The 258,702-nt window shown below is 42.1% G+C and overlaps 10 protein-coding genes across 14 annotated transcripts; 5 read left to right on the forward strand and 5 right to left on the reverse strand.

Moving 5' to 3' along the window:
• Positions 1–9,184: 9,184 nt before the first annotated feature.
• Positions 9,185–75,675, forward strand: ctbp2a (C-terminal binding protein 2a). 2 transcript variants are annotated; one of them, XM_041947081.1, is made up of 10 exons: positions 9,185–9,456; positions 29,327–29,495; positions 62,134–62,288; positions 67,792–67,936; positions 68,710–68,916; positions 69,919–70,133; positions 71,600–71,730; positions 71,854–71,981; positions 72,065–72,188; positions 73,931–75,675. In XM_041947081.1, the coding sequence occupies exons 2-10, from the start codon at positions 29,438–29,440 to the stop codon at positions 74,112–74,114; spliced, it is 1,347 nt and encodes a 448-aa protein (XP_041803015.1). In that variant the 5' UTR covers positions 9,185–9,456; positions 29,327–29,437; the 3' UTR covers positions 74,115–75,675. The 2 variants fall into 2 exon arrangements, with proteins under 2 accessions (XP_041803015.1, XP_041803014.1); XM_041947080.1 differs by lacking the exons at positions 9,185–9,456; positions 29,327–29,495 and adding an exon at positions 39,003–41,319.
• Positions 75,676–79,052: 3,377 nt separating this feature from the next.
• Positions 79,053–97,580, reverse strand: zranb1b (zinc finger, RAN-binding domain containing 1b). The gene is made up of 10 exons (XM_041947827.1): positions 97,275–97,580; positions 95,028–96,094; positions 90,067–90,254; positions 88,300–88,453; positions 87,321–87,392; positions 85,347–85,545; positions 83,836–83,956; positions 83,306–83,435; positions 81,063–81,292; positions 79,053–80,922 (listed from the first exon to the last, which is right to left on the reverse strand). The coding sequence occupies exons 2-10, from the start codon at positions 95,998–96,000 to the stop codon at positions 80,704–80,706; spliced, it is 2,286 nt and encodes a 761-aa protein (XP_041803761.1). The 5' UTR covers positions 96,001–96,094; positions 97,275–97,580; the 3' UTR covers positions 79,053–80,703.
• Positions 97,581–97,936: 356 nt separating this feature from the next.
• On the reverse strand, positions 97,937–108,662 carry abraxas2 (abraxas 2, BRISC complex subunit). 2 transcript variants are annotated; one of them, XM_041947432.1, is made up of 9 exons: positions 108,583–108,662; positions 107,113–107,203; positions 105,706–105,742; positions 105,100–105,166; positions 104,400–104,590; positions 103,611–103,730; positions 102,837–102,921; positions 102,071–102,188; positions 97,937–101,805 (listed from the first exon to the last, which is right to left on the reverse strand). In XM_041947432.1, exons 1-9 carry the CDS (start codon positions 108,652–108,654, stop codon positions 101,240–101,242), a joined length of 1,347 nt encoding a protein of 448 aa, XP_041803366.1. In that variant the 5' UTR covers positions 108,655–108,662; the 3' UTR covers positions 97,937–101,239. The 2 variants fall into 2 exon arrangements, with proteins under 2 accessions (XP_041803366.1, XP_041803365.1); XM_041947431.1 differs by having other exon boundaries at positions 97,938–101,805; positions 103,611–103,733.
• Positions 108,663–108,749: 87 nt separating this feature from the next.
• eef1akmt2 (EEF1A lysine methyltransferase 2) lies at positions 108,750–113,402 on the forward strand. Of its 2 annotated transcripts, none has more exons than XM_041947597.1 (6): positions 108,750–108,874; positions 109,439–109,504; positions 109,696–109,810; positions 110,460–110,567; positions 111,917–112,133; positions 113,158–113,402. In XM_041947597.1, exons 1-6 carry the CDS (start codon positions 108,765–108,767, stop codon positions 113,253–113,255), a joined length of 714 nt encoding a protein of 237 aa, XP_041803531.1. In that variant the 5' UTR covers positions 108,750–108,764; the 3' UTR covers positions 113,256–113,402. The 2 variants fall into 2 exon arrangements, with proteins under 2 accessions (XP_041803531.1, XP_041803532.1); XM_041947598.1 differs by having other exon boundaries at positions 108,789–108,874; positions 109,439–109,494.
• A 2,332-nt stretch (positions 113,403–115,734) lies between these two features.
• On the forward strand, positions 115,735–138,530 carry LOC121614367 (protein FAM53B-like). Its single transcript, XM_041948198.1, has 5 exons — positions 115,735–115,848; positions 125,951–126,232; positions 128,110–128,164; positions 130,730–131,604; positions 137,306–138,530. The coding sequence occupies exons 2-5, from the start codon at positions 126,152–126,154 to the stop codon at positions 137,657–137,659; spliced, it is 1,365 nt and encodes a 454-aa protein (XP_041804132.1). The 5' UTR covers positions 115,735–115,848; positions 125,951–126,151; the 3' UTR covers positions 137,660–138,530.
• Positions 138,531–167,447: 28,917 nt separating this feature from the next.
• On the forward strand, positions 167,448–169,570 carry nkx1.2la (NK1 transcription factor related 2-like,a). Its single transcript, XM_041948103.1, has 2 exons — positions 167,448–167,664; positions 168,963–169,570. Exons 1-2 carry the CDS (start codon positions 167,448–167,450, stop codon positions 169,568–169,570), a joined length of 825 nt encoding a protein of 274 aa, XP_041804037.1.
• Positions 169,571–181,857: 12,287 nt separating this feature from the next.
• Positions 181,858–198,531, forward strand: LOC121614105 (carbohydrate sulfotransferase 15-like). The gene is made up of 8 exons (XM_041947884.1): positions 181,858–182,002; positions 191,741–192,274; positions 193,075–193,414; positions 194,710–194,853; positions 195,470–195,626; positions 195,797–195,953; positions 196,526–196,673; positions 196,846–198,531. The coding sequence occupies exons 2-8, from the start codon at positions 191,816–191,818 to the stop codon at positions 197,034–197,036; spliced, it is 1,596 nt and encodes a 531-aa protein (XP_041803818.1). The 5' UTR covers positions 181,858–182,002; positions 191,741–191,815; the 3' UTR covers positions 197,037–198,531.
• Positions 198,532–204,553: 6,022 nt separating this feature from the next.
• On the reverse strand, positions 204,554–212,586 carry LOC121614286 (carbohydrate sulfotransferase 15-like). Its single transcript, XM_041948100.1, has 7 exons — positions 212,242–212,586; positions 210,631–210,970; positions 209,600–209,743; positions 206,341–206,497; positions 205,971–206,127; positions 204,917–205,064; positions 204,554–204,744 (listed from the first exon to the last, which is right to left on the reverse strand). Exons 1-7 carry the CDS (start codon positions 212,584–212,586, stop codon positions 204,554–204,556), a joined length of 1,482 nt encoding a protein of 493 aa, XP_041804034.1.
• Positions 212,587–217,529: 4,943 nt separating this feature from the next.
• On the reverse strand, positions 217,530–229,489 carry LOC121614108 (carbohydrate sulfotransferase 15-like). Of its 2 annotated transcripts, none has more exons than XM_041947888.1 (8): positions 229,456–229,489; positions 224,772–225,299; positions 224,174–224,498; positions 222,502–222,645; positions 221,697–221,853; positions 221,329–221,485; positions 218,498–218,645; positions 217,530–218,313 (listed from the first exon to the last, which is right to left on the reverse strand). In XM_041947888.1, exons 2-8 carry the CDS (start codon positions 225,111–225,113, stop codon positions 218,123–218,125), a joined length of 1,464 nt encoding a protein of 487 aa, XP_041803822.1. In that variant the 5' UTR covers positions 225,114–225,299; positions 229,456–229,489; the 3' UTR covers positions 217,530–218,122. The 2 variants fall into 2 exon arrangements, with proteins under 2 accessions (XP_041803822.1, XP_041803821.1); XM_041947887.1 differs by lacking the exon at positions 229,456–229,489 and adding an exon at positions 229,192–229,346.
• A 12,024-nt stretch (positions 229,490–241,513) lies between these two features.
• Positions 241,514–253,975, reverse strand: LOC121614110 (carbohydrate sulfotransferase 15-like). Its single transcript, XM_041947889.1, has 7 exons — positions 253,590–253,975; positions 252,714–253,053; positions 251,771–251,914; positions 249,105–249,261; positions 248,763–248,919; positions 241,968–242,115; positions 241,514–241,798 (listed from the first exon to the last, which is right to left on the reverse strand). Exons 1-7 carry the CDS (start codon positions 253,929–253,931, stop codon positions 241,608–241,610), a joined length of 1,479 nt encoding a protein of 492 aa, XP_041803823.1. The 5' UTR covers positions 253,932–253,975; the 3' UTR covers positions 241,514–241,607.
• Positions 253,976–258,702: the final 4,727 nt, after the last annotated feature.

Genomic DNA, 258,702 nt, shown 5'->3' on the forward strand with positions numbered 1-258,702 from the left:
TCACTAGTGTGGGTCAAGCTAAAAAACCCCACTGGATCCTACATTTCCCATAATGCAACTCAATTGTGTATTTTGTTAAAGCCTCTTTGTCTATCACATGCCCATGTCTTTCAAACTTTCAAACTGTCTCAAGTTTCTGTTAAAAAACAATGTAAAACCTCAGGCCTAATCTGAGACAACACTGATGACATCAGCAGGGTCATTCTCTGAAATGAAAACCTAAAAAATAAAATATGTGGAGTGCCCCTTTAAAGTATATTACATGATATTTCTAGTAGTCTTAAATGGATATAAATGTTTTCTCTGAAATAATTTCAGTATACACAAAGCACATTTGTGTGCAAGTGTGGAACAGTACAAAAGATTCTTTAATACACCTAATTACTACTTAAAGAGTCCTCCACTGATTTCCACCTCTATAACATTATCAGACAGACATTTCATGAAAGACATTTCAAAAAAGAAGCACAAGAATCACAACACAATCAGATATATCTGTTTTTTTGTTTCACATGTTCTTCTTTTTTGTCAAAAACCTGATGCCTACATTACCCACAATGCAAGCTGCCGACAGCTTGTTTGGAGAAACTGGTGTGTTATGCTAGTAACAGCTAATGCAGCCTGGAGCCGGTAACCTCACTTCTCTGTAACTCCACATCGCCAGGTTTTTGTTTTCGTTTTTTTCGTTTTCAAACTTGTAGTCCTCAGAATCTGATTGTTGCAGTAGTACTCCCCACGAGTACAAACATGTCCCCTTGAATGGTGTCTCAAATAGTCTGCTCAAGACTCAAGTCTCAAGGGTTTCACCTACGTGGGGCTGAGAAAGTGTATGCAGTAAAATACGAGGAAACTGAAGCTAAACACTGTCATGATCATGATAATTTACTTTATATCAGGATCCACTATAACTTTTGTTGGTAGTTTAGAGTATCGCCAGCAGAGGGCAGCAGGTCTGCACAAGTGATCAATGGGCCTCTTGAGCAACCGAGTTGTTCAGCAGCCAAGTTGTGTGAGAAATGTAATAACCAAAACCCCTGTGTAATGTGCATGCCCTGGAGAAAATGTGGGGGGAAATAATAAGAAAAAAGAATCCAGCTATTTTTATTCAATGCATATCAACATGAAGACATTAAATTAGAGCATGTGAAATAAATTAAGCTTGATTTGAGTCATAATGCATGGGTTTGTTTCACCCCTGGGGATGAAAGGGAAGGATATGTGTGTGTGCCGCCCATACAAGAGAGGAGAAAGCGTGGGAGCGAATAACAGAGAACAGTGCTCTGAGAAAAGCACTTAAGAGAAGAGTATCCCCAACCACTCTCTCCAATAGCTGATGTTGTCTCCAGAGTACGCTCTGACCAGCTGCTTTCTGTCTTTAACTACCCACCGGGGAGATGGGTTTTTCTCACAAGCTTTCAGCTGTAGTAATTAGCCGATCCACATCAGCACCGACCTTGTAGGAGTTTGTTTCACTTTTAAAAGGTGGGATACATCTCGCAGTTTTTATATAGCAAGACCAGACAGCTGAGAGACGTCCATCTGGAACTGCCGCCCCTTTGTGATTTCACTTTGAGATTGTCTCACACATTGTTGCCTGCAGGTGTGCAACTGACACCAAGCTGCAGGGCGATGGGTTTGTAATGACCTTACCTTTGATAAAACTAAAAAAAAACAAAAAACAGGTGCGCTGATGAAAAGAGGTTACCAGCTCTATTTTAACACTATCTCTGCCATGTCACTGATATAGAAGCTTGCCATATACAGCTTTTGGTGGTCAGATCATGCTTGAATCGAAGATGCTTTTTAAAGAGCTGCAGCCGTTGACAGGAGGGAAAGAAGTGTTTATTAATGAAAAACACCTGTGCTTGTGTTTGACAGTTGGTTCTGTCTGGTCCCGACAGATTGGCTGCCACCTCTGTCCCTGTGGGTGCAGTTTGCAGCTTCCCCTTGGACTTGCCACGACTTGAACAACTCCTCCGCATGGAAGCCACCAACACTTCATAATCAGGAACTCTCATTAGCTCTGTCAGAATCAAAGTAAGGCTTTTAATACTTCTCAAAGGAGCGAGAGCTCTTCGGAGAGCATGCTGAGGTAGTGTGTCAATCATTAGTCGGTATGTGGTTGTGTGTACTGTATGTCCCATGTTAAGCAATATATATATATATATATATATATATATGTCATGTTGAGGCAAAACCGCAAGTATATGTAAATACAGCTACTTGGTGGAATATCAAACCCTCTCCCAAGGACAAAAGACACATCTCAGTAAACAAGCATTCAACCACCAAAGCCTTGCACTTCATGAATATTAAATAAGACACTCTGAATCCTACCTCTTTGGTGTTAGGAGGCCTTCGTCTGGATTCTTACCATTTGCTGTGATTTATTCGCAGGTGCATGTGTCTCTTTGATGTGTTGAGTTGAGAGGTTTTGCACCTGTTAGAGAGAAAAAATGCTTTGAAAACAAGAGGTGGATTTGCCAGACAGTCAAAATGACAGCAACAGAAGGAAGATTTGTGTTGCCCTGGTACATTGTATGTCTGTGTGTGTGTGTGTGTGTGTGTGTGTGTGTGTGTGTGTGTGTGTGTGTGTGTGTGTGTGTGTGTGTGTGTGTTTTCTTTTCAAAAAGGCTGCTGTGCTGTTTTGACATATTCTGTTGTGTGCATAGCAAAACCACTTTTTGTCAAACAAAATCTACCTTCATTTTTTCTCATGTCAGTTTTGGCATCTGTTCTGACGTTATAAAGTTGTCCATTACCTATTCATTAAAGACGTGACTTGAAAAGAGAGTTGCCATGGAGATGCTGCGGTTAAATCGCATAGCCTATATCAAAGGGTTTTTTTTTTTTTTGCCCTGTTTATTCTTTTGCCAATTATAACTAATGTCTGGATTCCCTGATTTCTTTAGTTGTTTCCTCTCTTTTCATACCCTTTTTAATAAGGTGTCAAGGCTCACAGTATGACTTTTCCTCATGTTTAACATTTCATCTTGTTCAAACATTCAGCATCCTGTCCAAACAGCTACTGCAAAGTACAAAACAGCCTTCAAGACATAGAGTAGACTCCCTTGGCTGGGTTAAACTACCTAACCATAAGACTCCTTCCAATCTGCTGTCAGTCATTCCACTTGCAGCACTTACAATTCCCTTGCAGTCTCTTTTCTCAGGCATCCAGTTGGTTCATGTCCCCTGGCAGCCTAGTGGTCCTTGTTCCAGTAATGGTCAGGGGCCCTCCAGAGTTTGGTGATAAAGGTGGCTGGCTATCTCATTTCCACAGAGGACAAGATAACATCCTGAGAACATTCCCATCATTCGAGGAGTTTGTTCAGAGGAGATAAGAGCTCCCATGCTATAGCTCAGCTACGAAGCTCTGTGGGTGTGCATTTGTGTGTCTCTGCAATATACATGTGTGCTTGAATGGAACACATTGGCGCTTGTTAGTCCAGCTCGGGCCTGCTTCCCATGTTGCAGCTGTGAGGTCCGCCGACCTGGTATCCGGGCATCGTGCAACGCTGCAGAAACACTGCCTCAGAAGATCAGACCTATCCTTGCACTAAATCACATTCCACCCTTTATTTTTCAAACCTCCGACACAGTTTGCATGCTAATTTGTGTGTAGGTGGTGAGTATAATTACATTAGGCTGGTTGTAAACAAAGACCTACAAGCAGCAGTCTGTTCAAGTATCCCACCAGGGAGAGAACAAGAAAATAGTTTATACAAGGATGAATTTATCATGCATAGTTTATATGAAGAACATAGTTTTCCATGCTGTGTCAGTTTGTAGCTGTTGTAGCTGTAATTTTAATGGCAAAATTGTACTAAATAAGAGTAAAAATAATGAATTTGTGTTTTACATATTTGGTATACATAAGTATATATTTGCTAAATGCTGTTTTCCTATCAGAATCAGCCTTTCGGATTCCTCCTCTCGTGCTTTGATATATATTTAGAGTAAGGGGCAACAATGCAGAGGCAATCTTGAGGCGACAAGTATGGACACTTTTACCCTCCACTCAGAAACACACTTCTTAGCTCAAAAAGTGGCTCAGTGTGCTCATTTGTACAATATTACCAAGTATTTCATCACTACTTAAGAAGCTCCACCTCTTAGTTTCATCTACTCCGCTCCTTCATAACCTCAGCATCACAGCATTTTAATCTCATTAGGTAAAATGAATAAATCTATTCCAATTTACAGACCAGGAGCTGGACCACACAGCCCACACAATCTGCTTCTTTACTCTGTCACTCATACTTGACCCAAAGAAGGTTTTTATTTCAGGAACCTGATGAAAAATATCTCAGCATGTGAAGTTAGTCACATTTGACATGGCCCTCTAATTGGAAGAGACAGTGCAGCTGAAACAAAGTGACATTTAAGACAATTTAGCTTAAATTCTGCTTCCTTTGATCGGCATTTTCTGTGCTTGCAGTAAAGAGACTGTGGTTGTTTTCAGACATGACTGTATAAGTTCCTGCTTTCAGCTCCATTTCATAACATATCTACAGTTTATGTACTCAGCCTTGAAAACTGCTTCAACATTTCACATAAACATTCACAGTTCTATTTCCTGCTGTAGGAGGAAGCACAAACACCCAGAGACCCCACAACAAGTCTAATTAACTGTTTTCACACTTATTCTCCAGTCAAAGGGGTAAATCTGCCTCATTTCCATTCTGTTGGAGGCATAAATATAAGCCAATGAATGTCTTTTAAAGGCTATGAATGTGTCAGAGGCCTTAATGTGGTGGAATATAATTAGATGTGAGTGCGGTCAGAGTGGTATTGTGTGCCTTTGTTTGAATCATATTATGCTATCTCTCAAAAGCAATGTTAAAAGACATTCTGCTGCTGCACTATATGCACACTTTGTGGAGGAGGTACATTTAGGACAATAGCGCACTCTTAACAATCTGACATCATTATCAAATGTAAATTACACTCCCATGAGCTGCTCATTAGAATATCCCATATGTAGTGCATGTCATTGGTTGTTACATTCTTAGTTTAACATGATCTCCACCTTTTTGCTGCTGATAATCATAAGTGCTATGGTAGTGACGGTGAAGTTAAATTAGCTGCACGTCCCTCTATCAAGAAGGAGGAAAGATGCGAAACGAGAGGTCAGCACAGAGGTAGCTGGTTTATCCATTGTGATATATTCAAGGTTGTTTTGAATAGTAACCAATGATTTGATGGCATAAATGACAGAGGAGGGGTTGGACTGAATGAATAAAAATTAAAGACAGTTTATTTTGATATTAGAGACTGTAAAGCAAAAGACCTAAGTGTTATAGTACGCATTCAGGACCATGTAAAAGGAACTACTATGCAATGAGGTGATTTAAGCATGAGAGACTGATTCAAGGTTGCAGTGAAATATTCATTCAAATGAGGTAAAGAGTGGAGCAGCATAAGAATAACCCGTCTTTAAAGATTAACATAACCCTTGGAGATGTTATTGTATCCCCGTAACCAAGTCTCGACTTCAGCAGGTGCAGAACAGCTCTCCCTCTCTGTGAGTTACTGCATTAAGTCCCTCAAATTTAGTGGCACAATCATGAGCCTCCCGTTCACTCTCTGGAGTAGAAGAATCGCTTTGCATTTTAAAAAGGTCAAACACTCAGATCTCTGCCAGGAGGAATTGAGGGAAGAAATAATGTCTCTCTGCAGAAATATGCAGTCGCACACAACTGATCCTCTCAAAAAACCACTGTACAGTGAACAGATTAGAGGTGTGTGTGTGTGTTGACTGTCATCCTCTAACAACTAGTGTATAAACAAAAAAAAAATCATAAAATCAAATCTTAATGTGCTGAACATTTTAATCATTTTCTGGACTGTATTGATTTAGTACAACCAGGTTCTTATGCCAGAGGCTGGAGTATAATTAAAAAAGGGGAAACATAGTGTAAATCATAATTGCTATTTGAAATATAAAGAGCAAAAAAAAACAGTAAGGTGCTTTGCTAATTGACCTATACTTTAGTAAACACAACAGAGGGTACGCTTATAGCTTGCAAACTGCGACATATGTCTAATGAATTGAGGATACCAACATGTATGTTCCATACATTACAATATATCATTCCATTAGTGACTTGCTCTTTCAGTATTGTTGAAACAATGGTTTGGTTGTATATTTTATGCATTTGTGTGTGCTGTTTTAGTTATCTGGGAAAAGGGGATGCCTTCATCTAAATGACATTTTGAGTTACAGATTAAACCTCATAGCAGTAATTCCACCAATTTCCTCTGTCTCTTCCTCATCCTGCCATCCATTCCCTCTGCTGCAATTGAAAAACATATGCTTCAGTTGGTGTCCCCTGTTGGCTGGTGTTGGTCTTTGGAGTGTTTGGGTTCATGCCCAGTAGTTACATTGTGCTGAAGACAAAATGACCACAGGGAAAGATGCACTCAGGACAGGGCCAAGAGCCCCCAGGCCTGGGACCACACACGCAGGGTACATGGTACAGACGCTATGGCAAGATACAGAATAGAAGATATGTAAATTATCAATCTATTGCTAACTGTGATTTTCTGTGTCTTTGTGGAAAGCTTCATTCAAAGACTACGGCTTGCTGGAAATGCTGGAGAGTATGCAAAGACTGAAGTGACCGTGAAACCCAAAGATGCTCTCTGCCATCTGTGCAGTTATACGGCTGGCACTACCGTGTGAATGAAGAGGGGGTCCACAATTATTCTACTGCTGAGACTGGAGCTGAAAAAAAAGGAAAATATAGATTGCATGTTTTAGGCATGACATCAAGGCACAGCTGCGGTTGCAGCAGCCGCACCTGTGGCATGAAGAGGAGGAATGAAGTGAGTAAACATGCAGTTGAGCACTGAACATGTACATCTATGTATGTATGCATGTATGTATGTATGCATCTATCATTCTGTGGGTTTGTGTGTCTCTGTCTGCACAAAAGGAATAATTACAGCCAGGGCCGTAACAGGATTTTAGACATACAGAGGTTGACTCTGAAGTCCCCCCAACACAACCATACTGCCCCTCAGAAAATGTTAACCAGACTCACTCAAAAACAGTCTGTAAAGCCTTCCATTTGTTAGTATTTTTCAACTTAGCTTTCAACTTAGTTAAGTGTTCATCTAAATTTTAATTCCCCAGGGTCTAGTTACTGTTGCAAAGTCTCTTCAACACTGCCAGGAAAATATACTTGGTTGGGGAATAGACTAAATCTGTCATTCATTCAGTGGTGGGTCAAGTTCTGAAAAATGTAAAGGTGTAAATCACCATCTAAGAAAACTACTCAAGTAAAATTAAACAGTACCCGGTTAATAAATTACTCAAACTATATGTTACTTTCCATTTCAATATTTGTTAGGTGTGCAGCCCAGTGCAAAATAATGAAAAAACGGGATTTATGGATAAAACTTATGAAAGTAGCGTGAATGTTGAAGCTGGCTTTATATTAGGGTAACTGCCATCTAAAGCACACCAGTTTAAACACCCAGCAGACCACTAGCTACAATATAAGCCTCCCTGCCTATACTCAGTCCCTGAGGTAATCAAATTTAAATTGATTTAGTCTATAAATAAATACCCAGGATGGATAATTTTCAATCGTAGTTGTAGACAGTTGTACAAGATGTTAGGTAGGTCAAGCATATAGAATTGAAGTCAAACAGGAACCAAAAATATTTGCCTTGGGACATTTCTCAACATTATGTCTTGCGGCTCGCTTCATATATAAGGACAGTAGTTTTTTGAAAAAATATCTAATATTGTCTCTTCTATATTTCTGTTTAACAGGCTTTAACAAACCTAAGTTTTTGTAAGCCCTTGACCTTCACCAGCTAAACATCATGGCTCGACAAAAGAGGCGAGGCCATGAAGATTCAGTATCTAAGGTGAGTGCTGTAGTAGATGCTAATTTGTCTTAGATAATGGAAAGTTAACAGGAACACGGCTGATCTTTTATTATATATCAATCAACTGATAATCTAAATGAGAGACTGAACTAGAGAAGCTAGTGGAGGAGAGGCTGGCCTCCATGTGATTAATGAATTCGGCTCTGAATAACCTTGTTAAAACATGTTAAACACATGATTGATTTACACATAGATATACACTTAAATGTTAAAAGTTAAAATGGGTTGTACCACACAAATCAACACTGATAAGGCTTTAAATAGAGATTACTTAATATTAGCGCCCAAGTGTCTCACACAACTGACAAAACCTGTATTAGCTCGCTAATATATTTAAGTTTTGAGGAGTGAAAGAGGTCGTGTATGAATTATGATCAACGCTTTATCAAAATGCTTTTTAATATGTGAAGTTTTTAAATTACATGCACAAAGATAACATAATATGTATCAAATCACAAAGTATTACAGTAATAAGGTTAGCCAAATAACCAAATAGTGCTGAAGTTAGCTAGCGTTATTCTAGCATTCAACATTCTGAAACTGCTTGAATATTGACTCTGAAACACGTTTTCTCCACGTATGTAGACAGTATATAAAACATCATTCATTTACAAAGCTTAACAGTTAAGTTTAATATAAAAACAAAATTAGGAAGGTATGTTAAATTACAGCTCGTGATACTGGAGTGACCTTCTGTCTAGCATTAGCTTATGTAGCTAGTTGATTGACTTTGATTGGAGGGCGCTTCAGAAGTTGACTTAAACAATAGTAAAGTCTTATCTAGCTTAAGACATTCCTCAAGCTGTAATGGCGCAACTCAATGCAGTAAATCTGTTTGAGTTAGCTGGTTATAGGATTTAGGAATAGCTGGTCCTTAAAACCGCGAAATTACATTGACCTCAGTCTATGGCTCTGACCACAGGAACCGGTAACATTCAGTGTGCAAATGAGTATGTGAGAATTGCATTAAGACTATAAATCTTAAGCTATCCTTTAAAGTTTTTGCTAAAATAATATGACAGAGGGGGAAAAGAACAGAGTCGAGCCTAAGACGGACCGATATCACGATCACAAATCGCCTTTCTCGAACATTCCCACTGTCCCGTCTCCATCAACTGCAAGAAGTGTCTCTTATCTCTGCTGTGCGCGCGCGCGGGCCCGCGTGAGTGTGTGTGTGTGTGTGAGGGAGAAGTGGGCAAAGGCTCCGCCTCGCTGAAAAAGCGAGAGAAAAAAAGGAAAAGCAAACTGATACACACCTCTCAATTCTGGCAGGAGGAAAAGAATAGGAGTGTTTATGAACCGTATAAGTAAACAGCAGGATAACCAGGCACACCGAGAGCCGAGGCTACTTCCCCCCGTAAAAAGCGACAGCAGGCACCGTTTCCCAGCGCCGGAGATTGTCCCGTTGCGTTCAGGATTAAGTTTTTATGTCATCTAAAGGTGGATCATTATCTAAATCCGAGATAACAAGCGAATTTGCAATGCGTAGCCAGCGATGCTATTTCTGGAGCCCCCAAAGCCGACGTTTGAACTCTCAGTAAACATCCAGTCGAGGTAGGATTCAAGATTATTGCAAAGGTGGTGTAAAATATTTCAGTGTGTGTTCCACCGGGGTATAGTTTTGAAAGATATACTCGCGTCGCTGTCCATGTGTCCCTGCGCCATCAGCAAGGAGGGACAAGGGAGGGTGGGATTAGACATTAGGCGATACTCCACTTCATAGTGATGTGGGAATTGGCTTTACTAAGTTCCTAATGAGCTGGGCAGTTAAAAGGTAATGGCGAACGTATGAAAAATCCAAGTACGATCCGATATGAGGGATTTTCATATATTTAGTGGCTCCATTTGAAATCATGAAGAATATTGACACGTACTGAAAGAGTTTGATGAAAAGTTTGGTGCAAGTGTGTTTTTGTGCAGCTCCAACATGTCTTGCTAGCATGTGTGTAAGCAAACATATCCAGTCTGAACTTCACTTGTCATCTGTAGCCTACTAATTAATGAGTGCTTAATTAGGGATCCAATCAGGCATCCATATGAGCACCTGCACATTTCGAAACAGGAGGATAATCCTTCCATTTCACAGTTTGGACAGGCTGACCGGGCAGTGGTTCTCAAAAGCAACTCTCTCCACTCTCCCTCTTCTTCTTCCTCTTTCTTTTTCTTTTTTTTTTTTTTTTTACTGCATTTGGAGGCTCCAGTGGAGGAAAGCTTCAAGTGGAGGAGGAGGAGGGCAGCTCCATTGTCTGGCCAGAGAAGGGGTGGGGATTGAGGCTGTATGCAGATGTGCTGCTGGCAACGGACATCTGCTCTCCCCCCCGTGGGCATTGTCACAACAGGCAGGGGAACTTAGAGTGGAGCCTGCCCGCAGAGAAAAGGCCTTTGTGAATGATATACAGGCCGTGGCCCACACCCTTCCAGAGGCGAATGTTCGTATTTGAAAATCCACGTCATTTAAAGTATCTGATCATCTCAAGAGGTCTGCTTTGAGTCAGAGATTATGGTGCATGTTCACCCCAAAAATATATCAGTTGCTGATGATGCAACAGATACAGTACTGCTTATTTTGTCATTGCTTAGTGGGATTTCCCTTTTCCCAGCTCCTTCAGTCCCACCCTGCAACTCCACCTTCCTGCTGTTCGCCTCCCCTCATCCGCCTGCCTTCGACTCCACTGGGGGTTTAACTTCTTCTCACGTCTTTGTGGCCTGCATGTGTTCAGATATGAAAGCTGACCTCCCAAGGCAAACGCATCACAGGCAGCATCACAATGTACATGGCAGCTCCTATCAGGCCTTTTGATTTATCGCTGTGGAGGAAAATGCCAAGAAAATGAAAAACCAACGCTTTAATATTTATGATACAGTATCATGCACACGGCTTGTGCTTGATGGTAGCTATCAGTGTCGATGCGTGTGCATGTGTTTGTATTGGAAATCAGGAGTCTCATTTGCCTCAACAGATATTCCCCGGTGACTGGTGGAGTCAGTGTGCTGTGATTACGAACATGATTTGTGCTTGTACAGAGCACTGTTGTACATGGCTGATCTGCTGTACAACATGCTTGTGTAGGGACTCATTTGTGTGTTTCTGCTGTATTATAACATGCTGGATAGCGGAGAGGCAAGCTGGGGAACAAGTGCACCGATGCAGGAAGAGATGATGAAAACACAGGTGCTGTTTCTCACTTTGCTCACTACTCACTCATTTGGCATGTTGTTTTCTTTGGACAGAGAGTGCGTGTTATGTTTATTTCGTTAGACGAGCGTCTTGCATTACGGCCATGTCCTGTTGTTGACATGGTTACTTTTATAGAGAGGAACGGCTAGAAGCAAAAAAAAAAAAAAAATCAGAATTGTGCATTAGCTGCCTGTTTTGAAGTCACAGAAGCAAAGTAATTACAATTGGTTAATCATATTCTCAGAGCCTAATACTCCATTTAACACAGTAATTTGGACGTTGCTGAAATAGCTCTTGTGAACTCTTCTGAGAATTCCCATAATGGCCAAGCCACTAACGGCTTCTAAAAGTTCCCATAGGAGTAGGTTTGAGAGGATTTTACTGTCATGTGATTGTGCTATGCATTGTGGAAGGAGGTAATGGGTGTGAAATTACACTGTGCCATCTGCGAGACGCTGAAAATGCACAGCCTGATGTCACTCAGGAGCAAGGAAGATTTGGGATCTAGACCACAGGACTTTTGATGTGGCTGTAAATCATGTTTCACTGAGCAAATCTTAGCGTTTGCCTTTCTTTACGTTGGAGTTTTGTTTAAAGAAAAGACAATCATTCAACTATAGCCCCTGAGCCAGTTTAGCTTTTGAAAGTTTCACACTTTCCTGATAGAATGTGCATGAACATTGCTCTTTGTTTCAAAGAGTCCTGCTGAATTTTTGTCACGCAGATCTTTAGACATCTTAGACTTAAGATCGTATTAAGGCTTTGATGTTGAAAACAAAGATCGTGCTGTGAAGTAGTGCTCTTCACAAATTGAGAACTGTGTACTTGAGAAGCATTAGGCAACAGTTGTGCTCCAGTTATTCTTTGAGAAACTGTTCTACTGTATGTCATGCTGCCTGGTAATAGTTTTGTCTCAAAGAACAGACACTTAAAAAGCTTCTGTGTGTTTAGCGTAATTGGTGCACTCTTCAAATTTTCAGCACCTGTTTCTTGCTTGTTCTAACACGCTCTGTTGTGTCTCACTTGCGTCTGAGTCAGTTGTTTTTGTGTGTGGTTTTGAAGGATAGTTTTGGGAGAGTGGATGTGGACTGCACCAGACAGCAGCAGGTGTCTGATTCTCTACACTGATAAGGCCTGTTTGCACAGTGTGCTCAAAAGATAGAGGACGCTTGTGTGTGTGTGTGTGTACTCTTGTCTGCCAGTGATATAATATATACAGTATGGAGAATTACATACATTCTCAGTTGTTTGCTCTTAAGTGCAGCCAAAGTCAGTTTTTCATACTCTCACAGCTTCTCTGCAGCTTGCTTCTGCCACATTGGCATCCTACAAGCTTGTTTGTAAGCTTTGCCAATCGAAAATAATGTATTTAATAGTCACTCCCAGTTCAGCTGGCATAATGGCCAGAAAACAAGGAAATTATAGTCCAGGATTTTTAATTGAGACAATCAGACATAAAACTGCTAAATTATATCCACACATTGTTGCCAGATATTAAATACAATATCCATAGTGATCAAGTGGATAAGTTGCACTGTTATTTGCATTAGATTTTAATGATTGTGTCTATTGTGCTGCATCATTTACCTGCTTATCGTGTATAAATGAATGTATAGATGTTCAGTTAAAAAGTGTTTAATGGCTGGAGTCTTGGTGATGTAGTCTTGCAGCTTGTGTAGAAAACGAAGGTCAAACTTTGATCTTAGTCTTCAATCTTCTTTGAAGAGTTTTCTCTTTGAGTTAAAACTTTCATTATATTTTAACTTGTCATTAAAGGACACAAATAATGCTGATTGTCATAATTGATCCACTTTTTTGTGATTAATCAACTAGTCTTTTTCAGGAAATAGTGTGAAATGCTGATCAAAAGTTCCAAAAGCCAAGGACGATGTCTTCATATTGTGTTTTTTTTTTTTTTTTTTACACAGCAGTTCAAAACAAAAAGATTGATATTTACAACGATATAAAGCAGAGTAAAGCAGCAAATGTTTGAAATTTTAAAACCAGTGAATGTTTGTTGTTGTTTTTGTTGAATGATTAATGAATCAAACAACATGTTTTGACAGTGTTATAGTGTCTTCGCTCAGATGGAAGAACATAAAATACAATAGATGTTGAGTTATTTGCCCTCAATTAATTAGAAATCTGTAGTCTGTCCATGCAAGACATTTTGACATGTCGCCAGGGACACATGAATAGAACAGAGTCATTCTTAATGTTATTAGTAACACCTGTGGTAAAAGGCCTGTCACGAACAAGGCAATCATTTAAATGACTATAGCCTAAAGTAAAGTGAGTGAGGGTATGGTATGTTGTGGATGCATAAATGAGCATTTCTCTAAATTATTAACTCATATGATTGGAGGAAAGTGCTTTAGCAGCCGTGGGGGAACAGTGGAGGATGTTTACTGTTCCCTGTATTTATGACCATGGGAGTTTGCTCACACCACTTGGCTGTCTAATAGCCTCCCACCTGGCGTAAACCATCACACTTGGAGTCCCTGCTCCTCCTTAATGACTTTCCATTTTTGTCCAAAGAAGTCCTAATTGCGCTCAACTGCATGCATGGACATTATGCCAGAGATAGATATATAGAGAGAGTGTGTATGTGTGTGTGTGTGTGTGTTTTTGTGCATGTGTGTTTGTGTTGGGGGTGGGGGGGGTGTGTGAAATGAGGATGGATGAAGGAGCACAGTTTGAAGATCTAAAAGGGATGTAATACACTGTCTTTCTAACATGGAAAAGTGTGTGTGTGTTTGCCAGCAGGGAGAAAAAAAAAAGAGTTGATCTTCTCCCACTCACCTCCCCTCCTTCGCTTGGCATAGCCGGAGCTGCCATTAACTTTCATGCAAACCACAGAGGATTAGGAATGAATAGTGGCACCGTCGTCCAACTATGTGTGCATGTACATGTGTGCTTGCGTTTGTGTCTGCGTGTCACTTTTGCAGGAACTAGCAGAGACAAAGCACCATCTGCACGCAGCAGGCTGTCCTGACTGCCTGCTCCTCTCGCTGGGGCAGAGAAGGGCTTTCTGTGAGCATTGTTATGAAACCGACTCTGCTGCTGCTGCTGCTGCTGTTGCTGCTACGCTGCTTGTTAATGCTGACAGCTAATAATGTCCTCCTGGATGACTGTGCCTTGCTGGAGCCAGAGAGAAGAGACAGGGACTAATGAAGAGAGGCAGGAAGTGAAGGAGAGAGAAAGACAGAAACAGATAGAGAGGAAGATACCAGTGGGGTGTGCAGCTCTCTGTCCGAGCTGGTGAAGTTTCCTGAAGAGGATTACGCACACACATACACACACACACACACACGCATGCAGATTGGAAGTACAGGCATATGTATTGTGTTTTATTTCCTCCTTTTTTTTTGTTCCTTCCTTCCTGCTCGCTCTCTCCTGTCTCAGCCTCTCAGGAGGGAGGTGGCATGAGGAGGAGGAGGAGGAGGAGGAGGAGGAGGAGGAAGGATTCCATTGTGTCTCGGCAGAGCCCCTATTCCAGCCAAGCTGACATAGACTTGTGTCAGGAGGATCCATCCTGCTGATGTTAGGCAAGCTGTAAACTGAAAGAGATGTCTAAAATGCTGAAGTGGGCTCTGGCCAGTGGAGAGGTGGCTCTGTTTGTTTGCCATTCTGCTGAGCACCACTTCGCAGAGAAAACTTTTCTGCCCAAATTTGCTGACGGAGAGAAAGGGAAAAAAGAGTTGGGGTTGGGGTTTTAGGAGTCACTTGTGGCCACACAGAGCCTTGTCCATTGTGGTTCTATGACATTGACATTTTGGAAATGGTGAGGGGGAGAAAAGAGTTAAAAAAAGCTTACTTTTTTTCAGCTGTCTCTTGCCATACAGACCATTTTGCCGCTGCTCACAATTCTCAGAGACAGCAGTCATTGAACCTTCCAACCACATGAATATGCATGATAAGTCGGCTCTTCTTCTCTGCCCTCTGAGCTGTATTTTTTTTTCCCACCCAGAGACCTGTCGTGTTGTGTTTGATTGGCCCTGACATTTGAAAAGGTCCTTGAATAAAGAAAAAAAAAGTTGTTTATGACAACTGGAGAACTCTCCTTGCAGCAGAGTAAAAATGGCATTTTGAAAGGAGCACAGCTCCTGCATATTTAAATGCTAATGGCTCTGTGAATGTGCAAGCTAATAGGATGTTTCAATCTGGAGTAGTGCAGTACGCACACTTTCAGTGTGCAGGCACACTGCCTGAGTGCTACTTCTAATAGCTGTGGAAGGTGCATCAGCTCATTTTATTAACTGATTATGTAGAGTCTGAAGTTTTTTTCATAAATGATCACTTTCTTTTTTTTATGCCAGCATGGAGATTATCTCAACAAATAGGCACAAAGAATAGGCTTATAGTCAGAAAAACCCTGAGGGAAATCGGTTTGTGAAATTCTGGCATCTGTGGCGTATTATCGCAATGGTTATGATGCAGATAAAGTTTAACAGCTTGTTTTACAAGCTTGCTGATGCTGTGTGGTAGAGTAGGGCTGCATGTCTAAGACAGGGCCCCTGGCGTTCTGGCTGTGCAGCCCTGTAGTGAGGCGTTGGGTCCTTGGTTTATTATGAGCTGTTTTGCTAGCAGTAGCCGACCACAAGTGGCATGCATCTCCCTGGACTTTGACCTGCTTGTGGAGTATTTGATCTCATAGTCCTGCTTGTTCTCATTGTGTGGACACAGGACAATTGATGCTGTCATTAGATAAGAATTTTTACTCAATTTGATCCTGTTATCCCACATTTTACTTAAAACATAGATGTGGTAAACTCTGTCTAAAAAGTATCACAGTCATTATTGTCATTTTCTTCCATTACAGCCCTTACTTGATTGTTGAAAGCCACATGAAGTATGGTTTTAGGGAGGTCCTGGCTGATTTCTTATGATGTCGCTATTGCATGACATGAATTTTAGACCATTAAAGACCTGTCCATGCCAGAAATGGCTCAGCAAAATTCATTCATGTCTCGTTGTGAAATACTGCGTTCAAGAAGCTTGGTGACGTAGTGACAGCTTACAGGGGTCGTTCATAAACTGCTGTAAATGGTGAGCTAACAACCACTGTAGCATGTTAGCACTGGTCACAATTGTTCCTCCATTTGTTGACTGCTTCTTGGCAATTCTCAGTATGATACATAATTTCATTCAATAAATAGAGTTATTTAAGGAGAATAAATGCTCTTTGATCTTAAGGTTGCTAACTGTCAGCAAGGAGCAGTTTGTAGAAGAGGTCGAATAAAACACAGCTAATAAGCTACATAGCTTTTGTAAGGCTTAGATTTTAGACCCCAGCTTACTATTCTCAGAAAAGTCAGCACTGTCAAGACCTGCTATTATGAATTTGTTCAAAGTTTACCCAAAGTTGAACTTGACATGGAAAATATTTGTGGATTTACTTTGCCCCCAGAAGTGAATCCACTGATCATGTCATTCATGTCAGAGTGAATTGATTTTGCTATGAAATTTTGCTGTCTTTAATGCCAGTTTTTCCGAGCCCTTAGGCCAGTAAGATCATTTTTAATGCCGTAAGTTTATCCTTGCAGTCCAGGTTAAATCTGTCTACATACCATGCTTTCATGCATCCAACAGCCTCTTTACTCACATAAATACTGGCAGGAGTCCAAACAGGGAAATCTGGCAGATGTCCATGAAACCATTTGACTCCTAAACCACACTGTTAAGTGAGAGACTGCACTTCCCATTGATTTGAATGAGCAGTGGACATCAGCATGCCACAGAGCATCAGCGCTCATACACACTCACACATGCTTGCACAATGTCACACAAAAACATTTATCTACAGTACTTGTTGCTGTACAGAGAGCTATACAGGGTAAGCTGTCATCCTGCTTCTCATCACTCATATGTGGTGAAAAGTGGCATATTATCTACTTGTTGCTAGCAGTCATGGAAGTGTTGACAAAGTGAGTGGCGGAGCTGAGCGATGGAGTCTTATCACCCCAGCTATCTCCATTATGAATATGGATATTACCAATGTTTGGTGAGCCCGAGGCTAATTCTTTGATTCTCGGCTGCTGTGAAGCTCAGTGGGATGGTTGGCTTTTTAACTCGTCAGCTTGTTCGCACAAAGACATGTTTGATTTTCACCCGTATAGAGATGTTTGATTCCTGATCCTGAACAAAAAGGATTTACTGTGGGTTAATGTTTCACTGAGCCAGAGAGAAGCCACAGACTCTCAGTCCCTCCTACTCAGTCCTCTGAGAATACTCCCCCTGGGACTCTGTCTGAGGTTAGAAATAGGTGTCCCTGGGGTTTTCAGACAGCTTTAGCACATGCTTTCTTTAAGGCGTAATGCATGTGTATGCTGCAATCGTCCTATTCTTTCTACTACCTATCTGACACATCAAGCAGACGCAAGTCTCTATAGTAAATATATAACATTTACCGAACAGGATTTTGTTCCAAGACTAAAAGTGCATGCCGCTTTTTATTTATAGCTTCCAACATCTTTTGACCTAAGGTGAACATTTTTCCAATAATGAAGTTTTGTGCCATCAGGGGATAGGGGAGTGCATTAGTACGATAACAGAGCCACAGTTCATTGGTATTGCCTTGTCAGGGATTTTGCTGATGCATGAGGTCTATGTTTTACCCACAGCCATACTGAACTCGCTGTTTAAAAAGCAGCATAGCCAAATTGCAATATGAAGAAAGCGAGAAGTCTTATTATCTTGTTCAGACATGCAGTCAATGCAGGAAAGATATGTATACATATTGTTGTTAAAAAGGAAATACCGTATGAATTCCATGCACCATTCACGTTGTGCAGGTGTTGTTAATATTCCACATTTTTATTGTTTTTTTTACACCATTTTTTCTTCTTGTGGGGTTTGTTTTTTGTTTTAATCTTGGCTGAACATGCCATGAGAAAAAACGTTTACATTTCACTGTACGCTACAAACTGGAATGATGATCATCTTGAACGTTTTCCGTTTTTTCTGAACGACTGAAATAGTTCAAATAAGTCAAAGAACAGTGTTTTGTTCCACTTTGCACCCATTCGTCCATGACTTTTCTCCATTGTTTAAACCTCATCCCTGACCTTTCTCTTCTCTCCTTTTTTTCTGCTGCTCAAGTCTCGTTCCCTTATTTTCATCTGAATATCAGTTGGGCCTCCAAATCCGTCTGTGCCCTTATCCTGTCTCTTTTTTCCCTTCAGTTTCATCTCGGTGTGCTCTTGGTCACAGGTGGCTGAGGAGTGTGTTGGTTATTCTTTGCTGTGTTATTCTGTGTTTCTTGTGTTTGGTATCTATTGAATACCAGCTGCTGTCCTTGGTCATGGAAGCATGCCTAATACACGTGTACATATTCATAAAAGCGGGAAAACACACACATACCGACATCAGACATAGACAGAAACACACGCACACATGTATGTAATGATAAATTGTCCTCATGATAAGGAAACTGTTATTTCAATGAGGAGGCTGAAAAGAGACTACCACAAGCATGGTACTCATCAGAGGTGGAGTAGAGAGACAAAACCTGCTGTCAGTAAAAAGAGGACTTTTCAGGTTGCACACTGGCACAAAATGTTCTGTGTGGTTAGTTTTCGTTGCTGAAATTATAAAGCCTCGGAAAGGAACTCTGCTTCGTACGACGGCACGCTGCTGCGCATCGTCATGACCGCAGTCGCTATCTCGCTACCTATCTTCCAGCCTTTCATGCTGAGTAGAGTTTTTCAGAACCCCCTCCCTGGAGGCTGGATGCAGCCAGACACCCACCTTGGCCCCAGTTCCCAGCCGACACGTCTGTGTTTTTTGGTGTCCGTCTGTATATATGTGTCTGTGTGTGTGGGCAGCAGCGTTCAGCGGTGTTCTCACAGCCCAGCTGAGACTGACAGATGGAATCATTTCACACACAGACAGAAAGGCAGGATACAGGAAACCGGGGTGTGTTTAATAGTCCTGGCGCTGCTGTGGTTGGTATTAATCTAGGTCAGTGGCATTCAGCTCATGGGGAGTCAGCCTCTGGGGCAAGCTTGGCCTTTCCTTAACCCCAGTTACTCAGCTAACTTACAGTCTTCTTACCTCATACGTAGTTTGCTGTTAAAGGATGTGACAAGATGTTTATTCTGTGTAGCGTTGGGCAGATTACTACTGAACCTGTGTGCAATCAGAGCACAGTGGCTCCTTCTAGCAGCCCAGATGGCTCACACCATTGAAGCCCCTGAACCTTGATAGCACACTCCAAGATGTTTCCAAAGGTTTCATTTTTTTTGTTCTTGTAATCGCCATATGTGTAAGAAACGTCTGCCAGTAGCCTGATGAATATGAGTTGATGCTATCTGAGCTAGACTAACCTGATTGGTACAGTTTAGCTAGCAGTTTAGTTAACCACATACATGCTACCAATAGGTCTGGGTGTTGAGGCCTTAAATCCATAATTTTGAAAAGCTATTTTATTGGTGGGATGTTCTTGTTTGGCTGCTTTTGTGAAGACGAACATTGATAAGTTGCACTGAGAAGTTTGGCATGTTTTGTTGAATAAAAAGATTTCTTGTATTCCTCAAACTCTATCGCCAAAAATACCAAATACCATTTGTCTCAGTACTAGAACAGTTGTTGTATTGGCTCCACTAGAGTTTGAAAATATGAATTGTTACCAAGAGCCCTCAAGGTGGATTCAAAGGTGTGAGCCTATGAATTTATTCCACACATGCCAAGACCAAGAATTCTAACTACAGTGTTGGACTAACTGGCAATTATTTTTGGGTTCATAGGAACAAGCTGAGTATCAGGCCTGAACTAATACCTGTGCTATTGCATTGCAACTCAATATGAAAAAAAACAAATGAAGTTTTAAAAGTGCACCGTTTCCTTCCATAAATAATGTACATTTGAGTTGTGATTTGTACATTTTAAGTCATCTGTATGTTCCACTTGAAATCCCCCATTAATGATTGATTACTAGCCTATGTTTTAAAACTAAGATGCTCTCATTCTTTATGAAAAAGTCCAAGACAATTTAATAATCCATTATTCCATTACACAAACATAAGCAACAACTCTGAACCTGATAAGTAGATTGATCCACTGTATACAATCGGTGCTGTTAAAAACACACTACTGTAAACAAAATGTTTTTAAATGAGTTTACATGGATTAAATTAGGCGTACTTTATATGAACAAGGGTTAAAGAAGCTCATAAAGTGAGGATCACATTTCTGTATCATGAGTTACCTCCTCTAGAAATGTGACATTGTGAACTAAAACTCACTCAGAATATGAGCGTTTGCACTCACACCGTGTACTCATCTCTACAGTTAATTTGCAGCTTAATTGCTTTTACAGTTGTTGCATATGCATCAGGTGCTCAGTAGCTAATTGGTAGGAAAAGATCATCAAGTTCAACAATTAAAACTGGCACATGCCAACCTCAACACACAAAAATTGTGCAAGTGTATCTAATTAGACTAAAACTATTCTGAGGGGATTTCGTGGAAATGATTTACAATTACGTATTACACGGAGACTGAATTTTCTCAGTAATGTTGTACCTGACTAGAAATATTCAAATAGATTTAGCTGTAATACATTGACAGTGATCATGATGACATGGAAAAGAAGGAGTTTGTGGTTATCCGTCTTCATTTTCTTTATACGTTTGCCTTTACGAACCCTCACTTTGCTCTTTAGACCCAGAAGCGGTTGTTTTTATAGTCTCTCCTCATTAGTCATGCTTGGTTCTTCCTTGAAAATCCAAAATTTACTCCTGAAATGGTACTGTGGCAGCTTCATTATTCAATCAGCCATTGGTTGAGGGAGTTTTTAAGAGATTGGCCCTGTTCCAACACAATCTCTTTTTTTCGTTTAATTTTTTTTTGAGGGAAGAATTTGAACTTCCATCTCCCCGATGCATAATTATTCCATAGCCCTAAAATATAATTGCATTTTTGTCGCTCGTCTTTGCTCTTTCCTTGGGGTTTCTATCATGTTACAGCTAAATGGTTTTAAACATTTCACTCTAGAGAGGTGTAAGAAATCAGTCAGCATGTGGTTAGATATTTTGAGTAAATGGAACTAAATTGTTTAGACTTGTGCTAAATGGTAAGGTGTCTGCTTTTTGCTCTGGTCTTGTGTGAATGAGCTGTTAGTTGAGGAATGGAAAGGTGCTAAAGAGCCGAGAAAGACACGGAGAGATGGCAAAGACACCAGCTGATTTACAGTTTCACACAGACTGTAGACTACAATGTATCGTTGGCAAGACTCTATGAACAACACATGATCTTAAGCAAAAATTGGTTTGTGCTGGCTGAGACATTAGGTGTGTTTTCATCCACCTGTTTTTATACACATTTTCAATTTTCAAATAAAAAAAAACGAAATATTCGAAAAAATCTTGAAATATTACAAAAAAGTTTTTATGTTTGGCTTGTGGAAAGGTTGGTGTATTAATAAAAGCAAAATGCGATAAAGTGCAATAGAAACAGACAGCACATGCCTTGAACATCCAATGAAGCCACGAATCCACTGAAGATACGAAAAATAGCAGCAGACGAAAACCTCAGATCTGCATAAAGTGATGAGAAGACTGCAATTTATAAAAGAAATAGTACAGGAAACAAACACATGCCGTATGTCCATCGTTTTTCCGACGTTGTTTTTCACTGTTTTAGGCTCCACCTACTGCTTTTTACGATGAACCAAATCCTAATAATCACATTATGGCCGTGGATGGAAACCAGTATTCATTCGCATTTTCTGCTGCAGATTTCTCGAAATTCTGTTAAAATTAGTGTTTACCCTTTGGAGAAAGCATTGACATCAAAGATGCTGCTACCTGGTTTTGCCCACTGATTAAAAAAAAAATTCAACACAGCCTGCACATTTCAGGTCTTTTTAGGTTTAGAAAGACAGGAAAAAAAACAAGTTATGCATGTCTGAGGGCCTTTTCACATCTGTAGCTCCGTTGATTTAGTCTGCATCAAGGAACAAAAATTACATTATTGCCTTTAGTTGTGGTTTGTTTTGTGTTCACACTGGCTTCTCACAAACAAACCAAGAGCTGTAAGCACTGAAGTCTTCTGGACTGACAGGTGTCCAAATGTCTTATTTTGTCTGACCAGCTGGCCAAAACTCAGACATATTCAGTTTACAATGATATAAAACAGTGAAAAGAGAAGCTGGAACCAGAAAATATTTGGCATTAAACCAACCAAACCAAAGGGGCAAATTTACTGCGGTTTGTTTATACCTATGTGTGAAAGCACCCTGAGGTTCTAGATCATGATAAAGGTTTGTTCGTCTTCACATCAAATGGGCCCTCACTTTCAAAGATTATCAAAAGGGAAGAGACAACCGGACATCACCTCAGGATTGCTCTTTTTTTTTGCTGCTACGCAGTGTCCATGACAACATACCAAGAACCAACCGAGTGTACATCCTACTAAGCAGTGAGGATGAGGTATCTTTAATTTGCTTTCATTGCCATTTCCAGCTCTCATCACAAGGAGTTTGGCCTCAATCACCTTGATGAAAAGTTGGTCATCAAGGTAGTTGGTTGGTTGTTAGTATATGTGAGGTTGGTATGTCTGTGGTTCAGCTCTCAGTACTGCTCTTTATCCCTCAGAGAATAGGTCTGAGGTTGTTCTTGTCATGTAGAATCACAGGAAAGTGGAAAAGACAGATTTATTACCACAATAAAAGCATCTTGGACACCACCTTTCACCTGTCAACTCAAGAGGTGTGATCGCTTGTGTGTGTGCGTGTATGTGCTTTTACTTGCATGTGCGCTCTGTGAGTTGAGATAAGTAATTATGTGGTCAGTATCTAGTCTTATCGGGTAAAGGAGAAAAAATACCAGCATAATAATAAGAGACATATTTACAATCCCTTTTATTCAATTCAAACGTAGATTCTGTATTGTTCAAAGTCGTCAGTGGTCTGTTTTTTGTAGTGGTGTTGTGAAAAAATAAATTGCCAATTATCCCAGTGGAGATTTGTGCCAGACTTTGTTTTAGTTCATTAGATGTAAGGAGCCGGAGAGAGGAGGAATGCAGGCCACGCCGAAAGCCTCAGTGGGTTAGGCTAACAGGCTGCCGTGCACAATAATGTCACCATTATGTGTTTCCTGGGTGACTTAAACGAATAGGCATTATTACAAAATTGTGCATTAGCCCAAGTCAGCAGTTAGTACCGCTGCAGTCTCATTTCGTTTAGAGTTGAGAGAAAGATGGCGAGAATGTGAGAGGAGGAGGGAGGGAGATGGAAGGGGGAGGATGGGAAAATGGTTCAGAGGAAAGGCGATGTAAAGGAGAAATGGGGAATGAAAAGGACGCTATCTGCCAGAGCCTGACAGGACATGCAAAAAGATGTAGAGGGATACATGGAGAGGCGCGGATGGACTGACAGAGTTGGTTGATAGTGATTATGATGGAGAGGTAGAAAAGAGGAGAGCTGTAATTGTCAGTAACTGGTGTATTTAGACAGGGAGGGTTGGAAGAAGAAAGAGGCTGGCAGGGAGGAGGAAGGTGTAAATCAGCAGTCTGAGCGACAGCTTTACGTGCCCCTCGGAGCCCCAACTATCCGATTAATGGGAGAAGAGAAACCTTAACCACCTTCCCTTCTCTGCCTCGTCTTTTTCTGCTATCTTGCACTTTCAGGGACATAAATCATACACTCTTAAGCAGTCACTTTAGGTAGCTGCTACACAATTCTTCCTCAAAATGTTGACTGTAAGGTATCCCTGTCCTGTGGCATGCTGCATTAATGAGATTTTACTGCAGCGAGAGTCCATTGAACCACATTCATTCCAGCTACAGCCAACAGCAGGTTAGCTTAGATTGTCCTGAAAAACTGGAAAACAACTAGCCCGGCTCTGGCCGAAGTTGAAAACATCTACCTATTATCACCTCTGAAACTCGCGTATAAAAGGTTGCATCCCATTTGTTTAATCTGTATAAGGACAGAAGTGTAAAAACAACAAGTTGTGGACTGTTTCTTGTTCTATCAAACAGGAGATAAGGTGTTAATGATTGAACTTCATAGGTGTTGGAAGGCAGATATTGTTCATTTCAGACAGACTTCCATCCTTCATGCTAAGCTAAGATAGCTGGCTTCTGGTTGTAACTTCATGTTGACTGTACAGACATTAGAATGCTATCCTGTCATCTATCGCACAGCAAGAAACTGAATAAGCAGATTTCCCAAAATGTGGAGCTATTCCCTCCCCCATGAGTGCATGGCTGTCACACACAGAAACAAAGCTGCACTTAAACCAAAGATATTTAAAAGTAAAGGATGGAAAAGAAAGCAAATTGAGTATTTTAGACTATTGCCACAGGGATGAAGTTGCAGGGTTTTTTAAAGAAACTTCACAAAAAAGTTCCAGTTTATCTAAAGGGCACCAGGTTTCCCTGCTTAATTGTTTGACTGCAAACCCATACTTGCGTAGCTCGGTCCCTTTTGTGTGTGTATGGCTGGTGGTCATCAAGTTCACATAGTTAAACTAGTTCACTGAGGTCAAGTGCCGGAAGCTCGGTTGATGATCTAAAAAAAGAGATGCAAAAAGAGCGCCTCGCTTTTTTTTTTTTTTCAAGATGAAAACTGCCCCTTGTAGTAAATGCCTCCGTAGATATTTCAGTCGAACACGTGTTATGACAAAGTCAAAGCTAGCTTGACTTCATTCTGTGCCTTTTTACCCTCAGCCAAACCCATGGGCTTCTGAATCTGGTGAGACAGCTCCTCTGAGAGATCAGTCAGAAAAAGACCTCTCTCTCTCTCTTTCGCTTTCTTTCCCCCCCCTCTGTGTCTTCTGTGCCATTACCAACCCAAACAAGATCTCCTGGGCTGCCTGCCTTGTTATGTGCTTTTCATCACATAAGAAGCAGGAAAGAATGAGAGCGAGTGAAAGAGATGTAACATAAAGAGCTGAAAGAGAGATGTGTTTCTAAAGTGTAAAACTGGCTCCTGCTTGTGAAATTTCTTGATGTACAGGGTGTCAGATGGAGAAGCACTGTATGAATTCATAACCTCTTGGTGTGATGCAACAGCTGCAGCAATGTAATGTAACGCCTGGCTCCACACAGAATTGTTTTTGTGGCATTTTGATGAAAATGTTACTTCTATTTGTGCCTCCGTAAGACACAACAGAGAAGCCATGGTAGCACATCTGTGGCGTACATCTGCCCCCAAGTTTTAGGAAAGCTCTTAACTTTAAACACCACCCAACTCTCTGTCAGTAACATGTGAGCGCCATGTAAGTTATTTGTTGAAATTTACACCTATGTCGAAGCTTAATATGGCAAGTTCACACTTCTGCAGCCCAAACATGCAACTGTGTGAAGAGTCAAAAAAGGGCTTCACTACCCAGAGATCCTCCACGTTGGTGGTGGGTATAATGTTTTGGTAGCAGCTTCAACCATCAGTGGGGACTTAAGCGCTCTGTCTTACTGCTGGTGAAGACATGTTTTGTATTTTACTTTGATTTTTGATGGTCACTTCCTGCATGCTATGAAAATTTCCACCATTGACTATAATTACATTAGTGGTTTGATTATTTTAATTCTCGATTAATGTCAATTAATCTTTTACTCCATTAAATGTCAAAAAGGTGAAATGTCTTGTTTTGACCAACAGTACAAAAGAAATCTGTTTGATTGACAGTGCACAAAAAAACTGAACATGCAGAAATTACAAACTGAACTGGTACATGTAGTGCAGGAATAAGGGGATGTTGCTTTCATGGTATAGGATACTGCAGAGCGAACCGTGTACATACCATAAAAAAATGTCTTATTCAGGCACTATGAAGAATGATAGTGAAGAGTCCAACAGTGCATGAAATGCATCCAAGTAGAAAGGCAAGATATAATTCCAAAATAACATGTGCAGATTGGCTGTATTGCAGTTGTATTTTATGTTATATTGTCATAATGCATGTTTTTTTTCAAAATCCAGATATGTTGAAGGCAAGGAAAAAAATTCTGTTATTTCTGTGGGGTTTGCATGCGTCAGACCAACAGTTACTTTGGTCACGATCTGACTCGGTAACATTCACAGACTTGTCAGGGAACCTGTGAACATGGCGACCATGTGTTACCACACAAGTAACACAGTGCTGCGTGTGTGTTGGGCAGAGTGGCTGCACTCTTGACGCCGAGCCAGACAATCCCTGGAGTTGCATATTTCCGTCGTTTGCATGTGTGTTTGAGAGTGTGTGACTTTCCCCTCTCTTGCTCTTCCTCTCAGGTCAATCCCCTTATTGTTAAGTTACATAACAGCACTTAGTTAAGTAACAATCCTGCAGCGACGGTGCTAAGGGCTGCAGGATAACTGTACTTCCTCTCCGGAACTCCTCTGGCTGAGAGCTCTTCTCAAACTTGTTGACTTTTCAACCTGCTTAGTGGAGTTGACTTCTTTTTTTTTTCCTCCCCAGGAAACGGAGTGGATCTCCTTCTTACATGAGTCAAATCTCTGGAATTAATTTATGGAAATGAAGTAATGTATACCACAGATCTGGGTTTTTGGTCAAATGTAGGTCTCCAACTGCTCAGGGGGCCATTCTTCTACGCTGGCGGGGGTTGCCTTCCCATCCGTTGAGACAACCAGTGAGACCACAAATGATGAAATTATGTTTGAAATGATTTCAGGTGTAGATGAGTGTAGCTCTGATTGAATGAACGTGGAGGGTTTTTTTTTTTGTTGTAATCATAAAAAGCATAATATTTTTTAAATAATGCATTCAGGCATATTATTCATTTTATTTTTTTTAATTAACATTAACATTCAGTATGCTTAATCACTGAATCAATCAATACTAAACATTCTGACCTAAATTCTGTGTGGTGGATAAAAAAGTGTGCACCCCTCAGTACAGGGCTCAAAATCATTCTAATAACAACAAAGCCATGTATAATATGTCCAATCAAACAGAAAATATTAAATTGATTGGAAATAACTGTGTTCCACTTTTATTTATTGTATGATATAATGAACAAAAATGTCATTTGGACAACAGATGACTTGTTTAGATCCTTACATTAAGTGTTGGTGAAAATACCAAATGCTAATACTGAATTGTTGCCTATCCCTACATTATGAATTAAGGTATAGTTAAGGTAATTGCTAGTGACTTGCCAGTTGTACTGGATTACACAGTGTAGTGTAGTGATAATATCATTTTAGTCTCATCCTGATATTGCATAACCGCCACACGTTATTGTACATTACGGTTTTGAGAAATAGTTTTGCAGGCACCTGTGCACTAGAGCAGCTTATATTACTGTTTGTCCCCTGAGGCAGCTGCCAGTGAAGTCTATATGAGGAGAGGTTATAATGACTAAATGGCCAGAAGCACTCATGACCTATAGTGCTCCTGCTCATGCAGCACAGAGTAGGAGATGCCCATGCATGTCTCCTCTAGTCTATTCATAGCCAAGGCGGTGTGACTCCCCCGCCTCTGACTGACTGTTTCCTGCTTTCCCTCTTGCTCAATTACTTCTCTGACTCCCACATGTGGGTCTTCAGCTCTTTGGCAGGAAGGCTTACCTTGTGGAGGAGGGAAGCTGAAGCACGGCTGACTGGTGAGGCAAGCTGAAATGTGTTTGGTTAAAGAAAGACATGCAGTGTTTTTGTCAGTGTCGGAGAAAGACAGGAGCTTATAGTGAGAAGAATGCGGGAGAGATTTAGCACCTACAGTAGTATTTCTTTTAAATTCACTTAGCTGCAGTGCACCACATCCCCCTCCTGCCCCTAGCTGGGAAAATGCCCCAACAGCTGGCCAAATAAAAATGCAAAATCAATTCATCATTCAGCCATATTGCTTAGCCTGCCCTCCACCCCAGCAAAACATAACAGTTATAATTGCAGTTACAGCGCAAATATCAATATATCATCATATAAATAGTCAAGTGAGAGCCGTTCTCAGAAAGTGCAGCACTCTAGGATAGAGCCCAGAGGCGAATATGGAAAGAAACACAGGCAGGGTTATGAATGTGAAAGAGCAGAAAAGATGCAGTTAAAATGTAGGAGGACGATGGTGTCACACTGTACTCATCCTGTCAGACGATGTTTTTCTAGTACTTTCCTCTCCCTCCCACCACCCCCCTTTTATGTCTTTATTCTGCTGATACAACCTCCTCCCGTCTGCTGACTAACTGACCCACATTCCTCTGTGTGACTTGCTGCCCTCAGAGTGTGTGCGTGCAAGCCTACATTTCTGCTTGTCATCTTTTGTATCTTTTTGTGTGTATGTGTGTGTGCGTTCTTGTGCCTTCCTCTGTCTATCTCTGTCTGCCTGCCCCCCCCCCCATGCTGTGTCCCTCAGGCTTTAGCAGGAACCAATTAGACGATTGCTCTTTAGAGGAGCATCAGTCACCGAACGTAAATGATTGGTAAAATGCCTCATTTCCTCGCTCACTCTGTGTTTGTCTGCTTTTGCTGTGTTCCACTCAGTTTGGGGGCTGTGGTCACAGAAGTGACATTTCTTCATTAAATTAAATAAATGGTGCCCACCGAGATGAGGCTCCCTCTAGTGGAGAGATGAGTCTCTGCATGGGAAACATCTGACATTGCATGGAAACTCAGTGGTTCTGCCAAGGTTTTGAGACGGAAACAAACGTGCCTGATGGCTGTCAGATGACAGTTCTTGTATTTCTTGGATGCACTTTCAGGAAGCTAGGAGATCATGATTACAGTAAAAGTAACTGAAAGTTATCTAACTTTCTCAGCTTCTTAATGAGCATGAATTTAAAAGGCATTTCTGTTGAAGCCACAAGTCAGTGAACTACTCTACCACAGACAAAAACAGTTACAGTTCTATAAAGTTCTTTAAAGCCAAATTAAAGATTTAGCTAGCGGTTGCCAAACTCTGTAACCGCTGACTCTGCATTTTATTGTTTTTTTATTGGTCACTCCTTCCCTTGTTTTTAATTTGCGCAACACTTTTTATATGATCTACATGATAGACTGCTGTGCATAATTTAGTACAATGTGCCATTTTCTGTTTGCTGTATGTCGTTGTAAATCATTTTGTGTACAACATATTTTAATTGTGACCTCTCAAGAGGACCACAGGTGTGAACTGGCTTCAGGATTACTCTTGTTCAGTCAAATGGCAGCATTTGATGTACAGTGCATGCTTCCTTACAAAAGCAAATATATAACCTTAAAATGCAGTGACTAAAAACGTTCAACGTAAAAATCAGAGTTGCGAATAACGCGTCACTGTCAGACTAGCTTTCAACAATAATGTTTGTCCCTGCTTTCTTGAATTTCAGGTACAAAACGTCAGCTAGCTAACTTCTGGAGGATTGGAGCATTTGAAACTTTAAGGAGGAGAGGTGGTTACAAAAATCAAGAAAAGAGAGAGCATTTCAAGCTGTGACGGGATGGCTCTGGTCGACAAACATAAAGTGAAACGCCAGCGGCTGGACAGGATCTGTGAGGGTGAGATAGACTCTGTTACTCCTCTCTTTCTTTCTCTTCTTTCTGCTTTTTATGTGGATTTGAGATGCTGGCTGCACATCACAGGTCTCTGGAAATTGATTATTTAGGTTGTGGGATGCTTGTGTCTTTGTACATCTAACTATTGGTGTGTGTATTAGTTCCATAGGTTGATGTTGAAGCCATAAAAAAAAGTTTCCCTTCACTGTTATATGGAAATGAAGTTTCCGTCAGTATTTAAGCCTTTCAGCCTGCTGCTACAAATTCAGTGAAAAGCCAGTGGGATCGTTTGCATAAGTGTGTTTGTGTGTGTCAAAAGGGAGCCTTGGGACCAGCCGAGGCTCCAAACTTCGGCTTTGAAGGCTGTCTAGGAGGGAGAAAGAGTGTGTGTGTGTGTGCGTGTGTGTGTGTGTGTGTGTCGTAGAGGAGGTTGGGTTGCTGGCTGAATGAGACTTGAGTTCGATGTTTCCAGATTGCTGCAGAGATGAAATAGGGAGTTTGTAATAAAGTGAAGCACTCCTCGGAGCCCTGGGATTGATTATAGCTGCTAGTGGGATTGATTTGTGTGCGTATGTGCATTGTGTGTGTGTGTGTGTTTAAGAGAAAGACAAAGCAAGAGTTTTTCCTTTCGTTCTTTCTCTCTCATTTTTTTTTTGCTTAACCACCGACAGGAGCCACTGAATGTTTATTTAGTGTGGTTTGTGCATGCTTAAACTCATACTCAGCCTTCACTCGTACACCAAAGATTCATATGCTTTACTGTATACTGCAAGATTATGCATGCGTATTCTCCTTTTTTGTAATATGGGTGGTGCTGCTAACTGCTGTTCCGCTGGCTTCTACAACTCAAGTTAAACAATGATTAATTTGATTTTAAGAATGAGGATGAATTTAGTGTTCAGGAGATCACAGTCCCCATGAAGTTTTACCCTTAATACACAGCATTTCATTGTAAAGGAGTCAGTATGCTTCAAAGAACGTGATTGTTCGATGGTCAAACGGTGTCCTTCCACACCTTTCCAAAGTCAGAAAAAGGAGATGCAGAGGCTAAATTATCTAAACCAACAATCCGACATCCACGGCCACGTCCCACACCAGTTTGCCAGGTATGTGTGTCCTGAGTCACACCGTAGGATAAGAAGTTTTTGTAGGATGCAGGACTTTTGTGGCATCTTGGGGAGAGACTGTCCAAAAGTGTGCGCCTTTATCCCCATTATCACATGTTGGCCTGTTCTGTGACTGCATGCCTTCTACGCTGCCTTTGAGTGTAGCCGTTCAGACCTGCTACAAACACTGGCTGAACGGCACATTGTGTAAACTAGTTCAGTTCAAGCATACCCTGCACTTAAGTTGTTCCCCCTTCTCCATGATATCTACCCACGCTCTTTTCTAATGTGATCTTTCCAACCACTGTTTAAAAAATGTTTATACTCATTGTCCATTCTCAGAGCCCGACACTCGACTGGTCTCAGTCTACCAAACTAGTGACATTTAACCTGTGATGGTCTTTGACTCATGGGAAATGGTATCTGTTAAAAACTACTGAATAAACAATGATATTGTTAAAAAAAATCACTTTAATATCTCAAATGGAGTGAATTGCATGAGAAAACCTTCATGTTGCAGGGTTGTGTTTCTAGTAATTTGCATTATTTCAAATGTCAATGTGATTTTGACTCAGGCCTTCGCAATTATGTAAAAGATAGATGTTCCAGGTTCACTTTAAAAGTGAAACCATACGATTTTCTTAGTAATATTAAGTCACTTCACAATAAAACTTAACAGAGGATCAAATATCAACATTTCTCTTTTTTTTTCAAGGAAAATCCCATTAAGATTGAGAAACACAATATAATAGATTCCTAAATGAAGCAGTGTTGCTGTCTGTTTCCACCCTCAGAATGAGAGCCACATGTGGCATCTCAAACCTCTCCAAACCACCAACCCTGCTCGCTTGGAAACACATTTTCCCTCGTTTTATTCACACAAGGAGAATGACAGTGTGCCGTCTAAGGAGGCAATATGCTAAACATTATATAACAGAATTTTCTGATGTGCCCCATTTGTCCCACAGACATCTTCAGCAGTGTCCGTGTCTCCTCTGCTTATCAACAATGAAGTCATTCTGCCAAAGATGAAGGGGGATTTTTTTTTTTTTTCTGGTGCAGTTAGTCACCACAGCTGCTCTTAAAAATGTGTAGAAGAGGGTGATTCACATCGAGGAAGTTAAAAGATCAGAGGGTGGTGAATCACGTTGTTTCACGGTAGCGTTAAATCTGCTCAACCATATAAAAAGGGTATTTCAAAACCAGAGGCATGGGGTGTTCTGCACCATAATGTCAAAGCCACCCACTATTATCTATAAACAGAGTGTTTGGACTGAGGCGTGAAATAGAAATCAAAGTTCGTATCATGTGTATTGACAAAAACAAGAACGTTATGGAGTGATTGTGATTGCGTTGCCGTCGTGGGTTGGACTCGGCGAGACGGCGAGAGAAGCTTCCCTAATCTCCATTTATCTTCTGAGGATAACTGTGTCAATCCAATACTTGTTTCACAGCGGAGTGCATTGATTACATCTTTACTCATTGTGATGAGTGGCTAACTGAACCGCGCCTGTGGCCTAAATTGAATTCGAAATGGTTGATCAAGTGTGGCTGTTTGCTCCCATCAAAACTGGTCACGGTGCTGGAATGTAGATTTCCACCGAAACGGTGGATATTTTACCGTTGAGGATATCTGATGTGATTCAGTGTCCTTTGCTTTCATGTTGGATTTTTGTGGTTTTCAAATTAGACATGCAAGGTCGAAACTAGCCCCCTACTTTTTTTTTTCTTTTTTGATTAATCTCTAAATTATTTGGTCTGTAACATGTCAGGAAATGGTGACACATGCTCATATCAGTTTCCTAGAGCCCAAGCTGAGTCAAAAACACAGAAATATTCAATTTACATTGACATAAAACAGAAAAAGAAAGTAAATTCTCACATTTTAAAGCTGGAAGCAGAGAACGTTTGGCTTTTTTGCTTGATAAATTACCTTTGACACTTCAGTGATAATCAAATTAGGGTTTTCCCCAGGAAATTGTTTTATTCTACCCAGTAAACCCCCCAGATCTGACGCATCGTCTGGCACATCTTGTCATCACTTTTGTTAGTAGAGAATGTCCTGAACAATAGCCACTCTTATTAAATATATTCCGTTTGATGAAATTGCACCTGGCTCTTTTTCCCTAAAGATTTTACTTTAAAGAAATCGAGAACTGAAACGTTTAGTCGATTGACAGGAGCTATTTTGATAATTAATTTTTGCCGTCATTTTTCAAGCAACATCAGTGGATTTCAGCTTCTCAGATTTGAGGATATATATATCCTATATATCTCTATATATATTATAGTTAACTGATTATCTTTGGGTTTTAGACTGTTGGCTGACATCAAATAAAACAGGCTGAATATATCACCATATTATAATGAACATTTTTCAGTATTTCACAACTATTTATCAACATTTTATGGGCAAAACAATTAATTGATTAATCTAGAAAGTAACTGGCATATTAATCAATAGCATTGCTTGCAGCTCTGTAAAAGTGTGTTCATTATTTTTGATCAGAGCTGGCCTCACCCTTACTGAATAAATACAATGGAAAAAATGGTAACATGCTTAATAATTACTGTGTTTTTAGTTTATTTGTGTCAGTCAGCCAATTGATTAATTAGATCATTGTTTCCACACTTGACAAACCACAGAAGGATTTTGTTTGAATTTTCAGTAAACAAATTACTACACTTATTTCTCTATTAGCAACATTGTTTATTTTAGATATCAGCTTTCAAAATGTATATGATATAACTGCTCCTTCTGTTGTGGGTTTGACAAAGTGCCAAGAAGAGTGTTACTGCAATAAGGGAACTGTGGCAAACATCTGTTGTGAGCATCAGTTCCCATACTTTCTCGTTCCCCCCTTTTCTCTCTCTTCCTCTCTCCCTCTCTCTCTGTCTCTCCTTCTGTCCGCTCCATCTGTGTACCCAGCATGCATTGGCTTGGGCAGCAGCGCAAGTCGTTGCCATTGCCGTTTAGCCAGAGCTAACTGACTGATCTGGGCAGAGATGGGATGTGAGCGGCACTGCGACGTGAACTAGGTCGCAGTAGCAGCATGTTCCTGAATGTTGATTTACAAGTTGTAAATCTGTGCTTGGATGCAAACACCACAAGGTGGGGTAGTGTAATTTGTCATGGCGATTCCAAGTGTTTTAGTTGGCAGTTAAATAAATATGTTGATGCTTGTTAATGCATCTTGTTTTGTCATGTGTACAACAGGAGGAGATGTTTAAACAGTGAGCAGTAAATAATTTGCCCAGTCAAGTTAAAATACCATATAACTAAGCCTGTGAATTATTCAGATTTTCACATTTAACAGATCTGGGAGCTTTTTTTTTTTATGACAAAATGCTTCATATTAAATAGAGAGGACAACCAGGGAGGGTGTGGAGGAGAAGGGAGGGGGTGTCCTGATGTCATCCTCCCCTGCAGGGGGGGGGGGGGCGTTTCGTATTCTGAGCTTTTCAGCACAGACTCGGGCTCTGCTGCATCCACCTCTCTGCTTTCATCCCTCCCTCCAACTCGTCTCCCCACGCTCTGGCATCCAGCTCTGGTATGAAGTCATCGGCGCGGTCTCTGGGTCTGACCCCCCCTCGGGCTTGTTCCAGGCTCCTCACCAAAACCCACGACCCCTTTATAGGCTTTGTGGAGAGGCAGGGAGGGGCATGGAGAACTGGGGGGAGGAGAAGGGAAAAGAGCAGATAGAAAAATGGTAGAAAGTGTTGTTTTTGGAAGGAGATTCTTAAAATAATTAATAGCAAACCAGCATTTGTGATTGTGTTGTTATTACCATCAGACTGTGACTGTCGCTTGTGCACACCTTTAAAGAAAGTTCCTGGGACGGTTCTCCTTTTCTTCTTAGCGCATCTGTTTTTGCCTTTCTTTGAGCTGGCATGTAGCGCAGTGGTTGTTTGAAAGTTGGAAATGAGTTTGTGGAAAACTCTCATTTGAAAATGGACTCTTCAGCTGCGCAACTAAGTATTATAATGGCATGTGGCTTCTCTGGATTGGGATGGAGAGCAGATAAAAGATGGCCCGGGAGTGGTGGGGTGATGGGGTGCACCCAAAGCAGTTGGATTACGGGTATCGAGGTCTTGTAACATAGCTGACATAGAGGAAATATCTGGAGAATTTGTGGCTTTTGCTGCTGTGTGTATGTAGTGCATCCATACGAGGAAATCGAAAAAAAAAAACAAAACTTCAATTCACAGTGGGCTACACTAAACGAGTATATGATTGTCATTTAGATAAGTACTAGCTTCATTGCCATCGACCTCCATTTTACAGTTCATTTAGTCCCTATGGAGATGCTTTCAGAGACAAATAATCCCACTGGAATCACATACAAGGCAGCCATGTACACAAAGTCTGTTAAGTGTGCATTACAATTCATCTGACAGCATTATTCTTTGCAGCACTGTGATCCCATTTCCAGTTAGTGCCTCCTGCCCCACGCTCATGCATAAGTCAATGTGTGTTTAACATTCAAATCATGCCTTGAGTATGCGACGTGTCACACTGTAGGAGACAGTTGTTTTTATTTCTGTTGCAGTGCAGTATTCACTTTGAGTTAGCGTGTGATTTTTATTCATGTATGCACGTCAGACCGAGGCCAAGGCTTTAGCGGCGGTTTGCGTGTGTGAATGAAAAGGGACATTAACGAAGCACCACGGCTGCTGCTGTCTCTGCTGCACGTCAGAAGACGAGCAGAGCAGGGTCAAAACGCTGAGCGGGGATCGGGGATCGTGCAAACTGAATATGTGTGTGTGCTCTGTGTGAGTGCGTGTGACTGAGTGGGTGGGTGGATGGAGGGGTGAGTGTGAATGACGACAAATTTCTAAATGGGCCTTGTTGCATGTGAACCCTCTGCTTGCAACATTTGGTAAAGCATGCAAACATTTGATATGGTTCAAACACGCACCAAGTGCGTGCACAAGTGCACAAATGCACACAGAAAGTGACCCAGCTCTGGTTCCCCTGCTGGCTTAGCTCTAATATTAATGTGGAGGAAGGGACCGAGAGGGCTGAGTGACAGGGAGATGTAGAATGTTCATTAAACAATGGCAAGCGTCTTGTGTGACAGATAAGCCACAGATCTTACTGTTGTACATCATGTCTGTCTTGTTACTTGCTGCTTAATGCAATTTCCTCTGACACTGAGAGAAGTGTAGTCTTGTAAAAGACAGAGTAATACAATATACTAGGCTAAAGTACAGCTTTCTGAAATCTATTAGCAGTTAAAAGAACTACATAATTGCATCCTCACTCGAGGTTCATTTATTGAAGTTTCTATATGTTTTACTCGTTTAGAATTTTTCACCAGTCAAGTCTTATTCAATGTAAGGTCTTTATAAGCTTCTGCTGGGGTGGTATTATATTTGTTCTGAAATCCCCGGCTTAATTCCTAAATCCCTCTGTTACAGTGAATCTGGCGTTGTGTGCACAGTGTGGCAAGTATGCCAAATGGAGGAGCATTAGAATTGGAGAGTCAAACATTGTTTAGTTTGAGACAAACAGAACTCTGTGATTTACTTTCCTGTCAGGATTAGATCTGCAAACCCTGGGTACACACCTTTGCCCCTGTCTCTCTGTTTGAGGTTGACTTTATGGGGATGAGTGATCTGCTGCACTGAGAGCCAGAGTCTCTTGAGAGCTGGTCCAGAAGAAGTAGTGAGAGAGAGGATGAGGTTGGGGAAAGAAGCCAGGGGATCATGTACACTCTACAGGCTGTTGCCCTTGACATAGATGTGTGTGTGTATGTATGTATGTATGTATTGCCGTTTTTCTCCTAATTTTATGCAGTCTTAAAAAAAGTCTCAAACAGAGACTGTTAACCTTGCAGCAGTGTAGCTTTTAAATTAGGAATGATGTACTGCACATGATATTATATGACTGAGTTAAAGTCTTTTTCTTTTTCAAATGAATGTTTTCTGATTTTTACATCCAGGAAAATCGTTTCTATATTGCACAAGTTCAGAATAAATGGCAGGAAAGAGTGTGTGCCTTAAGGTGATGAATGACACCCGTACTTGAAATGACTGTAAAACTTGATTGACTTTATAACAGCAAAACCCTCCCTGATAAAATCAAAATGGGCTTCAAAAATGATTTTTCCCCAACTCTCAGCTTTGATTTAATAATTCATCTTTATAGTCACTTTTAGATCTCTGTGAGGGCTCGTTCTTGCCTCCTCTCCTTCCCATTTTAATTTCCTTTTTACATAAAGCTGACTAATGTTCCCCTGACCTTACCGAAAGAAAAACGCTCTCAGTCGTCTGCGCAATTGGTTTTGGAGCCACTGTCATCAGCTTTTTCCTGTCATCTTGTGAAAACAGCAGAATACTCAGCTCCCTCTCTGATCTCTTCCTACTCTAATTACACAACTGTGATTAAACAAGATATTAGTGCCGACGACGGACATGCCTGCACAGTTTCCACAGGCCCTCTGTAAGATATTCAGGAACTTTTCTCAGTGTGCTGATATAAACTGTCTTTGCCATCTTAAATATGCATTACTGCCCCTTGCTATGGTAAACCCTGAGATTAGATTTGGATGGAAATGGACACTTCCTCACCTTACATCTGTTTTCATGCATTAATAAACAGGGATCCTCTGCAGAAGTGATCAGGTTTCAGCCACAGTGACATGAAGTGAGACTTGCAGGCAGTTACATGGTACATTGTCATATGTTTAATATCGCCTTGGTTAGAAGAAATGATTAATGTATGCCATAAATTATATTCCCATGTATGGTTCATGGCCAAGGCATAAAATAAAATGCTGTAGCGTTATATCAAATAGCTTTTTTCATTGTAACATATTTGAATAAAGTGGAATGAGCTCCTGTTGTGTTTCAGCTCAACAAGCACCAACAAGAACCATTGCAAGGCAAAGGTTGTAGGTGCTTTGGATTAACTGTCGTTACAAAAGGACCCCCCTCCCCAACACACACACAAACACACATAGATACACACACACACCACACTCTCACAGTGTTTTACTTTTCTCTGCAAAGGGGCAAATCCAGATTACAGAGCTTCTCTAAGTGAAGGAGATCAGAGAAGCTTTAGGAAAGAGGGGGAAGGTGTATTTTACTGGCAGTAAGACGCATACTGTATGGTTAGTATTCATGAAGTAACATAAATGACAAGATAAAACAGTTGTGAGATTCTAACTTTGTGCTGTAAGTGTTGCATTTAACATTGTTACCTAACAAGACAGACAGTAGCTTTGATAATTCAGTGGATCACTGCTTGAAATGACAGTCACTGGGAGGGCAAATAGGACGGACATTGCAGGTGTATGTTGTTATGCATTCTTCAATCCCCATTTAATCCATGCATTATAATTTTCAGTGTCCTTCAGTGAACATACAGACAGTAGGTCTGAGTGATCTCAAATCGAGGAGAGTGGGGCAATGACAGTGAGCGGCAGGAAGGCATCAAGGACATTTCAGAGTGAGTTGGGCAGCAGTTGCGTGGTGGCTCTGCTGCAAGCATGGGGCCTTGAGGATTAGTGTCCAATCAGAGTGGATTTGATGTTTACTGACAGCACATGCGACTTAGCTGAGAGAACTGTATTTCATTTGTATTCAATGAAGCTGTGCTCCTTGCCTGGCCTCCCCTCCCCGCACTGTGAATCCGGCAAAACTGAAACTGGTTGACGACAGTACATGATCAGCAGCTTCAGGTAGGTGACTCTTCAGGAGAGGGTGAGGGGTTTGGGGGTGGACTCTAAATCATTGGCATCATCACCATCTGCATCATCATCATCATCATCACCAGATATGCTTGTATCTGGTTCATGTGACGTCACGTTGGGAAGTGGAATTAAACAGGCTTTATTTAGATGTAATCCCTCATAGCAATCGGCAGAGCGAGTAAAATGTCCCAGAGACGGGAGAGATAAACCCTATTGGATTAGTACAAGCCCCTGCCCATCCCAACCTATAACCCAACCTATCCCCTCCTTCCGTTTTTTTTTGTTTGTTTTTTTATGAACGTTTGGTGGCCAACTCAAGCATGCAACCCTGTTGCCATGTCTTCCATGGAGTAGCTGGGCTACCTCTGCAGTTACTGTGTTTGTGTGTGGTGTCCTCTTTCCTCGTGCACAACAAGCCAGCATGACCAGAGATTAATTATTCAAGGACCGACAGCCAAAGGGGGAGTCACCTGATAGTACGGACTTACAATATTACGACCTGATATCAGGTGAAAACGGTAGACCCTGCTTCATCTTTTTTCTGCTTGTTCTCCACCTCCCTCTCTCCGTTCCACAGCTACACTACATGAAGACTTGAAAGGGAATTTTCAAAAGCACAGCTAAAGGCGGACCATTTTATCTCTTTTGTGTGTGTTGTTTTTTTCTCGGTTAAGGCTTTCTCTGCGTTTTTCTTTTTTTTGCCAATGCTTGTCACTAACAAACAGTTGAGTCTTGGTCGCTCCCATAGTTGGGACACATTAGGAGGGAATGAGGGTCAGTGGGACAGGGCTGAGAGGGAGAGGGCTGTCTACGAGCAGCAGGCAAGAGTAGCTGGCCGGCGGAGCTCTCTGTCATACGGGGAGGGAGGAGGGTGGTACGAGCCTCCACCAGGAGTGCAGCCCCCTGACCTGGATTTGAAACGCGACCCGTATTCCTACCAAGACTCTCTCTACGGACAGGTTTACGCAGACCGACACGACCCACGGGGGCTGAGGAAAGGCTCTGTGCCTGATCTAAACCACTACGAACGTGCACCCATGGCTCACCGAGGATCCATTCCACACCAGGATTACTATTCCCATGACCCGGCCATGACTCCCCGGCCACCTGAGGGCTTTTATCGTCCGGAACACCAGCCTCCTCCACCTCACTCTCATCCACTAAGTAGGTCAGGCTCTCATTTTGGGATGACACCTGGGGCTCGTACTGTGTGGGATCAAGGTCAGGGAGGGAGAGCAGGACCTCAAGCCCCTGCATCGCCTCTACCTCCTCCTCCACCTCCTCCAACTGCTCATGAGTTGAATCGGGCTTATAGGGAACCTGGTACTGTAACTACTGCCAAAATGCCGCCAGATGGCCAACAGCGCATACCCTCCCGAGACCCATCTCCTGGTCACTACGGTATGGAGCATGCATCTCCTCGGTATGCCAGTGAGGCTCCACCTCTTAGTGGTCAGTCAGTCTATACTGATGTTAATGGACGCCCATTGGATCCGCAGCAGCAAGCTGCTACCTGTCTAGTAGTGGATCCTGCCAGTCAAGGTGTGATTATGAGGCAAGAGACAGCCTCACCCTTCACTGTCCAACAACAGCAGCAATTACAACAGCAACAACTTCAACAGCAGCAGCAGCTGCAACAGCAGCAGCTTCAACAGCAGCAGCTTCAACAGCAGCAGTTACAGCAACAGCAACTTCAGCAACAACAAATACAGCAGCAGCAACTGCAACAGCAACAATTGCAACAGCAACAGATTCAACAACAGCAATTACAGCAACAGCAACTTCAGCAAGAACAGTTACAGCAGCATCTGCAACAGCAGCAGTCCCTGCCACCTCCACCTACTGTACCCGTCCCTGACCCTAGCCTCTCTATGGCGGCTCCACTTCCTGCTCCACCCGCCCCAGTGCAGCCCACAGCAGTTGCCCCAGCTGCACCTGTCCCTGTGCAGGCTGCTCTAACTTCAGCCCCTCCTCCTCCACTTACTCCACTTCCTGCTCCTCTTCCTGCTCCTCCCCCCACTGCCCCACAGACACCTTTACCTGTGGACCCTAAGAAAACGGTTGATCCTGAGTTCCTTGCCCTGCTGCGAAATGAGGGTCTCTCAGAGAGCACCATCTCATCAGTTATCCAGCAGGGATTTGACTCCACTAGCATGTTGGCTGTTATGGAGGAGAACGATGTTCGCACTGTCGCCCCCAACCTTGGACAGGCTCGTGTACTGTCTCGCTTGGTCCACAACTGCAAGCGGCCCATTGAGGCTCTGCCAGCCCCCTCCCAACCTCAAACACCCATGCGAGGCCGATCTAATAGCTTTAGCCATCGGTCAGACATTTACCACCCACAGCAGCACCAACATCCACCCCAGCCTCCACAGGCTTTGACAGTGGACCCCCAACTTATGCCCCCACAGACTCCTGGGGCCATGCAGACCATCTCCCCGCGGATGGGAGAAGTAGTGGGTAGGAGGCCCAGCAGCGCCCCCTCTCAGCACCTCCTGGAAGCCTCTGGAGGCTATCCAGGTCAACCTCCTCGCTCCCCAGGGCCATATGCTGGAGCCATTATGCCTGTTCAGTCAAGACCCATGTCGGCCTACTCTGCGGGGATGACAATGCCAGGGATGCCTATGCAGGGTATGCAGATAATGTCACAGCAAATGAGTGGGTCAATGCCTGCCATAGCTGGGTCTATTCACTCTATGCATGGTATGCCACAGCAAATGCCCGTTTCCATGCCAGCTTTACCACAGCCACCACAACAGCTACCGAAAGCATACTCTACCAATTACACAGTTCCCATGGAGCTGATGAAGAGGGATAGGAACATACTGCCATTGTCACCCATGCACAGCCCTCACCCCACTCCTCAGCTGATGCGTAAGGGTGGGGGACCTGCACCAGACAATGCCCTCGTCCCTATGGGAGCACCAGGCCAAGGCCAAGGTGCCCTGGTTGCTAACCAGAAGCTGAGTCGACGCACAGGTCCGCCAGTCATCGTGTCCACTATGGCATCTCCAGATACAAGTAAATCCTTTTTATTTCCCTTCCATCTGTGTGATCTGCTGTCTGTCTGATTCTGTGATACATTTGGTATTGCTTTCTCTTGGGTGTTTCACATGTTTTTAATAGATAAGAAAATGGATTTGTGCCAGAGCGCTTCATTTTTTGCATGGTTTATGTAAGACACCATTTCCCATTCCTCTCATTGCTTTGAATAGCTCCACAAAGGCCTCGTTGCTGTGTTGCTTAGAATCATATTATGTTTTCACAATTTGGTTGACATTCACTATTTTGAAAGGAACAACTTGAATATTAGGTCGCAGTCTTTTCTTTGGGGGAAGAAAAGACACAATTTCATCATTATGAATCATTAGCATGTGATATATATGCACCATCTCTGTCCAATAAGTGGATGGTTTTTTTTTTGGTTTGTGCAACCATCATTCAGCGGAGTGGCATGTGAGATCTGTTTAGCTGAATGTGGTTACTGGTGAGTGATGCATAATGCTTGACCTTAAGAAAGTCCTAACACAATGAGAATGTTAATAGAGCATTTTTTAAAAATCACTTTGTCTCTCTGGTCAGTGCTGTCATTTGACCACAGCCTTTTGTTTGTTCTCATTACATCAACAATGGATAAATTACGTCTTTTTTTCTTCTTGAGGCCAGTGGAGCGAAATCTAAATATTGTTGCCTATCTCCTTTCCAAAACTGTTGTCAGGATTATGATTAAACCGTAAAAGGGTAACTTTCCATCCCCTGTCCTACTTTGGTTTCTGCATTTGCCACGATCCTAAAATGATACTTGCCTCGCGCTTTCTTGTCTGCTTATCTCTATGAGAGCCAGATTTGTCAGAATTCCATATACTTTGTGTGAAGTCCTTTATTATTTCAGTAATCTCATACAGTTCCCTTGTCAGAATGACACATTGCCCCGTTTATACAACACAAAATGGCATTGATGAAGCGTAATATAGAGGATTTGGGAGGAACAGCTGTCTCCACCCTTTCTGATGCCTTTTTAAATTTTAACAACTGTACACTGTCTTCATGTTACAGTCTGTCAGTTGCTGCATTCATGTGTGAACAGTTCACATTAAGACTTCTCTGCAGAAAAGTCAGATATGGTGTGCAGTAGTCTGGGAACATGATGTGTCCAGGCGAGCATGTGTATTAGTTTGCAATGGTGTGCATCTGTGTACAATTCGTGTGACTGCATCTGCCAATCCTTCTTTTCTCGCTTAGCTCTTATTGGTTGTATGTCATGTCCTTGGTAAGTAATTTGGGCAAAAGCAACAGCACTGGTCACTTTTTAAAATCATAGAATCTACCATAACTATACAGCATTCATAAAGTTGGATAATAGTGATTGCAGCATTAATGGTACGTATCTGTTTAGCTGTTGTATCATTGTAACTACAGCTGGTTTTGATGAAGTCCTTTCTGCTATGCCACGCATTATCTCCCCACAGCCCCCAAGCTCCTGTTGTTGTAAACATGGATGTCTTATTGCATTATGATAATAAGGGTGCATTAGAGTTGCCTGGAAAGCCTTTACAGTGCACTACACAACCTTTCTTCAGTCCTGCTTTTATCAAGGTGTACTGCCGACCTTCATGAGATAGCAATTAGCTTTGTCTGGTTCTTCTCAAACAAATTCTCTAATAAGAACCAGACTTCACATTTGAACTGGCGTAGAAAAGGGTTAAAATGAATTTATCAGAGAGTTGTCAATGAATTTATTGAATTTTTCATGTTTCAGTTCCAGTTTAGAATTAAATGTGTTCAATCTATGCATTCTTTCTGTATTATCACCTGAATCATTACCCCTATCAGATTAAAGCTTTAATTCAGCTTGATAAAAGCTGCTACACAAAATTATCTTCTTTTAACAACTATGACGTGATTAAACTATATTTCAGACATTTTGGGCTGTAAGAACTGATTTCTCCATCAACACCCGCTCACCAGAGGCTGACTAGCAGCATCACTGGACAGATAAAATCGAATTACGGTGCTGATGGCCGATGTGTGATTGTGTCATTTTCTCTGTGCAGGTTGTAATGAGAAGAGAGAGGGGGGAGTTTAATCCTCCAGATCCTCCATTTCCACTGCTGCACTAATCCACAGATATTCTCATTCTGTCCACACCAGCCTCCTGGCTTTCTGTGAGACTTCTGTGAACTACTGTACATAGCCAGCAGGTCAAAATGGGCTTTAAAGGGGGCCAAGGCAGACTGGGAACAAATGATTTAACTGAGGCAGTTTTGTTGTCATCTCTGTGATGTTTAGGCCCAAGAGAGCATGCTCGGCTGTCAAAACAGACTGCTGCTCTTAGCAGCAGACCGACACATGCTTAGGAAGGGATTTCTGCAGGTCTGCCACATACACATACATCGCATTGTTGGTACACACACAGTAAGAGTAGACCTCATTTGCATGTGGCTGACATTTGTTGCTTTGGTAATTTCATCTGTTAATGGACACAGCCGCAAAGCTGCTCTGAATGCATATTCCTAAATTGTATGTTGCTAGGCAACATGGGTTTTGGTGGTAATTGTAGGCAGATTTGCTTCTGGTTAAATGGTCAGTCCATTGTCAGAGACCGCTGCAAATTTACACGTTACTTCTTGTTTTAACAAACTGGCTGGCTAATGTAGCACATCTGGAAAGTATTAATCATATTCTCTTCTTCTCATGTGAGATAAATAAAAACTAGGAGGGTTTTCTTGACTACATCATATGCATTTTAGCCCCACAAACTATGATTCAGCCTTTCAGTTAAAATTTCATTTTGATATTTTGTCAGGTGGACAAATTGTATTGTAACAGCAGCAAAAACACATTTTGCATCCTTTAAAATCCAATTCGTTATGAGCTCATGATATTCTGACAAGCTCAGTCAATTCATTAGTTACAGCAGTGAGTTGCACCCACGATCAGAAAGATTTTATTCTCTCAACTAAAAGCCTGTGTTTAAATACAGATGGTATGCTCCTTCTCACCTCAGTATATGATGCTTCATGAAATAGCCTTGAGCAAGCTCCGCCCTCGTATGACTAACTAGGCCTCACCCCCATCCCCCATCCCGGCATAATCACTGTAGATGATACTGTGGGACTTCCACTCTTTTACCTCCACCCTGGAGAGTGTTTCCCAGCTCCTGTCTGTGGACAACCTGGTGCCATCTTAGACCTGATGCCACCTCAGGTCAGTTCTGCACTGCGTGACATACTAGCCGCAATTTTCTTCCTTGTCTAGGCCTAGCGTGATGATGGGGGAGGGTTATGGCATATTAGTTCTGGAGAGAGCAGATTATGTATTAACGGGGTCCAGGTCAAAACTATGGGCAGTTGTTACACTGAGTGAGGGATTAAGGAAGAGAGAGGGAGGGAAAGAGGCATTGCTATTGATGGATGATGATTGCTGCTTGCTGGGTGGGGGAGTGGAAACCGGCGTTGACAGCTGTACGTCAACCTTGGACTGTCCATGGAGATGAGACTAGCTGTCAGGGTTGGATACTAGACTTTGAGGGTCAAACTTTGGCCTTAATCTGGTCTGACAGTCAAAGGTTGTTTTTGTTATGCTGCTGGTCACTCTGTTGGCTGCACACAAGGGATGGGTAATATGGCCATAATGCATATGGTATATATCACAGCATAGTAATTGTTATGTAAATTCATTGAGAAGTGTTTCAAAATAACCGGAATATACTTCACAACATTTTCTTATTTTCTTATTTTATTCAGAGTTTCCACACAAACAAATACAACTGTCTAACTGTCTTTCATGGAGTCTTCAAGGTTCCAAATGAGAAGAGCTTTTTGTGCATGGACAATAATTGACTGGCAGTTGGAGTACATTCAAGGCTTGGGTGGATATGAATCTCTATTGGTTGAATCATTAGTACAAAAAATGAGCAAATGTGTTAGATCATGAGAGATGTTAACTATGATGCCCGATGAGTATTTTGTTGAGAAACATTTAGTCGCTGGGCTAAAGAATTAAGATTTTTAAAACAATGATAATGCATTCAGCAGTTTACATCATCTTATTTTTGGATTGTGGGTAATTTTTGGATGAATTGAGGAACTACAGTTTGAGATTTTGTTCATTAATGCGATGAAAAACAAATCTTTTATTTGCTGCAGCTCTGATTGACTACCTCCTACACCTATAGCAATGGAGCAGAGGCTCATGGGTCTTGTTGTATTTAGAGCCATCTGCCAAACCCATTTGGCAGTAAAAGCGAAATTGCAAGTTGAAATAATTAAAGCTGATGACGATAACATAAACCTATCGTTTAATTATCCAGGAGAATCGTGTGTTTCTATGTTGAGGAACATTGAGGTTATCATTACCAGGAAACAACTCTATGCAGCCTGTATTTATGATGGTGTGTGTGTTGTTTGTATGTGTGTATGCATGTGTGTCTGTCGTGTCACACCAGATGTTCCTCTAAATATGAGGCTGTGATTTTCTTTTCCCTCGTGACTCTCTGGCCTTGCTCACACTCTGCCAGGATTAGATCTATACAAATCTTGACTTCTCATTTTCTCTTCATCTCTCTCTCTTTTTGTTTAAATTAATCCCAGTTTCTCTTTGTCTCCCCCCTCCCTTTGCTGAAAATTAATCTTGGTAGGAAATGATTTGGCTATGACTCTCTTTTCTCTCAAGACAGTAGACAGCATGGGGGGAAAAGAGAAGATTGAGGTAATGGGAGAAATATGTTTCTAAACAAACGTCATACCCAGCTCAGCACATTCATTCGTGACTGTGGTTGTGGGTTACAGCGCCCGTCTGCAGGAAAATGAGGGAAATGAGGAAAGATGGGACGTGATTGAACCCAAGCAAAGACAGCCGAACAGAGAAGATTGAGCAAGAAAGACCAAGCAATGGAGTTAAATGCTCATTGGGCTGCTTTAGATTAGATAGTGAAAGATTGGCCGTTTTAGAGGCGATGATAGAAGTCTTACAAATAGGTGGAGGAGTGCAAATGTGAGATTGCATAAATGAAAACTCTGTCATGCCATCTTGCTCGAAGTGAAAAAAAAGAGGGTAGCCGAGGGATATCTTGAGTCCAATTTCTCTGTTTGTTTTGTTTTATTATTATGAAAAAAGAAACACTTTGTGGCTTATGGCTGCAACTGTTGATTATTTGTTCTTTGTCAAATCTTGTGGTCTATAAAATGTTATTAAGATGTTCAATTTACAGTTATGTAAAACATATAAAATAAGCAGATTCTTAAATTTAATAAGCTTTTACCAGCAGATGTTTGACATTAACATCATTTCACAAATTACTCTATATTGCCTCTGAAAGTGAATGACCTGGCGGGCATGCTGTTTTTATAGTTTTGCCTGTCTGTTTGTACTCATTGTGGGTGTATTGTGTACAGAATACAGATAAAATGCTGTACAGGTGCCGTTAAAAGAAACTGGACCTTGAAAGGCAAAGCCCTACCATGGAAGCAAAAAGCTCTTTCTGGCCAGTTTGCTGCATCCTTTCAGAGAGGCTTGAAGTGATTAACTGCTGGTTGGGAGAGCAGAGTCGAGGGAAGGACAGACAGAAGAGGTCAGGCGCTTAAACATTTGCAGCTCAACAAAAAAATGAAGAAGAAGAAGAAAAGCAATGACATGAGAAGCTGAAAACCCCTGAATCCTAGTCTCTTCATCACAATTCATTCTACTTTCTTTCCTCACCTTACTATTGCCTTCCTTTCCTTTTCTTTTCTGTCATCTCTTTCTTTTACTCTTCCTTCCTTTTCATTCCTCTACCCTCATCCTCTCATCTCTCCTCTCCTCTCCTCTCCTCTCCTCTCCTTTCCATTCCCTTTTTCTCCTCTCCTCTCATCTCCTGTCCTCTCTTTTCCTCTTACTGCCAGGGAGTCACCCTGAATTATTCATTTTGAGAGAATGAAATCTTCACGGGTGTTAAACCAGAGTGACGAAGAGGCAAGGCTGACCATGTTCTCTGTATGCAATATGTGTATGTGTGCATATGTGTGTGTGTGTGTGTGTGACCAGGCATTGCAGAGCTTGACACTTTGCTTGGCTGTGTTTTAACAAAAGCGCGGGGGAGATATGTTTAGAGGTGCAGATGAATCTCATTTGCACCCGAGCAAAAAATATTATACATTTCTCAGTAGGCATGTCAGTCGTGTTCAGGATCACACAGGGCTGTAAATGGGATTGTGTTTCACAGTGTTTTTAGTCTCACACAGGGAGGAGGAATTATGTTTGTGCCTCTGTATGTATGTGAGCATCCATCACTGCATATTTGATCCTAAATTTACATCCTGGTTTTTTTTTAGATATCAAAACACACATTTCTGAGCAGGCTTAAGTTAGCCAGGTAGCCAGTTACTGCTGGATGAGTTAGTATCTCACTGTGTGTGTGTGTGTGTGTGTGTGTGTGTGTGTGTGTGTGTGTGTGTGTGTGTGTGTGTGTGCGTGCGTGCAAGTGTGCATGTGTGGCAGGGGGTTTAGTCTTCAGGAAAGTAATTTAAGTTTACATAATGTCCCAAAAAGTGATGGAATTGTGTGTGTGTGTGTGTGTGTGTGTGCGCGCGCGCGCATATTTGTTCATGCATTTGCTCAGTTTCATTTTCCATGGATGCCTGTTCACACTTTATTGGTCTAAGCCTGCTGCATACATGAGGGGTGTAATAAGCAACGCCTATCTCCATTCATCCCCCATCCTCCCTCTCTCTCGCTCCCTTTCTCTCTCTCTCCTTTTCTCTCTCTCTCTCACTAAGACACACACACATACACTTGCTCACTCACATCCTCTTTACATCTTTTTCTCACTAATCAAGCCAGTTGGCTCAAGTCACAGAGAAAGAAAAGGTGGAGGAGGAGAGTGATGATTTTGGAGAGGTGGAGCGGTGCACAGACGGGGTATGAATGGACGAACAATAATTTATGTGCTGAAATCACCTCACTTTAAAAAACAAAACAAAAAAACCCCTCAACATCTGTTGTCCACCTGCAGCTGTGCCATCTCTCTTTTTCCCTTGTTTTTTTTTCGCTGCCCCTCTTCTCCTCTCTCCCGTCTCCCCACGATCTCATTCGTGCTTCAATCACTTGGCAACAGCACATCATGTAGATCACAGGAGGCAGATGGGATGGTGAATTTTAGAGGTCAAATTATTCCGTAGGCCCTTCTCCCTCCAGTGCTCCCTTTTCATGAATGAGGCTTTTTTACTGAAGGCCTGGTTTGTGGGCTCTGGTTACATGTTGTAACCAAACCTCTTCAATGGAGCCCTTTAAACTCACTACTCTCCCATTGAGCTGACAGTAAATACAGGCAATGCACTACAATATGCACAATATGTGCAATACAACAGCATCCGAAAATACCTGTAGTGCTTTGGTTTAGTTCTTTATTAGGTCAAAACTCTAAAACTGTCCTTTAGTGTTTGCTTACTGTCACTTTTCTTCCCGCTGACACTGGTAAGTCACAGTGGTGCTGAGTCATCCAATTGTTCATTTTGGTCATTCAGTCATTAGAGGACTGCATCTAACAGTTACTGTCATTGTTGCTTAATCTGTCATTTAGCTTTTCGATTGATGACATGGACTATAAAATGTTCCCAGAGTGCATTGTGGCATCTTCACATGCCTTGTTTTATCTGACCAACAGCCTTAAATATAAATATATCTTCGATGTGCAAAGATCTAAAATCAAGAAAAACAGCAAATCTTCTCACGTTATAAGCTTGAATCAGCATTTGTTTGGCATTTCCGTTTAGAAATGACTTGAAGGATTAACAGATTATCAAATTATCAAATTGTTGTTGCTTCATGACTGTTAATCTGCTAAACATTTCAACATTAGATCATTAATTTAGTTGTTGATCCATTCATTCCTACCATAGCCCCGACTGATTCTGGGTTTTTGAGGCTGATACTTGGGAAAGTGATATGCCAGATTTTTAAGGAAACATGTAACGTTATGCTGATTCATTTTTTTGTTGCTGTTTTTAAATTGTGACCAAGAAACATACTAAGTGGGACATTTAACAGTTCACCTTGCTTTCTGGTGGACAAATTATTTAATGGAGACATTTTTCTAAATTACCTCAAATGTCGTTCAGCATTTCTGTACAGAAATCTCTTGTGACTGGATTTCTCTCTCTTGAATTTTTACGCACTGAACCAGGGTCATTCACTCACCTCCTCTCTGCACTGCTTAGCTTTGTTATGCTGTGTCCTTGTTTAATATTAACAAAGAAGTAATACCAGTATGTAGAAAAATACATTAACTGGTAACCACTTACCAGCAAGCATTACTGTGGAAGTGTGGAACTTACTTGAAACCTCTGGCGCACAAACACTGAGACAGAATGAGACATCCTGTGTCCTGTAGTTAAACTTTAGAAATTAGCAATATTTGCATATTCATAGATTCTGGATTTTTCAATGAATGAGAAGGACTAGATACAATGCAATTGTAAGAATTATTAATTATGTGTTTTAGCTTTTCTTGTGGAAAAAAAACACATCAGGCACTCATTACTACAAGTATTTTTATAAGCCTTAAAACATGTCTGGAGGGGATCTTTAAACTTAAGAAAGCTAGTGGTCAAGTCTACCTAAACGTGCAGCCTATAAAACATTTATGCACTGCATTATATTTATACTTTATACTGCCAGTACATATCCGTCACAAGCCTGAGGGCTGCAACTACATTTTTTTTCATTATTGATTACTCGTGAAAGACATCCATCATAATTTCCCGGGGTGACATTTTCAAGCCGAAGGTGATGTCTTCAAAATTGAAATTTTTTTTGTCCAACCAACAGTCTCCAAACTCAAAGATTTTCAGTTTACTAAGACACAAGACAAGGAAATCAAGCAAACCTTCACATCTGAGAAGCTTGAGTAATTAACGTTTGCCACTGTTGCTTGAAATTGTACCCAATCATCGTCATCAATTATCAAAATAGTTGCAGATTGTTTTTTTTATCTGATCACTTAATCTGTTAGCACCGGATGGCACATCTTCAGAGGTTGTTCCCTCCACAAGAGCGCTGTTGTGTCTGCGCACCTGACAGCCCAGGCAGACGTCTTAACCTTCATAATGAAAATCCTCTTTAAAGCGTCTGCGCGAGTCAAAGTGGCTCACTAGTAAACATGCTAATCTGCTACTCCTGTGCTTGGGTTTAAATCTCTGGATCAATTAGGCTCTTGGATGGATTTTGCTAAGTGTTGCCGCAAGTTCACATGCAGGAGTCGACTGCTCGTGCCTGCAATCACAACGCTGATGAAAGAGACACTTCTTGCTTGTTCTGATCCCCAGAGAGCTCACGAGCGGTTGTGAGTGTCTGGAGATATTTTTAACATGTGGGAATTAATTTTCTATTAAAAAGAGTGTTTACAGATGTGCGTGCTGTAAGTAATTAGCCGGGCTTGGCATGTCATTTCTCCAGTGTGAGTGGTCACGTCAGCCTCTACCTTCGTCCTTGTGTGAAACCTCATCACCTGTGTACGTCTTGGTCCTTTGTGCAACATAATAAGCACTGATGTGAATGCTGAGCAACATTTCTGTTGTTAAAGCCTAGAAACGAGGCACTCAATGGCTTTTGGAATGGCGAAATCAATCGACTTGTGCCCATGTTACAGAGCGAGGAGTGAGCTGGATCAAAATCGCAGACTGAGATCGTGAAGGAGAGTTTGTGAGCAAGAGGGAGTGAGACTGGGAAAGAAGGGTGGGTGGGGGGGAAGGGGCTGGCACTCTTAAAGGACCGTGAGGGCCAGATCACAAATAATAAAACAGAAAGGCAGGGAGGGGTGGGAAGGAGGGAGGGGAGGGAGGGAGGGAAAAAAAGAGGGAAGGAAAATATGTTGAGCGAAAGGGAAGGTCGGAGAGAATGGAAGAGGGAGTCGTACGTGTGCCAGGAGCGCTGCACCTCTCGCTGTGACTGGTGCTCCTTGAGGATTTTTCTCCCCTCTCTCTCGTCTCTTTTATTTACCTTCCTGTTTTCTTTACTCCTGCATAGCTGTGGCTTGTCTTTTTTCGTCTTTTCCATTTTTGCCTCCCCCCACCCTCTCCCTCTCTTTCTCTCTCTCTCTCTCTCTCTTTCTTTCTGTGACTCGCAACAAAAGACTGACGGAGTGAGCCTGACGTCTGAATGAATAGCCCAAACCTGCCGTGAAGGGAGAGAAGAGGGTGACGGAGCAGGGAAGAGGAGGCTGAGGAGAAAAGATACAAGTGATCTGGCTGAAGAGGCGGAAAGAGGAGAGCGAACAGAAGTGCTGAAGACGAGTAGAGATCCAGTTTTTTTTCTTACTCCCCCCTCTTTGGAGATTAAAGGAGTTGAAGGCTTTACCCGCAAGGGGGGTGACGATCGTAGTTCTCGCTCTCCTCCGTCCCCTCCTTCCCCCGTCACCCACTGCCCCTCTGTGCCACCATCCATTTTTTTTTCGGCCCTCCTCAAGAGTACCAGTTTTTTGAAAAAGAGAAATGGAGGTTCTTGGGGTGAGGTGATGAAGGAGGACAGATTTGGAAGCAAGCAGTGGGAGAGCAAGAGAAGACGGGAGGGAGGCTGGAGGAGGACGTAGAGAGGAGAGGATAACCCCAGAGCATACTGTGTGAGAATCCCCTCAAATCCTACTTTTTTTTTTTTTTTTTTTTTAAACCTCTCCACTACATTACCTCTGCCATGTGCAGCTCCTGATTTGAAGAATGTGGAGACAGCATTTCCCAGGCAAGGAGCATGTTTAACATTGTGTTGTGCAAATGTGTGTGTGTTTGTGTGCATGCACTCATCAGGGGTCTTAATAAAAAGCTGTGTGTGTGTGTGTGTGTGTGTGTGTGTGTGTGTGTGTGTGTGTGTAATGGTGAGAGGTTGGGGGGTGCAGTTGGATTTGGCTTTAAGGCTAATGAGCCTCTTATGTTTTTGCAATGAAGTGTGTCATGAAAACAGTGTGGGTGGGTGTGTGTGTGTGTGTGTGTGTGTGCAAGCACCCATGTGAGTCTGTCAGTGTTTCCTTGGTTTCAAACCACAGAACTCTGCACAGCAGCGAGAGGGTGAGATCAGATGGGTCGTCATTTGAAGGGTCAAAGGTTACAGAAGAATGGGCATACGAGTGGCTCCGCGTGAGAGTGTTAATGATTGTTCCTGTGTGCGAATGCTGTCTGTCACAGGGTGTGTATTCAGGCGTGTACTGTGGATCTGAATATGTGTTTGGGGCTCGTTATTTTTGGTCATTATTATTTTCTTAATCTGCGAATTTATCACCATTCCTTTTGATGCTTAAGAGCAAATGAAAATAATGTAAAAACAAAGCATAATATCCTTGTGAAAATTGCATTAAAATATGATTTGGACCACAAAACACTGCCTCTTAATCAGCAGCTAACTCGCCCTGTTTTTCTCAGAGCTGTCAACAAAAATACCTTGTTTACTGTAACCTAACTGTAATCAGTGTTATGTCTTCTCACAGCAGTAAACATAATCCTGCTGAAAATGTCCTTAAACCAATCCGCCGTATTTGAAAGTTCAACGCATTTCCCTCTGATGTGTTTCATACTTGGTGTTTTTGGGTCCGTGGTTTGTAACTGTCAGTTCTTGTGCCAGTGTGGATGTAACAGAGCTTAGATTCCTTATCTCCTGCCAGGTTTGTGAGTGTTTGTGTGTGTGTATACATGTTCCTGACCTGCACACACACTCTCTTGTGCGCGTGTGTGTGTGCATGTGAAGGAAAGCTGGAGTGCACGGTCCGCTGTTCATCAGCACTGACAGCTGCTTTTGTCTCAGGACCACAGTTGTTTTTAGGCCTTGCTAGCAAAGCACAAAAGGCAACGTTTAAAGAAGAGATGGTGATGGATGGATGCTCCTATCTCTCACTTTGTCTCGTATTTACCACTGACACCACCTGTGATGTCTTTATGTCAGGCTATGTCTTCCATCTTCTTCTTGTCTGTCTTATACTCTCACATGTAATTTCTGCCTGCCTTTCTCTCTGACCCTTTTATCTCTTCCCTCCCTCACCCCTCTTGGCTGGGCGTTTGGGTGGTGATAAGTTTAGAGGAGAGCAGGCAGAGGGAGGACAAACAAGGTCTTTGTGTGTCCACATAGTGGAACAAGAGACAGGCTGGGGTGGCGGCGGTGTAGCCGGGCGCTGATAGGGTCCGGTGGGGGCCTGGAGGAGGCAAGTCTGCCAAAAAAAAAAAAAAAATTACACTTCCCCTCTTTTTCTACAGATGCCAGGGGATCGTAAACACACTCAAGAAAGTAGACACTCCCAAGAATACAGGCGCCGGATTCTTGTTAACATGTATTCACAGTTATAGAGTGTAACATGGCTGTTTTATATTGTAAATAGTGTGCAGGTGGACATATACAACCAGCACGAAGAGACCAGAAGTAGAGTAGAAGAGAGCATTGAGAGCTGTGACTGCCCTTAGACATTTTGTCTAACACAATGTGTGACATCCCTGATAATCACTGATCATTAGTGGTTATCATCTGTGGGTGTGTGTGAAGCTAAGTGCAGCCAAACTCTGTGTGTCGGTGTGTGTGTGTGTGTGTGTGTGTGTGTGTGTGTGTGTGTGTGTGTGTGTGTGTGTGTGTGTGTGTGTGTGTGTGTGTATGTGCGCTATGGCGAGCATGTTGGTGTTTCTGATGCCTCCCTGGAAAATGCCGCAGAGAAACACCAATTGTGCCACTTACGCCTGGACACTGATCTTCAGACCTCTATGTTTGGGTTGCCAGGTTGGGTGGCCCATGGCACGTTGCCTTTTGGGGAGGCAAGATTTGATGAAATCAAGCTTTTCCTTTCTCACTGCTGCACTTGCCACAAAGAAAAGCCCGCTGGGTTATCGGCGCGGCCCCCCCTCCTCTCTCTCTCGGACTATCCCATCACTGAGGCCCCCAGCTTGGAAGTTGCTAGGTAACCAGAACCAGCTGTTGGTCTTAAGCCCGTTGAGCCCGTTTTGGCTCTGTGTCAACTGTAGAGTAGTTTTCTCTGAAAGCTCACTGTGAACTCAGCGACCGCCGCTGTGGCCCTGACATCATCGTGCCATGGAAAATCTTCCTCACTTCCTTTTGTTTTTGCAGTTTTATTGTTCCACTGATGCGGTGACCGGTGTGGGAGTCTGCATGGCATGCATGACACCAGTTTGAGTAATTTAGGGGCATTTCATCGCCTCTCTACTACAACTCAGATTCCAAAAAATGTTGGGATGCATAAAAACAGGATGCAATCATTTGCAGATGAACTGTGTTTGCCAACAGCGGTTTTACAAATTGTTCCAGAGCCCATGAAGTAATATCCTGAGTCTTTCGAGGATGCCTCTTCACCTGTTACCAATGAACCTGTTTACCTGTGGAATGATCCAAACAGGTGTTTTTGGAGCATTCCACAGCCTTCCCAATCTATTGTTGCTCCTGTCCCAACTTGTTTGAAACATATTGCTGGCATGAAATTCAGAATAAGCAGATATTTACAAGCTGATGAGGTAAAACTTTAGATATATTTGTATCTTTGTACTGATTTCAATTGAGTATTTGTTTTATTGTTGTACTGGAGGGAGGAGATGGGAAGTAGAGCGGGAAAGAGAGGTGGTGAGTGGCAGGGGTTTGCTAGAAGAAGTCACCTGTAATTTGGAGCAAGTTGAAAAAGACATCAGGATATAAAAGACAGTCTCTAAATTGTGCCGCTCCTCTGTGAGGTGACTATACTAAACTGGCTCAGAGGGCTATTAGCAGAGATTTGAGATGGCAGAGTACACAGTGTAATTATTCAGGAAATCACAATAGTGCAGGTAAGTTAATGCGACTCTGCAGTCTCACAGTGGACCATTTACCTTCCAAAGTGTGTAACAATCTCACAAACAAGCCACAAGTAAATCTGTGGGGAGTGCATTAACTTCCAAACAAAATAGTCTTTGTAAACCAACCAAGGCATGTTGGAGATCCATGAAACCACAAAACCAGAGCACACAATCTGTCAGAGAAATAAAGATAACTGATGTAGTGCGATGTTATTAAATACCAATTTAAAGATTGGTTTCCAAGCCCAGGGGGAGAAAGGCAGGCTTGAGCTAAGGTTTATTTTCTTTCATTGATTGTTTTCGCTCTATTTAGGAAATGATCCTTCTCCCTCTGAAAACTCTGACTCACAGCGTCTGGCGTCTTTCTGAGCTGCTTTTCCAAGATCGCCCCTTCCAAACGAGAGAATTAGACACCAGATCGTATTCACTAAGGAGAGACACATTTCTAGGAGTTGTGTGTTTTGTTTTTTCTTCTGACGTTTAAAAAGATGACTTCTATTTCTGTTGTCAGAATCCAAAAAGGCTTTTTAGTTTGGAACATCTGTCATCCATTTGTGGTTGAAAGTACGCTCTTGCCAGCTCTGCCAGAAGTTTTCATACTTCCTGTCGAATCATCCAGTTTTTTGATTAGCGTTGGCGAAAGGATGATATCAACCGTAGTCCATTCAAGCTTCCCTTGAGGGATGCAGCAACACATGACCTCCACTGGATAAGACTATTTGCTGTCACACTGAACACGGTTTAGATTTAGTTAGTCAAGCTGTTGGCTTTGTTTCTTCATCACTAGCTGGCTCACAGACAATGCTGGCTGCTGTTCTATGATAAATACTTTGGGCACAATAACAGGAAATTGACACAAGCAATTTGCATTTTTATCCAAAAGACTACCCGCCAAAATATCCTACCGCCTAATGTAAACCATCTTTAGTCATGTTATTTCTGCCGCTCACAAAGTTTACGTAACAGCAAATAGGCCCTTGAAAAACGCCCCTGTGGTGCATTTTCGTCCCTCTTAAAAGTGAGTCTGGTGTTCTGTCTGGTGTTGGGTGGGACTCTGTGTTTGGACAGGGAGAGGGCTGGCTTTGCTTTTGTTTCCTAGGGTCCATGTTCTGGGTCTGGCCGCCGGGTGGGGTGGCTGGCAAGCTGCTGCCAAAACTCCCCAGGCTGGTGCCGACCCAACCGGGGAGTGAGAAGGGGGGAGGGCGGAGAGAGGGAGATGGATATAAACAGAGAGAAACTGGCAAGACACGAGTTCACATAAGTGAAGAAAACAAACCAGATGTGATCAGCGATTGTTTCATTCTTTAGTAGCTGTACCTCTGGCCTCTGCCGAAGACTGCTGTTTGTGTGATCAGTGGGGATTAGTGCGAGCCACCCCAGGGTGACACAGCAAATATCAATTATTGGGATAAGAGCCAGTTTGAAGCCAGATTAAAAATCCATAAATCGTCACCTGAATGCGAAGAAGGTCGTGCAGTGTTTTTCTTGGGATTAGGAAGTAAGTATTTCATGATCTCTGTATAACAAGCTCTTTTTGTCATAAAATAACAAATTCATGATCTCAACCTTCCCAGATTGTCTTCTCATAATCATTACATAAAAATGTGCTTGATTCTCATCCGTTATGTTACTGCTTACATTTAATATCAACAGATGACTGTTATTACAGCCGCCTGCAGCTGCAGGCTACATAATTCTGAGTCTCTGTAATATTCCTGTAATATTTCACAAGGACCAACAATGGCTGTATGGTAATCAACGTGACCAAATAAGGCAGCTCCTATAATATCACTCCCAGCACTAATAACGTATGTCTGTGATAAATTTACAACACAGTGACCTTAAGGTGTAAACATATTAAAAAGGCATTTTGTGCTAATTATTGACTGATTATCTCTGGATTATCCATGTGTTAAATAGGACTAGATAATTTAATATCATTTACTTTCAGTGATGACACAGTCATGACATCACTCTGCTGTCCAAGTAAATTATTCCAAGTGATTTCTAATTTTAAAATAAGGAAGTGAGTTATCGAAGGTTTTGTTTTTTTAGTTGATTTTTATCTACGTAACACTGCATTCCCATATTGTGAGGTCAATATTCTTAATAATTGATATTGATTTCAACCATATCACTCAGCGCTGTCTCTTTGTCTTGTTTGTGTATTGGATCCCAACCCTGATGCAATGCACAGCATCAGTGTTGTCATGACGGCAGGCCCTATTCTTTAGCACAAGTCAGAAATAAACCTCGGCCCTCCTCTCCACCCACCTCAGCTAACCCTAAAACAGACCAAATGTTCTTTGCTTCTTTGAGTGATTGAGGTTTTAAAAGCAATTACAATACAGAAATAAATAAATAAAAGAAAAACAACGAGAAAGGAAAGAAGTGAATAAAAACATTTTGTAGTCTTACACTGCATACTCATACTGCACGGTGCCAGAAAAGGACCCCGACCTTACAAACGTTCTCTTCAGATCCGTGTACAGCTTTGCAGATTGTCTTACGTTTAAGGCAACACATTCTCTTCACGAGCCGTTGGAAGTGTGTAGGTGTGGGGCAGCTTCATCAGAGTAATACTGCTCTTCGGCTAGAAGAGTGCGGTTTAATGTGCATGTTGAACGCGTTTCAAAAGCAACCCCTGAAAAGTTCCCTGAACCGGGGCACAGCCGGTACACACGGATCAATGAAGCATTCATAAGAAGAAGAGAAGAAGAAACGTTTTCTCTTTGGACTATTTGAAATTTAATCAAGGAGTGACAAGCGCACATAGAGGATGAGCGCACCTGCTTGCGATCGTCGTCCCATGTGTCGTCTACTCAGCCCTATTTCTGAGTAACATTTCCCTCCTGAGGCTGTAAGCGCAGTTAAAGTTCGTCACTGATGAGTTTGCTTTCACAACTTCAAAATGACAATGGATGCTGCTCGGCCTGCGGTGTAGTACCTGTAGTGTCCTTCTGACAGCGTGAGACTACAGACTAAAGCCCCGAAACTCATTAACTTGTATGTGACAGACAGTCTCTGGAGGGATGGTGACAAGAGGCCATTCCAGTCAGCGTCAGGGGAGTGTGTGCTTGTATTTCTTTACGAGTACACAGTCACCTTAACTCCTTTCAAATTAACTATACAAAACACACATGTATGATGCACATACCGTCAGATTCGTCTTTGGCTGAGTGACTGAGGGGAGAGTTCTGTCTGTCCAAAACCAGCGAGCTCCTTTCATATCACTGGCCAGGTATCCGACTCATTAAGACCCTCATTAACAGCCTTGTTAGGTGTTAATTATACTGCAGGTTCATCATGTGTTAAATGCGGTGCCACGTTCTGCCTTATTAGGCTGGAGAAAGGCTATTAGCCACATGGAAATAATTAATCAACAGCATTTTGACCTACTTCCTACAAGTGACGCCGCTTTTTCCATCAGCTGCGTCTTGTCTGTGTGTGTATACAGTATAAGCAAGTGATTGCGCGTTCGCTGTTTGTTTCTGTTTTCATATCGGGAGTGTGTGTGTTTGCGTGTTTTCGTGTGTGCACACGTGTGTGTGTGTGTATGAGTAGCAGTACGTACCCTTGTGTATGACTGCTGAATGATAGAAGTATTTTCTTCCTCAGCCAGTCTGAGCTGTGATAATGAACTCTGCAGGAGTGTGATGAGGAGGCACAGGGAGAGCTGTGGAGCCACAGGTGTGTTTGGCAAGCAGTCCCCCAACCCCCCTCGCTAACACACACTAACCGCCCACACACACACACAGGCACACACACAATGACTCTCTCCGGTGAGAATAATGCATGCTTTCAGCTTATATTCTGAAAGATCGAGGTCACTTCTTCCACATTATTTCTTTTAACCTTTTCTTTGTACGCACCTTTCTTCTTTTCTCTTTTGATATGCCATTTAGGCTTTTATGAAGCACTGCTTTTATGAGAAGCGCAGCACAATAATATTGTTAATGGCTGTAATATAAAGAAATATAATAATAATTCCTCACTTCATCATTTTATAAAACACAGTTATAAAGTGGCTCACAAAGCAGTTATAAAATCCTCACCTCATAAAATCAACACGAAACCAAAGACAAAGTAAACAAAACATGAAGCATAAAAGCAAAGCAATATAATAAAAATAGCTGGAGAAAAAGGTCAATGATAACCAACAGAACATAATTTCAGCCAAATAAGCTTCACATGGCAATTTAACAGATAATAATCATGCAGCTGCTTTAAACTGCTCAAAGGAGGCTTCTCCAAAGAGCAGTGATGGTCCAGGCTGGATCATCTGTTGTGTTTAAGCTCAAAGTTGGATCAAACAGCGGTGTCCTGATGGTGTGTGTGGTTTAAAGGGATACTCTGGTGATATTGTATTTCATGAAGTTGGGAAACATAGAAGAGTCATATTGCAAAAAGAGTAATCTAAACAATCAACCAAGTTGTAGTGTTTTGCTCCAAGAACACTGTGTACTACATTTCCCATAATGCAATAGCTTCCTTCATCAGACTCAGCCTGCCTCCTGAATACTCACATCTTTCAAACTCTGCACATCCAGTTTGTAACTCAGGCTTTCTGGTAAAACTGTCAAGCCACAGCTGAGGCATTACACAACAGCTGAGTGGTTTTCCGCCTGTCCAGCAAACTGAACTTCTCATGTGAAATCGGTGGTGTTTCCCTTTAAAGGCCTCTCCACAGAAAAAGAATTATGTCTTGTAATTCATCCTACTTGAGATGTTAAGCTGAAGCGATAGAATGATACAAATGCTCTCTTGTTTTCCCTCAGTCAGACATCACCAGACTGTCCTTCCATCCTCCTCCTGTTCCTCACTGCCCCCTTCCTGTGCTCGTTCTTCATCTTTGATTTGGTCGCGACTCTTCTCCTACATGTCATCTCCGCTTGTTCAGATTTTTTCATGCACACCTCAATTTCTCACCTCTGAGATGCCTGAATGTGTTTCACCTTCCTCTGTGGCTTGATAGAAACAGAGAAAGACACAGTCAGAGAGAATGCCACCAGGTATTAGATGAATTAACAGCAAAAAAAAAAGTACAGGCTGTAAGTGTGTTTGTCAAAGCTGTGATATTAATGTCACACTGCTCTGCTGAGCTCTTTTTTAAATAATCCATTTCTATCTGACATGTCAAGTGCAGGTAGTCTGTTTTTCCTTGGGTTGTGTGTGTGTGTGTGTGTGTGTGTGTTTGCATGTTTATAAAGGCATTAAACTCAGCTTAAAAGCCTTTTTTTTTTTTTTTTTTTTTTTAAGCCATGCATGTCTTCAGAGCCCTATGGTACCACAGAGGTGTGTAACTAAGTTTGTGTTGTGCTCCATCCAGAATCTTTTCTAAAATGGACAAGTTTGCTTGCTAGAAATTCTTTAAGGACTAAAAACCTGATGTCAAATGTAGGTGATTCTCTATAGAATTCCTTAAAAAAGCCACAATCACAGTTAAAGTTTGGAAAAATACCAGTGTTGGTTTTTATTTATAAAGAGTTTAGTGCTCAAAATCTCCGCTAATCTGCTTCATCAGAACTGTGTGGGTGTGGTGCGATCACATTTTATTTGTTTACAGTGGCCCGGCAACATAAGCCAACAAACCCAGCAACCTGCATCAAATTTAGATTCAAATGTTGCTTAATTCTGATTGGTGCACGGAAATATGCGATATCACTTTCATCCCCGCCCGTTTCAAGCCTGTCGAGGAGTGCACAGAAAAACCCACAAACACAGAAATCTCTTGTGAAGTGGTCTAACTTTGGTAGAAATGTTTGCGTTCATGTAGCATCCTGTCGCTCGCAGTAACAAGCTGATTGACAAAATAGGTTTTAAAGCCTTTAAATTGTAGAGCAACACTACAAAATACACCATCTTCTTAAAACTTGGATCAACAGTCAATGCAATCTTTTTCGATTAACTGTGCAGAACAGAAAATGAGCCTACTGGAGCAGAATTGAAGCCCAGTTAACTGAAACACGGCTACATTTACCTCTTTTTTTTCGGTTATACGCATGTGATCTGTTTAAAGTACATATGTTAGCATGTTGTAGTCGTGTAGGTCACAAACACTGTCCTTGCTTCCCAAAACTAGAGGAGTTGGAGAGACAGACAGAGCGAGCAGGCTTGGATGTCCTCTCCAGCAGCGCAGATGTCACTAAATAAAATATTTCATAATCCTGCCCAAATCCTCTAATCACCATGACAACAGGCAGCAGGGAGCCAGAGAGTGGTGGTGTGTGGACCCCCTCCTCCTTTTTCTTTTCCCTCTTTTTTTCCCTCTTTTCAGTGGAATTTGGGTCCACACTCGTAGATTTCTTTCCTCAATATTACACTATTTTCTTATCACCTAAAGAAGACGTCACATTGGGACATTCTGGCACATTTCTAGTTTCCAGCAGTTCTTGCCACTTTTCTCCCTGAAGGGCAACCGTATCACAACCCAACAACAAGGCGAGAACAAAGATAGAGAGGCAAACAAACTCGCACCTGAAGACGAACAAGTTTGAATTTGATGATGATGATGATTTTTTTCAGTGTCAGAGTGAGGCTGGCTCTGTTAAAAGGTGTAAACTGTGGACAAGGAGCAGACACACACACACACACATATAGGAGCACACACTGAAGGCCTGCCAGCTTCTGTACAGTGATAGGATAATGGAGGTGATGACCTCATGGGGTGAAAGGACCTGTTGCCTGGTAACAGTGTGGATAACAGTGAGACAGGGGGGTATTCATATCACCAATGTTGTATGTCTGTGAGTGTGTGAACTAATGTGTGTGTGTGATATCGACTAGTTGCCAGGTAAGGGAGATGATGATAGCGGTTTAAAGTATAGATCTGCACACACTCAGGTGTGTGTGCGTGCATGTGCGTGCGCATGCCAGTGCCACTGATTTAGCCTATCACACAGGCAAAGCACACAGTCCCAGCCTGTGTAAACACTTCCTGCTGCTGGGTGCATTTCCTACATTTTTACTGCTTCTTCTGCAGCTCACTTGACTATGTGTGCCAGACATAAATAATTAACTCTCTCTCCTCTCTTCTCTCTCTGTCTCTCTGCAGGTATTCGGCCCCAGATTATGAATGGGCCTATGCACCCGCGCCCCCTGGTGGCGCTGCTGGATGGGCGCGACTGCACTGTGGAGATGCCCATCCTCAAAGATCTGGCCACTGTGGCATTCTGCGATGCCCAGTCCACACAGGAGATACATGAAAAGGTACAAAAAATTTAAAATGTACAAAAAACTTTTCAGATGTTGCCATTTCATCTGTAATGCAATCTTGACTGGTAGAAAATAACACGATGTCATTTAATTTAATATCTCAAAAGTATTTCAACTGTTCTCTGCAGTAGCATGAACCTGTAGCACAGACATTTTCACCCCCCATTAACTGGACTGCAGTCCTGGGATGGCTCTCTAAGCCTTGTCCAAAATCTTGAGTGTGTGCCATGAAGGCTCCTTATTTAGAAGCCCATTTTAGAAGCCTTTGTTTATGCATGTAATTAACTTTCATTAGTTCTTGTTGATTTGCTGTCAGGTTTATGTTTCCTGTTTTATGTTGCTTTAAGCAGTCTGGATTTTATAGACATTAAGTCTAGAGTGGATACATTCAAAATTGCCCCAGCACTTAACCAAGAAAAACAATAAGAAGTGAAAATAAATGAAGAATTACAATGTCTCATAGGTGATGGAGAAACTTTACATACAAGACAATGTATTTGAATCGTAACATGTTTCCTACAGCTATATACTGTATATAATAATAATTATTCTTTACCTCACATATCCGGGGTAAAATTCAAGATCTAAGGTTTAGTTACTTGCTTGTTTCCTGAGCTAGTAGCACATGAAGGGAACTTTTGGTGCTTTTCAAAAGAAACACTAAAATTGTATACTATTAAATGAAAAGTACAAATGCAATTCCAGCGTAGAGACACCAAATTTAAAAAAGATGAACAAAAAGTCAAGTAGAAAGTACTTTTTATCTGCCAAGTTTAATTACATGCAACACTTCCTTTTACAGTGCCCTTTTACATTCCGAATGTGATAGGCAGCGAAGAAGTACAAACAGGAAGTGAGGCATGGTTTGTAAGTTTAACACACAGTATAGTAAATGTAAGTGTCAGAACAGGTCAGCCCACATAATGATGAGCAGACTGTGCTGCTTGCAGTAACACTAATAGATGTAGTAGTATCTACGGGAACTCAGAAGAAGCAGACACACACACACACACACACACACACACACACACACTGTGATACTGACATAGTGTGAACTTTGAATAGGATTCTTGAATAATTTGCCTTTAGTTGAGTGCAGAAGAATCATCTCTTTCCTCCTCCTTTGTCTCCTCCTCTGTAATGTTTTAATAATATTTCAGCCCACTGGCTTATTCCACTCTCCCAGTTCAGCTTTAATGGTTTCATCACTGACTCTAATCCCACTGGGTGCTTTGTTAAATAAGGAGGAGGAGGAGGCTGGTAATAGAAATACAGTATAATTGGTCCGAGCCAGAGTGGGTGAAGCATTTGTCTTATTTTACTGCCTATACACTGGAGCCAGTCGGTAGCAATTTTACAATCCAAGCTGGAGGGTTTGTGTCTTTACACTCCAAAAGAGAATAGGAAGGGTTCGTCTGCATGTTCTGTCAGTTTCAGCCAAAATGCTACCCTGTATTAAATTCTCAAAACCTTTTTCAAAAGCGGTCAGTTTTACTTGAATATAGAGGTTCAAATGCAAAATACGTACTTGATTTTTCACTCTTAATTCACATTACTGCAGTTTTCCTTGTTTTCCTATTCCAGATACACACCTACAAACACACCATCAAAAAGATCTCTGTCCAGAAAGATGCTCTCGTAGTTACACATTAGACATACTGAGGACCCATCTGGGAGAATAGATGTTGGCTGCGTTCCCACAACTGTAACTGCACAGCAGAGGGTGCAGATGGGGCACTCTATACGCACATACACACACTTGCACACACACTTGCCATCAACCTCAATGAAAGTTTCAGTAATGAAGTACTGTTCACGCACAAGTATACAGAGCAAACTCACATACCAAACGATCACACAAAAGCACACTGCGTCTTTTTGCACGCACTGCCTGGAAGTGAGCAGATGCAGGGTTTAGGGGATCTGTCACTTAAGGAATCAGTTGTAAACTGTAGTGCTTGTGCTCTCAGTGTAACTGCGAGCCAGTGGTGACCTGTGAAACCTTTGCAGCCCCTGTTGAGTACACATTAAGAGAAATTTGTTAGAGAGCACTCATAGTCTATTAATTAATACAGCACTGTCATTGAAAGGACACAAGACTTTTTAAATCGCAGAGGGCTCAGAAGTGGTGTGTTTGTCACTGTCTTTGATGCTGCTGTATTAGTACCTACCGTTTTTATGAAGCGCAGCTGTTTCAGTGCAAAGTAAAGTTGCACAAAAACATCTCAACTCCAGTCGGGAACATAATTGAGAAAATTTCGTGGATCTCACTCATGTAGAAAACACTTCATCAGTCAGAACAAAAGAACATTCAAGAGAAATGGAGCATGTCAGTGCTTTGTCATACAAGGCTGGCAGTGTTTTGATCTGGTATTATTTGATTTTTTACATTTTTGGGCCTTTTTTGATACTTGATGGTGTACTGAAACATTAGGAGGGAGGCATGATATTCACCAATGGTCCTCAACTGGAATTGAACCAGAGATGCTGTGATTATGTAGTATGAACCATAACCATCACCTTAAACTCTGAATGATCTTAAATTCATGAGTTATGAAAAATAAATATTCAGTATAAAATTATTGCTCTGGACTTACTGCATCTTAGATTTCATGCACCGTTCTCCTAATGTGTCCCACTATGCAATGCAGGCTCCCCAAACTCACCCTAAATCACACGAGAACCCCTGAGGTAGAAACAGAAATTTATTTCACACCAGAGCTCACAACAGCAGAAATCTCCTGATGGCGAGCAGCCTGTGATCCTAGAACGAGAGATGCAAAATACAGAGAGAAGGAACAACCAAGCGCTAACAGGAGCGTGATAAACATTGTGGTTATGTTGTAAGAAAATTGATCAAATAATGTATCAAATTCATTCTTTTTTCAGCTTTGGGCATAATCTTAATGGAATGGTTTAATATTTTGTGACATTTGCTTTTTCTCCAAGAGTTGGATGAGAAGATTGAAGTATTAAGCAAGAGCCAGCAGGTGATTAGCTTAGCATAAAGACTGAAAGCAGTCGTAAAAGGCTAGCTGGTCACTCTCCATAGCTCAAAAATACTCCAATCAATCAGGCTCACTATTTTATAGTAATTATTATACATGCATGCTACATAATTCACTCTGATACCACAAATAAATCACTATGCTCAAGTGTTTCATTAAAGCTTTGTAGATGTGCCATTGCAGTAATATAGAAAAAGCCTAGTGTGCAGCCATAGTCAAAGGCTTTATGTGCGTTGCAATATTCATGATTCCTTGCTGTAGGTAAAAGCCCTGTACAAAACACTGTGGTGGAGCACATGCACTGTGGCGTGCCAGCTCAAACTGTAGAAGAATTCTTAAACTAATTAACACAATACAAAAACCATTTGCTCACTTTTTCCACTTCATGTAAACTTGCTCTCAGCTTGTATTCCTCTCTGCTGTGATTGTGTGTCATTTTCCAGCATCGTCTCCAGACAAGCCTGCTGGCCTGCTTCTTTCAAGTAATGAGATTAATGCATGAGGAGAGCTTTAACCTTGAATTTAGCATCCAGCTCCCACTACAGCTAGCTCCAGCAAAAATGTTGCATGGAAATTCATGGCTATGCTAATCTGGCTTGATTAAGGTAATTCAGTTAGCGGGCTGTGAATTTAAACCTGTTATTTAGCAGCCGTGGCTTGCAGCAGCTACTTGCTCATGCTTTCCGAGTTTTTTATGGGTTGACGGTCTACAACCATGATTTCCAAAAAAGTTTAAAATCTAATTTAAATAAAAACAATGCAATGCTAAATAAAAACAATGCAATGCTTTGCAAATCCAAGGTATTTAATGTTCAAACTGACAAACTTTATTGATTTTTGTAAATATTGTTCACAAATTAAATTTTTTCGCATCTAAATTGATGCCACCAACAAGTTGAGACGGGCGCAACAAAAGACTGGGAAAGCTGTGGAACGCTCCAAAAACTCCTGTCTGGAACGTTCCACAGGTAAACAGGTTGATTGGTAACAGGTGATAGTATCATGATTGGGTATGAAAGGAGCATCCTGGAAAGGCTCAGTCATTCTCAAGCGAGGATGGAGTGAGGTTCACCACTTTGTGAACACATGATTGTATAAAAGATGTTACTACATGGACTCAGGAACACTTTGTAAAACTGTTGTCACTAAACACAGTTTGTTGTTGCATCTACAAATGCAAGTGAAGACTCTACCATGCAAAGCAAAAGTCTTATCAACAACATCCAGAAACACAGGCGACTTCTCTGAGCCCGAGCTCATCTGAGATGGACTGTGCTGTGACGAGTGCACATTTAATTTAATTTCATGTTATTGGAAATCATGGACGTTGTGTCTTCTGGGTTAAAGAGGAAAAGGACATCCAGATTGTTAAAGTTCAAAAGTCAGCATGTGTAGCGGTATGGGGGTGTGTGCATAAAATGAGTAGCTTGCACATCTGTGAAGGCTCCATAAATGCTGAAAGGTAACAACAGGTTTTGGAGCAACATAAGCTGCCGTCAAAAGACGTATTTTTTCGGGGACGATTCCTGCTTATTCCAGCAATAAAATACCAAGACACATTCTGCACGTATTACAGCAGTGTGGCATCATAGTAAAACAGTGCAGGTACTAAACTGGCCTGCCTGCAGTCCAGACCTGTCTCCCATTGAAAATGTGTGCTGCATTATGAAGCACAAAATACAACAGCGAACACCTTGGGCTGTTGAGCAACTTAAGTCGTCTATCAAGCAAGAATGGAAAAGAATTTCACTTTGAAAACTTCAGCAGTTAGTGTCCTCAGTTCCCAAACGCTGACTGAGTGTTGTTCAAAGAAAAGGTGATGTAACACAGTGGTAAACATGCCTCTGCCTCAACTTTTTGGAATGTGTTGCAGGCATCAAATTCAGAATGAGCGTATACTTCCAAAAAACAATAAAGTTTATCCGTTTCAACATTAAATATCTTACATACGTTATTCATTGAATATAGGTCGAAAATGATTTGCACATCATTGCATTCTGTTTTTATTTATGTTTACACAGCGCTCCAACTTTGTTGGAATCGGGCTCGTTTTTTATGGCCGTGCCTGCCGCCACTCCAACATTGTTTGCATACAGTCTGAATGAATTGATTGTGACAAGAAGCGGCTTTGGCGAGCATTCATAATAAACACACAGACAGCCACTCATATTTTAGGGCACACATAAACAATCAATTTGCATTTAGATGAAGAATAGCGGGCATAAACTTAGATCCAGGAAAATGCTTTCTTGCTCATGTTGGCCGCAGGCAGTTCCTCATACATACTATAATGTCGTGTAAAAAGCATCTGAATGTGAACGTGGGGGTGATATTGATTAAGAATGCAATGATGGCATTGTGATCATAATATGAACACAGATTCAAATTTCCAGTGTTCCTCCATCTCTATAGCAGCTAATGATTGTTGAGGAAATGCTGATGCAATGAGACAGCGATGATGATGCCTCCTCCTCTCTAATGTCCCTCAGGTGCTGAATGAGGCAGTCGGGGCCATGATGTACCACACCATCACCCTGACCAGAGAGGACTTGGAGAAGTTCAAGGCGCTGCGCATCATTATCCGCATTGGCAGCGGCTACGACAACATCGACATCAAGGCTGCCGGGGAGCTCGGTGAGACGGGGGGGGGGGCAGATGCAGACAAAAGAGGAGGAAGATGGATAGATAAAAAGAGAGATTGTTCAGAAGCAGACAGTAATCATATGCTGTGAATAATGAACAAGGAGAGGTCACATCTGCCCATACTGCTCATTCATTCACCACCACATGAGAAAAAGAATAAATCTAAAAAAACTGAATTTATGCATTATGGATAAGTGCACCCGTTGGATGGGGGCCAAACCAAACTCTGCTTCCTATATTGACTTAACATAAACAACATATGTACCAGGAGTTATTACATACTGTAAACAGAATATGGAATTGAAGTGACTGCATATGCAGAGCAGATGCTCCGACTGATATGAGACCCTCCCTCAGATTCCCATTCGGTCTGTTTGGCATATGTTTGATATGAGAGCAGGATTTACTGTGATATCCTAATTATTGTCATTTGTGGGGATACTTTTCTGTGTGCTGGATTCTTTTTTTTTTGAGAAAATTGTCTTTTCATGGGCATAACTAGCAGTGATAATTATCACTGTTCACTGCTCAGTTTTATACGCAGCGCATTTATTTTGTAGAAGGTCAGAGAGAAAATAAACTTCTTGCCAATTATTTATTGAAATAAAACCCTACAGATCTCTTTAAAACAGCCACAGTAATTATATCCATCTATTACAACTGTTAAATCTGTGAAGCAATTATGTTACTTGTCATTTGAAGTATCTGTGTTATTGTCATATTGTGAGCTTCATTGTTTTTCTCTCCAATCTTATCTCTTCCAGGCATCGCAGTATGTAATATTCCCTCAGCGGCTGTAGAAGAAACAGCAGACTCGACACTTTGTCACATCCTCAACCTGTACCGGCGAAACACCTGGCTGTACCAGGCTCTCCGGGAGGGCACGCGGGTCCAGAGCGTGGAGCAGATCCGGGAGGTGGCGTCGGGGGCTGCCAGGATCCGAGGAGAGACGCTTGGCCTCATCGGATTCGGTGAGCCGCTTCTTCGGGGGTTTACTGAGAGATGACGATGCCACGTTAAGTTATTTGAAACTTCAGAAAGTCAAAACGGTGGCATTGAGTGCAGAGTTTAATGAGAGCTTATAGCAACACACTGTATGTGGGAGTGTTTGTGCTGCAGGCAGAAGTTCAGAATGACTGTCGGAACTTTGACCTGCTTATTGTTTAGTTCACATTTAAAGGAGAGTGGGCAGTCACCCTTAAGCAGTGGATTTGACAGCAGCTGTATGTAGCTGTAACTATATGACTACGACTGGAAAAGGGAGAGCTTCTGTTAGATATATTAAAAAGTGTCTTAATTTGTCTGCCTGTTTTCACATTACGAGATGAAATGTTCTTCAGTGTAGTTTCATTTTTGATTCTCATTCGGAGTGCTAATTATCATTTTATTTTACTGCGTTTCCAGGTTGTCAGTTAATTAACCCACTTTATTTAACCCACTTGTTGGTGCTCATTATGGCTGCAAATTCTAATCTGACTTATGTGTCTATACTTTGATAGTTCAGTCTGCTAAACATCAAAAATAGTGAACCAGATAGAGAGTCTGCAGCCACACTGGTGGCTCTGTGAGGATAGACTCCAATATAACAGTCATAACAGTTGGTCATAATTACTGTATAATTACTGCTTTGAGCTACATGCTAACCTCAGCATGCTAACAAGATCAGAATGACAAAGCTAACATGTATAGGCTAGTGTTTACATACAACAAAGTTAGTGTAGTGGGTTGGCATGCTAGTGTTGCTAATTATCATTTTAAAAATAGCTTATTTGGTCATTTATCGCAGTTTTGGCTACATAAATATTTTAATATGATGATGGTGTTTAGATGAAAGGTTTATGGATCATTTAAGGGATTATAATTCATCCTGAGGGGGACATTAGTGCAATGCATTGTTAAAACCAAGCTGCTAGAGTCTGAATTGCCTCTCAGTCTATGCTGTCTGTCCATGTTGCGCCCCCCCCCCCCCACAGGTCGCTCAGGCCAGGCGGTGGCGATGCGGGCCAAGGCGTTTGGCTTCAACGTGATCTTCTACGACCCCTACCTCCAGGACGGTTTGGAGCGCTCGCTGGGCGTTCAGCGAGTCTACACGCTCCAGGACCTGCTCTACCAGAGCGACTGCGTCTCCCTGCACTGCAACCTGAACGAACACAACCACCACCTCATCAACGACTTCACCATCAAACAGGTAGGGGGCCTTAAGTGCTGAGGAAGCTCCAGAAACCAGTGGTACATCCTCCTGTTATGAGGTGATGATAGGGATAAAGGGTGCTGGTTTTACTCAGCTGACTTGGCTCTCTACTGGCATTCCTTGGCTGCCAGCAGTCCTTTGTTGGCAACTTCCAATTATAGGCTGTTTAAACGACCTACTGGGAACAAGCACATGCAAAGAAACACTGGCACTGGGAGAATCTGTAAGGATACAGAATAAAAAGGATTTGCATATGGGGTGAATGCTAGACGGTTGCGGGACATCTTTGTGCATTATTGTCTGTAATGTGGTGGGAAGACTCACTGAATCAGTCTGTTTTTCCTCACAGTTTTTGTTCTTTAATAACTCTCAGGTCAGTGTGACCCAAACATTGCCAAAGTGTAAGCGTGTGTGTGTGTGTGTGTGTGTGTTTGTAGCGGCTGTGGGAGTGTGTGCAGTCAAAGTGTGTTCTTGTGCACATTTGTCGCAGAAAATGAGCCAAGCATACTGACTTAAAGTTGAAATAGATATGAATTGTGTCATTTATGTCTTAGTTAAAAATGTAAATAATCTCAGACAGAACCTACTCTTACATTCTCATATTATAAACCAGTAAAAATGAGCTTCTCACAGCAGTTTGATGGTATAAATACACATATTTTCCCTGCAGTGTAATCCAGCATACTGTATTTTCAAAGTCCATGATATATCTGTGCTCATGCACACTGACCAGCACACCACACCTACTGTGAGCTGCCAGTAAAGCATTTAGTGACAAGCCAAGGAATGCTGCCGACCAGCCAAGTCACAGTTGCCAGAGTGGGTTGCCAGGCCGGGCATGGTGAATGAGCAGCTAAGCTAACCATGGCATGCACTTTAACCCTAAAATTTAATGGTTAACGGTTTGGGGACCAGCTTTTTGTCACCAAATGTGAGGTGAGTCCCCATGACGAGCCTGTCTGAACGGATTTTTGTCCCCTTTACATGATAAATACTAGAAACACTCACAGTCTTCTCCTGATCACTGCTGCCACCTGGAGGGTATAAATAGAACTACAGGTTGCGTTAAATTTGATGGTTTAATAACCATTTGAGCCATGTGCAGCTGCTAAAAATTGACGGCTGCTTCAAATGTGAATGTTTTCACTAATTGTGTAATAAGCCTGAGAAATTAGTGTTCATCTGCATCATCTCTTACTTGCTAGTTTCTTATACCCTGTAGAGCTTCTGTGAAGATGACGGGATTAGTGTCATTGAAAGGTCCCCTTTCTTTGAAAAGCCTTTTGTTGGCTTGTCGCTCTTTATTTGAAAAGCGTTCATTTCCCTCCCGTGTTGGCTTAAAAACAAAAAAACAAAAAAAATTCCCACGCAGCCATCTTAAAGCCACACGGGTTGATTTGTTGAACGGAGCAATGATTATTGGGTAGAATAAAAATGTATGTTGTACTGCCGTGTGTGTGCAGATGCGTCAAGGTGCTTTCCTGGTCAACTCGGCACGGGGAGGTCTGGTGGATGAGAAAGCTTTGGCTCAGGCCCTGAAAGAAGGCCGGATACGGGGAGCTGCTCTGGACGTCCACGAGTCGGAGCCTTTCAGGTGTGATCACAGCGTTTAACCAAAAGTCTTCAATCGCTGATTCAGTTCACTGTGTAAACATGGTTTGACTTCAGTGTTCATGTCAAGAATCCATTGTTTCTCTTTTCATTTGCTGTTGAACAGTTTTTCCCAAGGTCCTCTAAAAGACGCCCCCAACTTGATCTGCACACCCCACACCGCCTGGTACAGCGAGCAGGCGTCACTGGAGATGAGAGAGGCCGCCGCCACAGAAATACGCAGAGCCATCACTGGTATGGAGGGGGTCTTTGAGTGTTTACATTCCCACATTTTGGTTTTCTCAGCTCACCAGTATTCAATCTTGCCCCCGACACAGGCCGTATCCCAGACAGCCTCCGGAACTGCGTCAACAAAGAGTTCTTTGTTACCACGGCTCCCTGGGGGATGATGGAGCAGCAGCAGCCCCAAGTTCACCCTGAGATCAATGGTGCTGCCTACAGGTAGGAGGTGGATTTATGTGAAGCCAGGAGGCAAATCTCATCACCTGTGTCATCTCAACACCTGCAGTAGATGAGGCTTAACACATGGGGGAGGGGTAGATGTTCCAATGTATGTTTGTCACAATTCTGACTTTCTTTTCATGAATATTAGGCTGGGTCCTAGTTTTTGTGGCGTACTTATACGTAGGCCCAAATGAATTTATCCCTTGTTAAGTTTAGGCTCTTCTCGTTTCTCAGTCTCTATATTGTCTCAACCAGAATGAACTGCTTCTCTCACACAGCCGAGTGAACCAAACCATGGTACAGGCCATAGCAACGGGGGGAATGCAGGACAAATTATATACCTAATTCTCAACCAGGTAAATGAATACTACCACTGCTGGCCCACAGGCCAGGGCAACTGAACATCATTAATAAAACCAAATCCCATTGAAATCTGTAGCCTTTTTCTGCTTCACACTCTAACTCACATGTCCTGTAACTGTACCCACTCTACCCAGCATCTCATCAATCCCCCAAACCCCCCCCAACCACCACCACCACCACCCTGAAAACAGCAACAGAAACACTGCACACAGGATCACTCTGATGTGGGACATTTTTTAACGAGTGTTCACACATTTACAGCCACATATGACGCACTGGAAATGAAGAGTAGAATAAGTTGCCATCATTCTTTCATCAGCCTTCCAAGAAACAAATTGTAAAAAGTGTGAGGATCAAAATAATTCAGTGACTGTCTCTTCTGGAGAGTGTGAGTGAGGTGAAGGGTGAAGACAGGAAGCAGGAAGGTTTAAGGTGAAAGTAGAGGAAATGGACATGGAGTTGTGCTACTGCGGGAAAGGAAGAAAGATAGGGATATTGGCGGTGAAGACTGGGCGTCACACACCTGTAGTTTATCAAAGAAGCTCTTAAACTTTTGTCAGACCCCCAGGCACCAAGCCTGGGATGTTTTCACTTGTTTTATTTTTGCAATAAGAGTTTCCCTCCACACTTTTCCCCTTTCAGCTCCCTGCAACAAAGTTCACCCAAATTATTAAAAGAAAATCCTTTTTCTCACTTACCGGGGAGACTTTCCGAGAAGAGATGTTGCTGATTTATTGTTTTAATGTATTTCCTCAATGCCAAGAAAGAAACAAAATTCCACTGACCTCCATTCTATTGAGTTGGCAGCAGAGATCTCAGGGATGGATATCTTAAAACCTGAGCAAATAAAACCAACACAGTCTGCGTGGCTAAATGTATACATTTATACCATCAAGGGTGGGAGTGAGAAATAATTCATTGGTTTTATTTTGGTAATTTGGGTGAATGGCCCTTTGAAGTCCTCCCTTACATTAGATCAGGACTCCTAACATTCTCATTTATTGCTTCCATGCTGCAGAGCTGCGTCCATGTTTAACCATCTGTTTCATAGAGGTGACGATGCTCAGTGAGGCCTGCAAAACGACGATGTTTTGATTGTTTTCAATGCTTATTTGTGTATCCCCAAAAGTGCATCATTTTATATAACAGTTTGAGGTGTTGATTATTATTTTAAATTAACAGTTAATTTAGACAGTAATGATCTGGAGCAACAAATATTAGTCTCATATGTGTATTGGAAAAATAAAAAGTGGTTGATGAAGTCGCTCAGTGATCAGCCGCTGAGCAGCAGCTTACTTCGAGTAGAAAAAGAAATAGAAAAGGTTACTTTCAGTGGAGCAGTTTTTCTTTTCTGATCGCCTCCTGTCCGTCCACAGATTCCCTCCCGGCGTGGTGGGCGTCGCCCCCGGCGGGATTCCCGGACCTATGGAGGGGTTGGTGCCTGGGGGAGTGCCCATCGCCCACACCCTGCCCCCTGGTACCCATCCGTCCCAGGCCACCTCCCCCAACCAACCCTCCAAACACGGCGACCCCATGAGAGAGCACATGACTGAGCCGTAGGACTGCTGCTGTAACCGAGCAAAAGGGGGCTTAAACCGATGTAAACTAAAAACCCAGCGACCTACCAACTCAACCATCCAACTGTATGCTTGACTTCAGCCATCCGAACCTACCAGCAGACTGCCTGCCGGGCAAACGATTCACACGTTTTCTTTTTGTATGAAACCACTAAACCGAAGTGAGGACAGTGGATGTTGATACACACACGAGCTGCCACACTGAGGTGGGACTGACCGTCAAACTCATGCGCCACAGACCTGAAACCTTTCCTCCCCCCTATCTGTTTTTGTTCTTCGTTGATTTAAGTGATATTTTTCTTTTCATCTGTATTTTTGAGTATATTTTGGAGGGGTTCCTCCTGACTTCTGGGACACGTTGACATTACCACGTGCAGGATGAACATCTCGCCCGCCCTCCGCGGTTTATAGGAAGAGCTTGAAGGGACAGTGACGTCATAAACGATCCATCAAGCCTCCGATTTCCCCACCTTCCTCGTCAGTTTCACCCATTTCAGCGCAAACATGTCTTGTGTTATTTTGTTTGGTTTTTTTAAATCTTCAGTTTATCCTATATTCAGTGTTTCTGTTGCAAGTGAATATCTGTTTTTCTGTTCTTCAGTGTGTGAAAGTGGATTTGCAGTTACATGTATGTTTAGCAGACCAGAAAAGTCAGCTGATGACCACAGCTGCATCTGCCGTCTCCATCAGAAACCTGGACTCCATCTTTGCTCTTTTCTAATCATTGTGGCCCCTGAATGTAGAGACACGACGCGGGGCAGCAGATGTGGTTTCCAGCTCCAGGAAGAATATTTTGGCTTATGAGGTAAAAATGACCCTTTTCAACCAAAAAAAAGGAAAGAAATAGAAAAAAAAGACTGCCATTCGTGGTTAGATATTGTATGTTGAGTGCGTCACCTCAATTAAATATTGCTGTTGTAACTGTTCCAACTCTGCTGAACTGAGGTACCTACAATATTTGGTTGTTGTCCCAAATATTATCTGTTTGCATCCAAAGGACCTACAGTACATTGCAGCACCAGCTAGCGAGGTAGGAAACAAAACCAGTGAATCTCTTACTGACTCAGGAAAAAAAAAAAAAAAATCAACCTTCAAATATGTCCAAATCCGAACAGAAAAGAAAACAAACCAAGTCTGGGTTATTGCTTTTCATGTCTCCACCTCTTTCTCCATTGTGGTATTTTTTTATATATCAAATGTATGTTTTTTGATGTTCAAGGTTTTCAGTCCTGTTAGATTTGTATTGCCTTGTTAAATGTTCTTATAATCATAGTCTTATGTGAATGACCCCACCCTCTCCTCCTTATAGTTTCTTTGTTTTTCTGCTCTAATGAAAGCCAGCTGTGGCTCTCGGAGGCATCGTGCCCTCTGCGAACAACAGCAGCCACATCCATCTCTTTTAGCCCCATGACGTTAGCAAGAGACGGCTGCTAGCAGATTGTTTGGTTTTTAGTGTGAGTATTTGTATTTGTTTATTGTACAAGGTGAACATATAGCATACAGTGCAGCTGGAAACAATAAATAAAACTTGTGTTCTGATTGATGATTGGCTCTGTGGAACATTTTTGGGATATTGGATTTCCTGGACACTTTTTAATTGAAAAATGCTTAAAAATCCTCTAAATCAGCAGTTTTAAAAGTCTGAGGTTGTCAATGTCAGTGATGTCCAAAAATATTTATTTTGCCACAAACAGAAAGCTAACATTAAAGGATTTTGTCACTGCTATTATTCTTTTTTCTATTTGGCAGATATTTGTGCCCCAACTTTTGGAACTACAAGTCCCATAATGCTTGTGAGCAGGAAGTAGTTATTTGGCGGGCTACCTGAGCCCCGTTTGTTTTAGCCAATATTTGTTTACATTTTGGCAAATTAGCATCAGTAAAAGTATGCCGAATAAGCTATTGGCTGTTCCTGTTTGCAATGAGCCCACGAATGTACGGACAAACGTCCTTGGATTACTTTGATACTGAAGAAAACTAATAAACGTGATGATTCTCAGGCAAGTTCTGAAACTAAGATGTTCTTCTTCTATCATTTCTGAGCGGACATGTGGACGTTCATTGGCAGTGGACTTCTGCGACCGTGACATCCTCGAATAGAGTAAGTCACACTGAATCCAAAAGTATCTGTATTATGTTTGTGTATTCGGGTTTAACTAAGGAGAAGGAGGTGAATTTTTGTAAAAACTTTTTTGAAACTTGTTTTGGAAACTACTGATTTGGTTCCCTTTTGCTGCTCTCATTGTATTGTTTTCTGTCGTAAATGGCAGCTGTTTTCAGTGTCAAACCTAAAAAACTGACAGACAGACAGTTCAAAGCGGTTCAAAAGGGCTCAAAAGCGAATCAAAATGAATGTTAATGTTGCTCCTTAGCTGCTTGTTGAGCACATATGCTAACAGGTTCTCCATATTAACTTGAAAGATGTCAGGTGTTGTTTGAAGCTTTTTTCTGCTGCCCCCAAGTGGCCAAGAAAATAAAAATGTAAAAATCAGTTACTGCGGGTAAAACATTATATTGTAGTCTGAAGTACATATAAGAACATTTTAATTTATTGTGCTACTTCCTACTGTGAAGCATCCGTAACTGGTGTGTAAACAGTCAATGAATACTTTATACATTTTAAATACGTCTTCATACTAAATTTGATGTGGAGTATTTTAATTTAGAGAAATAATTTGTTCAACTTGTCAATTAGTCAATTGACAGAAAGCAATAGGCAGCTATTTTGGTAAATGATTAATTGCTTCAGTCACTTTTCTATAGTAAAAACACCAAAACTTCATTGCTTCCAGCTTGTCAGTTGTGAATTTTTGGGGGTCTTCTTAGTCCTCTAAGATAGTAAATTGAATAGCTTTGGATTTTGGATCATTGCTTGGCCATAATAAGTATTTTGAACACATCAGCTTGAGATCTGGGGAAAGGATTTTTCAGTTCTTAATTTTTCAGCATTATCTGACATTTTATGGACCAGCAGATTAATCAATGTGACCGTAATTGTTTGTTGCAGATCTTCAGGATGAACATGAACTTTAAGCAGATTCTTCACCAAATTCATATCAGAAAATATGTTTACACTTTACATATTCTGTTATCAATCATTGATTAACTCTTTAAATACCAGTTATGGATGCTTCATGGGAGAAGTCATAACTATTGACAAATGTCCTTATATCTGCTTACAACTATTACTTTTTAATTGTTAATATATTTTGATAAAAGTAGTCATAACTTCATGACCTTCAGTTGCCCCGATTGTACTAAAAAGTGTCACCACTAGAGGGTGCTACAGAAACATGTCCTTCAGAAGAGCTTCAAAAACTTAATGAATAATTCAGTGGAAGAAGACTAAGTATGCAGATTTAAAGACAGAATCTGAGCAGAGGGGATGGAAGACCAGGGTCTGTCCGGTTGAAGTGGGGTGTAGAGGTTTTGTTGCAGGGTCAGCTGTTTCACTGTTGAGGGAGCTGGGAGTGCATGGGCAAAATTTAAGAAAGACAGTGAGGGAGATGTCAGATGAGGCTGCTAGGTCTAGTCAGTGGATATGGATCAGGAGAAATAATAGTAGTTGGGGGGTGAAATAGGGACAGTGGGGGGGCAGGCAGAGGACATGCATGCCTAACCCGGCAAGAGAAGAGGTTAAAGTCTGAACAAGACACCTCTCCTCTGCTCTGCTTTCCCCGCCCCATCTTCTCGCTCTGCCAATAGGAAGAGAACCAGGAAGTTTAGATAAGGTGGGGGTGTGGCCAGCTAGAGTCTCTCTTTGGGACCATGCGGCCTGTTCAGGTGAGTTTGCGTGGTAAGACACAGAGTTGGCTTGTTTTTTGATCTTTTTGGTTGTTTTCCTGTTTTGTCTGCTTCTTGAAGGAAATGTTAGGGTTTGTTATCCTGCTCTGTTTGCTTTTTGAAGGAAATGGTAGGGTTTGCTGCTTCTTGAAGGAAATGTTAGAAGAGGCTGTTAAATCTAGTCTGCGGTTTAGGCCTCCACCTTCAGCACCTTCTAAATTTTCCACCCCCTACCCGAACAAGGGTCTGTATCCAATCCCTACTTTCATCTTTTGACTCTACCTCTTTATTTTCTATCCCCTACCCGAACCAGGGTTTGTATTCCCACCCCGCTTTTTCTTGGTGCAGTTGGTGAGAGGCAGGGGTAGATGATGGTAGTGTGGCAATCGGCAGTTACATGTGGCATCTAGGCCTGTGGTAGCATTGTAGCAGCTAACAATAGCTAAAGCGGTGAGAGTATGATAGTATCTTAGCAGTTAGTATTGGTAGCTAGCAATTAACATTAACAGTATAGGTGAATCTAGCGTTATTGTCTTCTTCTGTTCCTCTTAGCAGGTAGCGGTTAGCACATAACATTAGCTAAATGGTAGCATAGGAACTGTATTGTCTTCTTCTGTTCTTCCTAGCGGTTAGCAGTAGCATTAGCAATAGTTAAATGGTAGCATCGGTACTGGCCACTACCTGGAGCATCTCTGGGTCAGTTGAACGTGGCGGTGCTGTTTGGATTGTGTAGGAGCAGTGTGAACTGGCACTAGGGGGGGTGACTCTGGGACGCCGGAGTTCACTGCCTAACCTCCTGGAGGTGTAGTGGGACTAAGTAGGCGAAACACTGTTGAAGGGAGGTTTCCACCTGATGACCCCCAGAGACGTGTTAGGAATCACTGCTCTTTGGCAGGTATAGAGGCAGATTAGAGCTCCAAGGTTCTTCACTGAGAATGAATCCTCTTTTTGAGCACAAGTATCTTGTGTTTAAATTAACTACTTACTGTGAAAGTAAAAGTCATATTTAAAGACAAATCTAGTGGCATCAAGATAAGTGATGTTTCTAATCTGGAAAAACATGTGAAATCACAACATTAACTGATACACCAAATAACAGAATAACTAATAATCAAACAGGAAACAGTTTAGTTGGACATTCAAAAAGGTTTTCCTTTATTTTATTTTTTCCTTATTTTGCCTGTTCTTTGCGTTACACTCTGTATAGTGAATTCAGGCCTAAATCCACAAACCATCATAGTCACAACTGCAACTATTGCATAAATACAAAGCAACATACAGGTGATGCTCAAAAACGTGTATGACTTGAATGAAACACGAAAGAGGTTACAGTACGCAATGGCAAGGAAAAACAAAATGCAAACATTCACAGCAAAAAAAATAACGACAACTCGTGTTTTTTTGTCTTTTTTTTCTGTCAGCTTTGGTTTTATATGTTGCAGTCTCTTACAACGATCCTAATCAAAAACTTAAGATGGTTTCACATAATGACAACAAACAGGCGTTACAGAGGAGGTGAACTGACATGTACCATGAGGGTGACCATGACAACAAAGGCTATAAGGGGGGGGGAAAGGGGACAAAGAGGAAGTAGGAAACAACGATGAGACAAGAGTGACTTCTGGGTTTATGTCGACATTGAATGTGTCTCACTCCCACACCTGCCCCGCCCCGCCCCAACCCCCCAAAAAAGCACCAGATTTTAGGCATCCAGATGAGGTACTAGATCGCACACAACGACGTTAAGTAAACTTTTCACTGGTGGTCATGATTGGTTCTTTCCTCACAGCAACAGTGTTTCTGTGCAACGTGTCTTCATCAAGACTGAGAGAATAATTAACAAAACCACAAAAAAGGAGAAAAAAATATACAGAAAGCTCTTATAAGCTCAAATATGTTTCCAAACAATAAATATGTAGAGTAAGTTCAGAGACAAAAAAAATCACACACGCGCGCGCACACACACACACGACTTCTCAGTTCAATCAGTCTGAAAAAAAAAAAAGTAAACCAAAGATCCAACATGAATGTTTGTGTGCTAAACCTTAATGAGTGTAGATTCAACTTTTAAAGGGAAAAATCTCCCTTTTCAAGAGCTTCATATATGACCTTAATTCAAGCAATGATACTGTATTTATATAGAAATGTTTTAATAAATGTGCAGTGCTTATTAATAAGGATTAAAGTAATTTATTATTACACTCTGGTTGTCTAAAGATAACGATATTTATTGGCTTTGTCCCTGCCCATTCAAAAACAAAATGCCAAAGAAACCAACTCTTCTACAACTGGAAAAACATCAAAAAGATCAATTTGGAAGTGTGCTTTTGTCAGTGCCCACACTGAATGGATATAAAGTGTTGATTTGAGTCAATGCTGGTATATTTCCTTATACTCTTTTTTTTTATACAACCACATGCATTTACATCTATGGATAAAGACTCCTTTTTTCCTTTACATTTGAAAATCAAAACAAATCATTGCATTCGTAAACCTTTTATTCTCTCCCCGAAACTCCCAGTCTCACGTTTGTCCGTGTAAAGTGTTGAATGTGTTGTGAGTGTAAATCCGAGTGCCTGCATGTGCTAGAAGAGCAGCAGTGTCTTCTGTCAGAGGTGGAAGGTGGGTGGGGGGCTTGTGGTTCTCGCTCCTCTCCTGAAGGCTTTCACAGTTTGTCCGTGCCAGGAAAGGAAAAACGAACATGAAGAAAAACTGCAAGAGAGAGGAGGGAGGGGAGGAGTGCTGCCCACCCTGCAGACCCCTCTTACCCTCCCCCCGCTTCAGTTTTGTCACTCATCGTCGTCGTCCTCCTCCTCCTCGCCGTCAGACAAAGAGGCGCAGGGGCGGATCTGCCGGTAGCCGTCCAGCCACTTCTCAACCATCTGGGTGACGAGTGGGTGGTTGCGGCGGCGGGAGCTTTTCTGAAGAGCCACCAGGACCCCGCCCTCAGTCACGCAGCAGTCCAACCACTCCCGCAGCAGCTTCTCCTGTTGCTCTTCATTACCCATCTGAGGGACAGGGAGAAACAAATATGGCCATCAGAGGGAGCCATTCACTAGTCTACACTCAGGATATCAACAGTGCTCACACAGAGAGGAGATTTCAAGCCCAGAGCAAAAAACATCAATCAGAAGCTCAATCTCCTTACTTCCTGCGCTGAGAGGAAGTGAATGTGAAGCAGCTTCCTCTCGCTGTCGACCAGCGGCAGGAAAGTGACCGTCACGTCATCGTCCGTGTTGAGGTTGGCGCCCGCGCCGCGATTGTCGAAGCCATCGTTCTCCATGGCCACCAGCGCTGAGAAGTGGCCCCTCGTGTAGCCCAGAGCGATGGGGCTCTTCCAGCAGAAACTCTGCTCCCACAGAAGGGGCAAGTACACACCTAGAGGTAGGCGAGGAGGAAGGAGACAAAGCCAATTCAATCATTTCCAAAGAATACATTCAATCTTTGTGAAAAGGCTCATTTACAAAGCAGAGGGGGTGAACGTAAGAGTAATGTCCACCATTCACTGTATGGTATGTGGTCATCTTTGTTGCGCAACATATCGTTTGACTGTTGTCATTACACACAACCTGGTGCTGAAATACAGACAGTGATTTTAACTATGGAGAGTAAATAATAAGAAAGCGTAACATCACTTTACACGCCCTGAATCAGAATGAATTCATCTCTCAAGGTGGTGGAACTAACAGAAGCTTCATGAGCATCAATCACCACTTCTAAAACATTGTTTTTGCATTTGTTCTGACCAGATTCAGAGCTCCCTCCTTGGTCTTCAGGCGTTTTGGTGCTTTCACAGTTAAGTGTAATAAAACAAACTCTCAAAGGGAACAACAGACAACTTTAGCATTGCTCCTAATACAATACACCACATTACTCATTCTGAGGACAGCGTAATTAACTGCTGTAGGTTTTTTGGACGCTTTGTTTAGGGGGGAAATGTGTTAATGTTGTTCCTGGTTTTAGAGACCAAACTTAATACACTTAATCTAAGTAGTTTTGTTTTCCCTGCATGAATAAAACTTTATTCCTTCTCCACCTGTTGTTATGATAATAAAGTGAATAACAGACTGTAATTGAAGCGATACAAGTTTTGAGGCCCACACAGACAGGAAATATAAATGTCTTGTAAAGTTTCAAGTCAATTTGGAGGAAACATAAAGAGGAAGAAATGTCCAGTTAAGGAACAAGTTTTCATATCCTTCTTTACATTAGTAAAAACAGGAATAGCACAGTGTAAAAATATTCCTATAACATGTAATGTAAGTGCTGCACTCAAAATCTTAGGTAAAAGAACAAAAGTATTACCTGCAAAATATGTTTATAGTATTAAAAGTACTCATTGTTCAGCTAAATTGCCCCTGATACTTTATAGGATTGTGTACATGTATAAGCATTTTAATTTTGTAGCTGGTTAAGAAGGAGCTGATTTTAACTATTTTAAGTAACTGTTCATATGTAAAACTATAACGTAACAGGAAATGGAGCTTCTCAAATAGATGACGAAGTACTTCAGTGTTCAGGTACAGTCCACCCCTGGAGACCCAACACACTGTCACCGTTAACTCCAGAATGAGATACTGGTGGTTACTCAGAAAACAATGCAGAAAACCATGCAGACAGTATTCGTGACTCATGTTCCATAATGCACAAAGCAGCTCTCACACCTCATGAACCTCTCTGTAACCGACACCAGCCTCTGCTCAGTATTCTCCTCTCCCAGTAACCACTGTGTTTTTACTGGGTTCACTTGGTCACCACTTTAAACTGAGCTCCCCTCCCTTCGCTATAGGCGCCCATATGCACGCCTCCTTCTGTGTGTTTTACATTCGCTCCTGGCAACGGTAAATCACGGGTCCATCAGGCAGGCTTTACCACAAGCGTTTGGCCATTACAGAGCACTTTCATCATCGCCTGTACAGCATCACTCAGCAGACAAACTGAAGCCAGGCTGTTTTACTGCTGGCCGTAAACGTAGACCCCACTCTCCACACTGGCAGGATTGTTTGATTCGGGGTTCTGATGGTTTACATATGTTCAAATGTATCTGGGTGTGTGTGGGGGGAACACTTCCCAGCATCATAGTGCACTTCTAAATGTGCTCCTATGACAGACGGGGGTGTTTTTGTTATGTTCTTTGTGTTATTTTGAGACACACAGCACTAAAATACCCCTTAAATGAAAGACACCAGACTGATACATGTTGTAAATAGCAATTACTGACAGAACAGAGGGGCAGTTATGTCAGCTATGTCAGCTATGCAGACTACATGTAGGCTGGAGCTATTTCACAAAGGAAGTCCAGTCCTTCAGCGCCCACTGGAATGGAGCTGCACTCCACATTTTAGGATGTTTGGCCAAAACACGAGTGCGAACGGTCAAATAACTGCTCACCTTGAAAACGGGTGTACCCGAGTGTTTCGCCACGGAAACTTTTGTAATACTTCACTCCGTAGACGATAATAGGCCTACGAAGTATGTGTGCAAGAACAAAAATGTGGGTCTGCTCCAAGCTGGATCCTGGCTGCAAAAGAAAAACAACACACGAAGGGAAAGAGCAGTTAGAAAGGCGAGGCCGGTGAAACTACAAAGCAGGGAATACTGTACATTCCCCCTGCCAAGTTACCCCAGCATACTCCAAGTGTTGAAACATAAAACAGAATTACTGCACTTTCACACCCACATAATAACAGATAGAATAACAATCCGCCCAAATACTTTGTCTATGTGGTCACGCAGAGCAGTGAGAAGTGCTGATGACAGACAGGATGCACTTTCAGAGAGCATTACAGATTAAGTGAACTGCTGTAAGAGCAGTAAAGCTTCTTGCATAATTCATACATCATTAGTGTGTCACATTTTAAGCACACAGAGCGCCCGCCCTCCATGTTAATGTGTGTGATTGCTTTTTTTGTGGCATGTACCTGACTGGCCAGGGAAAGGATGAAAGCCCAGTCTTCCTGCCACTGCTCCTCTCGGAGCGAGAAATGCAGGCCGAAGCTCTGCGAGTACCACGACTCCCACTCCTTCCAGCGCGTGTAAAACCTGCAGATCACACACAAACGCGCACACATACAGTACGACATTCTTTGACCTCTGTGCAGAAAGGCACGTGACTGCTGTTCACTGCATTCCTCCATCTCTGTTGTGGATGGCAATTATGCATTATATCTAAACAGTAATTTTCTCACTGACAAACCCACAGTTTCTTAGAAATAGACATGAGTCACACTGGGCTGTTATGTTCATGTTCAGTCTCAGACCTTAAATTCTTTCAGCACTCCCAACTGTACACTTGAGTAAGAGTTTATTAATCTCCCCTAAAATGTCTTTTCAAACTGGTTTACAGCCCTAAGCCTCTCATTTCCAGATCAAAGTCTCTGTATGAACTGACAATCCAAACTTTGGATTCTGAGTATAAATTCCAACCTCTAAACCACTGATTGTCAACTGGCGGCTAATGGGCCACATCTGGCCCGCAGTGTAATAATGAATTCAGAAAATGCTTGCATCCAATTGTACTCAATAGTGGAAGAAGCAGTCCGTCCTGAGAGTGATTGTCAGTTAGCCTGCCAACCCCTGGCAATATTCACCCATTGTACATAATCAGATTAGTCTTCAGCTCTATCCTCTTTACTCCATGGACCCACCATCAAACCACTTGGCTCCCTGGCTGGCCATTCCCTGGAGCCGACAGCAGGGTACCAGGGACTCATTCATTGGTAGCTGAACTGTGGGTTTTGCATTGAGCGCTGACTGCCCACTGACCTACACCAAGGAGGCCTGAGAGTCTTTTCTAGTCAATTAACTAGTTGTCATTATGGATTATAAATATTTTTATAAGTCTGTTCACACTGATCAAGGCTAATAAAAAATAACAATTTGTAAGAATGTGAAAATACTAACAATAGGCCTGAATAAATGTACATTTCTGGCCCCCACAGTGTCTGGCCCTTGAACAAATGTAGTTGATGACCCCTGCTCTAAACCACGAGTCCCAATTTCCAACAGTCATGTGATGCTAAAGTTAAATAAAATACAGCTTGAGATTACTAAATGTCAAGGTTTAGCTGTTTCTGTGTCCTTGAGCAAACTGAACCTGCTCACTTTTTCTAAGCATTTTTGTGTAAAAGTTGGCTAAATGTTTTAAGCTTAAGGATAAACATGGAAGACATGTGAATGCTTTGTATTTGAACCTAATATTGCAATGGTCAATATTTTGTAAAACGCGCCTGTCATTCGTATGGAAAAATACAGTATATTCACCCTGTTGTCCAAATGTATGTGTGGTGAATTATGTAATTCAGTCTGCTGAAACAGTTTGAATATGCCTGATAACATGCAAATGAGCATGCTATACTGTTCACAGGCTGTGTTTTAAAAAACTATCACACACTGTAATCTGTACTCCTAGTCCCCTGTCTGCAGTCCTTACCAGTGAGAACAGTCGTGCAGGCTGTCGTGGAGGGTCTTGCGGAGCACTGAGTCCTTGTCGTAGATGCCCCACGTGGCCTGCAGCACGGAGTCGAGGAGACAGTCTCCGGCCGTGCGGTTCCACAGGGCATACAGTCGACTGTCCAACCTAGTGCCGAGCTCCAGGGACCAGTTGATGATGGGAGACTCCTCTTCGAGTTCTGAACAAGAGGGGAGGGACAAAAAGTTTAGTGCTGTATCTCTGCAAAACCATGCAGTGTTTTATTTCTACCTCAAGAGAACACATTCTGCTAAGAAATGCAAGTGTGGGGGGTCGAGAGTTGTTTAGAGGCCATGGTGTTGCAAGACTGGTGATGGCATTTGAAAGGACTGCTTGGGAGAATGTTAATGACTACTCACACCTGTCAGAATAGATTTGACATACCGACGTCTTTATGTACACCACAAAACCGGATGACAGCGGGAAGTCGGGTTACAGCAGGAAACCAGATAAGATATACGATATACAGACAAGTCTTACTCTACGTGCTAATTTTTCTGGCAGAAACATGTTGCAAAGTGCAAAAAACAATCCTTAAATATAAAAATGTCACACGGGAAAATGCTGCTCGGTTTCTTCTAGCTGAACTGATGCTTGCAGCTGAACAGACACAACACTATCTAATTTTGTCTTCTGTGTTGGGATGACGCAACTGGCCAATCACAGCCCGACATGAAACAAGAAAGCATGTTGTTTATAAAATTCTAGTGGATGCCTGTGATGGCTGAATGCTTTGAAGTCGACTTTGACTGGTGAGTTTAACTGACTGTACATCGGCAGTTATCAGATTTTCACCCTTCCCTCTATCATATTTTTGTACCAGTGCTGGTGTATTTGAATGTATTTACATTCATATGTAAACTGAAACCTTTTAATGATATGATGAAACAACTTTAATAGACCTAATGGAGGGTTGGAGCATTTGGACTGGCAATGCAGTGAGACAAATGGCTCTGCAGTGGAGTTATCGTATTATTCTGACCATGTGTTTGAAATTTACAAATTACTTTTTATCACTGGAAATGGATTGATTTAGTAGTTGAGCTTTTTAGTTTATGAAAACAAAAACAAAGTAACAAGATCAATATGGTTTTTGTTCCACTTAAATCAGACTAAGTATTGAATTATTGTGGACACAACTGCGTAAGGCTTCTAGCAATGATCTTTCCTTTCATTATTCTGCATTGCAACTATGATACACTCCATGTCCTGTTCATTTCCCTGCAAATGCACACACACCATGCACCCTTAAGAAATGTGGTAGAGCCAAGTAATCAGGTTTTAAGCAGTGTTAACTGACCCTTTCTTAATCCCTGAAAAAGGAGACAAGGTTTTCGGTTCAATTGGACATTTCATGTCTCTGCCAAAACTTGTTATTAAAGTACGAGCAAACATACCCAGAAAGGACCCTGAAGGTGAAATAAGGGTTTCTGCCTCTCTGTGAACCTATAGTGGTTACCATTTGACACACAAAAAAAGCAGGACGCCAAAGAAAGAAAGTGTTTGCAGAGGAGTGATGCCTTTCAAATGTGTGTTTATATTTCTGTGTGCGTGTGTGGGCTGAGAGGAAGTACAATCATTCAATGGGGATCAGAGAAATCCCTAAAACTCAATTAGGCTGATTAGGAGAGATGCAACTGGTACACACGATAAAGACAGATCGCCTGGCAGAGAGACAAGCAAGCAGGCAAAACACTGTGTTGGCAAGAGGGAAAATACAAGTAATATAACACTGCCAGTACTCGGCAGCCTTCCCGTTATAGTATACAGTTTGTGAGGGGGCTCCCTCTGTTTGCCAAGCCACCAGACCATCGTTTTCATCTTGGATCTGGCTTCGCTCTCTCTCTCAAAGCAACTGAATCTATATGTAAGCACAGCATGTGATAGGTGTTACTGCAACACAAAGTCATGAAGTTGATAGAGTAAATATTTCACCTTTTTGTACGTCTCGGTCCAGAACCTCATCAAACAGTTTTTCCTGAACCGCGGGAGGCAAGTCCTCGATGTCTGAAACAACAAATCAAAAAGGAGGAAAAAGGGGCTTCTTAGGAGAAGACACAGGTGAAGTCTTTTATTCACATTTTATTTGATGAACACATTAATCTCAACTTAAATTAGCGATAATACTTAACTGACATAACCCAGAAGGACAACTACAAAAATTTTCAGTTGTGGCTCATTTCAACTCAAGCCATCGTGTTTTGTTCTTTCCACAACAGCTACTGGCTTTCACTGCATGCTTGGAGCTCTTGTCAACACAGTAGCTTATTCTTTAGCTAAAATAAATGAATGCATTGACTTTGTGAAACAGAACAGAATGGCTTTCTAAAGTGGCCCGAAGCCAAGCTCTGCATTGTCCTGAAAACACTGCATAACAAAAATCCTTAGCTTAGCTACCAGCAACAAACTGAACCATAATAGCGATTTCACACAATGAAATACAGCAGAATTAGCACTGAATGCATGCAATTTTACAGAGACATTGGCAAAAAAAATGCTAAATATAGCTTTGTTACGAACAAGAGACATCCATCGTTGGCGGGATGGTATACTCAGTATGCAAGAACAATACTCAAACAGTGAGCCAGAGGTAGCCTCTGTCTTCTGGCAGTTGGAGACAGACAACCGTAGCATTATGTCCCTCCAGCATCCAAACAACAAGCAATTTCATATGCCACAAGTAAACAAAACAAGCATTCTATCACACGCTTGGAAAGCCAGAGGGGATGGTTAGACTGGGCTTCTTCAGCTACAGAGTTCCCCTTATACAAAAGACAGAAAGTACACTTTGATAGCTACAGGAATTCATGTTATGATATGAATGTCATGAATTTGTGAGTGCACAGTTGTTTTTCTAGTTACGTCTATGTATGTTGGTTATATTTGCATGTTTGTTTGCTGATGAGGTGCCAACCTGCTGGCAGGGTGAAGGTCACCAAGTCAGTAAGGAAATAGCAGGTGAAGTCTCCCTTGCGCTGGTGAAGAGAGGCCGCCACCTCACGACGGATCTGCTCCGTTAGCTCAGGACACACCATGGCTGGAATACACTTGGCTGCCTGTTGGGACACCTGCGGAGAGGAAAGGATAAAGGGAAGGAAGCATAATCTAAATATACAGACAGTCTGTGAGACAGAGGCTGAGAACTGAGCAAGAGCACTTCTAACAATTGCAGAAGGTCGTTTTTCCACATGTAACCAGTAAAAACCAGTAAAGTAAAAATATAGCCGTGTTAACTGGAAAGCAGCTTTCAAAGCAGTTTAGCTGCATATACATATGTATATAAGTACATGTATGTATATTGGCCAACATGAGGAATAATTTAACCTAAGATGTTATCTACAAGTGAATCTGAAGAAGGGTGTAATTTCTGGCGATACCATTTAAAAAAAATTCTTTCAACATGACTGGAAACGTTTTGTTTTGTTTGTTTTGGCTAGTGATGACTGCTGAATATGAATTTTGCACATACACAGCAAGAACAACACAGCTCTATGCGAAATTATTTTTCCAGCATAGTTGGAGTCTGAATACTTACAAAAGCCATTACTTTTTGTGTGTTTACATTGGCGACTCTGTGATCTGAGCTCATTTTACTTTCACTAATCTAATCTACAGTAAAGTGCCTCTAGGAGAGGAGGAGGAAAATAAATGTTTTTGTGTTTGTTCAAGCCGTTGTCAGCTTTGAAGCCTTTTTGAGGCATGATCCAGCGGTTACTCACTGACCCCCTCTGAAAAGAAACTGGGACAGTGGCAGAGTGTGGGAGGAGAGGTGTGTGTACAGATAATCTGGGATCACAGTGCTGACGGTAAGCGAGCTGCAATCAAACTCAGCACATGCATGCTGCGGACACAAACACAGACATAAGGGAAACAACACACCGGATATAAAAATCACTAACGACATACGATAATTACTAATACAGAACCATCACATTGAAGACCAGGAGGTGAACTTATTACATGCTCTGTGGCTTTTTTTTAAATCTGACCTCCTGCAAGCACAGAGAGAAAGAGCAGGAGGAGTGTCGCTGAATACCGATCCCCTTTCTCTCTACAAAACCTTTTCTCTTCTGATTCCTCCTGGCTGATCTCATTGGATGTTGAGATTAGGAGACTTCACAAGAAAAAGCATCATTTTATCTCTGATGAAAATAAAAAAAAGTAATTTCCACCAGAGACTTTCCAATTTTCATAATTCAGTTTCTAGTATCCTGCTAATAGTTACCATAAGAATCACGCTGTGTAGATATGCTCATATTCTTAATAAAAATTAGTATGATTTAAGTGCATTGCTAGGAGATCAGGTCAGCCAATTTAATTTTCTTCCCTTGATGCAAGCCTTGTTCCTTAAACAAAAATGGGTTATGCATTGTCTAAAGCTCTCTGCATGTTTAGCCTCATCTAATTTATGTTTAACTTCTTTCGCTATACAGGTGGAGTGGAAGCATGAGAGAAAAATTTGAATGATGTAGCATGGCTAATGACTGAGAAAGGGCTTAAAATTAGCATTTTTTGCACAAAATGATCCACACTGATCTATGATGTCCCATGATCTTATATGTTTGAAGTGGTAAAGTCTAGTGTGTGGTCACAGTGTAAACAGAATTAGATACACCTCCTTCGGCCAATACCTGGGACAGGTGATTCCTGAAAGAGCAACCATCTGGTAGTCTGAACTGACCTCTGTTAGTAACACAGCCAGCATGTCCTGTCTCTGGAAGCGGATGGCGAGGTGAACCAGCGTGAAACCATCATCAAACGCTGAAGGCCGATTTAATAAGCGCACCTCGTCTGATGTTAGCTGTCGTGCGATGTCACCTCCCGATGACTTGTAGGCCTCCACGGCTGCCAGGTCGCCTTCCACAACACCTTTCAGACAAAGAGGGAGAGGGGAAAAGGTCACATTAATAAAAAGTCCATGCAGACGATGTTTTAAAGTGAAGACTTTTTCTTGTGATATTTTACACAGATGACATTTACCATAGTAGAGGAAATTAGGCAGTGTACATTTTGCATAAAAATAACATTTAGTTTTAATGAGAATCAACACAAGGTCTAATATTTTAAAGTGCATTACTTTTTTTTTAAAGCATCAGAATGCAATTATATATTATATTATATATATTAAATGAAGGCTCTGAGAAGTAAACCTTGAGTTTATCAGTGTATCAGTTTTTGTGGGTTTAATGCAGCAAATGACAGATCATGAGCTGGTGAACATGTTGATCACTGTGGTTAAAAATGACTGTGCACAATGGATACAAAAACAAAAAGGACTTATCTTCTGCACAACCTTGCGTAGAGTACATTCTGTGCTCAACCAAAAAGTGTAAAATACTAGAGATCTGAATGTGTTTCATCTCTGTCACAGCTCTAACAGCTTCTAGACTTCACTGACTTTGAAGTCAAGGGGAAAAGACAATAGGGGGCCCATTGTAATCTGTCAGTTATTTTTTTCCCTTCTTTATCCTCAGGCTTGGATCTTAGCGTGTGGGTTGTAGGGTTGTTTGATCGGACAGATGCAGGTCTTTGCTTTTCTTTTCTTTTTTGGCAGTAAGTGCAAATATTACTATCTGACAGAAGTAATTCATGTCAACCACCAGCACACAAACTCAATTCCTGGCCTATGCACCAAGACAGTCGACTATAGAAGCACAAAACGCACCACAGTCCAGTCTTTTGCTTTCAAGTTCTTGTGCTACGTAGGTTATCATTATAGTGATCCATCACTAAAACCTTTCCTTTGTACATACACTGGATGTTATATACTGATAACTGAATATTTTGTCCATGTACTCAGACACATCTGATACTCAGGACTGAACCATATTAGGTCTATTCTGTGTTTTACCGTAGTCAGGAGTGAAACAGGGTTAGGTGTTGTGCATGTAGTTTGTGTACAATGGCGAACAAGTCCTGAGAGACTAGAGGATGGGGATATTTTTAGTCCAACTCCTAAACCAAAGCAATAGCACAAACACTGAGAAAAGTCGACTAAGAATGAAATGTGGATGGCTGTACGATCGGCTTGACACGAGACAAGTTTTCTGTTTTAGGCAAGCCTCTGTTACTATGATCAAAGCAGCAACACGGCGAGATGAAGTTATTTGCTGCTGAAAGAGAATAAACTATTTACACAAGTGTGTTATTATGACAGAATACAATAAAATCGAACCTCAAAGAGTAAAGTAATTCCAGTGTTACACAGCTGCACAAAATGTCTCTTTCCATTTCTAGCATACACAGTAAATGCCCATGTAGTATTCTCTCGTACGTTTGACAGCATTAAACACCGTCGAGCTTTTGTTCTCACGTCAAAGGACCACACACAATGCCCAGCTGCATAATCTGTGTGTGAGCGAGAGCGAGAGAGACATGGAGTGGGTGGAAGGACTCGCTGTGCCATGTGGAGCTGGCTAACACTGTGAGAGATGAGGAGAGAAACTACACAATAGCAGCACAGTGTGATAGAGAGGGATCGCAACCACTTTCCACAAAACACTCCATTAGTGTGGGCGTGCCTGTAGCCCTGCAGTCAGTACTGTACCCACAGATCCTTTAGAGAACACAAAAGGTGCAAAAACGCAAAGAGGCGTACACGACAGACTGATGAGACAGAATGGATCAGGCTAAGTGATGCTGGTCTTTTTCCTCCACACAGTACATGCTCTTTTCTTTCAGTAATGTGGATAATGGTCATCTCTATCAAATGAACAGCAGCCCTCAGACAAATATTAGCTCTTTAAAAGTCTATTTGTAATTGGTACATTTGGGAAGTACAACATAATTTGAGTTTTCTTTGCTGCTCCATATGTATATTCTGACAAGAATAACACCAAGCATGTCCACCAATTAGGATTTAAAATTGGCCAACAGAAACAAGGTAAACCATGCAGCTTCCTATGTCTTTCTCACAACAAAATCTTCATCTTCCTTATTTTTCCCCAGACTGCAAAAGCTTGTCACTTAGTCATTTGACTTTTAATTAATTTAAAAGAATAATGTCCTCATATGGTGAGATTATTTCATCAGTTTCCAATACAAACTGTTTTGATTCTACGGTGTAGATTGTACCTTAATTCTGCAACATTTTTTGACAGGATAAGTTTCTACATAATGGTGTAGCAATCACTCACCTGCACTGGGGACAAGTGAAATTATCTCACCCCGTTGGTAGAAGTGTTTTAGAAAATGAGTATTGAGGGATGAATCTGACACATTAGTTGTGAAGATGGACGTTATAGGCACTGAACCCAGTCCCAATTACTATGTGATACACAGCCTTTAAAGCTGCTAAAACAAGAAGACTATATAGTTTCATGTGAGACATGCACAGGTGTTAAATGCAACTACATTGGTACTGTGTGTGTGTGTGTGTGTGTGTGTGTGTGTGTGTGTGTGTGTGTGTGACATCTCTTACTGAGAAACCTGAATAGACTAGTGCCATGCATCACCAGAGCTTTTCCTCCACCTGTGTAACCACACAGCGAGGAAAAGCACATATGTAAGCAATGTCAGTTGAGTTTAAGGAGTTTGTCTCAGGTCATCCGCACTGCGGGGCGAAGGTCATTGCTGTTGCCCAAGATTTCTGACTTCTGTTGCATGGGTCATGCTATTTTTAGTGCAGCGGGTCCCTTTGGAAGCCAGAGCATCTATCTGATCTTTGAGGCCACTGTTTACTAACACTGATGTCGACACGTCAGTGGCTGGGAAACCTCCCTCGCAACACAGGACAGAATGACACACCTCTCCTCAACACAACAGGGCTATGAAACCTCTATGTCCTGAGAGACTGCAGCTGGGTCACACCTCTTCACTCACTCGCTATTTCCTCCATAATCACAACTAGGACGTTTAATATACAGTATGCATTGAATTGGGTTATCAAATACTTGGGAATCATCATCATCTTGTGTCAAGGCTGACAGATGTGGTGAGGCATTAGTGTAGCTTGCATGTCTGCTGTCTCTGAAACAAAGGCAAAGCATGGTGTAATGGCTTTATTAGCAAAAAGTAGTGTGAAAACTATGGACACTACATCTGTGTTCCATTGTGGGAATATTTGAGGACAAATAATGAGACACTCAAATAAAACTTCTACAGCTGAAACAATCAATTAATTGGTAACAAAATAGGCAACAAGAAAAGTAATTTATCAAGCAAAAATGGCAAACATTTTCTGCTTCCAGCTCCTGAAATGTGATTATTAGCTGCTTGGTTTTCTATGACAGTAAACTGACTATTTGTGGGTTTTGGACTGTTGGTCAGAAAAAAAAATACTATGCATATGTGTAGTTGTGCTCTGGGAAAATGTAATAGGCATTTTTCCCAAGACCAAATGATTAATCACTTAATCGAGGAAACAATAGGGGGATATCGCACCTGAAAATAATCGTTTGCGGCAGACCTAAAAATGTTTACAACATTAAGTACATGGAATGAATTTGGTGGCAAACAGGGAGTGATTTTGCACACAGCTTGGATTTCATTTCCTTCAAGGGACAATGGAGAAGGGACATTTCTGATTAGATAAGGAGAGTTTTCACTTGAATATGCTAGAAGAAATTACACCCACTCGCATCAGACACTCTGCCCAGACGAGACTTACTCCCAAGGGGACAAGCCACACAGACATGAGGGAATTCACCATGTCACATGCAGTAAGAGACCCAGTGTAGGACCAGAAGCAAACTAACTACAGTGATGTTTCTCTGACATTCAGACTCGATGATTCCTTTGCTTTGAGGAATGTACGTAGCACCATGAAATAGCGTCCGACTATTATTCACTACAAGGGTTTCATTGGGATACTAAATATATGTGTGGCTGTCAAATTTGAGCTGTCAGTGTAACAGAGAAGAACTGTCTGTCACAAACACAGATAGGGAAAAACACTGGAGGTTGAGTGGGTGTGCTGAACAAACTCTACAGAGCCATGGTGAAGGCAAAGAAAGAGTGAGATAGTGGTGTGAGAGATGGGGAAAAAAGCAGTCACTAGTTGTGCTTAAAATGGTCGTCCTCCCTCCCACTCCACATTCACCAGTCTACAGTGTGGGTGGCCGGACACTTGCTGTTTGTGTAGAGAAGTTTTACACGAGCTGAAAGCAGGGAATTTCTAAGCGCAAGTACCAGTAGGACACAAATCAGAATCAACTGGACTTCACTGTATAAATATGGATCAAGCAGGGCTGAACGATTAATCAAAATATTATCTAAGTCACTTTACGGCCACATGCACTATCCAAATCACAGGAGTTGCGATTTTGGGTAAAATTAGATGAACCAGCCTACAAATCATATTCTCCATATGTAAGGGAACATCACCATTTGGTACAGACCCCAGCAAAAATATCATTTTTTTTGCAGTGAAAATGAAATGCATAAATGACCATTTCCAATAAAATTGTTACTCTGAAATTGCAATATTCGTCAAAATAATTGCAGTGTGATTTTTTTGAAACGTCATTCAGTCCTAATTGCAAATGGTAAATCCATTTTATTTGTTCAAACAAATTCTGGGAATTCCCATTTCACAGTAACCAATTTCTTGATTGGCCTGCCTTACCTTATACAGTTGAGTCATTGCTGACCTCATAACAGGTTGAATACACTTCAATAAAATTATATATGCTTTACACTCACCAACACAGGCATTGAGGAACAGCCAATCAGTCCTTCTCATCCTGTTCTTAATCTGCTTCAGTTTTTTGAAATCCACCTCCAGCTCCTCTTTGCTTCCAATCCCAGCCCCTGATGCCAGTTCAATCCTCTGAAAGTCCATGTTCACCTCTGACTCCCGTTTTGAGGTCGGGGGTGATCTCCTCTGGCTGCTGCTACAACCCCCCAGCCCACCTACCACACTCCCAACTCCTTGCCCAACCACATGCCCAACAACACCCCTCCTGTTGTCCCTGTCCTGTTCATTAAGTTTTGAGGAAGGCTGTTGGCTCTCAGGCTCTGATGCCAGTTCGATGGGTTCAGCTAGCAGACTATTTGGCCTGGGGTGGTCGCAAACCACGCATTTGAGTGCCTTGGCCCAGTTCTCGTAAGTGCAGGCAGTGCAGGTCCAGTGCTGTGCATGTGTGTTGAGCCTGTTGCGGTCATTATATTCCTCACAAGGGTCTGTGGTGGTGGCCGGGGGAGCAGGGCGGCATCCAGAGCCTGAGGTCTGGGGCGATTCTGTGGGGCTGCGTGGCTGCTGGGTATGATGTCCTTGATGGGTTGCATGTTGCCCATGCTGTTGTTGTTGAGCCTGTTGCCTCTGGCACAGGCACTGGGTGCAACGGATGGCCCGAGGCCAGTTCAGGTAGGTGCACATGTGGCATGACCACTTGCTACTAGTCTCAGGTACATCAGCAATGCGGACACGGGGTCGGGCACTGGAGTCTGGACAAATAAGTAAGCTAGAGCCCCCCTGGGTTGGGCTGTTGCTGAGGCCTGCAGGGTCCCATTGGTGCAGACTGGCATCCAGAGAAGGGCTACTCTTGAAGGGCTCCTCAGTAATGATGGCACCCCCACTGGGCCTCTGAGCGCGGCACATGGTGCACTTGATGGCTGATGGCCAGTTCTCGTATGTGCAGTATTCACAGGCCCACTTGGCAACCAGCTCGGTCATCGTCGCACCGCCACCGAAGGAGGCTTCGTGCTGTTCAGAGGGGTGCTCCGCTCGGCAGATCCACTCTTAAGGAGATCACACAGCAAGCAGTAAACTAGAGTACAAACGAAGAGAGGGCATTTTAGGAGAACACTTTGATGACATGCCAAAGAAACATTGAACTTGACTACACTACATAATTGAAAAAGGAAAACACTCCTGAAAAGGTGAGAGAGTGAGAAAGGAGATAAATGCTTTTGCGCTTAAACTGGTCAAATATGGTGCTTAACTTTCCAGGTTTTTAGCAGTAAGTCTTTCCAACAATGCAGCCAGCTGTGCCACTCTGTTGGGTCATTTTACTGTCACAGGCTTACAAAAATCATGCCCACAAAGCAAAGTGCCAGGACTGAAGATGGAGCTTGTTGCAACACTGAAGCTCCACGCTTTTACTAAAACCTCACTGGCTTTAAACACATACAGTAAGTTACACACACCGGGCAAATGTGTCCTACAACCGAGCAGAGTAACAGGAGACAAGGACATATGAAACCAGACACCTAGCAGGGAGGCGCGTGACTGGTTAAGACACTGATGCACTGAAATTGAATTCGCCCCAAAGCCCGTTACCAATGAAACTGAATGATCCAAACCACATGTGCCCCTGTTACATTTTGGACATTATTACGAGACAAAAGCTCTAAAAATAAAGTTACGTTATCTCGCTGTGGGAACGCAGATTAAGAGTTGGTTGTACTGTGTTTACACCACGCCTCCAAGTTTACCAACACATCGTGAGACATTCAACACATACGCGAGACACGATTCCCCAGAGCTGCATGTTATGTTGCCAAAGTTACCAAGAACCTTGCCCATGTTTAACATCTTAGCTAATGACGTCCAACCTGTTCACTTGTGACTAAGAGTTTGTTTCGTGCGAACAATTAATACACTCGGGGATTAGGAAATAAACAAGACGAGTGAGTTTAACTCAAATGAGCAGTCGAATAGTTGCTCGTGTCTGCAGTTACAGCTAACATTACTTCACAAACAAAGTAGCTACTAACGTTATATCGCGTTTTGACAGAGCCACAGAGCGAGCTAGCTGTTTGTTATCTTACATGACAACTCAGCTAACGTTACGTTCGTTGGGTTGCCAGCCAGGCATTAACGTTACAGCCAGGCTAGCTGGCTGCTCGCTAACGATACGGGATTATGTTTTGCCCCTCTCTGTCTATAACCGTTTGAGAGGCCCATATTAACTCCACAAGAAGGTCGGCTAACGTTGAGAGCCTTACCTTTGCTTTGCTGTGTTTACACTCCTCAGTTTCCCAGCGTAGCCAAAACAAACTGAGCTTCCCCGAGCTCCCCCCCCAGACCAGAGAAACCCACTCCAATCCGAACTCAGGCTTCTCTCACTTGGCCGACACTAACCGCATATTTACTTCTTTGGTGCGCCGTTTAGTTGGCAGTTGTAGGTCCATATATGACGCGGAGCAAGAACCCCCCCTAGTCCCGTCCCTCGCCCGTCTGCTTTGACGCTTCAAATCATTTTTATCCTTTTCCCGATTCCCAAACAGCAAGCTGCCGGGCTTTAATGGCGGAACGGTGAAAGGGAACGGGGCTAGAAAAAAAATACACTACGAGGTAGAGCAGAGCGCTCTGGGCCGTGTTACAGTCAGAGGCAGGATCAGGATTTACCACCTGAATCTGCCAACAAAGCTGATTGGTCAATGTCAAGGGATACACAAAAATCAACCAATCAGATTCTACGTTTCTAATTCCAACTGTTAAAAGGCTCCGTGAAACAGTATCAGCCCGAATGGCACAGCATTAACACCAGCTATTCCGTTTGGAGATTAATTTTATGTTTACTCGATGGGCCCAGTTACTTACAGTAAATATATGTGTTTTTTATTCGCACATCGTAAATTGTTACATCTCTGGCAAGCAACCACGTGGTAACCCCTCAAAAAGGATAAGGGGATGATGTCATCGTAAAAATACTGCAGCAAGCAGTCTGCAGTAATGCATGACAGCTTGAGCAGCTCCCAACGCTGATTTGTTATTATTGACAGTCATGTACACACTCCGAAGCCGAAATTTAATTTACACCATGATTAATACTATACCAAGTAATTTGTTCACCGGGAAAATTTATGCATGGAGGCGACTCTTGTTTACAGGAAAGCTCATCCCACTCCAATGTGATGTCATTGACATACGCACCAGTAGGTTTGGCGCATAGGAATACGCATCCAAAGTAAATACAGTTCAGGTTTTGCGCAAGTTTTTGGAAGAAGTTAAAAATGTGTATACATTGTACAGTCATTTTAAATGTTTTTTGGTCTCCAAGCATGCAAAAATTATTTCCACATTGAAAGAGGTACTCCATGTACCGCAATAAGAAAACAAAGGCACATCATATCACATATGCATGTCTCATTTATTATCCCCGTTTTAGAACCATATTCTCTGTGCTCATCCAAGCAAGTCCTTGGTCTACTTTCATCAAGTACACATATCCAGATAAAAGCTAAGAAGATCTAAGCTGTGCACTGAACTTTGTGCTTTCAGGGAGGTGTCGGTGTTGCAATGAATGGCCCACTCGGGGAAGGAAGGGAAGGGTCACTCCATACAGTAAGAGTACATGAGTGTATATTTGGATTACGTTGGAACTTGAAAGGTATAGGATCTTAACAATGTTAGCCCTCTGATGCTTCATGCCAGTGATCCTCAGCACCAGAGACCTGCTGGTTTTCATGCTGGCCATCAAGTCAGGCTTACACCTGGGGGTGCCAGAAGGAAATACTTAAAAAGCAATCATCTAGGGACTGAGGAGCAGGATTAAGAGTGAGGACCAACATCGAGAACTGCTGCTCTATACCACCACAACACTCAACTGAGACACGCTTATACAGTAAGTGCTGTTTAAATGCTACCCCCCCCCTCCCTTGTCTACTATACATTCATTATATATTTCCTTATTATATTCCAGTAGTCAAAGGAAACCAAACTCCTAACAAACTGATTTTGTCATTTCTTTTAACATTGTGTGATTGTGTTACTCTGAGTGATTATTAAGTAACATTTTGAGTGCCAGTCCCCGTAAGTGATGCATTGGCATTACACATCAGGGCAAATGAAATGACCCTAAGGCAGAAAACATGACATACAAACAGGCTGTGTAAATAAAGCGGAGCTAGTTCACAAGGCAAAGCTTCTCCCATCACAAAATGTCTTCAATTCCAAACTGAGTGCAACCTCCTGATCACCTCCATGTGCAGTGCAAATGTCTGTCCATGCTGATTATAAGTGTCTTGAATTGATCGGTTCATGCAAGGAGTGTGTCCTACATTAATAAATCCACACCTTGTTTCTCAGTTGTCTTCAAACAGACCAGATGTTTAAAAAAAGTCATCTGCATGTCAGTCATGCTCATCATACCGACTCTGCCTTGCTGGAAGTATCGGCTACTAAGCAGATTCCCTCGGACTTTACTGTCACAATTCCAGTTTCAAATAATAAAGCAAGCAAAGTCAGAGCTGCAACCATGAGATGCGGGTCCACTTTTAAGTCGTCAGTGAAAGAAAAAAGGAAGAACAGCTTTAGGAAGCAGTGAAGATTGTTTCAGGTAGACAAAACACGTCATGGAAAGAGAGGCATATAACTGCAGGACTAAATAAAAAAAGGTGGAAGTCAATTAATGCAAACACAACACAATTTGTCATCATTTTACCCCTCAAGAGAGATCTGTGAATGTGTTCTGTGTGCAGATAGAAACTGCCCTGAGTGGAAGGCACTGTATACTGAAGCAAGGTCATGATGTTGTCATCACATTATCCAGGTCCATACACATAACATTGACCCAACTAGGTCAGAATACACGAGGTTTGCTGTCAACTATGCAAGACAGGAAGGTGATCGCTCGCTCTCTGTTCCCAAGGTTACAACTCACACACTACAGGGGGTATCAGCCTTCCATTAGGATTTTAATAGAGAACAAGTCAGTGAGAAGTGAGCTTGAAGTGATTATATGATCACGGTCAGTAGTATTAAAGACAACCAGCACTGTGAAGTGGAAGTAGCAGCCAGGTTTTCATGTGAAGAACAACAGACAGATGCAGTTTTTTTTAGTGGCAGCTCTCTGTGTTGCAGCAGCAGAAAGGGAACCTTAAGCATCTGGTTAGTAAAGCTACAGTACATTGTGTTTGCCCTGTGAACCCCGTACAACGCACAAAAGCTGAGCTGAGTGTGGCTCAGGGTGGTCAAAGAGGACTACTCAAGTGGCACAACATGACAGCATTGGTATAGCACAATAATAAAGAAAGCTTAAATTTTGTTAAGTGCAGCAAAGCGCATACAATTTCAGTGTTATCCAAGAGGAACAAGACATTGACATTCTTGTCAATCAAATTAGATTAACTGTTAATCTGACAAAATATATATATATATTTATGTATATATAAAGCACCCATTACAGAAGTGGCAGAGTAAATTTTGTTTGAAATCTATTCTTCATTATTTAAATAGGCAACTTTACGATTAATCAATTGGACAAGACTGTGGAAAATGGAAAAGAAAGTCCAAAATCAAAATGAGATAAATGTGCATGTTAAAGAAATTGTAATAACAAATATATCTCTTCAAATTAAAAAAAACAACCATTTGCCTACATCATTTTAAAAGTTGTTTGAAGGCTGCACAATATTTTCCCCATTATCTAGATTATATAGATGGTTTGTTTAAAAGAAGGCCAAAATATTAGTAGTAATAATAATAATAATAATAATAATAGTGCAAGAGGTAATGCAAGAGTGGGTGCTCAGAGTTGGTGATGCAAATGTGAAACAAAAACAATAAGGAAAGTGTGGAGAAGGGCCTGTCCTTTGGGGAGCCGGCTCGCAAACCAGCTGGCATAAATTGCGCTGTAATATCCACTTCCGACCATGAAACCAGACACGTTCACACTGAAGTATCCAGACTGACCCCATTCCAAAAAGAAAAGAAAAACGCAAACAGACAACTTTTCCCCCCAGTGAGACACACTTTTAAGCCTGCGAAGTATAGCAATGTTTCCCCTTAAAATGGAGATCAGACTAAGACAAGAAGAAATACTCACAGCGGGATACCACCTGTGCATGCCTTTCACTTTCAGGACTGGCACTTCTTTTTGTCTATATTTGTCTATCTTTGATTGCTTGAGATGCCCACCTCTCAAGGTGTGTCACTTATTTGTGTCCCATACACACCCTGCATGTTTCTATGTGGTCTGTGAGCCACGAGCGTCCCCATCAGGACTAAGGGCAGCCGGTCGGCCTTGCGCTAAAACGCTGGCCATTGGCAGATGAGCGGCTTCACTCACTAAGTTCTCATATTCGCTACTGTCCTCATCTTCGTCATCCTCGTCATCCTCATCGTCTTCATCATCTTCCTGCCCCGCAGCCTGTCTGTCTAATGAGTCAGAGCTTGACCCGTCACCATTGCCAAGGTATGGGGTGCTGGGAGTGGTGACGGGATTAGAGCTGGTGCCCAAGCCCAACCCGAGGCCCAGGCCCATCCCCAGTGGGCCAGGGGTAGGGTGTCCTGGAGAGCCCACAGCTTGGGGCCGGGGCAGTAGAGCAGCACTGGTAGGTGGGGAAGAAGTGGAGAGCAGAGAGTCATCCTGGGACAAGAGGTCAGCATAAGATGGTGGGTTAGGTGAGGTACTGGGCCGCTCGGGGGCAGAGGGTGCGTGGAAAGTTATCCGGGACAGAGGAGAAGCCTCAGAAGGTTCTATGTTCTCCTCCGAAGTGGAATGGGAGTCTGCATTTTGGGCCTCATGGAGTCCTGGGGAACAATGAGAAAGATGTAACTGGTAAAACGGAACTTAAAAATCAGCACAAATCAGGTTGATTGGTTGACTGATCAAATATTTTGGATTTTTAAGTCCTGAGGGAAAGGGATCCACTCCTAAGGTTTGAAATACTACACAACCTTTGCTTCATATTTATTTTTGCTGTTCACTATAAATCTTAAACCAGATCACGTTTAAAAATCTTAAACCAGCACACATTTGAAATTGAAGTTTACAGAATCCAAAACAAATACGTACTCCTCTCCTCTTCTGCCGTCTTGCGTTTCCTGAGAGCGATTTGTTGTTTGAGTTTGTTCACATCCTCTTGAATTTTCTCTTTCACACGTTCGCTTTGTTCTACCTCCCCGCACACAGCCTAAAAACAAGACAAACAGGTGGAAAACTTTCACACACTAATCATGTAAAGCCCCTTTCACACACGCAGTCTATCCCAGAAATGTTCGGGAACTTTTCGAAACACTTTCTTGCACAACCCCATGCAACAAATGTTCAGGAACATTTCTTGCATGCATGTAAAGAGTTATGTTTGTCTGATGGCAGACGCTCTCAGGTGGAGTGAGCGAACCAATCACAACACTAACGTGACGATGACATATTTGATTTGTTACTTTAATTGAATCACATGCATCTTTCTCATTCAAATAGATCACAAAAAAAACATAACTTGTTTCACAAACTTGTTGAACATTAAGCACATTACAAGAGCACCGGACAAAAACAGCATCATCATCTTCTTCTTCTGTGGAGGTTTATGGGCATCCATAAGTGTTGCATTACCCTCATCTGCTGGACTGTCACTTGCCCCATCTATTCCAGCACTGCCATAGCATGTGTAAAAATGCACGAGACGGAAACGTTCCTGAATGAGGCGCATGTGTGAATAGTGAAAATCGCTTGCGGCGCCTGACACCAATTTGCTGGGAACTATGTGTGAAAGAAGCTTAATGAGCAAACAATTTCACTACATGTCTTAGGCAAAATGCACCCGCTATCTGTTGCTCACCTGCACTTTATCTTGCAGTGCACTGTAGACTTGGAATATTGTTCGGATATCCTTCATCACACCATCTTTGTCGAAGAATTCAGCCCTGGAAAGAGATTTGCCAACAGATATATCCATTACATCAAGACATAATAAACATCACACAGTACGAGCATGTAGATGTCTTCTATATCAAAGCTAAATCAAATTTATTTTACTGGCTGTCACACACAAATATGAGCTGAATGAGCTGAGGTGAAAATAGAGTGATCTTATCAGAAGCTGGATAGACAGGCCTGGCTAAACCACCTGCAGCCTGGATGACACTGACACCCAGTAGTCACTCTTCTAAGACACAAACAGTGGGTTTAGACACAAAGGCACAGAACTAGAGGTAGACGCATGTGCAGCCTGTCACATACAACTATCTGTTGATACCACAGTGTCAAGTATAAAGTATGTCTAGTGCACACACAGGAATTGTGTCCTGGGGTTGCACACCACCAAAGAGACCCAGATTAAATCCCTGCCACCAGCACACCCCATCAAATGGAAGCAACTCTGACTGATTAGTTGAGGCACCAGCATGGGGGCAGGAGGGAGCTGCACACGTTATGCCCTCAAGATGAAGCCGGAGTATGCTGTCAGGTGAAAACATGTGGCTGCTGCAACTACACGCATGTTAGAGGAGACGCATGGTTGAGTAAACCCGGACTGAGCCAGAAATGGGAGCGACACAGGTGTGTGGTGGGGAGAGAAAAAAATAAAAAGAAAAGTTGGGAGTTCAAACCTTACCCATGCTCTTTGATGACCTGGGTGTAGTTGAGTGAGGTGTTGGGCACTGAGGAGACTTTGTATTCCTGCTGGCTTGTGTTGCCGAGGTTTGGGATTGTGAGGGTGATCCTCTGGTTGTACCTACTGAGTGGAGATGATCAGTTAGTACTCCTAAAACATGACATACTTTTTCAGGAAATTCATTTTATATCCACAGTATAATTCTACAAACGATCATTTTCAGCACAAATATGAACTTTTTTTTTTTGCCTTCACAACTTTTTCTAAAGCATTTCATTATTTAGTGAGATGGATTCTGGTGACTTACGAATCTTCTATGACAAGAATGATAAATCTCTCCCTGTAATTACTATTTCAGCATTTTCTGACTTTAGGAGTTGTTCTTATAGTATTTATATAACTAATTGTCAGAGACGAAAAAGCAGGGATGCACCAATTAGACTTTTCTCTTTCTTCTGATACAAATTCCCAATCCGATACCAACGCTCCCTGTTTCCCCAAATTTTAAATCTGTATACTTTACTGCATGGGGACCATTTTCATGTTAACATGAAAAACATTAAGTAACATGAAACAAGGAAATGATTAAATGCAACTGAAACATGAAATGTTTTTGATGACATTGATCAAGAAACTATTGAATTGTGGACCAGTAACAAGGTCATTATTGATCCAGATATCAATCAGACTGAAGCATTCCAGCACAACAGGAAAAAAAAAAAAAGAGACAGAAACCACCTCTATGTAAAATCAAAAGTCTGCTCATGTTAGTCAGCATGCTGTTATTACCTGCGGTTAGGTCTGAAGAGCACATACTCCAGTGCGTGTGTGGAGCTGTTGGCGGTGGAGATGAAGCTGAAAAGAAGGAAGACGAGGTCGGGCACACCAAGCAGCTGAGTCAGCTGTTTGTGGATGATCTGTTCCCTGAACGACATTTGCTGCTGCGTGTTCCTCCGGAACCGGTACCAACCAATGACGTTCTTCACGAAAAAGAAACAGATCTTTTACAATGTGTTTAATCCAATGAATTCTCACTCATCCAACCAAGTGGCAAATCCCAATATCCAATATCTGGAAAAAACTGTCCAAATCATTATGAAACCTGTACAGTCACTTACTGAAATGCTTCAATGAGGAAACGTGACATTCTTAATTATTCATTTCAATACAACATTTTCAGTGCATTTTGTTTTGTTTTAAGCCAAAACTGTTGAAATCAGGACTTTGTAATTTTCACAAGTCTAAACTCAATTTATACTAGTTAATCACAATTCTAGCTTGCCATCACTCATTAGATTACAATAAAGCCAAAATATAAAAAGTAAAATTCATGTCTGATTTCTTACTTACTGTACTTACTTAGTTTCATTTAAGTGTAGCCATGGTTTACAGGCAACAAGAGGGCACCACTGACATTTTACAGGACATCAACCACAAAGTATGTTGAAATGAAAATAATGAATAATAATAATTGTAAAATATCACTCACTTTCCGCCTATCTTTAAGAATGCTGTTGAGATTCTCTTCATTGATTTTGCCTGCGTAGTCATAAAAGCTGAGAGAGGGGGGAAAAAAAACAAGTTCAACCTGAGTCATCATGTTCCTGTTTCTCCTCCTCCTCAGCCCTGGCATACTTCTACTACCCAGACTTGTCATATGGGGACATCTACTGTCCAATGTCAAATTCATTCAGTGTGTCCTAAAATTGGTGTAAAGAAACTGCTGCATCTACTGAAGTTGTCAGTATATTTATAGTGACCTAAAACTAACATACTACAGGCCACTGTGCACCAAGGCATTTTTTTATTGAGGGAAAAACAACAATAATAAGAGCTCTCAATAACAAAGCAACAACATCTCTCGTAAAATGCCCCTACCCCAACTTACTGTACCTTATTATACATGTATTCCAACAAAGGTTGGTCAGGTTTTCCTACATGAAACAGTTATGGCCAAAATTGTTGGCTTCTCCTTCTAAAGCAATGCCTGCTCTACAGCCATACACTTTATAGCATAATTTTGGCACATTACAGCATGCGCATTGGTGATTGGTGATAATAACAGCTGTTTGAGAATAAAAAGCTAATTTCTTACCTAAATAACTGTGCACAAGGATCATGGTTATGGATTTCTGTTGGGAACAAATAGTGACAGATATTTCAGATACATAGCATTATATATGCAAATCTTTAAAGGCATAATCCAAATGTAAGAAAAAGTGTAGCCCCATTACTGCAATTCACTACACAGGACTACAACCTGCTGTCACACGCATAGTATCTTTCTTATATTCTTGACAATACCTGTCATTTTTTAATGGTTAAAAAAACAACTTGTTTTCTAGATTCAATACAAAAATTACATACCAAGCAGACTTTTATTCCAGTCACTTTAAAAAAGGCTTCATTAGCATAAATCTGCACCCGTCTGTGCCAGAATGAAGTGAAGCAGAGGGATAAGTGCTCAGCAAAAGCTGCTTAATGGCATCATTTCTTTCCGAGTTATTTTTCACATTGCATCAAAGCACACTTCTCCTAATAGGACTGATGGGTAGTCGAGAAATTCAGGATGCAGTAAAAACCAAGCAAACCACACAACTGAAAAAACATTTCATCAATTGTTCATATCTTTTTATATTTTGGCAGATTAAATTGTAATACTGATTCCCGTGGCTCTCCTGTAGTTATATTGAGATGAGTACCCATTTTAAATTGAAATGTCAAAGAGAGTTCAGCTGGTAGAGTAATTTAAATGTCCCTTGTTGCCATCTGTCTGCAAGACTGAACTAAACTCTATCAAGTATGTCACGATGCTGTTTTTCTGATGAGGCATCCTCAACTAGAAATGTTAATCTATTCAACATAAATAGTTAGTTTACAGTCTATAAAACAGATATCAAGGGCCCTACACAGCTGACTTAACTCTTCAAAATGTATGCACTTGAATGAAAAAGGTTGTCTCTATGATAATAAAATTAACAGGGGAGTGAGGTCAACATCCTCAGTCTATACATGCCAGCACAGTCTTGGGAAGAGCTCTAAAGAAGCAACATAAGTAAAAACCCCTGTGCGGGCTCACCATGGGCTATAACAAAACCTGTATTATGTGTTTTCTAATAAGCTGTACCTTTTTGAAAAAGGTGCATTAGGACTAAATGGGGCTTTTTCACAGCAGACGTTTTGACTGTCATTATTGAAAAACCACAGATGTTATTAATAATATTAACAATGGCTCTGCTTCATTTCAAGTGTACCTGTAGGCATTGGTGGTGTGAGAGGGCCAGCACAGGTACCCTGACAGTGAAGCAGCTAAATAGAAATCAGTCATTAATATCATTATTATTTACACCTGTGCTTTTACTATTGTGACATGTCAAAATGTCTTCCTGTGAAACTGTGATCCTGCGATCCTCTTAAGGCTTCTGTGTCAGACTGCCATTAATCAGTTGCTACTTGATTAAGATGCCACAAAGTTTTTATTTTGGCTACTTTCAGGACTTACCTACAACCTGGAGCAATTCTGCGCTGCTGATCTGCGTGTCACTGATGCTGACAGTCTCTTCTTGTCTTACTTCTCCTAACAGGAAGCCCTCCTGTGCAAATAAATTTTGACAAAATTGCGGTTAGTGCAGTAATGTAGACCTAAAATAATCATTCCATTAATGAATTAGTTGATGAACAGAAAATTAAAACATTTGCTCTTGTATGGGTTATATTTATATATTTTGAGGATCTTTGGGTGTTGGACCATTGGCCAGCAAAACATCCACTTTGGGAAATGTGATGTAAATGTTTTTTCTGTTTTTGGAGATTTTCTAGACTACAAAATTTACTGATTAAGAGAAAAAAATATTGCTGCTGAACAGTAATGTAATATGGGATACAATACAGAACAAATGTCAGATAGATCGTTTCATGTTAATGTTTTGAACATGATAACTGCATACCCATTAGTATCACTGTATCACAATCAGGGCATTTCTTCATGTAACACAATATATCCAAATCAACTTTTAAATACGGGACTAAATTAAGTCAAGTGCGTCTTAAAGTTAACATCACTGAGAGGTGACAGCAGCTGATTGATAACAGTGCTGTCTTAGACTTCCTGCTTTTGTCAGGAATGCAGGTAAACTTGTAATCAGCCGCTATCCACCTGCCTAAGCCGACTTTTAAAGTCTTGTCAACAGGAAAGGACATGTAAACAGCGCTGACGTTTACTTAGTTAGCTCTTGCGTGAAATATTTCTTTCCTGTAAACCCATAACAAAGTATTTCTCCTCGACTGTCGATCTAGAACGATCAAACTTAAGACCCCCAAAATGAAAAAAAGAATGTTACGCACGTCAGTCCTGTTGTTATACGGTATTGACTTAAAAGCAACATACATTAGCTGGATGGCTAACAAGCTAATCTAGCAATGCGGAAACGAGAAAAACAAATAGGGTTAATATTACCTTCTTATGAAATTCACTGGGTTAGCTCATTTTTTATGACACACTACACTTCCATCAGAAAACAGGTCGCGATGACTGTAGATATTAGCAGGACCGACACGCGCAAGTCACTTGATTTAGTAGCTTAGCTATCATGCTAAGTAGCTAAGTACTGAGTATTTCCTGGAGCTCAAACTTTCCTAGCAGCATTTCCTATATCGATATAGCAGGTGTTCACGTATACGCCTTTATGTAACTAATGTTATAACTAGATAATTATCCATTGCGCAGCTGTAACACATTAGACAATATTAAAACTACCAGTCATGTCCCCCTATTGCTGCAGCTACACAGTTTGATTTAGCCATACCTGCCGGTACATAGACGGAACCAATACTAGCTAGCCAGCAACAGGATGATGACACTGGAAAACAACACAAACTAATGGCGTTGATAAACGATCGGACACATCGCCGAGCTACGCACACTTTAACAGCCAATGCCTAATAGTGTGTCAACATATTCGTGAATACTTACATGATCTGAGTTGCTGTTGGCGCTGTGATAACACACAGAACTAAAAGTATAACCTGAAATGGATGCCGCCATGATGGAAACATCCCTATCAATCCCGATGCCCCCTGCGGTTGCAAGCACGCTCCTCAAACGCAACGTCTTGTGGGAGCTGTAGGCGGTGACTTGACAGTCGACTCTCCAGCATGGACATCGCAACAGATATCACACATGGCTGCAGCAATACCTCGGACACAGGGGACGACAGAGACTCAGATACCGATTTTGGACCTTCAAGACTCGGAACGAAAGAATAGTAAGAGCTATGCTCCGTTAGCTCCGTTGCTAACGTTAACGTATGATGGTTGATTATTGTCGTCAGGCTCCACAGCTAGCTTAACTAAGTTACAAGAAACAACAACAGCGCTAGCTTAACTGACGAATAACTTCTAACGTTAACCTTTAAAATATGTTAAGGATTTTTCTTTCCATTATTGCTTGGAGCCACCATTAATTTACACATTTTATATACAATGCGGTACCGAAATAACTTCTCAACTTATAATTGTCACGTCCAGCTTGTGGTGTAGACAGCAAGAATGAAGTTGAATTGTTAGCTAGAAAATAAGTGCTATCAGGGGAATGTGTGACTCCCCGTCAGTTTAGAGAAGATTTAGGTTTGTAAGTTAGCTAACTGGTGTTACTTTAGTTTGCATTTCCGTGTAACCGTTAAATTGCATCTTTGCCTATTAATTTTCATGTTTTTGTTTGTTTGTTTTGTTTTTTGCACCACACTGTGTCAAGTTTCTAATATAGCAACATGTCCTCTGTTCTTACAGTATTTATGTAACTAATTGTCAATTACTGCCCTTCTCTGCAGTTGGGAACATGCATATCAGAAAGAGCTTGAGACATTCAAAGACATCGGGGATGTTGGTGAGATATGGTAATCATATGCAGAGTATTGATATGTTTGCCATTGCCTAAACTAACCCAGCATGCCCACTGATTATTGCAGTGCATGGTTGTTATGCTAAAATATGATGATTCCGAATGAGAGATTAGTTCAATGTAGTATTTTCGGTTGTGGACAGTCTGTCTCATTACTAAAGTCTGTGTGTTCCTCACTCTTCAAAGGTTTGGTGAGGAAAGCATGAGCCGTGTGCTACGATGGATGGACCAAGCTAAGATTCCAGAAAATGCTGCCATCCTTGACATCGGCACTGGAAATGGAGCCTTTTTAACTGAACTGGTGTGAACAAAAAGACCCTTTGACATTTTTATTTCATTTCATGAATTCTAGGTTCAGTTCAGATCACAAAAATAAGGTATAATCTGTGGATTATCCAGGGTAACAGGGATGCTCTGGTTGAAACTTATAATTGTGTTTTTAAGAGCTTAGGAAGCCACAACCCTTGTGTATGTATTTGTGAATGACAGCTAGGTTTGCTGTGAATGATTTATTGATTGATAGACAGACAGACAGACAGAGACTTTATTAATCTCCAAAGAGAAATTTACAGTTCCAGCAGCTCAAAGGGTGGAAACACAAGGGCATGCAAAATAAGAACAACTTTCAGGTACAAAATGCAAAGACCATTTATAAGCCAGGAGGCAAAAATACAATACAAAATAGCAATATCAGAAGAAATAGTGAGATAAAATATAAAATAAACATCTGGCGGTTAACTATGAGTACAGTTGTGCAGTTGTGCAAAATGACAGTGTGCAAAAGTCAGTTTGTCCACAGTTAAGTCCAGCATATAGATGTGTGTGATAAAGTCCAGCATATAGATGTGATGATTTTGTTGACAAACTACTTTTTTCTGACATTTCTATCACAGTTGAAAAGCTTTATTCTTTATTTGCTTGTGTGTTTTTGCGTGTGTGTATGTGTCAAGGCTAAACATGGATACAGGAATCTGACTGGTATAGATTATTCTCCAGCATCTGTAGAATTGGCCAGAAATGTCTTGCAGGCGGAGGACTTGACAGATATCACTGTAAAGGTGGGTTCAGTTATTTTTGTCATAAAAACTATTGAATAACTGCAGTTATCTTACATTAGTATCACAATGCATTTGGCAGCCACAGGTGACCAACAGTTGGGAAACGTAAACTGGTTCCAGACATACTTTCTAATTACTCTGCTTCATTCCTAAATGTCAGCAATACAATATTGCTTTCATCTTACTGAGAGCCAACCTGGGCCTGGGAAGGTTAGAGGAAACTCTCCTCTGTTTACCATGTGGCAGAGTTGGATAAGAAGTAGGCCCTGAAAGTGATGGAATTCTGCCCACTATTCAGATTCAACCACCTCAAACCCCAGTAAATTGGTAGGATTTAACACATCTACTAACATATATATGCAACAAAAACAAGATGTAAATGTTGGCCGGTCTATAATGGATGTGATGAGTGAATTTTCCTTTCCTGTGTGCCTGATACAGTTGCATATAACTAATATGCATCGCACACTTATGATGGTGTGTGCTTTGCTTGGGCAGAAAGCCTTCCACTGAAGTCAATATTGACCTTAGCCGGACAGTTTGAGTACTCAGTGTGTGCGTGTGTGTGCGTGTGTGTGTGTGTGTGTGTGTGTGTGTGTGTGTGTGTGTGTGTGTGTGTGTGTGTAAGTGAGAGAGAGAGAAAAATTGTACGTTGGCATTCATTTCTTGCAGAATACCAACATAATTTGTGTGAATGTTCATGTGTAGCCTTGAATGGAGCCTGAGGCAGAGTGAGGAGTTTCAGTTTGTGATTGAAAAAAAAGCTTCATCCTCAGGTCCCTTACCTCACAGTTCGTTCTCAGTCTCAAATCCGTCAAGCCCCATCTCCATACATTAGTCACTGTCTACTGCTGCTTTGGCGCGGCACCTTCATGCATTCCTTCAGCGTCTTCACAGTCATTCCATTTTACAGACTCACGCTCAGATTGAGCTCCGGTCAGTTGCAACAATATATTGACATTGCTGTTGCCAGTGAATCTGTGTTAATGCTCATTCATAAATCACACATTTTGTGACCCATGGTTTCTGAGAATGTGGCTCTTGAGCTCTCCCCAGATGTCTGGTGCTCTGCCCTCTGTCCAGATAAAAGGCTCCTTTCACTGGTGGTATGGTAGGTCAGCAACCTCTGCAGAATTAACTGCTGCCATATCAGCAGTTGGAATTTAGTTTTGAAGTTAACCTGTGAGGCATAATAACACCTCTCACCTCGGCCGATGCTGAAAGATTTCTTCTGCAGGTAACTGTAGAGTTTACCCTACCTCTAAAAAGTCAGACTAAACATTACATGCCATATTATATATTTGCTGTAATGTTGATTAACAGACCTTCTCACTTTTTATATGTTTTAGGAAATGGATTTCTTAAACTGTGAAGGGGAGCTCAAGGGTTTTGATGTCTGCATTGACAAAGGAACATTTGATGCAATAAGCTTAAACCCAGACAACACCAAGGATGGCAAAAAACTCTATGTCCAAGCTGTAAAAGATGCTCTTAAGGACAAAGGATTCTTCACTCTCACCTCATGTAACTGGACAAAAGAGCAGCTGCTACAGAGATTCAGTGATGGTAAGGGGAAATACTAAAATTAATTACTGTATATCTGATTATTTATTTATTGGTAGTAGCTACCCAGATTGCATTTTAATTGAATACAGATGAATTCCTATCAGAAGGAGAAAAGACATTAAAAATATCTAACATGTTTGTAATGTTAAAGGTTCCTTTTTGCATTTTTTGACCTCTAGCAGCACTATGGAGTGGGTCCTGGTTTTGTTTATCTATTGCACGGACATGTACATGCACCGTTGTGGCATAATATACATTCCTGCCAATTGTGTCACACTATTCCACTAATCAACAGTTTGTAATAACACACCAAGATCTGGCTGTAACAAACAAAGACATGCAAGATGAAGACTATTAACTATTAAACATGCTTTTAAACTATTGGATTTAAAATACTAATGTTTTATGAGGAAGGAAATACATTTAGTACATTGTTAGAACTCAGTGATACAAACAGGTTTTGGTGAGTAACACTAAATGTAAATATCACTTGAAGTGCATGTGTGCAGTGTTGTAAATGGGTTAAACCACTGGCAAAACATGTTAAGCCTTCACATGTGCATCAGTGTGATTTATAGTTGTGTCTCTCTGGCTTGTAAGATCTTAATATTTGGGTGTTTTGTTGTCTGACCCTCAGTCAAAACACAGACAGTCTTCCTACGACAGTTACCTGGCAGGTTGTTAAGCTGCAGGCAACAACAGTCTTGTAAAGTCAGAATTTCGGCAAGCTTCCAGTAGCTGTCACTCGTCTCAGTGTAGTCACTCTGGAGAACCTGCAGGGGGCCAAAGGGCCTTGAGATCTCATCTGTCACGCTGACAGCCTGCCTTTACTAGACCCCAGGAAGCACCACAGATGGTGGATGGATAGTTCTTGACTCACAGTACTTCTCCTAACCCCTCTATTGCCTGAGTTGGTTAGGGAAAATGTTCTTGGCATCAGTGCATAAGACAGCATGGTGATGTTCTGGTAGTTTGCATAATGCACATTTCTTAACCTGCACATTTTCTCTGTGTTGCCTCACAGGATTTGAGTTTGTACAGGAGTTACCTACACCCAGTTTACAATTTGGAGGCAAGACGGGCAACAGTGTGACAGCACTCATCTTCAAGCGAGTGCATTGATTCACATGACCTTAGAGGATGCTGGTCCTTTTTTTCAACAAGACCTAATTATTTTGTATTCATTTTTAAAAACTATGTGTAACGAAGCAGATATACCCTGTAACTGAGTGGGGCTGACCTCTTGAAATAAATCACTCTTTGATTATGTTTCTGTTGTTTTACAGTAATTCTGCATTAGTCCACAGGGCTATAGGCACCTGTTGAATCTATAAATATGAAATTGTTCTGTAATATTTGTAATACAGTTAGACAGACAACAGAATTGTTTCCTTCAATTTCAGTTTTAAGGTTTATGTATGGTAAAAAATATATTCTGTTCCTTTTAAAAGGGCTTCAGGAGGAAAAAAATTTGTACTAAATATTTTTTCATCTTATGGCCCCTCAAATTACATGAAAGGGCCATAGCTAGGGTCCTGACCCACTGTTTGAAAACCACTGGTCTGTCTCACCAGGTACTTAATTGCATCCATCTTTCATGTCATGTGCAAAGTAGCCCGTGCCTAATTGCTTAAACTGGAAACCGGCCGAGCTTGGGGTCCCGAGGACCATGATTAAGAAAGTCTGACATGATGAATAAACAAGAGGCTATGGCTTCTGTTGAAGAGAAGCTTATCGGCCATTTCCTTCCTCAATGGCATCATTAATAACTGCCAAACTCTGGGTCCTAATTGCAAGCTCAGGCTAGTGGTCCAATGGGAGTGGTCGACGTTGAGGCACGCTGTTGAGTAAACACACACAAGCTTTACAAGAATTACTGCCTGGAATTTTACAAGGCTCTGGATATCCTGCCTGGATGTGCATATTATGCCCACGTTTACAACACTAAGAGATTTTCCCATGATATGAAGCCACCATTGAGCTCAATTGAATATCCACTCTGTCAACTTTGTCGACACTCGCTCTCACTCCCTTTAAATCTTGTTAGGCAGGTGTTTGAGTAGTTTTCATTGTGTCACGATGTCATTAGATTTTAATATGTACTGAAGTTACCTCGAATATACTGCAGCCCACTCCTTTCCCTTGCACAGGTGCTGTTGCTAAGAAACACTACACCACAATCCTGTTTGCCTAAGTAGAGTCATGAGTTTTTTGGTCAGTTTTGTGGATCCTGCACTGTTACAGTAATTAAATTATTCAGAAGAATCTTTTCCCTGTAGAGAAGCTGCTTTAAACCTTTTATGAGGAGCTTACAAAGTCATTAAGTAATGACAAGAGTCCTGCAGATTTTATTATGCAAAATCAGTTTGAGTAATGTGCTCCTGACACTGTGTGCCAACAGCTATGTGTATGTGTGTTTGTTATTTTGAAACTGTGGATATATCTTGCCCCACCTTGGAGGCCTACTGTACAGTCACTCAGGAAGTCAAACTGGCTTTCTCGTCTGAAGGGCCCATTTTAATCAAAGGGGAAGTTGGAACCATTTCTTTCTGTCATCTTATAAAAGTATTTTATTACCATCCGCCATGAAATAAAATAAAACATAAAACTGTGGATCTTGCTGGGTTGAACTGGGCTGTAGCCTACAGCACATTCACCGTCAGCACTTTCATGGCTTTTGGGTTGGCCCGTGTTTGAAGCTACACTTTTATTCCACTCATAATATTAACCTATAAGTTTTTAGACTTGATGCCATAGCCCACTGACTGCCCCACCAGCATGAATACCATGCTTTCATTTTGACCTCTCAAGTGTGATACTGCAAATATTTATGTTTTTTCACTCCATCTCCCTGGAAACACGTTTGAAGGTCTCCTAATAGGATTTTCGTGGATTGATTGAATTACTGCACCATGTAGCAGTGAAGTTTTTCCATAGCAGGAGAGCCAGTGTGGAAGTGGCAAAGATTTCCTCTTTCTAAGCATTTCGGACCTGGTCACATTCTCTTCTGAATGACTCTACCATGCACACAGAGCTGAACATACTAAGCCCCTTAAGTTCATTTTAACTTTTCGATATCGATATATGTCTGCGTCATTGTTTTGGGCTGCTTCCGAGTTAAACAGAGAGAAGGGGCTGACCAAGAGAAATGGAAGTAACTTTCTACACCAGTTATTAGCGTAAAATGAGTTTTAGTAGTACTGAATTGCCTATACTTATCAGCTTCATTAGCGTCAATGAAAAGCATAGTAGCACAAAGTCGTGCATGAGCATCGTAAATACCTGAGGGAGGACCACAGCGGACCATACCAACTCGGAAGGGGTGAGATTGTGTTTGTTGAAAATATATTTTTGCGCCCTGTGTCTTCACACACGTAAACGTTTTTGTTTTCAATTACCACTTCGTGCTTAATGTTTGAACTGTACAGTAACCTTGTAGCCGCGTTGGTAAACAGTTACTACTCGTGCCCTTTTTTCCAGTCTGCCCTCCGTTTGTTCGTAGGCGGATATTGTTACAAGCAGCGCTGAAGGCTGAAAGCAGCAGCGAGCTCTCAGCTGCTCGCAGTCCTGCTCAGTCCTGCGCTGGCAACGCTGAACTGGCGGCTGCAACTGCGACAAGCTTTTTTTTTTTTTTCTTTTAAATGTGTGTGTGATTTTTCTCTGCTTTCCCTTTGTTGAAGATGACCTGAACTTCGAAAGAGCCTCTGCTGGCCAGGTAGTAGGCATTTGCTCGGATACATGATCGCTGTTCAGGCATGCATCACCATGTTTCTTCTCTCAAGGCTGTGAAGTTTACTTTGTCTGCTCATGCTGGGTTTCCTCTGTGACTGAAGCGTTACATGACAACATTGTTAGGGTGCTTTCGGGCACAAATCAGAAAGCATGATTGTCTTTTCTGGAGTTGAATTCCTAATATTGGCATTTTGACAGTCGGTCTGCGCTGCCTTTAACCAAATTAGGCACAAAAGGTGCTGCTTCTGGCTGTAACACTCATTATAGATGTCACATTACTGATTCCAGCTAAGTTATTCCAACACTTCTACATTAAATCAGCTGTTTTTAAGCGAGGCATTGCATATGGACGAGAAAATCTGCTGCGTTTGTTTGCCTGGTCCGACCAACCTGTTGCTGGCATTAAAAGTTTGTGCTCAATAGCCTGCTTTAGAGGGGGGGTGCACACACTAACCAGGCTCTTTGAGCAAGCAGACTCCCCTCCATCTATCAGCCGTGGTAATAAAGCTCAAACACAGTCCCTGTAGGTGGAGAGGCTGTGTGGTTTGCTCTGCAGCTCATATTGACACACATATCCTCACCACAACTCGTGAGACGAGATTGAGACAATGTTGGATGCTTTCAGTCATAAGGCCTGGCTGCATATCTCTCACCAATCTCCACCACACATTTAGGATTTTGTTCCCTCCTGTGATAGTCATCTGAAACTACTTATTGGCTCACTTCACTCAGTGTTCATCAGAGGAGGTGATTACTTGGAGGTGATTGTTTCATGTGTCTTTAAGGCTGAACTGTGAGACACTTTGTTCTTCCCCAATTTAGTTTCAGAGCAAAAATATAAACCTGCATCATTGGAGTCCAATCACTGTGTACACTGTGTTATACTCTCTTGTTATGACTACGCGACAAAGTCTTATATCCAGAATTTACTTTATTAGTCATTCACGAAAGTGAAACTGTGCATGCCCATGCTGAAAAGTGATAAGATACTGAACAGAACATAGAGAAGAGTCTGCCTAACCTAAGCCTAAAATTGTTTTATTACCAAGTGAATAAAGGATTTATTGGAGGCTGTGTCTGTTAATCGAAGGACAGGGTTCACACTCATATTGAAACTTCTGCCTCCTTCGTTCACAGCGAAAGCAATTACGCTCTGAGTATGGAGCACAGTGGCAGAGAAACACTAAACTGCTCATTTGTCAGTGGTGTTTCCTTTGTGGGTTCGGAAGTAACTCTTGGTGCTTGTGTTTTGCCCTCTCTAATATTGCACGGCAGTTAGTTGATCTTTGTGGACAGCATAAACACAATACAACGAAGAACTGGTTTGGTCCCAGAATACCTGGAAATGTTCCCTGCTGCCACCATAGTGGCAGTTGGCCACTGTATCGCAGGGATGGCCGGCTACCTTTGGTTAACAGGAAATGTCAGCAGTTTTCTCAAGAATCCTCCTCAGAAAACGGTCTCTCAAGTGCAAGGTGTAGCCGAAGTTCAGGCTGGAAGTGAAGCAGAGAGCTGGGCAAAGATTTAATCACCTGTCAGCATTAGTGTCTAATTACAAAGAGTTTGTTGATGAGGGTGCCACTGGCTGGGCTCAAAGAAAGCTTGTTGTGAGTATTTCTGATCTGATATCATGTGAACCTGCAGTTGTGTCATTTGCTGTACCTGTGAATTTTATCTGAACAGGCTGCGTGGAAAATATTCCGTATTTGTGCCAATGATTTGTTTGTTTTTTTTTCCTCATCACAGTTGCTGGTAATAACTTTTATCGCTTATTATTCTGATTATTTTTCAAGTGTAGCACAACTTGATGCACTGCAATTGTACTCGACGACAGCTCTGACATTGCTAGTCTGTAAACTTGTTTTGGACATACAATGGATAAAATTTATGGGAGCAATTAAGGCCGGTTGGTTTTTAAAGGGGATCACTCTGCACTCCAGTGTGTGCTCAAGACGCACACATTTGCAACGTCTTTGTGTTGCAGGCAAAAGGCCCTATTAGAGCCCCATTCTGTCAGTGGGCAGCTGTGTGCTGAGCAAGCCACTGGTCCATTCTCTGTCTGTGTGTACAACTCTCCCTCAGTCCACACACTGACACACATTCGGACACTTTCCGCCCTCTATCAGTTTCTCTCTTTTAGACTTGTTTCGTTAGAACTTTTTACATGTTTTTCGCTCTTATTTGTCTTTCTGTTCCACTAATGCTGTGGCTGTCTTTATTTCCCTTGTTCTCTGGCCCGAGGCATTATGCAAAGCTACCAGAAAAAGGGTTGTTAGCCATGCCTGTCTGTGCTTCCATGCTACCCTCTATTCATCTCAGAAGCTTCCCTTTCTTCTCCATGACCAGCAGTCATAACTGCTGCTGCTTCACACACACACTGAAACTCATACCACTTGGCTTCAGGGAGTTAAAAACAAACCTTGGTGATTTCTCTTTTTCAATATGTTTGTTTCAGTGCTGCTATTCCTAATTTTGTATATTCCTTCCTCATTAACATGATAGATTTGTAAGTCTGGCGTCTCGACGCCCACAGAGCCAAAGACCTGCAGCTGAAAAGAAAAGAAAAGAGGCATTCTCGCATACACCAGAGAAGCACTCCCCCAACCCCCCAAGACGGGCACCAGACTCTACTTAGAGATGAAAAGCTTCTGGGATGCAATAGGAATGCTCCCATCACACATCCCACTGTGGTGATTCTGTGTGGTGACAGTGAAGAATCATCTGAAGTTTAAAAAAGAAAAAGAAAAAAAGAAGAAGTTAGCTCTGGTGCTGTTTTTTGACTCTCAAATGAGTGACTTTATACCCTCAGGGTCTCAGTTTCAACTCTGAAATCTGGTAAAAGAGAAAACACTTCACTGGCATTGATTGTTAGTCTGAGTTTGTTTGCATGTCCACTGTCTACACAGTCACATTGTGGGGACTTGTTCCTTGGGGTAAGGCTAGGTTTAGGTTAAGGTTAGGGGAAGAGTTATGGTTGAGCAAGTAGTGGTTATGGTTAGGCTAAGTCTCCGGGAAATGAATTAAAGTCTATGTAATGTTCTTAAAAGTGATGGAAATGTGTGTAACCTGTATTCTTGTGGAAAACCAATAGTCCAGCTGAGCTCATGTTTTGTCTTTTGTTGCTTGTGTCATCATAACACTCCTGTTATGAATGACAGTGGTTGCCATTGTTCTGTTTGTTTTCCTCAGCTACTTTTGGATTCTTCTCCTCAACATGTCAGCCATCACATAGCTCCTGTGTGAATCATGCAGTGTAGAGATGGCTTTTCTGTACATTCAGTCTGGTGAAACGACCCCCCCACCCCCACCCCCTCCAGAAAGAAAAGAGAAATGAAAGCTTCTGTTAGTGTTTGGAACAGACAGCCTATTTTGATATATTTTTAGAACCTGTTTTCCACAGTTGTGACAAAACTTAAGCAAAGTATGGGCTTCTACAGTCAACTGCAACAGCCTGTCCTCATACAAGCCTGACACTTGATGTGCTACATCCTCCAAAAGTGGCTCTTTGTGCAAGCCCAGGCTTGAGAACAGAGCCAATGTGTCCTGCCAATCCTGCTTGCACAAAGAAGGCCAATTATCACGAGGACATGTGTCATAACTCCTGGCTGTAGGCCTTTACGGTATATTGTAATTGGTTCTCACTAGTTTGGTTCAAGTCTGTCAGCCTGTTTTACATACACCTGCAGGTCATTCCAAACAACAGCACCAGACTGAACACCAGCAAGCAGCAAGATTTGCAACCAATTAGCTTATTGGCAGCAGATCAGCTGAATCACTGCAGGATTTCAGGAAGTAGATTTAGGATGGCGCAGATGGAGATCCAACACAAGTACTGCATTAGAGAAGTTTAAGCCTATCTTTAGTTTGTGAGTCAGTGAGCCCATTTTCGCTCCTATTCCAACTTAAAGCCTGGTAAAACTAAACAGTGGATACAAAAAAGTTTCAGCTGTCACTACACACCTTCTTGCTGCCCAGCATTCACAATTACATGGATAGGATTTTAACAAAAGAGACTAATAACAATTTGATTTGCTTCAGAGGGTTTCAGCGAAGATAAGATCAAAGCACACATTCTGCCTACATTTGATACAATTTGATAAAGTTGAATCCGTCCCACGCGCACAACAGCTCAATAAATGTAAAACATAAAAAACACTCATCAGTCAGCATTGTTAAAACATAAAGACAGGGGCAAGTTAAAAATGATTGTTGACAACACTCTCAAGAAGTTGGAGGATTTAGAAACACTGCATTGCAATGCATTTGTATGACACCCCTACTACACACTATGCTGAGCAGTCAGAGGGTCCATATGGTGAGCTGAGCCCCCTCATGAATGAATGAATGAATGAATGGACCGGTGGAATGCTGCTCATAGTTTTCTTTCTGACATTCTCCCACCCTTCCCCTATCACCCATAATACACCTCCACGACATAACCACAGTGTTATGTAACAGCAGTCGTGTCACTTTATTGGTTGATTGGTAGTGACAACCTGTATAACATCACTTGTGCACACAACATGGGAATGGTCCCCCCTTACAGAGCTGGGCAGTTTTAGGGAACTGCTAGGAGCGCTGGAGGCTCCCATGTAATGTATCCCTGATGGATTAGGGCTCTGGTTAGTGTGCACAGAACAGAACAGGCACTCATGGGTAATGGAAGAAACTACAGACAGAAAGGCAAGGATTGATTGGGGGGGGGTAATTAGTGGGGTACCTGATGTATGGAGAGTCATGGCATGCGAGGGTCGCTCCAGGGGGAAGAGGCCCCGTATGTTCCTTTACTCAAACTGAAACACCTGATCCTACGCCTGTCAAGCTTCTTAAAAGTTCAGTTCACTAAGTCCTGGTCTGAGACACAGGGGTCGGCCTCAGATAAATTTCAGGCTGCCTAAATAGAGAAGCTGTGTTGTGTTTGCAGGTTGCACGTCACCATGCTGCAGCTTAGTAAAGTGGCTTTGGTCAATAGTCCAGTTTCCTATAACAAACACCGATAAAGAAATGATGAGCTGTTCAGATATTATTCTTGACTGGCTGGGTGACGATGTCCGCCTTGTGCACATCACCAGTTGTCACTGTTTTGTGTTTGGTTGCTATGGCTACCTATTAAATTCCTAGAAACAGCGCACCACATAGCAACTGTTTTATGAAGTAAGTCAGAGAAAAAGTGGCCCCTAGAAATATCTGTAAAAAATGTTACTGAAGTGATTTAACTTGGAAAAAATGCCTGTAATGCTTGTCGTTGTGAGTGGATGATATGACATTAAATGCTGCTCATTACTTAACTGCGCTGTGTCAGTGAATGTAACAATAGCAGATATGCTAAGGTGGCCTTATCTTGAAGTTATCACATGTCAGTAAACGTGGAGCAAGCCAAGTCAAGGCTGACTTTATGATGCAGCTTATTTACTATAACTTTTGATATATAATCATGGTGGGATGTAATGTTGTACTGGAGATTTTTTAAACAGAAGTGATCAATGAGGCATTTTATCTGGAGTTAACTCAGTGTCACAATGCCGTGTGGATCTCTCTTCATGTATTTGGTAATGAAGTCAGTGCGTTCCACACCCAATTCAGCAGCAGCATGTGACCACAAGGGAAGCACACCCCGTATACTGCAAAGGGAAGTGTGCTTGCATATGTAACGCTTTCGTGTCTTCATGCCAACTAATCAGTGAGAAGAACGGCGATATATAACTTGACTTTCAGGTTGGCCTACTGAAAATAGCAATTCTCAAGAAGTCCTTGTGAGTTATGATTCATGCTTCTGTTGTCATGGCGTAGCTTCTAGGTAACCGCTCCTATTCAAGAGTAAAAATGAAGCCAATTATCTTTTTGCATTTCTCATTAAGTGCTTGTTGTATTTATGCAGAGGTTGTTGGACTGTCGTTAGAGAAACATTCAGGGGAATCTGCGAAAGGAAGCCAGAACCTGACTACTGACAACGCATAAAGTTTGACTGAATGAGCTCTTCATTGTTTATGCACTTCTGAGGATCTAGTGGTGTGATGGCGTGTTGTTTTTGGCCTGTGTTCCTGTGCCAGTGGGTACTAGGGTGATGGCCAGAGCATTCAGTGGTATGTCTTGACCTCCCTAGGACCATTTTTACGACCTTGGCCTCATAGGGGTGGCTGTGTGTTCACCCTGAATTAACAATCCACACCGCAGACGTTCACAAAGGAATGGCTCTCACTTTTATTCAGCCCAGACTAGAAAAACCCTGAGCGTGCAAAACTTTTCTTTTTGATGTTGTTTCCCATGGCCTTATTGACTAGAACAGATGCCATCATCCAGCTTCTTGCACCAGAAACTATGTTCTTCCGAGACCAGCCTGGTTAGAGAACACAGAATACACATCTTTGTTGTACTACAACTACTTCTATCTTGTAAATTCTTAAAAATGGTTAAAATTTCAGTTCATTTCTGACATATAACCTTTTCGAAATACATTTTTTTTGCTTGTATTACCCATACTGGGTTTTGTTTGTTTGGTCCTCACCGTTTCATTACTATGAAATGAGTTGGTTTCTTTCAGCTGCAGCCACCGATCAAAGTCTTGACACCAGACGCGCTCCGCACAAGTATGCAGTAACCAGAGCCAATTGGTGATGGACACCAAACACCCCTTCACAGAACTTTAGGGGGCCCCAAATAGGCTTCTATTCATCTGCCTGTACAAATCACAGCCTGGGCAAGGAGCCATATTATCTTAGCTGCCCTTTCTAGTGCCCTCCTGAGTCATTGGCTATTGTGAGCCAAGAGCTGCTGTCTGCACCCCAGCGTACACAAATCTGACAAGAATTACCATTAGGTTTTCAGTCCACAATGGAGGTCAAATTTAGCTACAAGAACCTAGGATGTTTTATAAGCCCAAAAAGCAGCAGAAAGATGGAGCTTTCCTTCAGTTTAATTTGAATCAAATTGGCAATGACAACTGCACGATTATAGAAGCAGATTTGACATAACATCGCAAAGCCTGACGTCGCTCCATCGCATCTGGTAAAGCTCAGTAGACATTTGCTTTGGACAGGCGTTATTGCAAGTAGGATGTATAATGAGTAGATGACTGAGCCTGTCTTACTCCTGATCACAACTTGCTGGGCTGCTGATTGTCCAACTGGAAAAACGTGGCAGCTGTCCTGAAAATGTCAAATTTCTTGCAATTGAACTAATGTAAACGGAGAACTAGCACACCCAGTCGCACGGTCATGCCCCATTTGACATCTACAATGCCTTGTACGAATTACTACGTACGATGTTAGGGTGCATTGAGAGGGGGCAGGTCAAATGGGAAATTAAGCCACTCCCCTCTGTGTGCGGATTGGTCCAGCTTTAAGATGCTGACATCAAACGATTCTTGGTGAAAGGTGGAAAAAAAATGAGCATGGGAGATGTTGGCTGGCTTTATGATATTATATTTAACACGCCACTCAATGGAAATGGTTAGTGTAAGAGTGTGACCCATTAGGCCTGTAGGTGAGGTGTCAAGCAAACTGAACTTTAGTATGATTGCAAGTCAAACAAAGGTTTTTCAAAGAGCGACATGTAGCCAAGACACACTTTAAGCAGTGAAAATCAGCTCTACGGTTCTCTCTCCATTAAGCTCTGGCTTCACCATCAGGAGGAGTTGCTTCATTTAGTAAGCATGGCTCCAGGTTTGACTTCACACTCGGTCTGCCCTCTCCCATGACCCCACTTGCCAGCCACTACACACTACGCTCTACACACACACTCACACACTCGAGTGCAGGTTAGCATTTGCTTATGCATGTACAGACACATATACATAGCCTGTGGTGCTGTTTCAGCTCCGATGGAACACGTCACACTTCCTAACAGCACCAGTCAAACAACACACTGTAACATGCTTTACACATGACTGTCTTGCTCCCCAGCTCCCACTCACACACACAAGCCCTGCTACGTTGCCGCACCCATTACTCTGTGTCAGTCCTAATCAGTAAAGCAATCTGCAAAACTGATCAAGAAGAGCCCCCCCCCTCCTCCTCCTCAGACTCCCACCACCAGCACCAGACCCTCTTGCCTGCGGAGGCCCAGTTGTGCTCCACTGACTCTCCGGGATAAATGGAGATAATGGGAGTCATATGCTAGCAGTTGGTTTGGGGCAGGCCTACATGAAACATTTATAGTCTTCATGTAGTCATGGGGCTGGAAAAGAGGGAAAAGATAGAGATGACATATTGAAACAACAAGACTTGACTAGACTGGTACAAAATTGCTTTATCAAATCCTTGTGTGATCAGCCTGCTCACATTTTCTTTAATGTGTCCCCTTTTTGTCTCTGCACAAGTTAGTGTCCCACAAAAGTCATTTAATACCCAGTGAACACTTGCATGATTTTCTAAAGCATGTTATATAAGTGCAACAGCCCTTACTGACCATGAAACCACATGTTACACAGGCGGGATAACATAGCAGAGCTGGAAGATCCATTCGCCTCATGTGTTGCTCCACAGCAGAAAGCTGTCATTAGCCAACAGTTGATTGGTGGGATCTGAACCGTGCTCGTACTCTCTAATTGGATGCTGTCAGTGTGTTTGGCGGTTGGCTGATGAAGGAGACGAGCTCAAGCCAAAGGTCACTGCAGCTCTTCCGACTTTTTTTCCTTTCCCGTACAGAGGATAAACAAAGCGTAACTGAACCTGCCCCTCATTTACCAAGAACCTTCCCATGCATTAAGCAGTATCAGAAAGGCTGAGTAGAGCAGACATGACGAGGCATGTTTGTCATAAAAAAAGCACATAGACCATCTGCCCTACATACAACTCCCTCCAAGTGTTTTAAGAGTTTGTTTTCTGCAGCAACTACTGTCTGTGCTCTGCCATGTGCGGGTGCAGCCAGTCAATAAGGCAACCGCAGCTCCATATATGTTCCTTTCCTATTCATGTTTCTTAACCACATCTGTAGTCGTGTGATGTGAGTGATGGCTTTTTCCCAGATTAGCTAAACTTTGCTTTCTGTTACAGCGTGTTTAAATTCCCATATGTTGAGTGGATTATGTTGACATGCCAAATGTGCTATTACACACAGGGATAAGGAAGCAATTTAGCATGTGGCAGCATGTTTTGTTTCTTTATAGGCATGGGGCTATATGGAGAGCTGAATGGTTAAGTCATTATAAGTGTCAGGGTGGTAAATGTTGCCTGGAAAAACAGAAGTCAGTACTCATCTTTCTCAGCACCTCAGTTGTGAACCACTGCTTTAGGCCAGCAGTTAGATTCAACCGTGGGCCAGAGTTGAAAACATTGAAAGTAGAACTAAAAATTAGAACTGATTCAGGCCGACAGAGTTACAGCAGCTTATATGGATACTCGTTGGGCAAAAAGTGACTCTTATATGTGAATATGTTCTATATTGCACTATGAGACTGGAGATGTAATTGATCTTCCACATGTGATTAACTGCTTCATTTATGGTTGAATGGAAGTACTGTTGTATTTGCCTTAGAAGAAAATTGTTGCAAATAGGCTAAAGCTATAAAATTAAGACTGTGTTTGAATTCACGAAGTACTCTTTTCATGTAAAGAGCCCCTCCAGATATGTTTTAAGCCATATACATGTTATTCATCTGTTCTTGTTAAACTTATTTGCAGCACCACAGGCTCTTTAAACAGAACAGAGCAAGGCACAGTTACTGCGGTTTGCATGCTTCTCTTCACATAGGGGCTGATTGGATAGTACATATTTGTAGGGAATTATATGAGCCTTGCCTTCAGTGCATTAATGAAAACTCCTTTTAAGGGGCTGGATTTGGCCCACTTTGTGCTATTTGCCTATAATTTGCTTTGGGCTACTCTCAAACCCGAGGTGTGTTTAGACCCATCTCTTTACTCATCTTGTCTGACAGTCAGACACACCCAGAAGCTGGATTTTTTGTTTTTTTGTTTTTTTTGTCCTCCAACTACCTGTGGAGGCAACGTGAGTGGAAAATAGTTGTTGAAATATGTTGCTATGTTCTGCTGTGATGTGATAACACTGTGTCCTACATGTAAAGACAACTTTGAGTGTGAGTATTTAAATTAGTTTTTTATATACTCATCTGATTTCCATCAACACAGGGATCGGCTCAAGTGTGAGAGACGCCCTCCAACCTCCAGCACCATCTCCACCATCAGCACTCGAGGGCTGCTTCGCAGATGGGAGGTCACCAACCGGTCGTCTGTTTTGCCCAAATGTATCTGCCATCCGCCCTCATCTAAGATGGCTGCCTGTGGCCTTCTTCTGCATCCGAACAGACTGGAGCAGGGCTGCGTTTTACCATGGTGATCATTTTGTTGAAAACACTGGAAAAGAAGAAGGGTGTCAATGATGTAAGGTCCAAGAACATCGAGAGACGGCTGGTGAGAGAGACTTTTTGAGTTTCACACAGAAAGCAAACGAGCTGCTAACTATTGTTGCTGTTAAGGATGCGCACAGTGTTTCACATGTTAGGCAGTAGTCAGCAAATTAACAGGTCAGTGATTATAGTACATACTAAGTGCATGACCACATGCCACAAATGGCACCTGTATACTCACTTGCACAGTGTGTGTAAACACGTTAGACCACAATCGAGTAACCTGTTCATAAAGTCAAATGAAGACCAAGCCTTTTCACTATAATGGTTGTCTTACTCCAGCCAGATGAGAAGATCCATATCAACCTTATCTTCAGATCCATATCAACTTCATCTTCAGATCCATATCAATTTCATCTTCAGATCCATATCAACTTCATCTTCAGTTCGGTAGCAGGTGGTCCAGGATGTGTTTAGCCCAGCTTAACACAAAGATTTAAAGCAGGGAGAAGAGCTAGCCTAGCATAGCTTAGTTCAAAGTATAAAAATAAATACATGTCAACAATAACATCTTCCTCTGTTTCACTGTTTGTGCCAAGAAAGGCTAAACATGCCCCCCCCCAAGTCCTGCTGATGTTTGGCATATTAAAGCAAGATCTTCTGTTTCCTTCTTCACGTTTCTTGGTTTCAGTTGAAGCAACCAAGAATGTCTGCGCCTAAAATAAGGAGTCTTTACATTTTATTTTTATACTGCTCTATTTAAGTGCCACAAGAGTAGATGAGTATTGTAAAATTTGTAATCTGATCAAAGCTTTCACTCTATGCCTTAGATTTTGTCTCCAAAATCTAGACAAACCTCTCAAGTGAGGGTGTATCAGAAAAATTATTTAACACAGATTAACATCAAAATCAAGATGATGAGCCTTGCAAATCAACACATGAAAGCTTTTGGGCAGTTGCAGCTGTTTGCTTACCCATTTCACCTTTTCACTTATCAGTTAACCACGTTAATAGCTTGAGGTTGTTTAATTTAATCGTCTTCTGCAACATGATAGCCTTTATTTTGGATTCTATGCCCTGTATCTTAGAAAACATTTTTTGTTGTGGTAATAACCTCAAGGTGAGTCAGAGCAATCTGTCATGGTATTTTCCTTTTGTCCTCTGTGTAGACAGCCACCACCCTGTTGTCAGAAGTGAGCTGCGAGAGTGTAGGTGTCTCAGAATACAGGCGTGGGTAGACAGGACTGTTTTATACTCCCCAAACCTTTGTTCTTCATGCAAACTAAAACAAACATACCTGAAGCTGTGGCTACAGGGTAAAATTATCGTTCAGCATCGTCTCAAAAGTTTAAGTAAATATTGAGCCAACTGTTTGATTTGAGTCTGGCCTTACAAGAGTAAAATGATAACATGGTATTAGTGAAGAAATGTGCTTATTGTATTACACATATAAAGAGGAGTTTAAATGGGGGGGGGGGGGGTCAGTTTTGACAGAGCTAGCATGGAGTAGCCTAGCCTTAGCTTTTTGCTGATTGAGGCTTAGCGCAGTGGTGGAAAAAGTGTTCAGCATTATTGTAAATCCACTGTCATTTCTCCTTTTTGCTCTGTTTTGGTCTCTCCCAACTCGTGAGGGAAATGTCTGGCTCTTTAGGTGCTAAATGCTCGACTGTGCTAGTCGCTAACTTTAACAATGTGCTGTTTGGTGCTAAGCAGGTAGTAGGTTTGTTAGAACAGCAGAGTTTGCTACTGCAAAACAGGAAAGTTGCTATAAAACTAAAACAATAAGCAGAAAGACACTGTAAAGTAGTAGTAGTATTGTTAATATAAAGATATTGATTGACTAAAATGCTTTGATGAAACTGCTATGGATTTTCATGGTCTTGTGTTGCCCACTTTTTGGTGTATTTTGTATCTCTCTGACTGTCTGCCTGGTCTCCACAGCGTGACCTCCACACCATGAGCAGGGGGACCACCCTCTTCTCCTGTGGAACCGTGGGTGAGTTATCTCCATTTTCCTCTCTGTTTGTCTTCCCTTCTTTGCTTCCTCTTCCATGCAATAAAAATGCATTCATTGAAGATGTGGACAGTATCGGTGAGATAGGATCATTTTACCATAATATAAATTTTAAAAATGTAATGGCATAATGGATTGCCCCTTTAATCCCTTGATAAATCGACCCCTCAAGGTCAGCGACCCTCACTATAACCGTCTCATTGTTTATCCCCTCTGTCTCACTCGGTCTCTCACTTCTCCCTTTCTCTGTCCGTCACTCATCCCCCTCTCATGATCAGGGTGCACCTGCCTCCACACAACGTTGCACACCACTCTCATGGGAGCAAACTGTAATTGAATATGCTGTTGCCCATGTCAACAATTTCCCTTTGGCTCAGTTAGTGTTGCAGTAATTACTCCCTGTGTTAAAAGACATGCGACTGTTAATACAAGCCTCTGCTATTACTGACTATTCTCCTTTTCTTTTGCTGGGAGACATGGTGACGTCACAGGGAGGAGTGTGGCTTGCTGTTTCCACAGTTAATGTTGACATTAACATTGTCTAGCATGTCTTGTTAGTTCAACCAGCACTTTGTCCCTTGCTTTCAAAGGGTGGCCTTTTGAAGTTCATCCCTTTCTCCCTTTGTCAAGTTGTTTTGCTAACATTCCTGTCAGGTCGTCACTGTAACCCCCGTGCATTGTTTGTCCGCCCAAAACAATGATTTCCGTCCACCAGGCTGTGAGAGAGCATGCCAAAATTAGAGACAAGCATCCAAAAGGATGGGATTTGGATCAGCAAGGCTGCCCTTTTTGCCAAAAAGTTTCAATAGATTCAACTTGATCACTTGGCTCGGTAGTTCAAGCCACTATGACACATTACTGTAGGTGTATTATCTCCCACAACTGTGTGGTAGACTCTTTTGTGCAGACGGTGAGATACTTGGCCAGTCCTGCTGCTTTTCGAAGCACATCCAGCTAACTGCTGGAGTACTTGCCAACTGCTTCACTGCCTGATTTCATATTGTAATGTGTAGTTCATGTTTTTGGAATTAGAATTCTTTCAGGTTTTAAATAATCAGGAATGGGAATGCTATTTCTTTGTTCGTTTGACACCTCAAAAACAGCATCTATAACATTTGGTGGACTGACATGTCCCAACTGAGAACAAGTCATTGTAGAGCTATGATTTCTACCATAGACAATTAAATTTTTTTGTCAAGTATGGTACCATCACAAGCTGCAGCTGAGGTTTCTCGGCATGTCTTTTAGCTGTTTATGTGAAAAATACAACCAACTTCTTCAGACTTACAGAACATTGATTTCTTAAAGTGCATTGAGTGTCCGTTTTAAAGTGCCACTATGCTTGCAGAAAATTAAGTCCTGTTAGTTTTGTGTTTTGCAGCTTTCAGCACAGTTACACATGAGCAGCACTGGTTTGTGCTGTGCAGCTGCAGTGTTGTTCCCTCTTGACTTAATCATGTCATCATGACAAACAACTGATTTAAGTGCACCAAAGCACATGATTTTTGTGTTGAGTGGAGCGTAACTGCCTGAAACAACCTTAGTATGTTCAGTTTCTTCCCCACTGTAGTTACCTGACAATAATTTCCCTATCTTATACTTCCGTGCTGTGGCCAGTATGTTTTCAGGTTGTCCGTCCGTCAGTCCCATTCTCATGAACATTACACAAAATGTGCTTAAATATTAAAACGCAGAATTCAGAAAAATTTAAATGGAAAACATGGAATTTAGGAAAAAATAAAATGGAATCTGGAAAAAATGAAAATGGACTTAGGGCCCTGAGGAACCACTGCAATTAATGGGCAAAGTAGAAGAAAACCTCATGAAGAGCAACAGAGGAGGGATCCATACATTTACATTTACATTCTAAATGTATGTGAAGAATGGCTCCTAAAGGACAATGAGCAAGACCAGGTGTCACCAAACAGACCTAAACCACATTACCTCCACCCCACCTTCCAGACTTGCCAGAAGACTACACAGACTCACATGAGCAAAGTTGTAGTCCACCACAAGCTCATGGGTTCTGGTGAAATTGAGCTTCAGGTGATTGTTGTTGTACCATGTGACAAAGATCTCTATCAGTCCTCTGTAAAAATAGCCTCTAAGTGAAGACAGCATGTTTCTCAGTGGAAGTTAGTCACTGGAATCATACACGTCAATATAGTGATGACTTCCATTTCACCCAAAAATACACTTAATACCTATTACTAAATTCCTTCAAAGTCCTCACTGCGCATATGAGTCTGGACATGGATGTAAACTGCAACGTGACTGGCTGGTGGAGGCATGTAACAGCAAGGTGGTAATTCTAGCTTCTTTTAAACAGCTCATCCTTACAGCAGCCGTTCCCTCTTGCCTTAATCTTATTTCTGTTTGTACTTCCTGTTTATGTGGTGAACATTTACGTGTTCTTTTCAGATATTACTGCTTTCCTCTAAACTAGAATTCACCATGCTGCAATGTACAGAATGCAAGTTTTGCGCACAGATGAAACACACATGAAAAGGTCAATGAGAGTGAGTTTGTATGTTTTGAACTTTGCAGAGGCCGATAGGTGGCTGGACCTGGGGCAAAGCTGTGCCATCCAGCAGAGAACACCCTGCCAGTCTGGTGCCAGTCTGGAGAGCCTGTGGGATGTGATGCCTGCGCCGGGAAGCTGGCACTGGGCCAAGGAGCCAGGCAGCGCCACAGCAATCACCAGTCTGATAAGAGATCTCAGCCTCGTCGACGGCAGCATGGCCAGCCCCCACTCCCAAACCACGTCCACCACTGCACACTACACCACTACCGCTACCAGCCAAGCTCCCACGGCACCCCCGAGCAAACGCCAGTGTCGCTCCTTGTCGTTCTCTGATGAATTCAGTGGGTTCCGCTCATCTTGGAGGCCTCAAGGCTCCCGGGTGTGGACAACGGTGGAGAAGCGAAGGTGCCACAGTGGAGGAAGTGTGCGAGGAGGAGGGGGTTTCTCCAGTGGCCATTGTCCCACCATGCAGCGTAGCTCCAGCTTCAGTTTGCCGTCACGCACCAGCGTCCCTTCAGATGGATCCCTCGACCTGCCTTTCTTCAACCAGCAACTGCCTCTCCACCCTCAATTCACTGCCTCTCCAGTCTCCCCTACCTCTCCTTCCTCGCATCACCACCACTCCTGCCATCACCACTTCCTCAGGCCTCTCTCCCTCTCCCATGAGCAGATCAGCCTGCCAGAGCTCCAGAGGGAAGAGGCGTCGGAGGCCAGCTCCCCGGACTCCACCCCAGAACTGGGGAGGCGAGCCGGGCAAAGAGCCGGGGGCACGGGGTGTCTGTCTCGGAGCAGGTCCCAGCCCTGCGTGCTAAATGACAAAAAGATTGGTATGAAGCGCAGGAGACCAGAAGATGCCCAGGAACAGCGCCCCTCCCTGGACCTGGCAAAGATGACTCAGGTTAGCTGGAAATGTCAAATGCATGTTGGCCTGCGCAGACAAGCCCACACACTCACATGCATTTGAATGCTATTATAATTTGATAGTGTATCTGTCGTTCACTGATTAAACATAAATCGGCATTAGCTTACTTTTAATCTTCCTTTAATGCTGCAAAATGTCCTCTATTGCATTTAGTTAAATCCTGGACCGAACACACTTACCACGCAGACAAATACCTTTTTGTTCTCAGACCAAGGGGACGTTTAAGAGATCCACAAACATAAGCGGGTCTCTCTCCGTGTCTGATCAGGGACTGGATTAAATCAAGCTGAATTAAGTTTTTTGGGTCGTCGGTCCAGGGCTTCAGGGCTAAGTGATCTCAGGCCTCCCTCTCTCCAGCTCAGGGAGTGGTGCTTACTGAAGGAGCATTCCTCATGTTCGGTCACGCTGCCTAGCGCCACGCTCTAGCAAGCCCGGCTCCGGTTTATCATTACATTAATTGTGTTGGGTAAACAGCTCATCCAAAGGTTGGACCACTTGCTTCTCTTCTGCAACTTCCATTCTCTGTTTCCATCTTTCATTCCCTTGTACTGCTTCATCCGATTCTTTCTACCATCAGGCAGTCAGAGCAGGCAAAGGTGATTAATAGTGGGGATATTTGGATGTGCAGAACTCCAAAATTGCTCTCCCCACGACAGGAGTTTGTTTGTAAGGTCAGAGGGAAGCAGTGGAACAGCCAGAGAGCATAAATGACCCCTGGTCAAACCCAAACCCAAAATAGAACCGTGCAAGTATTTTAATGACATGTACTGTTTTGATGCTTGGCAGTGCTCTGATGTTTTTACAGAGCCCAGAAAGATCTTTATTTGATTCTTCACATCACATCCTGCTACATTATTCATTTAAATGCTCTTGGAATTTCTGCACAGAAGCTAGAGCACCAACAGCAGCCACTGTACTCCGACACGATGTAATGACTCAGAACATTCATATTATGCACTAAAATCTTCCCTCATCATACCTCCTGTCACGGAAATATTGTTATTTTCCTGTTCTCTTATTAGAAAGCACCATCAGTTCATCCCTCCACCCTCCCTTCCTTTTCCCAAAGATTTGTGTTCCCAGCCAGCCACCCTCAGGACCTAGCCAGGGTTGGATAAACAAGGCTTTGGTAATGGAGCCTAGTGAGCGTGTTTCCTCTAGTCATGCCAGAAGCTAAGAGGGGAAAATCAAGCACGATGATCACACATGTACGCACAGATACACAAACACACACATGGAGTCATTTTTATGTTGCATCTGGTTGCAGCAGTGTTCGAATGCTGGAGCAGACCTCTGCAGATGATTGCTCACTTAGCCGTTCTCAGCGGTTAACAGGCAGAGCCTTTGCTTTTAATGCTTTTTTTTGGTTTGTTTTTAATTGAACTGACTTGCGTGGTTTGCACTGTTGAAAGGAGTCAGGCCGTGCAGGTCAGATGGGTCATTTCAGATCTAATGTTGCTGTGTTTACTCTCTCGCTCTCTTGCATTCCTGGAGTGAGGAAAGGAAGCAGTTACACAGCACATACAACATCACTTAGCACACTTTCACCCTCTCACTTCTCTTTCTCTCCCTATGTTATTTAGACTTAACTTCTTAGTCTTTTTGTCAAATGTTGCATCTGCTGTGCCCAGGAACCTATTCAAGCAGAGCTGTGCTGTCGGTCAAGCTAAATGAAATAACCCGAAACTGAAGATTTGCGTGGTTGTCATAGTTTAACGAGGTGGTTTGTCTCTGTGAGGGTCAAGGGAAAGCTAGCTGGCAAACTGTTTGGAAAAGGAAGTGATAATGTGGAAACGCAGGGCTGGTAACAACCCACGTCTGTTCTAGTAAAGAGAGAACATTACCGTCAGCGTTGGGAACAGATGAGATTTTCTCGCCTCTTGTGGGAATTTGGTTCTTTGCGTGATTCGTGGAAGAGATTTGTACCTGCAGTTAAAATGTCAGAATCACATCACATTTCTAGTATGTGACTGTTTTACCTCAGCTGTTTTTGGGCAAACTTGATGTGTGAACTGCTGACGGCGTGTGTGTGTGATTTAAGTTACTCCATTTTTTCCCACTCAGCCCTGCCTTTAAGGTATTAATAATTATTGCCTCTTCTCACACCTACACACACTTGCCACCATAGTTCCTCCATTTTCTAGGTGTGTGTAGATAAGTTAAAGTCCCCAGTGTGTGTTGTCTGTGGAACGTGGTGTAATTTGGCCTCTAGATTCCTCATCCACGTCAATGAAGGCGGGTGTGAATTCTGGGGATGCATGCCATGCTAATCGGCTATAACTTGACTACAGTAGGGATTTACATGCGGCCATCCCCAAAATTCCTTGAATATCCTCCCTGTCAGCCTTGTATATCAGCTCACTCCGCTGTCCACGGCCTCATTTATATCCTCGGCTGCCCTTCCAACTTGGCCCTCCATTGTTTTTTCCTCGGGCGTAGTGAGCTGTCAGACAGGGAATGTTATCGCTCGATTCTGGGTCGCTTGCTGAATGATTGTTGAGGCAGCTCACACTTTGCTTTTGAGGAAATGGTGTGTGTGAGGCCAGCCCGGCCAGTTTCACTGGGATTGTGTTATGTCTGTGTCGTCTTTGCAGCCCCAGATGACAATTTGAGCTGGATCGATGTACAACTTGAAGAAAAATTACAGGCTATTTTTGGCTTAGCTGTGTTAGCAGTAGAGGTGGTAAAAGGGGGCGTGTTGAGCGAATGCTTGAATGCGTGTGTGCGGCTGCCTGTGCATTCAGGAGAGAAATGGCAGGGCGAAGAAAGGGGGTATTATTTCTGCAGGGAAGCTGGCAGACAAACTCCTCACTCCTCTCTATTAATATCTTCTCCCTGGCCCAAGTTCGAGCTGCTCTGCTCTTCCCCTCCTCTCCCAATCTCTCTCCATTCCTGGGATGGCAGACATGGTGATCATAGCTGAGTGGCAAGCCCTGCAGGCTTATGGGAACACCTAGGTGGGCGTCTCGAGGTGCGGCGTTGCAGTGTATGTAATGACATGCTGTGACTTGTCCCAAAGGTGCTTTGTAAAGCATCACCAAATGCCAGTATGCAGTCACACGTATTACCTCTACTTGTTCAACCGCTGCTCCAACTTGACATATTTATCTTTTTTCACCTTACCTGAAGGCATGTGCTCATATCTGCTGAGCATTCTCTCTGCGGTACAGTGAATACAAAGGCACCGACTAAAACGTTCTCACACAGACAGCAACACAGATAAATGATGCGGAGGTGTGCAAGTATGTGGTCTGGCGGTCAGGAATGAGTTAAATTCTCGGGTCTTTGTTTGCACCTTTGCCCTCTCTTTTGTTTTACAGTTGTTTGCTGCTGGGGGTCTGTTTGCCTGTCTTCCTCAGAGCTGTGTGTCGCTGGATGTTGTTTTCGTGACCTAATTACAGCACAGGGCTAATCCGAAGAAATATACTCATATTTGGATTCTGTGCATAGATTGCATTGAAAAGTACCTGCATGGCTGTGTGTGTGTGTGTGTGTGTGTGTGTGTGTGTGTGTGTGTGTGTGTGTGTGAGTGTGAGAGAGAGAGAGAGTGTAAACCTCTCTGTATATGTGTGCTTATTTGTGTGTGTATGTTTCTAGTCAAGTTCACAGCAGGGCGTTTGCCATAGTACTTAGCGGGGTGTTATTTGTTGTTTGCTGTAATTATTAGGAGGATATTTGCCTAACCTCTTGGCTTGTGCGTCTCCCACAGCAGCTTCCTTTCAGCCCAAATGTTGTAGATAATGTCCTTAAAGGTGAAATTCTGGTCATGTCGATCAACGGGAAATGTAGGCTGTTACGGGGTAATCCAATGCATCCCATGAATGGATTAAAGTTATAATCCTAATAATACGATTTTCATAATAACATGCTCAATTTTTCATACTATGCCCTGCGATCATGAGTTTAGTATCACCATCTTGGACAACATTGTTGATTTGTTTTGCTTTTAAACACATACAAAAGTTGCTCTTTGTCTTTTGCATTTCTGGGATGTTTGCTGCCTCCAGCAGTCAATACATGTGTCCTTTCAGAGCTTAGGGACCTGTACTACACCCGCCAAATCAGCAAGAGCTGAAAACTTAAAGGAGAATTCCACTGAGTTTACACATGAGGTTCAGATTATGCATCATGAGGAGTACCACTCAGCCTGTGAAAACAGTAATATGATGTCGTCTGAGGCTCCGGAGGAGCTTTTTTATTTTTAGGAAATTTAACCAAAAGCCTGCATTACAAACAGGAGATGTGAAATTTGAAATTAGTAAGAAGGATAGTTTAATGAATGATGTTTTATTCTGGGAAAAGCAGTGAGTGAAGTGAGACAGCATGAGCTTAGAGAGCGTGAATGGTAAATTGAATATAGGTTGGATATATTCCATCTGGTTGGGGGTATGCTCAAGGGAAAAAAAAACACACACAGGCAAAGCTGGGTACACAGCTGAAATCCAACCCCGCTCCCCCAACCTGCCACCACACCCACCCAAATCCCAGTCAGCCTCGGCAGATTTTATAGAAAGCATATTGTGGAGAAGCTGCCTCCCCCTCCTTTTGGTCTTCCTTTCGTCTCCTCCTCTGCTGTGATAATTAGTACTGGGGTAATACTGGGGGTTGAGCAGAGACAGCCAGGGCTCAGAAATCCCCTTTTCCACTCTAGTGGGGTAACTACAGCAAAGGCCTCCCACTCCTCACACAGTCACATCAAGCATTTGCAGATGAAGTGTCCTGAGTTTGAGCAGCTTACACGTAAAGTTAATCCAGCAAAAGTGAGCAAACCTTTAAGTCAGACAGCCAAAATCCTGCATTATAGTTTTCTTTTGGACCGTGCTGAATCAGGGCAGGGAAAAAAAAGTGAGCCTACCAAAGTGAGATTTAAAGAAAGGGAGACTCCCAGTTCATTGTAACAGGAAAAGCAATGTCCTAACACACTGGGGAACATTAGAGGTGTCTGTCATGTAAGCTGAAGCTCTATAGAGAAAACCTCATCTCTATTCACCTCCATGCCTCCAACATCTGCTGCTGGGGCACTCCAGAGATCATTAACCCCTTCACTGCGCTGCACGGCTGCCTTTCTTTGTTGCAGAGAGGAATTCAGGGTGGAGAGAGAGCATGAAAGCAAGCCAGGAGACAACTTCTTAGTGAATTAAATCTCTTTAAGGTCAAGTGTTTAGAGCTAAAACACAGTTGTTCACGTACACAATCTCCCTGACTCTCCCTGGAGTACAGAACTACAAAGCATCGTAAAAACTATGAATAACAATGGCTTACACTAGAATGTCCTCCAGTGTACAGGTTTGGGTTCCCGGTCATGCCGGTTATGGGTTTCACAGTGGCTTCCACAGTGATAAATAGGCATGGAGCACGGTTTGAAACAAGATACCTTTTGTGGTTTGCAACTCATCTCAGTGTTTTTCTCAAGCAACCCAGAGGGTTTGAGCTTGTGTGTGTTCTTTGATGGCCTGTGTGTGTACTCGTGTTTACATGTTCACATGCCGTCGTTGAAAGGGAAGGCCGGCTTTCGGCTGCCCAAACTGAAACCCAACCTCAAACTGACATTCTGGAAAACCCTGAGCTCCACTTCCTCCTCACAGAGTTCTTCTTCTACTTTTATAGCCTCATTAGCCGGAATGTGAACACAAGCGGAGGTGAAAATCTATTTTTCCTGTTTGTCTCCTCTTCACAGAAACTCCAGACTTTTCAGAGCCTGAGCTGCCCCGGGTTTTCTGCCACCGACGGCTGCCAACCAAGCCTGCCCCCTCCCACCTCTGAGACCTCCAGCCAACTGGATTCAGACTTCACTGCTGTGCCCGAGCTGGGACTGGAGTCGCGGCAGGAAGTGGCGAGAGATGACGAGGAAGAGGATTCATCCTACGAGGAGCTGGATAGCGACTCGGCTTGTAGCGTGGACTCGCGGTCCGGGTCTCCTGTCGGCATCGTGGATGGTAAACGCACCCTCTGGAAGGGTGATTGCGGGACACAGAGGGACATTTTCCAGCTGGGGGGAGAGCTGGATCTTGACCAGATTGAGAGAAACTGAACATTTTATAGGAGATTTTCAAAGAATGTGTCTGGACTGTTGTAGAAAGTTATGGGACATTGATGATGTACCATGAGGTGACTATTAAGAAGGGCTGTGAGAAAGAGTGGAGGAAGTTTCTGTCTACTTTGAAAGGAAAAGATAAGGAATGTGATGTAGATGATAAAGGATTAAGTATGTGGTTAATGGCCGGCTTCTTAATGACACATTTGCCTTGAACATTCTTACTGTTTGAATCAGTGGCCGTAGTTTTTTTTTTTATTATTATTGGGTTATTCAGCTTAACTCAGGAGTAGGAAAGTGATGGTTAGTCTTAAAGCCCCCACTGTCTTTTCAACCTGATGACCTTTCCAAAGTCAGCTAACCATAGAGTTGTAGTACTGTAGCAGTAGCTGGGCTCTCCTGTATTTAGCTCGAATTGTTTTTTTGTTAAGAGAAAGTGAGGGTATCGAGGATGGGGTGAAACAGGGAGGGGTAAACAACAGGAAGAAGTATCTTCTCACAGACTTACCCTTGACCTTCCGCTTCAACGTTTGTGCACACATGAAAATCTGATTTGTTTCGTTTGCTGAATGTAGACTCAATAAGCTTTACGAGGAGTTCGGGAAATGACGGTGCCTTCTTTTGGATGCTTGCTCTCCCTGTTCTCTTCAAGAAACTAGCCTCAATCGAAGCCGCCTTTTCTGACCTTTTTGTAGTTTCTTAATATGCAAATTGTATATTTGAATTCAACACTGAATCTCAAGTTTTCAGTTCTAATATCAATGTATATTTTTCTAAGTAACTGTTTTTTATGAGCTGTTTGTGAAGGAGCAAGACTGCAAGGCCTTTCGTCTAACAGAACGGACATGAAATAAATTGACGACCTGCACTCGTGCGTCTGGTTTAATTTCAGCTCATTAATGGATGCTCAAGGTTTCTGTGGAAGACTTTCACTTTGACAGATCAAAGGTCTGAATAAGCTGCAAAGTTTCCAGCGACTCTTTAGAAGTCATACCCGCTCCCCCGCGCCCACTTCCTGCGCCACATTTCAGAACCATTTTATTGCAGCTCTCTCATTCAGACTTCAGTGTATTGAATGTCTGTTTTTGATGTCCTTTTGTTTTTGGAGCAAATTAGTTTGGCATTTTCTTTTCACAATGACTATCTAAGCTATTTACAGCAAAGTTAGGTAGATCTGTATAATCCCCTAATGTTGCCCACCAGCCCCAAACAAAATGGCAGGAAATCTAGACATGGAATATCCCTGGCTGGTAACCCAGCATTGACCAGAGGAGGTGATGTCAGGAGAAAATGTCCCGGGCACTGCGAGGCAGACAGACAGACAGACACGTCAGCCGGGGCGAGTTTGTTCCTCCCTGGGATTTCCTATCATGTCTCTCTCATGTTTGTCCAAGTCGCTGAAACAAACTCAAAAGCACCTGCCACCTTTTTATAAGCCTTTCTTCTACAGGAGTCTGCATTAAAGGCCTGTGTCGTCATAACTATTGGCCACCAGGGAGGCTGGCTGCTGAAATAAAGTGATAGGGCAGATTGTTTTTCCAACACGGGGAGGAAAACCCTGCCTGCATAACAGTGTTTACGTCCAAAACAGGATGTTCCAGCCTGTCGCAGCTTTTCCTTCGATCATGGCCTTGAAGGAAGGTGAAGTCCGACATCTCAACCCTGAGGTGTCGGCTTACACAAACACACACCCCAACACGTACAACACACGCACTCATTCAAGGGCTGTGAAATAGATACTGAATGTGCTAGGTTTGTACACGCAAAAAACTTGTCATCTGACCCGGAAAACTGTCTCAGCTGTCATGTTTCCTTCTATTTTTTTAATCCCGATTGGTTAGTTTTTGCCTATAGATGTTGCAAAAATAGGGATGAGTTGATGAAAAGAAGGGGCAGAGGCCTCAAATTTAGAGGATGGAAAGTGAAAATGGCATAAACTGGTGAAAGGCTCAGACTTCTGTTCACACCTCACTTCTTTAACTTGACGCAGAAGGCTGGAAACACAAAATCCCGTTGCCATCAACAGTATTCTGGTTGCTCGCTGCTCCCAAAGGTCAGTGAATCACACACACAAACACACACACATGTTTCCTCTCTGGCAGGAAGTTCCAGGCTGAGCGGGGGAGAGAGTTAATATCTGAGGTAAAAGGGCTATAAATAGGGAGCATTGTAGCCATGGCTGGCTGGCAAGCGCAGACACTGGAGAGAGGGAGACAGGAAAGGCCGCGTTACACAAATTTACAGCGCCCTGGACTGCACCACCACAATCACATGTGAGAAAACACTGGCTTGGTTTTCAAAGAAAGCTGTGTTTTACGCTGTCAGCGAAATCACTGCAACGATCCTTTGAGAACTTCACAGGAGGACCGAATAATGACATCACTTTTTCACCAGCCTTTCAAGGCGTAATCGTGTGTTTACGTCCAGCAGAGTGGGAAGCATGTTTGCATCTTAGCTTTGGAAGAATTTTTATTTTGATATGTTTGAGGCCTCTAAGCCTCCTCCTCTCCTGCTCTGGTTGAACTTGTGTGTATTTATATTTGGGGTGAAGATGCTATTTTGTAGGACAGATGGGTAGTTAAAAATAGTGAGTGAACATGACAAGAGCAGGAAAAGAGAGCAAATAAAAAGCAGAAGAAATGAAACAGGCAAACATAGATAACACATAAGAGTATAGTATAGTAACTTATGTAGTAGGTTCCCACAGAGACCACGTCAATTAATATGAACACCTGGTAATGCATGTATTATTTGCTTCTCCGCTGCTGTTATGTGCACACATGCAGTGGTTAGAGCTGTCAAAATGCATGTGGTTAAGTAAATATAAGAGAATATTAAAAAGAAATGCTTTATCTCAAATAATGTCAAATAATTTGGTGCTAATGAATGTATTTAGAAGTAGCCTATTAATGATGCATTCACCTCATCAATCATGACACCTCATGATAGTACAATAGCTGCTTTTCTAATAAAATCTACTGGTATTTATATTGATGTTGGTCATTCTGGTCCTGCTATAAGAAAACCATCAGGGAGTTTGTGTGGGAGTTTTACAAAGGATCAGAAATGACAGCTTAAGTATATGCCTGTGTATGAGAATAAACACTGTGTAAATGTAAAGCAAGAAAAATGAGCACAGAAACTTTATGAATAAATGAGCAATAATAAGAAGTGAGAAAATAAACAAAAGAATAAGAAAGTCAGTTGGAAAACAAAGTGATAATTACGTGAGAGGAGCTCTGAGGCTGGCATTGCTTCTTTGTTCAGGATTCATGAACTGGGGGACATTTTGCGATAGTCTTTCTGTCCAGGACATCTGCGTCTACATGTGTACTTGTAAGAGTGTGCACATGTTAGCAGACACCTATCGTAGTTAGACAGGTGGCCGGCAGTGTCACGTGTCACTGATTGACTAATGCTCCACTCAAAGGTGACGGAGTGCAACCCAACACTTTGTCACCATGGTACCCATGAATGCTGTGCCCTCCCCTCCACCTCTGCATCTCAGTGTGATTTACATCCTCATTATACACTGTAATGACTGGTTTTGTTATATGCTAGCCACCCAGGAGTACCTGGAAATCCCTGCAGTATGAGCTTTTTTTTTTTTTTTTTGACATTACCTAAGCAAGTCACACACGTTAAATCCACTGTTTGCTCTGATGCAGGAAAAGTCCACGTCTCTTGAGTTAAGCAGGAATCAGACATGAAATCCTGTAATCATCTAAAATCTCACGAGAATTACTCAGTTTGCTTCATGAGTTCAAAAACAATAAAGTTAATACGTTTATTTAATGGCGTGAATAAGATAAGTCATCTGTTTCTCCTCCAGCAGCCAATAACTTGGGCCAATAGAAATGCAATCCCACATAAACACTTGCAAACATTTGCTTGAGGGTGGTGTTATTTGGATGATATTTTCCATCAGCATCATAATGACTTTACTTATGATGCAAAATGTCTCTGCAGAGAGAGCAGCCGTTTCCTTGCAGCTGTCAGTTGGAGGAAGGAGAGAGTGAGATAGCGATGGGCAGGTGTCACCTTAACAGTACGTGTTGTTGACTTGACCGAGATAAACCCTGGAAAACCCAGAATTCTCGCTGTAACGCTCCTCGTAAATCTTGCTGTGTTTATGGGGAGCAGATGGCAACATTGTTTGGTGTTGATTTGCTCTGCGGCATTCACAGCAACTCATTCAAATCAAGTGTTTCTCAAAGGATTGATGCTGCCAGCCATCCCAAGTATTCTCCTATGGCAAGAAAAAGGAGTGCCATCGGACCACAGACTATCTGACAACACATACGCTGCCAAGCATTTATTCCATTTTGGAAATGTGTTGCCATGCCACCCAAACATTTCCCATTCTGCTTGTGGTGCAGCTACAGCAGTATGTGCAGAACATGAGAGGGAGGAAAGTGGGAGAAGGGCAGGTTTGGTGGAAGTCCACGTGCTGAGAAAGAGGAAACACATGCCCCCCCCCCCCCCTTTTTTTTTTTCTATGAATCCTTTTTCTTTTGTGAGCAAAGGGTAGTACACACAGGAGACTGGCTGTTGACTTGCTACATACACAGTGATGACTGAGTGCCAAACAATGGGCGACTGAAATAGACATGTTGTTGCAACGGCTGGTCCACATCCATCCATCACACCAGTCACATCTGGGTCGACTAGTGCTGCCTGGAGCCCTTCCTCCTGGTCCGAATCCAGAGTGGCTGCTTCTCATGAATCATGACCAAGCATCGGCCGTGCAGTCAGTGAATATCTGCAGAAAATAAAGAACAGTTCCTGTGGGAAAAACATAAAACAACGTTCAGAGCTGTTCTGTGACAAATATGGCATTAATCTGTCTGTCATTAATGATGAATACCTAATTGCCCTGACACGACAGCTTCATGTACCAAGTCAAATAACCCCTTCCATAAAATTGCAACACACATAGTTAAATCATGTAAAAGCAGAAGCAGATCTCTATCCCTGTCCTGTATGAAAGCCTTCACTTTAAATCTGGCTCCAGGTCGGTTGCCCTGTCAAGTTTAAATGTTTTCTGGCTCAAGCTTGCGATGACAGTGACCAAAGCGGAGAGGGTTGAGTCAGGACTCGAGTTGAAATCAGCGATTATTCAGGGGCGACTATCAGAAACAACTTCAGGATCGAGAAAACAGCCAGCACAGCTGCAGCCTGCATGCTTGCCTTTGACCCTGTGTCTAAAGGTGGTGGTGGGGGGTTGTCATTTCAGGAGTCTTGCCTGGTCATGGCTAATAGAGGCTGAATTGGTGCGACGACCACCTGGGGTGATAATGGATGTGAAGCGACCCCTGGTTTGACAACATCATTCGGTTGAACATGAATTGCTTGCATGCATTTGTAAGATAATACTTTAGTTTGTTATAACAGGTTCAAGCTTTAGCTGCCAGAAACGTGACGTCGGATGAACAAGAAAAGACACTGAAAAACTTCGTTAGTCGGTATTTGTCATATTTGTCATTATGAGACTCGATGACAGACACCAGGCTATTGTCAAAGATAAGACCTGACCAGAAACTTTCACCTTTGACCTTTACAACCTGCACCTGCTCCTTCAGGATACCTAAACTCTAAAGACAAAAACAAAATAAATCACAAATGTGTGCATATGGAAGGATGGGATGATGAGTATAAAGATCTGGCGGTGCAAAGTTTAATCTTGCAGGTGTTACACTTGCAAATGTGCAATCAACAGTTGCATATTTTCTGTAAACATGAGCTGCCTGATGCTTAACCCTCACAGTTTGTGTTGCCACATGCCTCAGAAAAAACAGCATTAACTGTTCTTATTCCTGCATACCATTTCACAATCCTTCTACTTCAGAGAGACTTCAGACAGAGCAGATGCAGCCGTCTCTCACTCATGGTTCATGGTACAAACACATGAGATAGATATGTCAGGGAAATGGGAAATCAGAAGAGATGTATCCACAGATTTTAGTGTCCATTGCACTCATGTTGGATCCCAGTGACCCTGCATAAAGTACTCTCATGATAAGAGTGCTTTAGGTCCATGCTCGCAAAGAGTACAATATGTGCACACTCTCAGCTTTCACATATGTCCTGTGTGTTAGACTCGGGCCTAGTCCATGATCGTGTAATATTGTTCTTGCTTTCATAATAATAATAATAATTTATTATTATCCAACTATCTAATACAGATATATGTCAATCTGTGTCTTCTCTCTTAGATCCGAGTAGCTACTTCAGCCAGAAAGTTGACATGGAAGTGGATCCGTTAAGTTCACTACAACAGCCACAGCTTCAGAGGCAAGAGACATATGTGGCCATCATTTTCAGGTGACACAGAAGCTGTGTTAGCGGTCGCTAGCACCAATATGTTGATTTAAAAGCTGTTTCGCTTGTCATAATTTTCTTGCTGCTATTTTTCATGAATGTGTTAACGTCCTCATTCTTAGTTAGTGCTGGAATGTTCGAGTGTCGTGCTGCCTCGGGATACGCTGGTCTCTGAATGAATGAATGAATTGAGTATTATGAGTTTCTGAGTATTTAGTGTCGCCCACTTTTTCAGGCCACAAGACTGCAGGGCCATGATATGTGGTCATCAAGTGGAAGTAAAGCAATGCGCCTCATGATCCTCCCAAATGATTAAGCTGTAGGCTACGTAGAGCTGACAACATATGAAATCAAGAAGCGTTTTGCAGCCACCCAGGAATAGCATCTACAAGTAAACAGGCTAACAAGCACTGAGCCTACTATTTGACTATGGTGCATGAACAAATTTGGTATTCTTCAGTGTACGAGCTGCAGTTTGGCCTGTGCAGGTAGTGACGGGGCCAGCAAGGATGGCATGAAAGCTGGTGTAAGCAGCAGCTGAGTCGAGTCAGGTTGAATCAAGTATTTGGGTTTGCTTGTTCCTGCTCAGTTTAGGAATCTGCTTATTTCCTGCTCCTAAAAACAGTGCAAAAAATGACACATTTGACACAAATATTAATACAGTGAATGTTAATTAATGCTAACACAGTGCCTCAAACAGATGTACTGTACCTGACTTGAAATGAACATGTGGCAGGCAAGCCGTGGACTACAGCTCTGTAGAGATGTGTTGATCAGAGTGGGAATAACAAGTCTGACATCCATCAGATCTGCGCTACCACCCTCCAGCTGGTCCTGTGGGTGCATACAGGAAAGGCGCCTGCCACGGTCACACATCTGTAAACACGCAGACGAGTAGGCAGCAGTCACTGATGTTATCACGACAGACATCAGCCGCAGGGCAGACAACAAATGTTCGTGGAAATGCTAATTAGGTTCAAAAGATGCCCCTGGGTGAAGTGGTTAGTAGGTCTGATCAACAAACACGGCAAGAGGACGCTTTATAATGATGTTTTAAGAAGAGATATTCCAAGTCTGATGTCCCAAGAATCAAATCCTACGCTAGCTCAAATCTATTTTAAAGGTGATTTGTACATTTTTTAATCATTGTCCAAACCTTCCTCAAGTCATTACTTTGAACTTTGAGTTCTTGTATTTAAGAATACTCATGAAATTACCTTGCAGGAAGTCCATGAATAGTCCCCACTTCTTTTAAAAGTCCTTGTATTTTTTTCCCATCAGTTCAAATGCTAATAGCAGTCCTGTTAGGCCTTGGTTAATAGATGGTTTTAGTGGATAAATACTGTTGAGAATACACTGTACCAATCAAAGGAAGGTCACAATTAATAATAGGAGAATCACATTGTACGTTTTGTAAAATCTGATCATGAATAAATACCAGCCACACACTTATTATGGAATATAATTATGTTTATTAGCTGAGAATGAAATTCCTGGAGGTAGCACTTTTTCAAACTACTGAAACTCATCTTGTAGAACTGATTTGCAACACTGCTCATAAGATTTCTGGCGTTATACTGTGATTCGAACCACCTCTCTCTTTTTCCCGTAACACAATTATAACAACTCCCATATTATATCCATCAAAGTGCTCATTAAGCAAACTGCAGCAGCATGATGAACGGATTCAGTGTGATAAATGTTTTCATTTTGTTTCCCAAAATCTGAAGGGAGGAGGAACAAACAGGATCTTGGACTGCCACCAAATCCTGTGGGAGAAGATATTCTTGATGCGGCTGGTTTCAGTGTTTCAGGTTCCCACCAAGTACTGACAGATTACTAATCTGTGTGAGCCAGTGTTGTTGCTTTGGTGTGGGTCTCTGTCAAGGATAGGCACAGATAGTCCTGTTTGATCTAGCTGGGAAGAGAGAAAATTAGAGTGCTTAGAAAATCCTTGGTAAAGCATCAGCAGCTTGCCATTATCTCTGTGAAAGAAGTACATCATGTGTCGTATTCATTTTACTTTTCTCAGCCGAGCGATGCCCTCAAGGCTAAAATGAATGGGGCCTTTAAAATCTGCTCTTCATAGAGAGGGAAAGGTTACACCTGTAGGCTCACTGTATGTGTACATTCATCTGCCCGCAGCCTTTTTTGTGTGGAAGGCTTTAACTTTCTTTATGAAGACCCGACTGTTGTCTGCCTTCTCATGTTTTCCCTTCCCTCACATCCTCTGTCTCAGTGTCCCACACAGAAACACAAGCTATGTCGACTATTGTGTGAAAGGGTGATTGACTGCAAACGCTTGGCATCTTTATGACGTACAATGTGCCATCGTAGAGATATGAGTAAAAGGGAAAGATAGAGGGGACAATAGAGCTCCATAAGCATGTTTCTGCCTACCTGCAGGTTTGCATGTCTGTGACAAAAGAGAGAGGCCTCCTCCCGTGTTTGCACAGTGTGTGCTTTCCAAGTGTGCCATGCTTCTGTACTGTTTGTGTGCATGTCTGCGTGTGCCTTTCAGCTATCAAACAATGCGGTTAGTCCCTGAGTCAGTCAGTGTCTGTGTATCATACAGTCAGTCAGTGGATGCGTTTCACGCCTGTCTGAGATTTGGACGTTTCCTCCCTTTCTGGCTCTTTTTATCACTCCTCCCTTCCCTCATACACTCATAATCAGCGAGATGAAGGGATGGAGGGAGTGTCGGAGGAGGGCGCAGAGATGGGGGGTCTCCTCTTCTTTTTGCCTCTGATCTGATCTCTCCTCTGCGGAGCACGTGGCAGTTCTTTCCCAAGGTTAGGGAGCAAAGTCCATTCTGAGGGGAGGAAGCCGAACTGTCACTGTTGCTCCAGTTTATCAGCTTCCCTCTTAAGATTTACAGCCGTATCGTGGTCTCCTCCTCTGCACGAGAATCCACAGGCTGCTGTGGAGTGTGAGGCTCACACACACACACACAGACATACGTGCACACATGCATGGGCAGTGAGATGCACGCATACCATAGGCACTCCATCATGTCGGCATACATGTGCACACTTCTATCTCTGAGAAAAGAGGAAACAGGGAGAGGACGAGTTGTGAAATATGGGGGAGAGTTGAATCAAAGACTGAACCAAGAATGCAGCAATGCAACACAAACAGCAGAAGATTTAAACAAGTTCTCCTTTGCAAATTTACAGTGTTTCAAGCCTGGCCGCGATATTTTTCACCGAGCCAAAGTGTGAGAAAGCCACAAAACATTTTTCAACCTTTGTCCTTCATCACAGGCTGGATGGTTTGTCAGCTGGGGTAAATACGAGTAAATTCAGCACAATGTAGTCTACAAAGGCCTTGTAAGGAGTTAGGGTTTGGAAAGCCCCATAGCATGCTATTCATTTTCCCTCCCCTGCGCTCGCCAGCCCACTCCACCCGGCTATTATGGCGGGGTTGCTCTCCAGGGACCCCCAACACAGACGCTAGTTTGGAAACCCCAAGCATGCCCGACCGCCTGCATTTCAGCGAGGAAAAAAGGGGAAGGAAAAGACGAAGAAAGGCAGAGAACAGCCTAGTTCCTGGCTGCATCTTCCTGACTCTGTGATTTCCATCCACTGTGAATGTAAACAAACAAAGACTTGAAAGAAGAAAGCATGGGGCAGAACGTAGAAAAAAAATTAAGGAGGAGGCGAAGGAGGAGGGAGGAAACCGTCAGCAGGCAAAACATATCTTGGCACTAGGCGTGAGATACAAGTCACCAGCTCATTTACTGGTACCACTGCCAGACACGGAGACAAAAAACACATGCAGGCAACAAAAGAGCTGGCTTCCAGACACACCGGCACACAGAGGAGTTTCTATGAAGTCTGTGACAAACTCTTGACACACTTCAATTTAAGTTTGCTGTACAACAGCTGCAGGACAAAGATTTCTGATTTGAGGATTTAAGTGACTCAGTGGTTCCAAACATGGGGGTTGGGACCCCCACGGAGGGTCACAAGTTAAATCTGAGGGGTCGTGAGACCATTAACAAAATAGTAACTTGGAAAAATCGCAAAAGTATTCTTACATTCGTACAATATTCAAATATTTGATGACGAGCCTTGTTTTGAGATTTAGCAAGCCAAAAAGGTGAGGAACCACTGATTTAATAAATAAATTAAAAGGATAACCCTTCAAGATACATTACTGCTAACCATTTTATTGATGAATGCATATTACTTCTCACCTTCTTGGTTGCTAATAATTTCATTTTCAGGAAACTCTATTGCATTTTATTTGAGATATGTACAGTTCAGATTAAATGCTTGATCGGGCCTTATATTTTAAAAGTGACATCATTAGTGCATCGTAACAGACTTCCATGGTGGTGCGTTTAATTTTTAATATTGAATTCAATATTGTCACAACATCATATTCAGACAGATAAGTTGGCAAACATGGATGCCATTAAAGGACAACTTCACGTTTTTTTCAGGTCTATCTTAGTTATTGATTGTTGTATTGATCTATGAAATTTCCTCTCATTTGGAAATAAAACTGCTGTAACTTTGGAAGAAATCCACTCATTTTAGCTTTAATTGAATTTAAGAATTAATTTGTTCACAATTACTTAAACTTACATTGCGGTTACTTTAAGAAACGATCACTTTCAGTGTCCATATGGGCATGTGAGCATTCTATTAAGATACAGCAGACTTGAAAAAAATGTGAACATATCCCTTAAATGGTTAACGGGTGATTGGAAGTTGATTGTTAAACCACTGGTTTCCAAGTGTCTGATTAAGAACTTTCTTATGAATATTTGCACACTTGAATGCACCAAGAAGGGAAAACGGTCCCTGCTTGCATTTGAACTGCCAGAGGATAAAAACATATGACAGAAAACATAAAGAAGACAACATTTTTGTGATGGTTTACAACACTCATTCGTTCAATTCAATGCTGGCATGAAAATAATACGTCCAATAATAATATTTGCCTGTGTGGTAGGAAATCAGTCTACAAACTTTAGCGTTATGCTGTGGGAAATATTAGCTGCAGTCATAAAGTATGGACATTTTAAAGCACTGGCTTTGTGCTTTAATCTTATGGACACTATATGTGCAGTAACTACAGCTTGTAGCCTGTAAACTTTGAATGTTTCAGTCATAATAAATGTCAAGGAATAATCATGAGGTGAACCAGGTAGCTATACTTGGATGTCCAATGACATCTGCTATACCAGTTATTCACGCTAATGTAAAATCGCACTGACGTCAGTGTGTGCGCTGTTAACAATAAAAGGTCTTGTCGGTTAATGACAGCTTATGACATCCATGCCCTGTGTTACGGCAAACTGTTACATAAGCTGCGCAGAACGAAATGGTACCATGTTAAAAGGCCTGCGTTCATGGGTGGACCTGTGCAGAGAACAGGATGTCAGGGACGGATTGATTGGGTGTCAAGAGAGTAGTAGGAAGGAGCTTTATGAGCATAGGCTCCAGTTTCTTTTTTCAGCATTAGTCACCATAAACTGTTTCTCTCTCTCTCTCCTTCTCTCTCGCTGTTTCTGCTTCTCCCTCATCATCGTAACTGCAGTGATAAAAAAAAAAGCTCTCAGCGTTGACTATGAGTAAAACCTCATGTGTAAAGTATCAGAGATGCCCAGACAAACTTTTTTTTAGCATCAAAGAGGACTTGTGTTTGTTTCAACAATTGGCTCACTTTTCACAGAAAATGTGCCATAATTGGGCCTTTACACTCTTCTCCACGATCCCAGACGTCCTGCTTGACCTCTGTTGGGTGAGATGATCAGATTTTGTTTTCCTGCTCTCTAATATCCTCCACTGGGGAAGAATGACATGCATTCACCAGTCTAAACCCATATGGAGCCATCTACAGCTCCGGGTAGACACAGAGACTTGAAAAGCTTCCTTGCAGAAAAAAGGGAGGTTTCATGTAAAGCAATATCCCTCTTTCCTTTCATTTTCTCCACTGCATTTTATCTTCCCCTGGCGCATACCATGGAAGCTATAGTGACATATCCAGCTGCCAAAACTGGCCACAAAGTGCTTTCAAATGTGTGTCATATGGCCTGTCTCTGCTTTGCTCTCCCCACGGGCTCACCACTTAAAAAACTACGGCTACAACGACATTAAGGCTGAACGCACTGGATGCTCAACAACAGCATTTTTGTTTAGACGGATTAATGCATAAACACAGCTGATCTGCTTACTGATTTTTACATATCTGTAATTTAGCTGTATCTAAATATTTACTCAAAGCTTCCTCCTATTCAGAAAATTTCATCTTCAGGACGTGGGGCAAAAATCCCTCCCATGCCCTCTCATTTTTTGGAGGTTAGCCAATCATTGAAAGAATAGCTGTGGCAGGTGATGTGTGTCTCAACTCTTTATTCATCTTTTTTTCCTTTAATGAAGAAGTGAAAACAACTTCAAATCTGCATTTATTTGCTTTTTTGGCTGCTTGGGGGCAGCAAAACAAGCTGTAAACAACAACAACAACATTGATAACTTATCACCTTTTAAAGCTGTTATGATGAACATGTTAGCACACAGTTGCCTAATTGCACATCTAGCAGACACGAGTCATGTTTCCAATGCTGACTCGCCTTTTAGGTCTGTTTTCATCTGCCACCAACTCCTTAGGAAAATAAGTGGCTCTTTAGCTGCTTTCTCATTATATATATAGGCATCTGAGCCAATGTAAAAATATTGATATTGATAAATGAAATTTGTTGGTTTCCTTATAGGCCTTCTGCTAACACTGCACTGCATATTTTGTTTGGAATCACCTGAACATCATCTCGTTACTGCCTAACGCCTGTTAGAACAGAGAGTGTCAGACAGTGAAAAGCATCCAGTGCTGACATCAGAATTGTGGGTTTGTGGAAGGGGGAGTGATCTGAGATGCAAAACAAACAGAACACTTCCTTCTTTTGTGCAATCCTGAAGGGAGGTTCCCTGCATACTGCTAACTTTTAACTGTCACTGGGCGATCAAAGATCTTATCTAAATCAATAAATCAATACAGTGCTTATAATGAGGAACTGAAAATAAACAGCATTGATCAGACCAGTGTTTCTGCTTTAAACATTTCAGACAGGCTCTGCCATCCCCATCCGATTGGTGTAAAGTGTCTGCCGTCCATCTGCCTGGCTGCATGCCTCCCTGGCCCCCTGCCCTTTTTTCCCCACTAATGTTCGTGTTCAATAAAAATCTACAGAGAAGTCTGTCTAAATCATGCACTCGAGTAACCTGTTTGACACATGCAAACATCGTAATTCTGTTAGACTAACCCAGTTAAGCTAATACTTGATCATGAGGAACCAAATTAAAATGCCTGCCTTTCCCTGATGGTTAAATAAGTTACTGGCTATTACAAATATGTGGTATCGCTCTCTCACTCCTGTCACTGGTGGCCTGTTCTGGGAATATTCTGGTCAGTTCATGTACTTTACATCTGATGATTGAGTGAGAAGTCTTGTGACCTCAGATCACTTTTAGCCTCTTTCATTGGTTGGCTACAAAAGTGAAGCTGTAGCTGCTCTTCCCTCTTCCCTCTTCATTTACCATTTGCACCTTAAAGTAGTTCTTTTTTTTTTTTTGCAAATGTCTGGAATATGTTTAGGAAAAGAGTTAATGTTAGAAAATAGAATGATTGATAATATCTCTTATAGCTGTCCTTTAAATATAAAACTACAGCCAGCAGCAGCTTAGCTTAGCTTAGCACAAAGACTGAAACAGGGGGAAACATGCCTACTTACCAACATGTCTAACTTGTTTGTTTAATCCATACAAAGTCAAAATTACAATTTACCATTTTATGAGGGGTTGTGTGACAGACTATTTCCTGCTTGGACCACTTCCAGGTGACTCCAGGAAGCTATTGCGTGCAGCCAAGATGTTGCCCAGCACATTACCCTCTGTAAATGGCTAAAATGTCAGTTTTATACTGTAGTTTTTGTGTGGAACAAACAAATGAGATGTTAATTAGTGAGATTTAGAGATGCTGGTAATTGGATTTTGTTATCTTGAGACTGCGAATAAACCAAATATGTCTTTACATGTACTGCATCTTTATACATGCACATGAATATGCGGTGCAAAAACAGGGTGATGTTTACCACAATTTCCAAGGGTTATCTGTAATGCAGGAAGTGCGTGTGTAATGAAGGAAGCCTAACTAAAAGATAAACACACCACACCTCGTACTGTCTTGTCTTGTCAGATCCTGTCTCACCCTGCCTGACTGCTGCTGCTGCTGCTGCCTCTAGGTCAACAGGAGTGGGAGCCGCATTCACCTGACTTTTTTAAATTAGGCTTAGCTTTTATTGTCCTGAAAGCATCAAATCTGCTGCAGCACTCCTCTGGCTATATCCATGTGCAAACTGCTAAGAAAACACATGAAGCTAGGTGTGTTCACAATTATCTCAGTTTACAGGGAACAGTTTGTCCTTGCGGGACAACGATGTTCTCACAGACACGCCTTAACCATACTCATACCTAAAAACACATCATATCAAGATTTCTCGAGGCGCATTTCCTTAATGAAACTATGTCAGTTTCACCTGTCGCTACCACAAGTATGCAAAAAAGGAGCATTAACACGAACACAAAGAGGCATTTTGAGACGCAGATAGAAAGTGAGCAAAGATGGAGTGTGTTGTGTTTACTTTATCAGCACGTTGCGGCATGGCCTGAACAAAAGGCCCCGTTTTTGCCACACAATACTCCTTGCAGGTTATTTCTGGTGCCCTGGCAGTGGAGAAGGATGAAAGGCCAGCCACAAAGGAAAGAATGTGGTTCCTGTTGCGGTCTTAGGGGGTCATAGGCGAGCAGATGTGGGGGTAGGGTGTCCGCCTTTTGACATTGGGTGGCCCCTGGTGTGTATGAGTCAAGGTCTGCTGTGGGAGGAGGGGAAAATGGGTGTTTATAGGCAAGAGCTTGAGGGGTCAAGGGGATGAGTTATGAGAACAAGACGATAAAAAGCATGCCACCTCGTTGTTGCACATCTAAGATTCGTTTCCATATGATACAGTGGAATCACTTTTTTATTAACGTACAAATATTGTCCATTAAGTAGTGGCTTATTAGCATGGATATTAGTAGCAAACTGGATCTTTATTAGTCATTATAAAGCACTTAGTAATGCCTTATTCTGGGGGGTAGGGTTATTAAGGGCTAGGGTTAGGTTATTAAGATTATAATTAATGAACGACTTCTTTACTTATTGTCAATAAGCGGTAATTAGGAGTTTATTAAGGGAAAACTCTTAGTTTGTGGCCTAGTACTTGAAGAATATGTTAATGCGGAATAAGGTATTAATTAGAGCTCTTTAATGACTAATAAAGAGCTGTGTGTGTGCACATGCTCCACTCTTGGCAGGCGCAAACAACTGCCATTGAGAAATGCTGCCACAGAATCTCGTTCTGCCACTGTCTGCTTGGCTGTCTGTGCTCACTATTACCGCAGGGCTGCCATTATCACCGAGACAACAAACAGCTGATGGCAGGACAGTACACAGGCAACTTTTCCTTTTTGATGACATAAAGGTGATCTGATACCTGCACGAGGAGTTGGATTGGACCGAAAAAGAAAACAGTTCAGACAGAATAAAGATTGTGGAAAAGTGTAGAGAGCATCACTCTAAATGGGCACGAACAAACCTCTTCTCTCAGGAAAGTGAGACAGACCTACGTGTTGAGTCTCTTAATGTTCAGTGATTACATGTATTGAAATATGACCTAGCATGTAAATGTGGAAAAACCTTTTGTGATGATGATGATGATGGCAGAGAGCAAAAACAACTCATTGATGATTTCCCTTTCTGGCTGTTTTTAACATTCCTCACGCTCCCTTTCTCCTACCATGTGGTTGCGTGTGTGCAGCCTAATTGGCAGAGTGGTCTGGGACCCTGTGCCTGCTTTTCTGTAAGGCTGGCACAACAATACAGGAAACCAGCACTTATCTGCAAGGGATGGGGAGGAGGACACGGCAAACAAGTCAAGAACTATGCAGGATTTTTCATAAAATGCATTCAAAGTCAGGTCATCTTTGTTCAATTATGAATCAAAAGGAATGAAAACATTATTTGCGCAGGAGAGGACAAACATGCGGGAGACTGAGAGCGAGGCAGCGGGATGACAGCGTAAGGCCCAGAGGATGTTTGGAGTTTACACTGACTCGGTTTACTGATTTGTGTACTTTCCTGGTGATGACATGCACGGGGCTGCGCTGATGTGTATCACCCAGACTACAGCTGAATCTAATGAGACGACGTGAACCACCAAACAATACAAGTTGACTGTATTTTCATATGTTTTTCTGCAATATAAAGCACTCAAACGTATCCACATGCATCACAGTAACATGTGCAGTCTGAAACGCTGTTGCTGTTGTAACTCTGTTAGCATGAATTTACACTATGTACATCATCATGGTGTAAAATTAGCTTTAGTGGTATTCTGTTCGGTGCTCAGAAATGTTGATTGTTGGCTCTTTCACGGCGCTGATATGGCTCTGGGTCAACAGTTCAACACACTCTAAAAGCATGAAATCAACTCTGCTGGTTTGTTAACATTAGTGTAACTCCTCTCCGTTGTGCACCACAGGGTCAGCCACAGGTGATGTTGAAAGATGATTAAGCAAGAATTAAGCAATCATTACTGACAAAGATTTATAGGCCATAACTAAAACTTGTTCTGCATGTAAGGCTGCATGTCAGCAAAAAGGTTTTGCAAGTTTATTCCCAGCCATGCCTGCTGTTAATGTGATGCTAACCCATAGTTGTGGGTACCACTGAAAAATAAAGACACTGTATCGAACTGGCTGTCTCAAACAAACTGGCTTGTTCAACACTCCCTTCTCAGAAAAGCTCGGCAAATCTGAACTCCATGCGAGCTCCTCTGAGATAAGAAAACCTGTTGAATTGCCTTGTCTTGTGCAACTTTTTTGTAGATGAGTCTGGGAACCATCCACAGACAGACGGATCCTCTTGGTGTCACTCTGAACAATGAAATGTAGAACTGTTAATGGGAAAAACAGGTTTTTACAAAAATCCATGCAGATTTTTTTGGACTTCAGCTCTGCATATGGCTGTCTGTTTAACCATTCATCCAGTCCTTAGTCAAGTCAATTTTATTTATACATTATATACAGTCCAATATGAGAAACTGCAAGGTCCCAGAACGGCTGATGGTCTAACACAGAGTGAAAAGACAGGAAGATGGGAATGAGAGAGAGAGAGAGCCAGCAGGGCCCACATGTTCCTTCAGGGTCTCTCTGCCTCTTTAAATCATGTCCACAAAATATACTGGAGCAATAAGACCCACCCCAAACCAAACTGTCCCCTCACATTCACATTTGAACAAAGGCTTTAATTCAGACTGACAAAGAGGCTGAGGTCAGTTCATCCTAAAGCCCCCTGAGCATCAGGTAATCTGATACAGAATGCAAATTTCTCTACTTAAAGAACTCCCCAATAATGCCTCAAGATTTACTTTCACTGGGTAGAGTGGTTATACCATTTACTTGAAGGGCTGTATAGTGATACTAATATGAGCGGATCTGCATGTAAGGAGAGTAAATCCGAATAAGCAGGTTACTTTTCAGTTCCTGACTTTGTAAAAAAATATCAGCTAATCAGCTGGTCTGCCCCCGCAGGGTTTGTATACACACTGGAGGCAATTGAGAGAACAGAGCATAAACAGGTTTGGGTAAGGCAACACATAACTATTCATGCAGCGAACCAAAGCTTTTGCATCTGGCCTTGAACAAATAACAAACACATTACAAACTGCACTCAAGTGTTAACATACACAGAAACTCAATATATTTATAGATAATGTAACACCCCCTTCCTGAAATGCCTTCTATTACACTGTGCTCCAGTAAAAAGCCATCTAGATGCCTATCTGGCAGAAGGACAGGAAATTTGAGAAGCCATAACCAAACCTATAAACCAAGCGATGATTATTCAACACCCCGGCCCCTGAGAGACAGCTGTCAGGGATACGTACGCTCCCCTTGGCTTTGAACCTGAGCAGAGCCTTCGCAGAAGGAGATAGATGGAGCTGGATGGCGAGCCACATGGCTCTGACTTTAGCATGGCAGCTATGTGTGTATGTGAGAGTGTGTGTCCCTGTGCACGGACCTTAGACATCAACAACGTGGTCCACAGTCCTTCATCTACCAGCTGAAATGCTGCAGAATAACAGCACTAATGTTTAGCAAACAGTGGTGACAGGGTGTGCATGCGTGTGTATGTTTGATATCCCTCATCCTGACCTTTCTGTCAGGGTCTCATCTTCTAATAGTTTTTGTCAGGGCCACTTATCATTTCACAGACTGTTGCACAATACCTTTCATTGGCTCCATTGGAACAAACTATGCTGCCAATGACGCCCATACTTAATAAAGGCATCCAGCAGCACACGCGCACACACACACACACACACACACACACACACACACACACACACACACACACACACACACAGAATATGCGCGCCACCACATGTTTTAGCAATATTTGGGCTTGGAGGGTTTTATGACCGTGAGTAAAACTGAGCATGTAAAGGCTAAATCTAGTGACCAAAATAATAAATCCTATCATAAAAAAAAGAATGTAATTGTGGGAAAAGACTGCAGCCAACACACTCTGCAGCACCTCATTACGGTGCAGAGCCAGCAGATGGCACCATTTTACTTTAATATGTGCAGATGTGATGAGTTCAGTCAGTTCGGTCCAGAAATCTCATATAAATACTCATTAACCGCAAAAAAACGTGTTATTCTGTGCAGAGACTATGACTGTATTTTCTGACATTTTTCCCCAGCAGTTTTTAAGTAAATGAGAGTTTTTGTGTTGTTCCAAAAAAACGTTATTATGTGGCTTTTTGCTGCACAAGCCTGACCATTTAAATGAATTAACCTTGTATTATTTATCAGTTAAATAATTCTGTGACTTATTAATAACGAAACACATGCAGAGCTCCAGAGGAACTGCTTTAAGGATTGTGCAGGATGAGCTCTCTGAGGTCACTGCTCCCCCTTCTGACGCAGAAAAGATCACAAACAGTGGCTCAGTCCACTGTGTGAAAAGCCAATGATGTGATGCAGATAATGTACTTATTTTTCAAGGAAACACATTGCAATAATGGGATAAAAACAGGAAGAAATTTCATGTGAGATTTTAGCGTATTTGAAACATGAAGAACATCAAAATCACTGTGGATTCACAGGAAAACACTGAAGTCTGACGGATACAAATCTTTTCCAGCATTATTGTCCAGGTGCATGTTTTGTTATAATGATGGAGAGCAGCAACAAGTTTTAATCTGTACAACAACACTGCTGATGGCCTTGAGAAGATGTTGATAAAACAGGGTTTCTGCTCACTTAAAGCAATTTACATGATGTGACATGATGCACTCTTAAGGTGCAAATCACTGATCATCTAATACAAGAATGGCATAGTGGCTGCATAATCTTTGAGTCCCATCATTCATCCACTGATATAGGTCCTCACTGACCTCTCATAGTATCTAGCCACACAGATGGGTTTGGTTTGTTTGCTCAGGTTTTGAGATATCTGTCTTGGAGTTTCCCTGCAGCCCAGTTCAATTAATTTTTAAAACATAATAGTCAATGCTGCGAGCACAACTGACAAAATTCAACATTCACCTTCACTGTATTGAGCTGCTGGCAGAAATCTCAGAATTGGATACATCAAACCAACACTATCTGCATGGATGCAATTAGAGTCAGAGGAGTGCATGTTTTTATTTTATTTTTTTTAAATTTTAACGTATCTGGACTCAGTTGTCCTTTGTGGTCCTCGTGTGCATGTTCATAAATGTCTTACATGTTTTTCACACGACACTGATTTTAATGGGGTTTGGATGAAGTCCATGAGACATCATACCACATGTGTTCAAAAGCACGATTCAGGATTCTGTTATGTTGCGTTCACTGGGACTAACTGGATCGAGCAGGAATTCAATTAGCTTTTTTCTACGCAAGCCAAAATATAATTGTTCCCTGAGACACAATTGGTGGGAGTCAATTTACCCGTACTGATTCAACGTTTTTAATTAAGGGCATGGCCTATAATTGATCAATAACTTAATGTCTGCCCTAAACGTATTAATAGTGGAGTGAGGATGGGAGTAAAAGGGAGCTAACCCCCCGAGAGTGCTCTCTGTGTCCCAGAGGTCTTATCATTTGCCCTCCTTGTCCCTTATATTGCCCTATTTGGTGCTGACTGTCAGACAGCCAGATAGATAGAGGTCTAATAGAGAGGCCCGCTGTTAAGTGATTGAGCTGTAAATACAGATTGACCTGAACTAAGACTCTCATCATCTGTAAACTCATTCAACACTCTGCGTCCTCTCCCTTGATGTCTGGGAGAGTCAGAATCATTTCCATCACTGAGCAGGATCTCTGATCCTGAGATAGAGAGAGGAAAGAGCCACACAGCTCGAAGTAGAGAGAGAGAGAGAGAGTGTGTGTGTGTGTGTATACAGTAAATGTGTATGCGAGAGGGTGCTGAAGCGTCAAACGACAGCCCCGAGATGATCTTTCCATCAGCCCCACAGAGAGCGGAGATTGTCCCAGACAGGATTTATGGAAATGGCTGTAAAACGCGAAGACTTCAGTAATGGGATATGTCGATAAAAACCACAGCGGCACAATCTACAGCAGTTTACTGAGGAGATGAGTGGCCCGGCTGTTAGACAAGTCAAATCTAATTTTTCCAATAAAGCCCTGCGAGTCAACAACCTTAAAGGTTCCATAAATCACGATATAGGACAGATTCATCAAGGCCGTATTTATTGTTATGGCAGAGCACCACTGCAGCATTAATCCTATCACTACGTGTGCTCTAATGGCAAAATTTGCCATTTTCCTCATTTCCGCTATCACTTCACATCAAGTTATTCTTCATTAATTATTCAAGACTTCAGCATTCATACAAGTTTTAATATTGGGACATTGTCACAGTTATTTTTATCTCAATGAAGTTATGACGATGAAAAGACAAACTAAAGTCTTAATGAAGGTGGGACTAGTTTTCTTTGGAATTATTGTTTTTTTAGGGGTGATAAGACAGTATCCCACAGGAAAATGATTTAGCATTTAAACAGTGATAATCACTTGTATTGTTTTTGTATTTTCAATGTTATGTTTCAGAAAAATGAGGATAACATACGATAAGATAAGATACGATAAGATAAGATAAGATAAGATAAGATAAGATAAGATAAGATAAGATAAGATAAGATATTTATTTTTAATCCCCAGCCAGGGAAATGTATTTTTATTACAGCAGCAGGTAATGGCAGTTGGAAAAATAAAAAATAAAATTTTCTTTATACACACACACACACACACACACACACACACACACACACACACACACTTTTATGCTACATCGGATCAGAAATATACTATAACAATTTTTCTGATCCCTCTGTGATTGGCTCTTCTGAGCTGATCAGATCAGTCATACACACAAAGACACATACAGTGACTTTTTCTTGTTGTTTTATCCTCTTTTCTACACTGTGACTGTGGAATCGATCAGGCTAAAGTGCTGGCAGTTGATTTGAATTTCAGGGAATGTCTCGGCATATCTTATTAAGAGCAGTTAATGACCCCCAGCCCCTGGGCAGATGATCCCCAGTTCAACCTGCCAGAATTATTGGTGATTCATTGGAGGTAATTTTGAGGATTTAGTGAAGAATTCTTAATGTGCATTGACTTCTGAAAATTACTAAACTCTAACCTCTTTTGGTGGCTCGATAGAATTTCAGCATTTCTGGATTTAAACTAAATTTAATCAGACCTGTATGAGCTACAGCGACTCTTTAAGTCATTCCATATAAAAATGTACAGCTTGTCAGAGTTAAAAAATACTCTACTGAGAGAGATGACAGATATCATAATTGGATGAGAAGCTGGAAATGGGCATCATAGCAGCGGTGAAACTGCTATGAACTGTATTTATCTAAAAGACACGACAATGCCATTTTAACTCAGAAAAAAACCCTGTTTCTTCTTCTGCACCACAGTCGTTCCTTTAACGGGCTGGATGCTCCACATGAGCGGTGATGCCTGCAGAGCCAGACAGGCAGGACGGACACCTTATGAAAGCCAGCGGCTCCTCCCCCTGGGGGATGGAGAGGACCCACACCGTTTTACTAGCACAGAAGGGCAATAAGTGCTAAAGGAAAACAATTATACCCCAATCATTTCCGATTCTTTGGCAGTCATGGGCTGAACCAGTCTGAGGATGAAGGTTACAGGGCCAGCAGAGGGCAACTATCAGCACTGACCAAAGTGTTCATGAGGTGTTATACTTGCAAACTGAACTTACAAACATAAATTTCAGGCACTAATAGAGATCGTGATGCTTAAAATAATAATAATGATTAATAGGGATCACCTTTAACTGCTGTCCACATGTGTCGGTGCTTTTATAAAAATTTATACATTCTAATTCCAATAAGTTTATAAAGAGCATGTTGGCTTTCTGTTTATTGCACAGGGTTAAGGTCTAACACAGCTGAGCTGTCACCTGAACATATTTAAGTCTTTATTTGAGTCAGTGGTCCTGCTCAGTGTCAGGAGTGAAGCTGCTCTGGGGAAGCTTGAGCCTGGATCAACAGTAATCCTCCTCCCATGGAGGTCACAGTCTAGTTATAGGAGGCAAAGGTCCCCTGCACTGTTTTCAGCCCAACTTCCATTAGCAATCTGTTAGCTGCAGTCCATTGAGAGGGGGGACTGGAGCACAAGCTCCTGGGAGCACACAAACATACAAACACACACACACACACACACACACACACACACACACACACACACACACACACACACACACACACACACACACACACACACACACGCTCACGGCACAGACCTTGTTTGATGAAAAAGAACAATTAAGGGAGAAATGAGGGAGAATCATCTGGGGAAATGGCTGATGAAGACTTTATTGATTAGAGCAGCTCCACTGGTCCAGCTCTCAATGTAGCAATTACCATCAGCCAGTGGGGGCCTCGTGGTGCAGGGTCCCATTTGAAGACCACGACATGAAAGACAGGAACTGGGAAGCTTTTTTGGACTATATCTGACAGAGGAAGCAGGAACATTAGCCTGTGTCAGATTTTATACCGAAATGAATGGAGGCAAGATATACTGATGATGATGCATGCACCTCCAGCTCAGAGGGACTCCAGGTTGACTCCTGGTCTGGTGGATGGTGGATAGTGTACGTTTTTACTGTGTAAGATCTGTTGTTTGTTCACTGATGCATCTTATTTCCATTACCACATTTACCCAAACCCCTATCCTTGTATATGTGACACACATGCAGCAGAGCAGGCTGGGATCTGCATATGACAGTGCAGAATAAAGAGGCGTATTCCTCTTTCTGTCTCATACATACAAACACCAATGACTAATTCAAATCCCTTGTGAATAAAGCAATAAAGTCTAATGGGGGCACATCTGAGTCAACATGCCCACACACCTACCGTGGAGGCCCGGCTGGTGATTCGTTTGTTTGCTCAGCTAAGACAGCTTGGTATTTGTATTTAAATCAGACTGTTAGACGCTGTTAGGCAATTGATGTGTAAGTTGACTTATTGATGCAGTTGTTCAGACTGCAGGCGCTCACAGTCTGGGTGGGTGGCTTGACATGCCGTACGGTGATAAATTGCATGCAGTTTAAATGTGACCGTTGCATGCAGACAAGACAGGACGTAGTCTGAGTCTCTTTATGAGAGGGAATGGGTTGCATCTCATTGCGTCACATGATATAGTCATCATGCACTGAAAAGCAAGAGGTGAGATACCAAGTTCAAAGGTCAGATGAGGTGACCTTGGGAGAACCTTCATCTAATTAGAAGTGAAGGGCCAAGATACAATCTGAAATGGGACCTGCTGCTCTGGGAACAGCATGGGGGTGTTAATATTAGACTGACCCAAATATAAGGAGGTAAATTAAGATTAAGAGATAAACCGAAATAACACATAAAAACACAAAATGTGATAAAACTAGAAGAGAAATAGTAAATATAAGGGCCATTGTTAAATATTTGAAAGAGGAAATTGCAATTATTAAGTAGTCTATTTTACATGTGCATCATAAAATACAGCCTCAGTTATGGCTGTATCCTATAAAATATGAAGTATATTGTAACTGGATAAAAACACCAAACATATCTTAACAAAAAAGAAAAAAAAAATTAAAAATCTTAAATTGCAAGAGATGTTGCTCATTGGTAAAAGCAGCACCTCTGTTGGAAAAAAGACACCAGTCCTCCCCAGTAACATCGCCCATTGCAGAGCCACTGTGCTCTCGTTCTGCAGATCACCACAGACCCACACTTTCACAACCTCGTGGACTATTTGGCAAGGGCACAGAAACAAAAAAGAGATAATGGTCAATGGAGAAATATAAAGGGACAAACACAATCTGTTTCTGCACTAGATGGAGATGAATGGGGCATAATCCATTGCCTTCCATCACACCTACCCAGCCTGCACCATGGCTGCTCCCCGCTTAACCGCAATGATGATTAATCCTACACCCACTATTTATATTTCCTAATTGTAATTAGCACAAATTATCAATTACGGTTAGTGCCTAATTGCCCTTCATAAAGACAGCTCCCCAGGTTTAAACGGGTCCATTTAAATAATGTAACTAATAGCTCTTGCCTTTACGTTGCGGATACATCTTCATTGTTCCACGCGTGAACCGTGATGGTTGCTCGTAATTTAACAGGGCAATCGAGAGAAGGAGTGCAGGTGGCACTGCGGGACTAATTATTGTTAATGAATTATGATGTGACCTTCTCAGAACAATGGCTAATCAATGCTCACGTTGAGTGACAGTGCGCTCTGTGCAGATGCCAGGGACCACAGAGCCATTACTGGCAGGGCCTCAGCCCTGTGGAAACAGGCAGCCGCAGCAGTTTTCCCCTTGGTCTCTCACAATATGTACATTCTCCTTTGCTCACAACAACACTCACCTCCCTGTGGCCGCTACTGAATTTTTTGTGGGGAGGGGACAGGCCAGCCAAAATGTCTGTGTAGCCTAATTTACAGACAGAACAATCTGAAGGTCTTGCCGGGTTATTAGGCCAAGATAGCTTAGCTAAGCACCCCCTGCTTGTGCTCAGGGGAGACAAAATGCTGCCGTGTCACCTGAATGTTTTGTAGTCTCTCACAGTTCGTATTAAATGGTCATTATTATTTAACTTTCACTTCGATGCTCTTTTCTGTTTAAAATAAGTGAGCCCGAGCTTAAGTAATGGAGAAGAGATCAAATGCTCTGATCCTTGGGCCATCACCCACAGCTATCTCACAACTGAGGATCATGATTTTTATTGATTTCTGAATCATGTATACCTGCAAAACCATGTGAATGCCTGAGGAAACAAATGCATGTCGTGTGTGTCATTGATGAGACAGGATGCAGAACAAATCAAAGAAAAAACAACAACAACATGACTTGAGCTTTGCAGTCTCTTTTCTAGTCTTATAACTGTGCATTAAAATTAGACTGACATTTTTAAGGAGCATCATTGTGTTTTTTTTTAACAGTAAAACTGTCATTTCAAGCATTAATGTACAGACGTGTACATCCAGATATAAGGAGGGATTAGAGAAGGCAAATTAGGCTTAATGGAATGCAATAAACTTTGAACCAAACTTCTCCGGTCAGTATGTGGTATAAAGTTTGAGCGCTTTGCTGACATGACCACACTGTGCTAGTTGTTAGCTGACAAGATCAGCGTTTGAACTGACCTTTACCTTGTTGTGACAGGGGCGCAGTATGACTGACAATGCCCCTCAGCATAATTTACCCCCACCCCACATCGCCCTCCATCTCCTCTGTGATGCAGTTGACCCCTTTACAAATCACCCCCAACTTTACACATCTGCTGCCTGTCAGCATCTGCCAGGCGCACTCACCCGTCCCGCCCATAATGAAAAACTCTCATTACTCGCCTCCACCCAACAGGTATACAGGCCGTTAGGACAATTACTGGGCAATGCCACTGACCTTGTTGTCAGAGAGAGTCAAACAAACACAGAGGTCTAACTGAAAGGAGGCCTGGCAGCAAAAACCCGTAGGCATGCAGTGCAGACAGGAGACTTGGCAAACGGAGGGACGCTTTTCGCCTGTTAGGGAAGAGTGTACTGTATTGATCTACAGTTACACTGGCACACTTCAATGCAAACTGCCTCTGAGTGCAGATAAAGTAGAAGCCTGGATAGTAGCACAAAAGTAGTGTCACATATTAGACACAGCATTCAAATGACCAAACTGGAGGTTTTCAGTGTATTACTGCTGACAGTTCTGCAAACAATACTGCAAGTTATGGAGTTGATTTCATGTCACAGTGTGAAACTCAACTTGCAGAGACTACAGTTGTGAGATTTGCATCAGTTATCATTTGCTAGTGTTTTGTCAAAGGTACATTGATCCCTGATTTGTAAGTCAGCTGCTGAAAACAAGCCGTTTTGCATTAACTGCAGATTATAAATAGTAAGCAAACACGGACGCTGTGAGGTTGATGCTGATTTGGTGGTGTTGACTCTCTGGTTAAAGCATAAAAAATAAAACGAATTAAAGTGACTTGTTTGCAATGTGAAGTCAAGCAAGTTGTAGGTCTCTGCAAGCTGATACTCATCACACTGAAATGAATGGAGACAGACTAGAAAAAGAAAGTCAGTCTACTTTAGCATGCAGGAATGGAAAGTGTGCAGTTATCGGCCAAAACATGCAAAACCACTAGTTTGTTCCTCAGTGATGTTTCTGTATCTTAGAAACCACCACAACTGCAGTGTTTAGGAATCTGACACAGAGGATCTAACAGCCTCTCTTAATGTTTCACCAGACACTTGCTGATCCTTTGTGTGAGTCCTGCTTTACAGGAGAGTTGGGGAGACAGTGGAAGGACTTCAGAGAAAACAATAGACACTACAGTCTGCGAGTAGAACTGTAGCTCATAATGCTGCTCCTGCCATTAGACAAATTATCTGACGTTTAGCAGACTGGGGGCAGCCTCCCCGTGAAGTGATGACTTTATTGACCCTGGAGGGGGGTCTTGGATGGAAGTGTGTCTCTTTGGCTCCCTGCGGTGTCTGACAGGGAGCACTCCTCCTCTCTGAAGTCTTGTTCTGGCCCGTGCAGACTCCGAGCTGAGCCAGCTGCCGTTCCCGCTCTCTGAAGTCTACCTGAGGGCCTCTTTGTCCTCGGGGCTCGTCCCTTTGTCCCGCTGACTCACACAAACAGATGTCCAGCCACTGGGCTTTCTCGTAGGAAGTTGTAAACCTCCAGCGTGCAGTAGGCTCTATTCATATGGAGGGACTACAGTAATGGCCGAGCAAGTGGCATAGACATGCAAATGCTGACACGCAGACACCCTGTAGGGGCGGCTTTAACAAATGTTTGACTATGGAGCTACTGCAGACCATGCCAGTCCACCAGACTATGACTGGGTAGCAATGAAACCTCCATGTAGCAGAGTAATCACCCTGAACTGTATAAGTAACACAGGAAATTGTGTAGGGAGGCCTTTAACAGTGTGTAAACATGGTCCCCCATGTCACTAACACCAGACAGAATTACAAACAGAGAAATGGCCCTTCTGTCCGTCTCATCCACACACAATGTAGACCTCACAGGCTTACATGGTAAAATATGTAAATGCATTAACATGTGTCACAAAACAGAAACAAACCAATCACCGAAAAAAAAAACAAAAAAAACCCCACAGCCATCATGAGAAAAAAGTGCATTTTACCACCTATCTGTACCTACTATAATTCTGCCAAAATAAAAAAAAAATAATTTCAAATGAATTATGGGAGAAACAATAACTGAAAATGCAAATATCCTAGGTCATTCAAGGACTGAGGAGTTAAAGGAAGCATCAAACAAGCCCTCCTCTTGCAGTTACTGGTTTGGCCCTCCAGTATCCAAAATAACTGTCTGTGGCCATCAGGTTTTATCTGTATTGGACACCTGCTGAGAATATTGATCCTGTGCTGGTTTCACCATTTTAGCCATCACCAGGCACCAAGCTTTAAACAACCCTGTGTCACTTTATATTGAATACTAATAGCAAAGACTAGGGAGCCGACTGATTGTGAATATAAATCTATCACCTTAGGTGAGAAAACAATCGGCCGGATTCATTGTACGCCTGCAATTTAGCTTTGAATGCTTTAAAGAAGCGTCTAGAATATTGATTCATCATGGATCCTTTTGGTCTGTGCGCACATCCTTATTTAGTTTTCTCTAATAAGCAAGTAGAAGTTACTGTCAAGATTGTTAGTGCAAGTAGAGGGAGCATAAACCATTTTCTCCACATCAAAAAAACTTTGCCATTCCAACTATTAATTTCTGTCATTTAATGAAATGCATGAAAGCTGCTTCAGTGTGGTGTAGTGCAGCACAAATGTGGTACTGGGATATTATCATGAAAACAAAAAAAAAGGACAGCAAATATAAAAAATTATTAACAGACGACGTATGTTGTTATGAATAAGTAAAACTTGTAATGGATAGAGGGGATATAACCACTAGTTACCCTCAGAGCTGTATTTACTGTATGCATTTTTAATTTAAGCACGTAGTCTGCCACAGCATCTAAAATGTTAATGAAACATAATATCTTCATAACATCTGGAAGCAATCACCATCTGTACTCCTAAATATTATCTCAACCTAATTATAAACCGGATATAAGTCGAAATCAATGGGTTTGATTTTCTTTCTCACTCAATGCACATCTACTAACATCTGTGCGTAATGATTACTGCTGCTTCCAATACTGACACAGTTTTAATGGAGAGAGTGACACTTCAATAAGTTTATCGTCTTACATTTTAATGTAAAAAAATATGATTTGCACTGATAGGAATCGTGATGCTGCAGCATTCCCATTAGTAGCCAGCAGTTTATAAGCACAAACCACTTGGCTTCGTAAAGAGAAAGTTTTTCTGTAGCTTAAGGGACATAAAAATCTCCTCCTTACAGTGACACTTCTAAAAGAGTCCAATTTGGGGAGACAGGGCGATCTCTGATATGGATCAAGTGCCATCTGTGCCCAATTTACTCTCAGGTCGTGGATTATTGAATTTAATGATATGGGTGATTATCGACGAATGCTTTGAGCCCATTAGGTGGTCGTGTGAAACACTAATAGTGTTTGTGTCACGTGTCTGGCTGAGAGACCGGAGGGACAGACGCTTTAAAGACCGCGCTCCGGTCATTTCATTCACGCTGCAAGACTGACAGACAGAAGCAGAGGAGCGAGGTCCACACTCCGAGGGATCATCACCACTAATCCGGTTCGATGAAGCTTGAACAGCAGAAGGAGGCTAAACTATGAGAAGTTCCTCTCCACACGCGTAATTACGCACGGCAGTCCCTTTCCTCCTTGAAAGGTTTTTCTCCATAAAGGATGCTGGACCCCAAGGACTGTGGAGTGACAATGACGTCCACTCATAAGATTTCATTTTCTATAGTTGACATATTGGATCCGAAGAAATTCAACAGCAAAAGGGTAAACGAACTTTCCATCGTCACGGAGAAGTTTCCTGTGCCAAATGCGGAGGGAACAAGTCTGGAGCCGGACAGCGCTGCAGGCGGGGACTTCAGACTTGATCGCACGGAAGCAGGTAGAGAAAAGAGACAATTTTAGAACACTACTCGAACATTTACTGGCAATATATTGTTTTACATTTTTTTTTTATTGCACATGTCAATTATTTCAAAGCATCTGTACGTATCAGCAATCGCGTGTCTACATCTGTCATATCTAAACATTATAAAATAAGAGCGCATGAATAAAATCAATCCTTATTCTGAAATCTTAAAATAAAAACTTTTAGCTCCAGACTAAACACCTCGCAAGTGAGACGCTATTTTCTATCAGATTTATTGTCATCTCTGTATGACCTTCCCTTAATTTCCAAGGCTGCGCTTCCTTTCAAGGAAGCCACAAAGGCTTGCTCCCAGAGCCCCGGCGTGTGATTGGCACTGGGACAGGCAGGCTAGATAATTGTTTAAATCGTCCCATTGAGGATGCCTCTGCGCGCTTTGATCGATATCCCATTACTGCATCCTGCATATCTCCCTCTAGCACCTTGCAGGTACAAACTTCACACCCCATCCATGTCTGATCCTTAATATCGTTCGATTAAAACTTCCCTTTAAATAGATGACATTTATCGACCCACCAGCAAATATGAAACTCCATTAGCGCGTCACGGCTGAGGTGGCGGAGCTGGATTTAGACGGGATTTCTTTCCGCAACATGACATTTGAGGCGCTGTGCGGTTTATAAATTATTTAAGGATTAGTGACCAAGTCTTTCCCTCCTCTGAATCTGTGCTCTGTTCCGCTCGAGCGACCTCCGGATCCTAATCAAACACTTTACAGATGTCAACTTCAGGCCCTCTGTGTTCGGTGTTTAAACAGCAGTTCAAACAGTATGAAAAATGGAGCATCGTTGCACAATAAAGAAAAATCTCTTCGGCCGGTGTGCGGGCCTTCAGCTTTGAGATCTGACACGTGACTTGTGTCTTGTCAGGAGCTGTCCTTTCAGCACCACTGCCAATTTAGCCGGCGTTCAGGCTTTTTGGCCTTTTACTGAAAACGCAGACGCATCAAAGGGTCAGATCAAATACTGCTAGCTGTCGCTTCAGGAATATAGTTTAAGCTTGTAAATCACCTTGAAAATTCAAACAACATACATTTTTAGGCTTTTTGGCAAGTCATGCCTTTCTGTCCAATATTGCCACCTGAATAGAGGCGATAGGGTCAACAGTTTCACCATTAAATAGTTAAAAAAGTCCTCTACTCACTGAATAATTGGCTGGAAAATGAAATAGGCCTGTTATTACTGTGTCTGTTGGGCTAAATTTGCTGCTAAGGTTTGCTTGATGTGAGCTCACGCATCTTTCTTTACTTACAGTGGAAGAAACAGGAGATGAACAGTCCGCAGGCTCCAGGCGTCAAGCAGCTGATGCAGACCCCCTTCTGCTCTCCACAGCGCCTGAAACAGAGCCTTGTCTCACTGCGGAGCCGGACAATGGAGAGTCGGCGCCCCCCGCGCAGGACCCCTCACCGCACAAGCGGCGGCGCCCGGACCAGGCTTGTGCCAAACCACGGCGCGCCAGAACAGCGTTCACTTACGAGCAACTGGTGGCTCTGGAAAACAAGTTCCGCACGACTCGCTACCTGTCCGTGTGCGAAAGACTAAACCTGGCACTGTCCCTGAGCCTGACCGAAACCCAGGTGAAAATTTGGTTCCAGAACAGGAGGACCAAATGGAAAAAGCAGAACCCCGGGGCGGACAGCACCTTGCAGCCCGGCTCCAACTCATTGGTCAGCGTCAGTCAAAATCCGCCCACGTGTGGGTCAAGCCCCGCCAGCTTCCACCAAACTTTCGCCAACTTCAGCTCTGGGAATGTTATCTTCCACACGGCCGGTGGTGTTCCGCTTTCATCCACTGGGGGGCTCTTGCATCCCTTTATGCCCAGTGGTTTCGTCCAGCCGACTTATTTTAGTCCACACCTATGACTGACATGTTGAAGCAGGTGATATTTTTTTGCTAAACGTTACGGGAACAAAATAACTATTCAAAGCTGAACGCGGACTGCCCAGAGTCAATGTAACTGCTGTATTAATGTCATATCATGATCTTCAAAATGAAGAGACGAGGGAGCACATGTTTGTTACAGCTTTTGTCATAACTTTATAACTCCCTTATGAATCTGCAAGTAGGCTGTTGACTGTTTTTGTCATGGACCTTTTCCAAACCTTGAGCATCATAACAAAAGGCCAAATACATGATCTGTGACTGAGCCCAACAATTATTTAAACATTCTAGCTCTGTCTGAACACTGTACCTCTATGCACTGGCCGTCTGTCCTTGTGTTTGCTGAAACACCTGCTCACACTGTCTATCTGACAGCTCTTACAGTATCATTTTCTGCATTTGTGTATAGTCTTACATCTCAAACTGTGGCATATTGCAGCCATCCAAATTCCAGCTGTGTTTCTTCCTCTCACAGGCTTGCACAGCTTACGTCTGTTGCCATTTATACAACATTATCAGTGTAACTTCATTAAAAAAAAACATAAAACATCTGTGTGTGGCTCATGGATTACAAAGTAAAAACATTTCAAATGAAAATGAATTGCAGGGCACTTTGCATCCCTCTTAACATTGATTTGGCAAAAGGTTGCATCAGTAATGGGTTTGTAATGGTAGTGGATCATGCCCTTGTTAAAGGGCTTGGTGGAAAGTGCTCATATGCTGCCATCTCCTGGGCAACAAGGCTGAGCTACTACCAGAAATAAGTACGTCTGCCCTGAAACTGAAGCATCTATGAGCGCAAGTCTAATATTCAACTCATAAGACATTAAAACACCCATTATTTAACGTTAAAACAAAACCATTTTCATTCTGTACTACACTGGTGGAAAGTAATTTAGTACATTTCCTCAAGTTAAATTTGTAATTACTTGAACTCTACTTCTGTATGTCCATTTTAAACTGACTTTACAATTCTTCTCTACAACATTTCAGACTTAAATATTGTACTTTTCCCTCCATTGCATGTACAGTAAGTGCCAGCTGCAGGTACTACTTACTTTTCAGATTCAAATTTTAACTAAGTATGCGATGAGTTTATGTAATATGCTGCAGCATTATCGATTGAACAACGCAACAGTATATAAATTCAAGGTGATGTATTTATTATAATCCGCTAATATAATATATGGATACCACTTTCTAATAAGAAACATTTTAAAGGGTTTGTAAGCTGTAACTAATGATGCTATTCATAGATAATACATCAATAAACCCTCCTGCAGCAGAGCATTAGCATCAGAGCTCTTAAAACTGCAATAACTGACTCTTTTGGCCACTTGGGGCCAGCAGAAAAAAGCTGTTAACACAACACTGACATGTATAATCATCCTTTGGTGAACTTGTTAGCAAACACTTGCTTACTGACACATCCAACGGAGCAACATTCTCATTCATTTGAGTCATGTTTCTGGCCTGACCTGATGAATGCATCTCTACCATCTCCTGAGGGAAATATCTGACTCTCTGGTTGTTAAATCCTCCACTATAGCCACCAGCTAGTCACTAACTGTGTCTGTCTGCTGTTTGGTGCTGAGCAGGTATTGTGCAGTGAGTTTTCAGAGCCTTTTCACTGAAAACAGCTGCCTGCTGCGTCCAAAAACCACTTCATGAGATGAGTGAGGTGAGAGTGAACCAGAACGTTAAAGTTTAATGTGACTGGAGACCTAAATAATGAACTGAACTTGTTATAAAGGATTTTTGTAGGTCCATAACTAGAGGAGACCTCTTTAGGATGCACACATTGTTTTAATATTGTCAGTTGATACATAGAAAAGTAGCAGTACAGTAAAATATTGGTTATAGCTTCTTTAAGTCAAGTCAGGAAGACCCACACAACAGACCACTTGACCACTTACATTCTGGAATACACTGCACAGCATCTGGACCACAATCTATAGATGTATTAAGAACATTTACAACTGCAGACTTGATGGATTATTAAAAGAACCCTAAATCAATGACTTAATAGCATTTATAATTGCAAGTGACTGACCAACTTACACTGATAGTTAAAAAGAATGGACAAACCCATGGCCCTTTTATTAATGACTCACTAACATTTATGACTGTATACAGGACTTATTAGAAAGTGAGAAACAAAAGGTGATAAATCAAAGAGCTAAATCTCTTGCTGGAGGAGAATTTTACAAAACCTGGTGAGCCAAAGGCTGGTCTTATTAATGCCGATCTATAAATCATTAGTAAATAATTCATTGACAGCTAATGAAGCCATCAGTGACATTTTACAAACCCTTTATGAAACCCTTTCTAGTGCTGAAGTACATGTTGCTACATAATGCAACCACACGGTGTCACCATTTCCTTTCTTTTTTCTACATCATATCAGTTTATATGCAGACTCTGGTGGAAGAAAACTTAATAAAGATAATTTCACACTAACTGAATGTTTTTACTGGACTTTAGCACATACTATGATCATCAGCGTCACCTGCTTTAGGATTTATTCATCAATTTGGTTTATTTTATGTGGCTTTTGATATTATGTCTGGTGGTGCTATTTTAGCAGTCTTTATCATATTCATCATATTAGCAGTCTTTATCATATTGATCTTGTGTGTTTTGAACCTTGATTATCCTCTTCATATTTAAATTGATTGTAAGCCCTTTCCTTGTGAAATAAAGTAATACATGAGGCATTCATTATTTTCTGCTCTGGTAACACTATGTGAATGAAACACTGGACATGAAAAAGAGAAGTTGCAAATATCTAGAGCAGCATTTTATTATTAACAGAGGGCAGAATAGGAAAAATAGAGCTACGCAGCCAGAAATAATTGATGACCTCCTGCTAATTCAGTGCCCTGTTGATGTATTTGGTGACTGATTCGGAGGAATATTCTCTTCTGTTACACTTAATTCACATCCATTTGAATTAATTATGCAACATATCACCTACTGAGCTAAGAGAAGCCAGCCAGCAGATCAGGACAGACAAAAGACAGATTTGGTACACCAGTCATAGGTGGGTGATCAGTGCAATCCCACAGCAGAGGAGAGCTTCAAACCTACTGTCAAGGTAGTGTCATTAGTTGACATCTTTCAAAAGTGTGTTGTGCCTTCAGTACTTTGATCTACAATACACTGGTTGAATAAGCTGCTTCTGTCTGTATCTGCAGACAGTGAGTGTGCTGCTGGGGGAAGGGACAGGAGGAGAGCTGACTGAGAATGACTCGTAGGCAATTTTCTCCTGACATCAGTTTGACGGTTCGAGGGCTGACAAGCATCCTTCAATTAGATGGAATTTTCTCACTGCTGCCAAAACCCGGCCAATGTCAAGATGTCGCTGAGGTGCTGGTGTTAGCTCGGCTGCAGTTTTAGTGTTTTTATGTCTTTTTTTCCCCTCGTTCACATGTGCATGGATTAACACATGGTGGCAAACTCGCACAACACACATTAACAAACATTTGGAGCCAGAGAGCGAAAACATGAATGTGTTGTTTTTACTGTCTCCCACCATCGCCATCAAAAAAGATAGATAGATAGATACTCTATTCATCTCCAAAGAGAAATTTGCAGTTCCAGCAGCTCAAAAGGTGGACACACAAGGGCATGCAAAATAAGAACAAGAACTACTTTCAAGTAAAATAAGAACAAGAACTACTTTCAAGGTGTGTCTGCTTTTGCATGCCACATCAGTTTTAGAGTACAGGACACTTAACAGGTATGTCGTTCTGCCTGAGTAAAGAGGTTATTCTACATTCTCGCATATAGTAGTCTTTATGTCGGCAACAAGAAAAATTTGCCTGTGTGCATGTCCTGTCTCGGAGATGATGACAGCCCTGCAGCTGTAGTGAACTCAGACAGAGAGGGGCAGAAGTAAATTCTGTGACAACATTTTTCAATGACAGTTGTGTGTTCCTGCCAGAAGTGGAGTACGTGCACACAGTGTGCTAGACAAGCACTCATGCTGTTGTGTAATCACACATATAATTTATCAGTAGCACTTTATAATAAGGTACACATATTCACCACTAAATAGTTGCTTGTTACCATTCCTATTAGTAGCATGTTGGCTCTTTATTAGTCATTATAAAGCACTTATTAATTCTGCATGAGCATATTCTACAACTACTAGGTCATTAACTACGTTTTCCCTTAATAACCTCCTAATTAAAGTAAGTAAGGGATGAGGCATCAATAAGTGCTTCATAATGACTAATAAAGAGCCGATATGCTACTAATATGCTTGCTAATAAGATAAAAGTAGTTAAAGGTCAATATGTGTACCTCAATATAAAGTTTGCATTCCTCACATTTAGACTTATTTGTTCTGAGTGGTGAATCATGAATCATATGAATGCCCCCCTTTGGTTTTGTGATACTTCTCATTCTTACAAGGCCTGGCATGCAGCTGGAGAGTTTGACAGTTTTGATCAATACTCTGGAAAATCCAGCATAAGGAACCCATTCCATATTTTGTCTTGAGGCAACTACAACATGACAATTTGATGAATAATCTTGCAGGGGATCTGAGGGGGGTCATTTATGTCCGGGTGAAGAAAGGGCTTGTTTAAAATTCATGTAGGAGACTGCTCTGGGACAAGGTCAGATGTTAATAGTAACATTGCTTGCATGTCTGCATGTGCATGTGTGTGTGTGCGTGTGTGTGTGCGCAGTGGTATGGGGAGAAAATTCCTTCTGCAGCCCCTGTTCGCTGTACTTATCTTTTGCAGAGAAATGAGTAGGAGGCTTGAATAAATAAAATGGAGCTGAGGATTTCCTGGTATGTGCCTGTGTGTGTGTGTGTGTGTGTGTGTGTGTATGTGCTATCTTCAGCCATGGTGGTCCACAGGGACCGGCATCATTTCCACTGAGGGTCATGGGTTGGATGGGAAGAGCAGGCGATGGGGTGGGAGGTGAAAAGAGATACAGGAAGAGAGGTTTCCAGGTAGAACACTGTGGGAGTGCTTCATAAGGATACTAGCAACGCTGAAAACAGTCAGTTTCTGATTCCTTCTAATAATTTATGGAACATTTTCGTCAATGTTAATCTTTACTGTATGATTACTCACTCATATTAGACATTAATTAGCACTTAGTCCTCGACTCAGCTACGTAAATGCAGTCTTTCATTCTAATTTAATCCTAGAAAGGTTAAGTGCCTGATTGGCTGCTTATTGTAATTTTATATCCAAATTATTATGAACCTGCATTAAGACTGACACATTCTCATACGGCTGATATGGTGAACTTGTGAGGAAACAGCTGCCTGTTTATATGTGCAGCAGATACAGAGCAACATTGACGTTTTCTGTCATATTTGTGTCCACCTGATAAAACTTTAAGCTCTGTATTTGCTCTCCACTAACTCCTGAGGGGAATATCTGGCTTTTAAGCAGATAAATGCTCCACTGTATTCATCAGCTAGTTGATAACCTTATCTGCTATCTGGTCCTGGGCAGAAGGCATACAGTTGGCTCATCTGAGTTTTTTACTCACTTTTTTTTTTTTTACTAAAAACAGCTGCCTGCTGCATATGAAGCTAATGAGGGCAGCAAGACTGAACCAAAAATACTAAAGTTTGCAGGCTGCAACACCAAAACAAAGAGCTTCATGCTAAAATGTGTCATAGATCTGTAGGAACAATTCAATTAGAAAACAGCAGGTAAAACTACATTTGAGTGTGAAAGCTCATTCTTTGTGAAAAAACAAAACAAACAACAACAAAACCTTCCATGTCCACTGACTAGCTTTATCTGGAGCTTTTAACCACAACTCACACTCTCCCTCAGGAGATGGTTTTGGGCCAGTTGTCATGGAAACAGCTCATTTGTCATCACAACCTTGACGATGAGAACCGAGCAAAGTCGAGCTAAATTAAACCTTGAGTTAAGATTTTCTTTTTTGTCGAAGCGCATTCCTATCCCTCTCACTTAAACTTTTAACATCCAGGGCGATAAAAACCTAAAAACATTGCATTACCAGTTCTACAGTTGCCACTGACCTGAATTAATGAAGCACAACACTTTAACCACGTCTGTTTCTCTATTTCCTCCAGCTATTTCCTGAGCAGCTTTTAAAGTGGTAGTGAATATCAACCAAGTTGGTTTATGTATAAGTCACAATGGCAACAGTTCGCATATTTGCTCCTACACACACCATGCGACTGCTTACTACGACTACTATTTTTTCTCTGAACATCATAAGTTTTCATCATGGTGTGACGTCCTGAGTAAATTAGTGGGACTGTATTGTCGGGTTGTGAACTCTGACTTTTAAAAATCACTGATTTCATCCTCCCTTATGGTGCAGCACACAGCGGGCAAGTCAATTATACAGACAAGAGATCTGGTATAGTTTAAAGATTAAGATTAAAGATTAAATAAAATATCAGTCTGAGCTCATTATGTAATATCTGCCTCAGGTTTTTATTATTAATATATAACTGCAGCCGATTCTCTCTGAGCTCTGGAAATATTGTAATACAGTAGAATCAAGTACTTTTTGATGGGCTTACTCTATGCATATCTGTTAATCTGTTGGGAGCATTACTGCTTTCAGGCCATGAGGAAGAGAATGACAAGAATGCAAAAGCTGGTTCTGCAGGGTTTTGAGTTGTTTCTGTCTTCTAAATCCTTTGTATTTTAACTGCATCTTCCAGCACAGCAGGGACCCCGGCCAAGGTAGGACGAGATAAAACCGATTTCTTCAGTACCAAGCGGTCAGGTTGAGGTTTAAAGGGGGGATTCAGACGTGAGCTGTACTGTATCACCTCATCTGTGAGTCACTTCAATGACATCCTTGGAAGTCATAAAAACTTAAACAGCGCCATTACCGTAGCAAGACTTGTTGAAGATCTCTGCAGTTGTTTTATACCACATGCAGAATATTTACATTATCGTTGTGACACCAGCTCTTTCCCTCAGTTAAATTCTGTTTAAATCCTCAAAGCTGAAACACAAATTACCCAGACGTCACACAGCTTCTGTGCTTGAGAAGGAAGAAAATGCCAAACGCTTGACAATCCATCCACTCTCGTCTGTTTGCCTGCAGTATGTCATCATTTTAGATGTCTTCTCCAGCTGTTACCCACCATTAGTTACAAATGTAATGAAAAGAAATCTCTGAGTGTTAAAAATAACTAAATATCCTCTTTTCCATATTCAGAATTAAATGATATTTTCCTAGGTGCAACTGATTCTATTTTGGGTTTTGTCTTTGGATTTGCGTGAGAGTCTACAGTGTGTTCAGATTTTCAGAGAAAGTCAATATTTTGTCTAACTCAGTCTGGCGCTGCCCTCCTTCATTGATTTGCTCCATTTATGATGAGCAATGTGGTTTTGATAAAACAATTTCTGCACAGAAGTGTCTTCCAAAAGTGAAAAAGTTGCCTGTGAGAGGCAGAAAAGTGGCAAAACAATTAAAGCGGCCCATCTGAGCTACAGCAGGAGCAATTATGATTTATAGAGTGAGACTTGAGGCCTAATCTGACTTTAGGGGAAATACTTGGATGACTTCCCATTTAAGGCTTTGCTCAACACAGTCCGGAAATGGCATGTGAGTGTGTGAGTGATGTCTTGGATCTCTGGCAGGCGAGGCCGATTAAGCAAGTCAGGTCCATCTCTTCCCCTCCTTTACAAATCTTTTGACTACACACTCTAATCTTTGCACACGGGCCAACATGAACACACTGATGTGATTACAAGACCCCTGGCACAGGAGCCAAGCCTTGGAGGAAGACAGATTTTCCAAGGAAAGGGCTTTATGGCTTTGGAAATGAATGTTATGAGATTTAATATTGAGTAAAATGAGGGGGGATTCCAGGTCCTTGAATGAACTTTAACTGCAGGCTGAACTCAAGCAGAGATGACGGGAGTGTGTTTCCCATCATCACTTTTAGAGGAGGGTGTTCTGTTAAAGGTCTTTTAGTATAAGATCACTCGAACATCTGATCAGCTTGGGCCATTGACAGATACACATTCAGTTAAATCCTGTGTGGATCCACTGTGAAAAACAAGCTGAAATTCTCTGATAAATTGTATGAAGTCTTCTGCAATGGTTTTTGGTGAGAATAAACATAGAAAACCCTAAAAATAACTGGATTCTCCAGCAGAATCTGGGTATTGATGTGCCCGCCGGTCACCACAATGCAACAAGAGCTATGAGCCCTGCAATAATTTGTGAAACTTTCTCCCATTGACAGCTTCTGTTTAATATTCTCTTCACCTCTCATCTCCCCAAACACTACAGCTTCACCAGATGTGTTGTTTCACTGATCTGATGCACTCAAAGGTCAGCTGCGCTAATAACACAGAAGAGGACAGAGCGCTGTTAATTACAGCCTGTCTCAAAGTCAAAGACCGCAGTGTTGCAAGAGCTCGCCCTCCCTCGCACACACACATTTACAAACACACACACACACGGCTCCAGCACGCTCATTAGAGGACATTATCTCGCAACGGCTGCTGTGTGAACTAATGGCAGTCTAATGAACACAGTTGCTGTTGTTAGATTAGAGTTGGAGAAGAGCTGCAACAGTCTGCCTTTCACCTCTCATGCACAGATTTTGCAAAGCACAATTTCTCAATCAGAGGTCTGTGTTTCCTGTTGAAAATCCTAATATCTCTGTGCAGCATAGAAAGCACTCCAAGGTGAGCCGACATCCATATATTTGACCGTAGAGATGGAGGCTGCGTGCAGACAGGAACATTTCTGATTTTTTTAATGAGCCTGGCTTTCCTTCAAGGATCTCCAATAACAGTTATTTTAAAAAAGCCTTTTCACCTCGTGGTATGCTTCTGCAGGCCTTTGAAGAAAGGGTCAACTTTCCAGAGATGATAGAGGAAGGCTGCGAGCCTGTGTTGTGTGTTAGTGGTGTAACTTGGTACAGTCCATATTGTGTGAGAATGCATGTCCTTTATATACAATAAAGCTGAGGAATATTTTTCTATTAAAGGGGCACACAAGAGTTGGAGGACTAAGAGTTAGTGAAATTAATAGGCTTCATAAATCATAAAATTCTTCACATAATGATAATACTGTAGAATAATTAATACTGTTAAATAATTATTCAGCAGGAATAAAAAAACACATTAAAAGCACAGTAAGAGCAAAAGAGGACAAAGTCATGATGAAAACTGCCTGCAGGAACCTGCCATAACTGGTTGGTTTGGCCCCTTGGCGCCAGTGGAAAAAGCAGCACTGACATATCACGTTTTGAGTTATTTTGGTGAAGTAGCAAACAGTTGCTGATTCACACACCTGTCAGTTACAGAGCATTGTCATTCATTTGGTATGTCAGCAGGCTAACATGCTCACAATGACAATGGTCATAATTCAAAGAATTCGGCAAATTGGACATTTGACCAGTAGAAGGTGTTAAAGGTTAAGGGATCAGCAAGGTTGTTTCAATGCATCCTTAGGGGGACATGAAGGCGTGAACCAATTTTAATGGAAATTCCTCCACAAGTTGTTGAGACATATCACTAAAAAACACAAATGTCAACCTCGTGGTGGTGCAAGAGTAAAGGCATGAAAACTAAACGACTCAAATACAAATTTCAGCCCAGTCTCCAAAATAAAACGGCATTGTAAGTTTCTGAAAACCACTGATATGTCAGATTTGCATCACTTGTATCATATGAACATTTGTACAGTACCTATCAAAGTGATGCACTTCGGATTACCAGTACATGCATATGAGTTGAACTTCTCATCAGGAGGAGGAGGAGAGGATGGTAGTGATGTGGCAGCTAGACAAGATGACCGCCGAGGGTATTTTAATGAGACATCCGGTATTTTAAGCCAAAACATGATCTTTTCTTAACCCTAACCAGGTGGTTTCTTTGCCTTATCCTAACCAGACCTTAACCACAGCGAGAGACATGCAATGCCAACACTTCAGCACAATTCTGCTGATTTGGCTCCAAATGGCAATCCATAGCTGTACGGAGATCTCAGTCTGGACAAGTCTGACATCACTTAATGGTGTGCTTGAATAAGAGTACATCTGCTAAGATAAACCACATCTGATCCATTCAGACAGATCAAAAGTGATTCAGGTGAGTCTGTGGGGAAATCTCTCTGTTAGACTCCATTCATACACACATCCTGTGCATCTCTGTGAGATGGGAATAAATCAGTTTAACAGGAATTAACAGCAATTAGACGCAGAGTCTCATGCATATGGATGTGCTCGAAAGGGGAGGCAGTTTATTCAAATGAGACTTTATCTTCATAGAGCAGCGTCAGTTTCCCAGGGCAGGCTCTTTCACTTGTCAGAAATGAACCATCTCACCTCTTAAAACTTGCAACCGGTGGGAACTCCAAAGATGAACATCATGGCAGCCCTCAACCTTCCTCTAATTTTTTTCGGTTTATTCCTGGCAAAAAACAGATGACTAATGACTAATGGAGAGGGAGTTCGCTCTCGACAACAGAATTAATTTCCTTCCTGTAAAGAGGAGGAAACGTGTCAGTGGCAGGGCTTATAGAGAATGCTGAATCTGGAGAGGAGTGAAATGATTTTATTTCATCATGATAGGTCTTTTCACCGTGTTTAACCCATCTGTGCTGATGAAAACTGATAACTGGTGATGCACTTTGCATTTTCGGACATCCTTTGCTGTGTGCTGGCTGCTTTTTTGGATTTAATCACAAAGGCTGTTGCAAAGGAGATCAATAGCATCAACACATTTCATGTATATAAAACAATTTAATAAATGTCTTGTTAGCATTCATGGGTTAGCAGGGATGAAGCACACAGATAGTCAACAGTAGATGAGATCTTGACTTGGTTGGATGTGGATGTTACTAATTACTGCACCACCAGTAGCCTCAATAGATGTACTTCAACCTGTTGTGTTTTATGTTATGGATATGGTGGTGCACATAGGTAAACACCTGTGTGTAGCGCAGTTGGATAGCTTGACACATCACCTTTTCACGGCACGTGTTCGACTTTGGTAAGAATTTTCTGCCTTTCCTCAAGAAGAGTAACTCCTGTCACTATGGTAATTAAGCAGGTCGTGGGATGATTAGAGCACCAAAGAAATTTATTGAAAATAATATTTTTTTTCTAACCTTCCTACAGGATGATGACTTCTCCTTCAGAATTTCGAGATGGCGAAGGTTCTTTAAACTTTTTTAAAATGCATAAATTGGACAAATATGTGGTCTGCATCTTGGAAACGAAGGCGTTAATGCGCTGCCCTAATTTGAGTGCACCTGCAGTTCATTTTCATTTTAAAAGAGCTTGTGGTTTGATCTTTTGACCTGACAGGCCATTGTGAAAAATCCGCACTGACACACACTCACATGGTGTGTGTCATCTAACAAAGAAAAGATCATTTCAAAAGAAAATTATGTCATTAAAAAAAACAACAACCCAGTTGTAACCACCTGTCAGGTGCATGTGACGGCTGTTCCAGTAATGAAAGGATATACTAGATATTATGTAACCCAGCAATGTCCCACATTACCCAATATTGCTTACAAAAGCATGTTGAAAGCAGATTGAACACTATTCTTCTACTTGCTCAGGCCAAACAGTGTTTTGCCTTGAAAATTTCACTGTTGTTTCAAAATGGACAAGGGGGGCCATCAAACCACAGATTGAATTATAATGTGGTTTGTCTATGAAATGCCTGCCATGCTGCCAAATTAAATAAAACGGTCCATTTACAGGAAATTGGTGTGCATGTTACGGTGTATTAATGATTTCTGTGGAGCTTCTTGAGGACACTGAGGCGCTGTGCCTGTAAGTTTGGTCTTAAACTGTAGATGTGGTAAAGTAGCTTCAGTGAGAAATAAATATATTTCATTTCATAGATTTTAATCAAGGGAATCCGGATTGTTGCTTTGATCGATTCTTGAATTACATCATATGTGTTTATGCTTTTTCCTAATCAGGATAACTTTGAATAATTAAGGTAGGTGAACTATTTTCCATTTTGCAGGTAAGCCGTCCACACAGCGACCAATGGGGGAGTCCCTACAGGCGCTGGCAGAAGTCGCCTGCATCTATTGATTTGCTTTTAAAGCGTTGTACCATCTATCATAACGGCTCGTCAAACCTGGTCAATATAAGCATTTGGAGGCTGAAATGAAGACAAAATAGACTGCGCGGCCGGTGCTCCATGCTCGCCCCCTCCCCTCTTCTCCCCGCTCTCTGGCGCGGCTCAGTCAGATGGAGACTCCAGAAAGTCTCGCATTTCCGCGACAAACCCCCAGCCGGCGTCGGTCAACATGAACACCGCGCACGCTGAGGACACGCTGGCTTTTCTTTCGTCCACACACCTGTCGGGCCGTTTTAATCGCCTTGATTGGCGGTCATCATGGCTCGTGAGTGGCCACACGAGAAGCGCGTGGATTAAAACCGACCCAACTCCAGCGTGAGTATCTTTGTTAGTTACTTACAAAAAGGATTTTGAAATTTCCCGATGTAATTAGAGATTAATTCTTATCTGAATGACGCTTTTGTTTAATTATTTAAAAGTGCACAATCTTGGTACTAAAAAGAGTTGCGTGTTTTGCCATAAATTCACCTTCTTATCAGTTCATAAGTCTCGAAGGATTGACAGTATGGGGTAGTTTTGCTGTCTATGAATAGACATCCTGTATAGCAACACCCAATAATAGCTTAAACTTAATTGGAACATTAGAAAGACACAATAAAAGCACTACAATATGATCCAGTCCCTTAAAGCCACAGTATGTGTTAAAGACTCTGTAACGCTTCAAACTAACATCCGCCTGGTTGCATTTTCTCCCTTGCTGAACAGCTGCAGAATATCTCAGTGTCATGTCTCTGGGCGGTAAAAGACTCTCAGTCTGCCAGAGATTCAGCCACAAACAGCACTGTGTTATTATGCAAAGATAAAACTTCTGTAAACATTTGTGCACATGCTGCCAACGTTTTGCATTTATCTTGTAGCCACTTTTCTGTTTATTGTAACAAGCTGGAGTGTTCTCCGTCTGCACCTGACTGTTTGACAGGTTTCCCCCTGGCTAGCTCCCTCCATTATGCCTAAATGGTTTCTCTCACGCATCCCGGCAAACAAGCCATGAAATGACTTGCGTGTGTTCTTTTTCCAGCTCATTGCTGGGGTTTGGTTTGAAGTCTGGGGCGACATTTGTTGATGTGTCACGTGTTTGTGCACTCGCTGTTTCTGTTTCTTTCTTTCAATTTCCTCCCATTTTTGCCCATTGTTGTGTGAAAGGGGAGGGGGTCCTGCCGAGGTCCTGACAGGCATATGACCTTTGGACAAACCCGTCTCTGTGGACTCTCAGTGCAGCTTAGAAATCACTGAAGTTGCAGTCCATATTTAATTGGAGAGTGAAAGAGTGGGAGCCGTGTGTGAGAGGAGGAGGACATAAATGTGGTGTGTTTGTAGCACCTCTCCATGCCTCATAATGTACACACCCAAGCCTAACCTCACTCCAGCTGCTGGACCCAGCCCTGCAGTCATGGTTTACTGGGCAGGAAGGCTTTACGTTGCCCCCTGGGTTTGCAGAACAAATTTCTGGAGCTGCTGAGACGTCAAAGCCATGCTTCTTTTGGCAAGGCCTAATGTTCGTAGGCTTAGGTAATGTGAAAAGTATGAGAGGGGAGCGGGAGAGTGAGAGAGTCGTACCATGTCAGATTGTTTAGACTGGACTCTGGGGGTCCACCACAAATGGAAGAAAATGATTCTGTAACACATCACATTAGGAATGTGGGAGGATTGCATGATACTTAAGTGTTCTGGCAACAGCTCAGAGTTTCTATTTCTAGAGCCGGTAGTTTTAGCCTGGCAACAATCCTCAGTAATGCAAGACTGGTTCTGCATTATTTCTAGCATCAGCGGTCTTCTAGAAAGGAAGATCCAGCGTGGTCAAACTTTTACCTGCGTCTGTCACTCCCGTCTTCTGCTTGAGCTGTCCTTTTGTTGAGTAATTTACCTGATGGATGATGTTTTTGACTGGGATCTTGCTTCTTGCTTGTTTTTCTTTTCCGTCTGAGGACGTGTTGTTTGAACATCACATGTGCTTCAGTTGTACCAGGACGCTTTCCCCTTCACCGCAGTTGATTTTAAAATGTATTCTGTTCATTTTTCAATCCCTTAAGATGCATATGTTTGGTTTGATTGGTCCTTTATTGCAATAAAAGAAAATTGATCAACAATACAAGATAAAAATGCTCAGTTAAATGCATCCAGTCTGATGCAACTAATGACCTTTCATATACAGTACAAAAAAAATGTTGATTTAAACGGTAGCTTGAGTATTCAGACCATTATGACTCATACTGCGTCAGAAAGCAAGTTTATTATGAAGTGCTAACAATTTTAAAACTCTTTATCCAACATTTAGCTTTACTATGTAAACGCTGACTGCAATCTTTAGCTAAGATAAGAATTTACCTCCAAAAAGCTTAAAATCCACAATAAAAGAATAAAACATATCCAACAAATTAAAATGTCTTTAATTAGCTGCGTACGTGCTGCAGCCCTGGATTAGATCCTGTATGAGTCACCAGCCAAGCCAAATATTTTCCCTAAAGTATTAAAGCACTACAGTTGTGGACGAGGCAGTGCTCAAAGTGATGTTCATAAAAGTCTTGAGTGATTCATAACATTTAATTATTATGTTCATGACGCATAGTAATTACAGTCCAATTATAAAGGTTAAAATAAGAATGATTCATTTCACAAGTATGAATTCTTTTATTTTACCTCTTACACCTTGTGGAAGCATACAGAGTGTATGAACAGCTGTTGGCTCCCAAGAGTTAATAAAGAAATCCAATAAGTACGATCAAGAAGCTACATGCCCGGTGGAAATGTTTTGTGGGTGCCAAACAGGACTTACAGTAGTAGGTCGTCACACACAATCAAATGCAGCAGCAGTTGAACAGTACTGACAGGTTCTGTCTTCAAGTGTCTTTCATCAGCACAATTGGCAGCCAAATGCACTCCTGGCTGCTATACTCAGGAAGATACATGTGTTAGATGTGTGGACAATATCAGGTTGTGCCTGCTAACCAAAGCCCCAAGCTTTTTCCACTTTGTCACTGGCTGGATTTATTGTGGTTCATCATTTTTGAGCAACAACAGAGGTGAGGCACATGCTGTTTGTTGCCATTCTAGACTGGAATTGTGGCATTATCAACAAAATTCAGTAAGCTAAATCATGATTTCAGTAATCTGTATTCAAAACACTTGATTATGACAACTTTGATTTGACAAGGTTAGCCTTTAATTTTCTTTGAAGAGAAAATATTACATTATAACATAACTGCCCATAAAAGCAGTGTGGCATGACACCCCCTGGCTAAAAAAGACATTTCCATACATAGTCATTACAAAAGAATGGCTGTAAAATGATGCATATATTTCAGAATGTGGAAGTGAGTGACAATTAGTTCCAGGCGCAATAGCAAAAGTCTTGAATAGCCACATAGGAAAGAAATGTGGAGAAAAAGTAAATAAAAAAGTAAGCCTGCACTGGTGGTCTAATGCTGTTTATTCTAGTAATACTAGTAATTGACCTAACTTATGAATGATGCCCAACCACAGATATTTTGTCATGTCTTCACGTCTTCTGCTCAGATTTCTGTCTCCTGGAAATATCTTGAATCTTCATCCATTACAGTCTCCGAGACTCTTCCAAATCACCACACAAATCTTGGTTGTCGCCTGCTAGAATATCTCTCTTAGGCATGCGCCATCGTTGTCTGACCATGATGTTGTGTGCTGTCATCCCCCAGTGACCTGAAAACTGCACTTCTTCACCATCTTTTCTGCCCCTCTCTGACAAACTTGCCTGGGAGGGCCAGCAGAGTGGTGGCCTTCATGGTGATGAGATGATTAGGAGTGAGTGGTTCCAAGCTATTTGGATCATTCAGGTTGTCAGTTTTAATAGGGTGGCTGTTTACGATTGCTGTGGCATTATACAATAAAGTCCTCAGGGTCATTTAGTTTACAGCGGGGAGTGACAGTGTAGAGTTCCCACACTCCACTAGCATGACTTGTATGAGGTGTGTTCAAGACAAAATCACATTGTTGTCCTGCAAAACTGATTGCTAGTGCCAAAAATAAACTGCAGTTCATTTTTGTGCACCAACAAAATTGCTACCTTGGCCACATTTCATTTGTCTGACTAAGCCCTCCAATGCAATTAAGCAACACACACCATTGATGGAAGCAGTCGGCAGCTCATCTGACGTCTAAAGATAAATGGCATGAGAGCAACAGCACAGAGTGATGACACGTTGACGGACTGTTCACAAAACCTGTTTCGAGGCAAACTGCTAAACCTGACAACGATGCTCCACCCAAAATCAGTTTGAACACTGTAAGACTCATTATCTTTTTCAAGTATCACTTGTCAAACGGCTGTTACCTATAAAACAGACCTGCTTCACAACAGAGGAGCAGCGAGACTCCAGCTTTTGGTAGGAATGTGTTCACGGTTTGTGGGTATGTAGTCCTTCATGTACGCAGTCGGAAAGCGGATGTGTGTTGCAGGGCTGTAACCGTTCACACTGAGACACCTTTTTACTGTATCACAGGTTAGTTTGACAAACATCCACTTGCAGTTCATGACTCACCTCTTTATCAATAGAAGCGGTGTCACTTTTTGTCAAAGTTTTTCTTTGTATGGGTTTGCAGCAGATGACAACCACACTGGAACTATCCATGAAGCACTTGCAGATTGTCCTTCTCTGGCAACATTAAGTGATAGCAGCTGTAGTTGCTGATGTGTTATTTTTTGTTGCATTTTCCATACCAACACGCCTTTCTCCCCTCACACCTCTGACGTAATCGTCATCGTGAAGGCAGGTTGGGTGCCTTCTGATAATCCTTTGCACTGTGACCTTGTTTCAAATGGCCAAAACAGTTTATTGTCCAGGAAATATGTCTTTCAATCGTCCAGTGACCTTTTCATGAATTTGGGCAATTGTGGAGCAGATGTGTGTCTTGGCACAACATGCATGGCGATCTGAATTTGCTGTGGTTGATGTTTGCTTGTCACAGCGTACAGCTGATTGTTCAGACTAAAGGTACTTGCCTTATCTTGCCGTACTCTTGAGCTTGTGTGCTTAAGTCTCCATTTTTCCACCATAAGAAGCACAGGTAGTACTGGACTTGAAACTGATGAAACGTTGTATTTTTATCACACATTAAAGCTCCTTGATGCTGCTGAAAGTGTACATGGAAGCCTGTTAGATTGTTCATTATGTCTGGTCTGGACAGAAGGTGCTTGTTTCGACTCATTACTTTTTGCTTGGCTAAGCAGTCAAAGGCAACAAGCAGTTTTTCTGGTTTCTTGGGTGATAAGTACCATGATGTGGTATATACCATTTCTCAATTCATCACCCTGACCTTCCTTCCTTCACCTCTTTTGGTGATGTCACTCATGTATGTAACATAATCTGTCCCATGTCTCATTTCTGGAGAATTTGCTCTTAAAGTAGATGAATTGGACCTCTGGTGATAATGTTGTCAGACAGTTGAAACCTATCAAGAGTTCTACAAAGTAGCAGCAGGTCCTGTCTTTGATTGTGACAGGTCAAGTGTTTGACTGTTTTAGGGCTGGGCTCTATCCAGTTTTTGATACTGCTAAACCAAATGTCCCTGCAGTATACAGTATTACTAGCTGATATAGGGTGAGGAGCTCTGCTTCTCCGGGGTGACAGGAACCAGTTGAGGTGGCTTGTGCATCTGGTCAAGATGCCTCCCTCGGGAGGTGTTTCGGGCATGTCCATCTGGGAGGAGACCTCGGGGCAGACCTAGGACAAGATGCAGAGATTATGTCTCTCAGCTGGCCTGACAATACATTGGGATTCCCCCAGAAGAGCTGGTGGAAGTGGCTGGGGAGAGGGCTGTCTGGGTTTCTTTGCTAGGCTGGCTGGTTAAATTGCCCTGTTAGCTATTGGTAGCATTCTGTTATATAGGCCTATACTCTTTATCCATGTGTAGATTTGAAGGTCATACAGTATGATGAACAACTGAAATCAATTGAAGACATGGAGGAAGACACAGTGGTTAGTATTAAAAAACAAAAAACAAAAAAAACCCAAACTTAAATCTGGATCAGGGTTAATTTTCAAAATTGGGCATTTAAAAGTGGAAATTTGATCCTGAACTTACAAAAACAGGATATGGATTTGATCAACAAATCCTAACCTGAGTTTAGATCATCAGATATTTCATAACTCCAAGTTGCAGGTTAGGTCGATGCTAAAAATGAGGATAATCCCAATCTCACTGGAACTGATTTAACAGATCTGATTCAAGGTTTTGAATTGCTGGACCCTAGGGACTTCTTGTTCTTGTCCTTGAACAACAGTTACTAAGTCTAAATCAAGTCAAGTCAATAAGACCCAATATCTCAAAGAAAAAAAAATTCAAAGCAATATATGACGTCCAGAAAATGCGTATTAAAAACTTTAATTCTGGCCCCTCTGAAGACATCTTCTGGAGGTACAGACTTCATAATATATTCATGCTCGATATGGGCTGAAAATGTGGAACCCCAAACACATTTCTCTGTCATTGGAATGAGTGAAGCGCCAACCTGGAACATGGTGCCCACTGTCCAGTTCTCTTAATACTTCCATGCAGTTTACAGACTGACGTCTTGGTTCAGCTTCGACTCACCAATGCTTGTGTCATTCTCCTGCGCAGGAGGCACTATTACCAGTCTTTTGCGTACACTCACTTTTCTTATCAACTCCAACAACAAAGTGCTTCAGGTAAGATGGCAAAACCTGTCGGACTTTGATGCTTTTTCCAAAATCACAGCAATCCCTTTTGAGAGCACAATAATTAATAGATAGATAGATAGATAGATAGATAGATAGATAGATAGATAGATAGATAGATAGATAGATAGATAGATAGATAGATAGATAGATATACTTTATTTATCCCAAGCTGGGAAATTGCAGAAATAATAGAAGGAAGAAGTAGAATGGCCAGAACTCTGAAAATAAGAACCAAGTTGAAATAAACTTGTCTTCTTACTTACTTCTTGCTTCAGCAGCCTGCTTATTTAACAGATAAAAGGTATGGTATGTAAGAACTGACCACCTGTTGATCGTCCCCCCAAACAAATAGATTGCTATAGCTTTTAGCTTTACCTAGTTAGCTCAGTTAGCTGTGCAGCCATTGGCACTATATCCTGACTCAAGTCAGCAGGACCTGGAGCTCAGAGCACTTGGAGAGTGTTGGTAATTACACAGATGAACAGATGGAACAGTATTACCTTTGTTGACATTTTTGAGTTTTGTTAGACGAGAAACAAGACAAAAGAGCTTGTGATATCTCTGCAACACTGCATTAGTTCAGCATCACTGGACGGTCTACTTCCGGAAATATTTCTGCACTCAGGGAGCTGTTAGATTTCATGCCAAGATTTCAAAGCATTACATAATCTGATTGCGAAAATGACCTGAAAAAGAAAACAAACAAACAAAAAAACCCCACAACTGATTGTTGTCTTCTGTTCTTCAAATTATGTTGAATTTTGATTACTTTTTCATGCATATGGAGGTTATGGCAGTTTGATATCCTGTCTGTCTTTATTTGAATTCCCCATCAACAGGGAGGCTTTCCTTTTGTGGCATTGGTGCCTCCTATAGGGTCAGGGTGAGTTTACACAGTTCTAAACATGAAGACATGATTAAAACCTGTTTCAGAAGAGGCGAGAGTATGTGTGTGTGCTGAATGCTGGCTCCTGGAACTGATTGTTCTCTACCTGATATTGTGGTTGCACTGGATCATCTTTTTTTCATAATGCTAACCAGAACTGTAATTCTGCAGACAGCATGTAGTGGTTTGTCTGTGGATAATCTTTGATTGTGTGTTGATTTTCATTTGCTGTTTAGTTGGTGTCTTAATAGAGGTGATTAAATTAACTGCAACGACAGCGATACACTGATGCTATTTTTCATGTGGAGCTCCCACTACAAAACAGCAGATTTCAAACCCTCAGCTATGTTGAGTTCAGTGTGTGATTGGAAAAGAGGCCACGTCTGTTGGACAAAACTTTTCATTTCGCATTCACTGGTCAAAAAATCAGCTGGGGCTGTATTATAGCTGTGAGTAGCTCGCGAAGCCCACCCATCTGTGGTTATTGAGGTCCACTCTGCTTCTTTGAGGCTGATATACCTTGATATTTATCTTGTTCTGGGACTGTTCGGGCTCCTTTGGCCTGGCTGACGCTTTTTCTCACAGCATGTTGTGATTTGAGCTTTTCTGGGTGGCGATGTGCCAAATGGAAAACCAAAATGCTGCCACACATCAGCTATAAAAGGCGATGGAGGATCCTCAATCTTATTTTCTTTATCAACACATTCATTTGTGAATTTCTCATTGCACCCTCTACTATAATAATACAATGGAGAGATAGTAAATAACCATGCAATGTCATGTTAGATAGTGTCAGAGGTTCACAATGATGTTGAGCCATTTTTTTTATCATGACATCACGAGAATAGCTGTTAGTGATTTATAGATTTCTCATAGTTATTGAAAATGCACTATTCATCCAATGAACAAAATAAATTGGCTGCACTTGGTAAACTCATTAACATGTGACCCAAGCTTGATGACATATAATATATAGAAACATATATAATAAGACACATTGCACCAGCAAGATGAGAAATGTCCCATCCAGGCTTTGAAACCACATCAATCTTGACATTTTGTGTTGTTTGGACAGCAAAGGCATCTAATGCAATGATGAATGCAGGTTTTTATTTTGAGTCAGCAGGATTTTGATAGTGGATTTTCACCTCAGTCAATCCCGCCTGCTGTTTGCTTCCCACCATGGATCGATTCTCAGACCAAAAAGGTCTAAAGGCTGTTGTTGCTGCTCTTTCTCACAGTGTTTTTCCTCATCTCTGCTGCTTCATTTCTCCACTCTATACTTTACCCTTGACTCTCACTGTCCTCTTTCTGCTCTGTCATATTTCCAAATCTCTGATTTTTTCCTCAATGGAGACACTCATCTTTTATAAGAATAATAGATTCATAGATACAGAGAGCAGAGAGGAGAAAAAATACCTGGATTTGTAGAAATAAAGATATGCATGAAGGCATGAAGGAAAATCGTGCGAGAGAACACAGCTAGAAAGTGCTTTCCACATCATCTAAAAGCATAAAAAACAACATCAAATTCCAGACATAAAAGTAAGGCAGGAATTAGGATTAGCATCAGAAGGATGTGTGCACACATTCAGCAGGTCCACACTCATGCAGACTTTGTTTGACTTTAATGATGTAAATGTGAACATGTTGAGCAACATCATGTTTTTGTGGCAGCACTTTAGGAGCCTGGTGCTGTGAAGCACTGTAAAATCAGAGAGTGCTTCATGTAGTTCGATAAGACTGGTGCAGGACTTCATTACCTGGTCCAGTGGGATTCCTAAACCAAACAAACTCTGTGACAACTGAAAAAGAAATACATTACTGACTGAAGAAGTGTCAGAGAAGTGTTTTAAGAACATTTTACTCTTGGATGTCTGGATTTTTTTTTAGCACTGAACCCTAGAAATCATAATACTTACTCTCTTACTATTCAAGTGAAGGGAAAAGAAAACAAAATGCATGCACATTGCCACACTGTGTGTTCACCTGTATCAATACCCTACTTGGTTCTCTCTGTGAAAAAACTTTGATAGTAATATTTCCAGGTTAACAAACTACTGCTCTCGGTGAGCTTTTGGCTCACAGAGAATAATCATATGTTTTTAGTTTTGAATTACAGACTAGTATATTATTCTGACCTTGAAAGTGTCAGAAGAGCTTGTCTTTGCATGTGCTGTATACGTAGCTCTCATCATAAAGTAAGGGATCTCCATCCAGCAGACCTCACACATTCTGCAGCTGACCTCAAACATTTTAGAGGTGACTTGTGGTATAGAAGGGGGTCTAGACTGAAATGCACATGCTTACACCCATACCATACCCATAAAGACTCCCTCAAATACTCTAATATTAAAAATGTTTAAACCACTTTTCATGGAGATGACTGAAATACATCAAAATAAACTACACCGCTGCAGTTTTGGTGAAGGGAAAACTGGAGTCACATAAAAAGCTGTGTGCCATGTTTTAACAAGTGTTTCTGATTTCCAGGAGGCCCTGCTGAAGATGGGGGAGCATGTAAGAAAATAAGACAAATGATGACCTGAAGATTAAAGACGATGATGAATGGACACATCAAGACACACAACCTCCTCTAGAAGAAGCATTGAAAGAATCATTTCCCTGATCCTTTTTGTACATGTTTATGGTGCCTCTGTTTTGTTTTACTTTTGGGAAACGAACATGTCTGAAAATGTGGAGATTAAGTTGGCATCCCTTTTGTCACTGACTCGCCTGGGGAGGTTTTCAAAAATTAAAGTGGTTTGCTTCCTGATTGTCTTGACACTGACGCTTCTCATCATGGCTTCCTACAACCTGACGTGGGACAAGACAAGATTTCCCTTCACCACCTCACCCAATCAGGTCAGGCCTGGGGTCGTCCAGTCAAACACAGCAGCAGCTGAAGTTTCCTCTAAAAACAATTTAATAGACATGAAACAGCTGGTGGAGATCATTAACTCCAAACTGGAATACACACCCAGGAAGGTGCCTGATGAAAAGGATGTCATTGAAATGGACTCTCATGTACGTAAGTCTGTGGAAAAATGGTCTAACTGATTTTTGCTTCACATCATGAGACCAACAATGACTGCTGGCAAGTGATAATTCATTCAGAGACTGACAAATAACAAACACCTTACAATCAGCACTGCAGTTAAATGCCTGTTTGGTGAAGCTCATAATGACCAGTGTTTGTTGAGACTGACACTCACACTTGGAGAGTAAAGTAAATATTAGGTTACATGTATGACTAAGTGTTGCGAAAGCCCTTCTGACTGCTATGTACTAATATACTGTAACTCTCCTGTGTTTGGTGCATGTTCTCATCATACTTTTCAGTGTTAACCTACCCAATTTTGCTGTGTTAATGGCATAAAGCAAGAGCAACTCTGACACTTACACTGGAAATCACAGTTACAGTGGTAATGAGTCAATGAGTTGAATCACAATTAGTGTTGTGTGTCAGTCATAGACATATGAATGTCTAACAGAGTTTTCGAAGCAAAATAATGCAATTCACAGTAACTAACAGTGGAGTGGCCAAATACTGAAGTTGATTAAGCATCAGTCGCAAAGCTGCAAAATTATGTCATGTGCCCCTTAATTATGGATTTTTGACACTTTTTAAGTCTTGCAAATAATGTAAATGATATGAATTCAAGGTGAAAATAGCTGCTGTTCTCCGTGACCTTATGAAACAAAAATGGAACATAATATCCTCCTTCGAATCATGATTTAACAACCAGGTACTCTGTATTGTACAATATTTCTGCTATTTTGTCCACCCTCTGTCATGTCTAATATTGTTTTGTTCCTCTCTGCAGTTGTTCTCTGTAATTCCTCGCCATTTCCTGCCTGGTATCAAGAGCCCTTGCTGGAATGAGGAGATCTCCAGTGAACGCAGCACTAATCCATACAGGAGGAGGCCCTTTTCTCTGCAGTCATCTGGCGTTAAGACTGTGTTTGACAACCGAAGGACCAACTTAAATAAGCACTTACAACACAGAGACAGCAAACAGTTTCGTTTGCGCTGCTTGCCGTACTTCTACATCATTGGCCAACCAAAGTGTGGCACAACTGACTTGTACTACAGGCTGCGACGGCATCCAGAGGTCAGGTACAGCACAGTGAAGGAACCACACTGGTGGACTAGGAAACGCTTTGGTAAGTCAGAGATTGAGTTTTTTGATGAAAAGCTTGTGGAAGCTAGCTGATGGCAGACCTGTCAATCCTTTTCCTGGGAGTCTTGCATATTTTACCCTTCTCTCTCTTGCTCTCTCCCTGTTTCAATATTTTCCTTGAAATCTCCTGCATTCTTAAACTCTCTAAAAGTAAAAATGGTTGGCTGGAACATTGACTGTGTTTGCTACATTCTCCTCCGGTAAAGCAGGTGGCAGCATTCACAGCATTACCTGTAACATCTAGTGACGAGGAGTCATTCACTCAAATGGAGCCTGCCCGTAAAATACACATAAGAACAAGAAGGATGAGCCAAAAAGGCTGAAAGTGTGTGCAAGTATCTCACCTAATGGGGGGAGACTTAACCTGTACTTAACAAAGAACAATGTCAGTGAAAGTCATGCTTTTTGTAAAATATGCCACACAGATTTTAATTTATCGCACAGAGGGAAAAATGACAAATCTGTCAAGCTAAAGTGTGCCCAAGAGGCACAGAAACATGCTCCACCAGTGAGTGCATTCATACCTCTCTCATCCAGTTTTATAATTACCCTCTGCTACCAATCACAAGTGAAGCATAATGTGTAAGTTATGTGTACACGTCCTTCAAGTAATACATAAACTAAGGGCTGACTTTACATGCCATTTTGTGTTTTCATATATTTAGCACAGGGAGGTTCACAGCATTTCATTTTCAACCAGGAGCTGTAGTCGTGAAGATTCCTGGTGCAAGGAGTTGTTCTAATTGATGCGTGTAAAAGAACATTTTTAGGATGATGACGTTTTGTAAGAATTTCCCCTTACAGTTGACTTGATCCTGGTTCAGATAAAAGGTATTCACACCTTTAAATAAAAGTAAATAAAATAAAATGTTTTCTTTTACTACACAAGACTAAATTAATTTGCAACATGAAACTCTGCAGCTGCTTCATTTTAAAGTGCTTCTTTTATTCTCTTCACTGAAGAGCTTTTACTATGAGCAACTAGCAGGAAGTGCTGTGTATGAACAGGACGTCTAAATTGCCAAAAATGTAGAACTAATGCACTGTATAACTATTGTTCTATTTTCCTGTTGTCTACCTCTTTATTTTTAAGTATTTTGCTAAATTTAGTCAAAGTCTCTGTATGTGCAGGTAGACTTGACCAAAACATTCAGGCTTTCAATTTTCTTTTAGTTTGCTTGACCTGATTGAGTTTGTATAATCCATCAAATTAATTTTCTGGTGCAGTGTATGAAAGAGTATATAATGAGTGATATTTTGGTGTACCTCTGGGTGCAGGATATGTCCATGTCAGAGATGGCTTCAAGGGAATTATTCCTGTGGAAGATTACCTGGATCTCTTTGACAAGGCAGCCCAACACATCCAAGAAGAAATGAATAGAAACTCATCTGGAGACCACCACATGACCCAGTTCGTAACAGGTGAATACATGTAAAGTGTTGGTGTGTGGTGGTGGGTATGACTTGGTATTGTTCGTGTCCACTCTGCATCAGATGGAAGAGTGTCTCACCTTTAAAGTTTTCATTTCGTATTTTCTGACCGTCAAACAGCAAAATTACAGCTCTTGTCAGATGACTGCTGGTCCCAACATACTTTTTTAAGTGTGTGCACTACTCACTGCATTTTAAAGGTCCAGTAGTGTGTAGGATTTTGTGGCATCTAGTGGTGATGATGCGGATTGCAACCAACTGTATTCTCTCGCTCACTCTCTCCTACGAAGGCTGTAAAAAATGTGCTAAATGCGAAAGGCCCTTCTAAGAACCAGTGTTTGGTTTGTCTGTTCTCAATGACTGTAGAAACATGGTGGTGCAACATGGTGAACTCCATGGAAGAGGACCATGTCCCTTTGTAAATATAAAGAGTTCATTAATTAGCAAAAATACAACAATTCATATTTTTAGGTGATTATACACAAGTGATGAAAACATAATGGAATATAATATTTCTGCCAACTGATCCCGCTAAATCCTACACACTAAACCTTTAAAAGAGCTGTTGTTACACAAGGTGGCACTGAGATGATCTATGTGTTGACAGTTGAAGCCAGTGCATCCACTATGTGGGACAACCAAGCCTGGAGCTGTGTGCACAGAGACAGGAAGGAGACAGAGCCCGGTTTTCTGACCCAGGACTTCATCCACACACTGCAGCCTGGTGCCAAACTTATTGTCATCCTGAGAGATCCAGTAGAGAGGTACTATGGAGAAATCCATCCACCTGAAAAGACACAGATTTGACTCATTTTGCTTTTGTTTCTAAGGGGTTTCACACATTTGTTTGAATTCATAACTCCTATTGTACGTCCAACAAAATGTTCTTTCATATTTCCAACTGGCTTACACCTCTGTTTCTCTCTGTTCCCAGGCTTTATTCTGACTACCTGTATTTTAGGAAGGACAAAAAGTCAGTCGAGGACTTTCATCAGAAGGTCATGAAGTCTGTCCAGTTGTTTCAGTCCTGTCTGTCTCGGCGGTCACTTCGTTCCTGTGTCTACAACAGCAGGCTCCTTGATGCCATGCCGGTTAGATGAAATGATGTTCTCACTTTTGACTGTCTGAATCTCAGTTTACATCAGAATAATGACAATTTTTACACCTATATTTAGATCTACACAACAACAAACACCTAATTTCTTCTCTGACATTTTAAAGTTCTTGCACCTGTTCACTACACACTGAAAATTGTTTTCATTGATTGATTCACCTGCAATTTGGGCACAAATATTTTGGTCTCTTCAGAGCTGTTGTGTAGTTGTTCCTTTGAAAGCTCACATATCAAAGTGTTGATTGCAGAGCCCACTGTATAACTGGAACAGTGTCTGTTGTTGTGATGAAGTTACTTTAATGTGATTAAAGACTGAAGCTTGCTATATTCTATATTTAATAGAATAAAACCAACAATAATAATAAATATTGCATTGAATATTTCATGTTGAGAACTTTAAAAAACAAACAAACAGCTTTATCCCTTTGGATTTCCATACATTGTTTACATTATTTTGTCCACCACCTGTACGTCTGCTGTTTACTTTGACAAAATATTCTCACCTCAGGACATTTGTGGTGTTGACTCGATTTGATTTTTCCCCAACAGGTGAGACTAAATGTGGGGTTGTACGTTGTCTTCTTACTGGACTGGCTGACAGTTTTCCAGCGGGACCAGATTCTAGTTCTACGACTGGAGGACTACTCAGCCGACCTGAGAGCGACATTACAGAAAGCTTTTGATTTTCTGGGTCTAAGTAAGCATCCAAAAAGCTACAGCAACATACAATTTCTACATTAAAATCTTTACAATATCAGTCTAAAACAGCCAATATATTCCTGGCTGCGTCCTGTATTCATCTGGTTGTTTCTGCCTCAAGTCTTGACTTTTGTATTGAACTGGACTCCCACCTCCCCTCCTCCCTGCAGGTCCTCTGTCAGTGGAAAACGAGACAGAACTGATGAAAAAGCGTGTATCAAACAGCCGGCGGGGGGCAGACAGAAAACTAGGTCCTATGCTTCCAGCCACCAGAGACCTCCTCAGGGAATTTCACCAGCCCTTCAACCATAAACTGGCCAGTGTGTTGGACGACAGCGCCTTCCTCTGGAGTTACCCCTGAAGAGATAGGAGCGTGGACGAAACGTGAACGGCTGTGAAAAAGCACATAAAACCCTTAAAATGCATTGTTACATTCCCATAAATTCATTAATCCACACATCTGGATGGAAATCATGTGGTGATGGTACTATGATTTGACCTTTTATATAGAAAAATATCCCCTGTCCCATTAATTATTACATTGAAAATAATTTAATTTAATTTACAACACAGTACTCATTTGAAAGGGGTACATCTTATAACTTGTTTGGGCACACAGTTGGCTCTGTGGGTCATCAAGACCATATTGACAGCTGAGACATTTCAGTACTAACAAATGAAGTGTTAAAACCTCTCCAACCTCATTGATCCAGCTGTGCGTGAGTCAGTACAAACTCATACTGCAAACTGTTTGAACTTAAATTCTAGAAGAGATCTCAAAGTGGTCCTGAAACAATTTGTCCATATTTGAAGATTCACTTATATTTATCAAGCAAACCTTTGTCTCCCCTCTCTCAAATGTGAGGTTTTGCTGCTTTTCTGTGTTTTATTTAATTGTAAATTAAATATCTTTGGCTTTTGGTCATACTAAATATACAGTTTGAAGATTCTGAGAAATTCTGAGAAGGTTTTGTGTAAATGATGGTGTTCGAGTGACATCGTGTTCATATTGAGGAATTAATCACAAGAGGGCACTAAAACACAGATCATAAGTCCAGTACCTCAGCATCCAAACACTTTGTTCCACACACCTGTTTACCTTATTGTGATATTTCATAGTGTTATGACACAGGTCAATATGAGGGTGGTTGTTTAAGCCTGCCCACACAAAATTATAAACAATGTTTTTCTTTTTCAGTTCGAAGGAATTCATGTATCTGTGATTCAGGGCTGATGGGCACACATCATCAGGCTGCTTGATTATTGCAATAATAAAATACAGAGTAACAAACCAAATACAGTATAACCAAAGCCTGGAATTCAGGAGAGAGAGGGAGTTTAATGATAAAGCAGATGGTCAGACCAGACCAGGTCCCTGATGACCCGGATTCACCTTCCAGGCACCAGATTGAACCCCACAATCAAATTCTCAGGTGGTCACGGTAATTATATATCCTAAACAGTGCAATGTAAAAGAAAAACCACATTCTTCTTGCATATGCACAGTAATATACCTATATATCCATGCAGGTATACACACACACACACATACACACCGTTATACTGTATTTGATGAAGATACAATGTTGAAATGTCACAGTCTGCTGAATAGAGAATCTTGGAGCATTATTTTGCATGTGGCAACCAAGAAATTTAAAAAGAGAATAAATTTGTTTTATGGCTTTAACCCCACAAACTAATTTCCATATATTTCAGGAATTTATCATCAGGATTTTTGTATGTGTGTATGTGATGAGATATATGATATGTGGTAGTATGGAATAGTATTTTGCTTGAGAATTGTATGTTTGTCATAACCGAGTTTGTTGGCCTTGACAAAAATGGGAAGCAATTGTTGGTAAATTGAAAAAATTCTTTTCAATAAATAAACCAAGAGATAAACTTAGAAGTGAGGTGTGTTCGGTGGATGTGTGTGAAAAATGTGGTCTAAGGTTTTGTGAAGCGTGAAAACAAAAAGCAAAAGGCTCCTCGGACACCTTTAACACAACACAGGTAACACAGATGAATTACTAATTTAAACACTTCTACAGTCGTGATGGAAGCCCTTAACTGTGTCTGACTTGATGGTTTGACAACCTGTTTCATTTAAAAGCATTCTGATGACTTGTGACACTTTCCTTCTGTCATTGTCAACATGCTCTTATTGAGGAAAGAAAATCAGACATTAGACTGAGGAGGGCTTGTGCTGGAGAATCACCTTGTTTAGCTTTTCGATTATGTGCATTTAAAATGTAATTGGTGCAATGCAGGAGGCAATGTGAACTTTAATTACGACAGGTTCAACAAGATTAATATATCGTAATTTTATTTCCATAGTCATTTGGAACATCATATCCTTCTCCAAATCATGATTTAACAAAGGGGCTCTGTATTATACAGTATTTCTGTTATTTCCTTAGCATCCAGTGCACAGACATATTAACAAATTAATTAGCTTGAGCTCAGAGGTCTATTCTTGTATCCGCAAATGCCCTATTGGAAGAAAGTGACACCAAATAAGTTTATTGGTCCAAAGGGAGATACTTGATTTCTGTTGGTGTAAAGTAACCTTCACTCAGGTTGGAGAGACACAGACTCATTTTTCAGTGGGAGATGGCGGAGAATGTTGAGAGGAAAGCGGAGACTCTGACACTACAGGGTGATAATATTTGTTGCATGTTCTTGATGGTGCTACATCTTAAAAAGCGAAAACACATTGAGGATTGGAGAGTTTAGTCTACCGGTGAAGTGACCCCGAGGCAATTTGATTCTCCTGTCTCTTTTCTGGGTGAGTACTGAACATTAAGGCTACCGCCACAGTACACACTCTCTAGCTGATTGCTCTGTGAATTGGCATCGCCTCTTGATGATTTAGCCATGGAGTTGTAGCATAAAGTTGTGTTATTTTAGTTTTTTCCTAATGATAGAGGTGAAAAGTGTTGGTGTGTTTGTTTGCATTGTGTGAACAGAGATAACACTCAGCTTTAGTGTCATGTGTTATGAGACTAGTTGATCGTGTGCATTGCTGTGCTGTGTGCACAACCATTATTGTACAAGGGAATTTATACTCACATTATCGTACTTACATTATTCAGATGTGAGCAGTTAATGCTTAAATTGTTAGTAGTTTACACAATCATCTACAATTCAGAATGGTTTTACAATAATTTAAGTCATTTAATTGTTTTGTTTACATTTTATGATGAAATGGTCTATAATATTGAAGGTGATATTTTACATGTTAACCTTGCAATCCAACAGTTATCCAATGTTCTTGGGTTACATATTTAAAGGTTGTATTGTATGGATGACATTGATACAATTAAACTGTACAGTTTGAGTAGATTTGCATATGCTTTATATGCGCGTTGCGTTACACAAGCTGGGTTTTGTGAAAACCCTTTGATTCTGGATGCTTGTTTGAATTGGATTCTCTCCCTGGCGAGGGGGATGGTGAGCCACCCATGTCGGATCGAGAAGTTCCTTCAGTTCCTCACTGTGATGGAATTTACACGAGCTTTTATTATGCCTTACCATGTGTGCGTTGTGAACACCTGGGTGTTGTCATGAGCCATAGAATTTAGTGTTGGCATGCTGTCCACCCAGCTACTGGTGACAAAAATAGTAGAAACAAGGGGTTGCAGTTATTGCAGTGAAGGTGCGTTTAATTGCTGTAAGCCTAGACAACTAATTGGCAGTGGTCGGGAGAGTTGAAACTGTTTAGGACTTTGGGTTCAACAAGGAAAGCTGCAGCACCACCACAGGGTGGTTTGTTTTGGTTGAAGGTACCAACGAGGTTAAGTCTTTGGGAAAGACATCTTCGGGGTTAGCTGAATTTCATTCGCAAGAAGTGGGGGAACCTGTTCTGTGATCTGGGGGAATGGGGAGGCTCTGGTTGGCTTGTGGCCCTGGAGGCAAAGTGTTTCTTGATGTCTATGTTTGTCTATGTGTAAAGTTGTAAAGTTGTAACATGGATAAGAAGCAGTCCAAAGCAGGAACAGAGAGTAAATTCCTAATTGGTAAGGTACAGAAATGATAGAAGCAGGCAGCAGTGAACAGCACAAAGGTCAATCTGTCATTGAGAAAACTAAGCCTGAGACAAAGATACAGATACATAAATGTTCATATATATTTATATATAGACACAGACACAGACACAGACACACACACACACACACACACACACACACACACACACACGCACACACACACACACACACACATATATGTATACATATAAATACATTCTCTAAAATCAGGTCATTTATAAGAAAGGTCTTATTTGAAGAAGATCTCGCATTTTAAAGGGCCATGTTCAGTGACCTCTGTGATTTATGTTTATAAATTTGAAGTTATTGAGATTAGGGCAAGAGGATATTTCTTTGTTGTGGTATTTCATCTGTTCTCTGGTGGTAGTAATGGCAGGGATAGATGAATTGTTGGAGAAGTCGGAGGGTCCCGGTCCTGTAATGCAGCTCTCACTGTTAAATGTGTTTAAGTTTAAGTTTTTTTTTTAAGTTTATTTAATTTATTGATGCCAAGACTGGGAAATTACTCTCTGCATTTAACCAATCACTGGGGAAACACACACACATGCAAACATGCACCATGCAGTGAAACACACACAGGAGCAGTGGGCTGCAATCAAGCGCCCGGGGAGCATATTGGTACCTTGCTCAAGGGCACATCAGCCGGCTAATGGAGGGGGAGGGAATACTCCACCACACCCACATTTTTCTGCTGGTCCGGTGGGGGAATCGAACCGGTCGGCGATCTTCCGACCACAAGCCGCTTCACCAACCTCTAGGCCACGGAACGAAAATAATAGAGACTTGGACCTGGGGGACATCAATCACTGACAGGCTGGTCAGCAGGTGTGGGCTTGCAGCGGGGAGAGGTGGACGATGTGTGTGTGTGCTGGCAGCTGTATGTCAAATTAGTAGACAACAGACGGCTGCCAGATCTGTTCAGGTGCAGTCTGTCTGCCTTGAATAGCTGCCTCCTCTCCCAGAAGGCATCAAAGTTGTCTATGAAGCCCATAATGTGGGATCTACAGGCAGTAGAAGGCCAGGTGTTCAGGCTGAGCAGCCTGCTGAAACTACCAATATATATATAAAAAATACCTGACTGAAACTGTTTCACCGTATTGAAAAGGTCGATAAAATCCCGCTTTAGATGCTCTGACTGCTGTTTGGAGATACCATTGGTACCTGCGTGGATGACGATTCTGTTGACCTCCGGATAAGATCTCCTGATGTCTGGAATTTTCCTCCTTATGTCCGTAACGGTGGCACCCAGGAAAGACGGCGTGAAAGCCCCTCTCATCCACACGTTCCTCACCATGGAATCCCCAATCCCCAGCTCGTCCAGAACGCCAAAGCTGTTGCTCAGTTTGAGTGCACAGGGAGGGGAGCGTTTAAATGCCGACTTTTTGCTCCTTTTATTCCTCTGGACTTTTGACCACGGCATCTCCGCCGGAGTGGAACTGATCGGTCGCTTGAGCTTGGCTCCCTGGAGAAGCCAGCGGTCCGGTCTGGATGTTGGGTGTCCGGATTGTGGAGTCGAGCTCTGGTTCCCCTCTAGCGGCGCCTTGAGTTGCTCCCAGAGTGACTACTGTGTCTTCTTTGACCCGGTACAAGATGGAGATCCGCTTATGGAGTTCCAGAATGGTCTGTGACATGTGGAGGCAGTGATGGCACCCAGATGGAGAAGTGAGTGGTGGCATGCTTGTTTTGCTTTTGCTAGCAAAAAGTAAGCTCCGCGGCTAGCACTAGCTGGGCCTGGCGTTAGCTAACGTAAGTCAGCCAAGTCGACAAGGCCAAAACGCTTCTTCGCTTGCATACACAAGTGTTTCACAAGCTAGTCCTTCTTCCCACAAAATCACTTTGCAGACACCAATTTTCGCCCCGTGTTGATATCTACAGGGTTTTAGGGCTTTTAGCTCTAGTTTTGGTATCACGCTCTTTAACCCGATTCTTTGGTTGGGAGACCAAGAACAAGCTGAAGACATCTTCAGATCACAGATGTAAAATTTATTTAGGTCACAGGTCAAGTAAGGCAGCGCTGGGCTCAGTGTGACAGAGCTCTCGCAGGATGTCTGTCAGAAGGAGCACCGATTTCCGGCTGTTGGACCCGCACGGACTGAGTCCCATTGGCCAGTTATCTCTGACATGAACAGGCCAACCACTGTTCATATAACTTACTGAAAAGTGATATAAAAGATGAGTGAATGCTGTCATTGAGGCGTGTATCTATTGCAACAAACCTAACATGACAGATTAGAGAAGCCTGCTTATCAAACTAAACTGTGACATTGATTGATTGGTTGATTAAATGAGAACAACCAGTCAATATCATGAGTTCAGTGAAAAATTGCAAATCTAAAGTGAACAAAGGTCAATTCTAATGCTAATGCTGCAAAAATGTCAATCTTCTGCTGCACACAGAGCAGTCAGTATTTTTTGTGTCCATCTCTGTAAACCCAAGAGCAAATTGGTCTTGCTCTATGATGTTTACACCAAGTGATTGTAAATATTTGTGACTGATTATAAATATATATAATTATCGTGCCCACCTGAGAATTTGATTTGCGGTTCAACTGGTGCCTGGAAGGTGGAGCCTGGTCTGACTGTCTGCTTTATCATTAAACTCCCTCTCTCTCCTGAATTCCAGGCTTTGGTTATACTGTATTTGGTTTGTTAAAATCACCATAGAGACACTCTGTATTTTATTATTGCAATAATCCAGCAGCCTGATGATGTGTGCCCATCAGCCCTGAATCACAGATATTTGAATTCCTCAGAACTGAAAAAGGAAAACATAATTTATAATTTTGTGTGGGCAGGCTTAAACAACCACCTCATATTGACCTTTATCATAACATTGATTAATTCCAGAACATAAACATGATGTCACTCGACCATCATTTGCACAAGATCTTCTCAAAGTTGCCATTTTTGTATGTTTTCAGCTCTTTACCAGCAGATTTTCCCCTTTAATGTCCCCTACAGTAGGTTGACTGCTGTTATACTTATTATACACCGCCTGACAGTGTCATATATATATATATATATATATATATATATATATATATATATATATATATTCTGTATATATACACACACACAAGACTGCATGTTATCACTGCAACATTTAATCACATAGAAAATGCAGTAAATATACTGCATGTGGATCATTTTAGGCTCATTTCCCGAGAATTCAGTAAGTTAGAAATGTCAGGAAAAAGGGGAACAGGCCAAAATCATAATCACCCACAATCCAAAGCAAAATATTCAAGCAGCATAATTAGGATGGCCAACTATCCAAAACCCAAAGATATTCAATTTAAAATTATACAAAACACAGTAAATCTACAATGGCAGAAAAACCTCACATTTGAGCAAGGGGGGACAAAGGTTTGCTTGATAAATATAAGTGAATGATCAATTATGGACAAATCGTTTCAGGACCACTTTGAGATCTCTTCTAGAAATTAAGTTCAAACAGTTTGCAGTATGAGTTTGTATTGACTCACCCACTGAGGTTTTAACACTTCAACTGTTCAACTGATCACTTTCCCCAGATCCATTTTGTGCACAATTAGTGTCATAATTATAATATGTACCCCTTTCAAGTGAGTACTGTGTTGTTACAAGAGTAAATTATTTTTAATTCAATAATTAATGGGCCAGGGGATATTTCTCTATACAAAAGGTCAAATCATAGTACCATCTCCACATGATATTCAACACAGCCTTTTCAGCAATAATAGCATGAAAATTTAATCCAGATGTGTGGTTAATTAATTTATGGGAATGTAACTTTGTATTTTATAAGGGTTTCATGTGTTCATTCACAGTCATTCACGCTCATATCCCTTCAGGGGTAGCTCCAGAGGAAGGTGCTGTCGTCCAACACACTGGCCAGTTTGTGGTTGAAGGGCTGGTGAAATTCCCTGAGGAGGTCTCTGGTGGCTGGAAGCATAGGACCTAGTTTCCTGTCTGCCTTCCGTCGGCTGTTTGACACGTGCTTTTTCATCACTTCTTCCTCCAGCTCCCCTGACAGAGGACCTGCAGGGAGGAGGGGAGGTGGGAGTCCAATTCAATACAAAAGTCAAGACTTGAGGGAGAAACAACCAGATAAATACAGGACGCAGCCAGGAAGATATTGGCTGTTTTTTCTAGATTTTTAAAATATTTGAATATACAAACAGCATGTTACTGTAGCTTTATAGATGCTTACTTAGACCCAGAAAATCAAAAGCTTTCTGTAATGTCGCTCTCTTGTCGGCTGCGTAGTCCTCTAGTCGTAGAACTAGAATCTGGTCCCGCTGGAAAACTGTCAGCCAGTCCAGTAAGAAGACAACGTATAACCCCGCATGAAGCTTCACCTGTGGAGGACAATCAAATTCAAAACAATCAACTGATTGTACTAACAAGAATTGTGTGTGATATACTGGAGCTTGTACCTCTGTGCCATGAAGCTCCACCATTGTCAAATAACTTTTCACTACACAGCAATGAGCCACACTGTTGTACTGGGTGACATGTTCCTAAATTATGATGAACATACTCACTGAAGTTTTTTTTTTGAGTCAAGACACACACCGTCCTGCTGTAATCACTCACAAATAGTTGCCAACAAACACACAATTTAGTTCTGTTTGTTTGCTAAAAGCTAAAAGCTACAGCTTATTTGGGAAATGATTATTATTATCTTTTTTACTCATAAGAATGGGTCACAGACAGGAAAGCTGCAAAGTATTCAAAGCAAAATACTTTAACACATTGTTGGTTATTGTTCAATAACATGTAGAATGCAGCAAGCGTCAGCCTATAGCTCTCCTTTTCACAGTTATGCACTTTAAAATAACTTAATCACAGCAGATACTGATTTGAGAGATTGTGTTTCTGTTCTCAATGGTTTCAGGTCGATCTGATTGTCACTTTTTATTGTCATAAATCTCTCAGGATAACAGTGCTGTCATCTACATGTTGTGATTGGAAGTGACAACTGACAGAGCTCATAACTCCGGTCAATCCTGATAGAAAATATGCTGAAGGGTCTGAAGTGACACAGGACAGCTAGTTGGTTATATTTGTCCCTGCACAGAACAAGACGCACATCAGTGCACTAATATCTATTTACAACCACTTGTAGGACAGGTACAAATTCTCAAAGAGGTAATTAGGTTGTTTGTTGTTGTGTATGATTAAATACAGGTGTAAAAGTTGTCATTATTCTGACGAATATTGATATTCAGACAGCAAAAAGTGAGAACATAATTTCATCTAACCGGCATGGCATCAAGGAGGCTTATGTTGTGGACGCAGGAACGAAGTGACCATTCAGATAGACAGGACTGAAACAACTGGACAGACTTCATGACCTTCTGATGGAAGTCCTTTACTGTCTTTTTGTCCATCCTAAAATACAGGTAGTCAGAATAAAGCCTGGGAACAGAGAGAAACAGAGGTGTAAGCCAGTTGGAACCATGAAAGGGCATTTTGCTGGATGTACAATAGGAGTAATGAATTAAAACAAAATGTTCTGCAACAATTAGAAATTACAGGGAAACCTCTTAGAGCCAAACCAAACTGTTTCAGCACAGAAAGTCAAATCTGTGTCTTTTCAGGCAGATGGGTGGATGGATTTTTCCACAGTACCTCTCTACAGGATCTCTCAGGATGACAGTAAGTTTGGCACCAGGCTGCAGTGCGTGGATGAAGTCCTGGGTCAGAAAACCGGGCTCTGTCTCCTTCCTGTCTCTGTGAACATACCGCCAGACTTGGTTGTCCCACATAGTGGATGGACTGGCTTCAACTGTCAACACATAGATCATCTCAGTACCACCTTGTGTAAAAGTCCAGTGTGTAGGATTTAGGGGGGAATTGGCAGAATAATATACGCAATATAATATTCTGTTATATTTTCATCAATTGTGTATAATCACTGAAAAATAAGAGTAGTTTTTGTTTTTGTTACCTCAGAATGAGTTATATAATATATATACTGTATATTTACAAAAGGAGGAGGTCCTCTTTCATGGAGTTCACCATGTTGCACCACCATGTTTCTAAAGTCCCCCAAACACCCGCTCTTGGAAGGGCCTTTCGTGTTTTTTATGGCCACTGTCGGGGAGGGTGAGCAAGAGAATTCAGTTGGTTGCCACCTGCATCCTCACTGCTAGACGTCACTAAATCCTACACACTACTGGAAATGCAGCGAGTGGTGCACACACTCAGGCAAAATAATGTTGCGTTATAGTTGAGCTGAAACAAAATATGCAAGAGATGTTAGAAATACTAACCTACACTTGCAGATTTGTAAGGGTGCATTTTCAACTTCTGAAGTTTTAACCCTCTGAACCACACATGTTTTCAGGTATGGTTTATGGTTAAAATAATCAAACTTACACCATTTATCATAGCCAGAAATTGTAAAAACAGAAATGAATGTTGTATTATCAAATTTCAACTGTTCTATAAAGAATCATGTTCTTGGAATGCTTTCATTGGTAAAACTAACCAAGCCTGACCTTAGAATGGTGATAATTCATCAAGATCACTTGATTATAAATAAATATGTATGTCTTATTCAAAATTTGGCTTACATGTGATCCCTTGTGCAAAAAAACACATCACAATGGTGGGAAAAGACACGAAGCAAGTGACACATGAGGAAAACTTTCAACATAATCCAGGACAAAACCAAAAAACCAGATCATGACACTTGATTGATGCCAAGGAAGTTGAGATCGCTATTCCCCTGTCACACTTAAACTGAGTAAAAGGACTTTACTAAAGTACTTAAGCAGCAGTGCAAAGGTTTTAAGGGGGAGAAGGCAGGCTACAGCACTACAGAGAAGCTCACGATGGGCAAAGAGGGTTTAGCACCCTCTCTATGCCCAATCCCCTTTGAAATGGGCAGAATCTTCCATCACTTTGGAATCAGGGCCTGCCATTTAATTGGAAGCCCGTGGGACATTAATGGCGATGGTCTGATTGTGTTCACCAAAGACAACCTTAAGCTCTACAATGGCAAGTTCGGAAAAGGACTGGTCAGATCAGCCAGAGAGGAGTATGAAGAGGAAGTTAAGGACAGGCTGAAGGGCCAAGACTATGAGTCCCATGAGAAAAAACAGGTCATGGTGACTAGTGGAGCATGACTCTCCTATTACGCCATGATACACCTGCCAATTGAAGAGTACCAGTGGCTGAAGGATTCCAGGACTACCAGGGCTAGATGCTGATATCACTGGAGAGGGGTATCTATAGGGAAAATGAAATGCAGCTCAGATGAATTGTGGTGTGCACAGATGGATTGAGAAAGCAGTTGTGGGAGTTATGCCTTACTTGTGGATGCCCAGAATGGGGGATTCGATCAAGGAAATCATGGTCATCACTTGCGTACATGAAGACCAAGAACACAGGCAGAAAGTCCTGGCTACCATGCAAAGCTGCAAAAGATCAGCCAGCAAGGAGGTTCTCACAAAACCTGAAAAGCCGCAACCTATGAAGGCTGAGGAGGTGACATGGCTAGAGAAACTTGCATTTCAAGTTAAGATGCCTTCACTGCCTGGAGCAGGACTCAGGACCAGTATAGGTCACACTGGGGAGCAGCAAACCTCCAGGCCAAGACCTTCATTCTCATTGCTGCAGGTCACGGGGCAAGCCAATCCCTTGGAAGATTACTCCCCCATGGGACCCTGGCCCCGAGGCACAGAGGAAGATTTGGGGGCAAGCTATCTGCCAGCCAAAGGGTGACCCAAGATGAACATGGATGAAAGGAATGGTACAAGTCAGTGGACATCATATCCATAACCCAGCAAAAAATTCAAGAAAGTGACTTCTCCCCAGCTGGGAAGGAGAAGTTAAGGCTAATTATTTTCAAAAGCCACTGTGGTAAAGTTCAAGAATGACTGTTGGGATCTGGGAACCAAATATGTTCACATCACAGAAGGAGGAGTGCAGCAGTATCTGGGGGGTACTTACTGATAGTGAAGGAGCTGAGGGCCTTAGGGATCATCCGGGAAGAGCTTATTCACATTACTAACAACCCAATCCAGACAGTAAGGAAACCTGAAATGGCAGGAGGAGGCTGGAGGAAGCAGCTGAGGGTGAGCCATGAAGAAGGCGGAACTGTAACCTTTGGAGCTACACCTTGTCATCAGTGGAAAAAAACATCAATTGGAGGAGAAAGATGTTCCACGAAAATGAACATTGGAAAGTACCAAAGCAATAATGGGGTGGATGGGAAGACATCCTGCTGGACCTTGACTTCGAGATCTGCCCAGCAAAGTCCCCCAACAAGAAACAGCATAAGCCAGACCAGACAGAAGAAAAACCAAGACCCATCAAGAAAAAGACAGGATGACATGGTGGCTTATCTGTCATGATTCTGCTTTTTGTGTTTTCCCCCATCCATGTCTGGCAGCGTTTTCCTTCCTTCCTTGTTCTTTATCTTGCTTCTCCCTCAGCGATGGTTTTTGTTTTTGCTTTACTGAGAGTGATTTTTTTCCCTGCAAAGATGATTTTTTGTTTTACTAATAAATGTTTTTTTTTTCGTATGACTCTGCAGCTGGGTCCTGGCTCTTCTTGTTCCCATGTAACATGATCAGGACTTACGGAAAAAGATTGCTGAGTTACGGCTAAACATGTACTTGGATGTGGTGCATCAGAAGGCATATGCAAAGAAAGGAATGCACTGGCGAGGAAACGAAGAAGTGGATCACTATGTGCAGCAGAGAAAAATCCTCTTTGTTGGCATCGAGAAGTGGGATTAGACGCCCAACAGAAGGGTGGTCCCAAAGGAGTCAGTGGAGGAAGTGGTACACACTGTACATGAAGCGCCAGGCCATGCAGGTACTTTATCCACTCAACTCATACCCAACCCCCCCACACAAACACTTTCACATGTGTTCACCTGTTACAAACTGGGTTATGTGGTGGTCTCCAGATGAATTTCGAGTCATTTCTTCTTGGATGTGTTGGGCTGCCTTGTCAAACAGATCCAGGTAATCTTCCACACGAAAAATGCCTTTGAAGCCTTCTTTGATGTGGGTATAACCTGCCCCCACCCAGGTACACCAAAATATCACTCATTATATAGTCTTTTATACACTTCTTCACCAGAAACTCAATTGCAGACATTGTATAAACTTTTAATCTGGTTGAATAAAGTAAAAAACAGAAATAATAGTCTGAGTGTTTTCGTCAAGTCTATGTGCAAATAGAGACAATTTGACTGAATTTTGCAAAGTACTTACCTTGCACATGCAAGTTTCTCACAGTAAAAGGTCTGCAGTGAGGAGAATAACAGAAGCATTTTATTATGAAGGAGCTACAGGACGTCTTCAGTTATAGTCAGTCGTGGTAGGTTAGTTTTCTAGCTTGCAGACCAGCAATTTATCTGATCAACTTAAATTTATTGTTAGAAATTATGTGCTCTTTTTATTTGATTTTGATTGATTGTGAATTCTGAGTCAGAGGTTCATGTTGCAAATTCCTCTAGTTAGTGCTGCAAAAGAAAACAAAATACAGCAAATATATTGGGAAAGATTTCAGTGAGCGAAGAAATCAGTTTAGGGGTAATAAGTTCATAAACTGAGGACCTGGTTGGTTTACTACATAGTATTAATCCTGTTTATTTAGGTCCTGTAAGATACATAATCTATTTATCTGCTTATGGCAGAAAAGTTTCTCGCATAAAACAGACTTCACGTCACAATTCCTCGAAATTAGGGATGAAAGAGAAAGAACAGAGAAAAATGACCAATACAATGTCCGAGAGCAGAATGTGACATTAATAAATGTCTTGATTTATCCAAACTACAGTGCAAAACCCCAAAACATTTAATTAACATACTGGCTTTTACTGTAAGACACAGAAAAAACAGAAAATTCTCACATTTGAAAGCTTAAAACCATAAAACCGTTCCTCTCCTGATGACTTACCAAAGCGTCTCCTGGTCCACCACTGTGATTCTTTTATAATGCTGTACTGGACCTCTGGATGCCGTCGCAGCCTGGAATACAAGTCAGTAGTGCCACACTTTGGTTGGCCAATGATGTAGAAGTACGGCAAGCAGCGCAAACGAAGCAGTTTGCCGTCTCTGTGTTGTAAGTGCTCGTGGAAGTTTTTGCTTATGTTGTTACACAAAGTCTTGAACCTCAGTGAGCGCAGACAATAGCGGCTTTTCCTGTATGGATCAGTGCTGCGTTCATTTGAGATCTCCTCATACCAGCAAGGGCTCTTGATACCAGGCAGGAAATGGCGAGGAATTACAGAGAACAACTGCAGAGAGGAACAAAACAATATTAGACATGACAGAGGGTGGACAAAATAACAGAAATATTGTACAATACAGAGTACCCGGTTGTTAAATCATGACGTGAAGGAGGATATTATGTTCCATTTTTGTTTCATAAGGTCATTGAAACCAGCACCTATTTTCACCTTGAATTCATATCATTTACATTACATGCAAGTGGTTGGAAGATCTCATGATGTAAAAAGTGTCAAAACCTCCATAATTTAGGGCCACATCACATGATTTTGCAGCTTTGCAACTGATGCATCATCACTTTCAGTATTTGGCCACTGTTAGTTACTGTGAGTTGCATTATGCTGCTGTGAAAACTCTGTTTGACATTCATATGTCTGACATTTACTGGACACTGACACATAACACTAATTGTTATTCAACCGACTTACTTACTCCTGTAACTGTGATTTCCAGTGTAACCTAATATTTACGTAACCATCCAAAACCACAGACTGTCGGTCTCAACAAACACTGGTCATTATGAGCTTCACCAAACAGGCATTTAACTGCAGTGCTGATTGTACAGCGTTTATTATTTGCTAGTCTCTGACTGAATTATCACTTGCCAGCAGTCATTGTTCTGCCTCCCAGGCAGTTTTGAAGTTTGGGCATTTTAGCGCCCCCTTTAATGTGGTAGAATATGGTATTGCAACAGGAAATTAGAAATTAGGGAAAAGGGAAGCAGGAAGTAGTTGTAACACATGCTCCTGTCAGTTCATGGATAGGTCAGCTGAAGATGGAGCTGTCCTCCCATCCATTGCCATCTGTTTAATTTGAGCCATAAGAAGCATTGTCTGTAAGTAGAAAATGTTATTTACAAGGATATCATTTAATTTTGATAAATATTGACGGATCTTTTTATGTTGCTAGATTTTTATCTAGATGTTAGTTAACATTGCTTAGCATAGGATATACTAATTGTACCATGCCAATAAGACATGTACTTTATCTTCTAGTATAATTCTTGTAAATTTGGTTTAATATTCATGCTTCGTAATTGTATAAGAAATTCATAGGATATATGTCTGTTATTTTTTCAGTTTTACACCTTGTCTGACAACAAGAGTCTTCATTAAACTTGGAGCTTGAGACGCTACATCCTGACTCTCGCGTTGATCATTCAGGGAGTTTGGCTGGCTGTCTAATTTTGGTTATGAACACCATTAGGAGGGCAGTAAAGTCATTGTTGGTCTCATGATGTACAGCAAAAATCAGTTTGACCATTTTTCCACAGACTTACATGAGAGTCCATTTCAATGACATCCTTTTCATCAGGTACCTTCCTGGGTGTGTATTCCAGTTTGGAGTTAATGATCTCCACCAGCTGTTTCATGTCTATTAAATTGTTTTTTTGAGAGGAAACTTCAGCTGCTGCTGTGTTTGACTGGACGACCCCAGGCCTGACCCGATTCGGTGAGGTGGTGAAGGGAAGTCTTTTCTTGTCCCACGTCAGGTTGTAGGAAGCCATGATGAGAAGCGTCAGTGTCAAGACCATCAGGAAGCAAACCACTCTGGCTTTTGAAAACGTCATCTGGCGAGTCAGTGACTTAGGGGGTGCCAACTTAATATACACATTTTCAGACATGTTTGCTTTACAAAAGTAAAACAAAACAGAGGCACCATAAACATGTACAAAAAGGATCAGGGAATGATTCTTTCAATGCTTCATCTTGAGGAGATTGTGTGTCTTGATGTGTCCATTCATCATAGTCTTTAATCTTCAGGTCATCATTTGTCTTATTACAGTCTTACATGCTCCCCCATCTCCAGCAGGGCCTCCTGGAAATCAGAACCACTTGTTAAAACATGGCACACAGCTTTTTTATGTGACTTCAGTTTTCCATTCACTAAAACTGCAGTGATGTAGTTTCTTTTGATGTATTTAAGTCATCCCCAAGAAAAGTGGGATGGACATTTCTGATATTATATATAGTAAGTAATAAGTAATTGATGCAGTCTCTATGGGGTGTAAGCATGTGAATTTCAGTCTAGTCCCCCTTCTATACCACAGGTCACCTCTTAAATATGTGGTCTGCTGGATGGAGAGCTACGTATACAGCACATGCAAAGATAAGCTCTACACACTTTTGACATGACATTTTTTCTTGTTCTGGTCCTTTTCAAAATCACATTGTGGATGAAATCTTGGCAGGAAGTCTAACAGCTCCTGGAGAGCACAAATATTTCAGGAAGTGAGCTTCATTCGTCAAATGATGCTGAACTAGTCCTCCCTTTCCTTTTCACTTCTCACTAAGAGAAATTATGAACTGGTTTATTTTCTATGACTTGAGAATGATGTTTACCTTCACAGGAACCTGAGTCCTTTAAAGGTGCAACATGCAACAGGTCTACAAAGATTTAGGTTAAACATTCAAAAAATTAAATAAAGATGAAACTATCTGAAGAAGTATGTTAGTGGTGCAGCTCGTAACTGCCGAAAGGGCACTTTGTACAAGAGCTCAGTCAGCGACACAAGCAGGCATTTGTTCTTAAGCAAGGATTCACAGAGAAGCTGTAAAGCTTGTCAAAAACACAGTGTAAAAATGATGAAGGACTGAGTCACTGTTCAGACTTACCTGTTTGCTAAATACATAACATAAAGGCCCTGCAAATATTAAACAATTGTGATGAAAATCAAAGACTAATACAAAACCTTCCTGACTGGGCAGCTGCCAGATGGACCCACCATGTTACAAAGGCTCTGTCCAATAAAACTAAAACAAACCACCAGGATGGGACGGAATAAAGTTGTAAACAGCAAAAAGGTGTCCGATCTCCATGTGAGCTCTGCAACACACATCCACCTTCCTACTGCAGCCACAAAGGACTACATACACGCAAACCATGGACACATACCTACTAAATGCTGGAGTCACCAATCACAGCTGAAGTCTCACCGCTCCTCTGTGGTGAAGCAGGTCTCTTTTTCAGTACCAACTGTTTGAGATCTTTAGCACCAAGACAAGTGATACCTAAGCACCTTGCCTTGAAACAGGTTTTGTGACCAGTCTGTCCACTTGTCATGACTCTGTACATGCTGTTGCTCTCATGCCAATTATCTTTAGATGTCAGATGAGCTGCCGACTGCTTTCTTCTATGGTATGCGTTGCTTAATTGGGACGGTCAGTTAGACAAATGAAATGTGGCCAAGGCAGCCGAGAACTGGAAACTGGAAACCTTTCTTGCAGGAAAACAATGTAATTTTGTCTTCAACGCACCTCATGCAAGTCCTGCTTGAGGACTTGCATGAGGTGGGTTCTGTAAAAATGTTTTCAGCTCTACACTAAACCCAGTGATGCTTCCCTGAGGTCTTTATTGTATAACACTACTGCGTAAACAGCCACCCTCTCACAACTGAAAACCTGACAATCCAGATATCTTGGAACCACTCAGTTCTAATCATCCACAAAGGCCACCACTGCACTACCCCTCCCAGGCAAGTTTGTCAGAGAGGGCTTGTGCATTATCTGGCAGAACAGTTTTTGGGCTGTTAGATCTTCTTCTGACGGCACTAACTGGATTTACTCACTTCAAAATACATTTTGAATGGGTTGGCCAAAAGTCAAATTTAGCAGTTAGGTGGGTGGGATCAGATTTGTGTTGCTTGTTGTGTGTTTAGCATATGTAATTATATATATATATATATATATATATATATATATATATACATATCAAAGTCAAAGTCAGCTTTATTGTCAATTCTGCAGTATGTACAGGACAAACAGAGAATCGAAATTGCGTTACTCTTCAACCTTTTGTGACAGGACATATATTAAAAAGATATAAATAAAAACTGTACAATCTAAATAAAAACTGTACAAACTAAGTAAAAACTGTACAATCTCAACAATGAAACATTGAGAATGTGATGTAAACGATAGTGCAAAAAGAATTAGCTTAACAACTGGTGGTGAATAAAGTGACTGTGTTGTTTTCCTGAGGGGAGGAGTTCACATCAGTGAGAGTTTGTAGAGTCCAGGGTGTATACGTGTGTGTGTGTGTGTGTGTGTGGTGGGGGCATTTCAGAGTCCATGGTGTGTGTGTGTGTGTGTGGGGGGGGGCAGCAGGGAGTTATAGTCCAGGTTGAGTGTTTGTGTGGAGGAGGGGGAGGGCAGGGAGAGAGTTCAGCATCCAGACAGCCTGGTGGACGAAGCTGTCCCGCAGTCTGCTGGTCTTGGCCCGCAGACTCTGCAGTCTCCTCCCTGATGGCAGCAGGCTGAAGAGGCTGTGTGACGGGTGGGTGGGGTCTCTCGCAATGCAGAGGGCTTTGCGAGTGAGGCGGGAGGTGTAGAGGTCGTGGAGGGAGGGGAGAGAAGCACCGACGATCTTCTCGGCTGCTCTCACGATGCGCTGGAGGTTCTTCCTGCAGGACGTGGAGCAGGCGCCATACCACACAGTGATGCTGCTGGTCAGGATGCTCTCGATGGTGCCTCTGTAGAAGGTGTGCATGATGGGGGCCGGGGCTCTAGCTTTCCTCAGTTTGCGGAGGAAGTAGAGGCGCTGGTTCGCTTTCTTGGCCAGCGATGTGGTGTTGGTGGTCCAGGAGAGGTCCTCAGTGATGTGTACTCCCAGGAATTTGGTGCTGCTTACCCTCTCCACCGTAGCACCATTGATGGTAAGGGGGGCATACTGGGGGCGTCTTCTCCTGAAGTCCACAACAATCTCCTTCGTCTTCTCCACATTCAGAGAGAGATTGTTGTGTTCACACCACAAGGCCAGGCGGCTCACCTCGCTCCTGTAGTCCGCCTCGTCGTCGTTGCTGATGAGACCCACCACAGTTGTGTCATCGGCGAACTTGACGAGGAGGTTGGAGCTGTGGGACGGTGTGCAGTTGTGGGTCAGCAGAGTGAAGAGGAGGGGGCTCAGCACACATCCTTGGGGGGCCCCCGTGTTCAGTGTGGTGGTGCTGGATGTGTTTCTGCCGACCCGAACTGCCTGAGGTCTCCCAGTCAGGAAGTCCAGCAGCCAGTTGCACAGAGAGGTGTTTAATCTCAGCTGGTCCAGTTTTGTGATGAGCTGTTGTGGGATGATTGTGTTGAATGCTGAGCTGAAGTCTATGCTTTGCAGCATATGCGTATATATGTATATATTTACACACACATATATATATATATACACATACACATAAAGTTTCTGGTGACATTTGAGTAGAATAGGCCTTTACTTCGTAGTTTGACATGATAAGAGGAGTGACAGGTTTCATCATTAAATCAGAAGCCTGCTTTGCGGCATGATTAACGAGCCAGCGGCTCCACCAGTGAGACTGCAGACAAACACACACTGAGAATTGCTGAAACAACACAGTGGATTACGCTGGAGAGTTTTATCATTATTTCTTCAAGAATACAACTTGTTTGTTGGAGAAATTTTGGTTTTGCGAAATTCAGCTATTGTGTGTAGCGCGACTTGGAAGGAAACTGAATGGAAATCTGGACTGTGTGAGCCGTGGTTTTTCACCAGCTCGTGTCAAATGAATTGAATGTATCTGGCTGGGTCTTTTCCCCTTCCCTTTCTTTCCTTCTGTGAATGTTTTGGTGTTTGATGGGACTCTGAAGAGTGGGGGTTGTGCTTACAGCCCAAAACCGTGCAGGACATTTGGCATTTGCCAGAGAACACCAAGATTGGCAAATTTGCCACTGGCGCCCTGTGCTCTTCACAAATGAAAGCAGGTTCACACTGAGCACATGTGACAGACGTGACAGAGTCTGGAAAATCTGTGAAGAGCGTTCTGCTGCCTGCAACATCCTCCAGCATGACCGGTTTGGCAGTGGGTCAGTAATGGTGTGGGGTGGCATTTCTTTGGTAGGCCGCACATCCCTCTATGTGCTCGCCAGAGGTAGCCTGACTGCCATTAGGTACCGAGAGGAGATCCTCAGACGTCCTGTGAGATCATATGCTAGTGTGGTTCCTGCAAGACGAAGGCATTGATGCTATGGACTGGCCCGCCCGTTCCCCAGACCTGAATCCAATTGAGCACATCTGGGACATCATGTCTCGCTCCATCCACCAACGCCACATTGCACCACAGACTGTCCAGGAGTTGGCGGATGCTTTAGTCCAGGTCTGGGAGGAGATCCCTCAGGAGACCATCTACCACCTCATCAGGAGCATGCACAGCCGTTGTAGGGAGGTCATACAGGCACATGGAGGCCACACACACTACTGAGCCTCATTTCGACTTGTTTTAAGGACATAACATCAAACTTGGATCAGCTTGTAGTGTGTTTTTCCACTTTAATTTTGAGTGTGACTCCAAATCCAGACCTCTATGGATTAATAAATTTGATTTCCATTGATAATTTTTGTGTGATTTTGTTGTCAGCACATTCAACTACGTAAAGAACGAAGTGTTTAATAGAAATATCTCATTCATTCAGATCTACGAAGTGTTATTTTAGTGTTCCCTTTATTTTTTGAGCAGTACATTTACTGCATGTTGATCATTTTATTTACATTTCCACAGAATTCAGCAAGTTAGAAATGTTAGTAAATACAACATGTCAGAATCACAATCACCCACAACCCAAAGTGACATCTTGTATGACCAGCAGTCCAAAACCCAAAGACATTCAATTTACTATTACATAAAACACAGAAAACCAGCGAAACCTCACATTTAAGAATGTGAAAACAGAGGTGATCAATCAATTATGGACCAATTATTTCAATACCTCTTTGAGATCTCTTCTAGAATTTAAGTTCAAACTGTTTGCACTCTGAGTCTTTACTGACTCACCCACTGCTGGGCCAATGTGGTTGGAGAGGTTTTACCACTTCAACTGTTAGTACTGAAATATCTCAGCTGTCAAAATGTTCCTCGGTGACCTTCCCTAGATTCACTGTGTGCCCAAACCAGTGCAGTATTTATAAGATGTACACCTCTCAAGTGAGTACTTTGTTGTTACAAGTGTAAATTATTTTTAATTTAAAAAATATGGGACAGGGGATATTTCTCTATATAAAAGGTCAAATCGCAGCACCATCACCACTTGATTTTCACCACAGCCTTTTCAGCAATAATAGCATGAAAATTTAGTCCAGATGTGTGGATTAATTAATTTATGGGAATGGATTTTAGGGGCTTCATGTGTTCATTCACAGCCGTCCACGCTCATATCCCTTCAGGGGTAACTCCAGAGGAAGCCGTTGTGGTCCAACACACTGGCCAGTTTGCGGTTGAAGGGCTGGTGAAATTCCCTGAGGAGGTCTCTGGTGGCTGGAAGCATAGGACCTACTTTCTTGTCCTTCACCCCCCGGCTGTTTGCCACACGCTGTTTCATCACTTCTTCCTCCAGCTCCACTGACAGAGGACCTGCAGGGAGGAGGGGAGGTGGGAGTCCAGTTCAATACAAAAGTCAAGACTTGAGGCAGAAACAACCAGATGAATACAGGACGCAGCCAGGAAGATATTCGCTGTTTTTTCCAGAAACTTAAAAGATTTTAATCTAAATTTTAATATACAAACAGCATGTTGCTGTAGCTTTTTGGATGCTTACTTAGACCCAGAAAATCAAAAGCTTTCCGTAATGTCGCTCTCATGTTGGCTGCATAGTCCTCCAGTCGTAGAACTAAAATCTGGTCCTTATGGAAAACTGTCAGCCAGTCCAGTAAGAAGACAACGTACAACCCTACATTCAGCTTCAACTGTGGAGAAAAAACAAATCAAGTCAACATCGCAAGTGTCCTGTGGTGACATTATCATGTCAGCTGCTGTATCCAAGGTCAAAAGTGAACTTTCTGTGTAGATCTGCAGTCTCCTCTCCTTTTCCTGTTTTCCCTCCTCTTGTCTCTTTTCTGTCTCTCCCCTGTCTGTCTAGTTGAGCGGCATCACTGCAGGGCGTGGCCGACAGGTCGGGCCAGCCTTCTCGCCGATTGTGCACAGGTGTGATCAATGTAGCAATTAAGACCCACCTGACCACACAGTATATTAACCCCAGGAATATTCATGAATCCTGTGCCTACCAGTGTGCTAATGACATAGACCTCCTTATATGCATAGTCTCTGTCAGTTTGCTACCTGCTTGTGTCTGTGGCCAGGTGTACCAAGCTCACCTGCTCTTGTCTGCACCCTGTCAGTCTCTCTCCCTGTGGGAACCCCATGTGGAGATCAACCTCACGTATGCACCCTGTCCATCTGTCCTGTGGAACCTTGGATCATCCAAACACTCTTTGGACCTCATCTGTGCCTTTTCTGTCTGACCGAGTTGGGAACCCAGACCAGTCGCTCTCTGAACTCAGTATGAGTGAACTCTGTTCACCATTGGACTCATTGTTGGTTTACTTGCTGAACATTCATTAAACAGTTTTACTTTCTCCTGTCTACTCTAAGTTTGGCATTTAGAGTCTGTTAGCCCCCAAAACATTTTCAGTCTCACTGTTAATAAAACAAACAAAAACAATGAACTGGTTGTTTTAACAAGGATTTTCTGTGATATACTGCAAGCTTCTACCTCTGTACAATAAATCTCCACTGTTCCATAACTTAGCAACACATCGAAGAAAGAGAGCCACACTGTTGTATTGGGTGACATGTGCCTACATTATGATGAGCTTGGTCACTGAAGTTTATTTTGTGTAAAGATCAGCAGTCTCTCCTCCTTTTTCCTTTTGTTCTCTTGTGTTTTTTCCCTCCTTCTGTCACATGTCTGCATCTCCCTTGTCTGTAAGTCTAGCCTGTGTTCCCGCAGGGTGTGGACAGCAGGTTGGGCACAGCCTCCTCTCCTCCTGATCACAGCTGCGCTCAGTCAAGCAATCAAGACTCACCTGCCTGCACAGTATTTAAGCTCTGGGGTTTCTATCAGTATTCATCAAATCCTCTGTCTTCCTACGTGGCATGACAAAGACCCCAAAGAATGCTAAATGCCACTTTGTCAGTTTTTTGCCTGCAACTTGCCTTCCTGATTTTTCCTCTTTATCTGTGCTCAGGTGCCCAAACCTTCACCTGTCCAGGCCGCACCCTGTTTGTCTGCTCTCACCAAGAAACCTGGATCAGTCTCGACTTGGACTCTATCATCTATCTCATCCTTGTCTGGATTTGCCTCTACACATTCTCCTGTACATTCATTAAAGTGTTGAACTCCTCTCCGGTCTCCTGTCCTGTCTGATTGTGGTTTTTTGGGTCCTGATACTCTAGAATTTGTAACATTTTAAGTCAACACACACACTGTCCTGCTGCCGTAATCACTCGAAAAAAAAATACTTCTAACAAATGCACCATTTAGTCCTGATTTTCTGCTAAAAGCTACAGCTTTTATACAGGGAAGGTGGAAATTATTCAAAGCAAAATTCTATAGCACATTGTTGTTTTCGCTCTATAAAATTATATAGCAAGTCTTAGTCTTTAACTATCCTTTTCCCAGATATGCACAACTACACAACAACTCTGAAGAGAAAAAATATTTGTGTCCAAATTGCAGATGAATCAATCAAATCAAGACATTTTTTGAGTGCGTACTGAACAGGTGCAATAACTTCAAAACTGATTCATACAGAAACGGTCACTCATGACTTATCTAAAAAACACTGATGTGCAGGAATGTTTCAGCATGCTTAAGGTTAGACCAGTGGAAAAAAAAACAAACAATGTGGGCTGTGATAGACATATTCAGTATAAATGGGGAGGACAAACACAGCAAACTAATGTGATCCAACAATGACAAATTTCTGACTTTAAGGTCTGAGTACTTCATGAAGTCATTGTTTAAAGGCATACTGTGCAGGATTCTGATTGTAAACATTCAAACTAGGCCCCTCTTCCCCAGCTCACCACCACCAGAAGTACACACCCCCTACTGCTCGCCCCCAACCACAGCTGCCACAGAATAGTGAACATAAAGCAGCAAGTGGAGAGCGTTGTACCTGACTACCTGCAGGAATATGAATGAGGAGGTATATTGCAAACATTTTAGCAATTTACATGGCATGAAAATAACGTTAATTAAAATGCCTAATAATGTGCCAGGCAACAGACAGCAGTCAACAGTTGTATGTTTCTCTCTCCAGACAGGAGAATTTAGCGCAGCTTCCCAAACATCAGAAACAGATGACACAGATCACAGCGTCTTCCTGGTCACCACCTTTTTATAAAGTCCTGACCTCACCTGTGTGCTGTTATTAGCTGGGGGCTACACACCCACCGCCCAAAGGTTGCAGCCAAAAGGGGAAAAATACAGGCAGAGGGCAGGGTCTCTGCAGATACACTGCCACACACTTCTAGTGGGTCATAAGTGATGACTGAGAAGATTACTTTTTTCGAAATTCTCAAATAATCATTCCTATGTAAACTGATATTCAGGATGTTCAAAGTGAGATCATCATTTCATCTAACCGGCATGGCGCTGAAGAGGCTGCCTTTGTAGGCACATGCACGAAGTGACTGCTTCGATAGACAGGACTGAAACAAGCGCACAGACTTTATGGCCATCTGATGGAACTCATTTCTTGACTCTTTGCCCCTCCTAGAGTACAGGTAGTGAGAATAAAGCCTGGAAACAGAGAGAAAAAGAGGTGTAAGCCAGTTGGAAACATGAATGGGCATTTTGCTGCATGTACAATAGGAGTTTCAATTCCAAAACAAATACAATAATAATTAGAAATTACAGGGAACCCCCTTAGAAATAAAGCAAACTGTTTCACCACAGAAAATCAAATCTGTGTCTTTTCAGGCAGATAGGTGGATGGATTTCTCCACAGTACCTCTCCACTGGATCTCTCAGGATCATAATGATTTTGGCACCGGGCTGCAGTGTGTGGATGAAGTCCTGGGTCAGAAAACCAGGCTCTGTCTCCTTCCTCTCTTTGTGCACATAGCTCCAGGCTATGTTGTTCCACATAACGGATGGGCTGGCTTCCACTGTCAACACATAGATCATCTCAGTGCCACTTTGTCTAACAACAGTTCTTCTAAAGGTCCAGTGTGTAGGATTTCGGTGGATCAGTTGGCACAAATGTAATGCAATAATCGTAGCTGTGTTTTCATTGGTGTATAATCACCTGAAAATAAGAATGGTTGTGTTTTTGTACCTTAGAGACAGTCCATAGTCAAATTTCAGAAAAGTGAGCCCACAGTGAGTAAAAATGTGACCGGAGTAAAAAGCGCTCAAAAACTGTTTGGGGTTTAGAAGGTTAAAATGAAGAATGCCATTATCAGTAACCATGCAAAATCCAAATCAGGAATTTGTTTCACTTCAGCTACCAAAGCCAAGTAAGCAGAACCTTCTTATTCCTATCATTTTCATAGAATAAAATCTACAAAACCAATCTTAAGTGTTTGCTTTCAAAGTTCAATGCTACTTTGATCCAAAATGCAGTTCCTTTAATGTTGGGTGATATTCTCTACTGTCTCTCAGGAGAGCAAAGTTTAAGTTAAGCTCATTTAGATTCAGACACACTTAGAAAATAAGTGAGGCCTTCCAATAAAGGGAAAGGAGACAAAAGGAAACTGTAATTTGGAATCTTTGACACTAACAATTCCAAAACAAACACTTTCACGTGTGTTCACCTGTTATGAACTGGGTCATGTGGTGGTCTCCAGATGAATTTCTATTAATTTCTTCTTGGATGTGTTGGGCTGCCTTGTCAAAGAGATCCAGGTAATCTTCCACAGGAACAATTCCCTTGAAGCCATCTTCGATAAGGATATAACCTGCACCCCGTGACACACCAAAATATCACTCATTAAACACTCTTCTATACAGAAAATGAATTTAATGGATTTCAAAAACTTAAAAGAAAAAATTCAAATCTTGAGTTTGGCTAAGTCTTACCTGCACATGGAGAGCATTAAAAAGGCCTCCAGTGAAGAGAATAAAATAAACACTTTATTAAAAAGCAGCTGCAGGATGTCTTCAGTTATAGTCAGTGGTAGTAGGTAGTATTCAAGCAGTTTATCTCAAGACCTGGACATTTGCATACTGATAAACTGAAATTCATTGTTATAAATTATGTGCTCTTTTGATTTTGATTTTTGAGTTTCGCGTTTCAAATTCATCAGATGAGTGTGTTAAAAACAACATGGTGTCATGTCTCGTCAAATCTGTTAAGTGTTTTTGTTCACTAGCGTCATGTCTTGTCATACACTTCCTGTTTTATTGTGAAACCTAACTCTCCTCTCGTTTCAGGCCCTTGACTTCCCGGTGTGTTTCCCGCCTGTCTGATTGTCTACCCCGCCCTAATTGTCTCCACCTGTTCATTGTTACCTCGTGTATATATAGTCCGCGTCTCCCTTTGTCCTGTGCCAGATTGTCATGTGCCTTGTCTCGTACTCGCCTTGCTCTCTAGCGTCCTTGATCCTTGTCTGTGTAAGTCTAGTTGTCAGTATTGCCTTAAGATCTTTTGTTTGTTACTTTTGCATCTAGTCTAGTTTGGTATCTTTGTTTGTTACTTTGTATTCTCCTCAGCCTTCGTGCTTTGAGTTTTCATTTCTAGTTTTCCAGGTTATCCTTAGCGTTTTCTGTTGTACTTTGTATCTCCTTCAGTTGCATTTATCCTGAGCGCTTTAAGTTCAATAAACCCTTTTATTTTGAAACTCTGCTGAGCTGTCTGTGGTCTGCATTTCTGAGTCCTCAAATCCTGTGCCTCCGGGCTTGTCACATGGAAAGCAAAGCAAGTAAATTGGGAAGGATTTCACTGAGCTTTAAAGTTGGTTTAGGGATACTAGGTTCATAAACAGAGTACTCCATTGTTTCAGAGTTTGATGTTGCAAAGTAAGTTGCAGTTGAGTAAAAGAAAACATATATTTTTGTTGAAAGGAAAGGAACATGACCAGGACAAAATCTAAACCAAATCCACACAACGGACACAACAATGAAAACAGGGTGACGTCGACATGGAAAAGTTGAGTTTAAATCATCATCTTTTTGCTAATTTCACATTTACAAATGCTAAGACGAGTTTAAATGGGAGATGGCAAGAAATCCATGATCTGGAAAATCTTGCAGCACTGTCTGGAGTCATCATCCCCAATCAGTTATTAGGGGCAAATAAATTGGAGTGGCTTTCAGTGAGCTTAGAGGTTAGTTTAGGGGTAATAGGTTCATTAACTAGGATTCCACTGTCTTTTGGTTTACTTTTACAATAGTACTAATTCATCCTGTTTATTTAGGTCCTACTATAACTAGTCATAACTGTTTTTCATCAAAACATTTCAAAACACCGACATCCTGATGACTCACCAAAGCGTCTCCTATTCCACCACTTTGACTCCTTTATCATGCTGTACTGGACCTGTGGATGCCGTCGCAGCCTGGAGTACAGATCAGTTGTGCCACACTTGGGCTGGCCGACAATGTAGAAGTACGGCAAGCAGCGCAAACGAAACAGTTTGCCGTCTCTGTGTTGTAAGTACTCGGGTAATTTGTCCTTAATGTTGTTACACCTAGAGCCATGACAATAGAAGCTATGCCTGTATGGATCAGTGCTGCTTTCACTGGAGATCTCCTCATACCAGCAAGGGCTCTTGACACCAGGCAGGAAATGACGAGGAATTACAGAGAACAACTGCAGAGAGGAACAAAACAACATAAGACAAGAAAGAGGGAGGACAAAATAACATAAATACTTTAGAATTGTTAAATCATGATTTGGAGAAGGTAAGTCTCAACAAACACTGGTCATTATGAGCTTTGGCAAACAGGCATTTAACTGCATGGCTGATTGTAAGATGTTTGTTATTTGTCAGTCTCTAACTGAATTATCATTCGCCACCAGTCATTGCTGGTCTCTTGATGTGAAGCAAAAATTAATTACACCATTTTCCACAGACTTACGTACATGAGGGTCCATTTCAATGACATCCTTTTCATCAGGCACCTTCCTGGGTGTGTAGTCCAGTTTGGAGTTAATGATCTCCACCAGCTGTTTCATGTCTATTAAATTGTTTTCAGAGGAAACTTCAGCTGCTGCTTTGTTTGACTGGACGACCCCAGGCCTGACCTGATTGGGTGAGGTGGTGAAGGGAAGTCTTGTCTTGTCCCACGTCAGGTTGTAGGAAGCCATGATGAGAAGCATCAGTGTCAAGCCCATCAGGAAGCAAACCACTCTGGCTTTTGAGATTGTCCTCAGGCTAGTCAGTGACAACAGGGTTACCTGCTTATTACCCAGTGTTTCAGCCATGTTTGAAAAGTCAAAAAAAACAGAAGCACAATACGCAGGTACAAAAAGGATCAGGGAAATGATTCTTTCAGTGCTTCATCTAGAGGAGGTTGTGTGTCTTGATGTGTCCATTCATCATAGTCTTTAATCTTCAGGTCATCATTTGTCTTAATATCTTGCATGCCATCCCATCTCCAGCAGAGCCTCCTGGAAATCAGAACCACTTGTTAAAACCTGGCACACAGCTTTTTCATGTGACTTCAGTTTTACTTTCAGCTAAACTGCAGGGGTGTAGTTTATTTTGAAGTATTTCAGTCATCTCCAAGAAAAGTGGTATGAAGATTTCTAATATTACAGTATTTGATGGAGCCTCTCTGGGGTGTCAGCATGTGAATTTCAATCTAGACCCCCTTCTATACTACAAATCACCTCAAATCACCTCATCTCATTTTTGTAAACTGCTTCATCATTATGAGTAACGAAACATGATTACAAGTTTCTCCACCCTGGTTGGGGAGAAATTCAACATGATACATCATAAAAAACTTGAAATGGATCAACAGTTATTTATAAATCTTCTGAATAGCATCTGGAACAATTCAGTCAATCAGCTTCAACGAGTTTCACATATAGTAATTTCTTTTCCGTAGTTATTTATTCTAGGAGGAGCAGGGTTGACTGTGTTGGCAGCATCAAACAGGCCACTTTAACGTTAGATCTTAAATTAGTAATAATAAGCATATTCCTGCAATTAGGACCAGGGATAATATTATGACAGCATAGCCTGGTACTCGCCTGGCTGATGAAGTGCTTCCCTTATTTCTCACCAACATTTGTCTTTTTTGACTCGGTCATGGTTCTACCTTGAGGAAACGTCAAATAGACGTAAAGAAAAAAAAATTCTGACATGCTAGCTTTTCGTCTGGGTGTTTTGGGGTGTTGTGGAGCATTCCAGACGCTGCACGACAGATAGTTTATCATGTCACACTACATGGGTGTAGATGCCCAATTGTCGTTCACACTTTGCGCTGGTAATTGCTCTGCCACGACAAAATCATCTCAAAACGACCTACCTCAGACTTTTGATTAGATTACAAATTAACATGAGTTGATTGTGAATGACCAAGCTAGGTAACTCAACTTAGTTTGTCGATTGTGTATAAATCCAATCCTGTGGCTATGAAAATTAAATAAATTGACACCTTGCTGAAGGAAAACTTTGTCCACTCAGCAGCTAAAGGGGAGGATGTCAGCTAACGTTCACTGAAAAAATCTGCATGTATATGCTTGCATCATGGAGTTAACGCAAATTTGTCCGCCTTATGTCATTTCAGCACAAAAGAAAAGTTAATACAATGTAAATTCAACACAAAATGAAATAGCAGGGTAACAATGAATTTGATAAAAGCACAATTTCCTTGTTAAGTAAACAACAGAAGCAGGATGGATTACGCTGTGCTATATTTGATGTCGAGGAAGAGAGCAGCACTTGGTATCTGCTCCAATCACAGATGTCAACTGCATTGGTTCAGATAATCCTTGTGGAAACTGATGCAGTCTATAAAGATGGTTGGTGTTTTGCTCTCTGCCAAAATATCTTTTTTTTACACCCACTAGGGGTACCAAAGATGGCCATTCCAGCAAGAAAAAATGACTAAAACATCTATCCAAGGCATGCCCACAGTAAAGTTTGAAAGGTAACAGGACAAAACTTGTATCCCCAGACAGAATCACTGTCAGTGCTACTGACATTGAGTAAGAGAAGTTTGAAAACAAGGTTCACACAGACGTTTTTTTCCACCTTAATATATTTTTGCACATAGATGCTTGTAAATAACTATATCTGGGATTTATTCACTGGAAAACACAATGGGACCACAGCCTGAAGCCTTAGCCTAGTTCAGGTTCAATAAAGGCTGATAACAATTGCACAGACTGAATAATTTACTGTTTCTGTAATGGTATCCAGGCATCCAAAAAAGGCTATTTATCTACAGAAATGTCTTTATCTACATTCATTAAATCTATACTATACTACCTCTATTTTGGCTTTATATCTTTACATTGAGACAAATGACTATATTTATCAATTCAAACTGTGTGATATCCCTATTAACACTGAATTCCTTGATTTGAGGTGACTGAAGCTGTATGTTCAGAAGTTCATTGGCTATTTTAAGTGTCGGCCGGATGTTCAGAAGTTCATTGGCTATTTCAAGTGTCGGCCGTCTGCAAAATCATTTGCGATTGGCTAGATCATCACACAGAAGAAGGCCCTGCTCAACATAGACTTCATCAGGCTTCATAAAGCAGATGATGTTTGGTCAAGTGAGGTGTCATTTGTGTAACTGGAGACTGTATATGTTTCTGGAGGTTGTGACGGCAGAAACAAAGAAGACGAGTACATGTCCTGCAGATTTGAAAGGAGAAAGCAGCTTTCGTTGGAATATTATCATGTTTCGGACTAAATATTTTACTGCAGTGGATCATTTGGACCTTTGTCGGTGTTACTAGACCATTGTTGAGTCAATTCTAAGATTGGTTGTCTGTTGTTGATATTTATTGTGTCTCCAGTTGTGATTATATTTTGAAATGGTTTGTATCCATTGATTCACGAGAATCTTATCTTTCTAACGGTGGATAATGTGCATACAAATTTGAATGTCGCTTTTGTGTCAACAGATGAAAGCGCAATGAAAAAACAATACCTTTTCCTGCGGCCTGCGGGCGAGCATTTGGAAACATAAGATTTTAATTATGCATCATGTCTCAAGCCCACATGCAAAATTGGCCTGTCTCAAGAACTGTAAATGAGAAAAAGATGGCCTTTTTCAGGTGATATGTCTTTACCCTCTGTTTGGAGAGGAATGAACCTTACAAAGACTGTAGTGACATACAATGATATCCAATAACATTGTGCTCAGGTGTGATAAAAGTCCATCATATCAGTAGCTTGTGTCTGTTACATGAACAACCCACAAAGCTCAGTATTTATAATCAGTCCCAGCTTTAAAGATTCAACAGCTGTGTGTCAAATTTGAAATTCAACCTTTTGCACTGCTGATGAATATTAATAATTACTACTGTCAAAGTACAGGCCTGTTTCATTCACTCTCTGTCTAGTCCAACCACCTTCAGATAGAAGACAGTTTAACAGCATATTAAAGCTTGGTAGCATTTACTGTGACATTTCAGATATCAGATGGGCTGTTGTGCATCAAGTAGATTTGTTCATCATCAAATTTTATTTGGCGTCCTAAATGCATGCTCTTTACACTACACTATTCTGCCTCCCTGCCTTGCACCGTCTGATTTATCCCTCTCTATTTACTCCTCAGGACAAAATGATGCCAGTCAGCCTCAGCTCATTCTATGCTGCCGACACCAAGACACCAACTAAACAGCAAATGAAAATCAACATACTCACAGAGGTTTTCCACAGACAAAATGCTACATGATGTCTGCATGATTCCAGTTCTGGTTGGCATCGACATTATTAGAGAACAGTCGGTTCCATGAGCCAACATTCAGTACACACACATACTGTCACCTCTCCTGAAACAGGTTTTAATCATATCTGACATGACCCTGTATAGTCCACTCTGTGACTGGTACTTCCAGCTCTTTGAAATAAGAGGCAGCAATGCCACAAAAGGAAATAAAACAGCCTCCCTGTTTATGGGGAATTCAAATAAAGACAAACAAGATACCAATTTGCTGTATACATGAAAAACTTTCTATCACAGAATGAAGTTTCCTTTAGTCCTTTAAAGTCCTTTAAAGGTGTAACATGCAACAGGTCTACAAAGATTTAGGTTAAACATTAAAAAAATTAAATCAAGAAGAAATTATCTGAAAAAGTATCTTAGTGGCGCAGCTCGTAACTGTCTAGAACGCTCTTTCTTCAGGAACGATGAAGACGTTTACCAAGATGCCAGGAAGGAGCTAACTGTGAGAAACTGTGAGGCTGAGTAACTTTGCAGCCCTACCTGCTTGCTAAATACTTCATGTAAAGACCCTGGAAATATTAAAGGATTGTGATGAAAATCAAAGACTGACACAAAAGCTTCCTGACTGGGCAGCTGCCAGATGGACCCACCATGTTACAAAGGCTCTGACGAAAGGGTTTCCCAGGTTCAAGAGGTGAGCTGTGAGCTGCAAGTCCACATTTGTCCAATAAAACTAAAACAAACCACCAGGATTGGAGAGAATAAAATTGTAAACAGCAAAAAGGTGTCCGATCTCCATGTGAGCTCTGCAACACACATCCATCTTCCTACTGCAGCCACAAAGGACTACATACACGCAAACCATGGACACACCTACTAAACACTGGAGTCACCAATCACAAATGAAGTCTCACCGCTCCTCTGTGGTGAAGCAGGTCTCTTTTTTCAGTACCAACTGTTTGAGAGCTTTAGCACCAAGACAAGTGATACTAGACAAAGATGATGAGTCTTAAAGTGTTCAAACTGACTTTGGGTGGAGCACCATTGTCAGTTTAGCAGTTTGCCTTGAAACAGGTTTTGTGACCAGTCTTTCCACTTGTCATGACTCTGTACATGCGCTCATGCCATTTATCTTTAGACGTCAGATGAGCTGCCGACTGCTTTCATCTATGGTATGCCTTGCTCAATTGCACTGGAAGGCTCAGTCAGACAAAATGTCACCCAGGTAGCAATTTTGGAGGTGGCAAAAATGATCTGAATGTAGCTCTCCTGGAAGATGATGATGCGAGACAGGAAACCTGTCTTGCAGAACAATGTGATTTTGTCTTGAATGCACCTCATGCAAGTCCTGCTTAAGGACTGTGGGAACGACAGACAAGGCCTGTAAAAATGTTGTCAGCTCTACACTCTCACTCAGCTCTGTAAACCCAGTGATGCTGCTCATCCCAGTGGACAATACATTTATGATGTAATGTAAGTTGTACTTTGAATGTACATAAAAACTAATGTACTTTCACATTTTTCAGGGACGACTGAAGCGCAGAAGGTAAAGCGGCCGTCCGCTTATCAAAAGGTTGGTGGTTGGATCCCTGGCATCGGCAGTCTACATGTCTACGTATCCTTGGGCAAGATGCTGAACCCCAAGTTCCCCCTGATGTGTTCATGCTGGTAATGAGCAGGTGGCCTAGCTGCCATGTGGGAATGGGTGAATGCAGGCCTGTGTTATAAAGCACTTTGAGTGGTCAGCAGACTAGAAAAGTGCTATATAAATACAGTCCATTTACCATTCAGCATTGTCAGTACACTTTAAGTGTAGTGGAAAACTCCTAAAAATGTAGGATTTAAAGTGCAATACCAATTTGCTTCAATATATTGCACTTATTGTGACGGCGGGTGCAGAGAGAGACCCAAGAGCGGAAACGGAGAAGGTTAACAAAAGTTTATTTTGCAACAACAGGCAATAACTGAAACAATCGCTGGCAGCGTGAGGTCCAAACAAAACACGAACTCAGAGAGGTCCAGAGAGTGCTGGGCTGTGTGGGCAAGGGAGGCACTGGAACAAAAAGAGAAGAGACAAACAATTAATCAAAAAAGTTCAGCAAGCTATCAAAACGTACTATACCACAGGAGACTGAGACCAACTGATACCACGGTACGCGGAAGTATACTCTGGCGTCGAGGAGTCACTCCGCAGAGGTTAAATAGGCGTCCTAATCTCCTGAAGTGAACTCAGGTGTGCCCAAACACTCCTCGACGCATCGGGGGGGAGGGGAGCCTCAGGAAAACAAAACGTAAAGTTACAGCCCACAAAACAGAACACAGGAAATGGACCTTCAAAATAACAGCACAGACAATACCAACCGCCACAGTACCCCCCCCTCAACGAACGCCTCCAGGCGTTCTACCCGGCTTGTCCGGGTGAGCGGCATAAAAGTCCCGAAGGAGAGAGTCATCCAGAATGAGTCCCCTGGAGACCCAGGAACGCTCCTCTGGACCGTAACCCTCCCAATCCACCAAGAACTGGAAACCACGGCCGCGTGGACGGACATCCAAGATCCGTGACACCGTGTAGGCGGGATGACCATCAATGAGGCGGGGGGGAGGTGGGGCGGCGGCCGGCGGGCTGAGCTCGCTGGAATGCACCGGCTTCAACAGGGAAACATGGAAGGTGGGGTGGACCTTCATAGAGTCTGGTAGCTTGAGCCTGACGGCAGACGGATTAATGATCTTCAACACCTCGAAAGGACCGACAAAACGGGGAGAGAGCTTACGTGACTCGACATCCAACGGAAGATCCCGTGACGACAACCACACCTGCTGACCCGGTCGGTACTCGGGGGCGGAGACGCGGCGAGCGTCGGCCAGCCGTCGGTTCCTCTCCGTGGAGCGGGTGAGAGCAGCTCTGGCAGACTGCCATACCTCCTTAATCCTCCGGAGGTGCTCCTTCACAGAAGGGACGGATACCGCAGTCTCCTGCTCGGGAAACAAGGGAGGTTGATAACCCAAACAGCACTGAAACGGTGACATACCTGTGGCCGAACAGGAGAGGGAGTTGTGGGCATATTCTATCCAAGGCAGGTGTGTACTCCAAGAGACGGGATGATGAGCAGCCACGCAGCGAAGAGCGGACTCCAGATGTTGGTTAGCTCGCTCTGTCTGGCCGTTACTCTGGGGATGGTAACCAGAGGACAGACTTGCCGTGGCCCCCACCGCCTTACAGAACTCCTGCCACACCTGGGAAGCGAACTGTGGACCCCGGTCCGAGACCACGTCGAGGGGAATTCCGTGAAGCTTGAACACATGAGTCACGAGTAGACTAGCAGTCTCGAGGGCAGAAGGCAGTTTAGGCAGAGGAACATAATGCACAGACTTGGAAAAGCGATCAATAATAGTTAAGATGACAGTGTTACCTTCAGATGGAGGAAGACCAGTAACAAAGTCCACGGCGATGTGAGACCATGGGCGGCTTGGGACGGGCAAGGGGTGCAGTAACCCCGCAGGGGGATGATGAGAAGCTTTTCCCCTGGCACAGACAGAGCAAGCGGCAATAAATGCACGGGTGTCGCGGTACATCCTCGGCCACCAGAAGCTCTGACGGAGGAACTGGAGGGTGCGGTGGAAACCAGGGTGACAGGTAAGTCTAGAGGAGTGAGCCCACTGGAGAACTTGCGACCGGACCGAATCCGGGACAAACTTGCGATCGGGGGGACCGGAACCAGGGTCCGGTTGTTGCTTCTGCGCCTGGAGCACGAGGGATTCGATCTCCCATGTAGCCATACCCACGATGCAAGCCGGCGGGAGGATGACATCCTGATGTTCCGAGTCCAGGGGAGGGGCATAGAGACGGGACAGGGCGTCGGGCTTAGTGTTACGGGAGCCGGGGCGATAGGAGAGGGTGAAATTGAACCGGCTCAAAAACAGAGCCCATCTGGCTTGGCGGGGATTAAGCCTCTTCGCGGTGCGTAAGTAGGCGAGGTTTTTATGATCAGTCCAGATCAAAAAGGGAACCGTAGCGCCCTCCAGCCAGTGCCTCCATTCTTGAAGCGCCCAAACCACAGCCAGCAACTCTCTATTCCCGACGTCGTAATTCCGCTCGGCCTGGGATAAGCGGCGGGAAAAGAAAGCACAGGGATGCAGTTTGTGAGTCTGAGGGTCTCTCTGGGAGAGGATGGCACCAGCACCGGAGTCGGAAGCGTCCACCTCGACCACGAACTGACGAGTGGGATCGGGGTGTTTGAGCACCGGGGCAGAGGTAAACAGTGCTTTAAGCTGGGCGAAAGCCTGTTGGGAATCGGGAGACCACTGGAAGGGGATTTTCACAGAAGTAAGTCTAGTGAGGGGAAGAGCTACCTTACTGTAGTCACGGATAAATCTGCGGTAGAAGTTAGCGAAGCCGAGAAACCTCTGCAACTCCTTCCGGGTGGTGGGAACGGGCCAATCCGTGACAGCTTGGATCTTGGCAGGATCGGGTCTTAGCTGACCCTTGTCGATGATATAGCCGAGGAAACCCACTGAGTCAGAGTGAAACTCGCACTTCTCCGCTTTAACAAACAATTTATTCTCAAGAAGTCTCTGAAGCACTAGTCTTACATGCTGTCTATGTTCCTCTAGATCTCGAGAGAAAATCAATATGTCATCTAAATAAACGAAAACAAACCGGTTTAACATGTCTCTGAGGACATCGTTAATGAGAGCCTGGAAGACAGCGGGGGCGTTGGTGAGACCAAAAGGCATGACTAAATATTCGAAATGACCTAACGGTGTGTTGAAAGCTGTCTTCCACTCATCACCCTCCTTTATCCGGACGAGGTGATAAGCGTTACGCAGATCAAGCTTGGAGAAGATGGTGGCGGAGCAGAGTGGTTCGAAGGAGGGGTCGATGAGAGGGAGAGCGTACCTGTTCTTAACGGTGATGTCGTTAAGTCCACGGAAGTCGATGCAGGGGCGAAGGGAGGCGTCCTTCTTCTTAACAAAAAAGAAGCCAGCCCCTAACGGAGAGGATGAGGGGCGGATGAGTCCAGAGGCTAGAGAATCCTGGATGTATGTCTCCATGGCTTCCCTCTCGGGGCGTGACAGGTTATACAGCCGACTAGAAGGGAGAGGAGCACCAGGGAGGAGGTCTATGGAGCAATCGTAGGGGCGATGAGGAGGCAGGGACAGGGCTAACTCTTTACTGAACACAGGGGCTAGGTCATGGTACTCGGGAGGCACGGAGGTAAGGACAGGGGGCGTGGGAGGTGGTGGAGAAACACGGGAAGAAAAGGGGTTGGCCGAACGAAGACAGTGGGCATGACAGAATGGGCTCCAGGTGGAGATACTAGCTGTAGTCCAGTCTATCTGGGGGTTATGTTTAAGCAACCAGGGGAGGCCCAACACCAGGGGAATCTGAGGGGAAGGAATGACGAAGAATTGGATGTCTTCTCTATGATTCCCAGAGATTATGAGCGTGACCGGGACCGTACGTTGAGTGACCTGAGCTATACGTCGGCCGTCTAAGGCGGTTACATTTCTGGGCACCGGGAGGGATTCAAGGGGGAGCTTAAGCTGGGTGGCTAGTTCGGTGTGGATGAAGCTCTCGTCTGCCCCTGAGTCAATCAGAACCCTCATGGGAAGCGACTCACGACCCCAAAGCAGACAGGAGGGCACGGTAATACGGGAGGGAGAGCTGGGATTAGGGGATGTCTGACTCACCAGTGCGCTCTCCGTCACGGGTGAGCCTGCCCTTTTGGCGTCTGAGGGCAGTTAGCGAGAAAATGACCTCCCTGGCCACAGTAGATACAGAGCCGCTGGCTGAAACGTCGCTGCCGCTCGCTGGGGTGGAGACGGGTCCGACCCAACTGCATGGGCTCCGAAGGGTGAGAGGAGGACGTGGAGGGAGCAGCGGAGTGGCCGGAGGATCCGCCACTGGCTGAAGGGGGAGCGAGGGAAGCTGGCTCGTGAACATGAGAGAGGCGAGTCTGGGCTTTCTCTCTCTGTCTTTCTCTCAAGCGGTTATCTATGCGTATGGCGAGGGAGATTAATGACTCTAAGGAATCGGGTTCATCTCTGGAAGCTAATTCGTCCTTTAACTCACTAGAAAGACTCCGTAAGAAAACACCTCGTAGCTCTAACTCCCCCCACCCGCTCTCTGAAGCTGCGATACGGAAGTCAATAGAGTAATCTGCCACTGATCTCGCTCCCTGCGCCAAGGAGAATAGGCGTTTAGCAGTTTCCTGCCCCTGTCGTGAATGATCAAAAATACGACTAAGTTCCCTCGAGAAACTGTCGAAAGACGAGAGAATGGGGGAGTGCTGTTCCCATAACGCTGTAGCCCACTGCGCTGCCCTGCCCCGTAACAAATTAACTGTATAAGCTATCTTAGCTCTATCAGAAGGATAACTAAGGGGTTGTTGATCAAATACTAGTGAACAGCGCAAGATAAACCCCCCAGCATTACCAACTTCACCTGAAAAGGGTTCGGGGGCCGGCACATACGGCTCACGCTGAGAGACAGACAGAGAGGTAGATTGGGCTGCAGCGGTTGCCGGTGGGGGTGGCGCTGGTGTGGGACTTGGGGAGGAAGGAGAGCCACGGGTGTCCGTGCGGCTGAGGTAAGCGGTGAGGTCACGGACTTGGACGCTGAGACCTTGTACTGCCTCCATTACTCCCCGCAGCATGTCCTCGTGCTGGCCGAGACGTAGTCCTTGATGGGCGAGCGCCGCTCGAAAGGGGTCCGAATCCGCTGGGTCCATGTGTGGCCAGAGTATTCTGTGACGGCGGGTGCAGAGAGAGACCCAGGAGCGGAAACGGAGAAGGTTAACAAAAGTTTATTTTGCAACAACAGGCAATAACTGAAACAATCGCTGGCAGCGTGAGGTCCAAACAAAACACGAACTCAGAGAGGTCCAGAGAGTGCTGGGCTGTGTGGGCAAGGGAGGCACTGGAACAAAAAGAGAAGAGACAAACAATTAATCAAAAAAGTTCAGCAAGCTATCAAAACGTACTATACCACAGGAGACTGAGACCAACTGATACCACGGTACGCGGAAGTATACTCTGGCGTCGAGGAGTCACTCCGCAGAGGTTAAATAGGCGTCCTAATCTCCTGAAGTGAACTCAGGTGTGCCCAAACACTCCTCGACGCATCGGGGGGGAGGGGAGCCTCAGGAAAACAAAACGTAAAGTTACAGCCCACAAAACAGAACACAGGAAATGGACCTTCAAAATAACAGCACAGACAATACCAACCGCCACACTTATACTGTACATGAAATGCACTACAACTTACAAATTAACTTACTAATTAACTAATTTTAACAAGTTACTTACAAATGCATCTCCATTCATATATTTATATATTGCATGAGCATTTCCAGTACACTTTAAATATACTCTGTCTCAGTCTTCAGTCTTCTGTCTCTGACTACAAGTTTTGCCCTGCACTTCCTGGTTTTTGGTCTGCCTGTGATTGTTTGGTGTTTGCTTACTTAACTTAACGCTGCAAGGGACTCTGAATCCAACTAAAGAGACTGAACTGAGTGATCTCCCTCTGCTCATGATTTTTCTTCAATAAGTACATGTTGACAATGACAGAGGCAAGTGTCACGTGTAATCTGAATGCTGTTTAATTGAACAGGTTGTCAAACCATGAAGTAATAATAATAATAATAATAATACTGTAACCGGGTGGTAAAATCCAGAATTATTCTCCTTTTAGGGTGGATATAATTCCCCTAGTTAATTTAGTGTTAGTACATGTGTTCTTTGTTGTTTTCCTTTTGGTGTAATTTCCTTTAAATCAGTAAAAACTAGGGTTGTATATCTCCACCACTGAGGCCGATTCGATATACATCTCGATGCGCTGACACCGATACGATACAGTTACGATACACTGAAGCTCCCGTCGATACAATGCGATACGATTCACTCCTGCTCACGATACGATGCGATTCAAAAATGATTTGATAACGATATGACTTAACTATAAAAGGATGTTTCGATATGATTTGATCATTCAATACAGTTAGTTGCAGTATGAGAGAGTAATAGTAACATCAGGTTTTTTACCTCAATAGCACAATTCTGCTTTACTCTCTGTATCGATTTGAGGGATGTATTTAATATTTGTTTTTTTATGGAGTAACCAATAAATCATATTTTAAAAAAGACATATTTCAGTAGACAGAGCATTCAATTGTATTTATAATTAGCACTCCTAACTCCCAATTATGGTCTCTGTCTCTATAATTATACAAAATGTATAAGACTTCACAGTTAAACAATTTCAGAAAGCACAGTATTAACCATGTGAATAGTGCAAATAACATGACCAGCAACACATACTACTGTCTGCCAGAATGATGTGCTTGTTTCAGTAAGTTGACTGATTTCTTACAAAGAATGAAAATCAAATAACAATGTTTTACAGAATCAAGTGTAAAAAAAATAAAACTATAACTGGCAGCCAGTAACAGCTGCTGTAAACAATACTCTCACCAAGGGGCTTAAATAGAGGTATTTCTTTCCAAAGTGCAATGTCCATAGTGCTCCTGTGTATTAGGAGGAAAACGTATTGGTGTAATTTCTATAAGAAATTAAACATGTAAATAAATAACATTTCCTAACAAGTCTTTCTTAACTGCTCACGATGTAAGCAAAAAACATCAACTACTGGCAATCAAACAATGCCATTTACTGCAAACACCTCACTGATTTACCTCATATGGCTTAGTTTCAGGTTTTTCTTTATAAATATTAACTGGTCTACATGTTCTGGGAATAGCAAACTGCGCTGAGCAGTCACTATTTTTTTTTTTATTCTGCTTGTATTTATCTTGTTATTTGTGTTTTACCCGCTCTGTAAAGTGTCCTTGAGTGTTCTGAAAGGCGCTTCCAAATAAAATGCATTATTATTATTATTATTATTATTACTATGTCACCAGCGGTACTGAACACTGTTCAGAGGGAACGCTTGTTGCGTCTTGCTGCCGACGTACTTGATAGCCGCATGGCATTGTTTGCAAATTGCGTGCGTCTTGTCTAGCCGACCCCCTCGCTTAAAAAAACCCAAAATATTGCCACACGTTTGATTAATGTGTCTTTTTTGGTGCATTAAATATCTCGTCGCGGCTATCGTCTTTCTCGTTTGCCTCGTTTGTCCGTTGTGTACAACACCTGCTTGCGTCACTGCCTGGGGACGCGATGGTGCATTCACGTTGCCTTGAAAATACTCGAACATAGATAGAAATAGTCGATTTAACAATGGGATTTGCCGGTGTAGACGGGCTAGAAGAGATGCACCGCGAATTCACCCGTAAATTATATCTGATGCACGTTCATTCTAACGGTGCAGTCGCATCGCAAACGTTTATATCGGACCACCGATATGAATCGGTGAATCTCCACATCCCTAGTAAAAAAAGATTGTAAGTGCACTGTCACAGGCTCACTTGTTATTGCCAGATTTGGCCACAAGGCGGCAGTAGGTGGTAATATTATTGTTACCCGCATGTGTGCCAGAGTTGTGCTGCCTGTTTTACGCGTGGACAACCCGGGAATGTGCAGAGTGGACGGTCCCGTCGTGTGAAGTAGTTGGTAAATAGACATACAGAATATCCTGTAAAATATCCATGTACAAACATGTGAAAAGACAATATATGTTAATATTTTAACAAGATGGTTTGATTTAGGCACTACTGGAGTTTGTGTCCTGGCATTTTGAAGGCTGGTCGTAGACCATGGTGTTCTCGAGCACATGGTAATTTCAGCGTGCACCAAGCCGTACTGTGTGATTTCACTTGGTTACTAGAGAAATGTACAGGGTTTGCATTATTGTTTTGACTCTGTTTTAAGGTAATTAACCGTGTGTGGAGTAGTGCAATCTCTGGGAAGTCCCACGTGCGTTAGTGAAGCTTGTTGGAATGTAAGTGTCCTTTACAAAATATGTTGTACATTTCTTGGCTGTTTTGTACAGATACAGTTGTGGTTAATGGTGTAAAATATGTATTTAACAAATGTTATTTCATATGTTCTGTAATTAGCCAGTCCACTGCCGTATTTTATTTTTTTTATTTTTTTATTATCTCATTCTTTCTCTTCATTTTATTTTCAGTCAGCCACAAAAGAGCTGTTTGCTTCCCTGGACTGAGAAATTGAAACACTCTGTTAAAAAATAACCTGTTGTGGTCGAAATAAATGTGGCGCTCAAAGAACCCTTGAAGTAAATGTGTCCTGTGTGGCATCTAATTCCACGGGCTACAATACATTTTATTTAGAAGCGCCTTTCAGAACACTCAAGGACACTTTACAGAGCGGGTACTCAGTGGACAAGAACATCAAATTCACTCGAGAGGATGTCAAGGACATGAGTTTGCCTTTTTTGGACTGTGATGTCCACATTGGAGAGAACAGGCGCCTCCATATTGGGGTTTACAGAAAACCTACTCACACAGACCAGTACCTCCTTTTTGACTCACATCACCCACTGGAACACAAACTAGGTGTTATCAGAACTCTACAACATAGAGTTGATAATGTTCCAACCAGCCAACAGGCAAGGGACAAGGAACACAAACACCTGAGGGGGGCCCTCAAAACCTGTGGTTATCCCAGCTGGTCTTTTGTGAAAAGTTCAGCTGCTTCCAGAAAGAACAGGGTGACAGAGGAAGAAAAGAGGGACAGACGACATAACATCGTCATTCCATATGTGTCTGGTGTATCAGAGAAGCTCAGGCGTATCTTTAACAAACACAACATCCCGGTACATTTCAAACCTGGGAACACTCTCAGACAAAGGCTGGTGCACCCCAAAGACCGGACACCTCACACTCAGAAAAACAATCTGGTGTATGCAGTCCAGTGCAGTGACTGCATACACCAGATTGTATATTGGGGAAACCAAACAGCCACTGAGCAGACGCATGGCACAACACAGAAGGGCTAACTCTTCAGGTCTAGACTCGGCTGTCCACCTGCATCTCAAGGAGAAAGCACACTCCTTTGAGGATAAAAATGTGCATATTCTGGACAGAGAAGACAGATGGTTTGAAAGAGGGGTAAGAGAAGCCATCTATGTCAAGGTTGAAAAACCATCTCTGAACAGAGAGGGAGGTCTGAGACACCACCTATCTCCCACATACAATGCTGTCCTTTCATCTCTCCCGAAGAGATTAAAAGATTTAGCCTCTGAAAACAAACAACAAAGCCATTCACACATGGCTCCAGGAGCCTCCCAATGACAACAATGGGACACTAATGAGGCTAACGACTGTCGTTGACACCAAAGGGTTGCACCCCACCCTGCCTTAATGGGGGGATCGTTTGCCTCACAATAGAGTGATACCATTCTTGTTTTTGTGGGTTGGTCTCACTCAGGGGATAAATACTTGAACCTAACACCATTGCCTTGGACTAGAGCTGTCCTGTCTAGTCTGGTTGCGTACGAACTGATGAAGCCTGCTCGGATGAGAGGCGAAACGTCTTCTAAGACAAACTGACGAGGTCCAGTTGCGAACAATTGAATGCCCTAAAGCTTGCAATGACCTGGATGAATGAGAATATTCACAGGCACAGATACATGAATTCCTCAGAATTGAAAAAGAAAAACATTGTTTAGAATTTTGTGTGGGCAGGTTTAAACAACCACCCTCATATTGACCTTATCAGGAAGGTGGGATTTAAGGGGAATCTAAGGAATCTATGGGTACAACCCAGATGCAGACTCGTGGGGGTGCTTGGTTCAAAATAATAAGAGAATTTATTAAACACAAAGATAATTCAACAAAAACCAAAACTCTGGGAACAATGATAAAGACACACTCTGGGAAAAGGAGTCACACAACAATGAAACAACACAGGGAATGAACACAAGACACAATGGAGCTGGGGACAAGACTAAGACAGCACAAGAAACTCTCTAACACAAAACGTGGCAGGACTAGCGACAATAAAAGGAAACACTCACACATGGCACGGACAGGAACAAAGACAAACCAAGGGAAATCACTTAAATCACGGCGTGGACATGAACAAAGAAAACACAACAAAGAACACTCACTTACAGGACTAAGGCTATGGCTATGACTGTGGCAAGGGAACGTGGGACAAGGAATCACAGACAACAAGGTAGCACAGACATGGACATGAACCAAGGTAACGCAACAAGAAACACTTACATGAAACACGACAAACACTTACGTGTTTAAATACTTATTATACACCGCCTGACAGTGTCATTTATACTGTATGCATTGAAGCTATATATGATGTTTACACCAAGCGAAATATTCACACCAGAGACTGCATGTTATCACTGCAACATTCAGTCACATAGAAATCTTGTCAATATACTGCATGTGAATCATTTTAGGCACATTTCCCCAGAATTCAGCAAGACTTTTGGCATTTTTGGGAACCTTTGGGACAGTATTATATTATACTAACAATTATTTGCATTGTCAATTAATCTTTTGTTGATTTTCCCAGTCAATTATTTGTCTAGCCACTCAAATGTCAGAAAAAAGGGGAACATGCCAAAATCAAAATCACCCACAACTCAAGGCAACATCTACAAACTGCATATTTAGTATGACCATCCAACATCCAAAACCCAAAGATATTCAACTTACAATTAAATAAAACACAGAAAAGCAACAAAACCTCACATTTGAGAAAGGGGAGACAAAGGTTTGCTTGATAAATATAAGTGAATGATCAATTGTGGACAAATCGTTTCAGGACCACTTTGAGATCTCTTCTAGAATTTAAGTTCAAACAGTTTGCAGTATGAGTTTGGATTTAACACTTTATTTGTTAGTTCTGAAATATCTCAGCTGTCAATATGTTCCTTGATAACTTTTCCCCAGACGTGTGCCCAGTGATTACGAAATGTACCCGTTTCAAGTGAGTACTGTGTTGTTAAAGTGTAAATATTTTTTTTATTTAATTATTAATGGGACAGGGGATATTTCTTTATTCAAAATGTCAAATCACCCAACCATTCCCACATGATTTCCATCAATTTGATCTATTTTAAGGGTTTCATGTGTTCATTCACAGCCGTCCATGTTTCATCCACGCTCATATCCCTTCAGGGGTAACTCCAGAGGAAGGCATTGTTGTCCAACACACTGGCCAGTTTATGGTTGAAGGGCTGGTGAAATTCCCTGAGGAGGTCTCTGGTGGCTGGAAACATAGGACCTAGTTTTCTGTCCTTCACCCGTCGGCTGTTTGACACATGCTTTTCGATCAGTTCTTCCTCCAGCTCCACTGACAGAGGACCTGCAGGGAGGAGGGGAGGTGGGAGTCCAGTTCAATACAAAAGTGAAGACGAGGCAGAATCAACCAGATGAATACGGGACACAGCCAGGAAGATATTGGCTGTTTTAGCCTGATATTTAAAAGATTTAAGACACAAACAGCATGTTGCTGTAGCTTTATAGATTCTTACTTAGACCCAGAAAATCAAAAGCTTTCTGTAATGTCGCTCTCAGGTCGGCTGAGTAGTCCTCTAGTCGAAGAACTAGAATCTGGTCCCGATGGAAAACTGTCAGCCAGTCCAGTAAGAAGATAACGTATAGCCCCACATGAAGCTTCACCTGTGGAGGACAATCAAATTCAAAACAATCAACTGATTGTACTAACAAGAATTGTGTGTGATATACTGGAGCTTGTACCTCTGTGTCATGAAGCTCCACCATTGTCAAATAACTTTTCACTACACAGCAATGAGCCACACTCTTGTACTGGGTGACATGTTCCTAAATTATGATGAACATACTCACTGAAGTTTATTTTGAGTCAAGACACACACCATCCTGCTGTAATCACTCACAAATAGTTGCCAACAAACACACAATTTAGTTCTGTTTGTTTGCTAAAAGCTACAGCTTATTTGGGAAATGATTCTTATTATCTTTTTTAGTCATAAGAAGATAGATAGATAGATAGATAGATAGATAGATAGATAGATAGATAGATACTTTATTTATCTCCGAAGAGAAATTTGCAGTTCCAGCAGCTCAAAAGGTGGACACACAAGGGCATGCAAAAAAAGAACAAGAACTACTTTCAAGGAATGAACAACTTACAAGTCGAGATCAACCCACTAGTAAAGAACAACTTTCAAGTAGGAGGTAAAGATACACTACAAAATACAAAATAACAATATAAGAAAAAATAGTGAAGTAAAAATAACGAAGTAGGCTATCCAGGATAAACGTCTTAACATCTGTCTATTCAGGATAAACATCTGTAATACAGTGTAGCAGGATGAGTTGCAGCCTCCCTGCTCTCATTGCAAGTGAGTGTGCCATCTTGTTCTCCCTCTAACTCATCAGCCAATCGGCACCTGAGGCCACTCTATAAAGAGGGCCGGTGCTCATCTGTCGTTCTCTTGCTCTTTGGCTCTGAGGCCCGCCTACTTCCTGGTCGCCTCACTTCCCCCTCACCGCTGCTGGTGCAGGTAATGTGGCAGTAGCTGCCTTAGTTTGTTTGAGTTCGCCTTATTGCGCACGTTGTTATATCAGCCGCTGTTTGTTTCTAGAGTCAGATTGTCGGACGCCGTACCGACATAGCAGCTCGTGGGAATCCCCGTTTTGACATGCTTGGGTTATCTGCAGCCACTGTCTGCTACCGCAGCTTGCTTAACATGAAGCTCCCCTCTCCTCTCCCACATGTGGTCTGATGCGGCCGATCGGTATGTATCGCACATGCCATCCTGTCTCTCTGCTGTCCTTATTAGCATTTAGTTTGTCTTTCATATTTAATTTAATAATTTAGTTTATTTCTGTGTTTTTCTGGCAGATACTACTGGTGGGCTGTGTGATGCTGCTTGTCAGGAACCGCTGCTGTTTTGTCTCTGTTTGATTCTATTTTGCGTTGCTTTGTCTCCATCTGCTTTCTGTTGGTTTAGCCTCTGTTTTGTTTCTATTTTATATGTTGGTTTCTGCTTGCTCTGTCCGTGCCTGCTGCTTCATGCGTTGGTCCCGGTCTGGCTCGCTGCTTGGCCCTGTTCTTCTCTGCCTGGTGCACGCTACTGCCGACCTTGCCCTGCTTTCGCGTGGCTTCCTCCCTGCCTTGCTCTGTTGGGGGCATCAACACTGCTGTTATATTGCATGGGTGGTTAGCTTGGAGAGCAGACTTGTGCAGTTAAGGCTGAGAAGCATGGACTGACATACTCGGTGGCCTGGTTCCTTTAAAACCATATTTTATCTGTGCAAGCTGTGGGGTTAATTCCCTTTCCCATCCTTTGATTCATTTATTAAGTGAATTAATTTACTTTTCATTTATTGTGCTTTGGTATTTTTGGTTATGCCATTTTCTGACTAAGTTGCAATTTGTCTTATTTAAAATTAAGTTGTTAAACTGTCTCTTTTTTTTGTTTGAACTGTAATTTTGAATTATCTTTGGCTAACTATTTTGTTAACCTGGTTAATTTGTGTATTTGGTTGTTGCCAACCCTTGAGAGTTTTGTTTATTCTTTTGTGTTCATTTGATTTGGTTCATTTGAGTTGACCCCACTAATTTCCCCTCTCCCTTTCAGGTGCTGGAAGCTTATGGTGGCGGTCCTGGTGTCCTGGTGGTGGTGTCCCCCTTCTTGTGTTTCGTGCAACCCCTGGTCTTCGTTTTCACCTTTGTGTGTTTGTGCGTGAGTGTCACGAGTGACCGGGGGGCTTCTCTCCTGGGATCCCTCTCACCTTATTGCCCCAGTCCCCCCCACTGGTAAGCTCCAGCCCTGTCACCATCCCTCCTTCACTTCCTGTCCTGAATATATGGTATTTTTTTACAAGATATTTTTATTGAATAATGTAATAAAGAACATTATAATTTACCCAGAACCACGTCTCTTGCCTCAAGTAGAACGAACCTGAGTGCCTTGTGTTGGTACCAAATTAACTATTTCCCTGAGTGAAATTCCCAGGGTGGCGTTGTCTGGCTCTCTTGGGCTGTTTCCAAACTTAACAGCTGTACCTTATCCCATTGTGTCATCGTGTCCGCTCGCCACACAGGATAAACATTCGAGCAGGTAAATATGTGCATAGTAGTGCAGTTGTGCAAAATAACAGTGTGCAATAGTCGGATTGTCCACACTTGGGTCCAGCATATAGATGTGTGTGTGATAAAGTCCAGCATTTTGATCTGTGTGTGATGGAGTCCAGCATATGGATGTGTGTGTGATAAAGTGCGTGTGTCCATGCTGTGCGGTGTAAGTGTGTAGTGGGTTCGGAGTTGTTGTGTTGATTATTGTTGTCACCATCCCCGAGAGGTGTTGAAGAGCCGTACGGTGTGGGGGAGGAACGATTTTTCAGTCTGTCAGTAGAGCAGGACAATGACAGCAGTCTGTCACTGAAGCTGCTCCTCTGCCTGGAGATGGTGCTGTGCAGTGGATGATCAGGATTGTCTATTATGGACAAGAGCTTGTTCAGTGTCCGTCGCTCTGCCACAGATGTTAGACTGTCCAGCTCTGTGCCAACGACGGAGCCTGCCTTCCTCACTAGTTTGTCCAGGCGTGCTGCGTCCTTTTTCTTTAAGCTGCTCCCCCAGCACACTACTGCGTACAGGAGGGCACTCGCTACCACAGACTGGTAGAAAATCTGCAGCAGCTTTTTGCAGATGTTGAAGGATGCCAGCCTTCTGAGGAAGTACAGGCGGCTCTGTCCTTTCCTGCACAGAGCATCAGTGTTGGCAGTTGAATCCAGTTTCTCGTCCAGCTGCACTCCCGGGTATTTCTAGGTGTGAACCAACATACTGAGGTCTGCCAGTCAGGTAGTCAGTAATCCATGCCACCAGGTGTGTTTCAACTCCCATCTCTGTCAGTTTGGCCCTGAGGAGCAGTGGCTGGATGGTGTTAAAGGCACTGGAGAAGTCAAAGAAAGTAATTCTCACAGCACCACTGCCTCTGTCCAGGTGAGAGAGAGATCGGTGAAGCAGATGATGGCATCCTCCACTCCTGGTAAGCAAACTGCAGAGGGTCAAGAGCGTGGTGGATCTGTGGCCTCAGGTGATGGAGCAGCAGCCGTTCCATGGTCTTCATCACGTGTGACGTCAGTTGTTCAGCTCCCCAGGATGTGGTTTCTTCGGGACTGGAATGATGCAGGATGTCTTCCACAGCTGGGGAACCCTCCCCTGTCCCAGGCTCAGGTTGAATATGCACTGAAGGGGGTGTCCCAGCTCCCTCGCACAGGCCTTCAGCAGTCGTGGTGATACTCCATCTGGACCTGCGGCTTTGCTGGGGCGCAGCCTCTTCAGCTCACTACAGACCTGAGCTGCTGTGATTGTCGTGGGTGGTGTGAGGGGAGGAGGAGAGATGTCCTCATCTGTGTTGGTGAAGGCTTGCGGGAGTAAGAGGGTGGGGGCTGCTGTGCTCAGAGGTGTGAATGGGTTGGGGTGATCAAATCTATTGAAGAAGTGAGTGAGCTGGTTTGCCCTCCCCACATCCCTCTCAATGTAGGCACCCTTCTTGGAGCTGCAGCCAGTGATGGTCTTCATCCCCTCCCACACCTCCCTCATGTTGTTGTTCTGCATCCTTTCTTCTAATTTCCTTCCGTACTGCTCCTTCACCTCTCTGAGCTGGACTCTGAGTTCCTTCTGTACCCTCTTGATCTCCAGTGTGTCACCATCCTTGAAGGCTTTCTTCTTCTGATTCAGAAGTCCTTTGATGTCACTGGTAATCCAGGGCTTGTTGTTGGCAAAGCAGCGTACAGTTTTTACTGGAACAACAGTGTCCATACAGAAGTTAATATAGTCTGTGGTGCAGTCAACCATCTCCTTCATGTTCTCGTTGTGAGACCCCTGCAGTGCTTCCCAGTCTGTGGTCTCAAAGCAGTCTTTCAGAGCCTGCTTAGCTTCAGGAGACTACTTCCTGAATGAGCGTGTTGTTGTTGGTAGTCTCCTCACTCTTGGTATGTAGTGAGGTTTGAGCAGGACCAGATTGTGATCTGCTTTCCCCAGTGCTGGCAGGGGGATGGCTCTGTGTGCATTCTTCACGTTTGCATACATCAGATCTATTGTCCTCTTCCCCCTGGTGTTACAGTCCACGTACCGGTTGAAAAGCTGCCAGTGTATTGTCCAAAGTGACATGGTTAAGGTCCCCAGAGATTAGCACAAGGGCCTCAGGATGCTGTGTTTGAAGTTTGGCCACAGCGCTGTGGATGACGTCACACACAGCCTCCGCGTCGGCGCGCTGCTGAATGTAAACAATGAGAACAATGGCGTGACTGAACTCCCTTGGCAAGAAATAGGGACGTAAACTTACAGCCATGAGTTCGATATCCCTGCAGCAGCTGGAGATTTTAATGTTCACATGCCCAGGATAGCACCACCGTCTGTTCACATACAGTGCGAGTCCTCCTCCTTTGCGCTTCCCACAGGCTCTTGTGTCTCTGTCCGCTCTGACTGTGCTGAAGTCCGGTAGCTCCACCTTGCATCTTGGATGCTAGCTGTTAGCCACGTCTCAGTGAGACACAGTAAACTGCACTCCCTGAAGGTCTTTAGGTTCATCGTCAGCGCAGCCAGTTCGCCGATCTTATTCGGTAAAGAGTTCACGTTTCCCATGATCATAGAAGGCACCGTAGGCTTGAATCTCCACCTCTTTGCTAGCCGCTTTGCTTTTAGCATAGCGCCGGCTCTGCAGCCCCGGTACGGCTTCCTTATGTCCACAGGTAAACACGAGACCACACCGAAGCGGGACTCTGCTCTCAAGGCGATTAAAAAGTTCCTTGAAAAAACGAGTGTCTGCGTTGAATTTGAAGAGTCCATATCCATAGGATAGAGAAGTACTTTCCAAGAAACCCAGACAGAGGAAGAAAAGAAAAACAAAAGAGTGCGAAGATCACAGGGAGCTGCTAGAGAGGCTGCCACTCGCGTCAGCGGCGGAAGTAATATTAAGAATGGGACACAGACAGGAAAGCTGCAAAGTATTCAAAGCAAAATACTTACATTGTAAGTAAATACATTGTTGGTTATTGTTCAATAACATGTAGAATGCAGCAAGCGTCAGCCTATAGCTCTTCTTTTCACAGTTATGCACTTCAAAATAACTTAATCACGACAGATACTGTTAAAGGTATACAGTGGTCTCTGATATCCTGTGAGCTTTCAAAGCAACAACTACACAACAGTCCTGAAGAGACCAAAATATTTGTGTGTCAGGATTGGCAGTTTCTCCCTGCCAGCCCCCTGTGTTTCCTTTGTGTCTCCTCCCTTGTGTTTCATGTGTGTTCTCTCGCTCCCTGTCTGTGTGTCTTTGTCTCTGTGCTGAGCTGGACATGGCCACCTGCACACCCGAGGATCATTACTAATTAACCCACACAGTATATGTCCAAATTGCAGATGAATCAATGAAAATGTTTTTCAGAGTGTAGTGAACAGGTCCAAGAACTTCAGAACTGATACACTGAGAAACAAACTGTTGGTTCACAACTTAGTTAAAAAATATGATTAGATTATAGAGAAAGTATGTTGGGCATATTCAGTATGAATGAGAAAAAACACACAGCAAATTTGTGCAAACGCATCAAATAAATAGATCCCCCCCACACTTCTCATGGGTCATAAATTATGGTTGAGAGAGATTACCTTCGTGTGAGTCTTTACTTTGTTGTAGGAAACTCCTCCATAGTATGCCTTTAATTCCTGGTTATTAAATGGCAAAATTAAGAGTCAAAGTTATTTGATCCAGATGCACTGACACCTGACACACACTGAAACTAAACACTGTGCTTTGATTCTCAAGCAGAGTGGCGCAAGCTTTAACAGACTGTGAAAACCCTCATCTTCATCTCATTCAGAACAGAAGAGTCAACAGAAACAATCGAATGAATTATTTTTGAGAGATTGTGTTTCTGTTCTCAATGGTTTCAGGCCCAGCTGATTGTCACGTTTTACTGTCCTAAATCTCTCAGGATAACAGTGCTGTCATCTACATGTTGAGAATAGAGGTGACAACCGACAGAGCTTATAACTTGGCTCAGTCCTGTGGGAGCACTGCCTGATAGAAAATATGCTGAAGGGTCTGAAGTGACACAGGACAGCTAGTTGGTTATACTTGTCCCTGCACAGAACAAGACGCTCATCAGTGCATTAATATCCATTTACAACCACTTGTAGGACAGGTGCAAATTCTCAGAGAGGAAACTAGGTTGTTTGCTGTTGTGTATGATTAAATACAGGCGTACAAGTTGTCATTATTCTGATGTATATTGATATTCAGACAGTTAAAAGTGAGAACATCATTTCATCTTACCGGCATGGCTCTGAGGAGGCTTATGTTGTGGACGCAGGAACGAAGTGACCATTCAGATAGACAGGACTGAAACAACTGGACAGACTTCATGGCCTTCTGATGGAAGTCCTTTACTGTCTTTTTGTCCCTCCTAAAATACAGGTAGTCAGAATAAAGCCTGGAAACAGAAAGAAACAGAGGTGTAAGCCAGTTGGAACCATGAAAGGGCATTTTGAATTAAAACAAAATGTTCTGCAACAATTAGAAATTACAGGGAATTAGAGCCAAACCAAACTGTTTCAGCACAGAAAGTCAAATCTGTGTCTTTTCAGGCAGATGAGTGGATGGATTTTTTGACAGTACCTCTCTACAGGATCTCTCAGGATGATAATGAGTTTGGCACCAGGCTGCAGTGCGTGGATGAAGTCCTGGGTCAGAAAACCGGGCTCTGTCTCCTTCCTGTCTCTGTGAACATACCGCCAGACTTGGTTGTCCCACATAATGGCGCCACTGGCTTCAACTGTCAAGACATTGATAAATTCAGTGCCACCTTGGGTGAAAACTGTTCTTTTAAAGGTCCAGTATGTAGGACTTACACGTGTTTTCAGGTATGGTTTATCAAAATAATCAAAATTACACTATATATCAGAGCTAGAAATTTTAAAAACAGAAATGAATGTTGTATTATCAAATTTCAACTGTTCTTGAACAAATCATGTTCTTGGAATGCTTTCACCAGTAAAACTGACCAAATCTGACCTTAGAATGATGGTAATTCATCAAGATCACTTGATTATAAACGAAAATGTATGTCTTATTTAAAATTCATAAAATAAAGTGTTTGCACGAACCACATCGTGTAAAAAACATAAAGTTCTGCACTCCTCAGGGTAACTGGGAAGCATTGATGTCAAATTTGTGTCATGGACGAACAAGGGATTGAACCCAAATGCAGACCAAAGTGACAAAGCTGGTACACTTAAACTGTGAGTAAACTTTACTAAAGGATTTAAGCAGCCTGTGCATAGGTTTGAAGAGGGAGAAGGAAGGGTGCAGCGCTACAGAGAAGGTCACCTCGATATAGGATCACAGCCTGCAGCAGCGAGAGACTCTAAGAGAAAAGAAGGAGGAAGTTCTAAGTCACCCACAGTGCTCACAATGAGCAAAGAGGATTTAGCACCCTCTCTATGCCCAGTCCAGGCGGGAAGGGGCAGAATTTTCCATCACTCTGGAATCAAGGCCTGCCATTTGATTGAAAGCCCATGTGACATTAATGCCGATGGTCTGATTGTGTTCACCAAAGACAGCCTTATGCTCTACAATGGCACGTTCAGAAAAGGACTGGTCAGATAAGCCAGAGAGGAGTATAAAGAGGAAGTTAAGGACGGGCTGAAGGGCCAAGATGGTGAGTCCTATGAGAAGAAACAGGTCATGGTGACTAATGGAGCAACGGTCACGGTGGCTGAAGGATTCCAGGACTTCCAGGTCTAGATGTTGATATCACTGGAGAGGGGTATCTATAGGGAAAATGAAATGCAACTCAGATGAATTGTGGTGTGCAAAGATGGATTGAGAAGGCAGTTGTGGGAGTTTTGAAGCTTTACTTGTGGATGCCCAGAATGGGGGATTTAAACAAGGAAATCATGGTCATCACTTGCATGGATTAAGACCAAGAACTACTACTCCTGGCTACCATGCAAAGCAGCGAAAGATCAGCCAGCAAGGAGGTCCTCACCAAACCTGAGAAGTTGCGACCTATGAAGGCTAAGGAGGTGACAGGGCTAGGGAAACTTGCATCTCAAGTTCAGCTGCCTTCAATGCCTGGAGCAGGACTCAGGACCAGTATAGGATGCCCTTGGGAGCAGCAAACCTCCAGGCCAAGACCTTCATTTTCATTGCTGCAGGCCACGGGGCAAGCCAATCCCTTGGAGGATTATCCATGGGACCCTGGCCCTGAGGCTCCGAGGAAGATCTGGGGGCAAGATGTCTGCCAACCAAAGCCCACGCCATCCAGAGGCCTATCTAGAGAAAGGATGGTGCCATGACCAGCAGGAGGGCCGCTTGGAGAGTTGACATTGTGGCAGACCAGATCAGTGAGAAAGGGAGGATGACACAGATGTCAGCTTGGCTTTAGCATTCAGACTCAGAGCACAAAGAAGAGGAGATGAACAAGGAAATCTCCATTGACGACGACAATAACCCTCAGCAAAAGGAGCCACTGCCAGTCCAGCACACTGAGGAGATGTCACTTTTTTGAAGATGCCAGCCAGTGAAATTACCATGCCTTAAAGAGATGGGATTTGGAGCAACAGTTCCCAGGGGGAAAAAGGAAATAAGAGTAATGACTGTCGAAGAAAGCCGCTGAGAAGCCAACCAACACAGCACCACTGGATTGGTCCATATAAGGCCGACCCAAGACGAACATGGATGGAAGGAATGGTACAGGTCAGTGGACATCACATCCATAACCCAGCAAAAAATTCAAGAAAGTGACTTCTCCCCAGCTGGGAAGGAGAAGGAGAGGCAAATAATTTTCAACAGCAAATGTGGCATGGTTCAAGAATGACTGTGGGGATCTGGGAACCAAATATGTTGACATCACTGAAGGAGGAGTGCAATCCCCAGACCGGCAGTATCTGCTGAACCCAGGAGCTATAGAGGAAATGTTGGATGGATCAGCTTCAAGGCTCTCAACAAGTGACCAACTGCCAACAGCACCAGTCTGTCATGCATTGATATGGCAAATGGATTCCCTCCCCTAAGATTGGCCAAACCACATATAGACAGCATTCACACTTAAAGGCGAAGCATATGTGTGGTTGCCCCAGGGGTACAAGAATTCACCAATGTCTTCCAGTCGGCGGTGATGGACATCCTGAGTAACCTAGGAGCAGCCATCTACATTGACGCTGTCTTCATTGCTGATTGCACAGTGGACACTAACAATACCAATAACCCCCCCCCAACACACACACACACACACACACACACACACACAAAGACTTTAACATGTGTTTACATGTGTTCACCTGTTACAAACTGGGTTATGTGGTGGTCTCCAGATGAATTTCGAGTCATTTCTTCTTGGATGTGTTGGGCTGCCTTGTCAAACAGATCCAGGTAATCTTCCACAGGAAAAATGCCTTTGAAGGCACTTTGGATGTGGGTATAACCTGCCCCCCAGGTACACAAAATATCACTCATTATATACTCTTTTATACACATGAAGGAGCTACAGGACGTCTTTAGTCGTGGTAGGTTAGTTTTCCAGCTTTCAGACCAGCAATTTATCTGATCAACTTGCTCTTTTTATTGCAAATTCCTCTAGTTAGGGCTGCAAAAAACAACATGTAAAATACAGCAAATATATTGGGAAGGATTTCAGTGAGCGAAGAAATCAGTTTAGGGGTAATAACTTCATAAACTGAGGACTTGGTTGGTTTACTACAAACTATACTACTAATTAGTCCTGTTTATTTAGGTCCTGAAATGACATCGTTTATTTTCCAGAGCAGTACTACTCAAGATAAGCCTTATGGCATAAAAGTTTCTCACATAAAACAGACTTCACGTCCTTCCTCGAAATTAGGGATGAAACGGAAAGAACAGAGAAAAATGCCCAATACAATATCCTAGAGCAGAATGTGACATTGATAAATGTCTTGATTTGTCCAAACTATAGTGCAAAACCCCAAAACATTCAATTTACTATATTGACTTTTACTGTAAGCAGAAAATTCTCACATTTGAAAGCTTAAAACCATAAAATGGACATTAGTCAATAATCAAAACAGTTGCTGATTAATTCTCGTTGAAACTATTCACTGTTCAAGATTAGTATATTTTCTGCCATCTGCTTCTCTCTTTTGTGTGAATTCAATCCTCAATTCTAGCTATCTTTCAATCGATCAGCTAGCTTCCACAAACTTCATCAAAACATTTTGAAATACCGTCCCCCTCCTGATGACTCACCACAGCGTCTCCTGGTCCACCACTGTGGTTCCTTTATGATGCTGTACTGGACCTCTGGATGCATTCGCAGCCTGGAGTACAAGTCAGTTGTGCCACACTTTGGTTGGCCAATGATGTAGAAGTACGGCAAGCAGCGCAAACGAAACAATTTGCCATCTCTGTGTTGTAAGTGCTTGTGGAAGTTTGGCCTCATAATGTCACACAAAGTCTCTCTGGTTGGTGAGCCAGGACAATAGTGGTTATTCCTGTATGGATCAGTGCTGCGTTCACTGGAGATCTCCTCATACCAGCAAGGGCTCTTGACACCAGGCAGGAAATGGCGAGGAATTACAGAGAACAACTGCAGAGAGGAACAAAACAATATTAGACAAGTCAGAGGGAGGACAAAATAACAGTAATATAGTACAATACAGAGTAGTTCCATTTGTCACAGTGAGCAGCTACTATTTAAATCTTGAATTCTTATATTTTACAGTGTTATGCAAGTGGCTAGAAGTTCTCATGATGTAAAAAGTGTCAAAACCTCCATAATTTAGGGCCACATGACATGATTTTGCAGCTTTGCAACTGATGCATCATCACCTTCAGCATTTGGCCACTGTTAGTTACTGTGAGTTGCATTATGTTGTTTTGAAACCTCTGTTAGACATTCATATGTCTGACATTCACTGGACACTGACACATAGCACTAATTGTTATTCAACCGACTGACTAGCTACCGCTGTAACTGTGATATCCAGTGTAACCTACTATTTACTTAACCATCCAAAACCGCAGAGGTGTCAGGCTGATTTTAAGATGTTTTATTTTTTATCATTGCTGGTCTTGTAATGTGAAACAAAAATTAATTACACCATTTTCCACAGACTTACGTACATGAGAGTCCATTTCAATGACATCTTTTTCATCAGGCACCTTCCTGGGTGTGTATTCCAGTTTGGAGTTAATGATCTCCACCAGCTGTTTCATGTCTATTAAACTGTTTTGAGAGGAAACTTCAGCTGCTGCTGTGTTTGACTGGACGACCCCAGGCCTGACCTGATCGGGTGAGGTGGTGAAGGGAAGTCTTATCCTGTCCCACGTCAGGTTGTAGGAAGCCATAATGAGAAGCGTCAGTGTCAAGACCATCAGAAGGCAAACCACCTTGACTTTTGAAAACGTCATCAGGCGAGTCAGTGACTTAAGGGGTGCCAACTTAATATACACATTTTCAGACATGTTTGCTTTCCAAAAATAAAACAAAACAGAGGCACCATAAACATGTACAAAAAGGATCAGGGAAATGATTCTTTCAGTACTTCTTCTAGAGGAGGTTGTGTATCTTGATGTGTCCACTCATCATAGTCTTTAATCTTCAGGTCATCATTCATCTTACATGCTCCCCCATCTCCAGCAGGGCCTCCTGTAAATCAGAAACACTTGTTAAAACATGGCACACAGCTTTTCTATGTGGAATGGACATTTCTAATATTAGAGTATTTGATGCAGTCTCTCTGGGGTGTCAGTATGTGAATTTCAGTTTAGACCCTCTTCTATATCACATTCATCTCAGGTCAGCTGCAGAGTGTGTGAGGTCTGCTGGATGGAGATCCCTTACTTTATGATGAGAGCTACGTACACAGCACATGCAAAGACAAACTCTACTGACACTTTCAAGGTCAGAGTAGTCGTCATTGTGTCATTCAATGAAATGTGAAGTATCAGCAGACAGCAGTGGGCACTTGAAAGTGCTGATGACACCACAAAAAGCATCAAGAGGAATGAAAAGCAAGACATAGAGTCCGTCTCCTAGAATGTTTTCCTTTTCTTTTTTGTATTTGTGGGCCAACAGGAACATGAACGGGCAGCAAACAAACAATGTACAAGTAGAAATAATGATAGTGATAAAAAATAAAAATAAAATAAAATAAAAACAACAAAAAAGAAATAAAAAATAATAATGATAAAGATAGGAAGGAAAGGAGGTTGGGGTCCATCAATCAGGAGGCATACACTGCAGAGAGCGAAAGAATGTTTAAAAGGGAAGCCACTTGTAAAATTTATCAGAATTCCCAGAAGATGGCGTCTTGCCAGTAAGGAGGTAAAGGCAAAAATATCTAATTGGTTAGAGGTAAACCGGTTGTGGTCTTCTGGGAACCCGAATATAGCGACATGGGGAGAGACTTATGGTCATTGAAAGTATTTTTGACATGGTATCAAAATAATTCTGCCAGAAACGAGAGCGTAATGAGCAAGAATAAAACATATGAGTTAAATTACAAGGTGAAGCATGGCATTTGTCATAATTATCTGCGATACTGGGATAGATTTGTGACAATCGAGTTTTGGAATAATGGACTCTAAACAATACTTTAAACTGTATAAGTGTGAGACGAGCACAGGCTGAGCTAGTGTGAATTTTCTTAAGAGCAGTGTCCCACCAGACATCTCCCAGATGTAGACCCAGTTCTTGTTCCCAAGCAGTCTTGACTTTGGTAACTAGTGAGCAATCATAAAACAGGATTTCATTATAAACTTTGAAGATGAGTGATTTCTGAAGTGGATCGTGAGTTAGAAGTTCCTCCCATTGTAGATTTGGTGGTAGAGATGGAAAAGCTGGAAATGAAGCATTAGCGCAATGTCAAATTTGGAAGTAACGGAAGAGACGGGAGGGTGGGAGATGAAATTCTCTTGAGAGATCTGTAAAGCTGCGAAAACTAACATCCTTGTAAAAGTCTTGAAAACATTTCAGGCCCTTATTATGCCATGCAAAAAAGGTTGAATCTGTAAATTCAGATTGGAATAAATGATTCCTCAATAAAGGAGCTAATGTAGATGCTTACTTAAATTTGAAGTGCTTCCTAAATTGATACCAAATTTTAAGTGTGGAGTGAACCACTTGGTTATTTGTAAAGCCAGAGAGGTTGGATGGAATAGAAGGAGTAAGTAAAGCAGTTAGGGAGGATGAATCACATGACTGCGACTCTAAATCAAAGCATGGCAGATCAACTGATTTGAACCAAAATGAAATCTTGTGAATATGTGCTGCCCAAAAATACAGTTGAAAACTTGGAAGTGACAATCCACCATTGAATTTACATCTCTGAAGTGTGGATTTGCGGATCCTGGGCGCCTTTCCACACCATAGGAAGTGAGAAATAGTCTGATCAATTGTTTTAAAGAACTGCTTTGGGAGGAAAAGTGGGAGATAGTGGAACAAAAATAGAAATCTAGGCAAAATGTTCATTTTGATTGCATTAATTCTTCCAATTAATGAGAGAGGTAAGCTTCCCCATCTTTGGAGGTCAGATTTAATATTAGACATTAAAGGCAGGAAATTAGCAGAAAAAAGAGAGTTTAGCCTTCTGGTTACATTGATCCCTAGATACTTAAAGCCAGACAGGCTAAATTTAAAAGGGATGTCAGATTGTTTGAGTAGTTATGCTGAAGCATTGACAGGGTAGCATTCAGTTTTAGAGATATTTACTTTGTAGCCTGAGAATGATCTAAATCTCTGAAAAGTAGATAAAATTGTTGGGATGGAAAGGACAGGATCTGAAACATACAACAATAAATCATCAGCATAAAGAGACAATTTAAATTCTGTGCCCAATCGTGAAATCCCAGTAAAAATGGAAGAGGACCTGAGAAAGATTGACAAGGGCTCTATATCTAGCGCAAACAGTAGGGGAGATAGAGGACAGCCCTGTCTGGTACAACGGGCAAGAGTGAAAAAACTGGATTGGAGGTTATTGGTGGAGATACTAGCACACAAATATTTTCATATTCATATTCAAGCTGTGTTTTGAAGAGCTGAAACTGACAGACTGACATTGCCATCCACAGAGCAACGTTGCTAGCATGGATGAAAACCACACAAATATTTTCATATGCATATTACAATCTTCTCCATATGCATGAAAAAGAAATCACAATTCAACATAATTTGAAGAACAAAAAACAACAACCATTCCCTGCTGAGAGGTACGCAGCGATCTGTATATGTATTTTTTCTTGTTCTGGTCCTTTTCAAAGTCACATTGTGGATGAAATCTTGGCAGGAAATCTAACAGCTCCTGCTGTAAAGCTTGTCAAAAACACAGTGTAAAAATGCTGAAGGACTGAGTCACTGTTCAAACTAAGCTGTTTGCTAAATATGTAACGTAAAGGCCCTGCAAATATTAAACATTTGTGATGAAAATCAAAGACTGACACAAAACCTTCCTGACTGGGCAGCTGCCAGATGGACCCACCATGTTTCAAAGGCTCTGTCCAATAAAACTAAAACAAACCACCAGGATGGGAGAGAATAGAGTTGTAAACAGCAAAAAGGTGTCCGATCTCCATGTGAGCTCTGCAACACACATCCACCTTCCTACTGCAGCCACAAAGGACTACATACACGCAAACCATGGACACATACCTACTAAATGCTGGAGTCACCAATCACAGCTGAAGTCTCACCGCTCCTCTGTGGTGAAGCAGGTCTCTTTTTTCAGTACCAACTGTTTGAGATCTTAAGCACCAAGGCAAGTGATACTAGACAAAGATGATGAGTCTTATAGTGTTCAAACTGACTTTGGGTGGAGCATCAGTGCTGGTTTAGCACCTTGCCTTGAAACAGGTTCTGTGAACAGTCAGTCAGCGTGCCTGACTCTGTACATGCTGTTGCTCTCATGCCAATTATCTTCAGATGAGCTGCCAGCTGCTTTCATCTATTATTAATTGGGACGCTCAGTCAGACAAATGAAATGTGGCCAACGTAGCTGAGAACTGGAAACTGGAAACCTGTCTTGCAGAACAATGTGATTTTGTCTTGAACGCACCTCATGCAAGTCCTGCTTGAGGACTGTGGGAACGACAGACAAGGCCTGTAAAAATGTTGTCAGCTCTACACTCTCACTCAGCTCTGTAAACCCGGTGATGCTTCCCTGAGGTCTTTATTGTATAACGCTACTGTGTAAACAGCCACCCTCTCACAACTGAAACCCTGAACAATCCAGATATCTTGGAACCACTCAGTTCTAATCATCTCATGTCCACAAAGGTCACCACTGACAGTCTACATGTCTAAGTATCCTTGGGCAAGATGCTCAACCCCAAGTTCCCCCTGATGTGTTCATGCTGGTAATGAGCAGGTGGCCTAGCTACCTTGTGTGAATGGGTGAATGCAGGCCTGTGTTATAAAGCACTTTGAGTGGTCAGCAGACTAGAAAAGTGCTATATAAATACAATCCATTTACCATTCAGCATTGTCAGTACACTTTAAGTGTAGTGGAAAACTCCTAAAAATGTAGGATTTAAAGTGCAATACCAATTTGCTTCAATATATTGCCCTTATACTGTACATGAAATGCACTACAACCTACAAATTAACTTACTAATTAACTAATTTTAACAAGTTACTTACAAATGCATCTCCATTCATATATTTATATATTGCATGAGCATTTCCAGTACACTTTAAATATACTCTTCTGTCTCTGACTACAGGTTTTGCCCTGCACTTCCTGGTTTTTGGTCTGTCTGTGATTGTTTGGTGTTTGCTTCACCAAACGCTTCAAGGGACTCTGAATCCAACTAAAGAGACTGAACTGAGTGATCTCCCTCTACTCATGATTTTTCTTCAATAAGTACATGTTGGCAATGACAGAGGCAAGTGTCACGTGTAATCTGAATGCTGTTTAATGGAACAGGTTGTCAAACCATGAAGTCAGGCACAGTTAGGGGTTTTCATCTCCTCAGATGACAGGGACTCATGACACTACTGTAGAAGTGTTTAAATGAGTCACTCATCTGTGTTCCCTGTGCTGTGTTTAAGGCATCTGCGGAGAATTCAGTTTGCTAGCATTTGCATGGCCCAAGGCTCGGTTATGACAAACATACAATTCTTTTTTCATTCTATAATCACACAAAACATGATAAATGTTTAAAAATATATGGAAATTAGTTGATGGCCAAAAAATGCATTTAATCTCTTGGTTTCCACATGCAAAATAATGCTCCCAGA

Source organism: Chelmon rostratus, chromosome 11 (assembly GCF_017976325.1).
Source record: "Chelmon rostratus isolate fCheRos1 chromosome 11, fCheRos1.pri, whole genome shotgun sequence".
NCBI classification, from domain to species: Eukaryota; Metazoa; Chordata; class Actinopteri; order Chaetodontiformes; family Chaetodontidae; genus Chelmon; species Chelmon rostratus.

Coding starts and splice junctions, on each gene's coding strand:
- nkx1.2la (XM_041948103.1), top strand. CDS start 167,448: ATGCTGGACCCCAAGGACTGTGGAGTGACAATGACGTCCACTCATAAG. Junction 167,665..168,962: donor ACTTGATCGCACGGAAGCAG/GTAGAGAAAAGA, acceptor CTTTACTTACAG/TGGAAGAAACAGGAGATGAA.
- LOC121614110 (XM_041947889.1), bottom strand. CDS start 253,931: ATGTCTGAAAATGTGTATATTAAGTTGGCACCCCTTAAGTCACTGACT. Junction 251,915..252,713: donor GTGGACCAGGAGACGCTGTG/GTGAGTCATCAG, acceptor CCTGGGGGGCAG/GTTATACCCACATCCAAAGT. Junction 248,920..249,104: donor CTGAGAGATCCTGTAGAGAG/GTACTGTCAAAA, acceptor TTCTGTTTCCAG/GCTTTATTCTGACTACCTGT.
- eef1akmt2 (XM_041947597.1), top strand. CDS start 108,765: ATGGACATCGCAACAGATATCACACATGGCTGCAGCAATACCTCGGAC. Junction 108,875..109,438: donor AGACTCGGAACGAAAGAATA/GTAAGAGCTATG, acceptor CCTTCTCTGCAG/TTGGGAACATGCATATCAGA. Junction 112,134..113,157: donor GCTACAGAGATTCAGTGATG/GTAAGGGGAAAT, acceptor GTTGCCTCACAG/GATTTGAGTTTGTACAGGAG.
- LOC121614367 (XM_041948198.1), top strand. CDS start 126,152: ATGGTGATCATTTTGTTGAAAACACTGGAAAAGAAGAAGGGTGTCAAT. Junction 128,165..130,729: donor CTTCTCCTGTGGAACCGTGG/GTGAGTTATCTC, acceptor TGAACTTTGCAG/AGGCCGATAGGTGGCTGGAC. Junction 131,605..137,305: donor ACCTGGCAAAGATGACTCAG/GTTAGCTGGAAA, acceptor TCCTCTTCACAG/AAACTCCAGACTTTTCAGAG.
- zranb1b (XM_041947827.1), bottom strand. CDS start 96,000: ATGACCGAGCTGGTTGCCAAGTGGGCCTGTGAATACTGCACATACGAG. Junction 85,546..87,320: donor GGACCGAGACGTACAAAAAG/GTGAAATATTTA, acceptor CCTCTTGTTCAG/AACTCGAAGAGGAGTCTCCC. Junction 83,957..85,346: donor CTGCACGACTGTTCTCACTG/GTAAGGACTGCA, acceptor TGTGATCTGCAG/GTTTTACACGCGCTGGAAGG.
- abraxas2 (XM_041947431.1), bottom strand. CDS start 108,654: ATGGCGGCATCCATTTCAGGTTATACTTTTAGTTCTGTGTGTTATCAC. Junction 105,167..105,705: donor CCTTGTGCACAGTTATTTAG/GTAAGAAATTAG, acceptor CCCCTCTCTCAG/CTTTTATGACTACGCAGGCA. Junction 102,189..102,836: donor CACTGCAAGATAAAGTGCAG/GTGAGCAACAGA, acceptor TCTTGTTTTTAG/GCTGTGTGCGGGGAGGTAGA.
- LOC121614105 (XM_041947884.1), top strand. CDS start 191,816: ATGGACACATCAAGACACACAACCTCCTCTAGAAGAAGCATTGAAAGA. Junction 193,415..194,709: donor GTGGACTAGGAAACGCTTTG/GTAAGTCAGAGA, acceptor CTCTGGGTGCAG/GATATGTCCATGTCAGAGAT. Junction 195,627..195,796: donor CTGAGAGATCCAGTAGAGAG/GTACTATGGAGA, acceptor CTCTGTTCCCAG/GCTTTATTCTGACTACCTGT.
- LOC121614108 (XM_041947888.1), bottom strand. CDS start 225,113: ATGGCTGAAACACTGGGTAATAAGCAGGTAACCCTGTTGTCACTGACT. Junction 222,646..224,173: donor GTGGAATAGGAGACGCTTTG/GTGAGTCATCAG, acceptor CACGGGGTGCAG/GTTATATCCTTATCGAAGAT. Junction 221,486..221,696: donor CTGAGAGATCCAGTGGAGAG/GTACTGTGGAGA, acceptor CTCTGTTTCCAG/GCTTTATTCTCACTACCTGT.
- LOC121614286 (XM_041948100.1), bottom strand. CDS start 212,586: ATGTCTGAAAATGTGTATATTAAGTTGGCACCCCCTAAGTCACTGACT. Junction 209,744..210,630: donor GTGGACCAGGAGACGCTTTG/GTAAGTCATCAG, acceptor GGGTGGGGGCAG/GTTATACCCACATCAAAGAA. Junction 205,065..205,970: donor GCCTCCTTGATGCCATGCCG/GTTAGATGAAAT, acceptor TGTCCTCCACAG/GTGAAGCTTCATGCGGGGTT.
- ctbp2a (XM_041947080.1), top strand. CDS start 39,003: ATGCTTGTCACTAACAAACAGTTGAGTCTTGGTCGCTCCCATAGTTGG. Junction 68,917..69,918: donor GCTTGGCCTCATCGGATTCG/GTGAGCCGCTTC, acceptor CCCCCCCCACAG/GTCGCTCAGGCCAGGCGGTG. Junction 71,731..71,853: donor CACGAGTCGGAGCCTTTCAG/GTGTGATCACAG, acceptor GCTGTTGAACAG/TTTTTCCCAAGGTCCTCTAA.